General features: G+C 41.9%; 29 protein-coding genes and 1 pseudogene across 35 annotated transcripts in view; 9 read left to right on the forward strand and 21 right to left on the reverse strand.

Moving 5' to 3' along the window:
* Positions 1–1,831: 1,831 nt before the first annotated feature.
* LOC130878605 (keratin-associated protein 3-2) lies at positions 1,832–2,131 on the reverse strand. The gene has a single exon (XM_057776641.1). The coding sequence runs from the start codon at positions 2,129–2,131 to the stop codon at positions 1,832–1,834; it is 300 nt and encodes a 99-aa protein (XP_057632624.1).
* Positions 2,132–8,343: 6,212 nt separating this feature from the next.
* On the reverse strand, positions 8,344–8,640 carry LOC130878598 (keratin-associated protein 3-1). Its single transcript, XM_057776634.1, has one exon. It carries the CDS (start codon positions 8,638–8,640, stop codon positions 8,344–8,346), a length of 297 nt encoding a protein of 98 aa, XP_057632617.1.
* Positions 8,641–23,247: 14,607 nt separating this feature from the next.
* On the reverse strand, positions 23,248–23,616 carry LOC130878511 (keratin-associated protein 9-3-like). Its single transcript, XM_057776512.1, has one exon. The coding sequence runs from the start codon at positions 23,614–23,616 to the stop codon at positions 23,248–23,250; it is 369 nt and encodes a 122-aa protein (XP_057632495.1).
* Positions 23,617–25,692: 2,076 nt separating this feature from the next.
* LOC130878256 (keratin-associated protein 9-3) lies at positions 25,693–26,199 on the reverse strand. Its single transcript, XM_057776118.1, has 2 exons — positions 26,147–26,199; positions 25,693–26,047 (listed from the first exon to the last, which is right to left on the reverse strand). Exons 1-2 carry the CDS (start codon positions 26,197–26,199, stop codon positions 25,693–25,695), a joined length of 408 nt encoding a protein of 135 aa, XP_057632101.1.
* Positions 26,200–33,351: 7,152 nt separating this feature from the next.
* Positions 33,352–33,933, reverse strand: LOC130878255 (keratin-associated protein 9-3-like). Its single transcript, XM_057776117.1, has one exon. It carries the CDS (start codon positions 33,931–33,933, stop codon positions 33,352–33,354), a length of 582 nt encoding a protein of 193 aa, XP_057632100.1.
* Positions 33,934–40,428: 6,495 nt separating this feature from the next.
* On the reverse strand, positions 40,429–40,860 carry LOC130878349 (keratin-associated protein 9-3-like). The gene has a single exon (XM_057776272.1). The coding sequence runs from the start codon at positions 40,858–40,860 to the stop codon at positions 40,429–40,431; it is 432 nt and encodes a 143-aa protein (XP_057632255.1).
* A 4,424-nt stretch (positions 40,861–45,284) lies between these two features.
* Positions 45,285–45,671, reverse strand: LOC130877059 (keratin-associated protein 2-1-like). The gene has a single exon (XM_057773967.1). It carries the CDS (start codon positions 45,669–45,671, stop codon positions 45,285–45,287), a length of 387 nt encoding a protein of 128 aa, XP_057629950.1.
* A 6,592-nt stretch (positions 45,672–52,263) lies between these two features.
* On the reverse strand, positions 52,264–52,650 carry LOC130877060 (keratin-associated protein 2-1-like). Its single transcript, XM_057773968.1, has one exon. The coding sequence runs from the start codon at positions 52,648–52,650 to the stop codon at positions 52,264–52,266; it is 387 nt and encodes a 128-aa protein (XP_057629951.1).
* Positions 52,651–55,977: 3,327 nt separating this feature from the next.
* On the reverse strand, positions 55,978–56,364 carry LOC130877063 (keratin-associated protein 2-1-like). The gene has a single exon (XM_057773969.1). It carries the CDS (start codon positions 56,362–56,364, stop codon positions 55,978–55,980), a length of 387 nt encoding a protein of 128 aa, XP_057629952.1.
* A 4,990-nt stretch (positions 56,365–61,354) lies between these two features.
* On the reverse strand, positions 61,355–61,741 carry LOC130877064 (keratin-associated protein 2-1-like). Its single transcript, XM_057773970.1, has one exon. The coding sequence runs from the start codon at positions 61,739–61,741 to the stop codon at positions 61,355–61,357; it is 387 nt and encodes a 128-aa protein (XP_057629953.1).
* An 8,122-nt stretch (positions 61,742–69,863) lies between these two features.
* Positions 69,864–70,442, reverse strand: LOC130878397 (keratin-associated protein 4-12-like). Its single transcript, XM_057776340.1, has 2 exons — positions 70,099–70,442; positions 69,864–70,032 (listed from the first exon to the last, which is right to left on the reverse strand). Exons 1-2 carry the CDS (start codon positions 70,440–70,442, stop codon positions 69,864–69,866), a joined length of 513 nt encoding a protein of 170 aa, XP_057632323.1.
* Positions 70,443–75,092: 4,650 nt separating this feature from the next.
* On the reverse strand, positions 75,093–81,316 carry LOC130878392 (keratin-associated protein 4-12-like). 3 transcript variants are annotated; one of them, XM_057776332.1, is made up of 4 exons: positions 80,863–81,316; positions 77,172–77,180; positions 75,412–75,517; positions 75,093–75,222 (listed from the first exon to the last, which is right to left on the reverse strand). In XM_057776332.1, exons 1-4 carry the CDS (start codon positions 81,314–81,316, stop codon positions 75,093–75,095), a joined length of 699 nt encoding a protein of 232 aa, XP_057632315.1. The 3 variants fall into 3 exon arrangements, with proteins under 3 accessions (XP_057632315.1, XP_057632316.1, XP_057632317.1); XM_057776333.1 differs by lacking the exon at positions 77,172–77,180 and having other exon boundaries at positions 75,093–75,259; positions 75,365–75,517; positions 81,037–81,316; XM_057776334.1 differs by lacking the exons at positions 75,093–75,222; positions 75,412–75,517; positions 77,172–77,180 and having other exon boundaries at positions 80,855–81,316.
* A 6,364-nt stretch (positions 81,317–87,680) lies between these two features.
* Positions 87,681–88,145, reverse strand: LOC130878398 (keratin-associated protein 4-9-like). The gene has a single exon (XM_057776341.1). It carries the CDS (start codon positions 88,143–88,145, stop codon positions 87,681–87,683), a length of 465 nt encoding a protein of 154 aa, XP_057632324.1.
* A 7,120-nt stretch (positions 88,146–95,265) lies between these two features.
* Positions 95,266–95,616, reverse strand: LOC130878399 (keratin-associated protein 4-8-like). The gene has a single exon (XM_057776342.1). It carries the CDS (start codon positions 95,614–95,616, stop codon positions 95,266–95,268), a length of 351 nt encoding a protein of 116 aa, XP_057632325.1.
* Positions 95,617–102,376: 6,760 nt separating this feature from the next.
* LOC130878393 (keratin-associated protein 4-2-like) lies at positions 102,377–102,994 on the reverse strand. Its single transcript, XM_057776335.1, has 2 exons — positions 102,612–102,994; positions 102,377–102,581 (listed from the first exon to the last, which is right to left on the reverse strand). Exons 1-2 carry the CDS (start codon positions 102,992–102,994, stop codon positions 102,377–102,379), a joined length of 588 nt encoding a protein of 195 aa, XP_057632318.1.
* Positions 102,995–125,660: 22,666 nt separating this feature from the next.
* Positions 125,661–126,218, reverse strand: LOC130878396 (keratin-associated protein 4-6-like). The gene has a single exon (XM_057776339.1). The coding sequence runs from the start codon at positions 126,216–126,218 to the stop codon at positions 125,661–125,663; it is 558 nt and encodes a 185-aa protein (XP_057632322.1).
* A 5,707-nt stretch (positions 126,219–131,925) lies between these two features.
* Positions 131,926–132,483, reverse strand: LOC130878395 (keratin-associated protein 4-7-like). Its single transcript, XM_057776338.1, has one exon. It carries the CDS (start codon positions 132,481–132,483, stop codon positions 131,926–131,928), a length of 558 nt encoding a protein of 185 aa, XP_057632321.1.
* A 7,177-nt stretch (positions 132,484–139,660) lies between these two features.
* Positions 139,661–140,383, reverse strand: LOC130878391 (keratin-associated protein 4-12-like). The gene has a single exon (XM_057776331.1). It carries the CDS (start codon positions 140,381–140,383, stop codon positions 139,661–139,663), a length of 723 nt encoding a protein of 240 aa, XP_057632314.1.
* A 4,642-nt stretch (positions 140,384–145,025) lies between these two features.
* On the reverse strand, positions 145,026–145,628 carry LOC130878394 (keratin-associated protein 4-11-like). Its single transcript, XM_057776336.1, has one exon. The coding sequence runs from the start codon at positions 145,626–145,628 to the stop codon at positions 145,026–145,028; it is 603 nt and encodes a 200-aa protein (XP_057632319.1).
* A 9,491-nt stretch (positions 145,629–155,119) lies between these two features.
* On the reverse strand, positions 155,120–162,859 carry LOC130877329 (keratin-associated protein 4-12-like). 4 transcript variants are annotated; one of them, XM_057774511.1, is made up of 2 exons: positions 162,793–162,859; positions 155,120–155,655 (listed from the first exon to the last, which is right to left on the reverse strand). In XM_057774511.1, the coding sequence occupies exons 1-2, from the start codon at positions 162,857–162,859 to the stop codon at positions 155,120–155,122; spliced, it is 603 nt and encodes a 200-aa protein (XP_057630494.1). The 4 variants fall into 4 exon arrangements, with proteins under 4 accessions (XP_057630494.1, XP_057630493.1, XP_057630492.1 ...); XM_057774510.1 differs by having other exon boundaries at positions 162,790–162,859; XM_057774509.1 differs by having other exon boundaries at positions 162,763–162,859.
* Positions 162,860–171,282: 8,423 nt separating this feature from the next.
* LOC130877330 (keratin-associated protein 4-1-like) lies at positions 171,283–171,891 on the reverse strand. The gene has a single exon (XM_057774513.1). It carries the CDS (start codon positions 171,889–171,891, stop codon positions 171,283–171,285), a length of 609 nt encoding a protein of 202 aa, XP_057630496.1.
* Positions 171,892–185,496: 13,605 nt separating this feature from the next.
* On the forward strand, positions 185,497–186,408 carry LOC130877149 (keratin-associated protein 4-6-like). The gene is made up of 2 exons (XM_057774098.1): positions 185,497–185,610; positions 185,857–186,408. The coding sequence occupies exons 1-2, from the start codon at positions 185,497–185,499 to the stop codon at positions 186,406–186,408; spliced, it is 666 nt and encodes a 221-aa protein (XP_057630081.1).
* Positions 186,409–194,068: 7,660 nt separating this feature from the next.
* LOC130877150 (keratin-associated protein 9-1-like) lies at positions 194,069–201,984 on the forward strand. Of its 2 annotated transcripts, XM_057774100.1 has the most exons (3): positions 194,069–194,397; positions 198,399–198,404; positions 201,741–201,984. In XM_057774100.1, exons 1-3 carry the CDS (start codon positions 194,069–194,071, stop codon positions 201,982–201,984), a joined length of 579 nt encoding a protein of 192 aa, XP_057630083.1. The 2 variants fall into 2 exon arrangements, with proteins under 2 accessions (XP_057630083.1, XP_057630084.1); XM_057774101.1 differs by lacking the exons at positions 194,069–194,397; positions 198,399–198,404 and having other exon boundaries at positions 201,421–201,984.
* A 5,199-nt stretch (positions 201,985–207,183) lies between these two features.
* Positions 207,184–207,735, forward strand: LOC130877151 (keratin-associated protein 9-3-like). The gene has a single exon (XM_057774102.1). The coding sequence runs from the start codon at positions 207,184–207,186 to the stop codon at positions 207,733–207,735; it is 552 nt and encodes a 183-aa protein (XP_057630085.1).
* A 12,887-nt stretch (positions 207,736–220,622) lies between these two features.
* Positions 220,623–221,147, forward strand: LOC130877065 (keratin-associated protein 9-1-like; annotated as a pseudogene).
* Positions 221,148–235,812: 14,665 nt separating this feature from the next.
* LOC130877066 (keratin-associated protein 4-6-like) lies at positions 235,813–236,253 on the forward strand. The gene has a single exon (XM_057773972.1). It carries the CDS (start codon positions 235,813–235,815, stop codon positions 236,251–236,253), a length of 441 nt encoding a protein of 146 aa, XP_057629955.1.
* Positions 236,254–255,288: 19,035 nt separating this feature from the next.
* Positions 255,289–255,762, forward strand: LOC130877067 (keratin-associated protein 9-1-like). The gene has a single exon (XM_057773973.1). The coding sequence runs from the start codon at positions 255,289–255,291 to the stop codon at positions 255,760–255,762; it is 474 nt and encodes a 157-aa protein (XP_057629956.1).
* Positions 255,763–261,141: 5,379 nt separating this feature from the next.
* On the forward strand, positions 261,142–261,720 carry LOC130877068 (keratin-associated protein 4-7-like). Its single transcript, XM_057773974.1, has one exon. The coding sequence runs from the start codon at positions 261,142–261,144 to the stop codon at positions 261,718–261,720; it is 579 nt and encodes a 192-aa protein (XP_057629957.1).
* Positions 261,721–273,927: 12,207 nt separating this feature from the next.
* LOC130877069 (keratin-associated protein 4-12-like) lies at positions 273,928–279,563 on the forward strand. Its single transcript, XM_057773975.1, has 3 exons — positions 273,928–273,932; positions 274,262–274,452; positions 279,007–279,563. The coding sequence occupies exons 1-3, from the start codon at positions 273,928–273,930 to the stop codon at positions 279,561–279,563; spliced, it is 753 nt and encodes a 250-aa protein (XP_057629958.1).
* A 5,872-nt stretch (positions 279,564–285,435) lies between these two features.
* The window catches only part of LOC130877070 (keratin-associated protein 10-5-like), a 3,703-nt gene continuing 2,710 nt past the window's right edge, over positions 285,436–286,428 (forward strand). The window contains exon 1 of the mRNA XM_057773976.1: positions 285,436–286,428. This exon is cut by the window's right edge and continues 391 nt beyond it. Coding sequence (XP_057629959.1) covers positions 285,436–286,428 — 993 coding nt within the window.

A 286,428-nucleotide genomic window follows, 5' to 3' on the forward strand; every position in this document is an offset into this window, starting at 1 on the left:
TAAGGTTATATTAGTAAACTCAAACTGTTCTTAAATAACAAATATATGACAATAATCTTTTTATTGACAAGATATTGCAGTACTTTATGAATGCATTTTCTCTTCAGTGGCCTAAGAGACCTGGAAATTACTCTGCTTTGCTTACAAGTGAAGATAGGGAGAGCTGGAAAGGTGAGATGATCGTCCTTAGATGGTCTGGTGACTCACTTGCTAAATACCAGGTAAACACAGGATCCGGTGGGGATGAATTACCGTTTCTGGAAAATGGAAACCCTGTGCATGTGATTCTTGATTAAATGACAGGCTTTTGAAGCTCCGGGAATTTGCTTATTCCAAGCAGAAGCATCAAGAAGCCTGTGGGCATGCTCTGGGATATCCCTCTCTAGTGACACTAATGGGCCGCTGAAGATATTGTAAAACAGATTTATTTAGGTATTTACTTCTCTGCTTTCTTCCCCTACTTGTTTTTTGATCACACAGACATTGTGTTGTCTTTATCTCAGGGCTTTTCCAGATTTTGACTTGTGTATTTCTACATGTGGTGTTTGCTTTTATGTGTATATGTATTATATAGCATAAGATTATATATGTAATGCATGCATAATACACATACAGACATTCTTTGTAGGCCCAGAAAACAGTCTCTGTGATGTAAATTTATGTATGTTTATAAAATTAGCTCATGGACTCAATTTGCCAATTTCTTTCTTCCTTTTCTTTTTTAGATAGAATCTTCCTGTGTGTTGCTCAAACCTGGCCTTGACCGCTCTGTCTTCATATCTCAGCCTCCTGGTCATTGGAGTTACAGACACAGCTGCACCTAGCTTTGATGGGCATTTCGGCTTGAGTTCTTCATCTGTCACCCGAGAGCAGCTGGCATTCTATTGACTGCTGGACTAGAACTTGTGTGACAATGGGTGGCAAATGAGGCCTGCGTTAGTGTCCTGATTTCTAGAGTTGCCCACTGGGAGCTCTGTAAGTGAAATAAGGTAGACATGACCCAGATCTCACAGCTGAATGCCTACCCATTTTGATAAGAGTCAACTTACCCCCTTTCTGTCAAAACTTGATGTGACGTTTTTGTTGAGGACTCTTACATTTTTGACATTTCTCACGTTTTGAATCTGTGTCATAGATGCTGATTGAATTTGTTCATCTGTTTGTATTGAAGGCTTTATGATGTGGGAATAATTGGGCTTTAGAGTCAGACATACCAGGTGTTAAATTCTAGTTGCTTTAGTAACTAACTTTATAATTTTGAGAACACTTAATAGCTTAAACAACTTTGCTCATATCGTTAGGTGGTGTCGTTTTGAGGATTCTATGAGTTTTGAGGGAAAGGATAGAAGATGGATGTTAAAGACAGGCGAGCACTTAAGATGCTAGCTCCAATTTTGTCTTCATCTGGTACTTTCTACACTAAAAAATTCCTCTGTTTCAAAAACAAGAAATGAATTTCAAACACTAGCATCAATAAAGAACACATAAGGCCAGGGAAATACAGTTTATTAGAAACCCATCTGGAGATTATTTTGCCTCTGAAAATGCTCAGTACAGGAAATCAGATCCTAGAACCAACATGCCATAATTCGAAATCTTAAAGATTTCAATAGCATTTTCATAAGGGAAGAATTCACCAGTTGAAATGAATCAAATGACTATTCATCCAGTTTGCTTAAACAAATTTCTTGGCTTTCTGGTCATTAAAATCAAAGGTTGGGTTTTCATAGCCTAGACCATCTGCCCACGTATGTGACAACACGACAAGCCGACAGTGGTTAGGCAGCTCCTGGAGTCTTCAGTATTAGTCTCTGAGCAAGGGTACCACAGATCAGCAGCAACTTGGGGTGCAGGGATCCTCACAGCCAGGCTGCACATAGGTGGTGAGGTTGACAGTCAGCAGGTCTGGGGTTGGGTGGCAGGAGTTGAGCAGGAAGCAGGTGGGCACACAGGGCTGAGGGATGTGGCAGGGTGGGGGACAGTTGTCACAGCAGGTGGGCTCCAGTTGCCAGATGGTGTGTGGGCAGGTGCTGGGCAGGCAGACTCCACAGCGGCAGGACTTGTCTGAGGAGCAGATGGTGGTGGCAGGGCCGGTGGGGACGCTGCAGCAGCGGGCAACACAGCAGGCCATGGTGATGGAGTCCGGTTAGCTTTGGTCCAGTGCAAAGATGAGGTTCAAATGTCTCCTCTCAGTCTGGACTCTTTTATACCCTCCCCAGTGAGCAAGAGTCCAATCAGAAAGCTTCCTACTTATCCTGGTTTTATTTATGACACCCTTTTTCACAAAGGTTATTATCTAATCAGTTTGGCATTTTCATTTCTATTAAGAGTCCTGCCCTTATTAATTCAATTGCAGTTTTGAGTCATGGAGGCATAATTTTTGTCATAAGATTGTCACATTTTATCCTTACAGCATCGGACATACCCAATCTGGTATGAGTTACAAGTAATTTGACCAAGTGACAATTCATGTACATTTTTAGGGTTTAAAAATTTCCTTCCCTCTTTTTTTTTTTTTTTGGATTTTTTTTTGTTTTCTTTCTTTTTATTTTTTTTTAATTAAAATTTCCGCCTCCTCCCCGTTTCCCATTTCCCTCGCCCCCTCCCCCCCTCCCCTCCCCCTCTCCCCACTCCTCTTCCCCTTCCCCACTCCATTCCCCCTCCCTCGCTCCTTCCCTCTTTTTAATTCTAAATTATCTACTTATTTACAAATATAAATATCTCCTCTGACAATATAATCTTCAAACTTTTTTTATTTATTGATAATAAAATTCAGGTCCTCCTAAGCAAGCAATGGAACAGACAGGATGGTATGGGCTAGATTCTTTTTTATTGTTTGAAATAAGTGATTTTCTATTCCTTCCTTCCTTCCTTCCTTTTTTTTTCTTTCTTTCTTTTTCTTTTTTTTTCTTTTTTTTTTTTTTTGTCTAGTGACATTTCAAAGGAAGTGTTACATATTATTTTTTCCACAGTGCTTCTTTTCTTAAAGATGAGCCAAAGTATAAAAACCACTGGAAAGATTAAAAACAAAAACAGAAACAGAAAACAAAAAACAAACAAAAGCTCACTTGCTGTCCTTGATCAGATGTTTCACGAAAAGAAAACTAAGCGAATTCATTCTCACATGAGTGACGTACAGACTCAAAGTAAGACGAAATGAGATTCAGAAGGAGAAACCATGTGATTCACAGTTAACAGGAGGTTTAAGATGGCGACTGGAAAAACAACGTCGAATGAAAGACGTCATTAAAAAGTGTTTGTTATGTCTTCCATCTGCGTGTTTGTTCGTTTCCCCCTCTCGGACCTTCAGCTGGATAGTAAATTCCTCTGAGATGCCTTCTACAGGCTTCCTCTTCTCAGCTGGCCTTGATTTGTCTTCCTGTATCTGAAGATGAGGCACAGCAATGTCTAATGTGCAATGGTTGACAGTTCTGTGGTCGCTACACATTTCTTTAGTACAAAGCATTCAGTCGGTGGGATCTAAATTACATAATTTATCAGATGGAAAGTGATTTTTGGTTAAGCACAGAGTGCTGATTCCTTGGTGAGTGTTTTCAATCAGCACGGCATGTCTAAAGGAAGAAGGACTGGAAAAGCATTAGACGCTGTCACCATGAAGTGTCATGCATTCCGTGTACAAAGAGTGGGTGATTTGGCTTTGGTTTGAATACTGTGTTTTTTGTAAATAAAAATGTTGCCTCTGTCATCACAGTCAGATTGTTGCTTTATCTGAAAGTATCCCGTCCTGGCTCTCTGTGTCTCAACCCGTTCTCGTTCTCAAGGCTTTGACCCACAGAGCCTCCTTTATAAATGAATGAACCCTTCCAGATGTTTTCACAGTTTTCTATGCGATCAAGTTGACCTTGCTTCATTCTGCCCTGTATTACAGTTTCCCTTCCATTTCTCTTTCTCATGCCAGTGAGAGGCCCTTGCAATGGGAACCGTATCCTTAGTCTCCTGTATCTCCTGCAGGCTCTGGAGAAGATGCCTGGGACATCAGAGGCATCTGAGAAATTCTTGGAATGTGAGTGTGTGTTGATGTCTAATGACAGCTTGTCTGTGTCTTTAAGGACACATTTGAGTTGTTTACATAGTCAGAGAAATAAAACATAAAGGTAGGTGTTGATCTTGAAATTTAAACCAATTCTATGCTTAGTGTGAATGTGTTTTACCACTCAGGCAATGTTCTTCAGGTATCTGTATATCCTTGTGTGGTTTCCTTTCAGCTATGAGATTTATGTCGATGTCATCAAAAAGCGTCATTCTGCTGCACACCTACCTTGCAGCTTCATGATGCATGTGTCAAGAGTCCCTGGGTAATTATAGCATTAAACATGGAGACAGCACAGGACTTGGGGGGTAGTGGCATTTATTTACTTTTAAAATAAGGAGATCCATGATTGTGACTCTTTTCCACTTCCCTGAAATCATTGTCCAAAAACACAGAAAGAATCTGTCTGCAAAAATGAAGTCCCAGAGTCAAAGCATCTTCCAGAGTGCCTAACTAAAGCCCTTTGCTAAGGAGCTTTTAGTGTCCACCATTGTAGATCCTTAGGGCAAGGTGGGTAAGCTCTTTAAATGCCTTCATTTAGCAGCAGGAGGGTGGACACAGGTGGAAACAGAGATACCTTTCAGGTCTGGGGCAGGGTAGCCCTTGTCAAGCAGCCAACATGAGGACACATAGGAATCAGGCACACAGCAGGGTGGGGGGCAAGTGACACAGCAGGCGGGCTGAAGGAGACTGACCCTGTGTGGACAGGTGCTGGGCAGGCAGACTCCACACGGACCATATACGTCTGAGGAGCAGAGGGTGGTGGCCGGGCCCATGGGGACACTGCGGCATCCTTGGAGATAGGAACTGCAGCCAGTCATGGTGACGGTGGGTGAGGTTTTCTTGCTGAGGAAGGCGTTCTTCCACAAAGTTGCCTTGGGAGGGACTTTTATACCTACCTATTTCAGGGAACGTGGCCTCTGCCTTCAGCTGCTTCCTTGTTGATGTTTGCACAACCCCACACAAATAACGCAGTATCTTCTTGTATCAGCCACGGGACACGCACTCCTGAAGTTTTATTTGGTTGTGTTGCTTCATTCAAACTTGCTTCCTGCTACAGTTTCAAAATGGTGTCAGTGTCGTTCTCTTTTTATTCGATATATTAACCTGCTTGGGTTTATCCTTACTTTCTTCTTGGTCATCCCCTAGAATTTCTTCCTATAAGTCATCTACACTAAGTAAAGTATCAAGAGTGATGGTCTCAAGAACTAAGAAAGCATCTTTCTCAAACCATGCACCCCTGATACATTTGGGAAGCCCAAACCTGTAGGACTCTTCTTTTTCTATCAGATGCACAGTGGCATTTTTGCGTGAATCTGAGCAAATTAATAAATATTGAAAACACACAACATGAATGTGCTTGGAGATGACAGAACTTGCTAGATGATTTTCTATATATTAGCACTACATCATCTAGACATGCAAGTAAATATGAATATAAACAAGGGATTGATTACTTTAATTACAAATTGAGCCACCATGTGGTTGCTGGGAATTGAACTCAGGACCTTTGGAAGAGCAGGCAATGCTCTTAACCTCTGAGCCATCTCTCCAGCCCAACAAATTGAAATAGATTAAAATATAGGCTCTTGGGACGATACTTGGTCTGAAATATACGAGTATGCATTTTCTTGCAAAGCAACCTGAAGAGTTTTTGCTTTTTATGAAAATCAAGCTGCTGACCTGTTACTTCTATTGTTCAAAGCTACATTCGGTGCTGACAATGATCAGTCAGACAGACAGACACCATTTCCAAGTTCCTTCCATCCAGTGCAATTGTTAGAATGCTAACACTTCATGGTTTAAGTTAGTGTGTGACCACAGTAAAGGTGAGTCAGTTCATTCATTGGAAGAGTGTGTGTGTGTGTGTATGTTGATGTCACAATATACCAATACTTATAAATTGATGAGCAGAGAAATGAAGTAATTAAAAATACTTAGGAAAGCCATTTGGGAAAACATGCATGTTTCTCAAAATGAAAGACTGTCTTTTTGGAGAGAAAACTTGGAACAGCTGGTGGAAGGGAGAGGCTCTCCTGGGACAACTGATTGCTGTGGATGAGGAGGTCTTTATTCTTTGGGTTATCCAGCCATTATTGCAGTTCTGAGACATAAGCAGAAGATGGAATAATAGCAAGGAAAACTAGGTTGTAGAATACTAGCCTACAGATAGCAGGGAGAGAGGGAGACAGGGAAGGAGGGAAGGAGGAAGAGAGGAAGAGAGAGAGAAAGAGAGGCCACAAAATCCCCAAGGTAAGAAAATATTCAACTCTACAATTAGATTTCAGCAATTTGGGTGCTTTGTGGAGAGCTCTTACTGTATTTAGATTGTTTATCAAAACTAAGGCAATAGCATAGTGTCAACACAGAGATCTTTTTCCCAAGAGGAACGTATATTTTGTGCTTTCAGAACTTTGTTGCCAATTCTGTAGTGTAAAGAATATTTCACTTTGGCCTAATGCATTATGGATATCTCAGTGATGTGATAGTTTAAACCACTTGAGCCAGTCAACTTCTAAGCACAGTTGAGGCTACTGTGAACTCAGGGGGACCTCACTTAAGGGGACAAAAGCAATAAATGCTGATATTCACACAAAAATGATTATTCTGGAAGATATCAACTATCCATACCTCTTCCCTAGAACTCTTCAAGGGCAGGAACTTTTGCTTATTCCCTTTTGAAACTAATACCTGAGCAATGAGTGCTCAGCTGATGTAAATATGTAAATTACAGTGCAGGGAGCTCAAACCATAAGAATTCTGATAAAGATGATGTTTGACCATGAAAGCAGTTTCATGTCCAGTGTCTTTACCACAGTGTTGTTGATTTATATGTCATGGACCTTTGATTCCTATGTTTGATGCTATGTAGTTTCTGCTTATTGATACAGCTTGAACTATTTTACCCAAGATAGGTCATATGCACACACATGTATGCACACATGCACACACTTAAACACTTTTAACCTTTTCCAAGCAAACCAGTTCTAAATGCTAAAGTTTTTTCACATTTACTATTTTCCCATTCCAAAGGGGAAAAATGAAACACAATACAAAATTTTAAGCTCCTATTTACTTAGATTTAGTAGCTTAGATATAATTTAGTGATGTCTTTTTTCCCCCTGGACATCAGAGCCTGGATGAGATGGCTAACTCTCCCCAGTTGTTCTTCAGAACATGCTGTCTATGAAGCTAATTTATGAAAACAAAGGAAAGAGGAAGTCACGGTCAAGTTGATTAGGGAGAAGTCCACACTCTACTGTTTTATTACAAAGTCATGGCACATTTCAGCATAATGACGTCTCCAGAAGCCCTCCTGTGAGGAGCGCAGCTCTCCACAGATTCACCCGTGGGTGCATTGACTTATTTTTTTAAGAGTTTGGAATTTCAAAGTAACCTCCATTGTGAGCCTGAAACTTTTGTTGACTATGAGTAAGGGGGTAGAAATTATTTTCACATGCCAGCACAAGGATTATTTTTTTCTTAGTTAACCAAGAAAGAAATGAGAGTCGAATAAAAAAAAAATAGAACATTATATTTATGTCTAGATTTTACATGGCACAGTGGATAGCTCCAGAAATATTCATTAAATGGAAAGATCCTATAAAAGAACCTGCTGGAGTTTTCAGGGGCCCCTAGCCATGGGACCAGGATCTATCCCTAGTGCATGAGCTGGCTGTTTGAAGCCCATTCCACATGGTGGGATGCCTTACTCAGCCTCGGTGCAATTGGGAGGGGTGTGCTGCCTCAGCTGAATATAGCAGGCTTTGTTGACTTCCCAAGGGAGGCCTTACCCTTCCTAAGGAGTGAATGGGGTGGTTTGGGGAGGACAGGGATAGGGGAGGAGGGGAAACTGTGGTTGTTATTCAAATGAATAAAAATAATATATATATATATATTATTTTTACACATAAATAAAAGATTTCTCACTGTGTTGGGGTTGCCCTTGGGCTGCATAACAAACTGCTTTCAGGTAGAACTTGGCGTTCTACTTTCCCTAAGAGGAAACAGAGAAATAAACAGCTACGAGGCCAGTAATGCTAAGCCAGAATGAACTTTATTAATGAGTAGTCCAAATGGTAGCTCTCAAAAAGGAGGGACAGAGCCTAAAAGAGAGAAGGCAGCCATCTGTGCCCATAGGAACAAAGCATGGGCAGCTTAAGCATGGTCCACGGGCTTCTGTTCCTGGGCCCTGGGGTTGATGAAGCTGGGATTCAGGCAGAAACAGTTGCTGAAGAGCAGGTTATGGGGAGGATGCTGAGAAGCCAGGCCCCTGAACCTGGGAGTAGGGCTTAACAGCAGGGCTCACAGGGACTCTCACAGCCAGGCTGAACGTAGGTGGTCAGGTTGATGCCGCTCAGGCCGGGAGTTGGGTGGCAAGAGTTGAGCAGCCAGCAGGTTGGCACGTACACTTCTGGTTGGCAGCAGGGTGGGGGGCAGGGGTCACAGCAGGTGGGCTGCAGGAGGCTGATCTCATGTGGGCAGGTGCTGGGAAGGCAGACTCCACAGCGGCAGGACTTGTCAGAGGAGCAGATGGTGGTGGCAGGGCCGGTGGGGACGCTGCAGCAGCGGGCAACACAGCAAGCCATGGCTTTGGGAGTTGGGTTGTGGTTGGGTTGAGACGAGAAGTCAGTTGATGTGTGAATGCTCCCGACTTCTGCCCTGGCTCTTATATACCCGCCTCCCTGGGCGTCAACCCCATTGCCAAGGCATTTTCCCCATGTTTCAGTTTATGGCTGCTTCCATAAAATCCATCTAATTACTTAAGTGTTTATTACCTAAGACACATTCCATACCTCATAAAAGGGATTCGGGTTGTTTTGCTGTCAAATGAGGACTCCTCATACGGGCCAGGTGTCATTGCACAGACAGCTTCATCACTTTAGTCTTCAAAGGCACAGAGCCATTATCTTCCAATCATTACACATCACTAATAGTGGCGTGGAATGGCAGGTATCTGCAGCACTTCCCTGTGCTCTGTATCTCTTTTACAGATGAACACTTCACTGGCTTTTGGGTTTCTCTTCTTCCAGCAACCATGAGTTTCCATGAGACAGTTTAGGCTCTCTGACTGAAAAAGTAAGAGGAAAAAAATTATGTCTTGTGGCTCCAAGAAGTTGAGTCCAAAAGGAGTGGATGGAGTCTATGGGAAGTAGGTTGGGGAATGTGCAAAGAAGTAGTTTTCTACAGAATTCTAGAAAATCATTTGTTTTCTATCCCTTTGTACATGTGTTGATCGAAGACTTGGGAGGGGTATGTGGATGGTTACAAAGAACCGTAAGGGTGACAAGGACCAGGGCCCTCATAACCTCATCTGACTGTGCTCTGTGCTTAGACTTTTTATCACTTAAAGATGGGTTGTGCTGGGGCTTAAGGATGAAAGGATACAGTATTCTTAGAGTGAGCCCCAGGAACAGCTGCTCCGGGGGACCCAAAAACGAGACCCTTAGTCAAATGTGGTGCATACCAACTCCCCCCTTGGGGGTTTCTCAGAGCTTTCAATATGCCAGAAGGCTCTGGAAGTTCTCAGTAAGGTGTTAGAGCATAAACTTCCGGCCACCCTCCTTGACCACATACTCCTTTCTGTTTATTTTCATAACTGATAAGTCAGTATTCTCTGGAGCATTTTGGCACGTGAAGTCAACTGTGTGTCTCCAACTCCAAGCTCTCTTCTTACTTCACATGCCCTCCTGCTGATTTGAAGCTAGGGGAAGTGATTGGGGACATATTTGTGTGAGGTAGGGGAGTGGGGAGGGAAGTATGGCTCCTGTCACAAAGGATGGCGTAGTTGGATGGGTTTCCTAGTGAGGTCTCTATTGCTGTGGTAAACATCGTGACCAAGAACAACTTGGGAAGACAAGAGTTTATTGGTTTTATGTAGCCAGTCCATTGAGGAAAGTCAAGGAAGGACCTTAAGGTAGGGTCCTGGAGATAGGGGATGAAGCAGAGACCTTGGAGGAGTGTTGCTTACTGAATTGCTCCTCATAGCTTGTTCATTTTGTTTTCTTATAAAACTGAGGACCACCTGTTCAGGAGTGGCACTGCTCAGAGTGAGCTGGGCCCTCCCACATTAGTCATCAATCAAGAAAATACCCTACTGATGTGCCTATGGGAGAACCTGATGGGGGACATCTTCTAGGTTAAAGTTCTCCACTCCCAGATGAGCCCATCTTGTGTCAAGCTGCCCAAAAGTATCTCAAATGAACAATGGGGATGGTTAGAAACTCTTAACCTGGGATTTCACACCATGCTGTTCAGTCTTGGGGAACCAGTTTCTAGGCAACTCAGTTTTCATAGTTTATATTAATATTTTTAAGATAACTGCAACACTAATCTTCCACTAAAACATAGCCCTTATTTTATGTATGCCGTGCCCCAGGCATAGTACTAAGTATTTACTATGCATTTTCTTTCTATATTCTGTAAGATTGGGATTATCACTATGACCATATTCCAGGTTATAAAAAGAGAAAGGATATATTATTGGGTACAAAGTTGCATAGCTAATGAAAAGTGGCTTATCTGACATCAATAGCTCATGCATTGATATATAGATAATATATTATGCATAATATAATAAATATAATATAATATAATAGTATGTGTGTATACATATGACCATACTGAGGAATTGAACAGAAAGCCTTCCAAGGGCTCTCCCCTTGAGCTCTATCTTCAATCTTCAACTTCATATAATTGTAGATTATATATATTTTTTTCATTTGTTAATGTATTAAAATGGCTTATGTTATGTCTGGTTGTAAGTATGCATCGATAAGCATTCAGATAGGGTCCTTGTAACAATGTCCATCACAGTGGGGGAAACTGGCAGTCACAAAAACAAACCGCTGAACACATAAGAACTTCAGACAGTGCCAGTTGCCATAAGGCAAGAAAACACATTAACAGGAGTGACAGGGAGATGGCGGCGGAGGGTGGCTACGATGATTTGGAGCAGTCCGATTGTTCTTGCCAGGGTGGCTGGGAAACAGTGAATAATTACGATAGGGAACAATGTTAAAGAAGCCAGTCAGCTCCTGGTGAGGTAGGGTTTTCTAGGGTATTCTACAGCGTTTAGATTTTTATTCTAAGGGCACTGAAAAATTCACTGGATGGTTTACATATTTCAAACTTATTTTTAATTGACTCGTAATTGTACATATTTAGGGGGTTCCAGTGTGTCATTTCAATACACGCATGCAATGTCGAATAGCCTGATCAGGATAATTGACATATTTATTAGCTCAGACAGGACATTTGTTTGTGTTTGAAACATTCAGACTCACCTCTGAGAGCCATTTTGACATATTCACTTAATTGGCGAGGACCATTATCCTCCACGGCCGTGAAAAATTAGTAGTTGTTTATTCTACTCAGTTGATTTAAAGCAGAGAGGGATAGGTTTCATGTTTGAAGGAAAATAATCTGCCCAGAGCTGGCGTGGAAACGGACTGAGTTTGGAGTCCAGGTGAGAGAGGATGGTCACTGACGCCCGCGGCGGGTGAGCCACTGATAAGAGAGAGTAGAGTTTGGATGACATTTGAAAGGGGAAGTGGCATGTTTTGCTGAATGAGAGGTTGTGTGTACAGTTTGTAACCGAAGCCAATGATCCTGTCCAGGTCTCAGATCTGCTCTTCGGAAGGGGCCCTGAGCAAAAGCGCTTGACTGCTGGGGAAAGCAGTCGATACCGCCTTCAGCTGGGGGCCGGCAGGACCACACCCGTGAGCAGGAAGGAGCAGGGCTGGAGTGAGAGGTGAGGGAGGCTCGAGCACACGGATGGAAATTTTTGCTTACCACCTTCCAAATGGAGGCTGATGATGCTTTTTATGTGTGTTAGTCACTCTTTGTTGTGAGCCTGCCTGTGCCTAACCAACCATCACCTCCCAAGAACTCTGTGGATTTCCGGGTTGATCTTGGGTAAACCCTCCCACTCGGGCATCTCCTGAATCAGCAGCAATGCTAGCAGCTTCCCACTCATGGGTCACGCAGTATTTCCGAAGTTGTCTGGGGTAGTTTATCTCGTCACAATCGTATATAACATAGAAGTCTTTGAAGTTTCTCATTCTAATAAAAATGGCTGTGAGTAAAACCATTTAGGTCTGTCGTACGGAATCCCACGATCTTTTACATTTCTGAGGAATGGCTTTACAGAGGAGGTGGAAAGGAAGCGTGGCTGTCTTCAGGGCAACTAGAAATATTAATCCTCTCCTTGCGGAATGCACACTTGGTGAAGCACACATGCAAAGGATTTTGAGCGTGGGTTTAAATGGTGGACACTCCTCTCCCAGCTGAATGGTGCTTATAGTCAAGTTTGATGTAATGAATGGTTATAGTCAAGTTTGGTGTAACTCTCTCTGTATATATTTTTAGATTTATTTTATGTGTATGAGTGTTCTGCTTACATGCATGTATGTGTAGTATGTACATGCCCGGTGCCTGTGGAGGTTGGAAGAAGGCACGGAATCTGGAAACTGGAGTTATAGATGGTTGTGAGGCATCATGTAGGTGCTGGGAGCTGAATCCAGGTCCTTGACAAGAGCACAGGGGTTCTTAACTGCCGAGCCATCTCTCCTGCCCCAAATTTGACGTAACCCTTGCTACTGTATTGCCACTCACTGAATTACCTTCATGTTGTATTGCTTTTAAAGAGGAGTAGTGATGTTTCCTGAGACCAGCTGGTAGTCACTGCTGTGTGTGGGTGTGTAAAAGAGGCATCTCTCTCACTCTACTCCCTGTGGACTTATGTGATTTCATTGGACATGCCAGAGCAAATCTCAAGGCATTTGGACATATGGCACATGTGATAGTCTCACAAGTTTTTACTTAACCAGCTTCCTCTGGTTCTAAACAATTGGGGGGGGGCGACTGTAAGTTTCCTTTAGTTCTTGTGTATCATTGTGGCCTACAAAATATGCAGAGTGAAATGGAGAATCATAAACAGTGAAATAATATAGAAATATATACTTTTACTAGAGCTAAAGTAGATAGGAAAATGGACACCGAGTAATGGTTATTTTTATTAAAAAAATGTTTTATGTCTATAGACTAGTCTTCTGGTGCCTGCAGAAGCCAGAGAGGACATCAGATCCTCCTGGATATGGTTGTGAGCTGTGGGTGTTAGGTGCTGGGAACTGAACGTAGGTTCTCTGGAAGACTTGGAAGAAAAGCCTGTGCATTTTTATTTTTAATTTTTTTTTTTGAGACAGGGTCTCTCTATGTAGTCTGTCCTAGAGTTCAATATGTAGACCAGGCTGGTCTCATAGAGATTCTCCTGCCTCTACCTCTCTACCTTTCAACTTCTGGGATTAAAGGTGCGTGCCATATGCCTGGCCAGCAAATGCTCTTACCTACTGAGAGAAACATCTCTCCAGCCCCTGAATGATACAGTGTATGCCCGAGAGTGAGGAAAAAATGTTAGCGGGTAACTAAGTGAAATCCATTGTTGACTTATTTAAATTTACAATTATTCTACAGTAGCCTTAAAATACTTGAATGTTAAACATCTTTATCTTTTTGTTTGTGTGTGTGTGTATGTGTGTGTGTGTATGTGAACCTGTGAGTGTGGGTGCCTGTGGGCATCAGAAGAGGGTGACAGAGTCCCTGGAGCTGGAACTACAGGAGGTAGTGAGTGCTGGGACCTGAACTCAGAACTTCTACAAGAGCGGTATGTGGTTTTAAATGCTAAGCCATCTCTCCAGTCACTTAAATAATATATTTTTAAGTTTTAGTTGATATTAGAACTTCAATATGTGAATTTACTAAATAGGTACCTATATACAATGATAAAGAGAAACAATAAATTCAGATGATTTTTTAAAAGTATGATTCTAAGGTCTTTCTGTGTATTATGCCATTCAATTTTAAAACACTTTATAAAAGTTGATAAGGTTGCTAGTCCTCTCTTTTATCAGTAAAGAATTGAACTGCGATTAGACCAAAGGTCTCTGGTTTCACAATCTGTTGTTATCTGACTATACATTAATCTATAATGTTACTATTACATTTTTAATAAAAATATATATAATCTGTTTGTTTCCCCCACTGATTGTTGAACACCTTCAATGTGACTTGTCCTGTTTTAGGAGATGTCAGGTGGGCGATGGCAAGTAGGGCCCAGGCGTACTCTGAAGCATCTGGGGTTCACAGAGGGTGTAAGCCTGCTCTTTAAGATAGAGGGGGAGTGAGGCATTGCAGCGGCAGTGAAGAGCAGCAGCAAATGCTAGCAGTGTTCAGGAAGGAACTGAATGTCCATAGACATCAGGGAGTGGAGACTGTTCTGACCACAACCACACAAGATTGGGTCTAACTATAGAAGCACAGGGTGAGGTCAACCTCACCGGGTCATCCACTGACAACCAAGGAAATGCTGAATATGGCTGTTATTGTCACACTGATGCGGTGTTGAAGGACTAAACTGAATAACACATGAAGATGGTTGAAGCTCTAAGTGCTCAGCAAATGCTTCTAGGAGGGGTGGTGGTTGAACAAGCAGACCGAACCTGGAGCTCTTGTATTGTGGCTGGCCTGGGGTAAAGGTGAGGGCTTTAGTTTCATAACGTCTCATTTCCGGACGTCTTTTACTGTCTTCATCACAGCCTCTGAAGCCAGTGGAGTCTCTGCCTTCTCCAGAAAGGCTACTTTCTCTCTACACTGCCCTGCTAGAGCCCTGCTGGAGCCCTGGGATGTTGCCTGGGTGTGGACATGTTAACCACGAAGAACCAGCTGGGCCTGGAAGCAATTCTCTGTCAGCATCTTTGTCTTCTTTCATTGCTGTTTTGTTTCTTTTACTACTTCTTTAACACTTGTGATTTATTTTGACGGGATGTCATTTAAATGCACTTAGAAAATGCAACTGGGGTATGGGGTATAATGGAACCCACTTAAAATCCCTAGTTGGTCAGTGAGAAAATTTGTTTTCTTGGTCAGCTGTGAAGAAAGAGGAGATCAGAAAGGAAGGAGCATTGCATGAGGAGAATGTTCCCACAAGTAGCCAGAGTGGTTGATTTTTTTTTTTTTTTTTTAAATAAGGATTCACTATAAATCCCAGGCTGGCCTTGGACTGGCGATTCTCCTACTTCAGTCTCTTGAGTGTTGAGTTCTGGGATTATGGGCTTGTGCCATTGTGCCTGGATACATGTTTGGTTTTTAAGAGTAGATTAATTGGACAAAGGGCCAATCACTCAATAGAGTGAGAAATCTCTTGTAATCCCCTTCCTTGTCGGCACAGCTATTTCCCACCCACCCACGTGTGTCTTTTTAATATTCTAAAGGGATGTCTGCTCCAAAAGATACAGATTTGAATGAAGGTAAGCAGAGAACATTATCTCTGGAGTGCCTATCATGTGTCAAGCACATGATTATGTATCTAGTGAGTACTCAGAGCAGTTCTCTGAGAGACTGAACCCTTACCAAATAATTAAAACCAGTTCCAGAAAATCTCTGAGATCCATCTACATGAGCCAGTGAGTAGATTGGGGTTTTTTTTTTTTTTTTTTTTTTTTGTTTTGTTTTTTTTTTTTTTTCGAGACAGGGTTTCTCTTGGCATTGGAGCCTGTCCTGGAACTAGCTCTGTAGACCAGGCTGGTCTCGAACTCACAGAGATCCACCTGCCTCTGCCTCCCAAGTGCTGGGATTAAAGGCGTGCGCCACCACCGCCCGGCTAGATTGGGGGTTTTTAAATTGTGATTTTTGATTCCTTTCATGGCCCTCCTTTGTGTCCTTCATATGGTGGAAACACGATACAGCACGTTATTTGTTTCGCTTAGCGCGTGCTAACACATAACACCTTGTCATCCTCCCAAACCCAGCTCCTGCTCTATCCCCAACCATCACTCCCAAACACTGTCATTTCTAATTCCCTCATCTTCCCTGATGCCAGCTTCTCCAGAGATGTTGAGACTTCTTTGCCCCACGGTGCCGCTGTTAGCTAACACACCGGGAGGTGAGGAAGGAGTATGCTTAGAAACACACAGGCCTGATGTGAAGTCACACTTATTGCTTTGGATTAGCCTCTGTCACGCTTACAAGCACAACTTTGCTTAACTCTCAAATCCTCAACTTCACCCAAGGCTGTCACGCTTCAGCAGATGTGATGATTCACATGGTCTACTTTGAAAAGTTCCCCAAACCGCGTTGTGTCCGTGGACTCCTCAAACAAACTCGCCTATGGGCGCTTAAAGAGCCCCATGGGATTCGGGCTTCTTCCATTCAAGTTATGGTCTGGGGCATATCAGGAACAACCAAGGGTCCTCCCAAGCACCAGCCTCTCCAAGAAGCTTTCTATAGAAAACATGGAGGTTTCTTAACCACCGAGTGTTGGGACTCATTGAGTGCTGGCTTTGAGCTGCTCTTCCCTGTCCAGAGCCTTCTAATTGAAGTGACTGAAAGCTGTCCTAGAGGATCAGAGGATGGGAATTTCATCTGTTGGCCATTGACTGCAGGGTATTTAAGCCTCCATGGTGCTATTAAAGAGGGGCTTTTTGGTACCAGTGTTGGAAGGTCTGTGTGTCGGTCTGTCTCTGCGTGTGTATTCTCAACCTCCAGCCCCTTGCCCGAAGCTCGCGGGTTCTAGCGCATAGAGCGCAGACAGGAGTTCGCGGTGTGCAGCAATCGACTACCGTGTTGCAGGGTAGTCTTTCTGGTTTCTAAATTAGATTTAACGTGGCTCAGATGTGATTCTCTGGATGCTCCCTCTAAAGTACACAGACTAGTGTGTTCCCCACAACCAACTATGATGAGCCACCAAAGAGAATGAGTGAAAAGTCTGAATAGATAGCTTACACTAAATAATTTTTAAAAATTAAAGAAGGCAAATATAAGAGGAGTTAGTCAGGAGATGTCAGCCACACACACAATATTTGTATTGAATTAATTTAATACAAATAATCTTCAAGTCGTTGGTTAGGAGGTTAAAAGGGCTTAAAGAAACCCCTAAGACATCATAAATTTAGTACGTGAAGAACACGTTCATTTTAAAAGAAAAAAGGAAAAAATGAAAGCATACAAATTTAGAGAGGGCTTTACCTGGAAGAGTGAAACACCTTTTTGAGGGGGTGTGGCTGGCTAGCTCGTGTAGGGACTCAGAAGAGCAAAGGAGTTGGTTCTCTGAGGGTGGAGACAACTGCAAATTGAACTCAGGGGCTGCCAGGGCAAGGATCTGTGCCTGCTGGAGTGAAGCAGAGATCCAGAGGTGATAATCCTGGCACCCTCTGGCATCTGAGTAAGCAGAAAGTGCCCTCCTCTACAGACTGTGCAGTTTTCCTCTCTTGCCCCCTAGTGGTCAAGTCTAGCAGAGACGCGGGCAGAGGAACAATGGGGGAATCTGGGCTCCAAGACACAGGATTCTTGGAGATCAGAGGGAGGATGGTGGAGCTGAAAAAATGTAATTTAACAACAGGTACACAGATCAGTTTACTCTGAAATCTACATCTTCCAAGACATCCTTTGGTATCTGGAATCTCCACACAACGTCATTTACTTCTAGTTTCTCTCTCTGTCTCTCTCTCTCTGTCTCTGTCTCTCTCTCTGTCTCTGTCTCTCTGTCTCTCTGTCTCTCTCTCTGTCTCTCTCTCTGTCTCTCTCTCTCATCTGTCTATCTATCTATCATCTATCTATCTATCTATCTATCTATCTATCTATCTATCTATCCATCTATCATCTATCTATCATCTATCTATTATCTATCCACCCATCCATTCTCTCTCTCTCTCTCTCTCTCTCTCTCTCTCTCTCTCTCTGTGTGTGTGTGTGTGTGTGTGTGTAAGCACACCCCTGTACCTCTGTGGAGGTCAGAAGACATTTTTCAGGAACTGGTTTTCTCCTTCCACTATGTGGTTTCTGGGGATCAAATACAGTTTGCTAAGTCTGGTGGCAAGCACTTTTGCCTGTTGTGAGCTATCTCACCGGGCCTCTTGTTTTGTTTCAGAGACAGGGTTCACACTGTAGCCCAGGCTGCCCTGAAACTCTCAGCAGTTCTAACTTAGCTTCTGGAGGACTGAGATGACAGACCTGACTCAGTTGCTTACTTGTCTGTTCCTGAGGTGGTTTTCATTGTCATTTGGTTTTGGTGTTTTGCTTTTACATACTCCTGTCTATGCACACACATGTATGTGTGGATGCAAATATGTGTGGATGCATGTGGAGGCCAGAGATCTATGTGGAGAATGCCCTTCCATCACTTCTCACTTTATTTTCGAGACAAAGTCTCTCGCTGAATGTGGAGCTCAGACTGTCTGGCCAAGAATCCCCAGGGACCCTCCCTATGGAAATGTCACCCTCATTGGTTTTTTTTTTTATGACAGTGTTGAGGACTAAAACTCAGGACCTCATACTTGTGCAGCAAGGATTTCCCCAGGGGAGATATCTGCTCAAGCCTCCCTTCAACAGTAAGTGTGGAGTTAGTTACTTCCTCTCTCTTCTTCATAAGCATCTGAGTGTAAGCAACATAGTTACTCATCTGTAAACCATGATAACAGAATATGTTTCCCAAGATCGATCTTTTAAGTAAAATTTCATCCATGTGAAGTTTAGCCTGTAGTGCCACAAAGGGGGCATAGAGGAGAAAAGCAAGCAAGGAGGGCAATATTCCCAGCATATTCTAGATCCTCTAAACAAAGATTAACTACAGTGCATCACACCCCAAATGATGCCATAGGACAAGAAGTTTCTGCAGCCCTTGATTCTGTAATTAGTGATGGGGGTATACATAGTATCTATAATTCTTTTCTTCCAACACTCACTTCATTTTTTATCTGGCTCTCAGTTGGTCGGGGATTTTAACTTGGGGGTGATTCTAGCCTTTGTTCTTGAAGAGTCTGCATCCACAGTGGTCCTACATTTTTGCTGTGAATTTTCCATTAATTTTTTATACTGACTCTTCATTTAATAACCTGTCTTCTTAATCTAGTCCTTCCTTGCCACAATTGAGTGGCAGCAACCCAGACTTCATCTTGAGATTCAGGATCAAGGACAAAAGTCAGCAGAGTGACCCACTTTCTATCCCTCTGAGTTCAGTGACAGGAAGAGACCAAAATAACACAATGGCAGTACCAGCTCCTAAGCTGTCATTTGCCTCCTGGTGAAAGTGTTTTCTCCTTAAGAACCAAGACCCCATAAACCAGCATAGCTCACAATTGTGGAACACAGAAGAACAGAGAGTCTGCATTTATTAATTATAGAGCTACTTACTCCCATTGTTTCAGAAGCCATGGACTCAGCTGACACAGGTCCAAACATGTTACAGATCCAATCTTCAGTGTTATCCCGAAATGATGGCACAATGGTCTTCAGGAGGTCATTGGACTTCTTGGTTAGGCTAGCAGGTTTGGGGTAAGAACTCACAGGTGAAGACTAATTGGTTCCAAAGGTTTGGACCGATCATAATCATTTATTATCAAAAATTTATTTTGATATGAGATGAATTATCTGATTAGAACCAATGCGTGTGGGACAACATGGAAGAAGAGAGAACATTCTTCAAGCCTGGGAGTGGTGGGGTAGGCTCTACGTGTTCATATTTAGAATTCCTCCTCCAGGTAAATTGGAGTTCTCATCCTATAATGGACTTAACAGACATCTATAGAACATTCCACCCAAATAGGAAAGAATATACCTTCTTCTCTGCAGCTCATGGAACCTTCTCGAAAATTGACCACATACTCAGTAGCAAAGCAAACTTCCACAGTTACAAAAAAATATTAGTAACAACCTGTGTTTTATCGGATCACCATGGATTAAAGTTAGAATTCAACAACAATGCTACCCCCAGAAAGCCTACAAACTCATGGAAACTGAACAGTCAACTACTGAACCACACCTGGATCAAGGAAGAAATAAAGAAAGAAATTAAAGTATTTCTTGAATTCAATGAAAATGAAGACTCAACATACTCAAACCTATGGGACACTATGAAAGCAGTGCTAAGAGGAAAGTTCATAGCACTAAGTGCCCACTTAAAGAAAACGGAGATAGCACACGTTGGAGACTTAACAACACACCTGAAGGCTCTAGAAAAAAAAAAAGAAGCAGACTCACCTAGGAGGAGTAGAAGACTGGAAATAATCAAACTGAGGGCTGAAATCAACAAAATAGAAACACAGAAAACAATCCAAAGAATCAATGAAACAAAAAGCTGGTTCCTGGAGAAAATCAACAAGATTGATAAACCCCTATCCAAACTAATCAAATGGCAGAGAGAGAATACACAAATTAATAAGATCAGAAATGAAAAGGGGGACATAACCACAGACACAGAGGAAATTCAGAGAATCATTAGATCTTACTATAAAAGCCTGTGTGCCACAAAATTGGAAAATGTAAAAGAAATGGACATTTTTTTAGATAAGTACCATATACCAAAGTTAAACCAGGACCGGGTGAACAATCTAAATAGACCTGTTAGTCGCGAAGAATTAGAAGCTGTTATCAAAATCCTCCCTACCAAAAAAAAGCTGAGGTCCAGATGGTTTCAATGCAGAATTCTACCAGAACTTCCCTGAAGACCTAATACCTATACTCCTTAATGTATTTCACAATATAGAAACAGAAGAGTCATTGCCAAATTCATTTTAGGAAGCTGCCATTTTTGAGAGTTGATTACAGCCTATCGTACCATGTAACAGGAATGTTCTAGGCCTCCGGGTTTGGAAATCCACCAAGCATTGGTTTGATCGAATCACACTAACTCTCCTCACTGGTAGGTTAGCTGTGGGCATGGGTACCGACTCATCGATGTCAGGACCAGGGCTCTGCCAATTTCACAGGACTTGGTTCGAAGCATCAGGTGCGTGTTTCAAATAAGAAGGATTAGCTGAGGTGACGAGGAAGTGAGTATAACATCTCCCATGCTCCGTTTATCTGAGAAGGATTGCTGTCTCAGAAACCTAACCTCCTGCTTTGTAGGTTTCATCAGACAGTCCTGTGAGGCTCTATTTCTGTAACTTATTTTCTTTAAATCCTAAGCTTGTCTTCCAGTGTTAGACCCAGACATCTGCACAGCAAGTATATAGGACAGTTAACTATCGACTGTTTCTGTGTCTTTGAACTGTTGTTGAACTATTTAGCATGCAGCTTTTTCAGACTGGTTCATTTCACTTGTTTTATAATAAACCAAATAGTATTTCACTGGATAGATGTCCCAGAGTTTGTTTATCCTATTCACCTACTGAAAGATATCTTGGTCACTTACAATCAACATCAGTGCAGGTTTTCAAAGTAAATATAAGTTTTTATCACAAATGGGTAGATATACAGGAGCACAATTTATAGGTTCTATGGTACAGGATGTTCGGTTTTGCAATAAGGTAGCAGACTACCGAAGGGCTGTAGCATTTTACATCTCCATCAACAACAAGTGAGGTTTTCCGTTGCTGCACATCCTCATCAGCATTTGGTTGTGTTGTTGCTTTGGATTTAATTATTCTAATAGGTGTATAAGTTCTTCTTTCTCATCCTTTTCTTTTCGCTGGGAAAGACCTTCACAGCTCCCTATGAGGATTCTCTCCTTCGTAAAGCCTCTCTTGCTGCTGATGCCATCACAAAGACCTTACTGGTCCCATGGTGAAGCAATCATTTTCAGATTCTGCTGCTCATTCTATGTGTTCCTTTCAGTAAACACACCCAAGGTATTATTTCCAGTGTGGAGACCATCCACAGACCATCGGTCATTTCCGTAAGATCTTGAGGCATTGCTTTCTTTTGGTCTCTTTGTTCTGTCAGCCCCTTGGTGCCTTTTGTCTTTTTCTAAACTGACGCACACAGGAAACCCAGCCGCCACTTTAGTGATTTTCACATAAAGTCTCAAAGACGATGTGAGTTTGTTGACTTGATGGGGAGGGATCACATAGCAAGATCCATGAGCTCCCGATAATTCTGCCCCTCTCTTTCTCTTTTTATCTTTTATATTTCTAGACAAAAAAAAATTCTCTCAATTTTATATGTTGTTATTTCCTATTATTCAAGTAGGATTTTGGTACTTCCTGGCCTGTGGAGAAATACCTTATTGTAAGCAGGCCTCTCAAGAAATACTGACCACAAGCACTACCCACTCAGAGTGCCTCTGAGAACTGGGAGGAGATCGTAATTTATCTCATCACATTGTAGCTATTTGACCATATGCTTTTTCTTTCTGGATAGCCAGGTTGTCATAGATAAGAACTGATTCTTTATGCTTTCCAATTTCCTGCCTTACAGTGGCCATTAATGCGTTTTAATGGCGAGAATAATACACGATGCATGGATGACTTAGTTTCTCGGAAGAAACAAAAGAATTCATTTAAGTACATTTTCTAAAATTGTAAGTGAGTGAAATACTAGATGAACAAGTGGAAACAAAAACCATGGTTTCTTTGCCCAGTATATAATTTTTATTAAGAAACATCACAAGACACAATACTACAGATATAATGGAAAGAGCCAATAGGCAAGCTAATTATGATCCAAAAAATAAGGAATCAATGGCAAAACGAGGAATAGTTCAGTCTGTTTCCTCCTTCTCTTCTTTCCTTCCTTCCTTCCTTCCTTCCTTCCTTCCTTCCTTCCTTCCTTCCTTCCTTCCTTCTTTCTTTTCTTTTCTTTTTCCTTCCTGAGACAGGATTTCGCTGTGTAGCTTTGGAGCCTGTCCTAGAACTCACTTTGTAGACCAGGCTGGCTTTGAACTCACAGAGATCTGCCTGCCCCTGCTTCCCAAGTTCTGGATTAAAGGTGTGCACCACCACAGCCAGGCTGGTCTAGCCTATTACTTAGAGGCTGGGGGTGCAGTAAAGAACTTCCATTTTCTCTGATGATACTTGAAGAATGTCTCTCAGCTGTAGTCTGGTGTCTTTGATGCTGAAAAACTTTAAGTAAGCAGAAATGAAAAATTGGTCATCAAGCAGGGTGGATAGAGTTCTGGTCTGTTCTTAAGAAAAGATTTCTCGAGAGTTTGATAATTTTCAAATCTGCAAGAATTTCAGTCCCAGTGTATCCAGAACAATTTAGTAATCAGCTTGCAGGTTCTTAGCATTTCTGGATCCACTATAGAGGGTCAAGATATTGATTATAGAACAGACCCAGACAGGACTATGATGAACTGGTACTCTATAGCCCCATAATAGACAATGAAGTAAAGGTTGAAGAACTTGTTACTGGTCCAGGGTTGGTCAAGGAGATGCACAATTCAGGAGTATTGAAAATCTGCAATCTGGCTCTTAACAGGTGAGCTAGCAGCAGTAGCAGCAGCAGGCTGGACGGCAGCAGGACTGTCCACAGTAGGATGGGCGGCAGCAGGAGGCCTGGGCATGGTGCAGCTGGCAGCAGGTTGGGGGAATAGAGCTCACCACGCAACAGGGGGGCAGGTAGGTGCCCTCCACGCGGCAGTCTGGGCGGCACCATCTAACGCGGTAGCTCACACCTCCATAGCCACCCTCCTGGCCGTAGCCAATGCCACCTCCGATGCCATAGCCATAGCCACCTCCGATGCCATAGCCATAGCCACCTTCGCAGCAGCTTGGTTGGAAGCAGCTGGAGCCGCAGGTACCACCAGTGGAGCAAGAGGGAAAGCCACAGAAGCTAGTAGCACAGCAGGCCATGGTGTTAGGAGTTGGTTGAGTGTTGAGTAGCTGGGATGAGTTTCTGAGTTTGGGAACTGACCTGAACACGGGCCCTTTATATAGTCAAGCGAGCTAGTGCTTATAAAATTCTTAACATATTTTTCTTGTTTTTGTTTAAATTTGTTCCTCAGTGGTACTCTGATTGGCTTCCATTGAAATTCTTGTGACATATGATGGGAATGATTTTGTTTTATAAGGTTGTTGCGACTCGTTCTATGGGCCATGTACTCTTTAGGGGAGTGTTTGTGGTTTCCATGTTCAAAGAGCCTTCTCACTTTAGGTTAGGGCAACACCCTTATTGTGAATAGTTGCCATTCCTCTTGGGCATCTATGCACAATTCCGAAGCAGGGGACAATTTGTTCTTTCCAAGAATCATTTTTTCCCCTCGGGGATACATAGACCAAGTTACATTTAATTTAGAACATTGGGGGGTTTGATCACATGTAATAGACACATCTACCACATTGACTCTATCCAGCACCATCTCAAATGAGCTTTGTAACTTTTGCCCTTTCAGCTGGTTGGTTACGTGTGAGCACTGTATTTCAGGTCAGAGTTTATTTCGTTGTGAACCAAGCAATATGATTTTTCAGAAAGTATCTAGCCTGATTTTGATAGAGTCTTATTAAATGTTTATTGAATCTGATTCAGTGGGGATTAACTGAGGGGGCAGAACATCAGGCATGATTCATGACACCTGAGCCACTCACGAATGAATAAACAGTACTTTCAAGTTGTAGCGCCGCCCACAAAGGAGGCTCATTTGCTGTAGAGACACTGGGGAATGTCGAGTTATTTTTGTCTTAATTTGGCGGTTGAACAAAAGCTTGGGAAACTATCTAGGAGTCACGACACCTTGAAAAAATGCACAGCCGCTCAATTTTCTGGAATGTACCATCCTGTTTGTGATCCATCCTTGCTGCCAATCTAATGAGAGAGGTAGGTGCTGGGTACTTGTAAATAACCTCGAAAGAATTTTCTCATGTCTTCTTAGATCTTTGTATTTAATGTGTTGTAGTCAATGTCTTACCCAAGAGTTAAAATTAGATGATAAAATCTGTCTTCTTTTCTTGAGCTAATTTTCCAAAAAAGGCATGTTTGATTGGCTTGTAAATTTTAGATTGTGATATTTATGTTTGAGATTTCTAACACATCTGTATGACATGAGGCTGGAACTCAACAGTTATACCCCAAAGTGGTCTGCTCTTCTCTCACCTAGCACAGAGGTACCCCTCTTGCCCTTGGCAAGTGCAGGTGAATACTGCAATTGAAGCTTACACAGCTGGGAACCAATGGGAAAGAGAAGGCCAAGTAGTAGGAACTAAATCCAAATTGTCTCAGAAATAGTATTGGTAGATATTTTCGAATCTATTTAGTAGATAATCTGGTTTCTTTATTTTGTACATGGATGAAGAAAAACATCTACTGGACTGAAAGGGACAAGGTCAGAGATGATAGAAAAAGTTCATCCAGGGTAACTCTATTTGTCTGGATCTATTTTAATAAACATCCACATATTGAAATAGCCATGAAGATTATTTAATGCACAGAACATTTTTATTAGCAGATGACTCAAGCATAAAGTAATTTTCACATATCAATTTTGGTTTAGACTTAGATGTCTATGCCTGAAGATTATTACGGTCTGTAGGTGGGCAGCTCAAAATTAGAAGATGAACAGAAATCTATCCACGTGTGCACAAAACACTTTATTTGAGAGCAACAGAGATTATTTAAGTAGAAAGCATGGCTGAAGATATGTGGGGACCAAGAACTAGGGAAGGAAGTTCATATGTCACTGGAATGAAGTTCCACCCCATCCTTGTGCACTGCCTAAGCAAAGCAGAGTCCTTTGAACACACCAACTGAGGCGAGTATGCAGTATACCAATTCCAGCACATCTGTGGGGTCCTGATGGATGATAGTTCCACTACTGATGAGCAGGTTAGCGACATGAAGATACTTAGCATCCACCACACAGAGCATTTTCTTAGAGATCCACGCAATTCTGCAGGACTTTCCATTTCATTCTGAGATACCCAGCACCCTGGCTCTCAGCAGCTGGGCTCAGAGCAGCTTGGGGGGCAGCAGTAGCAGCAGCAGGCTGGGCGGCAGCAGGACTGTCCACAGTAGGATGGGCGGCAGCAGGAGGCCTGGGCATGGTGCAGCTGGCAGCAGGTTGGGGGTGTGCTGCTCACCACACAGCAGGGGGGCAGGCAGGTGCCCTCCACGCGGCAGTCTGGGCGGCACCATCTAACGCGGCAGCTCACGCCTCCACTGCCACCCTCCTGGCCACTGCCCGTTCCACAGCAGTTTGGTTGACAGCAGCTGGGCTGGCAGCAGCTGGACTGGGAGCAGCAGGGCTGGCAGCAGCTGGACTGGGAGCAGCAAGGCTGGCAACAGCTGGATTGGGAGCAGCTGGGTTGACAGCAGCTGGACTGGGAGCAGCTGGGCTGGCAGCAGCTGGTCTGACAACAGCTGGGCTGGCAGCAGCTAGAGCCACAGGTGCCACCGGTGGAGCAAGTGGGAAAGCCACAGAAGCTAGTAGCGCAGCAGGCCATGGTATCAGGAGTCAAGTTGGTTGTTCTGTGAAGAGAAGTTTCTGAGTTTGGACTGTGCCTTCCTCACCTGGCCTTTTATATATTCCTTAGAGGTGCATATTCATCTCACATTTAGCATCTTTCCTTGATGCTAGTTTGCAAAGTCGGTCTTTGATTGGTCAATATCTGAGTAATTGAGAAAATTATAAACAGTGTTTACTTCATCTGCTGTAGTCAGTGATCAATTAGTGGCACTGAGCTTCCTCTTTTCCCTCTGGTCTAAGGGAAGGTGTATTGACAAACACGACAGCCCTCTATAAAAGTCACATGACAGACTGTGAGCCAAACAGGGCCTAGGCTTACTTTGTCTCAACTGACCTTTGATAACCTTAGGCACAGTTTATCCAAAGGGAACATTTGTTTCCTAAGCAGCCACTCAACAACAATCATGATTTCATAAACAGTTTCCTTGGACTCTGTAAGACTAATATTGGTGTCATCAAGACACGAGCCACTTAATTGATCAGCATCTAAACAAAGTCGGCCTCTCTGGGATCATTCTGTGTAGGACAGAAGATCCTTAAGGCTCCATGCTTCCTCCTTTTGATCACCAATGCACGCATTACAAACTGAAGCCTTTGATGACTTTGCCTTTACGTTGTTTTCTGTCTTTGTCATAGTATCTATCTATCTATCTATCTATCTATCTATCTATCTATCTATCTATCCATCCATCTACCATGCATACTATGTATAGTATTTATTGCATGATATAAACAAATACTATTTAACAAGGTAATCACCAATGTACACATCACAAACTGAAGCCTTTAATGATTTTGCATTTGCATTATTTTGCCTTTGTTACTTTAAATATCTTTATTTAATGCAATATATATGTTATCAATACATACCATTTAACAAATCAAACAATAATGGAGTCATATAAAGAAAAATTGATGTCTCTTTTCCTCAATGTGCACATACATGCACACACACACACACACACACACATATCTTTTCCTAAATTAGTACACCAGAGATGACCAATATCAGCTGTTGGATGTTTATTCTTTGGCACCACCATTTATACTTCTAGAAGTAATGACGTGTGTATGTGTGTGTGTGTGTATCTTCTATTTCAATAAAATGTGAGTTTTATACATGTTTAACTTCAAATTTTAATTGTGACAAATACTCATTGCATGAAGTTTATGTCAACATTTGAAGTATTTATGTCAATCTTCTTAACCTTTGGGTCTTATTATCCCTATTGAAAAACTTTTGACTATGCATAAGGATTTGTTTCTGGGCATTCCACTCTGATTGTCTATTTTTGTGTTAATGCCACACTATTTTGATTACTTTAGCTTTTAAATACATTTTGAAATCAGGAAGCTTACAAAACTAGTCTTATTCTTTTAAAAAAAGTTATTTTATCTTTCATTCTGTGTATATGTGTTGGTATGTACCTTACATGGGAGTGGAGGTGCCTGTGGAGGCCAGAGGAGATGGATCCCCTGGAGCTGGAGTTTCAGGCAGTTGTGAGCTGCTCAGTGTGTGTGCTGGGGGAAACTTCTACAAAAGCAGCATTGAGATTTGGATGGGGATTGCACTACGTCTGTACATCTGTCGGTGCTAGCATTGTTTTCACAGTATAAGTTTTACAGTTCGTGAACATGGGATATCTTTCCACTTATTATATCTTCTAAAATTTGTCTCAGCAATCTTTTGTTATTTTTGTTGTCCAAATATTTTCCCTCAGTCAAATTGATCCCTTTAGAGTTTGTTTTTCTCCGGAGGCCACTGTAAATATAATGCTTTCTGTAACTTCTTTTTCCTATGGCTTACTTTTAGTATACAGAAATCCGAGTCTCCTCTCTCTCTCTCTCTCTCTCTCTCTCTCTCTCTCTCTCTCTCTCTCCCCCCCCCCGTGTGTGTTGTTTGTGTGTTTGTATTGGTAGCTTTGCTAAATTCATTGGTTGGCCTTAACACTTCTTTTCTGTGTGGATGTTGAGGTGTGTGTGCAAGATCCTGCTATCTTTGGACAGAGATAATTTTACCTTTTCCAATTTGGTTGACATTTATTTCTTTTCTTTACTCTAGCCAGTACTTCTGGTAGTATAATGAGCAGCATTACCAAAAGTTAACATTCTTGTCTAATTCCCAAGCTAACGGGAAAATCCATCAGGCTTTGGCTGCTGAGTATGAGGTTAACTGTATTTTTTTTTTTTGACAGCTTTTACCATATTGAGGTAGTTTCATTCTTTTCCTAGCTTGCTGAGTTCTTTAAGCTAAAAATTACATTTGTGTATGTATCAGTGTATCAGTGTATGCACTGGCACGTGTGTGTGTGTGTGTGTGTGTGTGTTAGTGCATGTGTGGAGGGTGAAAGATAACTTGCAGGGATCAGTTCACTTCTTCCATCATATGAGTTCCTGGCATCAAACTGAGGTTGTCTGGCTTGGAAGTAGCTTTTGCCCACTGAGCCGTCTCCTTAGCCCCACTAAGTGCTTTTAAAATGTTTAAAAGGTTTTGAAATTCATCAAAACATTTTTTGGGGGCTGGGACAGTTGAGATAACCATGTATGTGTCCCCCCTTTTATCTGTTAAATAATGATTGCACTGATGTTTTTATGTGCTAGACAATTCCTGCATTGTGAGATAAATTCTCACTTAGTAATGCTTTTTGATCATTTTATTGTCCCATTGAATTGTTTGACAATATTTGACTGATTACTGTTGTAGAATATTGATCGGGAATATTATTCTGTGGTTTTCTTATTTTATTTGACTGATGTTGGCTTCACAGACTGAGTTTGGAAGCATTTTTTCTCCTCTTCTATTTTAAACCCTAATTGCCAGGACAATGAACACTTTTTGGAGATATTTCTTGGGAATTGCCAGTAATTTTTTTTATGTATTTGGTAGAATTTATCTGTGAACATATCTGGTCCTTGGACCTTTTTTGTTGGGAAGTTTTTGATTACAGATTCTGTGTCCTTTTTAGTTATAGTTGTGGTCAATTTTTCAAGTTTTTTTAAATTTTTTTATTTTTATTTAAATTTTTCAAGATTTTTATGACTGAGTGTTGGTAGGTTGTATGTTTGTAGAATTTTTCCACAGATATGCTTGTATCTGGATATCATTTATCTACATTATTCAATTTATTTATATGTGAGGAGGCCAGAGATTGATACTAGATGTCTTCTCAATTACTCTCCATTTCCTTGTTCTGAGACAGGGTGAGTAAGCTTGGAGCTTGCTGATATTCATGGCCACACGCAACTTTTTTTCTTTCATGGGTGCTGAGGAGCAAACTCAGGTTCTCATGCTTAAGTGACAAGCATTTGACCAACTGATCCCAGTTTTTTAGTAGATCCTATATATAAAGCTCATTTTAAGAGCCATATAGTACTTCAGAGTACAACAATAGCAGAGTTTATTTACTTATTTTTATAAATTGTCTTAATTTTTTTGTTGTTTGTGTTTCTGTTTTTTCAAGACAGGGTTTGCTCTGGCTGTCATGGAACTCACTCTGTAGACCAGGCTGGCCTCAAACACATAGATGTCTGCCTGCCTCTGCCTCTTGAGTCCTGGGATTGAAGTCATGTGCCACCACCACCAGACTAATTTTAATTTTTAAAACAAAACCATATTACATGATTTTCCCCTTCCCTTTGTACTCCCCAGCCCTTCCCATGTCACCTGTCACTCTTTCCTCCATCTCAAATTAGTGTCTTCTTTGTCTTTAATGATTATTATTATGTGGAGATGGACATAAACCTATAGATACAGTCTTCTGAATCTGTTCAGTGCTGCTTGTATACACATGTTTTCAGATCTGACCATTTGGTGTATAACCAATTAAGAGCCTATCCTTGAAGAAGACCAATTCTCCTGCTCTCAGCGTTCCTTAGTTGTCTATAGTTCTTTGTCCAGGGGTGGGGCCCATGAGCGTTCCTCTTTCCATGTTTGCTTGTCTATTGGTCTTGTCCCTGTGCTATTGGGGTACCATGACTGATGCTCCCTATCATTTCTACGAGACAATCTCACAGCAGATTTCCTGGTCCCCTCTCCACATCCTCACCCACAGTTTCCAGAACCTTAGATGCAGAAGTTCTGTTGTGGATGTAGCTGTTGAGATGGGACACAACATGGCCAGAGGTTCTCTGCATTTTGATTGGTTATAGTTTTCCGTAATGGTTTCCTTTTGTTGCAAAGAGAGGGATGAGAGCTACATTTATCTGTGGGTAGAAGGACAGATTTTTATAATGTAGTTAGGAATTAAGCGGGTTTAATAAAGTGACTGTATTTTCTCTTCTAAGATTCATGACTTCAATAGGGATAAAACAAACGAACAAACAAACAAACAATAAAAGAATGACTGACAGTATGTGTTTGCCTGGGGCTGCAGTTCAGCTGGTAGGATGCTTGCTGAGCATGGATGAAGCCCTGGGTCCAGTCCCCAGGACTAAAGAACCAGATGTGGTAGCAGATACCTGCAATCTCAGCACTTGAGAGTGGAGGCAGGAGAACCAGAAGTTCAAGGTTACATATTCAGACATGGTTACATAGTAAAACTGAGGCTAGCCAGGGTGCGTGAGACCCTGTTTTCAAACAAACAAACAAACCCCAAATGCAAAACAGTATGTGATAACGATGGAAGGTTGAATTTGCACCTTTGTACAAGTGTTTGTGTTTCCTTTTACTCTATAAGCATTGGGCAGTTTATGTGATGAACCTGAAAGTAGATGGTGGTTAGAATTAAGGGGGCAGAAGGACAGACTGTGCCCCCATTTCTGCCCTGTCCTTATAAGGCACTTTTGGATTTGAGTAGGTTGCTAGACAGTCTGTCAGGGAAGTGAGCTCTTGGCTTACCCTTTGCCCTTTGTTCACACCTTCTATTTTTCTGAGTTTGTTACTATTTGAATGTATAAATTTTGATTTAAACCAAAGCAAATTCTCATTTGATTCTTCACCGTTATTTATTTTATGTGTGTGTCTGTCTGTGGGCTACAGGGCTTATGAGGAGGTTAGAAGACAACTTGAGGGACTCAGTTTTTCTCCTTCCACCAGTGTTAACTCAGATGGTCAGTCTTGGCCATAAGCTCCTTTACCACGGAGCCATGTGGATGGTCCAGTGATTTTATATCTATTATCTATCTATCTATCTATCTATCTATCTATCTATCTATCTATCTATCTATCTATCTATCCATCCATCCATCCATCCATCCATCCATCCATCCATCCATCTATCTATCTATCTATCTATCTATCTATCTATCTATCTATCTATCTATCATCTATCTATTCATCTATCTATCTATCTATCTATCTATCTATCGTCTATCTATCTATCTATCTATCTATCTATCTATCTATCTACCTATCATCTATCTGTCTGTCTGTCTTGAGTAAATATTGAATAAAATCTTGGTTATCTTTACTTTCTATTTAGAAATTGTAAAAAAAAACAGTTTTAAATTTTCCTTTTTGCTTGTGAGGGTTTTCTTGGGAGAGATTGGCCATCCTTGCCCATCACTTTCTGCCCTGCAAGACTCTAATTAAATGAAAATGGGTGGCTTGTTAGCACGTGTTACCACTGTTTTAAGACTGCCTGAAACAGCTTCCTTCTAGTGGATGGGAAAGGAAGTTACATTTAGGTTCTGTGATTGTGGCTTCTATATCATCTAGTTGTAAAAGTACTGGGTGAGATTGAGAAACACTGGGTATCATAGTCAGTGATAGTTGTCAACCTGACAATGATGAGGGATTCCCCTCTGTATACTGTGAATATATTTTATTACCATTTGTTAATAAAGAAGCTGTTTTGGCCTATAGCAGGTCAGAATATAGCCAGGTCAGAAGGGGTATATAGAGAGGGTAGGCAGAGTTAAGGGGGTACCATGTAGCTGCAAAAGGAGAGAGACCCAGAACGTTGCCGGTAAGCCACAGCCTCGTGGTGATACACAAATTAATAAAATGGGTTAATTTAAGATATAAGAGCTAGCTAGAAATATGTGTGGGTCATTGGACAAACAGTGTTGTAATTAATATAGTTTTTAATTATTTGTGATTATTTGAGTCTGACAGCCGGGAAATGAAAAGCAGTCTCCTACTACACGACAAGGCCTACAATATCCTGAAAGGAATTCTCAACAAAGTGAGTATCTTTTTCAGGTTAGTCTGCAAGAAGCTGTCTTGCTTATCAATTGGTGAAGGATGCCTAAGTTCACTGTGGGCAGCACCACCCCTAGGCAATGGCCCTGGTCTTATAAGAAAGTTAACTAAACCTGACTCTGCAAGTGAGCTAGAGAGCAAGCCACTAAACAACATCCCTCCATGATTCCCGACTTCAGGTTCTTGCCCTGACTTCCCTCAGTGATGGACTGTAACATGGATGTATAAGCCAAACAGCCCTCCTCCTCTCCAGGTTGCATTTGGTCAGGGTATTTAACAACAGCAACAAAATAAAACAAGAACATGGAAGTGTTGCAGCTTTTTATGGGATTTAATCACCGTTAGAGATCACCCCATTTCCTAACAAAGAATAAGAAGAAAAATAGAATACAGAAACGAGCTGATGAGGAAGCTCAATGGGTAAAGGCACTAAGTCCAATCCGTAGAACCATCAGGTAGAAGGAGAGATTGCCTCTGATCCCTACTTCTTGCCATGGCACGTGCATGCCTCATTTCCCAAGCAAATAAAGAAAGGTATAAAATCAAACTCAGAAAATTTCTGTGCAGTTCTATCGAGTATCTATTATTTGCACACTAAGTAAAAAGAAGCAATTTTTTGATATGACAACAGACATAATTTATTACCTTTGATACATTAGTCTTTTTTTCCCATAAGAGCAATATACAGAACAGTGAAAGAAAAATGGAAAAAATCTTAGCATCGAAGATTCTTCCATGGTTTTGGTAGACCCCAACCCTGGTAACATGGGGACAATTATAAGGAAAATTGATTTTCTCACTTTGGGGTCAAATTTGGATTTTATTATTTTCATGGGGGATATCAAAGTCTTTCCAGTATTAGAAAAAAAGTTTCTGTGTGACTATTTGGTGACTCCTTCCCGTCAAATACAAGCCAAATCAAAGTTTAAGAATGAGTTAGTGGCCCCAGACTTGAGGTTGAATATTTGGGTAACAGCAACCTTGGTCTTAACAGGTGGGCTGGCAGCAGCTGGGCTCAGAGCAGCTGGGGGGGCAGCAGTGACAGCAGCAGGCTGGGCGGCAGCAGGACTGTCCACAGTAGGATGGGCGGCAGCAGGAGGCCTGGGCATGGTGCAGCTGGCAGCAGGTTGGGGGTGTGCTGCTCACCACACAGCAGGGGGGCAGGCAGGTGCCCTCCACGCGGCAGTCTGGGCGGCACCATCTAACGCGGCAGCTCACGCCTCCACTGCCACCCTCCTGGCCACTGCCAGTTCCACAGCAGCTTGGTTGGCAGCAGCTGGGCTGGCAGCAGCTGGACTGGGAGCAGCAGGGCTGGCAGCAGCTGGACTGGGAGCAGCAGGGCTGGCAGCAGCTGGACTGGGAGCAGCTGGGTTGACAGCAGCTGGACTGGGAGCAGCTGGGCTGGCAGCAGCTGGACTGGGAGCAGCTGGGCTGGCAGCAGCTGGACTGGGAGCAGCTGGGCTGGCAGCAGCTGGGTTGACAACAGCTGGGCTGGCAGCAGCTAGAGCCACAGGTGCCACCGGTGGAGCAAGTGGGAAAGCCACAGAAGCTAGTAGCGCAGCAGGCCATGGTATCAGACGTTGCTCTGTGATGAAGGTTTCTTTGCTTGGAGAAGGTTTTTGAGTCTGGGTAGTGACTACCACTCCAGTCCTTTTATAATCCTTGCCTGGCTGCTGTTTCCTTAATTTTCAAAGCCTCTTCCTTGTTTATGTTTATGTAATTTTCCTCTAAATGATAATTGTTTGTTCCTGAGTTACTTGTTCAGTCTTCTGAAAGCCTGTAAATGATTATTTTATTTGGTGTTCAATTAGGGTTCTTAACTACAGTGAAGCAGTCATTAGTGTTCGTTGGAAGCATAAGCATGGATCACCCATATTCGCTCTAATTTCCCTGTTGCCGAAGGATAATCGACTAATCCTGCTCCTTCTTAAGGAGAGTCACAATTACTCAGTGTTGACCCTTGTAATTGGGTCTTGAATCTCACTCACATTGGGAAGCAAGGTGGGTTCAGCTGGACAGAAAAGATTCCTTTTCTGCACCTGGAAAATGTGATTGGATGGTTACCAGTAATGTTTATTTTGAGCATTTATCATGTACCTAGAGAACCGACCCGAGCTGATATCAATCCATTTCCTTTTTGTGGCATTCCTAAGGCTGGGTCCTACTGCTGCTCCTGTGACACTGGGGAGTTTCGTGTGACTCCTCACAGTGGGAGTGGCGGTGTCTCTGACTGTTTTGCTTGCCCTTGGGACTCTTTTCCTCTACTGGGTTGCTTCGCTCAGCCCTGCTATGAGGGTTTGTGCCCAGTCTTATGATACCATTGTTATTCCTGGGAGGCCTGCTCTTTTCTGAAGGGAAACAAAGGGGGAGTGGTTCTGGGGGAGGGGGAGGTGGAGGAGGGACTTGGAAGAGTGGAGGGAGAACAAATGAGGGTCAGGATGCATTATATGAGAAAAGGATAAATAAAAAAAGAAAGAAAGGAATTAAAGAAGAAGGATAGAAAGAAAGAAAGGAAGGAAGGGGGAAGGAAGGAAGGAAGGAAGGAAGGAAGGAAGGAAGGAAGGAAGGAAGGAAGGAAGGAAGGAAGGAAGGAAGGAAGGCTCCCCAAGGCCATAAAAAAACCAAGTGGTGAATCTTAAGTCCGAGTGTCTACCATCCGACTGAGGATAAAACTTAGTTTTCTTTTTCTGTGTGTGTGTGTACACATTTATGCATGTGAGTGAGTGCATGCATGTGCCATGGAGCTCTTATGGAGCTCAGAAGACAGCCTCAGGTGTGGGTCCTCACCCTCCACCTTGTTTGAAACAGGGTCTTTTGTTTTCCACTGCATGGGCCAGGCTGGCTGACCTGCAGGCTTCTGGGGATTTTCTTGTCTCCAGTTCCCATCTCTTTATAGATGGCCTGAGACTACAGATCCCTCTGGCTTTATGAAATCCCGGGAGCCAAACTCAAGCCCTCATACTCGGGTGGCAAGCCCCTTACCCACTGAGTCTTCTCCCCGGCTCCTTTGCTTAGCTAGTTCTTCACCTCAGGTGCTTGCAATGTGCAGGTGTCATGATAACAATCTCAGCAGCTATTTAATTCATGTTGAAATTCAAATTCAGCAGGATGCGTGGTGCTAAAGATACTGATCTCGGGTATTCGAGGCGTTGCGGTACATTGTTGATAAAAGGCTCAGGAGATAATAGCATTGGGCATGGCATTATTGTTTCTGCCTTTTCTCCCTTGGCACTGTTTTCAATAGCTCCTTCAGTACAAGATTTAAGTCAACTTTCCTGATTATGGACTGAGGTAATTATTAACAATGAAACACAATACTCAAGAACCAGCAAGCTGGCTCAGCAGATAAAAGAGCATGCCAGCAAGCCGGATGACCTGAGTTTGATCCCTGGGACTCATGCAGTGGGAGGAGGAGCCAGCTCCTCCTACCGGACCTCCCTGTACATGTGGATGCACACACAGTAAATCAAATGAAGCAGTGAAAAATGTCACTTGGAGTTTGAGAATTCTGCTTCTCCACCATAAAGTAAAGATGAATCCGAACACTCCCTTACCAACCTCAAATGAATCAGGAATGGGATATAACCAGACATTCTCCTCTACCGCTTGAGTTTGTTTGTTTCTTTCTATTCATGCTGTTTCTCTTTGTAGAATTGTCTGTCCTTTTGGAATGCCACGAGCTTCTGTCTGTGTCTCAGTGGAAATGCAGATGTCTGGTCATCGATGCTATAAAAATTATTCTGCTTATTCTCTTAAGTTTTCACTTCTTCATTTTGGAGAGCCCAGATCACCCCTGTAGGACAAGAATAAGGGACTTTTAGACTGTTATTTGTGAATATTTGAATATTTGACCCTCTGTTTTAGAGCCTGCCCCTTTCAGAATGAAGAGGGGAGGAGAGGATGGGGGAGTGGGGAAGTGGGAAGCGGGGAGCAAGAGGAGAGGAGGGAGGGGAAACTGCAATTGGCACATAAAACAGATGACAGAAATGTTATTTAAATAAACAGAGAATAATACCGATGTGTGAGTGGTTTCTGTGTAAGACGACATGATCCTGGTTCTGGGGGCTCTCCAATCAGTCGTCATTACGCTGATGTCCTAAGCCAGTCTGATCTAATTCACTCTTATTTCTGAAGGATAAAGTATGGGAAGTTGATGCCCCAATCAAATGAATGCCCCATCCCTGCCTAGGGCATCCACGCTTCTGTGCCTCAACCAGGCAACAAGTAAACCTCAAGGACTTCCTCTCACCCCCGACTTTTGTGCCTTAATCAAGTAATAAGGTCTTTCTTGAGTTTTCTAAATACCAATCTACATCCTTTTGATGCTTCTGAGTTCAAGTCCTTCTAAGAAAAAGATGCCTCAACTCTAAACCTTTTTATCCAGGCTATATATTAGGATTTGGGATGTTTACAATGTTGTAAGCCTATTAAGCACAGATATATTGGTTATGCCTGGATGTAGAACTGTGTTCATACAGAAGAAGGATCTTGCCATTCTTCATACAAATGCACTATGGGTCTGATAAACTGTGTTCCCTGGGAATATGTTGGCTCCAAGGCGGTGTTTTCTAATTGTGATGAAGTGGTATTAGAGGAAGCCTCACTCCTTTACTTTTTATAAATTGAGGTAAAACTCATATACTATGAACGAACTGTCTTAAAGTGTATACTAAAGTGACATTTAGTGCATTTTGTGTATGTGTGTGTGTATTGTGTGGTCCATGCACACAGGAATGTGTGGGTGCACACTATTAGGTATGTGTACATGGAGAAGGCTGGAGGAGGATACAAAGAATCTTCCTCTATTGCTCTCATCATTATTGTTGTTGGTGGTGGTGATGTGTGTGTGCGTGAGCGTATGCACATGCCACGCGGTGCATGTGCAGTAGGAGAACATTTTTGTGGAGCCTGTTCTTTTCTTCCTTCTTAATGTGGGTTCTGGGGATAATGGGTGGCTAAGATTTTGTGACACCGAGCCATCTTGATAGTTCCTCAACTTTATTGTCTGAGACAAGATCTCTCAGTGAAACCAAAGCTCTCTATGTTGATTAGGTTGGATGACCAAAGTGCTCCTGGGATCTGTCTGTTTCACCTCCCCACTGGGGTTACCAGCATGCGTGGCCAAGCCTGGCTTTTCATGTGGGCGCTGGAGATTTGAACTAAGGTCCTCTTCCTTTTACAGCAAACACTCTTACCCACTGTGCATCTTCTCAACCTCATGATACATTTCAGACCTCTGATGTCAAATCTTTTTAATCACCTCAGCAGAATACCCTATAACCTTTCAACAATCACTTGCTAAACACTGCTAATTGTGACATGTAGTTCAGCACATTGCTTCCCTGATGCAAGATTGCATCCCATGGAATGGAAGCTCCATTGCTTTGCTGCAGATCACCCTTTGGAGATCAGAAGAAGAATGGTGGCCAACACTATGCTCTGTATTCTGCTTCACAACACTTGAGGGGATGGTATGGGTACAAAACTACAGGTTGGTAGACTGATATTCTCTTTCATCATTTTCCAAAGTGATCCCTAGTTAGAAGACGTTACCAAGGGAGATAACAACAACAAACATCCTGGCTTTCTCAGTTTGGGCATGATGGATAGAGACAGTCTTACTGCAGGATACCACGACCTTGTTAATGTTCTAAGGCAACTTATAAAATCTTTACAATGATGGCTGTCCTGGTTTGATTTGCTGCTGACATGATAAGACTACTCTGTCTGTAGTAGGAGGCATGTTGGGCACCATTTGTTGTGAGGAGGTTGTTTGTTCATTTCCCGGCCACCCAGAACTGAAATAACCACTCAGAAACTATACTATTTAAATCACTGCTTGGCCAATCACTTAAGCGTATTGCTAGCTAGCTCTTACATCTAGAATTAACCCATTTTCATAATTTTAATTTTTACCCTGAGGCTCTTGGTCTACCAGCAAGGTTCCAAATGGCAGCGCGTGTCTTTCCCCTCTGGCGGCTACATGGCGTCTCATGACTCTGCCTTCTTTCTCCCAGCATTTTGTTTAGTTTTCCCAGCCTAGCTCTATTCTACCTTATCACAGGCCAAAACAGTTTCTTTATTCATTAACCAATAAAAGCAACACATATACACGTATATCCCACACTACTCTGACCAAAAGCAACTGAAGGAAGGGAAGCATTCATTTCTGTTTGTACTTCTAAGTCACAGTCTATCACTGAGGGGAGTCAGGGCAGAAACTGAGGCAGAAGCCACACAGGAACAACCCAAGTTGCTTACTGGCTTGCTTATTAGCTTAGGCTTAGTTAGTTTTATTTTATTTTGGTACTGGGTTGTCTTTTTTTATTTCTTTTTAGTTTTTGAAATTTTCATATATGAATATTGGGATATTGTATTAACATAATTTCGACCCATCCTCCTCTGTCTCCAACTCCTCTCCTATCCCCACTCCCTCTCAAATTCATCACCTCTTCTTTTAAAAGATAATGTATCTCTTATTGAGTTGAGTCTCTAGTGTTGCTGATACGTGCTTGTGTTTAGGGCTGACTGCTTGGGACGAAATGACTTATCAGGGAGCTGCCCCCGAAGAAAATTGATTCTCTCTCTTTCCGGAGTCATTGGTTGCCTGGAGCTCTTCCTTTAGGGGTAGAATATCGAGAACGTATTCCTATCTAGAATTAACATCCAGAATACACAATGAACTAAAAAAGCAAAGAACCAAGAAAACAAATAACCTAATTTAAAAAATGAACTATAGATATGAGCAGACAGTTCTCAAAAGTGAGTTTAAATTGGCTAAGGAATATCTTTAAAAGCATTGACATCTGTAGCAATTAGAGAAATGCAAATTAAAGCTACTTTGATATTTCTTCTCTCCACACTCAGAATGGCTAATATCAAGAAAATAACTGACCAGTGCAGGTGAAGATGAAGGGAAAAGGGAGCCTTCTTACACTTTTTGTGGGATTGCAACCTGGTTCAGATTACTCTCTTACACAGCCCAGGACCACCTGCCCAGGGCTGACACTGTGCACAGTGGGATGAATCCTGTTACATCAACTAGCAATCAAGAGAATTCCTTACAGGCAGACCCACAGGACAATCTGATCAAGGCATATATATCTTCATTCGCTCTTTCCCGGTGATTCTAGAGTGTGTGAGGTTGACAGCACAAATGATCATGACAACAATAAAGTCTATAATAGTATTGGGTCATTGAGTCCTTTTCCTTTTCAGCTGTCTGAGGATACTGTGAGCATGTCACCAGTTTGTTAGATGACCTACACATCTCTCCCTGAAAGGCACCTAACTCAGTTTTCAGATGAGAAATAGTTGCTCAGGCAAGCGAAGTGACTTACTCAAGGAGTCATGGATCATGGCTTGCAAGCTATGACTAGAAACATCTAGTGCTATTATTTTGCCATCTTGAGTTGATGGTCTTTCATTTTGCATTACACTTTAGCAACCCTTTGATGTTTGAAAGAATCCCATGGAGACTCATTTTTGAGTAACTGGAAGGGTTTGCGAACGCCTCAGACTCCTACATGATACAAACGTCCTCTTTGTAAAATGGATCTTTTGCAACACCCGGACCACTTTGTTCAGGTGAGCGTCCTAATTGTTGTGGTGGTTCTCAACGATGCACTTCGGTTGCAGAAATAATGGGTCATTTAGTGGGAAACAAAGAAAAAGGATTATTAAAAGAACAAGCACAGATAAAGAAAAAGTTCCAATGCCCAGTGCTGTTAACCAATGCCAAAGGAAAGAAAGGATCGACAATAACTTCTTGCCATTGAAGAGATCAAATGCTTTTTATTAAATACAAGTCCCAATAAGCCACTGAAATATTTCTGGTAATACTTATGGTAACGTATTATATGCCCCTCTTCACATTGCAGGGCTTTTGCCGGCGTTCAAGCCAACAAAGATGTTGGCTCTTTCACTGCAAATGAATTTACCTCCTGGGAAATCATGTAGTTGTGATAATAGCTGAGTTATCAATACTGAAATTCAGAAGGTTTCCAGGGCTCTCGTTGGTTCATTTTGAAGTGCTGTCTTCTCAAGATTCTTGTCAGAAGGTTTTCAACAGGTGGGCTCAGAGCAGCTTGGGGGGCAGCAGTAGCAGCAGCAGGCTGGGCGGCAGCAGGACTGTCCACAGTAGGATGGGCGGCAGCAGGAGGCCTGGGCATGGTGCAGCTGGCAGCAGGTTGGGGGTGTGCTGCTCACCACACAGCAGGGGGGCAGGCAGGTGCCCTCCACGCGGCAGTCTGGGCGGCACCATCTAACGCGGCAGCTCACACCTCCACTGCCACCCTCCTGGCCACTGCCCGTTCCACAGCAGCTTGATTGGCAGCAGGTGGGTGGGCAGCAGCTGGGCTGGCAGCAGCTGGACTGGGAGCAGCTGGGCTGGCAGCAGCTGGTTGGACAACAGCTGGGCTGGCAGCAGCTAGAGCCACAGGTGCCACCGGTGGAGCAAGTGGGAAAGCCACAGAAGCTAGTAGCGCAGCAGGCCATGGTATCAGGTGCTGGTTTGAGAGCTGTGTAGTTGAGAAGAGTTTCTGAATTCTGACTGCTTGGTCTACCTGCAGCCTTTTATACACCTTGGGTAATCGTTCTGCGACAGGTAACATTTTTATCTTGTTAGTCTTAAAACCAGATTTTCTGGGCCTTCTGGGTTACTTTAAACATATCTTTAAATGGTTGCTTCCTTGTTGCTCAGCTAATGCTCATCATATATGTTCATCTGAGGTAGACATGCTAAATGCTTTGTGTCCAAACAGAGTCGTGATTTACTCTTGAGTCTTGGCCTCAGTTTTGTGTTTGTGGTCACAGCACCTGACAAAGTGACTGTCACCTGTAATTATAATTATGGAGACATACTTACCAACTCTCTGATATTCAGAAAAGAGTCACTGACCCTGGGGTGTCCTTCAAGGAACTTATCTTTATGGTTCTATTTTGATTTTATGGGTAAGATCACAGTTTCCACACCATTTCATAGAAAGTTACACATAGAAAGGTGAGTTACACATTAAGAGGAATTCACAGATCTTTCTAGATATTTTTTTTGACATGATTCTGTGAGCCCCTCTAAACTGAAGACATTAATATTTGAGGAAACATTTATTTATCACTTAGGAGAGTATTTGGAAAAAAACCTGCTGCCCTCCAATTTAATTTAAAGAAGAGGCTAAAATTTGTAAACAGTGGGGGCAAAGCACCCACAAAACAGTCAAGTGAAATTTATGCTTCCTTATGATAGTCAAAAATTAATGCTGTGTGTGATGTGGGAGTCCCCTCTGTGTGCTGTTAATACCATTAATGAATAAAGAAACTGCCTTGGCCTGTTGAGAGGGCAGAACTTAGGTAAGCAGGGAAGTCAGAACTGAATGCTGGGAGAAAGAAGGGCAGAGCCAGGGAGCCACCATGGAGCCACCAGAGTCAGACATGCTGAATCTTTGCCTGTAAGCCACTGTTACGTGGCAATATACGGATTAATAGAAATGGGTTAAATTAAGATGTAAGAGTTATCCAATAAGAAGCTAGAGCTAATGGGCCAAGCAGTGTTTTAAATAATACATTTTCTGCATGGTTATTTCAGGTGCAAGCTAGCCAGGTGCCAGGAATAAACAAGTGGGCCCGCCTGCTACACTATGTGGATCATTTGGGCAGTGTTCCTCAAAGGCATTCAATTTACGTCATTTTATGTTATTAAACCACATGCCCTGCAAAAAAAAGGTATTGAACCAGAGAACAACAGCTTAATTTACAAAGAGGAGCCAAGGAGACAAAAAAAATGAGGAAATACAATTTTTCTGGTTTGCAATGTTTGCATAGGTTATCAATATGTATTAGTGGGTACAGACGCAACCATTTGGAAAAACTCTCAGCAAACACACAGTTAAAGTTATTCAACAGAAAAAGCAATGTGATTTTTCTGCTAAGTGTTTAGGGTTACATGAGGGGACATGATAAAAGCAGAGTGGCCAAAAGTCACTTTTGCTTCTTGTGGTAGGCTTATTGAACCCATGCCTATGAATACAGGCACAAAGTTGGCTTTTATAAGATGGGGGAGGGGGATTCTGTTCTGGACAGAGGTAAGATTACGTTGGAATATTTACATCCCAGTTTCAGTAAATCTGTATGATCTCTGGTAATCATGGTGATAGTCATGAAGTTGAAAATTGTTACATGTAATCATTGAATAATGGAAAGAAAAACTAATAAGTTATCTTTTGACCACTTAATATTTGAGGTGTAGAAACCAATACTCTTTTCAGTACAAGTATCACAAGCTCGATTAGTTCCTGCAGGGTTGGAAAGAAAGAGGATAATTATCTGCCTCGTAGTTTGCTCTAGTGCACGAAGCTGTGAGGTATCATTAGATTAGTTAATTAAAGAACGGAGTTAAATAACAGAGCCATTCAGTCTCAGAGTCCTAGACCAGAACATTTGTGCTGCGGTAGGAATGGCTTTTCATTTTCCTCAGCATCAATTGGTAAAAGAACAGCGTGGCTGGGAGCAGATAAATTCGCAGAGGATAAATGAGCATTTGTACTCAGAGAGAAGAGCTGGTACGACAGTCCCCTCTCCCTTTCCTAGACCAGTTTTTTTCATTTCATAACATGCTGATTTCCAGGTTCAGAGAGTACCAGTAAATCTCTTTGTGTACCCCCTTTATTTTAAATACTTTTTTTTAAAAGCAGGTCAAGAATACAAACATGAGGTGTTGGGTAGGACATACTACAGACAAGAATCTGAAACACAAAGTGAAGAAGCATAAAAATGTTAAAATCCTTTGAAGCATTTTTAGACCATCAGTTTAGCCCAGAGTTGAAATCAGTCACATTTACTTTCTAGTTGTTTCTTGTCTCCTACTTTAAATTTAATGTACCTTCTGGTTTTCTGTGTTTGTCATCTTCATTGTGTATTTCTCTCTCTTTCTCTGTATGTGTGAACATATGTGTTCAGGTTTTTGTGTACACACATGAATATGAAAGCCAGAACTTAACCTTGAGTGTCATCCTTAGGAACTGTCCATTTTTTTTTCCCGAGAGAGAGTCCCTCGTGGGGACCTGGGGTTTGCTGATTAGGCTATGTCTACCCCAGCACTGGGATTACAAGACTGTACTACCATGTCTCACCTTTCCATGGGTGCTGGCCTTTGAACTCTTGTTCTCGTTCTTGTATGGCAAGCATTTTTACTGACTAGGCCTTCTCCTTTTTGCCTTCACTAAAAAACTCCCATAGACCAACTTCTGTCGTGTCATTACGGACCGACCCAAGGCTTTAAATGGATTAAATAAATTCCTTAGCGTTTACTTACCAATGCCATGGGCTGCTAGGCAAAGCATATTGATTCTCTATGTAGTCCTTCTACTGTTGCTCTGATAGACCCAGTGCTCTAGCTAAAATGTATGGATGACCCTTGAGTTCCTTCCCTCCATACCTTTGTCTAAACTGTTTCCACCGATGAGAGAGCTGCTCTCCTAATCTGGGCAACAAAACCTTAACTCATGTAAGATACTAACATTTTCCAAACTTTCTGATTCTTTCCGAACAATAGTAATGTCTTTGTGGATACTATATGATAATATGTATATTTTTATTTCTCATATTCTATTTAATTGTATCAAGATAGATATGACTCATCTCCCCAGAGGCTTTTAATGAAAGAAAAAATTTAAGTTATTTAAACTGGAGAGATTTCTCAGTGGTTAGAAGCACTGAGTGCTCTTCCAGAGGATCTGGTTTCAGCTCCCAAGACTGGCAGGGCAGCTCATCACCACCTCTAACTCCAGTTCCAGGGAATCCCATGCCCTCTTTTGACGTCTGAAAGCACCAGGCACACACATGGTGAACAGGCAAACACACAAGCAAAACACCCAAACACATGAAATAAAAATAGCATAAAGTGAGGAAAAGAACATACTTTAGTTTTTCTTTTTCTTTATGATTACTACATGTATTCATGTGTTGCTTGTGTGTGTATGTTTTAGAGATGACCACTTAGTATTGGATGAGCAGCAATCTGTCTATGGGGAAGATTTTAATTCTCTTTTAGTACCAGTTATTAACTGCATATGACTTTTCCATTTAGGGGTGTGAACTCGTGAGATTTTGGAGGGAGAAGTCTTGAAACCTCAACTGAATGTTTCTCGCAGTCTGTGCAGTCTGTGACTTGCAGGTGGTAAGCAATAAGAATTTCTTTGAGCCAGGTGGTGGTACATGCCTTTAACCCCAGCATTCAGGAGATAGAGCAGGCGAATTTCTGTGAGTTCGAGACAAGGCTGATCTACAGCGTGAGTTCCAGGACAGGCTCCAAAGCTACACAGAGGAGCCCTGTCTCAAAAAACAAAAACAAAAACATTTTCTTTGAAATTTAATTTAAAAAAAAAAAAGAGTTTGAAGAAAACAGACTCCTCTCCTGTGGTTGGTTATCCATTCTCCAGTGGATGGCCCTCTATCTTTGCAAATAAATGCAGCAAGGATTGGACTCAGTGGGTTAACAAAAAGGAGGCATGAAGTTGTTAGAGGGTAATGGTTGGGGGAGGGGAGGATGGTCTGGAAAGAGTTGAAGAGGAGTGTGGGAGATAGACCTGATCAACATAAGTTGTAAATGTGTAGCAAGTTCTCAAAGAATATATTAAAATAATTTAAAAAGGCACAAGAAAGCAAGAGCAAAGTAATGATTTGTGAGGCCAAAGGGGAGAAATTTATTTTAAAAAAAAAAAAAAACATGTTAAAAGACTTTATACCCAAGAAGGGAAGAAAGACAAAGATTGTTACAAAGAGTCTTAATGGAAGGCTCTAGGCTTCCATTCACGAGCTGGTGGTGTTAGGGCATCAGTGCCTCAGGGCAGGAGGTTAGAGAGAGAAATAGGAGCATGACTATTTTCCACAGGGTGGCTGTTTGCACCAGGTGCTCAGCTCACTGCTCAGCAGCAGGTGTTGCAGGGGGAGGTCCTGCAGGTGGTGCGGCAGGGGGCAGGCTGGCAGCAGGGGGGCCTGCAGCACGGAGCCTGCACAGAGATGGGCTGGCAGCAGGTGGAGGCCCAGCAGCAGGGTCTGCAGACCACAGCTGTGCAGGAGGTGGGGCAGCAGGTGATGGGGCGGCAGCAGCCCTGCTGCAGGCTGCAGGGGTCACAGCAGATGGGGCGGCGGCAGGGCTCGCAGATGGGCCTGGTGAAGTGGGGCACGCAGGTCACAGGGCGGCACACTGTGGTCTGGCAGGACACTGGGCGGCAGCAGCAGGGGTCGCGGCAGCAGCAGGGCTGGCAGCAGCCTCCACAGCTCTGGGAGGAGAAGGAGCCACAGCAGGTCATGGTGGGTGTCTGGAGTGGAGTAGGGCTGAGGAGTGGAGAGCAGTTGGGTGTTCTCAGGTGTGATGTGCCCTCTGGGTCGGGTCCCTTTATATACCTGGCCAGTACTGATGACCCCTCTTGTTTATCTTTCGACTCATTAAGTCAACGTCTGTTTGACTCATGGTTGAGTCATGATCTTATTAAATGATTCCTATTACATCTCTAAATATGAACATCTTATACGCACTGTTCATTGCGAAAACTTGAAAATCACAGCCATGAGATGACAGAGTGCGATTTGACAGAAAATGAATTCTCGGGTTTATGGAGATGAGCGTGAGGTTGTGGTACACTCACCCGCCGTGTATTCGTCCATTCCGGAGGCAAGTTCCCATCATCATGTCAGACTTTTAGCATTCCACTGGGCTGAGACATTCCCAGCTTTGTCTTCTAGTTTTGATTATACAATGTTGTTAACTGCAGGCACCCTGTGAACCAGTCTTCCCTGGCTCCTCCCACCGTCTCTTGACCTCATTTCAATTATCAGCCTTAAGATAAATCTGAAGGAAATGGCCAAGAAAGAACTCTGTTTTCAACATAATTGAGTATAGTGAGGTACGCAGATCCTTGATTGGGTTCTACCCTGGAAGCACTTGTCTGTAAATGAAGCAGGCACTAGGCGTGTTATTCTAGGGAATTCACTAGGAATACATTTACTTACCAGGAACTATAAGACACTATAAATCCTTTTGCCAGCACAGCACCTCATACACAGAAAAAATAATAGGTAATTTTTAGATGTGTTTGATTTTATTTTCTATGTGTGAGTGTTTTGCCTATATGTGTATGTATGTACCATGTACATGCCTCATGCTCTCAGAGGTTAGAAGAGGGCATTGGGTGCCCTGGAACTGGAGTTACAGACAGCTGTGAGTCACCACATGGGTGCTGGGAATTGAACCTGAGTCTTCTGCTCATAGTAAGTGCTTTAAATATTGAGTTATCTCTGTAGTCTTCCAAAGTTTATTTTTTGTGAATGTTATTATTGAATTGCATTAATATTAATATTGTAAATGTATTAAAAGAAAGCCTCTAAAGTTTCTGGGAATCTTTCTTCTCTTTTGTTCAGGATGTGTTCAACTCTGATGCTTCTGATCACAGGGAACTATTTTTTTTAAATCAATAAATCAGATTTTGTTAGAGGTAGGACTCATAATGTAGCCCAGGCTGGCCTTCAACTCATGATCTTCTTGCCTCCAGCTGCCCAAGTGCTGGTATTACAGATGAATACCATCATGCCTATCTGAAAATGTGGCTTTTGTATGTATGTGTTAGTGTATATATGAGTACGTGTTTACATGTGTTTATTGTGTGCAGGCGTACATGTGGAAGCCAAATGTCCACGTCAATGGGTCCATGTTTCCCGCTTTGTGCTTCCCCTTACTTTTTGAGACACAATCTCTTACCTGAACCCGAAGCTCACTAATTCAGACAAATTGCCTGTCCAGCAAACTCACGGGTCCACCTGTCTCTACTGCCTCACAAGACTGGAGTTACAGGTACATAGCTTTTATATCGGTGCCGGAGGTCCAAACTCATGTTGACGCTTGTGTGGTAAGCACTTACGGAGCCATCCCCCCAGCCCAAATGCTGTGGGAGATTGCCCCGTGACTATCATCAAATGAAATGATGGAAGATTTCCTTACTCTAGACTGCAAGGGTGTTATTCAATACTGCTAGGGGGGCATGCAGGAAGGGTACCCCACATTTGCAATACTGTGGCTCTGCTCAAGACACAGGGCATGCTTCTTCAGGAAGGGCTTCCTTACTTCCCCACTTTGCAAGCCCTCTTATAACGTCACAGGCAGCATGTAGACTATTTTAGAATGTCTGCCCCCTTTAACCCCGCCACACACACAAATGTGCCTCGGGCTCCAGAATCTAAAGTCACCTTAGTGGTAATGAAAACATAATTTTACTACTTTTAAAGGAACTGTAGTGCTGTTGGTAGCATGCTTGCCCAGTGCTCACCAAACCCAGGGCCATATATACCAGGCATAGCGCTACACAGCTATATCCCAGCGTATGGAGAGTGGAGACAAGAGGATCTGGAGTGCAGAGTAATCTTCAGCTACACAGCAAGTTCAAAGTCAGCATGGGCTATGTGAGACACTACCTCAAAATGGGAAAAAAAAAAACCAAACAAACAAAAGAAAGCAATGTGGATTGACTGAGTGTGGCATCACAACCTGGGAGATAGAGCGATGTAGAAACGACTCATGGATAACAATGCTCCATGTGTTTCAGGTTCTTTCTTTTGCTTATAGACATGATGTATTTTCTTCTTCCTCGTCTTCTTCTCCTCCTCCCTCCTCCTCCTTCTTTTTTTTCCTCCTCCTCCTTTTCAAATCAGTAACATAAATGAACAGTTAAATATTTGGTGCATATTGATAATCAGATTTCATGTTGCTGTGGAATCTCATGGTTAATTTTTTTTTCCTTTTGCAATGGGAATCTCCTCCAAAGACACAAAGTACCAACTTAGCAAGATTAATCTGCTACATAGACTCCTCATCAGTTGTGCCATAGGAATTTTTTCTGACTCTTATATAAAGACCCACAAGGATAGAGTCTGAGAATAGCTCAGTAAACTCTTCAGATGCTTGTTTACTGTAGCATACTTATCCTAGCTCCCTAGCCCATCCTCATTATCAGACAGAGGACATATGGTTCCTGATCCCATTTTCCATGACACAGGGCTGTGAGGACTCAACTGCTTGCTCTGGTACTGGCATCAGAACAGCTGCTGTTTTCTGAACCCACTTATCCTGTAACACTCACATGAGGCTCTGCCACTCGATGGCTTTGTGTCCTTGGGTCATGTAATTGACAATCTGAATTGTCATGAGGATTAAATGGCTCATTCTTGTCCAAGGACTAAGCAGAGCCACACTTAGTGTCTTATTTTTGTTAGATGAATGTTGGAGGGTGCTGCTTGTTGATTCCCGGCTGCCTGGCTGCTCAGCCCCGAAATAATCACATAGAAACTGTATTAATTAAATCACTGCTTGGCCCATTAACTCTAGCTTCTTATTGGCTAACTCATATTAATTTAACCCATTCCTATTAATCTGTTTATTGCCACGTGGTTGTGGCTTAATGGTAAAGTTCCCAGCGTCTATCTCTAGCAGCTCCACGACTCTTTCTCTGCCCTTCTTCCTCCCAGCATTCAGCTTAGTTTTTCCTGCCTACCCAACTTCTGCCCTGCTATAGATCCAAAGCAGTTTCTTTCTTCATTAATGGTAATCACAGCATACAGAGGGAAATTCAATACCCAATGAATAAATGTATTTTAGCTGGCTTTGCTGTCTTGTAATCCAAGTACTCAGGATGCTGAAGCATGAGTTTTTTAGTCTGAGGAGAGTCTGAACTGTCAAATGAGACACTATCTAAAAAAAAAAAAAAGTATTTTCAAAGATTATATTATTGGGAAGGGAGATTATTCAATGGGTAAAGTGTTTCATTTTGTCAATATCAGGACCTTGGTTAAATTCCCAGAATCCATGTTTTTAAAAGGAAAGTGTAGTGGTATATGATCATAATCCTGTTCCAGGGAGGAAGAGACAGATAGATCCCCTGGGTTACCTGGCCAGCCAGGCTACCTTAACCAGTGCTGGATTGCACCAAAGAAGTGACACCCCTCCCCCTCCCAAAAGAAGTGACATTCAAGGTTGCTTTTTGGCGTGTACATGCGTGGACGCACAGGTGCCTGTGCACACACATGTTCATGCCCCTCATAAACATACATACACACACAGGTTATATTACTTGATAAATAATAGACTTTAAAATTTGAACTTAGAACGAAGTTAACATGTTTGATATGGGCCAGTTCTCTGCTCAGCCACCACAGTGTGCACATCAAATACGATGAATACTTCGAGATGGATTTTCTTAATATCATAAAACAACATGAAAGCACCTGTAAGGAAGATGCAGCACTCTTTCTAGATCTTTGTTCAGTGAACCAGACTACTGCTGAGTGGACAGGACACGTATGTGGGAGAACTGTGCATGGTATGTGTTACTGTAACCCCCAACCCAGCAACAGACTGGGGTCCTAAGACAAAGTCTTTAAAATATGTTTAAAAAGAAGTTAGAAAATTTTATACTGGTGGTGGACAAATCATAGGACCTCATTTAACACTACCGGTCAGCATCTGCATTGTGAACACATTTTGTGTGAGAAATATTTTCTTTCATTCTCTAATTCCTGATTATTCACACAGATGGATAAGAACAATAGTGCATACGTATAACACAAATAGCTAACAATGTACAAAATTATTAATTTGGAGCACATTAATGCAGATAGTTTATACAATTGAGCTGATCTCCACGTGTTAAAAGATAAACTCAATGGTTTTATAATTTGATTACATTTTTAAAATGTCAGAGAACCCCACCATATAGAGTGCTATCCATGCCTTCTTTAACAATACAAAGCACTGCTTTAGATTCAATTAGACTTTGAAAAAAGGTAAGTTTTGAAATCAGGACATATTGGAAAGGGGACTTAAGTGTTTTCTCTAAAACAGTAACAGTTTCTTTAAAAACTTAACTTTTTTAGTTAGCACACAAGGAAATGGGTCCCATTGTGGAATTTTCATATATATCATTATATTTTATTTATTATATGCTTTGCTCTAACTGCAATCTTTCTTCTCCCATTCAAATAGTTCCCTCACTTGATGTCATAACATATAAATTCTATTCTCTATTCTCCTTTTTCCCCATAATGGCTTTTAGATACTGTATTTCATAGTAAAAGCACATGCTTACTTAAAAATTATATAATTAAGAAAATCTAAAGAAGAAACTGAATACTATCATCAACTATGAGTAGATTTTGTATAATACTATAACTTTGGCATAAACGGATATAGTTTATTTAAGAAATTTTTTTCTCACAAAGTAGCTTCATATGAATATGTTATGGACAGTCATGTAGTATTTCATAGTAGGTTTATCATCTTTATTTATTTAAATCATTTGTTACTGCTCTCTCCCAAGCCCCCCTGACAACGTACACACACACACACACACACACACACACACACACACACACACACACACACACTTGTTTTTGTCCCTTTGAGCAGAAGTGGAAAAATGACAGGGTCTCAGGATTTCACATAGCCCAGGCAGACCTCAAACTCTGTAGCCAACATTGTCTTTGAACCCTTGATTGTCTTGTTTCCATTTCCATAGTGCTGGGACTGCAGCTGTGTACCACCATGCCTGGTTTCTCCCCCCCCCCCACTGGTCAGGATTTTGATATATAGCCCAGACTATCCTCAAAGTTGTGGTGATCTTTCTGCCTTGACATCCCAAGCTCTGGGATCATGAGCCTGAACAACCCTGCCCAGGTGGTTTTGTTAATTCTTTATATTTATGCTGCTTGTGGTATGCAGTTTGACAGTTAATTTATTTGTGTATCATCCCCCTATGCACAGTATATGCACTTTCAAGCACGGTCCCGTGTTTTATTCTGGGTATACCCTTCAGTGTAGTGAACTCAGCGCCTCGTTTATAGCAGGTGTACAATAAAGACATGCCAATTGACAGTGATCAATCTGCTTGAAAAATATCAATAAAATGTCATTTCTGAGCACAAAGGTAAGCAGCCATGGAAGGTTGCTGAAGACTTAATATCCGTAAGAGCTGGCACTGACACTAACATTCTCAATGTCGCATAGAAGCACATTAGAAGGAGATTGCTTACTGAAAGCAACAGTCCCACTGGCAACAACAAAAAAGAGACGTAGTGACTTAGGCAGAGAGAATAGGCTTCTACCATGCCTAGGATAAGTGTTGACTTCAAGGTTGAAGTTTGGGAATTGTCTGTCCTCTGGTGATAATTTGTTGACATCTATATTTATAATTACATTTTATCCCTATAAATATCCAACTTATTCCACATTCATTAGCCTTATTTTGTCTAATGATTCGCCAGATGCAGCCTGGGGTTTCTCTCATCTCTGCTTTGCAGACTTTCATGATATCCCAACAGCTGTCCACTCAAGAGACAAGAGGTAAGTCATCAGCCTGGGCATACAGATGTCCCCTGGACACAGCTTCCTAACAGGCTGGTGAGGGTGGAATTTGAATTATGTGATGAACAGATGGGAACTAACTGCCACCATTCTGATCTAACCCAAATGACACTTAAAATGTTCTAAGACAACAACTCAGACTTTAGTCTTTTCTCAGAACAATTTAAGATTATTCTCTATCTTGTATTGAAAACAAGTCTCTGGTAACTGAGACAATAGACCAAAGGAAATGATCGCAACACCCATAATTTCTGTGCTGAGAATGTTGAGTTTATTAGAAAACAGACAGAATGACGTAAGTATTAGATCACAGTTCAAAGAGGGTGCAGTGTTCCTTATCAGAAGAGGGTCCCAAAAGGCATCTTCCATGAATGGGTTGAATCAACTTCAAGAACATACTTGTCAGGAAAAAGCAATTTTTAAAAAATGATGTCCTGAGTGGCGGCAGCATGAATCTGGCCATCTCCTGGGGTCTTTAGTGTTAAGGTTAATTGGGCTCAGCAGCAGGAGTTGCAGGGGGAGGTCCTGCAGGTGGTGCGGCAGGGGGCAGGCTGGCAGCAGGGGGGCCTGCAGCACGGAGCCTGCACAGAGATGGGCTGGCAGCAGGTGGAGGCCCAGCAGCAGGGTCTGCAGACCACAGCTGTGCAGGAGGTGGGGCAGCAGGTGATGGGGCGGCAGCAGCCCTGCTGCAGGCTGCAGGGGTCACAGCAGATGGGGCGGCGGCAGGGCTCGCAGATGGGCCTGGTGAAGTGGGGCACGCAGGTCACTGGGCGGCACACTGTGGTCTGGCAGGACACTGGGCGGCAGCAGCAGGGGTCGCGGCAGCAGCAGGGCTGGCAGCAGCCTCCACAGCTCTGGGAGGAGAAGGAGCCACAGCAGGTCATGGTGGGTGTCTGGAGTGGAGTAGGGCTGAGGAGTGGAGAGCAGTTGGGTGTTCTCAGGTGTGATGTGTCTTCTGGGTCGGGTCCCTTTATATACCTGGCCAGTGCTGAGGATCCTAAGGACATGAGGCCATTTCCTTGTTTTGGTTTATTTCTTCTGTAATGTCGTTGGTGGGTTAGTAAGTTCTCTTGACATATTTTAGGTGCTCAGGTCCTTGTAAAAGATTATTCGTGTCCCTGATTTAATGGCAACTCATTATATTTTGCTATTTATGGTTCAAATATGAACTTAATAGCCCTAACTTCAAAGTCGCCAATTATCTTCATAGTTTTGTGATGCTTTTGCCAGTTGGTGTTTTGGTGGCAACAGAGCAGCCATGCCCTTGGGGTTAGTTGCTAACAGTGGCAGTGAATTCAACAAATCATTGTGCAGTTCCTTTTCCACTGCTCCCGATGAAACAAGGCAAGAATGCTGTATGCGTATGTCAAAATACGTTAATAAGAAAGGAATTTTCCATCTCTTTCAGGAATTCCAGGAACACATCCTAATAGGCCTGCATCTCCAGCGGCTTTTGCCTTAGGTATACATTCCCTCATTTCAGGGTCTTCATCTTTCTATGTCAAGGGGAATTCTATTGCTTTCTGTCTTTACATAGTACCACCGAATTCCAACTGTTTCAAACATTATGCTTAATTAAATAAATGTATCAATTTATTCCTAATAAACTCATACAAGGCAGGGATTATTATATCTTTCAATTTCCCTGTACCAGACTAAGTAAGTTACTTTCTTAATGCCATTATTTGTAGATGTGGCAGCCAATACTCAGACCCCAAATATGTGTCATAGTATTGCTTATGAGTCCAATGAGCTGCAGAATGAATGATGAGGCCTACACGACCAGCAAATTATCAAATATTTGCTTTGTTTAGGAATTTTTTAATGGTGTATTTACTTTTACAATTGTTATATGTGACATTTTAGAGCCGTCTGCATGCATTCTGTCTCTTACCAAATATCTCCAAGAACTGGAAGAATTGAGTCCCACATAGTTTAGGAATTCTAAAAATTCCCTAAATATGCCTCCAAAGAGGCATTAATTAAATAGTCATGGGACACCCTGAACAAAGCCATCCCAAATGCAAGGAAGTCGAAGAACCTGGACCCATCCAGGGAGGCTTCCATTTCCCAGTGTAACAGTGCTAGATAGATCCAAGACAAATGGGCTTCGGTCCTATCTTGTCTGTATCTCGTATTGCCAGTACTTCCCTGTGTATGAGGCTTCATGAAGTTCATTTCCACCAACAGAATCACCTGTGACGTTCAATTGCTTCAAACTAGCAGACCTTACAGAAAAATGACATCACTATTTTGTAGCCCTTCTGTCTGGCCTTTCTCTACAATGACTTCTGTTCTAGATCTGTGGCCAAAGGCCCTCATTCACGCCTTTTCATTCATCCTGCTGGTTTCCTAGCTCTGTATAAGGTTACCTAGCTCTATAGCAGCCACTATAGCTGACCAGGGCATAAGGTTACCATGGAAACTAACAAGTGTCAACAAGAAGAATGTGCTTGGAAGAAAACAAAATGTTATCTATCTGAGAAAATGTAGTAAGATCAAAGAATGTTTCTAGAAGTCTGAGATGGAAAATGGTGAGGGCAGCAAAGCAGAGGTAGTTAGAGATTCTTTTCTTTTTAAGTGGGGAGCAAAAAGACACAGAGAGAAATTTGACTCACAGAGGGAGAGAGATACAGCTCAGTGGTAGATTGCTTTCTTAGTGTTCCTAAGGCTCCATCCGCAGCATTGCAAAGGCAAAACAAAGAAATGGGATTTGTTAACCAAAGGAACAACTGTCACTGTACACATAGTAAAGATGCATCGCTATCAGACGGTCCCTAACTGTTCCTAGCCACAGAACACCCTGTGCGCACGGCTTCCTGTTGAGACAGCGTGCGATGAATCTGTTTAGTGTTATAGAAAATACACATCTAAAAAATGAGGTGAGTGGGGCTGGGGAGATGATGTCTTCTCTCCTCGTCTCCTTGGTGCTTATTTATTCTCAATACAATTCTATTCTATTCTATATGCCAAATATTATGCCGATGAATTAGAACCCAATCTTGAACAAAACCAGCCCAGTTCCTCCCCTTCACATTCAAAAGACTCATTTAGATTAGATTCCAGAGACTCAAACAGTTTATAGCACGATGTTTGGCCCTTGTTTTGTAATTCGTTTGTGTCCGGCCTTTCTCTATAATGACTTCTGTGGTAAAGGGCTTTATTCAAGAAAAAAAAAAGCAATAAATAAAACAAAACCAAAATGAACAAACGAATGAGCATAAAACAGTAGTCTTCCTAATTGTCCTGACAGATATGTAAAAGCAGTGAAGCCATCCCATAAGGATTAATGTGAGCATCATGTCACCCACAGTGGCACTGTTTCAGTGACTGTATGTGGGGTTCTAACCAAGGCTGTATTTTTGGCCTTCTCATCAGCATCTGCATTGGAAATCTAACCGCCATAGTGGTCCTGGCTTGGGATATGAGGGAGTGGCTGATCCAGTAAACACAAAGGAATTCAGTGGTGAGGGTATTCCTGGGTTCTAGCTAATATGATCACTGCATAGCTTCCCATGATGGGAAGCAAATGGGGCTGTAGCTTGAGTTTTCTTCCTTTTCTTGTGTGTATATGTGAAAATATTAATGGACCACTCATGAGTCAAATTCACAAAGCTCTGCCTCAGTACTTCTGTCCCATCACCACAAAAGTCTCTGTCTTTAACTATGAAAGCCCATCAGCCAAATTATCTGAAGCATTTAAATTCTTTTTACAATCACAGATGATGCGCCACAGAAGCTCTGGCGGGGAGAGGTCAAAGTGCATCCTTTAGAAACATTTGCCCTAGATTCTTCTCACTCTGAACACTGCAATTTATTCTGCAAATGAGGTAGTGAATATCAAGAAAGAATATAAAAAACGTATGTGCTTCACCAGGAATAAAATTTTATTTTTTTATCATGCAAAATCAGGCTAAAACTATCACGCTGAAAATATATTCATTCTGATCCCTGAAATAAAAAATCACAAGAACTCAATGGGATCAAGCTTTGTTAAAGAACTTCATTTTTGTTTAGAGATGTTTTTGAAGCTACGAATTAAGGTGCTGGAAGCTAGGGTAGGTCTAGAAGCATGCAGATGTCCGGCTGCATGTATGTGGGAAATTTGATAGCTGTGGCAGAACAAGTGGGTTGCAAAGGTGGCCCCTCTTGTCTGCTCCGGCAGGTGTAGGGAGAGTTCTGTTCATCTGAAAAGCTATGTATTCGGTGGCTCAGCAGCAGCTGTTGCAAGGGGAGGTCCTGCAGGTGGTGCGGCAGGGGGCAGGCTGGCAGCAGGGGGGCCTGCAGCAGGGAGCCTGCACAGAGATGGGCTGGCAGCAGGTGGAGGCCCAGCAGCAGGGTCTGCAGACCACAGCTGTGCAGGAGGTGGGGCAGCAGGTGATGGGGCGGCAGCAGCCCTGCTGCAGGCTGCAGGGGTCACAGCAGATGGGGCGGCGGCAGGGCTCGCAGATGGGCCTGGTGAAGTGGGGCACGCAGGTCACAGGGCGGCACACTGTGGTCTGGCAGGACACTGGGCGGCAGCAGCAGGGGTCGCGGCAGCAGCAGGGCTGGCAGCAGCCTCCACAGCTCTGGGAGGAGAAGGAGCCACAGCAGGTCATAGTGGGTGTCTGGAGTGGAGTAAGGTTGAGGAGTGGAGAGCAGTTGGGTGTTCTCAGGTGTGATGTGTCTTCTGGGTTGGGTCCCTTTATATACCTGGCCAGTGCTGAAGATCCTAAGGACACAGGCCATTTCCTGAACTTGTGGCTACCCAATGAAAAGAGAAGCCTGGATTCAGTTGCCAGGCAACAATTCCAGGATCTGTAAAGATGCTTTTCTTTCCACTCCTCTACTCTTTCCCTTGGAATGAATACCTGAGAGTTTGTATCACAGAGCAATTACTCACCTGACAGTCAATCCTCCCAGGCTAGGCCATGTGACAGACTGAAAGTCTGAAGGGCACACTCTGATGTCACTTTCCCCATGTTCACAGTCTCTGACGAGGTGTGAGGCTCCGATGAACATGAGTCACAAGCCTGGTGTCTGATTGGCATTCAGACAAAGTAACAATTCCTGAAGAGCCAAGATGGTTCATAAAAGTAGCTATGTGTCTCTTCTGTTATGGAAAATGTGGCCCAAGGCATCTGAAAAATAGCCCATTGCCTTGTTTATGGAGGGATAATCACCAAAGCGTCAGCATGGCTTTTAAGAAAGGAACCTGAATTGTCCTATAACTCACAACCTCTCATGAGACACTTACTATGTGAACATGGTGATTAGGGGGCAGAGAGGGAAAACTAAGGCCTGAAATTTCTTATCACATTTTGTAGTCACAATTTGTAGGGAAACAAGATAAAACTAAAAGCAATTAAAGATGAACTTTTCAAAGGTCAATAAGATTAAACCAAGTGATCTTATTCATGCCTGTCTTGAATCCATGATTGCTGTATTTCTTGCTTTCTAAGTATGACATGAACACGGCATGTTAAATTCTTTAAAATCTGCTGTAGGGCTGGTGAGATGGCTCCCTGGGCAAACACTCCTGCCGCCAAGCCTGATGGCCCGAGTTCAATCCTCCCCCAGGGCCCACATAGTGGAAAGAGAAAACAGATTTCTACAAAGTGTCCTCTGACCTCCACATATACACCAGAACACCCCTGCACCCACAGACATGCATGTGTGTGCACTCACACACAAAATAAAAAAAATAAATAAAATCTATTAAAAGATGTGTGAAGGAATCAATCATCTTTCTGTAGTCAGTACTGTGGCTTGTTGGCTGAGAATTTTGACTGCTTATAAAATATGAGATCGGATTTTTCCACAATAGGAGACTTAGTGAGCTGGTGACTGGATAAAGAGCTCTGTGCTTCATCACTACCACGAGGGGAAATAGAAGACGAAGGAAGGGTAGGGATGCAGATGAACACCAGCACCGGACAACACTGGACAAGGACTGCTGAGGACTTTGGGATCGGGTTTGCCTTGAATATGTGTGATTGTTAGCTTTGAATATCAACTAGTCACGCTGTAGAGTCAACTGGGAAGGGAGTGGCAATGGCGAGTTGTCTAGACTATGTCAGCCTGTGGCGGCGCCTCTGAGCTGTTTTCTCTGTTGGGTTGACTGAGATGGGAAGAGTGACCTGGAAGGTGGATAGCACCATTTTACGGACTGGACCCTGGAGTGAATGAACAGTATAGAATGTGCCGAGCCTCACCCTGCATGCGCTAATTCGTTGCTCTCTGCTCTTGATTACAGATGAAATATGACCAGCTGCTTCAACTTCCTGTCACCTTGACTTCCCCACAACAATGTGCTGTGACCTGGAATTGTGTGTCAGAATAAACCCTTCCCTCCTCAAATTGCCATAGTCAGGAATATTGTCACAGCAAGAAGTAGCTAATAGAAGATCCCAAATTTCGGGCAGGAGATACAAAGTCACGACACGGTCCTCTATATTCATCATGTCATTTCCTGCAGAAGAGGGGTCTTCTGTCTGATTGACAGCCCATGCTGATGCTCCACTTATCTAGATACCGTTTCCTGCAGTGTTACCAGAATGCCACCACCCATCGGATCCTATCACTGGTGATCTTGCTTTCCTTTGCTGCTCTGCTGGGTGGGAGTTCTTGCACGCACATTTAGAGACAGGCTCATTGAAAGGGGAGTTTCCCTGACTTCATGACATGAACTTTTAAAGTCATCTTATTCCCATCCTAAGCATTCTGCAAGAGCGTAATCACCACTGGGAACATGTGCATTTTAAGCATAATGACAATTAATGTGAGATTTTTGTGGTTGGACTGGAAGAGAATGTAGTGATGGTGACCGTCGGTGCAGTAGGCCATGTCCTCATCCTCATAGTTTTATGATTATGTTCTGTTAGGAACTAGTTTGAGGGTTTCTAGATGTCAGGAGATGGCTAACATTCTGAAAAATAAATGTTTCCCGTAGGGAATTCTTTCTTGGTAGAAATCTTAAAAATACACTCATAGGAGCCAGGGGTGAGGATGAGGCGGGTTGAGGGAAAAGGGAAGTTTTATCTCAGGGCAGATGACATCTCTATAGCCCCAGTTTCTTCATCTGTGAAATAGAGTCTTCAGTACCTGGAGTTTTTCATGGACCATTTTATTAAAACATCCACACAAACACAGAAGACAGAGAGATACATATGAGTAACCAAAATAGAAATTCATCAAATTGGAAAATACAGAAAAGCAATGTTCAGAGGACAGGTGGAAATTTTGAATTTATTTCTGTAAATATATATATATATATGTATATATGTATATATATATCACATAGGTTATATGTAAACAATATATCATATATCCATCTAATCTCTCTTAAGTTTCTTGTCTAAAGTCAGGAAGTTTAAACCAATGTCTTGGAATCTTTCCCTGCTTTTAGGTTTTAAAGGCCCTTGAAAGGGTAAGCATGAGAGAAAGACTTTCAGATACACAGATACACATATTACCCACTCCTCTTTTCTCTTGTTCCTAAACTCTCCTCACAAGTCCTAAAGTCTAGAGCTCATTTCTATTGGTTTTGAAACTGAGACTTCTGAGAAATAATAGATTCTTAGCCTGAACTAGCTATAGATTCTTAGCCTGAACTAGCTATTCCCTACGATCAGATCGGTGACTATCGCAATGGTCATCAGAGCCTTCATCCAGTAACTGATGGAAACAGATTCAGACCCAAAGCTAAACATTAGGTTGAGCCCAGGGAATCCTGCTGAAGAGAGGGAGGAAGGATTGTAGGAGCCTTAGGGGTCAAGGACATCACAACTCCTCCACCCCTGACATAAACAACTAACCTGGCTCATAGGAACTCACAGAGTCTGTCTGGATCAACAACCAGGGAGCCTGCACAGGACCAACCAAGGTCCTCTACATATATGTGACAGCTGTATACTTTAGTCTACTTGTGGGACCCCTAGCAGTGGGAGTAGGGACTGTCTCTAACTTTTGACTCACTCTTGGTAACCTATTCTTCATATTAGATCGCCTTGGCCTTAATACAAGGGGAGGTGCTTAGTCTTACCACAACTGAATATGCCATGCTTTGTTGATACTCTTGGGAGGCCTGCCACTTTCTGAACTGAAACAGAGGAGGGGTCTATGGGGGGGTCAGGAAAGAGGTGGGGGAAGGGAATAAGGGAGGGGAGGAAGGGGAATCTATGGTTGTAATGTAAAATAATTTATTGAATAAATAAATAAAACTGTAATAAGTTTTAAAGAATTTTTTTCACTCTGAGACCATAGTAATCTGACCCAAGGTATACTGACACTAATCAGAAAATGCATTTCTCCAGTGGCTGTGAAGTATCTCAGAAAAAAATATTGAAACTTGTGAGTAAGATCTTCCCCTGAATTCTCCCTGACCCCCAATGACTTGATTTGAACCAGTGAGCACGTATTTGTTTGTTTGTTGTTATTTAAAGACATAGTATAACTGGTGCTAATAATGGCATTGAGCATCCATCTATGTTGAAAATTGCTAAATCTCCCATTTTCCAGTGTCCCCCCTAGGTAGGTGGCAGCCGCAGAAGCCAGTGAGCAGTATTCCTCCTCCATCTCTGCTTCAGTTTATGCCTGGAGGGCCTGCTGCAGCTCCTCTTGGTAGTGACTGTAACCTGCACAATGAAACAAACCCTTTCTTCTCCAAGGTGCTTTTGGTCATGGTGTTTATCACAGCAGCTTGAAGCAAATTATAACAGAAACTAAGTTAGAGAAGCTAAGTTATGTATGATGGTTTTCTTTTGCTTTAAGTGAATAATACCTTCTTAGTTTCGATTCCTGTAAAGACAATGACTTTGCAGCTTAACTTCATTTAACAAGTGGAAGCTGAGCACCAACCAGCCTTGTACTAAATAAACACTGAGCCCCATCTTGATAGCCTAGGCCAATAAATGGCCATCTCTTCCTCAAGAGCAGGGACTAGATCATCTCAATGCTTTCTGGGGAGCGAGCTAGCTCAGGATGCTCTAGGAACCCGCTGGGGTACCTACTGTAGCCTGATTTCACCCAAGTGGCTGTGCACATGTGCATGTGTGTTTCTCGTGGTATAAAGTTTCAGACATGTCTGCTGGAGAGACGGAGATGATTATTAGAAATGGAAACAGAGCTAAGCACTTGACAGAAGGAGATGAACAAATATTTGAAAGAAATGACAGAACTTTGGTTTCCTTGTGCAGTCTAGACTCCTGTTCATCGGTGCACCTTAATGACATATATTAATGAACGAATCAGGAGTGTGGCATTTGCTATGCCAGGAAAATCATTTTATTGAAAGAGTGAGCAGCACATGACAAAGGCATCGGTGAGGATTTGAACTGCCTGAATCATACGGGCTTAAGATGGGCTTGTCCAGCCCATTCTGGAGATCTCCGAAAGGCATTTACCATCCGTGATGATGCCTGCTGATACAGATATCTGCAAATTTGGCTTAGAGCAGGAATAACAATGTTCTTATTCCACATTGGATCCAAGTTGCAGGCTGTTGAATTGTTGTCACCTTTGGGGGAAAAACATATTTTTTTTCAATTTGATTAAAAGCCCAAAGAGGTGTGTAGGTGATGGCGTATCCTTGGTGAGGTTGCCAGGAGCTCAGCAGCAGGTGTTGCAAGGGGAGGTCCTGCAGGTGGTGCGGCAGGGGGCAGGCTGGCAGCAGGGGGGCCTGCAGCACGGAGCCTGCACAGAGATGGGCTGGCAGCAGGTGGAGGCCCAGCAGCAGGGTCTGCAGACCACAGCTGTGCAGGAGGTGGGGCAGCAGGTGATGGGGCGGCAGCAGCCCTGCTGCAGGCTGCAGGGGTCACAGCAGATGGGGCGGCGGCAGGGCTCGCAGATGGGCCTGGTGAAGTGGGGCACGCAGGTCACAGGGCGGCACACTGTGGTCTGGCAGGACACTGGGCGGCAGCAGCAGGGGTCGCGGCAGCAGCAGGGCTGGCAGCAGCCTCCACAGCTCTGGGAGGAGAAGGAGCCACAGCAGGTCATGGTGGGTGTCTGGGCTGGAGTAGGGCTGAGGAGTGGAGAGCAGTTGGGTGTTCTCAGGTGTGATGTGCCCTCTGGGTCGGGTCCCTTTATATACCTGGCCAGTGCTGATGACCCCCAGGCACATGAGCATTCTTGTAAATCCTCTGGCCAATTAATAGTTAGTGCTGACTAATGGTATTTTTGTCCCCCTCCATACATATCATGCACATACATCACAGATACTCCTTTGTTTTCTTTTGTGGTTTACTGTTACTGCATCTGCACTCTGGATTCAATTATGATGAGTTTGAAATATTTCTAAGTCATCAAAGAGGAAAGAATTTGTTTTCTAAAGCAGATATGATCTAACCACTCTCTCCTTGGCTCTGACATCATCATTTTGCCTTCAAAGACTCGCTGGGTTACCACCCAAGCTGTGACTTACCTTAGCACACACATGAGAGCAGTAGATTAATATTGCCTCTGTAAACAGACCAATCCTCCCCTGCTTCCCAGAGAACTCCCAGCATGCTTCTCTGGCAGATGTATGGTTTTACATGTGATGAAGGACCACATGGGCATTTTCAGCCTGTCACACTGGTTTGGTCACTCTCTCTGGATGAGGATCAGGGCTTTCCAGTCCTGGCTGTTGTTTTCTTATTAACCTGATGTGCCCTGCTTGTCCTTAGAACCTGAACTCAACTTCCACCTCGATCATAAAACCTGCTTCAAAGATTCCTTGCGATTTTTATCTTTGGGATTTATTTAGAATTAGTCATTGCCTGTGTAGAATCCAGAAAAGGATCGTGGGCCATCTATAGGCCTGTCCCTTTCCTCATTTTTGGTTGTAGGGTTTGCTGAGGTCACACGATGAAGTTGCAGTGTGAGGTCTGAGCCCTGAGTCCTCTCTTGTTTACTGATGTAAATAGTTTCTGCCCTGAGGTTCATGCTTATTGTTTCATAAGCTGTGATTTTATCCAAGTAAGTAGGGAATTTCATTTTATGTTTATTCAGGGTTGATAACTCATCCCATTGGTGGGATGGGGAATCTTTTGACCACAGAAACACATAACTTTTGGGCAAGGACCAAGACCGGAAGGTTCTCCTCTGCAGGTCGTCAAAGGACAACCTTTTGTTGGCACACTTGTTTCCCAGATTTTAGCCTGATTTAGCAAATGGTGGGAAATAGGACAAACAACTTTCAAAATCTTCCACAAGAGCCAGCAAGATGGGCCAGCCATAAAGGTGCCAGCCTCAAAGCCTGAGGACCAAAGTTCCAGACTCCCAGGGCCCACAGATGTGAGCCCTGTTTCACCTTGACTAAAGGTCAGAGAGTTTGAGTTTATTCTTGCTCTTTCAAAGTTGTTGACAACAGGTGTGGCTACAAATAAGAGATCCTGACCTAGGGTGTGGTTAGTTAGTGTTTTGAGTATAGAGGTGGATTCACTCCACCTTGACCAAATGTCAGAGAATTCAGATCTATTCCTGCTCCTTCAAGGAGATTGACAGGAGGTTCCAGGGAGTAACTACCTGCAGGATACTTAGCGTATTCCTTATATCATGTTAGTGAAATCTGTTGCCTCCCTTTTGGAGTGAAATATATAAGCATGTGGAAAATTAATACAGGCGATTTCAGTATTCACTGTATTTCCCTCCTGGTGCTGTTCTGATTTTCTGTTTTTTATATTTCTCTCATATCTCTGTTCTTTTTGCTTAATAATTCTAATCCTCATACTCCTACCCTGGAACATGTGAACACCATCGAGGCTAGACCCTAATAAATGTCACCCCAACATGTGGCTTACGATACCAGACCTAGGACCCACAAGGTGGAAAAAGTGACCCCACTCCGACAGTTATCTTCTGACTTTCATGCTCTGGCGCGTGCGCGCACACACACACACACACACACACACACACCAAGTATGCATGTGGTAAGTATTAAAAAATAAAAGCAATCTGACTCAAATGCTCTTTAAATGTCATTTATCCTGAAATTACTCTTAGGTTTTAATGGTGAGGAATGAATTTTGTTGACGTCATGAGGAAATTAACTCTATTGCACAGGAGAGATATTATGGAAACATCGCTGTGAGTTTTCTCAAATTCATTATGTCTGTCTTTTCCTTGTGCAATCATTTCCTCTCAGTTCCTTGGCACTACTTAATGATCTGGTAGAAGGAAACTAGTCCCCAGTGTGTTTACAAACAACCTTTTTATTTATGACCAGCTTCTGTGGACATTTTGCTAAGTCTTTCTTAGTCATTTGAATTGGTGATTCACATCCTAAGACTGTAGGAAATCCCATTTCCTTTTGTAACATGTTTTTATTAAAAAGCATCTACTCTAAGAACAGCTTATCGTAGTCACCTTCTTGAACGTACTCCATTTGCTGGTGTTATGTTTCAGCTGCTGTTTTCCTGCCTACCACATGAGAGCTTTTAAGTTACCCTTTCTTGAATGCTCGCTCTGTTCCATGGATTGAAACAGTTATTTTAATAGCTGATTGGCTACCATGCTAATCAATGGAGGTGCCTGTTATTACCTCCACCCTAAAGGTGTAACCTGAAGCTTAGAGAAGCCAACTCATTTGTTGAAGGTCACACAGCTGTTTACTACTAGAGTCTGGACATGAAGTCAGATATATCTCAGTGGTTAATGTTTAAACAAAGATGCTTCCAAATGAATAGAACCATCCTATAATTTAACATTAATATGTTGACTTTACGCTGTCCTTATAAGCTTAGTTTTATCTATTAACCTTCAAATTTGTGACTCCAAAATTTATTAAAACTCAAAATATAACCAGCCCCGGCATGTATTCTTGGGTATTGCTTAATTTTTATTACCTGTGGAAAACCATCTTCCCGTCTTTGTATACTGACAGGCATGCTAAATTAGTTTATTATTCCTAGGATTGAGCTAGTTACATTCAACAGTGCGGTATAACAAGCAGCCATGAACTCTCATCAACTGTAATAATAAGTGATTATTTCCTGGTTTGGGTGGTTTAAAACTGGGAATGACTTCTAGTCCCAGGTTAGTGTGGGACTTTCAGAACTGGGGGGAGACATATTTGAGAAACGAAATTGTGTATTTTCTAGATCCATAATTTTATAGTGATCGTACCTGAGTATAAATGACACATCTTTACATTTCAGAAGTATTTGTTGTCTGCCAGGCAGTGGTGTCACACGCATTTAATCCCAGTTCTTGGGAGGCTGAGGCTGTGAGTTACAGGTCAGCCTGGTCTACAGAGTGTATTCCAGGACAGCTGGGGCTACACAGAGAAACCCTATCTCAAAAAATAAAAAACAAAACAAACCAACCAAATGTACAAACAAAAAAACAAAACCCACCACCATCACCAAAACCCAACCAAACAAAAATGTCTTTGTTGATTATTTGAAGTTAAAATTTAATGAGTTGTTTTATATTTTAGGTGCCAGCCATACTTAGCAGAGAGAAACCCACAGCCACCTGTCAAGTCTTTGGATGGGAGGTGAAAGAGGGAAGAGTTAATGTCAATGATGGGTAATCTGATGAAGTTGAAAATCAACTACTTCAGTGATCTCTGCCTGATGTCTAGGCAATGCCTTTTAGGAAGTGGGATTATGGCCTTTGTTCGTGTAAGTAATGTCTTCTCTCTTGTTCCCTCTTGTTCCAGGCAGCCAAGAATTATCAGTTACTAAGAGAAGTTCACACTGTCTATCTCCTGTTAGTTTGTATTTATTTGTGACCCAAAAGACAAAAGAAAACACAAAATATTAGGAAGAGCTCAGTTTTATGAAAGTGGAAGAAAAGTAAACCCTGTGTTTAGGTGGAGATCCAAAAGCTACCGTGGGTTTCAATCCAACTTCAAATGGTGGTAACGTCAGGATCCAAACAAAACGAAGACATCCATTTGTCTCAGGTCAGGGAGCTCCTAGCAAACTGGAAACCTTCTGGAGAAAGACTATTGGCCAGCCATTTCCTCACTCAACGTGTCATTATTTATTATGATTTAACAGTCTGGAGGTTTTGATCCCTATAGGAGTTTCAAACTCCTTAATTGTAGAACTTCCCTTATTGGGTTACTTTTTATTAACAACGAATTGCTGATCTCAGTTATGTCTAAATTGTAGGGGGTACCCTCTAGTTAATGTGTTTGGTGTTACAGCGATGGACACAAAGTCAGCCCTTTATCTACAGGAAGCCACACAGGTTACATAGGTGGCAGTGGAAATGGTAGCACCCAAGGCTATGGCTTGGCCACTCCTTAGTGAAATCCCTTTGTTGGGAGAAAAGGGCCACCACTAACCCATAGTAGCAGCTGAGCTCTGGCGGGAGTCATTTGTCATCTTAGTCACCCGAGTCATCTCAGACAAACAGATAGTCTCCATTTTCTGGCCTTGCCAGCATGCCAGCTCTGCTAAATCCCTTACCCGCCAGACTCCTTTTAGCTTCTCTTAGAACATTTCAAGTTATCATTTGTGGATTAAGGAAGCAGAGAAGATAGTGAAATTTTTATGCTTCTTCATGATTATTTTTGTATCACATCACATCCTCAGTGTGTGGGACAGTCAATATTCTAACTTACAAGAAGTTTCTACCTCCCATGACCAGCAGGTCTCAGGTGCTCAGATCCCTAGGCTGTCTGGAACACTCGCTTTCCCCATCTCTTTTCTCTTAAATACGAAAAGGGTTTGATGCCTGTGATCCTTCCTCAACAAACAACCTTGGCCACAATTTTCTGATTATAACTCGTATAAGTGAGGATCCAACTCATCCACACAAAGAGTTGCTATTACTTAATCAAATAAGCAAGACAGTAAGGAAAGGACTCATGGGGCTGGCTTCAGTTTAGCGTAGATTTAGCTGCCTGAGTGCCAGCTGGCCGGAGGGGTTTCATCTGCGGTGGTTTAACAACTTGCAGTGACCAATAGAACATGGTAGAAGTGGTGTTATTTGAGGTATGGGACTTGAGTCTCAGATGTTGACATTTCATCTTTTCTCTCTGGAACAGCTGCAACACGCTACAAAGAAGCTCAGGAAAGTCCATGAGGAGAAGAAAGGACAAGCTCCCAGCTGACAAATGATTTGTATGTGTGTCCCTCAAGGGCCCACGTGTGAAGAAGAAAGAAGAAAAGCCTTTAAAAGGCTCAAGAGTTAGGACTTGGTCCCCAGGTATGATGCTCTACTAAAGGGTAATTGGCCTGTGAGAGGAGTAACTGCACCACAGGCCATCTTAGCTAAAGTTTCTACTGCTGTGCAGAGACACCATGACCACAGAAACTCTTATAAAGAAAACCATTTAATTGGGGCTGGCTTATAGCTCGGAGGCTTAGTCCATTATGTCATCATGGCAGGAAGCATGACAGCATGTAGGCAGACATGGTGCTGGAAAAGAAGCTGAGAGTTCTACGTCTGGATCATCAGGCAGCAGGAAGAGAATGACACTGGGCCTGGCTTGAGTTTTTGAGACCTGGTAGCTCCTCGCCAGTGACACTTCCTTCAACAAGATCACACTTCCTAATAGTGCCACTCTCTCTGAACTCATGAGGACCATTTTTCAAACCCACCACACTGGGTTAATTCATTGATGAGCTTCGTGGCTTAAGGAGCTATTAGAACTGGGCCTGGTTGGATAGCTGTACACCACCACACATGGTTATGACCTAGTTATTAAACTCCTCAAAAAGAGGAAATGAGTTTAGGAATTCCGGTCTTGAAGGGAATGTGTCTGTTAGAATATTGAGAGTGAAAATGCCTGGGATACAAAGACCCCAAGAGACTGCAATCTGAAACATTGCTCACTATCTAGGTCAGTCATGTGTCCATAACAATACAACAAAATATGAATTTCTTCACAGCAGGACTCAATGAGTAAAATCACAAAATGCAGCTCATTTTGTAATTATATTTTTGAAATGCTGCTAAAATAAGTAAGTCGAGGACATTACTTTTATATTACTTAATCAATTACTTAAATTGAGACACGACCTTGCTGTGTAGTGCTGGGTGGCCTAACACTCACTATGTAGCCAAGTTGCCTTAAATTTATTATGATTCTTCTGTCTCAGCTTTCCTGAGTACTGTAATTACAGATATTTACCACCACACCTGGATGATTAAACTCTTAAAAGAAAATTTTCTTGAATTCATTTCCTTTTTCCCCCTTAGAAATTTGCTTTTACCTTCTTCTACAAAATAGAACTGATGGGATTAAATGTACAATGTATTAAGGGTATAAATATTTTAATCAAGAACAAGGATGTTAGAATTTTCCTAAATTTGAATATTAGAACCCACACATATAGACACATTGTCTTAGTGAGAACTTTTTATCACTGTGAAGGAATACCATGATGACGGTAATTCTTATAAACGAAACCATTTAATTGGGTTGGTTTGCTTACAGTTTCAGAGATCCAAGTCTATTACCATCATGACAGTGAGCATGATGGTGTGCAGGCAGATATGGTGTTGGGGTAATAGCTGAGAGTCCTACATCTTATAGGCAACGGGAACTTGACCGAGTGTGAGGGCCCACAGATATGAGCCTGTTCCACCTGGATTATAGGTTGGAGAGTTTGAGCTTAATTTTGCTCTTTCAAAGTTGTTGATAATAGGTGTGGCTACAAACAAGAGATCCCGACCTAGGGTGTGGTTAATTAGTATTTTGAGTGTAGATGTGAATCCGCTTTACCTAGACCAAAGGTCAAAGAATTCAAGTCTATTCCTTATATCAAGTTAATGAAGTCTGTTGCCTCTCCCTCCCCTTTTGGAGTGAAGTATATAAGCATGTGGAAAATAAATGTTGGCGGTTCAGTATTCACTGAATTACCCTCCCAGTGTTGGCCTGTTTCTGTCTCTTATTTCTCTTATATTTCTCTTCGTTGAGACTTGTCCCCGACAACTGAGATTCTGGGTGGTATCTTGAGCATAGGAAACCTCAGAATCTGCCCCTGCTGTGACACACTTCCTCCAACAAGGCCACACTCACTCCAACAAGCCACACCTCCTAATAGCGCCACTCCCTGTAAGATTATGGGAGCCAATTACATTCAAACTGGCACACACACACGAACACAAACACACACATACCATTTTCATGCCTACATCTCATATAGATGTAAGAATAATTTAAATATGGTTTAAATTTCCAGTGTCTTTATGTGAAATATGAATCATCAATTATTCTGTGAAGATTTGTTTACATTTTATTATATATCTCTCTGTGTGGGTACTTACATTTGAGTATTAGTGCCCGTGGAGACCAGAAGCACCAGATCCTCTGGAGCTAGAGTTAAAAGTAGTTGCAAACTACGTGTGTGTGTGTGTGTGTGTGTGTGTGTGTGTGTGTGTGTGCTAGGAACCAAACTTAGATCCTCTGGAAGAGCAGTAGATATTCTTAACCACACAGCTATGTCTCCAATCCCTTCAATTATTTTTTAAAGATTTATTTTTATCTGAAGTTGTATGTATGTTTGTGTGTCTATGTGTATGTGTGAAGGGGGTGTCTGTGCAGCTTCCTAAAGAGACCCAAGAAGGGCAGGCAGTCCCTGGAGCTGGAGTTGCAGGTGACTGTACACTGCTCAACATGGGTATTGGGAACTAAACTCAGGTCCTATGTAAGAGCAGACATTGCTTTTAATATTCCAGACCTAAGTCCTCAATTGATTACAATGGTTATGGAAGACACAGAGGACAGTACAAATGAATTCTTATATGTAGGAAAGTTTATTAGAAAGATGTGAAATCAAAGGACATAAAAAATTCATTTTAGGGGAAAAATGCAGAATATATCCAAACTCTCAGGTCTGGGGTTGTAAAGTCAATGCTAAGATAAGAGCTGTAGCTAATTTACTAAGAATAATAGTTTAGAGCCATAAAGTTAATCAATTTGGAGAATTATGATAAATTCTTAGCCCATGAAGTAGAAACCAATTTCTACACTCTACTAATATTGGAAGGAAATGGTAGCAAAAGAAAGAATTTAAAGTGAGCCAGGATGTGCTGTCCTATTCTGGGGAGGACACTGGGCTCTGGAATTGTGCAGCCCATCCTGTTAAATGGTGTGAATCAGATTCCATGTGTCCCAAAGTCTCACATGTAAGAATGGTCTAGAGCTGCAGAGGGAGACGAGCCTAGAGCAGGGACCTCAGCAGCAGCAAGGGGTGGCACAGCACATGGGGCGGGGGCAGGTGGAAATGACACAGGTGGGGCGGTAGCAAGTGCTCTGGCAGCAGACCTGACCACAGACTGGACGCAGGCAGCAGCAGGGGCGGCAGCAGGGGCGGCAGCAGGGCTGGCAGCAAGGACTGCAGCAGCTGGAACCACCACAGGAGGGCTGGCAGCAGCTGGAGATGCAGCAGCTCGGTCTGCAGCAGCTGGGCTGGCAGCAGGAGGGTCTGCAACAGCTGGGGCGGCAGCAGGGGCGGCAGCAGCTGGGTCTGCAGCAGCTGGACACACAGCAGCTGGGTCTGCAGCAGCTGGACACACAGCAGCTGGGTCTGCAGCAGCTGGGCTGGCAGCAGCTGGGTCTGCAGCAGCTGGACACACAGCAGCTTGGTCTGCAGCAGCTGGGTCTGCAGCAGCTGGGTCTGCAGCAGCTGGACACACAGCAGCTGGGGCGGCAGCAGCTGGGTCTGCAGCAGCTGGACACACAGCAGCTGGGGCGGCAGCAGCCTTGGCCACAGCCCTCCTCAGAGCAGACAGAGCCACAACAGGAGTTGACCATGGTGTCAGAGGTGGAGGGTGGGTTTTCAGGAGAGTGAAGGTATTGGGTTTGGAAGTCTCCTTGCCCCACACCCCCTTTTATACCTGGCTGAACACCTCATATGACTACATCATCATTTCCTTGTTCGTACTTACCTTCTTGGGAAACTTAATCATTTAATTGCATAGTTGTAATATTTCTAGTTAAATACTCCAAAAGAAAGAAAATAACACATTTTATTTTCCTGGTGGGCTCCCATGTTTGGAACTAAAATGCTAATCACATTTTTTCCATAGTGGGTCACTTTTGACCTTTTTGCAAGTAACTTGTCACAAGACTCTCTGACCTTTTGTTTTCTAAATGTGACACTCCCTCCTATCTGCACTCTGTTCCTTGCCAATCAGGGAAATGTTTTTCTACAAAGTCCAGGATGTCTCTTGCTATCCAGAAGTGTTCTATGTAGATGAGATTTGTGGGGGTGGTTAGCAGGGAAGACTCTTTAGAGGGAGACTGTCCCATCACTCATGGGGACGATGGTGATAGTGTGCGTCCACTGGAGGATCAGGGAGATGTTCAGACCTGATAAAGTTCTAAACTATCAAGTCTTATTTCTGCCTCTTGAGTTAAAGGGCTTGGCAATGGCTCAGCCAATTAGAAATAATAGAAATTCAGAATTTTTTCTTTTTGGTTTTTGAGTCTTTTTTGTTTTTGTATGTCTTCCTGGAGAATGATTAAGAGTGGGAAAATTTTATTCACATTTTAATTATGTTACCTCACAGTAGGTTTTTTTCACTCACAGAGGCAGCAAGAAAAGTTTACAGAGTAGGCACAATGATTTTATTATTTATTGTATGTTTGTGGGTACACACTCTCCATGTGGGTCCTGGGGATGGAATTCAGGTCATCTGGAGTGGCAGCTCATGTCTTTATTTTCTCAGTCACCTTGTTGCTCTGATTATCTTTTTGAGTTTTTAATATTTTGAGTTTTTAACTTTAGCAATATATATGCAAGAGTTTTTGCTGGATATTCTAAGCATTAGAGCAGGGAGACCCTCATGCCTTTCTGTAAGTGGCTGGATAAGACCCAGGCAGAGGAAACCACTTAACATAAAATAAGGAATTTCAATGACTTCCATGAAATATCTAAAATGAAAACATGCAGTACGTGGATGTGCTCCATGTGCCCTCGGTGGGGGATAGTTTGTAAAATGTCACTATGTATCAGACCCTGAGTGAGTCATGGTGTCTTTTTTGTTTTTGTTTTTAATGCAGTTCTGTGAAGTGCTGTGCACTCTTCTTCTGATGGAAGAGCTTCCCAAAACACAGAGAGACTAAAACTAAAAGGTACATCCAAGAGGAGACACAAAGTAAGCTGACCATGCCTCTGAGTACCAAAGGAAGTCTTTGCTGGGCTTCTCTCATCTTTTGGGAAGGCTTCTCATCGGCTCTGCAAACCCTTCCTCATCCATCAAGACTCACTGGAGATGTTTCCTCCTGCATGGTGTCTGTCCTCATAAACGACCCTCTTCACATGTCACGCCCCCTGCATCGTGCTTCTAGCTTAGCACAAAGAGGTTTGTGTGGAGTGAACGGGAGAGTAGGAGCAGGCCATTGAGTATGTTAGAAGAAAGACCCTAAAATGGAAAACAGTCCTCTTCAAGAAAAACACTTATTTGTCTAATCCGTTATTTGGTCAAGTGTTCACACTGCTTATGAGACAGTGTTTGCAGTGGTGTGTCACCAGATAAAAGGCTAGGCGGAGAAAGCTGCAAAAAACTTGCTTAGCAGAGGCAGACTTGTTTTCAGATATTCATTGGTACCCTGCTTAATCCACAAGTCTATAGCTGTAGGGGGGGGGTAGGAAGAAGGCGACAAACCGTGACACCTATTCTCTTTTGCCCCAGGACTTCCCAGTTTTTCTCTTACTGTTGGAAACACTATCAATTAGCCAAAACCATCACTGAACATCCCTTGACTTTTCTCAAGTTTTAAATCGTACAGGACCCCAGACAAAGACTCCACCCCTGAAGGTACAAGAGAGGAATCGGGGAAAGTGGACAGGAGAGGAGAAAAACAATCCCGAGTTTTTGTGTTAATGATGGAGTTATATAGGCTACAGGAGGCAGACTATGGGAAGTGTCTAAGCCTAAGATGCATTAGGCTGCCATGTCAGTCTCCCCAGAATATCTGAGAGAACCAGCTGGGCATTAGTATTAACCATCAAGTCAGTATAATATGAATTTATGAAAACTGATTGACATCTTAGACATAAACAACAGTCCTTCATAAACTATACTTATCATTCTCACAAGAAGTACCAAAATATGTAAATATACATGCCAAGTCACACACTCAGCCTGGATGGCACTAAGTACAGACATTTCTTGATTATATCAAATAATTTAAAAATAAATGATAGCACAAATAATGAGAGAGTGCTGTTTATTTATTATGGGTATGAATGTGTTTAATGAAGCTGTGAAGCATACCAATGGCTCTCGAATGAGATTAGCAATGACTCACGAAGGGGACTTTACTTTTGGTCACAGACTTTTGTGTTGTTTTAAATTTTAAAGACTGTGTGAGAAAGAGAGGTGGGGTTCCTATATAAACTCTATAATTTTCTTCATGGATTACGTACAATGTATTTCTGCCATCATGCTTCTGTTCCTGTTTCTGTCACTGAAAGACTGAATATTCATTTTAATGAATGGTTCCATCTCTCAAGTCATGTATCATGAATGGTTTTGGGAACAGGTGGGAATCTTCAGAAAGCATGCGCTGAGACAGGGAGTAGCATGCTGGAAGTTCATGGAGACATGCTGTGGGAGACAATGGTCATGGAAGGGAAGTGTTGAGTAGGATTGGGTACTGGGAAAAACCAGACTGGAAGGCTACCTCCTGCGCAGGCTTAGTCAGTCTTCTGAGGAGTTCAGAAAATGGAATGGTATGTTTACAATCCCTAAATGGAGGATAGGAATGTGGTTCTTTATCATGCCACCCGGGAAAAGGAGGGCAGGTTCGGGGAAGAATCACCATCTCCAACAACAGCAAAGGGCTTCCCCCAGCCCTCCTTTACATCACCTGTCTGCCTCAGATGTGGTCCCCTAGCCCACTGATGAATGACCTGTTGACGATCTGCCTTCATGAAGTACACACGTGGAGGAAAGGTTTACCACACCTAGCTCTAGAGTAGAACACATGATGACTTCACCCAGCCATGCATTGGCTGTTTGTGTCTCCCTAAAGAGACCGAAAGGTGGTGTGAACTGTGTCCGGTCTTCTCTAATGATTTCTCCTGGTATATAATCAGGGCTGCTCCTTCATTTTAATTCCCCTTTCCCTCCTACAACTACAACGTGATTAATTTACCTGAGACAAAGAAGACGTTTTAGAGAAAACGAGGCAGTAGTTAATGCCATTCCATTTCTGTTGGAGGTTTGACTACCATGCCCTGTTTACTTTTAAGGATAGTGAAAATACAAATCACACTTAGGCAGTCGTGATGGCAAGACTTACGGGTGTAGACTCTGATGTTTCCGGGAGACATGCTCTCACAGCCAACTCCCGGACCCTCTGGCACTTTCCACCCTTTCTTCCGCAATGTTCCCTGAGCCTTAGGTGAGGGAGTGTTTTATAGATCTATCTGTATATCAGGACTGGGCTCCCCAACTCTGCATATTGATTGGTTATGGTTTTCTGTAGTGGACTCAACAGGTTAGATCTAGGAATATATATATATATATATATGTATATGTATATGTATATGTATATGTATATATATACAGTAACAACTGATGAAAAAAGAGGTAGCAGGTTTGAAGGAGAGTAGGGAGGGGTGTCTGGAAGGGTCTGGAATGGGAAATGTTGTGATTAAAATACAATCTCAGAAATAAACTAACTAAATGAAGGAAAAATTACATTAACCCTGGAGGCATATATAAAGTTTTTTTTCTCGTTTTTGTGTTTTAAAATATTCTCTCCCTCCCTCCCTCCCTCCCTCCCTCCCTCCCTCCCTCCCTCCCTCCCCCCCTCCCTCCCTCCCTCCCTCCCCCCATACATTTGCAGTTGCCATAGCATGCATGCAGTCAGAGAACAACATGTGGGAGTCAGTTCTCCCCTCCACAATGTGAGTGCCAGATTTGGAACCCTGATCGTCAGGTTTGTTAATTAGGTGCCTTTATCTGCTGAACCATTTCTCATGCCCCCTGTTTTATTTACAAACTTTTTAATAAATATGCAAAAATCACATTCAATTTTCAGTACCCATGGGGTGGATGTTTATTTTTGTTACGGAGAAATAGCAAAGTATGACAATTTTTGCAAAGACTGTAAATGACACTTTATTGGGTTTTAGTGGCAGAAGAGTTAAAATGTGTGCTCCTGCAAGTGCCAAGGATAATTTAAATTCCTCCAGCCCGATGGATAGATAAAAAAGACAAGGGGAGACATGTTGGGAGAGACCTGTTAAGTCATTGGGAAATTTTTGATAAATTCATCCTAAGAGGAAGAACTTTGGATAGAAGTCAGAATGCACACACAAAACAGCTGCAAATAAGACTGACTTCTGGGACTCAGAAAACCAAGTACCTCGGACACTAGGTAGTTCCTAGAAGAAAGGACTTCATCTGTAGAGAATGCGGAGATAAATGGTGCTTTCAGAGAGAAGATTTAGCAGCAAGGGGTGGCACAGCACATGGGGCGGGGGCAGGTGGAGATGACACAGGTGGGGCGGTAGCAAGTGCTCTGGCAGCAGACCTGACCGCAGACTGGACGCAGGCAGCAGCAGGGGCGGCAGCAGGGACGGCAGCAGGGCTGGCAGCAGGGGCTGCAGCAGGGACTGCAGCAGGGACTGCAGCATGGCTGGCAGCAAGGGCGGCAGCAGGGGCTGCAGCAGGGACTGCAGCATGGCTGGCAGCAGGGACTGCAGCATGGCTGGCAGCAGGGGCGGCAGCAGGGCTGGCAGCAGGGGCTGCAGCAGGGACTGCAGCATGGCTGGCAGCAGCTAGAACCACCACAGGAGGGTTGGCAGCAGCTGGGTCTGCAGCAGCTGGGTCTGCAGCAGCTGGGCTGGCAGCAGGTGGGCTGGCAGCAGCCTTGGCCACAGCCCTCCTCAGAGCAGACAGAGCCACAACAGGAACTGACCATGGTGTTGGGAAGTGGAGGTTCTGGGTGTGTTTACAAGGTGGTGAGAGTTCTAGTCTGGTCTCTCTCCTTGCTGTCTCTTGCTTTTATACCCTGCTGAGGGCTACTAATCACAGGGCTCTTGTTTACACTACAGAAGATAAGAGTTTTAGTCAATTAGTTGTGTTTATCTATAAATAGAAAGGCTGCTTCCTTTTCCTGTTGTATTCTATGCTAATTTGACAAAGCTAAGAAAATCAGCTTCCCTTTTTCTTCCTTTGATACATCCCCTGAGTTAGACACAGTCCTTGACTTTGTCTCCTTGGGTTTAGAGGTAATTCTTTATGTCTAGCTTTATCCTTGGAGGAGCATGTTCAGAACATACATTATGGTGACTATACCTCTGGCAGCAATGGATTTGAAGCAGGTCTTATAGGATACTGGTGGAAAACCAGGATGGAATATTGGTATTTCAGGCCTGTGAAGGAGATAGCTTGCAAACAGCACAGAGTGTTTATTCCCTACCTAGTTGGGCAGGTGTGAGCAAATTTAGTGACGGTCATATCAATTTCTTCTTATTTAATCTCCCAAGGTGAAATGGCATTGCAATGACAATTATTTTTGAATAGCAAAAGCATGTTGACATGATGGGTCCCAAAATTGTTAAATTACTAAGGTTTTTCAGACTTGGGTGTTTTAAGGGCACATTTTGTTCAACTCTTTGATAAGTCAACAAACCCAGTGAGTATGTGTGAGGCAATCATATTAATACATTGTCTGCAAGTATGAAACTCCCAAAGAATAAATAAAAAAGGAAACTACTACTGTTGTTTATGTAAATTGAGATAAAGGCAAACTGTTTTCTAGGCTGTCGCAACTCTAGACAAATGCTACTTTCAGCCTTAAGCAGAGAAACTTCTCTTTGCAGCCAGTAGCTGCAAAGACAGAGATGTACCGGGGCCCAAACTGCCGAGAATAAGTGACAGCTGAAGGCTCAGCTCTAAATTCTCATACCACATCCTCCAAGGCTCAGGGAATGTCGCCAAAGAGCGCAGTAGACGAATGTACGATCAGAAGATAGGAAGGAAGGCTGTGGTCTGCCACCCTCTAGGCAAGGAACAGTCACTGCCAGTACCGACTCAGCATCTGTTCTTACCCGCTCTGATCCTGCACAAGACTGGCCCTGTCAGCAATCAGTCTCGCTTTAGGGCAGGGCTGTAATAATCCTTGCTTTTCTTTCCTTTACTTACTGGTGAGTAGACCAGGCTCCAGTAAGCACCAAACGATGGGTTCAGTTTAGCTTAGTGGACCGCACAACGAAAAAACATAAATGAGAGAGCAGTCTTTGTAGTGACAGCGTTGGAGGGAGGGGCACTAACGGGGAAGCAGACAAGGCTCTCCTAGTAGCCTGACAGAAATCTAAGCCTTAGTTTACTAAAACGGGACAGAGCTAAATAGACAATTCTCAGAAAAACCACAGCCTTCTGCTGGCTCAACGGGCACCCCAGGACCCTTTCTGCTGGCTCAGGAGGCTCCCAAAGGCCCTTGCTGGCTCAGCAAGTGCCCCCCCCCCCCCCCCAGCCTTAAAAACAGCTTTTCCTACCCTGCTGCTGGAAGGTTTCTAACTACTAGGGCCTCCCACCAATCAGCACCCATACTAATCTTTCCTCCGCCAATCAGCCCAGATTAATCCCTCTTCCCTGGAATTCCCCTAACTTTTTTTTTAATTAATTTATTTAATTATTAAAGATTTCTGCCTCTTCCCCACCACCACCTCCCATTCCCTCCCCCTCCCCCAATCAAGTCTTCCTTCCTCCTCAGCCCAAAGAGCAAGCAGGTTTCTCTGCCCTGTGGGAGGTCCAAGGACCACCCACCTCCATCCAGGTCTATTAAGGTGAGCATCCAAACTACCTGGGCTCCCACAAAGCCATTACGTGCAATAGGATCAAGAACCCATTGCCATTGTTCTTCAGTTCTCAGTAGTCCTCATTGTCCATTATGTTCAGCGAGACCGGTTTTGTCCCATGCTTTTTCAGTCCCCGGCCAGCTGGCCTTGGTGAGTTCCCGATAGAACATCCCCATTGCCTCAGTGTGTGGGTGCACCCCTCGCAGTCCTGAGTTCCTTGCTCGTGCTCACTCTCCTTCTGCTCCTCCTTTGGATCGTGAGACTTCAGTCCAGTGCTCCAATGTTGGTCTCTGTCTCTGTCTTCTTTCATCGCCTGATGAAGGTTAATATTCAGGGGGATGCTTATATGTTTTTCTTTGGGTTCACCTTCTTATTTAGCTTCTCTAGAATCACGAATTATAGACTCAATGTCCTTTATTTATGGCTAGAAACCAAACATGAGTGAGTACATCCAATGTTCCTCTTTTTTTCCCCTAACTTTTTAAAAGGAGCTTGTGACCTTCTTTGGGGTCGCCAAGTGCCACCCCAACGTTGGAATTAATAAAACGCTCTTGTTGCTCACGTGGCTGTTGGTCTTTGGGGGCTTCTGTCGAACCCTAACATGAAGGAGGGGAACTGATGGAGTGTGAAAGAGATAAAAAAAAGGGTGGGGGTGAGAATAATCAGAATGTATTGTACCAACGTATAAAATTGTCAAAGAATAGATTTAATTAATGAAAATGTAAAAATATTAAATAAAGAATAAATTAATTCAAGAATGACATAACTTCAGACATTAGACGTTTATGATAAGTGGTGGATAATCGCGCTCCATTTCCACTTTCCAGGACAGATTGAAATGTCTTAAAAAGGCACAGGAGAGATGAAAGGTGCACATTTATAATTATGTTTCTGATATTTTGTTTTATTTGTTTTGTTATGTTTGATCTTACTGTTTGTTTTTACTCTCTTTTTTTTTTTTTTTTTTTTTAAGAAAGAGAGAACACAAAGCTTGCTGGGGAAGGAGGTGAGGAAGATCTGGGGAAGCAAGGTGATGGGAAAACATTATCGAAATATTTTGTATGAAAAAATGTTAAAAGATAGAGAAAATGAGAAGGTAACAACATTAATATAATAATAATAATAATAATAATAATAACTTTGTTGATATTTGAGGTGGAAGAATTACCTTCAATTCAATAGGATTGATTATTTAAAGGTAAAAATGAAAGAGATTAGAAAAGGGATCAGCTGTTTAAGGGGAACAAAGATGTTTCATACAAAGCTGCAGGACAATGAGAAGAAAAGCATGAAAACATCAAGGCCTTGAAAATATTTGGAGGTGGGGGCACAGTTATATGATCTTTCCTGCAGAATAAAAGAAATAAAATAGAGATGATACATTTCACCCATTAGTTTGTCAAAAGCTCAAAACTTGACAATATGGAAATAAGTGTGCTCATAATTTTCTTGTGATTTGCCAATAAATAGCATCATTTTTCTTGGGCAAGCTATTCCAAATCTATAACGTATCCCCATATATAATCTGGAAGAAATATGTGAAAATACTTTTTATAAGATTATTTATACCAGTTCTACTCATAAGGGGAAATAAAGTAACAAAACAGAACTAGCCATAGCCTGGGCATCCTTCTATAGGATGCAGGGGACCAAATGACAGCCACTTTCTAAAACGCAGCACTATGCAGCCCCGAAAGTGAAGAGGGTGCCTCTCTGAGGGTTACTATGAAACAGTATATTGTTAAGCATCAGAAAAGTAAGTATAGCAAACACGCACTACATTGTATGTCTAAACAGCCCGTGATGCAAATACACGTAGCCTGGAGAGCTGCCTCAGATGTTAAGAGCACTGGCTGCTCTTCCAGAGGCCCTGGGTTTGTTCCACCACGTGGTGGCTCACAACTATTGGCAACTCCAATTCCAGTGGGTCTGACGATCTCCATTGGCACCAGGCACACATGTGGTGCATGAACATACATACAGACAAAACACCTACATGCATAAAGTGAAATTTTAAAAATTTGTCACACACATTTGCTTAAAATTTCAAATGAGGAAGTAGAGCAAGAGGAAGTGAAGACATAAGAATAAAAGATCCCCACCAAAAAACAAGATAGAGTAGCAGGAGTGGGCTTAATTCTTGTCTGAGACAATTAAAAAGCCAAACAGAAAGGAAACACAGATTTGTAGATATTGGCTGTCAGGTAGAGCAGGAGACTGGGCTATTGATGTGTGGCAAAGAGGAGAGGTCGGGAGGAGAAGGAAAGGATCTTGTGTTCTCTTTCAAGACTAGCCATCCCATTATCTTTAAATGAAAATATACCTTGTCTTTCTACAATAGCAACAACAACAACAACAACAAAATCTATTTCTGCTCCAGAGGGCTCAGGGACATTCGGGGACCTCGGGTCTTTAGTTGCACGACCCTGATGCTACCATTCCACATCACATTGTTAGGGAATCTGTCTTGGTGTGGCAGAACCGTCTAGACTGATAGAAGAAGCATCCTGGGGCTTGGTTTCTTTAAGTCATAGATTCATCTTCAGCTTTGTCTTCCTCTGTTTGCAAATGAGAGCTTCCAGACTAACATAGCCCCTCATCTCTCATGTCATCCTCTGACTTCACGCTCAGCACTTTCGGCTTTAATTTTTCTCTTTTTAGAAAATTAATGGCCCTCAGCTAGAGACACCAACTGTACTAGCTTTACAGTTACTATGAGATATTTGCATATGTATATTATCAGAAGATGCAGACCCATAGAATATGGGTCTTTCTAAAATAAATTTCTAATTTTTATCCGTGACTTTTCAATATTGTCTAAAAACAAAGGAGACTGTTGATGAAAAAAGGCAAATGTAGTTTAATTTTTTTTTACACCAATAAAGCTTTTTCATTCACCCTACAGGTATGGCCAAAACACAAGTTCTTCAAGATTAAGAAGAAATCTTAGAGACTTATAAAATCACACTGGATTTTGTATATGGGATAGTAGTGGTTTATTGTGACCCAGTGATCCAGTACAGGAAAACCAGAGGAGTAAGGATGACCAAAGTGTATCTTCATTGAACAATTAAGAGACTATAAAGATTAACAACATAGAAATACTGAGATCAACCTGTGAATCTTTGAACTTTGTGACCTGAACCTAGGAATTAAGAGAAATCTAATAGGAAGGATTGGTCAGGTCAGTTCAACAACTTGTGAGGTACAAGCAAGTCCACACATAGATGGGGGACGAGAGGGCCACATGAGGGATTTGGGTTGAAGTTAGAATAGCTGTTGTTGGGTCCAATAAAAACACAGAGATATGATTCAACAAAACAATATTGAACCCATTCTGTGCATCCTGGTAGCCGGCGATGGGGACAGAGGTGAAATACAAGCTGGATCCATGGATGGAGGCTTAGCAGCAGCAAGGGGTGGCACAGCACATGGGGCGGGGGCAGGTGGAGATGACACAGGTGGGGCGGTAGCAAGTGCTCTGGCAGCAGACCTGACCACAGACTGGACGCAGGCAGCAGCAGGGGCGGCAGCAGGGGCGGCAGCAGGGCTGGCAGCAAGGACTGCAGCAGCTGGAACCACCACAGGAGGGCTGGCAGCAGCTGGGTCTGCAGCAGCTGGGCTGGCAGCAGGAGGGTCTGCAGCAGCTGGGGCGACAGCAGGTGGGCTGGCAGCACACAGACTGGCAGCAGCTGGGTCTGCAGCAGCTGGACACACAGCAGCTGGGCCTGCAGCAGCTGGACACACAGCAGCTGGGACGGCAGCAGGTGGACACACAGCAGCTGGGACGGCAGCAGCTGGGCTGACAGCAGCCTTGGCCACAGCCCTCCTCAGAGCAGACAGAGCCACAACAGGAGCTGACCATGGTGTCAGAGGTGGAGGTTCTGGGTGAGTTTCTGAGAAAGTGAGTTTTGAGAATCTGAAGGTCTCCTGGTTGATGTGCCCTTTTATACTTTGCTCAGCAACTGGTGTCACCATGAGCAAAACCCTTTTCCTTGTTTATTCTTATTAGGGCGTTAATTAGTGTTATTAAGGCATAATTATATTTGTAAGGTTAAATATTCCAGCATGTAGAAAAGGCATCAGTTTCTTTTTCTGCATTGTTGTGATTCATGGAACTGGGGCATGTGAGATGGCATTTGTGCTTCTGTTTCTGCCTATGCACCTTCTAAACTGGGCTATCACATGATACATACGTCACTCTGTGCCTGCTTGATAATATTTCTGGAATGGCTCACAAGATGTTCCCTCTCTTTATGTGTATATATATAAGATATTGCCTGGTAGAGCACTGATAAAGAGAGAGCCAGGGAAAACTTTAGTGACTGTGTTCATATCTCATTGTAAAGCTTGTACTTGAATGGTTAGCTCTGTATGAGTGTTTTCAATGACAAAGATCCATTTAAGGAGTCAAACTTATCCACTAGGAATCCTCTCTACATATGGCATATGAAATGTGAGTGGGTTTGATTCATCGTCTGATAAGTCAGCATACACAGTGGATTCTGATTTCTATAAAAAAAAAAAAAGTCCCATGTGAAGCAACCTTCCCTGACACTCTTTCAATAATTATGGGTTTGAGATACTGCTTGGATAATGAGGGCATAGAAGGCTTTGCTGTTTGTCCTATAAACTCTAAAGTATGCTATGTTAAAAGGGAAATTATGAAACAAATTGAAAGTTTTGAAGACCAGGATTCAAATCAAGAATTAAACATCTCATATACGTTTTCAATAAAAATCAAGATCACAGAAATCGTTGTTGTTAGTGTTGGCCATGCTCCAGATCTCCTAATCATGCTTTGTGATTATTCTAGTGAGTTTACTTTTCAAAGAACTCACAAGGCACATAGTCACTACAGCTCCTACAGAAATGAGTTCAAGTTGTTAGAGACTTTGGTAGTCCCCAAGGCAGAAATATTAACTTCCACACCTTTTATTGTCCTGTTTTTTCTCCTTAGAATGAGAAAGAAAGTGGGAAATACACTTGAATACATTGGCACAGGAGACCACTTCCTAATACAACCCCAGCAGCACAGACACTGAGAGAAACAATTAATGAATGGGACCTCCTGAAACTGAAAAGCTTCTGTAAAACAAAGGAAACAGTCAACAAGACAAAATGACAGCCTATAGAATGGGAAAAGATCTTCACTAACCCCACATCAGACAGAGGTCTGATCTCCAAAATACACAAAGAACTCAAGAAATTGGACACCAAAAGAACAAACAATCCAATAAAAAAATGGAGTACAGACCTAAACAGAGAACTCTCAACAGAGGAATCTAAAATGGCTGAAAGACACTTAAGAAAATGTTCAACATCCTTAGTCATCAGAGAAATGCAAATAAAAACAACTCAGAGATTCCACCTTATACCTGTAAGAATGCCCAAGACCAAAATCACTGATGACAACTTATGTTGGAGAGGTTGTGGGGAAAAGGGAACACTTTTGCATTGCTGGTGGGAATGCAAGCTGGTACAGCCCCTTTGGATGTCAGTGTGGTGATTTCTCAAAAAATTAGGAAACAACCTTCCTCAAGATGTAGTAATACTAACTTTTGGGTATTTATCCAAAGGATGCTCAATCATACCACAAAGACATGTGCTCAACTATGTTCATAGAAGCTTTGTTTGTCATAGCCAGAACCTGGAAACAACCTTAAATGCCCCTCAACCGAAGAATAGATAAGGAAAATGTGGTATATTTACACAATGGAGTACTACACAGCAGAAAAAAATGACCCCTTAAATTTTGCAGGAAAATGGATGGAGCTAGAAAACATTATTTTGAGTGAGGTAACCCAGACATAGAAAGACAATTATCACATGTACTCACTCATAGGTGTTTTTTAAATGTAAAGCAAAGAAAACCAACCTACAAACCACAATCCCAGAGAACTTAGACAACAATGAGGACACCAAGAGAGACTTACATAGATCTAATCTACATGGGAAGTAGAAAAAGACAAGATCTCCTGAGTAAATTTGGAGCATGGGAGCATTGGAGGAGGGTTGAAGGGGAGGGGAGAGACAGGGAGGGGAGCAGAGAAAATGTAGAGCTCAATAAAAATCAAAAAAGAGAATGTACCTTCTTCTGCTTCTTTCCAGAAAGTTCTATAACTTCAAGTCAATGGGCAGCCCCGACATCCTCCTTTTGAGTATTTTCTTTGGCATTATTTTATTAGTTTATGGAAATTTCATCTGCTTCTTTTACCTTTTAGTTTTGAGTGGGTAGGATCCCCACTCAAGCCCGAATGACTATAATCTGAATGTGTTCAGTTGTCTCCTCTCAGACTATAAACTCCAAAAGTGAGATTTTGAAACTACATATTACCGTATCATTACCATGTTTGGTGATGGATGATCTTCATGGCCAACTTGATGGGCTTTAGCATCTCCATGGAAACTCACATCCGGATGTGTCAAAGAGAGTCTTTCCAGAAAACTTAACCGAAGCGAGGAAGACCCACCCTGAACGTTAATGACACACTCCTTAGGCTGTGTTCCTGTACAGAATAAAGGAGTAAAGGAAGCAGAGAGCCCACAATCATCTTTCTCTGCTTCCTGACTGCAGATTCAATGTGACCAGCTCTCCACACCCTCCCTGCAGGTCTGTCCCTTCATAATGGATCACATCCCCTCGAGTGTAAGCAAAGCAAGCCCTTCTTCCTCAAGTTGCCTTTTCCAAGTATCTAATCATGAAAAAAATGAATATACTTGGAATTGACTACACATTCCACGCTTGCTTCTCACACTCCTAAAAATTACTTTAAAATTTTAATTTTTTTATAATCATGTAAATTATTTTTGAGTTCCAAAATAACTTTTACAAAATGAGACATGTCCAAGGAAGTCTTGCTTTTGTCTTTCTTCACTGCATGCATTATCTCTCTCCTCTGTGAAGAGAAGTTACTTTTGATTGACACATGTTGTGTGTACATATTTGTGAGATACAGTGCAGTTTCTTGACTCGTGTGCATATTGGATAATGCTTACCTCAGACTAATTAGAACATCAACCAACTTAAATGCTTATTATTTTTTAACTTGAAGGCCGTCTTCACCTTGTTATTTTAATACAAGTTCACATTGACTACAGGTCTTATTTAATAAATGTTCTTGTAATGTGCACAGTTGGTTACAGTTTGCTTTGGCTCACTTAATGTACCACAGCAATGGCAAATTACTGTTTATTCTATAGTAATGGCACCAGATATTTCTCATTGAATTTATGCTATCCAATACTCAAATTTGTGGGCATAATACAGCTCATCGGGCTAGTCTTTTACTGAGAAATATTTGAGATATTTCAGGTTTTGTTTTGCTTTGTTTTATTTTTGTTTTGTTTTCTCTCATCTGAAAGAAAACTTTCAGGGAGGGGGTATTTTACTTTATTTTGGTTTAGAGATCACTGCCAAGTATAAGCTTTGCCTTGACTATTAAGTACTTCAAATTCAGTTTTCCTGTGTGTTCACTCTTTAGTCTCACAGTTTATTGACTTTTGCTCTGATTCTTGCACCTCCTAGAGCACCTCAACCTTCCTAATGCTGCAACCTTCAACAGCAGGTCCTCACCTTGTACTGACCCCAAGCATAAAATTATTTCATTACTACTTCATAACTGTAATTTTTCTACTCTTATGAATCATAATGTAAATATTTGTGTTTTCCGATGGTCTTAGGCGACCTCTGTAAGAAGTCATCTAACCCCCCAAAGAGGTCACTACCACCACCATCCACTGTCCTAGAGTTTCTGAGTTGAGGTTTTGCTGTATACTTACATATTTAGGTCACCATCAGCACAATAATAATTGTCTCTACAATGCCTTTGGGTTATTCAGCTCATTTAATTTTTATCCTAAACAAATAGCTGGGGGCTTAGTTCCATTTTATCCCTCATCCATGAGCCTGCGTTTCTGGCTTCCTCTTCAAACTATAAGTTTTCAGGTGCTCTCTAGAACAAAAAGATAGGATATGTCATTAATAAAAATATCCTTTTGAGGGGATAGTTTCCATTTTTTACCTAAAGTGGAATTCTAAAACTCAATTTTATCCTTATGACTAAAATTACAAGCAAAAATACTATGTGCAGGGGCTGGAGAGATGGCTCAATGGTTAAGAGCACTGACTACTCTTCCAGAGGTTGTGAGTTCAGTTCCCAGCAACCACATGATGGCTCACAACCATCTATAATGAGATCTGGTGCCCTCTTCTGGTGTGTGGGTATACATGGAAGCAGAATGTTGTATACATAATAAATAAATAAATCTTTAAAAAAAATACTATGTGCAAACTGAAGAGGACAAAGGTTTTATTTTTTATTTGTTTTATTATTATTTATTTTTATTTATCATATATGGTGTGTTGTCAGTACTTTCATCTGTGTAACACGTGAGTACCTGGTGCTCATGGAGACCAGAGGAAGGTGCTGGATTCCTTGCAACTGGAGTTATGGTCAATTGTAAATCCCACATGTTGGTGCTGGAATTCCAACACAGGTCCCTTGGAAGAGTAGCCAATGCTCTTAACCATTGAGCCATTGTCTCTCCATCCCCTGGAAAAACATTTGAGAGGGAACACATCAGATACTTTGTTGAGAAGCCCCATCATGTGTAGACTCTTGAGTGCAGTCTTGTGTGTGTTGGTTCTCATTGTTGCCTTGGCACTCACAAGGGAGGCTGGGTTGGAAGCATTTAGCAGATGCTCCTTGAATGAGTGTGAGAGAGAAATCTGAGAGGAATCTGAGAGGAATCTGGCAGCAGACTCGCTTTTTCAGCGGGCCCACATGTCAAAATGATGGAAACAATTGCCAGGAGCTGGGCTCTTCTGATGTGGACATGCAGCCTGCAGCTGATGGCATCTTTATACATAGGTGTTAATATGCTTTGTTCTTCTACGAAGCCCTGCTCGACATGGAGGCAGAAGCAGTACGGGCTTGCAGCCTCTGGATCCCAAAGGTGCAAGCTATCTGGTGTGAAGTGTGAGGCACGCATTGTGCTGTTCGTGCTCTGACATTCCTAAAGTCCTGCAAGCATTGCTCCTTTTCACAGCTTTTCTCTTTCCCCAAAGTTGACTTGCAGTGATAAGTAGTTTGTCCATGAAACAGTAAGACGCATGGAGAAAAGTCAGCCAGTGGCTAATGGAGGCTGAAAAGCAAGAACATTTTCTTCTGTGCTCTGTAGGTGAAATATACTTGCTCTGTGTGTGTGTGTGTGTGTGTGTGTGTGTGTGTATGTCTGGTGTGTGTGTGGTGTGGTGTGGTGTGTGTGTGTGGTGTGGTGTGCGTGTATGTGTGGTATGTATGTGTGTGTGGTATGAGTGTATATGGTATATGTTTGTGTATTCTGTAGGTGAAATACACCTCTCGTGTGTGTGTCTATTCGTGTGTGTGTGATATGTCTGTGGTGTGGTGGTGGTGATGTGTGTGTGTATTTGAGTAGGCCAGATGCCAACCTCTGATGTCATTCAGCAGGGTCTGTCCATCATAGTTTTTGAAATAGAGTCTCTCCCTGGGACCTAGAGTTCACCAATTAGGCTAGCATTGTTAGCCCAGCAGCCCAAAGGACTCACTAGCTTTGCTGCCCCAGCACTGAATTTGTGAGCATGTGCCACCACACCTGGCTTTTATTATTGAATTCAGGGCCTCACACTTGTGCAAGTGCTTTATTGACAGAACTGCCTTCCAACCCCCAAACTCACTTGTTTAAGAAGGGTAGACACTTAGGCTGGGTGGTGATTTCACAACCAGCACTTTAATCCCAGCACTTGGGAGGCAGAAACAGGTGGAATCTCTTTGAGTTCGAGGCCAGTCTGGTCTACAGAACAAGTTCTAGGATAGGCTACAAAGCTACACAGAGAAATCCTGTCTTGAAAAACCAAAAGATAAAATAAACAATAAAAAAAAGAATAAAAAAGAAGAGGAGGCACCATCTTAAAAGAGTACCAGTCACATTGAGTTTTTATTGAAGAGAAATGGGAAGTTTAATTTGGTATAGAAATATATCAGATTATTCCAGCTACAAAGTCCTGTAGAGAAGGTGTGAGGAAACATGTTTTTTTAAGTTGTTTGCTGGCTGAGTAAAATTTGTTTACAGAAGAAATCCAGATTCCAGACACCATCCACTGTCTGGCTCCTCACTGGACTCATGAAAATGAGTTTCACAGAATCAACCCACATACACAAAAGATCTAAATCTAGAGAGAGGGAGATGGATTCATGGCAAGGGTCTCAGCAGCAGCAAGGGGTGGCACAGCACATGGGGCGGGGGCAGGTGGAGATGACACAGGTGGGGCGGTAGCAAGTGCTCTGGCAGCAGACCTGACCACAGACTGGACGCAGGCAGCAGCAGGGGCGGCAGCAGGGCTGGCAGCAAGGACTGCAGCAGCTGGAACCACCACAGGAGGGCTGGCAGCAGCTGGGTCTGCAGCAGCTGGGCTGGCAGCAGGAGGGTCTGCAGCAGCTGGGGTGACAGCAGGTAGGCTGGCAGCACACAGACTGGCAGCAGCTGGACACACAGCAGCTGGGACGGCAGCAGCTTGGCTGACAGCAGCTGGACACACAGCAGGTGGGCCTGCAGCAGGTGGGCCTACAGCAGCTGGGCCTACAGCAGCTGGGACGGCAGCAACTGGGCTGGCAGCAGCCTTGGCCACAGCCCTCCTCAGAGCAGACAGAGCCACAACATGAGCTGACCATGGTGTCAGAGGTGGAGGTTCTGATTAGTAAGGGAGTGAGTGGTGTAGTGAATCTGAAAATCCCCCTGGTTTGTGTCCCCTTTATATTCTGCTAAAGGTGCTGTGACTATAGCCTGGAGTATTTCCAAGTTGTTTTTCTTTTCCCTGAAGAAATAGGCGTCATTAAGTCTGATAATTGGTTTTCCTTTTCAAATACTTGATGATAAAGAAAAATAAGATTTCCTTTTCTTTGTGCTTTAAGATTACCCACTCTGGTTTTTGTTGTAGAATTGCCTTCTCTGTTTCCTTGTTTGTCCACCCTGCTTCTTGGATGGGTCCACCCGATGGGTTCAGTCACTGTTTATGCTTGTGGTTTGTGTATCACTGATCATGCTACTTCAGCCAATGTGTCTCATGATGCTCACATCTCTTTTGATGTCAAAGGGAAGCATAATGAGAGTAGGGAAATGGTGGGTGGGGGGAGATTATCCTTGTGAGGTAGCTCACTGTGAGCTATGAGGAAGAGAATCTTGTCTGTGAGTCACGGATGCACATTAGATGGTGGGCCATCTGGACTACCTCGGGCTACGCAGTAGAAATGATACTTCCTTTACCAAGTTTCAAACTGTCACCAATGACTCACTGTTTTAAGTATGAAAAGGCCTTTGGTGCCACCTCGAAGGCACTCTCACTGACATAGTATGGGACAACTTAAACACCAGAGCAAATAATGGCAGCAGTGGATTTCAACACATCATGTAAAAATAAGAATAATCAATCCATACCAAGACTAAGTAGAGAAATAGAAGATGGTGGGAAAGAAGCGCTTCACAACAGTGGAAGGTGATTGGTTAAATGGGAAAGGAGTAAGGGAGTCTCTATATTCGTCATAATAAAACTTGGTCAGGGAAATCTCAATGAATCCTAAAATGATTGGATAAAAGTTTGACTAGGAATGTGATATTTGTATATTTCAAAATATTTCCCTTCCAATTATTTATCAATTTCAAAATGGAAGAGTACTAAGTTACAATGAAAGAACTGTTAACCTGGGAATCAGAATTGGTTTTAGGGCTGTGAAAATGGCTCAGTGCTTGCTCAGCTAGCATAAGGACCTGAGTTCAACCCCCAGAAGGTATGCCAAGCATAGTGGCATGTTTTCACCTCAGCACCATGGAAGCAGAGACAAACGGAACACTAGGGCTTGCTGCCCAGTCAGATCAGTGAGTGGTCGTGTCTCAAAATCAAAGTGATAGACAGTGCCTGAGGCATGATCTCTAAGGTCATCTTCTGGTCTCTACAAACAGGAGCATATATTTGTATCTGCACACACATGAATGCACACATGTGTGTATATGCACATATGTGGTAAATGTAGCCACAGTTTGAAAAGACACCTCGTTTATTATTTCTGTTAAAGGCATAATGGGACCTTAGCTGTAAGGAAACAGAAGACAAAGGCTGAAGCATTCTGCACATAATGACCGGCCTGCCATCTTTAGCACTGACAGACTCTTCTAATACAGTGACAGGCTGAGGAAATGTTTCAGATTTGAGAAAATAAAAGGGGTGCAGCATCTAAGTGTAATGATTAGCTATGAACAGAAATTTATTTTTAGGACAGTACTGGCAACATTTGAATATGGAATGCACATTAGGTAATACATAATAGTATTGTATAATACATAATTTAATTTTATATCTGTATTGTGATTATATAAATATGTCCCAGTACCTCTGCCATGAGGCCGGAATCTCAGAAAGCTAAGAAATGGGCTGGATCTAGCCATCAAAGCCACAGCTTTAATCCGCTCCATATTGCTTAGCAAATTAAAGATTTGTGCGGTCAGAAAAAGAGATATATACAGTAAAGAGAGATTTAAAAACTAAGAAAACCTCTAAATGGTCTACAGTGTGTTAAAAATATATGCAGGCTTGAAAAAAAGAGATTAAAGTCCTTAAAATAAAAAAAAGGAAAGAAAGAGAGTAGTTGGGTGTGGTGGTACACATCTTTAATCCCAACACTTGAGAGACAGTGGTAGACTGGCCTCTGTGACTTCAAGGTGTGGTAACATACACCTTTAATCCAAATGCCTGGGAGGCAGAGACAGAAAGATCTCTATGAGTTCGCAGTGTGGTAGCACACACCTTTAATCCCAGCATTGGGGAAACAGATGTCTGTGAGTTCAAGGACAGCCTGGTCTACAGAGTGAGTTCCAGGACAAGGATACACAGAAACCCTGTCTCAAAAAGCCAAAAATTAAAAATAAAAGAAATAGAGTTTAAAATAAAGCTGCATAAAGATGGAAAACACACAGGGAATCTGGATACTGTATGTTATTATGCCCTCTTTGAATTATTTGAATGCTGAGGAAGGAGCAATAGCTGCTCAAAGATATTTGCTTATAAATGCTGTTGAATTAATTCAAGACAGGTATTTTGAAAATACCTTGACTTCAAAATTGAAGTCAAAAGGTATGTTACTTTGGAGAAGAGATTTTGCTTTTGTTTCCACAGGAAATGAAAAGCTATGGATTCATTCTGAATTAAGAAAAATCAGGTTTGATCAAGGAAGACCACCTGAGAAATCTCTGGTAGGAACAGATGGCTCAGATATCAGAGTTCAACATCCAGAATAGATTCAAGACTGCTGCCTGAGATGATCAAGCCTTATAGGATACTCCAGTTAGAACTTGATCATAATTCTAAATTTCTTTTTTTATTAATTAATTTATTTAATTATTAAAGATTTCTACCTCTTCCCCGCCACCACCTCCCATTCCCTCCCCCTCCCCCTCCCCCAATCAAGTCTTCCTCCCTCCTCAGCCCAAAGAGCAAGCAGGTTTCTCTGCCCTGTGGGAGGTCCAAGGACCACCCACCTCCATCCAGGTCTATTAAGGTGAGCATCCAAACTACCTGGGCTCCCATAAAGCCATTACGTGCAATAGGATCAAGAACCCATTGCCATTGTTCTTCAGTTCTCAGTAGTCCTCATTGTCCGTTATGTTCAGCGAGACTGGTTTTGTCCCATGCTTTTTCAGACCCCGGCCAGCTGGCCTTGGTGAGTTCCTGATAGAACATCCCCATTGTCTCAGTGTGTGGGTGCACCCCTCGCGGTCCTGAGTTCCTTGCTCGTGCTCACTCTCCTTCTGCTCCTCCTTTGGATCGTGAGACTTCAGTCCAGTGCTCCAATGTTGGTCTCTGTCTCTGTCTTCTTTCATCGCCTGATGAAGGTTAATATTCAGGAGAATGCTTATATGTTTTTCTTTGGGTTCACCTTCTTATTTAGCTTCTCTAGAATCACAAATTGTAGTCTCAATGTCCTTTATTTATGGCTAGAAACCAAATATGAGTGAGTACATCCCATGTTCCTCTTTTTGGGTCTGGCTTACCTCACTCAGGATACCTAAAGAAAATTAGACAAGATCTCCTGGGTAAACTGGGGGCAAGGAGGATAGTAGAGGGGAGGGGATGAGGGATGAGAACATGAGGGAATGGGATGGCCAAACTGGGGGCATGAATGGAGTGGCTAAGCAATGAAAGGGATATCTTGATAGAGGGAGCCATTGTGAGGTTAGGGAGAAGCCTGGTGCTAGGGAAACTTCCAGGAATCCACAAAGATGATCCTAGCTAAATCTCTTAGCAATAGTGGAGAGGGTGGATGAACTGGCCTTTTCCTGTAATCATCATAAATCCTTTATCTAGTAACTGATGAGACCAGATGCAGAGCTCTACAGTCTAGCACCAGGCTAAGGTCTGGGAACTCAGTTGAAGAAAAGAGGGATTAAATGAGCAAGGCAGGGTGAGGGGGTGTGTCAAGTTCATGATGGAGAAATCTATAGGGACAGCTTTACCAAGTTCAGGGGAACACATAAACTCTAGATCAACAGCTGTGGAGCCTGCATGGAACCAAACTAGGCCCCTCTGCATATAGGAGTCAGTTGTGTAGCTTTGTTTATCTGAGGGTCCCCTGGCAGTGGGACCAGGATCTATCCTTGGTGCATGAACTAACTTTCTGGAGCCCATTCCCTATGGTGGGATACCTTGCTCAGCCTTGATGCAGCAGGGAGGGGTTTGGTCCTGCCTCAACTTAATGTGCCAGGCTTTGTTGACTCTATATGAGAAGGCTTACCCTTTAGGAGGAGTGGTTGGGGAGTGGGTTGGGAGAGAGGCAAGGGGAGCAGGAGGAGGGATGGATGGGAGAACTGTGGTTGGAATGTAGAATGAATAAAACAATAAATAAATAAATAAATAAATAAATAAATAAATAAATAAAGTAAAAAAGAACATCCCCAGAACCAACAACTAGAAGCAGCTGAGATGAGATTGAAAACAAAACAAACAAAAAAAACCTATACTCCACAAAATTGAAAAGTCTAAAAGAATGGATAATTTTCTCAATAGATAACAAAGTTAAATCAAATCAGATAAACAACTTAAATGACCTTAACTCTTATGAAAATAGAAACAGTCATTAAAAGTCCCCCCTTCCCGCCACAACAAAAACATCCAGGGCCAGACAGAAAGCTTTAGCACAGAAAAAGAAGAGTTAATGCCAATACTCCCTCAAATTATTCTACAAAATAGAAACAGAACAAACATTGCTAAAGTCATTTTAAGAGGCCACAGTCATCCTAACGCCCAACCACACAAAGATTCAACAAAGATAATTATAGACAAGTTTCCCTTATGAACATAGATTTAAAAAGTACTCAACAAAATATTTGCAAACTGAATCCAAGAAATAGTTTAACATATGAAAAACAGTCAATATAATCCATTATATAAATGAACTGAAAGAAAAAAAATCACATGATCATTCATTAGATGCCTAAAAAATCCTTTATAAAATCCAACACTACATTCATGATAAATATCTTGGAGAAACTGAGTATATAAGAGAAAACCTAAACATAATACAGTAAATGTATAGCCAACATCAAATTAAATAGAAAGAAACTCAAAGCAATTCTATTAAAATCAGGAATATGACAAGGTTGTCCACTTTCTATGTATCTGTTTAATATAGCACTTAAAATTCTAGCTAGAGAAATAAAGACAATTGAAGGAGACAAAGGGCATAGAAGTTGTAAAGGAAGAAGTCAAAGAATCATATTTGCAGATAATATAATAGTACACATGAGCAAGCCCAAAAATTCTACCAGGGAACTCCTACAGTTGATAAGAATTTTTATCAATAAGACTAGATATAAGATTAACTAAAAAAATTGGTAACTCTCTAATATAAAAATGACAAACAGACTGAGATAAGAATCAGGGAAACATCACCCTTCACAATAGCTACAAAAATATAAAATATCTTGGGGTAACCCTAACTAAGCAAGTGAAAGATTTTTATGACAAAACTTCAAGTCTTTGAAGAAAGAAATTAAAGAAGGTATCAGAAGATGAAAAAAATCTCCCATGCTCATGGATCGGTAGGATTAATGGTAAAAATGGTCATCTTACAAAAAGCAATCTACAGGTTCAAGTAATCCCCACCAGAATTCCAACACAATTCTTTGCAGACCTTGAAAGGACAATACTCAGTTTCATATGAAAAAACGATAAACCCAAGATAGTCATACCTTGGCCTTTTTAAAAGATTTCCTTCCATGTGTTCTTGGCACTTCACTTGTCTTAAAGTCCATGCAGATGTTCTAAGAGATGATGAACTTGAAAGCATTTTTATGGATTGCTGTGAAAAGCTGGTTGTTGCTTGAATACTTGGTACAGAATCCCTTATTCTTTCATCTTTTTATTTTCTTTTTTATATATAATTTATTTTTTTGTGTTCATTTGGTGTTTGCTCTACATGTATCTGTGTGAGGGTGTTGGATCCTCTGGCATTGGAGTTACAGACAGGTGTGAGCTACCATGTAGGTGCTGGGAACTGAACCTGGGTCCTCTGGAAGAACAGCCAGAGTTCTTACCTGCTTAGCCATCTCTCCAGACCTACTTTGTTTACTTTTCATTCTTTGACATTTTCATTCCTGTATGTAGTGGATTTTAGTCTTTCTCATTTCCTGTCCCCCAGTTTCATCCCCTCCTCAGACCCAGAACTTCCTCCTGACTGGCCCCCTCCCTTTTTTCATGCCTTTGTCTGTGGGAGTGACCTACTGGGTGTAAGCAGGCCTGGCTCATGAGCATGGATAGAAGGTTATTTCTTGTAACATGGGCAACTCATCAGCAATTAGGTCTCTGAAGACAGTCGGCATCTCCCAGCCGTCATCAACAAAGCCTCTTTTTTCAGGGGACGTGGGCAGTGAATGCAGACTCACAACCATTAAAACAGAGGAGAAGGGACTGGTGAGAACTCAGTCCTCAACTGGACATTTTATCACACATACATGTGTGTATACATATACACACAGACACGCACATGCGTGCACATGTATACCTACACACTTACGCACTCTGCTCAGGAAAGATCACGAAAAAGAGTGCAAAAGCCAGCAGTGTCTTTTGACGTGGCAGCTTGATGCGCTCATGACCTTCCTGCAGCTGACTGATCGCTATGATTTCCTTTTTTCTAGTTTTAGACTCACCGTGTTGGGAATTTTCTGAAGTCATGAGAACCGGGACAGGAAAGTTCGGTGTAGTTGGACTTCGACTAAAATTTCCATTAACTGAAGACAATTGTTATAAAGCAAAAGACACGGAAAAACTGCATTTCTATTCCAATTAAAGGTGTTTTATTTAGAAGTAACAGCAATAAGGCACAGAGCTGTCACAGTTACGGGGAAAACAAGATGGCACTAGTCTCTAGTGAGACTTTGAGCTGTAAAGATATAATCTGACTCTACAGGGACTGGAGGAATTTCCATTTTGGATAGAGAAGACATGCACTCTGATTATTTTTTAATATAATATTCTGTATTAATTATTTGAGAATTTCGTACACACAATGTATTTTGATCACATTAATACCTCCATTCCTCCCTCTAACTCCTTCAGGATTCACTCCCACCTCCCTCTATATTAATTTCTTAATCAGCAATTTCATATTTTGGACTGAGACGAGGTAGAAGTCAAAAGAGGCAGCTATCCTGAGTCTAGGACAGAGAGGAATGGCCTCTCTAAAGATGGCTTTTCATAACAAAGGAGGTGGTGAAAATGGGTGTGCTCAGGGAAGGAAGGTCTCAGCAGCAGCAAGGGGTGGCACAGCACATGGGGCGGGGGCAGGTGGAGATGACACAGGTGGGGCGGTAGCAAGTGCTCTGGCAGCAGACCTGACCGCAGACTGGACGCAGGCAGCAGCAGGGGCGGCAGCAGGGACGGCAGCAGGGCTGGCAGCAGGGGCGGCAGCAGGGCTGGCAGCAGGGGCGGCAGCAAGGGCGGCAGCAGGGCTGGCAGCAGGGACTGCAGCAGGGCTGGCAGCAGGGGCGGCAGCAGCTGGACACACAGCAGCTGGGACGGCAGCAGCTGGGCTGGCAGCAGCCTTGGCCACAGCCCTCCTCAGAGCAGACAGAGCCACAACAGGAGCTGACCATGGTGTCAGAGATGGAGGTTCTGGGTGGGTTTACAAGAGAGTGAGTTCCACGTTTTGGAGTCTCCTTGCTTCAGGTCCCCTTTTATACCCAGCTAAGTCGTTTCTGTAATTATGAAAATACTATTTCCTTGTTTTTGTTTACATGATACAAATGCAAATTAATAGGCTGCAGATTTCTAGTAAAACCCACCAACATGTAGGAAATAATTACTTGACTTTTCTCATGTTTCCTGGTCTTCCACCATGAATCACCTCTTGCATTTTCCCCTCAGTTGCCCTATTACATGGCCTCAGTCCCTGCTTGTCATGTGACATGGCAGAGTTGTTGTATGCACTTCAGTTATCATTCCAACATGATCTCAGAGGGGCTACTCATGGAGCTGGAATTCGCGGTCGATAAATTCTGGCTTCTGTTAGGTGCACCACTGGAATGAAAACAGGAAGAAAAGTTCCCCCTATCAAATGTGAGAATTCAGAACGCTCATGCTCCACGTGTACATTCTAGGTGTCCGTTGAGCCAGTGAAACTCCTAGGAATTTCCAGGATGTGGTCAGTCTCAGAACCCCTCTGCACCGACAAAGGGTTAAGCATGACTTAGTGTTTTTGTGCCCTGAAGAGTCATCTGGGATTGAGATCTGTCTTTGGAGGTCTCCCAGACTGAGCTAGACTAACATATTTAATAGTTTTAAATGCATCTTTTTCTGGAATGTTAAGATATCTCATTGCTATACTTTACTGACATCTTACCAAAATATTTTCATATGTTTTAGTTTTTGTCATCTGCTTAATTTTTAGAGACATTAAGATGAATATAAGACCTATTTCCAATTTTACATGTGCTTACACAAAAATTGCATCCATAGAGTTTACATCAGACACCAGGATTCCAGAGAAATGCTGCTTTCAACTGGGTAAGAGAAACTTCTCAATAGTGGGTGAGAGTTAATGCAGTGACTTAGAGTTCCTAATAGGATGTACCCATGAAGTAACCATAGTAACCTCAAATGCACATATTTAGAATGACAAACAAATGAAATGAGAGCTAAGGGTAGTTACCATTTTATTCAGTATACATTCAGATGTGGCCAATAGCAACAATAAGTGAACTCAACAGGTTACATTTATATAATTATGCACTGCTACACACACATGTGACAATAGTAATCAAAGAGAAAGAGGCCATTGATTTGAGAAAGAGTGGAAAGATATGGAATGATTTGGAGGGCAGAGACATGGGTGGAAGGTGAGGGAGGAAACAGAAGGGGGAAATGATGCAATTCTATTTTAACTAAAGGTTAAGTTTTTAAAAATATAAAATAAAATGGACTCAGTTTCATTTGTTGTTTGCAAATATGATATCACCAATTGTATAATGGACATAAACTTTAAACTTAAAATGTTTCAATATATTTTTATTCACTAACACCTATAAATCCTTGTATTGATATAAACAAAGTACTTTTGCACATGCTCTAAAGGGTTCTCCAAGATTGTGGTGATTGTTTGTGTTCTAACAAATAAAGCTTGCCTGAAGATCAGAGTGTAGAGCTAGACATTAGTTAGCTATAGAGGCCAGGTAGTGGTGGCACATACCTTTAATTCCAGTGCTTGGGAAGCAGAGGCAGATGGATCTCTGTGAGTTCAAGGCCACCCTGGCAACACTAAATTGATCCAGTCTCAAAGGGAAATAGAGCCAGACAGTGGTGGCTCACACTTTTAATCCCAGTACCTGGGAGTCACATGCCTTTAATTCCAGCACTACAAAGGTGGAGACAGTAAGGGATATGGTTAAGCAGAGAAAGAAATACAAGGCAGAGGAGACAGAAGCTCATTCTGAGGATTCGTAGGGACAGGATCGCCCCTTTGGTCTGAGGAGTCAGTAGAGATAAGAACTAGTGACTGGCTGCTCTACTTCTCTGGTCTTTCAGCAAGCTTTATTTGTTAGATCATAAACAAAATATCACCACACAAGATAAGAATGATTTTTTTTTCAAGAAAAGGAGACCAGGCTGGCTTTGAACTCACAGAGATCTTCCTGCCTTTCCCTCCCGAGTGCTGGGATTAAAGGGGTGCACCACCACTGCCTGGCCATCATTTTTTTTAGTGGTAAGAAAACTGAATGTCCAAGAAATGTTCATCCTAGATCACCCTAAGAAAGACCAAGAAAGTGAAGTGAGTTCATTATGAGACAATAAAATAACGAAGAGAATTCAGAGATCTCAGTAGCATGGGTGTTCGAAGCTATGAAGGCATCTCTCTCTCTCTCTCTCTGGAGGCACTGGAATTGTGAGCATCTGCTGATGAACAGTTTTAATTTTCATGAGGAAATTGCCATAGAGCTCACACATTTCCAGAAATTTTGGGTTAAGAGTTACACGTTGAAGTCCAAATGAGAGCTATATGTTTAGAGTGGAATGAAAGAAAGAAAGAACGAAAGAAAGAAAGAAAGAAAGAAAGGAAGGAAGGAAGGAAGGAAGGAAGGAAGGAAGGAAGAAAGAAAGAATATGAGAAAAGAACCTCAAAATTTATGGAGCTAATAATGGAACATCCTGGAACATGGTCTGCTTTCACACCCTGCTGAGGGGCCTCCATCCCATGATTGACTGGTAAACAAATCATCAAAGGAGACACTCTGTGTGAGTCAAGATCAAGGTGGAGTCTAATCACACCTTCATACTTGGAATGTGTTAGGCATCACTGGCAACTGATGGCCTCTGAGCCCAACAGGAAGTTCTTTGGGTTTCTCTAGCTTCCAAGGGCACAGTCACCTGGCATTTTCCAGCCCCACACCCTGTGTTTCAGAGTTGGTTTTGTGGGACACCCTGCCTCCCTTGGAGTGTCACATCTCATTAGTCTGATGGCTCACACATAATGGGTCAGGTGGCTACAGAGAGCGTGAGTATGGAAGGACATTGACATGAGAACACAGAGGTCTGCAGGTCCTGGCTCTGTCCTAGATGGATGCCATAGGTGTAAAAACTGTAGAATGTAACCCTCCTGGGATAATGCTAATGACAAGACCCCAGAGAAACTGAATCTATGTGAGACCTGTTAATTTCAGGAATGTATCACAAGCAAAACCAGAGGTTCTTGACAGGCTAAGGCTTATGACCACTGACCTTAAATTCCCCACCAATATGAATGATTTATGGTGCAGCCTTAGACTAGATTTTCAGTCTGTTGTGTGAAGGGTAGGAAATAAAATTGCAAATAAAGGCTTAAATATCCCTGACTAGTGGTGTGGTGGTATATCTTGAGTGTGTCCCTCCTGTGGAAGCTCATCATTGCTGATTCCTCTCCGGGCTGACCTATATCTTCTTTAACTCAGAATACATATGAGTGCCATGTCAATTTCCAGATACCTAAACTCCTCTATATTAAATTGATATGGAGAAGACATGATTTTGGTTAGATCTGAGAAAAAAATGGCTCCAAAGATGTTATAATTTCTTTAATGCCTAAGAAGGCACATTAATCTCCTCAAGAATCTAGGGTTGTCCCAACCTCTCCAATATGAATATTCCAATTTATAGAATCATGAACATTCCTGGTGATCTACATTTCCTGCAATAAAAGGACAAGCACTTGATGTCTCAGGAGGATTCCTTTCTCAAGTGGATTAAGCAGATACCTGCTTCTCTGTGAGTTGATATTAGGTCTCAGAAAGGATTTGTCTCCTTACCTATGTTAATCAGCAAAGCTATACAGGATGTCTTGAATATTTGATCCAGGTTCTGTACACATTGAATAGAAATGATTGTTTTGAAAACACCTTATTTACAGTGAAGATGTATGCAAGTAAATTTTAGCCCGAGGATTTGATGTACCTCCTCATATTCTGTAGTTCAGTGACAGGAACGCAACAGTATGATGGCATCAACTCTTGGAGTCTTGGTGAGGGGAACTTTGGAATAAACATTTTTGGGGCTGGAGGGATCTTTAAACCTGTGTAAATTTTGGTGGTCTTCCAGATCATCTATTCATTACCACAGAATCTATACTTGTGCTCAAATTTATCTGTAATTCTCCCCCAAACAGTTCTGACCTCACATTTGTTCTCTACAGGTATCTGTACCCAGACTTCACATACATAGATATATCCACTTTTAATGAAAGAAGGTATGGTACCCTTTTGTAGAGTAATTGCTGTTTCTGGTTCAGCCCATATATTTCTAGTAGGCACTGATGTGTTTTCCTTTCCAATGACTAGAATACACTAATACTTCAAACCAAGGAATCCAAAGATGATTGAATTTACTGAGTTATCCTCTCTTTAGTCCATTCCGGAATATGTGTGCATCTTTGTATTAATCCAGGTTCTGTTGATATGTTCCAACCAAAGGCATACTTCTTTTTCTATAGGAATGAAAGATTTCCTGACAACTTTCACTCTAAGCTTTAATTATGGTGTTTTAATTAAGGTGTTTAAAATATAAAGGTGCTAAAGAAGGTAGAAGGACAGAGAGGGAGAAAAAGGAAAGAGATATCTTAATTGAGGAAGTCAGTAAAAGGCTAGTGAGAAGCATGGTACTAGAGAAATTCTCAGGATTCCACAGGATGACTCCAGCTAAGACTCTAAGCAACAGTGGAGAGGATGCTTAAACTGGCCTTCTGTAATCAGATTGATGACTACCTCAGTTGTCATCATAGAACCTTCATCTGGTGTGGGAAATCCTTCTGTATATGTGTTGCTTTTATTTTTTAATGAATAAAGAAGCTTCTTTCATCCAATGGCTTAACAGAGCGAAGATAGGCTAAAAGAGATATACAAAATATAGCTAGGTGGGGAAAACAAAACTGAATGCTGGGAGAAAGAAGGCGGAGTCAGGAGAAGGCACGGAGCTGCCAAAGGAGAAAGACAGGAGCCACCAGCCAGAACCTTGCTGGTAGGCCACAAGTCTTCTGATAAAATATAAAATAATAGAAATGGGTTAACCCCAGATATAAGAGCTACCTAGAAATATGCTTAAGTGATTTGCCAAACAGTAATTTAATTAATATAGTTTCTGCGTGATTATTTTGGGTCTGGGAAGTCGGGGATGAACAAGCAGCCTTTCACAACAAATTGCCACTCCAACATGGCCAATTATATCAATGTAAAGCCTGACAAAGCTTAAAAAGGAATTCTAGACACAAAAGAACAGAGTTAAGCATGGCTTAACACTGTGTCTTCTTTAAGAAAGGTTCTTCTGATTCAGTGGTAGGAAAAAAATAATCATCAACAACAACAAACCACACAGTTTCTGAATGATGGTTTCCTGGGCTGTGCTGCTAGCACGACTCTAGCTCTTTCAGGAGGCCGAGCACTTGAATGGGGTTTCTGGGGAGCATGCTGCAAGTTACTTGGTGGCAGCATGGGCCAACTGGTTACCAGAGTTGAGGTGGTGAGCATGGCTCTCACCCAGCAGTCTCAGAGGTAATGAACGGACTTCTACCATATTGAACTGAGTGGAGTCAAAAGGCAAAGCAGCCTTAGTCCTGGCTCTTAGTCCTGGCTCTTAGTCCTAGGAAGGGATATGGTTAGGCAGAGAGAGGAATATAAGATAGGATGAGACAGGAGCTCAGACTGAGGATTTGTAGGGACAGGGCTGCTCCTTTGGTCTGACAATTCAGGAGAGGTGTTTATACTCCAGAACCTACTGGCATCCAGAAAGGTGGCCTTCCCTGATATCAGATTTGAGCTTTGTAGTTTCTAGGAATCTGACCTGCTTCCATGACTATCTACCAGATTATATTTCAAGAGAATTTCCTAATTAGATGTGTTTTTTTTTTTTTTTTAAATTCCTGGGTCTGGTTGTTAGTGAATTCCACATAGTTCACATACCATGAGGTGGCTTCCGTTTAAAGACAATCTCCTCTAGAGTGTTACTGTCATGGCCACTACTCTCTAGGGCTCAGCTACAGTAAGTGGACAAAATGGACAAATAAATAAAGATTAATAGAGAAAATAATGGTGTAAAACTTGAAAGAGAGAAATGAGCGGTTAAGCGGGAAGTGATCCAGAAGTCACAGGACACATGGGGACCACCCATGCTATGTGAAAATGTGCACAAGGCCAGCAACACTGAGACTTAGGAGGCAGGGCTCTGAGATGGGGTACTTCATGTGGTCAGGACGGAGGGAAGCCAGTGCAGAGCACCTGTGAGCAGGACACAGCTGGATGGGACTGGCTTTCATTTCCACCTGAGAACACGAGACTGAGACATGATCAGTGAGTGTGAATGGGAGCATGTGCTTACTAACGTCCTTCTCCACTTGCTCTGAGTCCCATGGTTCAACCCTCTTGCCCAGATAAACCTCTGATAGAGAGAACCAAACAGGTGCTCCAAGAAAATACTTCCTAATTGCAGCCGGCACAAAGAAGACTGAGGGCACAGGTAAATTCATCTGCTAAGCGCTTTTTGTTATTTTGTAAAAAGCTAAAAGTAAATTGGGAAGTGAGAGTAATTAATGAGACAAAAGGAGATATGACACATTTGCATTTGGATGTCTAAATTTAGTTTTATTTAATATATAAAAATACTTTTCTTATGTAAATGAGATAAAATAAACATCAGAGTGGGAGTAACATGCTCGATTAGAGAGAAAAACCAAATTGGTTTTGTTTGAGAGTGAGAGAAAGATCTGATTAGAAAAGACAGTAAGTGCGTTTTGAAGCCTAAATCAAGATCAAAGACCCCAGTCTTTTGGGATTTAGCTCAGAGGGGGTCTACATCTGGAATGGTGGATCATGAAGAACAGGAGACTGGGAGTGACAGCGCTCAGCAGCAGGAACAGCTAGAGCATGCTGGGCGGCAGCAGCTGGAGATGCAGCACTGGGGTCTGCAGCAGCTGGACACACAGCAGGTGGGGCGACAACAGGTGGTGTGGCAGCAGGAAGGCCTGCAGCAGCTAGAAATGCAACAGGTGGGGCGGCAGCAACTGGGACGGCAGCAACAGGGGTGGCAGCAGGAAGGCCTGCAGCAGCTGGAAATGCAGCAGCTGGGGCGGCAGCACGAAGGCCTGCAGCAGCTGGAAATGCAGCAGCTGGGACGGCAGCAGGAAGGCCTGCAGCAGCTGGGGCGGCAACAGGTGGGCTGGCAGCACACAGACTGACAGCACTGGGGTCTGCAGCAGCTAGAAATGCAGCAGCTGGGGCGGCAGCAAGTGGGCTGGCAGCACACAGACTGGCAGCAGCTGGGTCTGCAGCAGCTGGGCCTGCAGCAGGTGGGCCTGCAGCAGGTGGGCTGGCAGCAGCTGGAGATGCAGCAGCTGGGTCTGCAGCAGTTGGGCTGGCAGCAGGCGGGTCTGCAGCAGCTGGACACACAGCAGCTGGGGCGGCAGCAGCCTTGGCCACAGCCCTCCTCAGAGCAGACAGAGCCACAACAGGAGCTGACCATGGTGTCAGAGGTGGAGGTTCTGGGTTGGTTTACAAGAAGGTGGGTTGGAAGATTTGGAAGTGGGAGTCTCCCTGTCCACATCCCCTTTTATACCCCACTGAGGGGCTGCTGTCCTCACGTGCAGCATTCTTTCCTTGCTATCATCTAGGTTAATTAATAGGTGATTATCAAATTAGGAGAGTTTCTCTTCCTGGTTACACTACTAAGGTGAATGGATAATTTCCTTCCTAGCATGTTAGTGCTCACGTCAGTTCTTCCTGAACCATCTCCTAAGTGGCTTTTTTTTTCCCTTTTAACTCCTTTCAAGAGAGCTGTCACGTGACATTTGATGTCCTGGTCTCCATGTTCCAGTGTCATTTTTGTGGCCCCTCTTCCCTTCCTGTAAGCAGTCACATGCTTACTTTCTTGTAACTGCTCTGGTGACCCTGGAAGATACAGGTACTTTAGACTGATGGCTCATACATAATAGGTCAGGTGAGCACAGAAAGACCAGTGACTTGGAACAGGAATGCATTGGCACCGGGCTCTGTTCTTATCAGCTCTTGTTAATGGGGATGTTTCTGCAGATCTTACTGGCTAGGGCCAGCTGAAGACATGCTAACTTTGTAGAGAATCACAGTCCAGGAGGCATCACTTAACTAGAAGAATGAATGTAGGGAAAATGATTTATGCACAGCAGAGGCAGGGTGGTATTAACTTAGAGGGTTGAATGTTTATCGATAGAAACATTTTTGTTCCTCATAACATAGTGAATATAGACAAAATTGGTATGGCCATGACTCTGTATCTATAGCAGGTGATATGCATATGTATAATTGAAAGATATTAATAGTATTGGATAACCAATTGGTGTGCTCTTCCCTGGGAGAGACTATTTCCCTCACTATCACCATTCCTTTGTTTCTCATAGTTCCTTGTTGAGGGTTGAGGCCTCATGTGCATTCCTTTGTTCACTTAAACAATAAGCATGTCTATTATTGATGCCTTTGTTTAGCTCATGTTTAGGCAGTTACATTAGTAAGACCTGAAAACATAAGCAAGTTCCATTATACAGACTGTGTATATTGTACTTATGTATGTGTGTGTATGTGTGTGTACTGTGTGTGTATACTGCACCCACATGCAACATACATGTAACAGCAATAATGATAAAAGGAAGCCATAGATTTGAAAAAGAGAATGGGGTAATAAAGGTGAGGGTTTGGAGGGAGGAAAGGTAAAGGGAAATGCTGTAATAATAATAGAATCTCAAGAAATAAAAGAAATAATGTTTAAAACAGAAACCAAGATCTTGAAGGTAAATGACCAAGGGCATGAGCTGAGTTGGAAAGTGCCCATCCTTCGTCTGGAATCCAGTCCTTACATGGTACATGTGACACATCAGCTGTCAACAGGGCAGGTTCTCCAAGTGTTGTATACGGTAATAATTCCTTCACTCCTTTATTATAAACACCTCTGGGGAAATGGTGCATGTGTATTTGGAGGCTATTAGGTAGTAGATCAGAGTTCACATGAAGTGATAGTCAGAAAACAAATAAATCTTTCCCAGGTCACCCTCATAGCCTCTCCACTGTGTCAACCAGAGTACCTGAAGGTAATTTTCTCAGTCGATATGTGTGAAATCCACCAACTCCTTCCATTGAACTGTAGAGTAAAAACTATACAATAGAAAAGCCACATGTAAACCTTGAAACAATCTAACCTTCATCCCTATACTCCAGATGAGGTACAAAATAAATATTGTATACTAGAGCTCCCTTCAAAGGCATGCCAATGTAGGGATTGTTAATCTGCCCTATGTCCCTGTGTGTTAAGACCCACATGGAGAAGAAGGCCGGAGAGAGACAAAGTCGATCCCCTCAATGACTTATCAACAGCAGTTGATATAATACATATGCAGTGAGACTTAGAACAAATTCTTGGTGTCTAGACTGAGCAGTAGAGAGTGGAATGGCAACTCATATATATATATATTATAATATATATAATCCATAATATATATATATGGATTCTATTTGAATTCTTCTCCCTTAATAAAAAGACATCAAGTTATGTACAGAATTTGTTTTTTTTTTTTTTTTTTTTTTTGGTTTTTTGAGACAGGGTTTCTCTGTGGTTTTGGAGCCTGTCCTGGAACTAGCTCTTGTAGACCAGGCTGGTCTCGAACTCACAGAGATCCGCCTGTCTCTGCCTCCCGAGTGCTGGGATTAAAGGCGTGCGCCACCACCGCCCGGCCAGAATTTGAATAGAAGAAGTTAGTGCATAAAATTTTAAGCTCAATTCTCAGCGACCGTTTGGAAAAATGCAACCTTCTTTGCATTAATTCAGACTCTTTGGATAATGAAGTTGATTTTTCAGAGATGAGGATACCCCAAGAGACATTCACGTTCTGTTCCGGCATAAATGAACGGCAGACGGAAGTTATAATAAAATATTCAGCTTTAATTAGGGAAAGACTCACAGAACCGAAGTTCCAGTGGAGAACAGGAAAGCAGAAGAAGGGGCAGCTGGGAGCATGCCAGCAATCTTTATAAGTAAAAAATATCCTTGGGCGTCCACGCCCCCTGCTAGCAAGGTGATTGGCTGGGTCTCCCCTACAACGTTCTCTAGGGTGAAACTTACCCCTGCTAATGTCCCTCTAGGCTTCAAATGTCAGTAGACAATCCTAGGGTTTGCAATTGGAACATCACTGTGCAGTAGAGGTGGATAGAACGTATTAAGCATTAGATGACACACTATGGTGGTCTTGAAGTTCTTAGGTACAGATATGCTACCCGTATATAGAACATAGATAGTACAGCAAGGACAGAGAAACCAAGATGTTGGAAATTTCCAGATTTGAGCTTCTCTTCTGGGTACTGCAGTATAGTAATCAGAAAAGAACCCTGACAGAAGAGAACATTTATTCTGGGTTGTCAGTCACAGTAGGACTTGGGGGCGGGAAGATATGTTTTGTCAGATATGTGTCATACACATACATGTTCACAGTATTGCATACTTGCACGCATGCACTGAAAAAGAAAAATGTTATGAATGGGAAGAAAGTATGCATGACAACTGAGAAGAGAAACTAGACGAGTAGAAGTGAGCAGGTATGTGCTACCTGTGGGATATATGCAAAATATGCATTTATGGTTGCAATTTCTACTATTTTGTGATGCTAATTTCTACTCTTGGTAATATGAGCATTCAATACTATCATCATTGAAAATTAAGTCACCAAACAATTGTCGACAACAAAAATAATCCAAATTGTTCAGAAAAATGGAATGAAAATGCAAGGACATGTGTTAAAAACTTACCATTTTGGGGGACAACAAATCCAAAATGAATGTCTACACCATGGCATGCCCCACATAATATGGACAATTTTTTCAATGGTGGAAATATTGAGATCAGGATTATGAGTGTCTAGGAAATCTATGACCAAAGGAGTAGACACAATTCTGAAGGTTGCAATAAGCAAGTTCAGTCAGGAACTAATTGGAGAACATTTTATGAGGACCTAGAGCGTAATTGAGGGTAGAGAGGCAAGCCAGTGAAGAGTTCTATATTGAGCAAGACAAGCCTGGAGACATAAGGGTACCAAGTCACTTATTACTTTGTGACTTTGGGAGAATACATTTGGATACAAGGGAATAGAAATAAGAGAATTTTTTCTCAAAAACACTCTCACTGCTTGGGTGTTCTGCATCAGAGACTTTGACTCCACTATCTAAGCTTCACCTTCTTTCAAAGAGAGTCTTTAGGGAGCAAGTTTCATGCTTGTGGATCATTAAAGCACCTTCTGTATTAGGAGAAAGAATCAGAAGTTAATAGAAAGCTGGTGTTTCAGAAGTCAACTGCTGGAGTCTGTTCCTTGTGTAGAGAGGAAATAAAAATATAGATAGAAAAAAACCAAAAATTTGAACAGAAGGCATAATGGCTTATTGTTTATATGCTTTGAAAACTTAGATTTATTTGTGAATGGTAAACATTCCCCTTTTGAAAACATTGCCAAGGCCAAATAGTTCCATGAGGATGAAGTGATATTGCAAAGACTCTAGAGAAGATCCAAAGTAGTGTACATTTTAGAGATAGCAAGCAGTCAAGAGTGTGGGCAGCATAATTTGTGTTCCAATTCATCCCAGGTACATCAGAGACTTTAGGGTGTACCTCACAGGATTCATTTTATGGGTGGTTTACATCTGGAATGTTGTCAATAAAGAATAGGACACTATGGATGAGAATGGTGAGCATCAGGATCCCCTAGAACTAGCACATGCTGATGGGCAGAAAGTTGTGTGGCAGCAGGTGGTCCTGCAGCAGGTGGTCCTGCAGCAGGTGGTCCTGTAGCATGTCCTGAAGCAGGTGGTGCTATATCAAGTGGTTCCGCATCAGGTGGTCTGGCAGCAGGTGGTCTTGTAGTAGGTCCTGTTGCCAGTGGTCTGGAAGCAGGTGATCTGGGAGCAGATCCCACAGCAGGTGGTGCTATAGCAGGTAATACAGTACCAGGTCTTTCAGCACGTGGTCTGAAAGAAGGTAGTCTTGCAGCAGGTGGTCTGGTAACAGGTGGCCAGACAGCAGGTGGTCTGGTAGCAGCATCAACACAGCAGTGATTTTCAACAGGAGTTGACATTGGTTTTACAAATTGGAGGTTCTAGGTTTGCTTTAATGAAGGTTGATTAGAAGATTTGGAAGTCTCCTTGCCCACATATCTTTTTATATTCTGCTGAGATGTTGTAGGGTGATCACTTGTTGGTTTCTGGCTTCTTGGAAGAGATGGACAGACTTTTTGAAGGGCCTACCTGAATGTGGGTGTGAGGACGGTTGCTATACACAAGGAGCACTTGAGGCTGTAAGAGAGAAGATCAGGGCAGGATGCCCAAGAGCATGAAGCACGAGAGCATCTTTTCCAGGATCAGAAGTCCCTAGGGTAGCTGTTCCTCCAGCAGGTGGTCTAGCAGCAGTTGCACCCACAACAGCAGGGTTTGCAGTGGCAGGGGCTGCAGCAGGTGGTCCTGCAGTAGATGGTCTGGCAGCAGCATGACTGGTAGCAGCATGGGCCACAACAACACTGCATCATTTTAGAGACTGGAGGGTCTGTTTTGGTTTGCAAGAAAGTGGGTCAGACTGAGGTTTGGAAGCCTCCTTGCCCAGGTCTGCTTTTATACCCTTCTGAGGGGTCTCCATCCCATGATTTTCTCATAAACAAATCATCAAAGGAGGCAAGACACTCTGCATGAGTAAAGATTAATTTGGAACATAATCACATCTTCATATTTGGTATGTGTTAGGCATCACCGGAAACTGATGGCTTTTGAGCACAAAGGGAAGTGCTCTTGGGTTTCTCTGGCTTCCAAGGGTACAGTCACTTGACATTCTCCTGCCCTCCACCCTGTGTTTCAGAGTTGGTTTTGTGGACATCCTGCCTCCATTGGAGTGTCACGTCTCATTAGTCTGATGGATCATACATAATGGGTCAGGTGACTACAGAGAGTGTGAGTGTGGAAGGACATTGCCATGAGAACACAGAGATCTGCAAGTCCTGGGCCTGTCCTAGATGGATGCTGTGGATAAACTTGATGTACAATGTGAAGAGCTTCTGGGATAATGCTAATGACAAGACTGCAGAGAAACCGAATCCATGTGATTCTCTCAATGAAGGGAAGGCATCCCACACAAAGGCAGAGGATGGTGACAGGCTGGGTTCCTTGACTACTGAGGTTACTTCCTCTTCCCACACCAATGACATAGTCTGGCCTTTTTCCATAGGTTGTGTCTGTTGTGTGAAGTGTGGGAAATGAAAGCAAATAGAAGAGACTTTCAGGTCCTTGAGCAATGAGTGTTGGAGGTATCCATAGAGTACATCCCTATTGCAGAGTCATAAATTGGCTGTGTCCTCTTGAGGTGGTATGAGAAGATCCAGTGTCTCTAGGTGAACTGCAGTTCTTCAGGACTCTAACCTCAACAGCCTAAGGAGCCTTTCACTAAGGAATTTCCTTTAGAACAGGTGTCCATAATTTCTGTTAAGAGAGAAACTGTAGACAACCCTGTGAGATGCATCAGATGAGGATTAGAGGGTATGTAACCCATAAAGAGAAGCCGGGCAATGCCCCAGCTCTATTATGTGAAATAATTCATCTTAAGGAAACCGTGGCATTCTCCACAGACTGAAGCATCTGCAAACAGTCACAAACACTAGAATCAAAGGAATTTCCCTTTCTCAAGAGCACTGGACATATTCTTGCTTTTCAGGATGTGACATTGTTTCTGTCTGTAGAAGGATTGCACACTGAGCTCTGGAGTCTGCTGGTCATCATCAGCAGGACAGGAGCTCTCCAGAGTAAGATCAGAGCTTCAGAGGGACCACAGCAAAATCTAGATGCAAGTCATGAAAAATCTGGAAAGCCACAGCATTTGATGTACATCCTCACATTTGAAACAAGGACGATCTAAAGACTTGTGGGCAATCTTAGACACATACCAATGGGACTGTTGGTCACAACAACTGTAGGTGCTTTAGAGTCAGTTGATTCAAGTAGAATTGATGCTTGATGCTCATAGCTCCAAAGCCGTTCTCACAGAATGCATGCCTGGTTCAGAAATGAAAGTGTAACTTACCCCCAGGCTCTATAGACCTTAAATCTGGACTCTGTGTTGTTCAATGCACATGTATGTACACACGCAGAAATGCACACACGCACTCAATCACACACATAGACACATATACATATAATCCTTTATAAGGGTCAAGATATCTCTGCATAGGTGGCAAAGCAATATGAAGGGATCAGCAGGCGATCTAATGGAGTAAGCACTGAACTGACCTCTTCCAGAATTTCTTTACACTAAGAGTGGAAAGAAAGGAAACCAACCATCTTGCAAAACATTGAGCCCCTGTCCCCTCATCCATTCATGTGATATTTTCTCTTCCATGTAACTCCAGGCTCTGTAGACACATGATGAAGGAGGGTCATCTGTCTATGTGTTATTCTCATTGGTTAATAAAGAAACTGCCTTGGCCCTTTGAAAGGACAGAAATTTAGGTAGGCGGAGTAGACAGAACAGAATGCTGGGAAGAAGGCATTGAGGTCAGACGCTATAGCTCTCCTCTCCAAGATGGATGCAGGTAAAGATCCTTCCCGGTAGGCCACCACCTCATGGTGCTACACATATTAATAGAAATGGGTTAGCCAAGATGTGAGATTTAGACAATAAGAGGCTGAAACTAATGGGCCAGGCAGTGTTTAAAAGAATACAGTTTCCATGTAATTATTTCAGGTAAAGCTAGCCGGTGGCCGGGAGTCGGGCGGTGAGAAGGGGCCTACAGCTCCTACTATAGATTGGCATCCACTACAGAGTGGCGCCCAATGTGGCAAACTGGATCCATGTAAAACCTGAGAGAGCTTAATTTTAAACACAGAAAAAACAGAGTTTAACACAGCTTTTTGCTATTTGTGGTGGCATGCCACAGAGAGAATTTCCTGACTCAGCAGCCTTAAAAAAAGTTTTAAAACATGGCTTGCAAACTCCAGCTATGGTACATTTCTGGGCCTGGGTGTTTGTGTTCATGTTCCACTTGGGATTGGGAAGAAAGTACTCTGAGACCATGCCTGTGCACCCCGCCTGGGCAGACTGTGGGATCAGGCTTAGGCAGGCAGAAGAGCATGGCAGATTCCTGTGTCACATGAGTTGAGGATTTTCTTGCAATCCCCTCACTAGGCATTGGATGTCCAAAGGAACAGTGATAAAACATGTGGGTAGTAAACCAGAACTTCCATTGGGATATGATTCTGTGATAGTGAAATGACTTGCTCTGTCCAATCAATATAACAGTGTTACCTCTAATTAAAAAGAGCAAGGAGGTGAACACAGGTTGCAGATATAACACTGCACATTTGGAAGATAAAAGCTGGCCAGCGATCTTTCACCATGTGGGTGAAGGGATAAACTCAAAAGATGGCAGCTCAATATTGGACTCCCAAAATGTTAAATATCACATAAATAATGGGAGTACTACTGAGATAAGAAGCCTGGCATTGTGGTTTGTTTCATTGTTGGAAGTTCATACAGAGGTAGGAGGGTTGACCTTAAGACACCTGTGCTGTTGCTGGGGGGAATGACTTTGGATGGGCTAAGAGCAGATAAAGAAGAACTGGAAGACAAGAAGGTATTCCAGCTTAGAGCTGAACACCAAGCAGGTCAAACTCAGGCTGAGCAGAGAGTGGCCACAGCAATTTGTAACGTAGATGACAGAGTGGGGACAGCAATGTATCCAAGAAAGAGAAGATGAGTTGGTGGACCTTCCCTGATTCTCACTCTTTTGGGTATACGACCTAATGAATTGAATTTCCTCCACACTATATCTTCCTTGGTGTTCAAAGAATGGAACCGAAGCATGATTCTAGTCATGGTCCTCATGATATCCATTCCTAATATGAGAAAGACAGAAAAAAAGTAGCTGGGGACTCAAGTACTTTTGGCTATTGCTCAGTTGAGACATCACTGCCATGGACCCCTAAAGAAAGGGTTCATTATGAAAAAGGATGGCAAAGGACTGGAAAATATGTACCTCATGGTGGTGAAACTTCTTGCAGGGATTACAGGAGTCTATGGAGTAATGACAAGGCCCACACACCTGGAGCCACCACAATGAAGAAGCAAGGTAAGAGAGAAAGTCCTGGGCCTCTGAAACCTCCAGCAAATCCCCACCAATCCATCCCAGGAGCAAGATCCCAAGTCCTAATCCTTCCCAGAAAATTCTACCACGGGAGATGGAGGCTTTCAATATACCTGTCTTCTGGAAGCAGTGTATATTCAAAACAGCTCTGTGGTGATGGTGAACTGACCACTGTGGTCAGTGTATTCATGGTAGAGGGACGATGTGTTTCCCCAAATCAGGGTACTTGACATGAATGAGAAATGAAGACCCTTCAGACTTGGAGTTAAGTACTTGTATAGCTTCACATTTATTCAAGGAGTGAAAGATTTCCAGATGTCAAATCCACATCAAATGTAAACAATGATAGGTAAAAGACACAAGTTTCCCAAGTGGAGAGAAGCATTTAGTGACATGTTCCATTCAGAGAGTTAAAGCAGGATATGGGGTAGCATACTTGTTGAAAAAAAAGGAGCATCAGTTTGAAGAGATAGAGAGACTTATTGAAGGGTCTACCTGGGTGTGGGTATGGGGACAGTTGTTCTACATGAGGAGCACTTGAGGTTTTAAGAAAGAAGAGCAGGGCAGGATCCCCAAGAGCATGAAGCACGAGGGCATCTTTTCCAGGATCAGGAGGCCCTAGGGTAGCTGTTCCTTAAACAGGTGGTCTAGCAGCAGTTGGACCCACCACAGCAGGGTTGGCAGCAGCAGGAACGGCAGCAGGTGGTCCTGCAGCAGGTGGTCTGGCAGCAGCATGGCTGGCAGCAGCATGGGCCACAACAACACTGCATTCTGTCAGAGGCTAGAGGGTCTTTGTGGGTTTACAAGAAGATGGGTTTGACTGTGATTTGGAAGCCACCTTGCCCAGATCTGCTTTTATATCCTGCTGAGGGGCCTCCATCCCATGATTGACTGGTAAACAATCGTAAAATGAGGCAAGACACTCTGCATGAGTCAAGATCCAGGTGGATCCTAATCACACCTTCATACCTGTAATGTGTTAGGCATCACTGGCAACCTGTGGCCTCTGAGCCCAATGGAAACTGCTTTTGGGTTTCTCTGGCTTCCAAGGGTACGGTCACCTGACATTTTCCTGCCCTACACCCTGTGTTTCCGAGTTGGTTTTGTGGGACATCCTGCCTCCCTTGGAGTGTCACGTCTCATTAGTCTGATGGCTCACACATAATGGGTCAGTTTGCTACAGAGAGCGTGAGTGTGGAAGGACATTGGCATGAGAACACAGAGATCTGCAGGCACTGGCCGTGTCCTAGGTGGATACTGTGGGTAAACATGACGTGCAATGGAACTCTGCTGGGATAAAGCCAATGACAAGACAGTAGAACAACAGAATCCATGTGATTCCTCTCAAAGAAGGGAACTCATCTCACACAAAGGAAGAGGATGGTGACAGGCTAGGTACTCTGACTACCAAGGTAAATTTCCAAAACCACATGATTGATAGACAGTCGGGTCTCAGACCATGTTTTCAGTCAGTTGTTTAAAGTGTGAAAAAATAAACCAAAAGAGAAGCCTTTCAGATATTTTAGCCATGAGTGTGGGAGGTATACATGGAGTACATCCCTACTGCAGAGTCCTAAAATGCATGGGTCCTCTTGGAGCGGTTCCAGATCACTTCCAGTGTCTCTAGATCAACTGCAGCTCTTAGGACTCTAACGTAGACAGCCTAAGGAGCCTTTCGCTAAAGAATCACCTTAGATTATCTGTTCATTAGTTCTGTCAAAAGAGAAACTCTAGACAGCCTTGTGAATGAGATGCATCAGATGACAATGAGAGGGTATGTAACCCTAGAAGAGAATCTGGGCACTGCCCCAGCTTTGTTATGGGAAAGAGTCCATCATAAGGAAGCTGAGCATTCTGTGCAGACTGCAGCATCTGCAGACAGATAATAAACACTAGAAGTCAAAGGAATTGCCCTTTCTCAAGAGCAATGGGCAGGTTCTTGCTGTTTTAGGACATGACATTGTGTCTGTCTGTGGAAGGATTGCCCACTGAGCTCTGGAGTCTGCAGGTCAGCATCACCAGGACAGGAGTTCTCCAGAGTGAGATCACAGCTTCAGAGAGACCTCAGCATAGACAAGATGCAAGTCATGGAATATCTGGAAAGCCATGGCATTTGATGTACATCCTCACATTCCAAATAAGGATGATTTCAAAGACTTGTGGGAAACTCTTGGAACCATACCAATGGAACTGTTGGTCACGACAACTTTAGGTGCTTTAGAGTCAGTTGATTCAAGTAGAATTGATGCTCGATGCTCAAAGCACCCAAGTCGTTCTCACAGAATGCAAGCCTGGTAGTCTAATGAACCTGCAACTCGCCCTCAGGCTCTTCACACCTACATCTGAACTCTGTGTGGGTCAATGCACATGTGTGTGCACAGGCACACACGCACACAGGGGCACACACACATATATGTGCATATCCCTTTTTAAGGAGGAAGACATCTCTTTGTAAGTGGCAGGACAATGTGAAGGGAACAGCATGCAATCTAATGGACTAAGCAGCAAACTGACTTCTTCCATAATGTCATGACACTAAGAGTGGAAAGGGAACCAACCATGAGGCAAAACACAGAAGCCCTGTCCCCCTGATCCATTTGTTTGATGTTTGCTCCTCCATGTAACTCCAGGCTCTGTAGACACAGTGGTCTTGTCAGCCATGTGAGGTGTCTCTTCAGGCATTCTGTATGTTCCCACTGAGATGATAATTTTTTTTGCAATCCCCTTACTATGTTTTGGTGACCAAAAGGGACGGTGATTAATGTGAGTGGATAAGTTTACCGGGACTTCCATTGCTGTATGATCTAGTGATAGCAAAATGACCTGTTCTGTCCTATCAATATTCAGAGCACCATCCCTTCTAACTAAAAGGTACAAGAAGGTGAACCCAAGTTGCAGAAACAACATTCTGCACATTTGGAAGATACAAACTCCCAGAGAGTCAGAGACATTTGTGCTGGCAAACCCAGAAACCTTCATTTTTAAAGAATTGCCAGAGTTTTTCTGTTCCTCTCTTAAGGGAGCCTCGATGCTACTGCTCGCCACAAGCCCAGCCAAAAAACAATTGATGCTGAACATTTTTCTTTTGAATCTAGAATTATTTTACAAGGATTTGTAGCTTTTATGTGGATTTAGCTGGAAGACATTGGCGCATCAATTTGTTGTCGGAAGCTACTTTTTCTTTCCTGGATTTTCACACTTGAAACAACCACACAGAAACTATATTAATTGCCAGACTGTTTGGCCAATAGCATATGCGTATTTCTGGCTAAGTCTTATAGCTTAAACTAACTAATTTCCATTATGTTATATTTCACCAATAGGCTTCTGGTTTACTGGCAAATTTCCAGAACATCTGTCTCCCATGGCAGGTATATGGTGGCGTTCCATTGACTCTGCCTTCTTTCTGCCAGAATTTAGTTTAGTTTTCCCACCTAACTCTATTCTGCCCTCTCACAGCCAAAAGCAGCTTCTTTATTCATTAACTGTTGAGGCCCATGTGGGTCCAACACAGATAATTCGTTTCCCTAACTGGACTGGAACGGAGTCTCAAGGAATGATCAGACATAGCTTACACTTTCATCATGGAAGGGCATCTCATGGTCTCTTCTGATGGTTTCCCAAAGATCTCTTTTGTTTATTATCCAAACAGCGTTTATATCATCACATAAATTGAGCGGGAAAACACATTAGGCTGTCTCCTAGGCAACCAGGTGAATAGGCTTCAGTCATGTCTGCTTTCTACCTGTATGCTAGCTGCCACTTAGGCATGATTAGCATCTCTATAAGATATCCTCCAAATTACAAGGAAAGGAAGCACAAAACCTCCAGACCATTAGCTTCAGCCAACACCTCTCCTCAGGCGATCTACATTTATAACAAAAGAGAAAGGAACACCACATCCTGACTATTGTTAGGCAGAGATAGCTTGTCTGCAGAGCTGTGACCACCTCAGATCAGGCCTATGGCTTATGTGCCATACAGAAATATGGGCCTACAACTAACCAATAAAATGAACACATCTAAAGAAGGACTTCCTATGGAATTGTGGATTATTTCACTATTGGAAGTAGACACAGGAACGAGGGTTGACATTAAGTCCATTGTGCTGTTGGAAGGGGCAATGACTTTGGATGGGCTAAGAGCAGGTAAAGAAGGACTGAAAGGCTAGAAGGTGCTTCAGCTTAGACCAGAACACCAAAAAGTTCATATCAGAGTGGAACAGCAAGTGGCCAAAGCAATTTGCAACTTGGAGGACAATGCGGAGCACAGCAGTGCAACCAAGTGGAAGGGAAGATGAGTTGGGGATTCTTCTCCAATTCTCATTTCTTGAGTTCCATGACCTAATGATTTGAGCCGCCCTCCCACTATATCTTCCTCGGTGCTCATAGAATGGCATTGATGGATGATTCTGTTCATGGTCCTCATGAAATGCATTTCTCACATGAGAAAACCAAGATAGACCAAGAGTAGCTGGGGACTCAAGTACTTTGCTATTGCTGAATTGAGACCTCACTGCCAAAAATCCAAATAGAAGAATGGGTTCGTTGAGAATAAGGATAGCAAAGGACTGGAAGATACGTACCTCATGGTGCTGATAAGTCTTGCAGAGACTCAGGAAGTCTCTGGAGTAATGACACACTACCCATACACCTGCAACCACCACAATGAAATCTCGAGCAAGAGATAGTGTCCTGGGCCTCTGAAACCTAAAGTGATACCCACAGATATGGTCCTGCAGCAAGACTCCAAATCTTAATCCTTAACTGAGAATTCTACCATGGGAGATGGAGGCTTTCAATATATCTCTCTTTTGGGGGCAGTGCTCATTCAAAACAGCTGGGTGTTGATGTTGACTTGACTAGTGTGGTCAGGGTATTCATAGTAGAGGGAAGATGTATTTCCCCAATCAGGGTACTCGACTCGAAATGAATAAGAAATGAAGACCCTTGAGATTTGGATTGTGTGCTTGCCATCACATTTATTCAAGGAGGCGAAGATCTCCAGTTATCAAGACCAAGGCAAATGTCCTAAACCCTGGAAATTAAAAGACATGCGTTTCTTGAGTGGAGAGAAGCAGTTGGGGATGTGTTCCATTCAGAAAGTTGAGGCAGGATGTGGGAAAGCATACTTGTTGATCAAAAGCAACTTCAGTTGGAAGAGATGGACAGGGTTTTCGAAGGACATATCTGGGTGTGGGGATAGTCTCTTCATGAAGAGCATTTGAAACGTTAGAGAGAAGAGCAGGGTATGATGTCTGAGAGCATGAAGAACAAGGGCATCTTTTCCAGGATCAAGAGGCCCTAAGATAGCTGTTCCTCCAGCAGGTGTTCTAGCAGAAGTTGGACCCACAACAGCAGGATTGGCAGCAGCGTGGGTGGCAGCAGGTGGTCTTGCAGCAGGTGGTCTGGCAGCAGCATGGCTGGCAGCAGCATGGGTTACAACAACACTGCATCGTGTTTGAGGCTGGAGGGTCTATGTGGGTTTACAAGCAGATGGGTTGGACTGTGTTTGGAAACCACCTTGCACAGATCTGCTTTTATACCCTACTGAGGGGCTTTGATCCCATGATTGACTGGTAAACAAATCATAAAATGAGAGAAGACACAATGTGTGAGTGAGTCAAGATCAAGGTGGAGCCTAATCACACCTTCATGCCTGTGATGTGTTAGGCATCATGGACAACATACGAGCTCTGAACCCTACAGGAAGTGCTTTTGGGTTTCTCTGGCTTTCAAGGGAACAGTCACCTGGCATTCTCCTGCCTTACACTTTGTGTTTTAGAGTTGATTTTTTGGGACATTTTGCCTCCCTTGGAGTGTCACGTCTCATTAGTCTGATGGCTCACACATAATGGGTCAGGTAGCTATAGAGAACGCGAGTGTGGAAGGACATTGGCATGAGAACACAGAGGTCTGCAGGTCCTGGCCCTGTCCTAGATGGATGCCGTGGACAAACATGATGTGCAATGTAGCTCTGCTGAAATCCTGCTAATGACAAGACATTATCCTTAGAGAAAACGAATCTATATGATTATTCTCAATGAAGGGAACTAATCTCATGCAAAGGTAGAGGATGGTAATAGGGTAGGTACCATGACTACCAAGGTTAATTTTCCAAACCACGTGAATGACAGACAGTCTGATCTCAGACATTATTTTCAGTCAGTTGTGTGAAGTATAGAAAATGAAAGCAAACAGAGAAGCCTTTCAGGTCCCTGAGCAATGAGCGTTGGAGGCATACATATAGTACATCCCTATTGCAAAGTCATAAAGTGCATGGGTCCTTTTGGAGCAGTCCCAGATGACCCATACCAATGGGACTGTTGGTCACAACAGCTTTTGGTGCTTTAGAGTCATTTGATTTTTGTAGAATTGATGCTCGATGCTCTAGCACCTAAGTTTTTCTCACAGAATGCATGCCTGGTACTGAAATCCACCTGAAACTTGCCCCCAGGCTCTTTAGACCTTACATCTGGACTCTGTGTTGGTCAATGCATATGTGTGTACGACTCAGGCACTCAGGCATGCATGCATGCATGCGCATGCACACACACACATAAGGAGCAAGATATCTCTGCACAAATGGCAGGACAATGTGTTGTGAGGAGCAGCAGGCTGCATTCCCACCTGGCTCCCGCACGGCTAGCTTTACCCAAAATAATTACATGGAAACTGTATTCTTTTAAACACTGCTTGACCCATTAGCTCTAGCCTCTTACTGGCTAATTCTCACATCTTGATTAACCCATTTCTAATAATCTGTGTAGCACCACGAGGTGGTGGCTTACCAGAAAGGATCTTAACCTGTGTTCATCTTGGAGAGGAGAGTTATAGCGTCTGCCTCACTGCCTTCTTCCTTCCAGCATTTTGTTCGGTTTACTCCACCCACCTATGTTCTGACCTATCAGGCCAAGCAGTTTTCTTTATTAATTAACCAATAAAACAACAGATAGACAGATGACCCTCCTCCATCACAATGTGAAGGGATCAGCAGGCAATCTAATGGACTAAGCAGCAAACTGACTTATTCCATAATTTCATTACACTAAGAGTGGAAAGGGAACCAACCATGAGGCAAAACACAGAAACTAGGTCCCTCTGATCCATTCGTGTGATGTTTGCTCCTCCATGTAACTCCAGGCTCTGTGTAGACACAGTGGTCTTATCAGCCATGTGAGGAGTTTCTGCTGGCATTCTGTATGTTCCACTGAGTGGATGATTTTCTTACAATCCCCTCACTAGGTTTTGGATGACCGAAAGGGGCAGTGATTAACGTGGGTGGATAAGTTTACCAGGACTTCCACTGCTGTGTAATCTAGTGATAGGGAGATGACCTGTTCTGTCCTATTAATATTCAGAGCATCATTACTTCTAATTAAAAGGTGCAAGAAGGTGAACACAAGTTTCAGAATTAACATTGTACACATTTGGAAGATACAAGCTCCAAAAGAGTCAGAGCCATTTGTGCTGGCAAACCCGGAAACCTCCATTTTTAAAGAATTGCCAGAGTTTTCCTGCTCCTCTCCTAAGGGAGCCTCAGTGCCCCTGCTCTCCACAAGACCAGCCAAAACACAATTGAGGCTGAGTATTTTTCATTTAAATATAGAATTATTTTTACAAGGTCTTGCAGCATTTATGTGGATTTATCTGGAAGACAATGGCACACCAATCTGTTGTCAGAAGCTGCTTGTAGCCGCCCATACTCGAAACAATCACACAGAAACTATAATTACAAGACTATTCAGCCAGCAGCTTATTATATTTCTGGCTAAGTCTTATAGCTTAAAGTAACTTATTTCCATTATTTATTTTTCACCATGAGGCTCCTTCATGGTTTACCGGCAAATTTCTCTTTTGGCGGGTACATAGCAACGTTCCATTGTCTCTGCCTTCTTTCTCCCAGCATTCAGTTTCATTTTCCCACCTAACTCTATTCTGCCTTCCCACAAATAAAGAAGCAAATGAGCTTCTTTATTCATTAACCAATAAAAGGAACACATCTAAAGAAGGACTTCCTATGGCATTGTTGATTATTTCACTGTTGAAAGTAGACACGTTAAGGAGCGTTGACATTAAGTCAATTGTGGTGTTGGAAGGAGCACAGACTTTGGATGGTCTCAGAGCAGGTTAAGAAGGACTGGAAGCCAGGAAGGCAGTCTAGCTTAGAGCAGAACACCAAAAAGGTCATACCAGAGTGGAACCACAAGTGGTCAAAGCAATTTGCAACTTGAAGGACAATGCGGGGCAGAGCAGTGCATCCAAGTGAAAGGGAAGATGAGTTGAGGATTCTTCTCCAATTCTCACTTTTTGAGTTCCATGACCTAATGATTTGAGCTGCCCTCCCACTATATCTTCGTCGATATTCATAAAATGACATTGATGCACAATTCTGTTTATGGTCCTCATGAAATGCATTTCTCACTTAAGAAAGGAAGATAGACAAAAGAGTAGCTGGGGACTCAAGTACTTTGCTATTGCTGAATTGAGACCTCACTGCCAAAGACCCAAATAGAAGAATGGGTTCGTTGAGAATAAGAAATACAAAGAACTGGAAGATATGTACCTCGTGGTGCTGATAAGTCTTACAGAGATTCAGGAAGTCTCTGGAATAACAATGAGACATCAAGGCAAGCGTGAGTGTCCCGGGCCTCTGAAACCTAATGTGATTCCCACAGATAAGCTCCTGCACCAAGACTCCAAATCCTAATTTTTAACTGACAATTTTACCATGGGAGATGGAGGCTTTCAATGTACATCTCTTTTGGGTATAGTGTTCATCAACTGGGTGTTGATGTTGGCCAGACAACTGTGGTCAGTGTATTCATGGTAGAGGGAAGACGTATTTTACCAACTGGGGTACTCGAGAAGAATGAGAAATGAAGACCCTTGAGATTTGGATTGTGTGCTGCATAGCTTCACATTTATTCAAGGAGGCGAAGATCTCCAGTTATCAAGACCAAGGCAAACATCGTAATCACTGGTAAATAAAAGACATGCATTTCTTGAGCAGAGAGAAGCAGTAGTTGATGTGATCCAGTCAGAAAAGAGAGTCAGGATGCAGGGGAGCATACTTGTTGAACAAAAGCAGCTTAAGTTGGAAGAGATGGCCAGACTTTTCAAAGAGCACATCTGTGTGTGGGGGCAGTCTTTACATAAGGAACATTTGAGACTCTAGAGAAGAGCAGGGCAGGATGCCCAAGAGGTTGGAGCACAAGGGGATCTTTTCCAGGATCAGGAGACCCTAGAAAGGCTGTTCCTCCAGCAGGTGTTCTAGCAGCAGTTGGACCCACAATAGCAGGGTTGGCAGCAGCAGGGTCAGCAGCAGGTGGTCCTGCAGCAGGTGGTCTGGCAGCAGTATGGCTTGCAGCAGCATGGGCCACAACAACACTGCATCACTTCAGAGGCTGGAGGGTCTGTGTGAGTTTGCAAGAAGATGGGTTGGACTGTGGTTTGGAAGCCTCTTTGCTAGGCCTGCTTTTATACCCTGCTGAGGTATTGCTTTTCTCATGTGCAGGGGTATTCCTACCTCCTGATGGTCTGCTTGTAAACAAATTATGAAATAAGGCAAGATTTTTTTCCCCTATTCCTAATCAAGATCAAGGCAGTAGTAGTTTTCCTGGTTCATTATGTTTTATGACTTAATGGGTACCCCTATTGAGCCCATGTGAAATTGATTTAAGTTATCATTGCACTCCAAGAGAGCAGTCACCTGAAGTTCTGTGTACCTACATTCTATGTTTCCAAGAAGGATTTTTGTCTCATCTTGATGTCCTTCAATGTGTCCACAGGTTTCAGGACATTCTCTGTGGACTATAGTATTTGCAAACAAGAGGCAACCACCAAACCCTATGTCGTATTGCTGTGGGACAATGGTCTGTATTCTGTCAATTATATTTTAAATAAACACTGATTGTCCAGTATCCAGGCAGGAAGTATAGGTGGAATAACCAGACAGGAAGGAGAGGTGGGTCAATGAGAACAGGACACATCTGGGAAGAAGGAAGTTCCTTCAGCAGTCCTGTCCTAGCCACAGAAGAAGCAAGATGTGACTGCCCTGCTGAATAAGGTACTGAGCCACGTGGCTAACACAGATAAGAATAATGGGCTAAAATAAGTTATGAGAGTTAATAAGAAGCCTGAGCTAATGGACCAAACAGCTTATAACTAATGTAGACCTCTGTATGATTTTTTGGGGGGCTTAACTATTGCAGGAACTTGGCAGGACAGAAAACCTCGGTGAACATCATATCCATTAATGAAAAACATTAACCAGATACTTGTTTTCCCATGCGTTGATAGTAAATCTGGGGAGAGATCTGTCTTCTTGGATTTGAAGACATTTGTTAATCAACATCATTGGACATGGGTTCTAGAGTATTTGATCTGAATTCCTGGAATCTTTAGTTGACACAACTGGTATGGAGAGACTTCATTTACAGACAATATATGTAGCAGATGAATTCTGGCCGTGGGTTCTACTATATTACCTCACAGTCTGAAGTCCAAATCCAGGGGATAATTTCAGTATTTCGGTAGCATTTCTCGAAGCCTTTGTTGATGAACATTTGGCAGTGGATATGTTTTGTGGATGGAACAATGACTGAGCTTTTTAAACATTATCCCAGTCTTCCAGAGGACCAAAGTTATGCTTTTAACCCTGAAATTTCCTCCTTCTTAAGCTCGTGTGAGTATACAGTGCAGGTAGCTCAAACTGTATATACTGCCCTCTGGATCATTGCCATCAACTGTAAGATGTCACTTCCTCTAGACATATCTGTCTTCTCTATGCCCATTCTTCCTTCCCTGAGTAGCCACCAGTAATGAGAAATGAGACAATGATGATAATTGAGATAATGATAATGAGATAATCTTTGCAAAGATCCAGATCCTCAGGCTCTAGTTGAGAAAGAGCTGTGGTCTCATGCATACTGCATCGTCCTCATGTGTCAAATGAAATAGGGTTCATTGAGAATGCATCTTAGCTCATGTGTTTCCACTCTATCATCCTTTCTTCAGTAAATTACTACCTTCATCCCTATAAGTCATTTGTACAAGAATTCCTTTCTCGGGTTGTTCTTTGGGTAACAGGAACTTACTCTTAATGCAACTTTCGTGGAAATAGATGTCATGGTTGTATTCCCTCACTCACAGAACTCTTTTAGCCCAAAACATTAATTGGCAAGCCTTCGATCCATTCCACTGACTACTTCAGGCCAGGCATCCCTAAAAAATGTATCCATATGCCTATAAAGCCTTTGCCACAACATTTCTCCCATGCTTCAGATATACTGACAGCCCTATTGCTGGGGTCCCTACCATATACATTGACCACAAGGTATGGACAATACAAATTCCTTGCTATCAGGAAGCTTCCTCCCCACTGGCTTCATAGTATTGCAAAGAGTAATGCAGGCTGCTGTGGAGAAACAGTCATCAGGCATCACCTACAAATGTTAATAATGACCAGGGTGACAGGCTTTGTCCACACACGTAATAGATGCATGATTATAATGGATATAACCAACTGCTTCCTGACTGAATTTGCACCTGATCTGTGCAGAGAAACACATGCCTGATATTACAAGTGTGGCCAAGAACCCATGGTTAGGGATCTCACAAGCTCCAAGGAAGAATGCAGCACTATTATTCTGCTAAATATATATAATATCAAGCTGCCCTTTAAATTGGCATCTTTCTGTCCCCAGATTAGGGCAGCTCCCAGCTCTTATCAGAGAAGAGCCTTTGTGCAGTGAGCACTGGTCAACACAGAAACTTAGAACTGGTCAAAATTCTGGCTTGGTGTGGGAAATAGTTCACAAATCCCCAACTCCAAACTGAAGAGCTATGGATAGCTGATGGGTTCTGAGCGAGAGAGAGTCAATTTTCCTTAAAGATGTGGCTCCTAGGAGATCATCTACGCCTCCTGAGTGGCTCCATAGCTCAGGGGTAGGTATGTGTGTGTGTATGTGTGTGTGTGTATATATATATATACACACACACATATATATATACAGCACAATGGAGTCAATAGTTACTAACAAAAAAGGACACAGAGTTGTGGGGAGGGCGGGATGGGAGGTAAAGATTGATTTAGGAGGAGCTAGGGGAGGAGTGCCAGGTATATATGATCAAAACATGCTATATGAAATTCTCTAAGATTTAAGAAAAATATTTTAAATATCAATAAAAATAACAAGAGAATAAAAATGGCACAGTGTGTTTATTTACATATTTAATGTTAATATAATATATAAGTGCATATACATATATAATTTAATATATTATATAGTGTAAAAATACTGTTTCTTTTCAGCTGTTGTTCAACATTGCTTCGGCTATTCAGAGTTTTTTACAATAGTGTTTCCATATGAATTTTAGGGTTTCTCTTATTTCCTACTTCCATGAAGAATGCCAATAATATTTTGTGATTATTGCAATGAATCTGTAGATGGGTTTAGCTGATGTGTCCATTTTCACATTAATTCTGCCCATCTATAATCACTGGTAAATCTTTCCAATTTCTAATACTGTTGTCATTATGTTTCTTCAGGGTTTCACACATTTATTATGGAAGTCTTTTCCAACCTTGGTTATGCTGTAGCTACTTTTTGGGGTGGTACTATGAATGACATTTTTCTTATAATATGTATTGTTGAGTATTGTACTTTTGAAATGCAACACTATTCTTTGAGTGGGAAATATCCCCATCGAGTTATGCTTTAAACACTTGGTCTCCAGTTGGTGGTGCTCTTCTAGGTGTGCTATCAAATTATTCTACTAAACTAAGTCTAATTTTTGCTCTAGAAGCAGAAGCTGAGTTAGTTAGTACATTGGGGCTCCTATATACCCTTTCTGTGCAATGATGCTATCTGTTGCCAGATTTTTTTAATGCCATTGTTTTTACGTAAGTCTTCCAAAAATTAACAGGCACTAGACATTTGTAAATCTGTAGGCAGGAATTTCATTTTCAAATTAGCTTTACTTTTTAAAATGTGTTTTTTAAAGCTTTGTATCTATTGTTCGCTAACATTTCCCCTTAATATTAAGGGCAATCTGAGAACATACTGCAGAAGTACAAGCTCTGACAAGAGAAACTACGCAATATTTTTAAGATGTTAAAATGTTGCCTACAGGACAAACAGAAGAGACTTCAGATTAAGCCTGACCTAACAACCTTCTTCTGCACACCTCCTAGTGACTTAAAGTTTTGTTGACACTAATGCCTTGGTATCTATCACTTATGGCCCTCCCGTTTTGGAACCAACTGGGACAAATCTGATCCCTGGTGATAATTGACAAGAGAGGGTTAACCCCCGGATGTCTTTAGAGAAGACCGTTAGGAGATTCAGAGATGGGGTAGGGGTAACAGAATTACCCCTAGGAAAGGACACAGGTTTGTTCAAGGGAAAGGGGAAAAGAGAATTACTCAGCTATCCTACCATTGCTCGAGTGGTCTGTGTAGAATACTTAAATACTCTCCTCTTTGTCAGAGAAAATATCAGGAAGTGGGTTTAATATGCATGGTCTATGAAAGCATCTTTCTGTATTGGGAGGAGATTGTAGAGGGAGCAGAGTGGGCATACTAGAAATTTTCTGTGGTGGTTCCTTTGCTACTTATAGGTGAGCTAACCAGAAGTTCAGAGGTGGAAACGACCATTTAAGGAAGAAAAACAAGGAAACATGGCATTTTTGTATTTGTAAAACTGCAATTTTTTATTTATTTGACATGTAAGAAAATCTTCTTTTTTAAAAAAAAATATGACAGACAACCAAGATTTCTATTGGGTTAAGGTAAGAGTTTACAGATTCCAGAGAAAGCACAAACTTGGTTCCATGTTTTAAAGAAATACTCTTCAGACAACAGTAGTGAAAGGATAGTTGAAGTTAAAATCATTATCAGCTGGAATAGAAGTTTTACAACGGGCCTCTTAGAATCAGCTCACAGAGGTCTATTGCCAGGAATGCTGGGTGATGAAGAACAGGAGACTGTGAGTGAGAGCGCTCAGCAGCAGGAACAGCTAGAGCATGCTGGGCGGCAGCAGGTGGTCCGGCAGCAGGTAGTTTGGCAACAGATGGGGCGGCAGCAGCTGGAGATGCAGCACTGGGGCCTGCAGCAGCTGGACACACAGCAGCTGGGGCGGCAACAGGAAGGCCTGCAGCAGCTGGAAATGCAGCAGCTGGGGCGGCAGCAGGTAGGCTGGCAGCAGCTAGAAATGCAGCAGCTGGGGCGGCAGCAGGTAGGCTGGCAGCACACAGACTGGCAGCACTGGGGTCTGCAGCAGCTGGGTCTACAACAGCTGGACACACAGCAGCTGGGGCGGCAGCAGGAAGGCCTGCAGCAGCTAGAAATGCAGCAGCTGGGGCGGCAGCAGCTGGGGCGGCAACAGGTGGGCTGGCAGCACACAGACTGACAGCAGCTGGGTCTGCAGCAGCTGGACACACAGCAGGTGGGCCTGCAGCAGGTGGGCCTACAGCAGGTGGGCTGGCAGCAACTGGGCTGGCAGCAGCCTTGGCCACAGCCTTCCTCAGAGCAGACAGAGCCACAACGGGAGCTGACCATGGTGTCAGAGGTGGAGGTTCTGGGTTGGTTTACAAGAAGGTGGGTTGGAAGATTTGGAAGTGGGAGTCTCTCTGTCCACATCCCCTTTTATACCCCACTGAGGGGCTGCTGTCCTCACCTGCAGCATTCTTTCCTTGTTATTGTTTAGGTTAATAAACAGGTGATTATCAAATTAGGCAAGTTTCTTCTCCTGGCTAAATTATCAAGGCAGATGGAAAACACAGTTTCTTTTCCTGGTATTAAGATTCATCATCAGCTCTGGCTGAACCATTTCTTAAGTATCTTTCTTGCCTTAATTTCTTCCAAACAATTGTCACATGACATTGTGTGTCTAGTCATTGTGTCGTTCAATCTCATGGTGGATGGCTCCACCGTCTATGCTTAGATAATCATGATTTTTAAAGACTCATCCTTGTTTCTGGTGGCCCAGGTAGATAAAGGTTTATTATACCAATGGCTCATCCACAATGGGTCAGGTGGGCACTGACAGTGTGAACATCAAGACAGTTGGCATGAACAAAGAAAGGTCTTCCTCATATGACTCCTACATCTTCTAGATCAATTTCAAAGTGGAAAACTGAATGGTGAAATGATGTTTATCCCCCCAGCTTTTAGTTGACAGAGACAACCCTTTAATAGTCACATATAGAGCCTCTCTCTACAATGGGTTGCAAACCTCAGTGGGCTTACAAAGTTCAAGTTTCTCATCTCTAGCCTGCAGGATTATTTCCCTTCTTTGACCATCTATCTTTCTGGCTTAACAGAACATATGCAGCCATATCCTGCCTTTCCCCAAGATTTATTTTGCAATTTCATTTGATATTCAGGTGGTATTGTCACTTATTCTAATTTAAACCTGAATGTCTTGCTTTCAGTTGGGATTCTGAATATAGGATTCTCCTGTTTTATGTTTCAAGTGGTAGATTAGACTCCTCTCTTAATGTTCATTTTACACACACACGTATATATGTATACTACATATATATGAATATACACATGTGTGTTTTGTTATCATATATCACATATATAATTACACATGTGATATAATTATATATGTGATACATGTATGTGTATATCACATGTACAAATATGTGATGTATAGATGCATATATCACACATGTAAATAAAAGGAGAATGATAGGTATTCATTTTGGTATACATTAAATACTTAAAGGACACAAAACACTCATCCAATAAGCTAGGTGATTAATGTCTCAAATATGAGGAAGGCTTCAGTTCCTCTGCAGTCCTCTGTTGGTAGAGGAATTGATAGACAGGGAATAACTGTGTGATAATATCATTAAATTTCTTAATTAGGACCATTTAGTGACCAAGCCTTTTGCATTATTTTTAAGACATTAATTTATTTACCAAACACCTAGTCTACAGGCTTTCTTCTCATAGGCTCATGTTTATAAATCTTGAAAAAAATGAATGGTTTAAATAATTACACGTCCTGAGAGAGATGTTCCCCTGGATTCCTGCAGTAACCTCTACTTCCACACGAATAGGGAAAGGAACACTTTTTGACTACTAGAGGAGCTGTGGAGCTCAGTCCCAACTGATACATCTACAAACTAACTTCTGTGCCTAAGGCTCAGGGATCATTGCTGAAGAGGGAGTGGATAAATTGTTACAGCCAGAGCATCAGGGGGTTTGCTGTGAGACTTTCTCTCCTAGGAATGTCAGAAGCTCCACCTGTCAAATCTCACCAACACAGCTGCTTAAACGTGGATTGAACAAGGATGGCACCAATAAACATGCTAATGTGGATGGGGAAAGCTCATGAGGCCTCAACCCTACACAAAGAGCCACAGGCTGCTAAGGAATACTCAGAGTAAGAGTAAGAGTCTTCTCCAGGGAAGAACATATCAATTGGTTATCCATACCAAGTAGTCATCTCTGGAAAACATGCATAAAAGTAACACTACAGACCGAGCAGGTTTTATTTATGTATTTAGGAATTTATATATTCACTATACAGAGAGAGGAATGATGTAATTCTATTATAATCTCAATAAAAATAACTTTTTAATAAAGAAAGGTCTTTTGGTACTAGACTTGCCCAGAACCACACAAGTTACTGGGCTCAAAGTCACAGCACAAAATAAATAAATTGAGCCCCTTCCCTCCCTTAATTAGGCAGAGTACATTCTCTAAACCAGTGGTTCTCATGACTAGCTGCAGGGGAGAATAATTCACAGAGTATTACAAACTCTTGACTCCTGGTTCAAGCCCTGGACAGTTTTCTTCTACCTGGTCTGAACATCAGCATTTGTTTAAGTCTCCAGATGATTCCAGTGAACCTCTAGACATGAAAGTCCCTTCCTAAGCCTGCATTTGGGTCACTTGTAATATTCAGCAGTAACTTTGAGCACTGTAGAATAAAATAATACTGTCTCTTTATTATCATAAGCCAGTCTCATGCCAGTCGCAACACAGACCCACGTTGATGAGAAAAGACCAACAGGAAATGGAGTCCAATGATTGGATTTATTTTAAAAGAAGAAACCACCAAATAGAAGAGACATTACTTTATACTTTTGACTAAAGGGTACCTGCTATAAAACAAAATGGAGCCGGGCGGTGGTGGCGCACGCCTTTAATCCCAGCACTTGGGAGGCAGAGGCAGGCGGATCTCTGTGAGTTCGAGACCAGCCTGGTCTACAAGAGCTAGTGCCAGGACAGGCTCCAAAACCACAGAGAAACCCTGTCTCGAAAAACCAAAAAAAAAAAAAAAAAAAAAAAAAAAAACAAAAAAAAAAAAAACAAAATGGATGATTAACATCAGGACTAGACATGCAAATTATGTGACTGCTATCTGGCCTATCCATCTTTGATTATGCACAGCTCAGTTTCATAAGCTCTGAGTTGTGACACATGGGATCCCATAACTGAATACTGAGTTCATTGAATGAAAAAACCACTCCTAAGGGCAGGTCTAGAAGTAGATGGCCAACACAGAACAAATTCAACAGCATTTTTTTGAGGTTCCTCATTTCATAATGTTCTGTCTGGGCAGTATTTTCATTTATTTTCTTTCTTCTCTTCCCTTACAGGTCTTTTGCATGTATAGTATGGTTTCTGGTTTATAGGATTTTAGTGTATGTGAATGTGTATGTCTCTCCATCTATGTATATTTATTGTGCTTTTTCTGTGGCTATTTTTCTCTTCTTTGTTTGCATCATTCTATTCCAGTTTGATTGCTTTTTATTTTACCTACATTATTTTTGAATGCCTGTTTGTACTCTAACGAGAGCGAGAGAAAGGGTATGGATTTGGATGGGTGAGGAGTCAGAGAAAGGGAAACCATAATCAAAATAAATTGTATGAAAAAACATTTATTTTCAGTTAAAGCAAAATTCCTGCTTCAGGTTCTGCATTTAGTGTCTCTTAGCATAACCCTCTTTAAATGTTTGGGTGTTATCCTGTTCATATGATTTTATTATAGCTTATTAATAAAAGTTATAAACTCTTACATACAGCATGGTGTAGCCCAAGACATTGAGTTGCTTGCATGCCTCCTCCCCCGCCCCCAGTCATAGATAAGAAAAATGCTGACAGCAGAATAGAAAAACAAAACAAAACATTGTCTTTACATTCAAGACCGCTTTGTCTATTCCTGATCTCTCTCTCTCTCTCTCTCTCTCTCTCTCTCTCTCTCTCTCTCTCTCTCTCTCTGTAGTGGGATCTGTGGGCTGTGTTCCTGCCGCCCCAGCTCCTGGTTGCCTGGCTAGCTTATGCCCCGAAATAACAACACACAAACTGTATTCTTTTAAACACTGCTTGGCCCATTATATCTAGCCTCTTCTCGGCTAACTCTCGCACCTGGACTAGCCCATTTCTAATAATGTGTGTAGCACCCCAAGGTGCGCTTACCGGGAAGATTCTAGCCTACATCCATCCTGGGTTGGAGCTTCATCGCATCTGCCTGGGAGAGGGGAGCATGGCGTCTGAGCTCACTTCCTCTTCCTCTCAGCATTCTGTTCTGTTTACACCACCCCCCTATGTTCTAAACTATGAGGGCCAAGCAGTTTCTTTATTTTTTAACCAATGACCTTCCTCCATCATCTCTCTCTCTCTCTCTCTCTCACTCACTCTCTCTCTCTCTCTCCTTCCCTCCCTTCCTTTTTAAATAACAAATTTTAGGGTCGTTTTACAAATATCAAAGGAATACTTCATTGAATTCTGTGGAAATGTATAGAATTTTAGATGGGATTTGATATTTTATTCGGAAGAGAAGATAGTGGGCTTTTGGTAATGGAATTGATTTCTTGGTTCCTTTCTCACTGAACTAGTTGTTGGAGGCGTCACACACAGCCTCTAAGTACCCTGTAGAGTTGTAGCAACAGTAACAGGATTGTAGTGGCATAAGAATAGATGAGTACACTGATCTGTGGAATATAACAGCAAATCCAGAAATAAACCCACGCACTATGGCCTTCCAAGTTTTAATAAAGTTGCTATGAACATATTTTTGGAGAGGGCCTCTTTAGCAACTTGTGTTAGAAAAACAAGATGCCTACATAGAGAACTGAAATGCATCCCTTGCTTGTCTCCCTAGACAAATGTTTACTCAAAATAGACAAAACACATTAACTCAAAATTTGAAAATATAAGAACATTCCAAATGTTGGAAAGACTTTACAAAAAATGAATCTCATAAAAGGATTATCAGAATGCAGAGAAAAAAGGCTGGAAAAAGAAAAAATTATAGCTATTCATTGCCCAGAAAATTAATATCCAGAATATATTTAAAAACTCAACAATATTTAAAAAATTTAAAATATTATAATCAATGAATACACAATATGTTCAGAAGATTTACAGTTCAGTGACCAAAAATCAAGGCTTGATCCTGACAGCATGAAACTCTCTTCATTATATTAGATATTTGTCGAAGGAAGTGGCACTGGGTTGGGTGTACGAGTATTAGACTGCTTGTCTTCTGCAGCCTGCCTTTTTACAGAGATTTGAGACAAAGTTGTTTATCAGGTAAGTGACCTGAGGAAGCATTGAGATGAACTTAAGGAATGAAATAAGTCAACATTAATCATGTGATCAGAATATCTCCAGAAGCAGTAGGGCTCTGAGCCACTGAAGACCCAGGGAAAGCTGTGTATTCTTGACTGAGTGAGCCAGGGCTTTGCTCACCCAACCCTTCTCACTGCTTGAACTCTGTGCCTGGGGGCTTCACCTCTTCTGTCTACTGCTGCTTCTTAAACACGAGCAAGTTCCGAGCACAGAGGTCTATGGGGCTTTACAAGAACATTCTTCTTTATAGGAAGAGGAGAGCCATGGGGACAGAACTGACACAGGCTGTCTTTACACTGAGAAATCTTTGTCCTTCAGAATTTGACAGATGTGGAAAACAATCTGAAAGGAGAAATAAGTAGACATGATACACATTGCATGCCTGCAAAATTCTGATTTATTTAAAATGTAAGAGAGTCTCCATTAAGAATACGGTAAAGAACAAATTTTTCTTTTTGGGTATAAGGACAAACTTTACAGATTTCAGAGAAAATTTAAATTTGTGGTCATTTTAGAGAAAGATAATAGGCAGGAATAAGGACAGACATTTGGAGGGCAAAATCATTATCAGTTGGAACAGAGGCTTTACAATGTGCCTCTCAGGATCAGCCCACAGGTGATCTACATCAGAAATCCTGTGTGAGAAAGAACAGGAGTCTGTGAGTGACAGTGCTCAGCAGCAGGAACAGCTAGAGCATGCTGGTTGGCAGCAGGAGGTCTGGCAGCAGGTAGGGCGGCAGCAGCTGGAGATGCAGCACTGAGGCCTGCAGCAGCTGGGCACACAGCAGCTAGGGCAGCAGCAACTTGATCCACAACAGCTGGAACTGCCACAGCAGGGGCGGCAGCAGCTGGAGATGCAGCAGGAAGGCCTGCAGCAGCTAGAAATGCAGCAGCTGGGGCGGCAGCAGGAAGGCCTGCAGCAGCTGGGGCGGCAGCAGCTGGAGATGCAGCAAGAGGGCCGGCAGCAGCTGGACACACAGCAGCTAGGGCGACAGCAGCTGGGGCGGCAGCAGGAAGGCCTGCAGCAGCTAGAAATGCAGCAGCTGGGGCGGCAACAGGTGGGCTGGCAGCACACAGACTGACAGCAGCTGGGTCTGCAGCAGCTGGAAACACAGCAGGTGGGCCTGCAGCAGGTGGGCCTACAGCAGGTGGGCCTGCAGCAGCTGGGCTGGCAGCAGCCTTGGCCACAGCCCTCCTCAGAGCAGACAGAGCCACAACAGGAGCTGACCATGGTGTCAGAGGTGGAGGTTCTGGGTGGGTTTACAAGAAGATGGGTTGGAAGATTTGGAAGTGGGAGTCTCTCTGTCCACATCCCCTTTTATACCCTACTGAGGGGCTGCTGTCCTCACATGCAGCATTCTTTCCTTGTTATTATTTGTGTTAATAAGTAGGCGATTATCAAATTAAGTGAGTTTCTTCTTCTGGCTAAATTATCAAGGTAGATGGAAAACACAGCTTCTTTTCCTGGTATTACATACGATTCATCATCAGCTTTGGCTGAACCATTTCCTAAGTATCTTTCTCGCTTTAGTTTCTTCCAAAAAGAATGTCACATGACATTGTGTATCTAGGCACTGTATGGTTCAGTGTCATGGCAGATGGCTCTAGTGCCTACCCTTAGATAACCATTGCTATTAAAGACCCATAATTGTTTCTGGTGACCCACGAGGATAAAACATTTTTATACTGATGATTCATCCATAATGGGTCAGGTTGGCCCAGAAGGTTTGACCACACACACACACACACACACACACACACACACACACACACAAATCCCTGTCTCGAAAAACCCAGTGGTATGAGAATAGGAAGCCTATTAAGCCATATCTCCTAGCCCAAGTGGAGCATGGTTCATTTCCTAGATTATTTTTTAATGAGAAACACAAAACAGTCTTAGGTAGAAAGTTGAATGATTTTCCTTTTCAGAAAGAAAACTCTAACCGAGTTTTAGTACTTCTTAAGGGAGATGGGCTTTAGCTCAACTATACATCAAAGTCTAGGTGTCTTCATTCTGCCATGGAGGTTTCTTTACCTTCCGTGTCTGGTAGCCTGTCCTTCTTTCTTTAGTAGGAACTTCTGACCCAGGCTCTAGCTTTTCTCAAATGTGCTTCAGAACTTCAGTTAGATGAGCAACTTCCTGCCTCTTGCTCTCTTTGGCCCTGAACTGTCTGTGTCTGTGGAGGTCCTCACCCCTGTAGATGCCTCACCTGTGCCTCTACTCAGGTAAGTGGGTTAGACTTCACCCCTCGGGTCCTCTTTTGAAAAAATGTAAAAAGATTGAGTACTTTTAAAAAGCAGATACCTACATGAAAGGGTATCAGTTTATATTTATTTATAGTGGGGACACACTAATGGCTTAAGAGGTGCAAAAAATCTCATCCAAGCAGCTAAGTGATTGGGGTTTCTAAAAATGAGGGATGATACCAGTTCATTATTCATGGTCTGCTGGTATAGAAACAGGCAGAGACTTGCTGTAGCTATGTGATGACATCATCAAATGTCTTAATTAGGACCACTTAGTGACCAAGCACATTGCAGGATTTTTATCACACTTACTTGCTTAGCAAACATTTGATTTACTTGTATCTTCATTGACTTGTAGCTGTGAATTAGGTTATATGTAGTTTAAACAGTGATACACACAGGAGGTTTGTTGTAGTTGTTTGTTTGATTCACTGTTATAAGGTGGGCCAAGGAGGAAACAAAAGTTTTGGATAAAGACTGTGGTTATCAGTAAGAAAAATTTTATTTCTGTTTAAAAGGATTAAGAAAGTCCTTTCCCCAAAGCTAAAAAAAAAGAAAGAAAAAGAGAAAAAAAGTAGAAGAAAACAGCAAATTCACTACAGATCAGTGTACACAGAATCACAAACCTTCACCTAGCAGAAGGCCATAGTGGCTGAAAAATGAACCCCTCCCCCGGGAGGGGGGAGACCCAGTAACAGTGTCTTGCTCCTTTGTAGAAGGTTCTTTATTTAATGACCGTGGGCTTAGACAATGAGCAGTGAAATCTGAGATCACCTCACTAAATTGTCTACATGGCAAATAACATCATCATCATCAACAACAACATTTCAATGTTTATTTTTTATGTAATAAAAAAATGTCTGTGGCTTTGAACCACTAATCTTTGAGCAGTGTAGACTGAAAAGCAATACTCCTTGTTTTTATTTTAGGCCACTTTAATACTCACAGGACACGAATGATATCAGTTCTCAGAATGGAACAACAGAGAATCAATGTTTGAAATGCCTATGTCTAGAATACTGGCTCCTACATTTCTTTTCTTGACTGCGTTGATGTGGGATTCTCCTCTGTATGCTGTGCATACCATTGGTTAATAAAGAAACTGGCTTGGCCTGATAGGGTAGAACAGAGCTAGGCAGGGAAAAATAAACTGAATTCTGGGAGAAAGGAGGCAGAGGCAGAGAGAAGCCATGGAGCTGCCACTGGAGATAGATGCCCTGAAAGTTTGCTGGTAGGTCAGGACCTCATGGTGATGCACAGATTAATGGAGATGGGTTAAATTAAGATGTAAGAGCTAATAAATAAGAAGCTAGAGCTAATGGGCCAAGCAGTGATTTAATTAATACAGTTTCTGTGTGATTATTTCGTGTCTGAGCCAGGCGGCCTTGTTTTCAGAAGGCCGGGAAACAAGTAGTCTCCCTACAACACCATGTTTATCCTTTGACCTTGGAGGGGAAAGTTACTAATATGAATTCTCCATTACTTTTATATAACTTCTCTTAGCTGCAGGGGGCCATGGGAATGTACAGCAGTGGGAACTAGTGTTTAACAGGTCCACCCACCAGATGCATGATTCCCTGTTGGGGGAACTCACTTGTCAAGGCCGTGGGGTTATTGACTTTAAACGACTGGTTGTTTTCGGTCCACAACTTTCTCAGGTACCACTGCCATGCCTCATTAATAATAAAAGCTGTGAAGTTCCTTCCATGGCCCTTTGATGGTGTGTTTTACACTTATTGGGCGCACATATAGCTGTGGATGGTCAGGAAGATTCTGAAGAAGAGAAATAAACCTAGGATAGTTTATATTACTTAGACTGACAGAATTCTCAGTCTCAAAGACAGTCTTTTACATGGACAGCTAACTTTAGACTTCAGAGCAGATTCACAATAGGCTGGTTACTCCTGGAGATGAATACATGAGGTCATTTTCCCAGGTGTTATATAGATGATTTAAGGTCAGGATAGAAGCAACCTTAGCAAACATAGCTCCCTGTAGTAAAGGACCTTTCTGCATGTACTCCCCAACCTCAAGGTTTAGCCAATTGTTTGCTGTCTAGGAACTCTCACCATCTTAGAGCTACATGCATGGGTCACTGTGACATTCATAACCTAGGAGAAACTATGTGAATTACCTTGTGTTATGAGAATGGATCTGGCCCTGAAAAAATGTAACTTATAATTGTTCTGAGTTTGGTTGAGGGAGAAGCAGTGAAGAGCAGCAACAGTGGAGAGAGAGAGAGAGAGAGAGAGAGAGAGAGAGAGAGAGAGAGAGAGAGAGAGAGGAGAGGGAAAGGAGGGGTAGGAAGGGTGTAGTGATGTGGAGGAAGCTGAAAGTGAACTAGAGAGGGTGCAGAGTGGAGAATGAGAAGGGATGAAGAACTAGTTAGGAAGCTGTGAAGAGAGATTTTTCAGAGAGAATTTTTCAAGATGAGGTAAAGAGAAAGTTGCCATCAGAAAGTGTTTGTGTTTTCTTATTTATCCTCTCAGATAGAAGAGGCCTAACCTTTAAGTAGATAAGAACTTTTCCCAAGTCATTGCTGTATTTGTGGATTTTTTTTTTTTTTTTGCATTTCCTGGTTGTACTGGCGCTGGTCCCCAAGTCAGACATACTTAGCCATGATGCTACCTCAGTGCATGTCTCAGACTAAGGCAGTTTAACTACTTAGCAAGTTAGTGGATGTTGTATAAAGACAAATTGACTATACATGTATATTTTTACTCCTTTGCTAAATACCCTATACTAGCTAGGGCAAGCAACCTTGAAATTGGCCACCAATTGTTATCATTTTTCTAGTATTCAAGATGTATGTAATTCCTCATCCTCAATTCGCTTACCTCTAACCAACAGCTTATGACAACACTCAGTGGGGAAGTGACAGAATATTGTGACTTTCCTCTTTGCCAGCTCTGTCACATAGGTTCTTCCTCTCATTGGCTTTTTGATGAATTCATACTAAGTGGGAGAGATTTGTATGACAACAAACTGAGAACAGCCTGAGCTCAACACAGGGCAAGTGCTGACTCTCACACCTCAGCAGCTTCAAAGGATCAAATATTCTCAGCCACCACAGAAGTGATCACAGAACCAGACTCCTCACTGGTGTCCCCAGTGCCAGCCGACATCTTCAGTGAAACCCTGAAACACACGAGGAAGACTGGCTGTACCTCATTCATGGTGCACAGAAACCGTGAGATAATGAACATGTGGTGGTTTTGTTGATACATTTTGAGGAAGAAATATAACAGAGATGTAGGTTACTAATCCATATTTATCTGATCCCATATAGCTCATAGAAAGGGGAGGAAGGGGTAAAATTCTACAGAGGAACAGATGTGCTGAAATGGGTATATTCATAAAGGGAGGAATAAATGAAATTTTAGATGATCTACTTTAGATTTTAGGTCTAGTGTTTATAGTTGTAATTTTAACTGTCAGTGGAGAAATACAACAGCTACAATCCAATAAGGACATACTAACCAATCCCTTAGAACTCTCAGGTTGGAACCTTGGTAGCTCTACAAAGTAAGTTGCATATACAGAAAGTACTTGTTAATCAATACTCCTAAGATAACTTCCTGTAGTAATTTTAACTGATTAGTTGGTGAGCACAGAATAAAAGCAATAGATGTGTGAAGTAGGTGGTAGGGTGGTCTATTCAGGTCACACATCCTTGAGCTAGTGTCAGTACATAATACAGGTGAGTCACAATGTTCACCTGTCTTGTTTCTCGGGTGATTGGGCTTAGCATAGATCTCATTCACCTGGAGGTGTCTGCCTCTCAACCATATGTACTGAAAGCTTTGGACCATAACCCCCAACACAACATCTTTTAAGATGAAAAGTTTTTGTTGTTGTTGTTTTGTTTTGTTTTTTGTTTTTGGTCTTTTTGTTTTTTACCATGGATATGTTGGTTTCAAAAATAAACAATGCTGCTTCCCTTGTTTAAGATTGTATTGACTATTCCTAGTGTTTTGTACTTTCACATGAAATTTAGGATTTTTTTTTTTTTAGTTCCATGAATGATGTCATTGAATCTGTGGTAGGAATTGCATTGACAATTTAGCTAGACACTGACGGTATGGCTATTTTCTCAGAACTCTGCCTATTCCTGAACATGGTATGTCTTTTCAGTTTCAAAATGTTCTTTAGTCCGTTTTCTTCAGTATTAAAAGAATTAAACCCAGGTCCTCTGAAAGAACAGCCATTGCTCTTAATCACTAAGCCATCTCTCCAGCCCCAAGACCTAAGAATTTAAGCACCAAAAGATCCAATCAATAAGCAGATAAATGATACAGATACTTTCTTTTTTGGGTTCCAAGTTTTTTATTAAAAATTTTCACATAATATATGCTTTATCAATTTTTATTGAGCTCTATATTTTTCTCAAACAGATACTTTCAAAGAGAAAATATATAAAGGATCACTAAACACATGGACAATGGTTCTATTTTTAACCATGAGGGAAATTAAATCATACCACATTGAAATTCCACCTCACCCTAGCCAGAATATCTACCATTATAGAAACAAGAAAAAATGGTATGGTGGATGCAAAGGAGTTGGACCCTTATACACTGCAAGTGGTAATGAAAACTGGCACACGTGGAAATCAGTGCAGAGTTTTCTCAAAACCTAAAGTAGAACTCCCAAATGATCTAGCCATACTACTGCTGGATGTGTGTAGAAAGAGATGGAAAGCAATATACGATAGAGAAGTCAATGCACCCATGTTTATAGTGTGGCTATTTATAATAGCTAAATCCGAAAATTAGCTCGTTGTGTATCTGCAGATGAATCAGTGATGGAAATGTGATTTACGCACACAATGGAGAATTATTCACCCACCAAGAAGAATGAAATTCTGTTATTTGCAGGAAAGAACATCAGACAAACAAGTGAGCCTCGGGAAGAGGAGCTTCAAATGTTGCCTCACATATGTGAAATCTTCCCAAAAAAGGATTGGAAAAAGTAAGAGGACTGAGATGGAAAATGATTAAGGTCAGCAAGAGGGCAGAGAGGGAATGAGTATCAGGGAAGGTAAGACAGCAAACCTAAGATGAGATTACTTTCTATACATATGAAAATGTCATATCGAGATGCTGTATTGTAAAGTTCTTAAATACTAAATGGAAACCTTCTGGCAATTTTTTAAATCAGCAAAAAGACTGAAGATGGATGGTATAACACAATTTGCACAAATATTGGACTAAAGCTACAGGTTCATGAAATAATAGATCAATAAAAAAAATAAAAAAAATAAAAAAAATAAAAAAAAATAATAGATCAATAAAGTAAGTAGCAATCCTGAAATTAGGCCTTGATACTGCATAGTCACTCAAGGTGCCTCTGTGTGGGTGCTGGGTGACCCATGAATAGGGATATGGGATTCTTGAGTTGCTTCACTGGTGGGGCTGTCTCAGATATGGTGGACAGCAGTGGTAGACATGAAGTAGGTACATGGGCAACAGTCTCAGGAAGAATTTGAACTTGAAAGGTAGTACCAGGCAAAGAGGAAGCTGAAAGGGACCACAATGAGCAGAGCATCACAGGAGACAACTAGCTCTCATGACACCCAGGGACTCAGGAACATCGCAGTGACACACTTCCTCTTGGAAGGAAGTGCTGGAGAGCATGTGATCTCAGTGCATTTCACTACTTGAGCTCTGTGCTCATGGGCTTCTCTATCCTTACTACAAACCATTCTTCAATAGAGGTGGTCATGGGATGTGTGTGTTTGCTCTATGCAATCTTCTTCCTATAATGGAAGACGAATACAGGGGGAACACAGTAGACACACGTGAAATCATCTGCTGTGATCATGGTACTATTAGAGATGAACTGAAATATTGACAAATGAGGATGACAATTCAAGATGGAGAGATGAGACATATGTACGCTTGTATTCTTGCAAAACTAAGATTTATTTAAACAGGGGAGAAAGCTGTTTTTGAAAATGGAGAAGAGAAAATTATAAGGATAAGTTTACAGATTTCATAAAAATCATTTTTGTGTTCATTTGACAGAGACACAGGGACAGTGTAATTGGAAGGTAAAAATAAATGTGTTAAGACAGAGGCTTTACAATGGGCTTCATGAGACTCATGGTTCACATCTGGAATGCTGGGTGATGAAGAACGGGAGACTGGGAGTGAGAGCACTCAGCAACAAGAACAGCTAGAGCATGCTGGGCGGCAGCAGGAGGTCTGGCAACAGGTGGGGCGGCAGCAGCTGGAGATGCAGCACTGGGGTCTGCAGCAGCTGGATACACAGCAGGTGGGGCGGCAGCAGGTCGTTTGGCAGCAGGAAGGCCTGCAGCAGCTGGAAATGCAGCAGCTGGGGCGGCAGCAGGTGGACCCACAACAGCTGGAACTGCTACAGCAGGGGCGGCAGCAGCTGGAGATGCAGCACTGGGGTCTGCAGCAGCTGGATACACAGCAGGTGGGGCGGCAGCAGGTCGTTTGGCAGCAGGAAGGCCTGCAGCAGCTGGAAATGCAGCAGCTGGGGCGGCAGCAGGTGGACCCACAACAGCTGGAACTGCTACAGCAGGGGTGGCAGCAGCTGGAGATGCAGCAAGAGGGCCTGCAACAGCTAGATACACAGCAGCTAGGGCGACAGCAGCTGGGGCGGCAGCAGGAAGGCCTGCAGCAGCTGGAAATGCAGCAGCTGGGGCGGCAGCAGCTGGGGCGGCAACAGGTGGGCTGGCAGCACACAGACTGACAGCAGCTGGGTCTGCAGCAGCTGGACACACAGCAGGTGGGCCTGCAGCAGCTGGGCCTGCAGCAGCTGGGCCTGCAGCAGCTGGGCTGGCAGCAGCTGGGCTGGCAGCAGCCTTGGCCACAGCCCTCCTCAGAGCAGACAGAGCCACAACAGGAGCTGACCATGGTGTCAGAGGTGGAGGTTCTGGGTTGATTTACAAGAAGGTGGGTTGGAAGATTTGGAAGTGGGAGTCTCCCTGCCCACATCCCCTTTTATACCCTACTGAGGGGCTGCTGTCCTCACAGGCAGCATTCTTTCCTTGTTATTGTTTAGGTTAATAAACAAGTAATTATCAAATTAGGCAAATTTCATTTCCTGGCTAAATTTTCAAGGTTAATGGAAAAGAGTTTCCTTTTCCTGGTGTGTTAGGGCTCACTGGCAGTTTTCGATGAACCATCTATGAAGTTTCTTATGGAATTTAGTTCCTTCTGGAAGGGTTTTCACAAGACACTGTGTGTCTTATTGCTCTGCTCTTCAGTTTCATGCTATACAGTGCTAGGCTGTGTACTCAGGCCACTATTACTCCCACGGATCTTTTCTCGTGACTGAGGAGGGTAAAAGGACAAGGTTAGACCCCAGACAACTCTCCATGTAGACTGTGATTCAGTTTCTAGATCTTTTAAAACTGGAGATGGAATAATCTCCAAGTAGTAAGATAGATGGTAAAAAGTTAGATTATATTCTTTTTTTTTCTATGAAAAACAAAACTCTAACACAAATTTTAATGTCACTATGGAGAGTTTTGGCTGCAGAGCTGAGCTATATCATAAAATGCATGTCCCTAAGTTGCTCCCTTTGGCCTTTTTACTTTACCAGCCTGTCTTTTGGCTTTAACTGATCCTGCCAGCCATATTGTTTCTGTTTCAAGATGTCAGAACTCCTACTGCACAGCTGTCGTTGCCTCTTTCTCTAAATTCAGTGGTTCTCAACCTATGGAGGTCACCTTTCACAGGGTGCCTAAGATGATCAGAAAACATAGAGATTTACACGACAGTTCTTAACAGTATCAAAATTACAGTTATGAAGTAGCAGTAAAAATAATGTTAACGTTGGGATCACATGAGGAACTGTATTAAAGGGGCACAGCATTAGAAAGGTTGTGAAGCACTAGTCTAGCTTGTACCCAACGTTACTGTGTCTGTTGAGGCCCTGGACCCTATAGGCACTCCTGCTCCCGGTGTTAGATGGTGGACTGGATTGCTCCCTTCAGGAGTTCTGTTAATACTGACATAAGAAGACAATGAGAGGAAGCGGGTGTTTCGATGGTAGGATTTCCGTTTGCATCTGTATACTGTGTGGTTAGAGGAAAGACTGCAACCTGCACAGTCCCCATCCCACTGGCTGGTTGACTACAGCTTCTGAGAAATAGGTATGTTACTTTCTCTTCTTCCCTTAGGGTGAAGAACGAGAGGCTAGCTGGTGATAATTTAAAGACCAATCCCACACAAACTTTGCTCTCCTTGGCTTGCTAAGCCACATTTATTTATTTTTTATTTATGTATTTATTTATTTATGCTTTTACTTTAGGATATTTTTCTGTAGCACTGATGAAGGTGAAGAACGGAAACATGTATGTGTCCATAGCAATAGTAAATTGCTTGCTAGATTTAAAACGTCATAGAAAGAGTAAAAATATAAAGACACAGTTGATTTAGGGAAGGTAATGCAGCTCTCTGGGGCTAAGGCTAAGACCCAGTTGTAGAATGCTGTATAGCATGTGCAAGAAGAGTCTATGGTCAAACCCAGCACTGAACACTGCACATGAGAATTAAGCCAAGGGCTCGCTCCCACAATTAAACAATGGAGTGAATTACCTCTGTCAAACAGTTTGCAAACAATCATAGCCACTAAGCTAGTTGGGGACATGACTGATTCATTTAGCAAGGGTCACAAATTGACCTTCCCAAAATAATAGTTCACATAATAGGTCTGTAGTAGATCATATGTATCAAAAGGTTGTAACATTCCATGGTTTATTCCAGTGCCCAACAAAGATTGAGGTCTCTCTCCTTAGAACTTCCACACTACAGAGCTGCATTCATACAGAAGAGAGCATGCAAAACCAGTTACATTTCACTCAGTGGCATCTAAATCACAGATAAAATTTCCCTGAATTGGAAACATTGAGCTCTAAGCCCTGTAGACTAAGAGACCCACAGCACTGAGAATGGTCCTGAAGCCCAGTGGGAAGCCACTATAGATGGCAATAGGGTAATTAAAGAGGAAACTCCACGCTGAGAGAATCACTCTGTATACACTTCACCAAATTTTCTGGTAGTCTGGAATGGATAATTGATGCCAGTGTGATAGAAGCGACCAGAACTGACAGCTGGTGGCAGTGCAATGCCCCAGAACCACGTGATGTCTACCCTTGCACTATGTAGGTGGGCTTAGAATGGAGGGGAGACATCTGTATTTGCAAAAGGCATCCAGGAACTGTGTCACGTCGTTCAGAAACCCGGCCCAGGATGAGATGGTATCTTGTCAAGCATCATGTTAGTTTATACAAATTCCTGGTATGTATTGTGTCTGTAATTAAAAAGGATAATTAAGTGAGTAACAGTGTCTAACTTATAACCTCATGATCTATACAGAGAACACAGTAGGTGCATGCAGTGGGAAGCCTCATACTTCCAGTACAATTGACTTCCTTATAATTAAAAATGAAGCTCCATTAAGTACTAATGAATATATATTAAATGAATACATGTATAATGAATGGGTGGAAAAATATGAAGTAATGAATATGTTAAATACACAAATGAAAATATATTAAACAGTATTATCAGTCTTGAGAGTGATCTATGCATTAAAATCATTAAAATGCCCTCCCACATTGATTGATTCCTGTTTGCTTGTAAAATATTTTCATTGCTCAGCTGGGTAGAGGTAGTGCATGCCTTTAATCTCAGCACTCTGGAAGCACAGACAGGCTGAACTCTATGAGTTCAAGGTGATCGTGGGCTACAGGACCTAGTTCCAGGACAGTCTCCAGAGATACAGAGAAGCACTGTCTTAAAATACCCAAAAGATATATATATATATTTCTTAATCTGATCTTGTTGTTTAAACCTAGTTAATCATTTCAGTTCATCTGTTTGAAAATAAGCTTTTTTCTTAGGAAAACATGCATATACTAGTGATGTGTGAGTCTCCTCTGTATGCTGTGAATATGTTTTATTACCATTGGTTAATGAATGAAGCTGTTTTGGCCAATGGTTTAGCAGAGTAAAGTCAACAGAGATATACAGAGAGAGTAGGCAGAGTTAAGGAAAAGCCATGTAACTACCGAATGAGGAAGACCCCTACCAGAACCGTACCAGTAGACTACAGCCTTGTGGTAGTACACAGATTGATAGAAATGGGTTAATTTAAGAGACAATAGCTAACTAGGAATATGCTAGAGTCATTGGTCAAACAGTATTGTGATTAATATAGCTTTTGTGTGATTATTTGGGTCTGAGCAGCTGGGAAACCAGCACATAGTCTCTGCCTACTAGAAAGTGTAAGTGTATATTTACATCACAATAGCTCTTAAGAAAGTGTAGACTAATTAAAGAGACATTTCATCTCCAAGTATTGCTTTATCTGTCCTGACCACATCTCTACCCACACAACCCCAAAGAATCACTACCCCAGGATCCTAGATGATCTTCATTTTGGTTTTCTTGACACCATTAGCCAGCCAATAATATCTGCAAGCAGTGTAGTTTAGTTTTATAGAAACTTTGTGAATATTGCATAGACTATCAATATCAGAATTTTTTCCTTTTGCTTGGTATTATATTCTACCTGGGATCAGGGTTCCCCTACTGTGTCCTCAGTTCTCTCTCCTGCTCTTCCACCGCACATGTGTGAATCCTTTCTTGTGAGCAATTTTCTTCTAACCAACAGCACAGGGCAACAATCAAGGGTGAAGCAACCCAAGACTGTGACTTTCCTCTTGGTGTCCAACTCTCCTACACATTGTCCCTGTCACTGCCTTCGATGAAACCAGGTGTTGTGTGGGAATCCTGAGGCTCTCATTCCAATGCTACCAGAGAAGCAAATATTCTCAGCAATCGCAGAGGTGGAGGTGGGAGTAGGCCCTTCCAGACTGTCCCTAAAAGAGCACCCAGTGCCAGCTGACGCCTTCCCTGATTCTGTGTGACACACAAGGACACAGACAATGAAGCCTGTCTATGCCTGATTCCTGATCCACAGAAACAGATAATAAGTGTGTGGTGTTCTAGCTTCTTTGTGTTCAGGGAGTAGTATAACCATTGATTGTTATTCTAGACTCATTTGGTCTCTCAACACCTATGAAGGGAGAGAAATCAAAAGGTGAATGAAGTAGATACACTAGGATATTCTTAGTCATGAGGTTTGAAAACCAGTTGATGACTGTTCCCTGTGTGATCCAGTAAACTCTCAATTTACCCAGGCATTAGGGGAAATTTGGGTCAATTTTGCAAGAAAAATAAGGAGACACAATGTTATTTTATTTATGTTCCTTCAACATTTCACTTTATTTAAGATGTAGAAAGCTTGATTTTTAAAAAATATAGCAAAGAACAAATTATAGCAAGAGTTTACAGAGTTCAAAGGATGCTGAAATGTGAGTTCATTTTAGACAGAGACAGGCAGGAGTGTGGCAATGCATTTGTTTTCTCAATCAATCTTAGTTGTAGTAGAGGCTTTACAAGATGCCCCTCAGGACTCAGCACACAGAAGGTCTACATCAGGAATCCTGTGCGGTGAAGAACAGGAGACCAAGGGGGAGAGAACTCAGCAGCAGGAACCACTAGAACATGCTGGGCGGCAGCAGGTAGTCTGGCAGCAGGTGGGGCGACAGCAACTGGAAATGCAGCACTGAGGTCTGCAGCAGCTGGACACACAGCAGCTAGGGCGACAGCAGGAAGGTCTGCAGCAACTGGAAATGCAGCAGCTGGGGCGGCAACAGCTGGATCCACAGCAACTGGAACTGCCACAGCAGGGGCGGCAGCAACTGGAGATGCAGCAAGAGGGTCTGCAGCAGCTGGACACACAGCAGGTAGGGCGGCAGCAGGAAGGCCTGCAGCAGCTGGAAATGCAGCAGCTGGGGCGGCAGCAGGTGGATCCACAGCAGCTGGAACTGCTACAGCAGGGGCGGCAGCAGCTGGAGATACAGCAAGAGGGCCTGCAGCAGCTGGAAACACAGCAGCTAGGGCGGCAGCAGGAAGGCCTGCAGCAGCTGGAAATACAACAGCTGGGGCGGCAGCAGCTGGACACACAGCAGGTGGGCCTGCAGCAGGTGGGCCTACAGCAGGTGGGCTGGCAGCAGCTGGGCTGGCAGCAGCCTTGGCCACAGCCCTCCTCAGAGCAGACAGAGCCACAACAGGAGCTGACCATGGTGTCAGAGGTGGAGGTTCTGGGTGGGTTTACAAGAAGGTGGGTTGGAAGATTTGGAAGTGGGAGTCTCTCTGTCCACATCCCCTTTTATACCCCACTGAGGGGCTGCTGTCCTCACCTGCAGCATTCTTTCCTTGTTATTGTTTAGGTTAATAAATGGTTGATTATCAAATTAGGCAAGTTTCTTTTCCTGGCTAAATTATAAGGCAGATGAATCTCATCATTTCCTTTTCCTGGTTTGCTCATTGTCTGCTGCTGCTGAGCCCTCGCTCCAGTTTCAAAAGACAAGGTGCATTCTTGTCACCATTTAAACATCTTTCCTGTTTCAATTTCTTCCAAGAGAGGTGTCACCTGGAATTTTGCATCTTGTTCTGCTCACTTTGTTCTATATTTGTATGGCCCACTGTACCCGTATGTCAGGACTGTGGTAATGTAATTTTTTTGAAAATATCTCTTACAGTCAAATAGACTGGGACTTTTGCTATATATATTCACACACAGATTTAAAAAATATATTTTATTTAAAATATATTATTTTAATATGTAGTAGTATATATTTAATGTTATGATATTATTATATATTATAACTATGAATATTATATATAATATTTTAATAAAATATCTACAGAGACAAATAAAAGCATCAATAAAAGGTGTTTTGTTAATTATAGGAGTTTCTAGGCAAATTTAAGGAGATTAAGAAAGACATTTCCCATGTCCATATATATGCATATATAAATATATGTATACATACAAACACACACATATAGTTACTTTTTGAGAGGTTTTCGAAAGAGGATTTCTCTGTAGCTTTGGAGTCTATTCTGGAAGTAGCTCTTGTAGACCAGGCTGGCCGCGAACTCACAGAGATCCACCTGCCTCTGCCTTCCCAGTGCTGGAATTAAAGGCCTCACCACAACTGTCCGGTTCGAATATGTTACTTCTTAAGGACTATCTTTTTCATGGCTTTTGGTAGGAGGGGGAATAACTCAATTTTCTTGAAGAGCTATTTTCATTTGCAGGGGGTTGTGGGTGTGGTTGTACATGCATGTGTGTGTATGCATATGTATCAAGGTATCTAGAAGCCAGTAGAGGACTTCAGAACTGGAGTTAAGGACAAGGTGTGCATCCTCTAGCATGGCTGATCCTTGAACCAAACTCTCGTCCTCTACAAACACAGCCAGCTCTCTCAACCACTGAGCCATCTCTCCAGTTTCAAAAGACAAGGTGCATTTTGGGCATAGACAACAGGTAGATAATACCAGTCCCTGAGCCAGTGGTTTTCATGGTTGGCTACATGATGGGGCCATGCTGAAGATTGTGGCAAACTAGCCAATTCTTGGCTTCTTATTTGGTTGTTCTGGAATGGAACCTGGAGCTCAGAAGATTTTCAACCTTCTCAGATTCTCTCAACGGGCACTGAAGTTTGAGACCCACCTCCTTTAATTTTCCACAGTCCATGCATTTGGGTCTATTTCAATTAAGAAAATAGGTTGCAAAATAATGAACTTTCAATTAATGGTAAGTGAATAATAGAGAAATCACCCCAAATCACAAACAATGACCTTTGACCTTTGGTGAATACTCTTTACTGTTGTCAGCTACTCTATTCCCAACACCTGCAGACCCACATGGGTAAGAGAAACTGCGCTAACTTGAAGTACAGTGAAAAATTATTATAGACAGACCACTGAGTGATGACAGAGGAAACTCAGAAGTGGGAACAACATGAACCCACGTACTGGGTAAGTCCTACCCACAATCTGTTTACGTAGAATTAAGATTTCACATCTGGACCATGCTTACAAATGCCTTTATGATGACATCATGAAAGAACTCAGATAATCACTGGGGAAATGTGAATGGACTCAGTTGGCATTTACAAATGCCATCCAAGAACCAGGCAATTTCAATAGAAAATGTAAGTAACCTGATATATGGGACGATAGGGACTTTAAAGGCATGGTAAGTAGACCAGACTTTACTTGCCAGTTATCACTTATGTAATGTAAATACGTAGCCCATTCTCTTCTAAAAATACTTGTTATATATTCTATGTGTAGATAAATATAATGTCAGTAGGTGGGTTTCATTCTGGCCATTTTTTCATGGTAATATCTTTATCTAAATAGAGCTACAATAGCCATTTTTAACAGAGAAATAATTAACCTTATTTTGGATTCATGTATGTTACTTTATAGTAAAAATTACATATATATTTCAGAATATATATTAAATAATACTGTTGGCCTCTTGCAAAATGATACATATACTCGAAAAGAATTTGTGAATTAATAACAAGGTCCATCTATTGTTAATTTAATTTCATTTTTTAAAAAATATTTCCATGTTATTTATTTATATCTGTTTGTTAGTATTTGGTTGTAGGCAACACAGAGGTCTAGCCTTGTGCTTACAGATAAGGAGAACTTGTAATGTTAAACAATGGTGTTGTTCCTTCAAAGGAAGGGATGCATGACCTGTTATCCATCTAGAAGGCTGGGGACAGATGTAGTTAGTAGCCTGGCAACCTTTTGCTACTTGTGTGGCCAACACCACAGTGTATCCTTCCCAAGACTCTTATCATGAGCTTATTTTTCTCAGTTAATCTATAGAAAGTGTTTTTATGGAAGGTCAATCAATCTATCTATGTATAGTCAATATATAAAACACATCTCTATGGAAGGTATCCCACATACTTTACACAAAGTTTCAATGTATTCACACCCCATCTTTATTTGGGTTACTTTGTTAGTCAGAGAGATTGGTATGTGTTTTGGTGTGCACAAGAAATTGAGTTAATCATCACCAGAAAAAATTTCAATTTGTGCTGTGCTTAAATATGCCTACAATAAATTACACAGGATCAGACTCCCAAAGTTGGAACCAGTGCCACCTACTTGGTCGTGTTGAACTTAACGGTCTTCTTGCCTTCCACAGATAAGATTATTCTGCTGACTGTGGCAGCCACCGAGATACGGGCATTTGGTATCATAAAAACACAGGTACAGTGGAAGGTGTTTGAAATACTCATGTGTAACATAGAAAATAATTATTAAGCCAGTATCTACCCACCAAAAGCCCAGCGGAGAATCTTTGCTTCATCAAGTAGAGTTCCCGTATGTCTTTCTTGACTGTATCTCTCTCCCTCCATCACAGAGTGACTTTCCCAATTTTTGTAGTAATCTTTTTCATTTCTTTTACTCAACATTCAGTCACCTAGGTTTGTATTCTTGAACAATTAAAGTTTAGTTTTACTGTTTTTGAACGCTCTGCAGCAGAATGCCATTCTGGGTTCTGAATTTCAATTCTTCTGTTTAGTGTTCTATACTCTCTTGGACAGACAACCTCAAAGGTAGCCTCAGTTAACCTCACTGCATGCATGCTTAGGCAAAGTATTCACCAAATGCTGTGCGTTACAGTCTGAGTCTCCAGAAAGCCAACATAAGGAGGTTTTGTGAGCACTCGAGAGGAGGAACCACAGAAGAGGACCATAGCTCTTTGAGTCATGCCTTCCATTAGGATTTGTCTTCGTTAGGGTTTCTATCGCTGTGAAAAACACCATGAACAAAAGCTATTTGGAAAGGAAAGGGTTTGCTTCAGCTTGCACTTCTTTAGCATCATCTGTCACTGAGAGAAGCCAGGGCAGGAACTGAAGCAGGACAGAAGACTGAGACCGGAGCTGGTGTAGGAAGCCATGGAGGAGTGCTGTTTACTGACTTGCTCCTCATAGCTTGTTCAGCCTATTTTCTTATACCATACTGAAGGGTCTAAGAATTAGAATATAAAAATACAGATTCCAGAATTTAGAAATAAAGAAATATAAAGTTGTAAGCCTAAGAGAATGCGCGCAGACTGTCAGTAGCTTGAGGATTAACTATTAAGAGTGGGTTACTCTGTTCTACAACCCATAGCTCTATTGCTAAGGCCAAAACATCTCTTGCAAACTCAGAATTAGCCTAAAATAACACCACAACCTTATCCGTGATTAATGACTGATATGAGCTGAGTTAACTTTTTGGAGGTGGATATACGTGACCTCTGGATTATGCATTATCCCTGCTGCATGAAACTGGTAACATCGAAGGAGAAATTGCAGAGCTTCAGTAAACCACACGAACTACCAGGGAAGACAATGGATTAAGTATAAGCATTAGTTTAACTGAAAAACTCTGTTAATAAAGACCGTAAACTAAGGCAATCTATATCTGAGTTTTACCTCGAGATTGTAAAATTTCCTTGGTTCAAACCTACTGCTTGGTGCTCCCATTACTATAACAAGGTGGGTTCAGAAACTGGCGTTTGCCACAGCCTTACACACTCCATCTCTGGCTGGATCTTAGCTAACTGATAAGCTTTCTGTGTCCCCTGGAGATTTTTTTATTTTAATTTTTTCCTGATTTTGGTGATCTGTACCCATCTTTATGCAACCCCTGTGGACCCAACATACAGGACCACAGGATCAGGAGCAGTAGCCAGTGAGCTGGGCTCACCCATCTCAACCATTAATTAAGAAAAAGCCCCCCGCCCTGGTTTTAAAGTCATTTCCTCTTCCCAGAAAACTCTTTTTTGCAGGCTCATCCTCTGTCACTGGATTTGATGAATTTAGGTGGGAGAAATTCATGGAGCAAAACTAGGAGATGCTGAGGCTTTTTCCCAGTGGTGCCAAGGAAGAAGGTGTTCTCAGCTATCCCAGAAGTGAGCTTCAAATTGAATTTCCTCAGAGTGACTCCACAGAAGAGCCCCCAGTTGTGGCATAATGTCCCACCGACCTGGCACCAAAGGGATAGTAAGCAACCTCTACTGGCCATGAAACCCAGCTAAGCTATACCTGGCCTGGCTCCAGAGTTTTCAAACAGTCCCTAGGTCTTTTTCTGTGTTACAAATAAATACCTTTTGTTGCTCTTATGTGAATTTTGACTTAGAGTTTCCCATGGATACATAGCCTTTGCAAACTTGGTTTAGAGGAGATCTGGAAAACTGTGGTACCTCGTGAATCAGGTATTTGTACCTGGCATTGTACTGTTGGAAGTGACTATTAGTTTGTTTGGAGATATGGAAATCTACTAGTTAAAGCGTAAAAATAGGAAAAAATAAAGATGCTGGGAGGTGAAGGCAAGCGCTTCAGTTCACTGAGACTGAGCCCCCTGCAGTCACGGAGGCTAAGTTCATTCTCAGTGTGTCTCTGTGTCTTCATTTCACAGACCCGCATGAACTCACAGACCCGCACTGAAAAATTCTCAACACCAATGCCAGCAAACATCTTTATTGAAGCTTATGAAGTGCCAGGAATCCAACAATGCAACCACATTGTCTGATTCCTGGCCAACAGACACTGTAAGTTAACTGAGTGCAGTCTTAAAACCACTAACTTTTCTTGAAGTCACATAATGACAAGCAACTGGTGTACAAAAACACCAAGAAAAAGAAGATAACAAAGGTTGCAGAGAAGTAGATATGCTAGAATATACTTATTCTTTAGGGCCATAAGCCCAACAAACTCATTTTGTTTCTGGGTGACCCAAGAGATGCTCTGTTTACTACAATGATGAGGATGGGGCAATTAAGGGGTCACCAGCATTGTGGAGAAATTCGGAGTAGAGAGAATTAACTAAACCCTCATTTTATAGGAAGTATTGCTGCAGAATGTAGCTTCCTAGGAGTAATGGGAATGATAAGATCATAAAAGAATCCAGGCAGAACCATTTAGTTCTGAGAATTAATATAGGTATAATTATGGGATGGGTAACCAGTTAGGAATGGCAACTGGGACAGGAGTTGAGTGTAACTCCCAGCAATCTGTGGGTTTTAAAGGAGAGCCTGATGTTCCTAATTGTAAGACATGGGCACCCACACTTGGAATATCTGTTACTGTAGGCTCCGCAGATATATGTGTATCAGTACATACGTATATGCATATCTATTTATGTTTTATTAGCATATGTTAATGGAACAAGATAAAGGATTTTATCATAGCATTCTATATCAGTATATAATGTACTTTGATGATACCCTTCTCTCAATCTCTCTCACTATATTTCTACCCTTTCCTAAAGTCCCTCTCTCATCTTCATATGTATGTTTTTTTCCACATATTGAAGGAAATGTGATTATTGTCCTTGTGAGCCGGACTGTCTTGTGGAAAGATTTTTAAAAGAGTCCTTGTTGTTAACTATAGGCACTCATGTTTAAAACATTAGTACTTACTGCCTTTGCTATGGACCACAGACTCTAATAGGCTGTGTTTTCATTTTTATTTGATTTTAGGAATTTTACACCTTCCTCAATGATTTATTCACTGACTGATCACTCAAATAATATATCATTTAATCTCTCTATGTCTGTATTGTTTCTGTAATCTCTTTCACTGCTGATTTCTATTTTCATTTCATTTTTATCTGATAACATACAAGAACATATTTAAAATTTTATGTTTGGTAGAAATTGATTTATGGTCTTAAGTAAGATTTGGAAAAAGTTTCACAGGGTCCTGAGGACATGTAGTATGTTTAATGGAACATTTTTAGATTTCTGTTTGGCCTATTTGACCTAATAGTATATGTCAGCCCTAAAGTTTTGTGGTAATTTTTGGAGAGGAGTCTAGGTGATCAATTGACTAAAAAATACGCATTGAAATCTTCCACTATTATTATGTCTGTACCAATCAATCCCTTTGTATTAGTAGTGTTGGTTCTATCAAGTTGAGTGCACAATTTTCAGTGTATATATTGGATCTTATGGGATGTTTTCTAACATGTATACATGTACCCTGAAAGAACTTAAGAAAGAGAAAATTTTCTAAGTTAGTGGCACCAATGGAAATCTATGGTTCCTCCTCCAAGTTCCATCCGGATAGATTTCTCAGACCCATGTGCCATTAATTGAAAAGGACGACAGTCCTCTGATAGATAGTGTGTCTCCAGTCAAAAGGCAAGATCAGCTGGTTTTTTCTTAGCTTCTCTGATCTAGCAGGCTTTCATGCCTACATCTGACTTCTGAGTCTTCGTTGGTAAATAGAACAATAGAGACTTGGTTTAAACCGACATATGGTTGAAACCCGCAACAGAGCTGGGGTGGTAGGACTAGAAGGCCCTCAAGGCACTGGCTAGGGGCTGGGGGACTGCAGATGTTAATTAAAATATCAGTTGATTCATATGCAGCCACTAAGCCAACAGAAAAACATCATTTGGCACCCAAGATAGGGTACCAAATGTAAAAGCCTTCTTTGGACTGCCAGACCCCAAATAATAATGACGTGCAGACTTATTATTAATCATGGAAGTTTGGCCTTAGCTTAGGCTTGTTTCAGACTAGCTCTTATAACTTAAATTAAGCCATTTGTATCAATCTACATTTTGTCACGTGGCTCATTGCCTCTCTTCCACAGAGTATGTCCGACTTTCTTAGCGTCTTGCTGATACGCCTAGATTCATCTTGAATTCCTTTCTTGCCCTGGAAGTCCTGCCTATTCTCCCCAGCCTAGCTATTGGCTATTCAGCTCTTTATTAAAGCAATCATAGTAACACATCTTCACACAGTGTAAGCAAATATCCTACAATAGTCAACCAAATCATATTTCAGTAGAATTCTCTAGGACAGTCCCCACAACGCAACTATATCATAAGAGATGTCAGTAGAAGACCATAAGGCCACTTAAAAGACCCAATTATAGCTATCTTGCAGTATATAAAATCTTGGTGGAAGTGAGCTAACAGCATCTGGTATGAAATGCGAAAGGAGCAATGATGCTATAAAGTTAGGAGAAGACAGCCCTAATATAGACCCAGTAGAAGTATAAATTCACTGTCTTAACCTCAGGTTGCCTTGAATATTCTGCTCTTCATCACAATATGATCTGAAAGAACATAGAGCGTCTGAATACCTGAAATTGACTCACAGTGACTGATTGCTCCGCCATGGTGATGTAGGGACCCTGATGAACAGTATATTTAGCACTGATGACCCACTATGCAGACCTGGAAATTTTAGTTTGAGTTCTAAATGTAAACGGCCAAGAATAGCCATTGTAGTTAAATAAGAATATAGTAGCCACTGGCTCAGAGCTCTCAGGTTATGATGTGAGTCATCAAAGAAGGCATCTGATATGTTCACTATAACTTGCTCTAGGTATTCCGACTAAATGAGCTGCAGTAACTAGAAGAAGGAGGTGTGTGGATGAATAAAAGAATGCTCTATCCAGGTGCCCTTTATCCTATGGTCCCTATCCTTAAGTTAGTGTGAGCATAGAATGGCTCATGCTGTTCGTTTGCTGTGTGCTATGTTTTGGGGGTACTTCTTTTCATATGCATATGCTGCCTTCTCCCCATGTATCTGCCCTCTCCTACGCCACATGGTCACAGACAGTGATAACTGATAGCAGTGCAAAGGTCTGCTATAGGAAATCCTACAGCCAGTAGTTACCCGCCCACTGGGGCGTGGCCTATTATACTATTTATGCCGATGTAGAGCATGTGTCTGGTCTCTTTGTCCAGCTGCAGGATTCAGTTTCTGATCTCTGTTCCAGCAGAGAATTCTGATTTGTGAGTCTACCCCTAAATAAATGACTGCCTAGTTCTCAATTCTGAGCTAGTGTGGAATTTATTTTAAGTGTCCTTCTTCATCAAAGGTCCAGATCTTTTGCCTCTAAGGAAGGAAGGGTTGTAGTCTTGCTCAAATTCTAGAACCTCCCTATCAAATGGTATCAAATGTATTGGCATTTATAGAAAACATACTTTGTTTCTATTAATGTAATCTTCTCCCTGGAAGTTTCTTCTAGGTTCCTCTGGGGAGCCTTTTTTTGTTGTTGTTGTTATTGTTTTGGCAAAAGTTCCTGTTTAAGGCTCTACTTTTACCAAACCCAACAGAGCACACACTTCTTTGGACAGCCCCTTACATAGCCTAATTCATCAAGCTGCCGACTGATAACTCCTTAAATGCAGGTAGGAGCATAGAGGTTTGAACTCTCCTGCCTAAAGCTTGGTCTTTGTAAGAGACTGTCTGCAGGAGGGATCTAGGAACTGGCTCTAAACATCCTTATTTATGCTTTCTAATGAAGATTTCTGAGGGAAAAGAGCTGGCATGCATGCCACCATGTCCTGTGTCTTTTCATTTTTAGAGATGGGCTACAGAAAATCTGACACATAACAACAGGAAAGAAAAAGAAGACAAAATGCTTTTATACTTATATGGCTGGAAAGCCCACATTTATTTCAGTTGTAGCAATGACTCCATTTTAGGAAATAGGGCAGAGAACAAGTGCTTCCATGAGGGGGTCAGATACTAGGTTCAAGGAATCTAAAGGAAATTCAACATTGTGTTCATATAAGAAAGAGAGAGTAGAGTAGTGAGAGATAGGGTCTATTTGTAGGCAAAAACAGCATTCTAATCAACTGGAATTAAGGACTTATAGCTGGCATCGCAGGATTCAGCTCACAGGTGGACTACATCAAGAATGTTAGTTGGTGAAGAACATGAGACTTGGGTATGAACTCTCAGCAACAAGAACAGCTAGAGCATGCTGGGCGACAGCAGGTGCTCTGGCAACAGGTGGGCCTATAGCAGCTGGACACACAGCAGCTGGGACGGCAACAACTGGAGATGCAACAGCTGGGGTGGCAGCAGGTGGGCTGGCAGCACACAGACTGGCAGCAGCTGGGCCTGCAGCAACTGGACACACAGCAGCTGGGGCGACAGCAGGTGGGTTGGCAGCACTGGGGCCTGCAGCAGCTGGACACACAGCAGGAGGGGCGGCAGCAGCTAGACACACAGCAGCTGGGACTGCAACAACTGGAGTTGCAGCAGCTCGGGCGGCAGCAGCTGGACACGCAGCAGCTGGGGCGGTAGCAAGAAGGCCTGCAGCAGCTGGAAATGCAGCAGCTGGGGCGGCAGCAGCTGGGGCGGCAACAGGTGGGCTGGCAGCACACAGACTGGCAGCAGCTGGGTCTGCAGCAGCTGGACACACAGCAGGTGGGCCTGCAGCAGGTGGGCCTACAGCAGGTGGTCTGGCAGCAGCTGGGCTGGCAGCAGCCTTGGCCACAGCCCTCCTCAGAGCAGACAGAGCCACAACAGGAGCTGACCATGGTGTCAGAGGTGGAGGTTCTGGGTGGGTTTACAAGAAGGTGGGTTGGAAGATTTGGAAGTGGGAGTCTCTCTGTCCACATCCCCTTTTATACCCCACTGAGGGGCTGCTGTCCTCACAGGCAGCATTCTTTCCTTGTTATTGCTTGTGTTGATAAATATGTGATTATAAAATTAAGCAATATTCTTTTCCTGGTTACATTTTCAGGTTGGGTAGGAAACACCATTTCTCTTCCTGATGTGTTAGAATTCGTCAGTCAGCACTTCCTGCATTACCTTTCTAACACAGCATCATCAAAGGGCACCATCACATGGCATCTTGCCTCTTGATAGTACACACTTCGGTCTCAGTTCACATGACATTGTCTGTCCATTCTGGTGTAACATGCAATTGTTTCTAACTAGCCAGGGGAGTAAATCCATGGTCTAATCTGACTGTCCATTTGTTACAGATGGCCAGAAAAGGCCTGAGTGTGAGACAGGGCACTGATGTATTCCCTACCAGCTGTGATTAATAACTTGGTGTTTAGACTTTCTCATTGGGGAACAGAGCACTTATTTTCAGTTATGATTGTAAAACTTGGCATTTTGCTATTTGCTTTTTGCCAAGCACAAACACTCCAACCTTATTCTTAGGGCATCTCAGGGGAAGTTGGCTGCCAAGTGCAGCTACAGCATGAGATCAAGGTCCCTCAGGTTGTTGCCTAGGAGCTGATTTTCATTGTTGGCTTACTGTCTTTGTAGCTTCAGTGGGAGACATGGATCCATTTCCTCTTTTTAAGACACACTTGCCTACCTATTGATGATAGTTCACTGTGTGATTGCCTGTTGCTCTAACTTGGATCCTACCATATTGTGTTGTTGGGCTTTTAAAGCCCAAAACTTTCCTGCTTCATCTGGGTTGTTGGTTATCAGTTCCTCAAGCAGGAGACTAGAGGGTACAGATTTCTAACTCAGGAGCTCTGCCTATGTGTTCTCACTGTGAAATCATAGTGTATGCTTAAAAGCTGAAAAAATATGCCTTTTAGCTGTCGACTCCTCAGAAAACAAGAACTGCTGTCCTCCCTGGAGTCAAGGGAACTTAATAAAGCCTAGCCTGGCTTGGTGTCATGATCTTCCAGGTTCATGTCACGCCTCTGTTAGGCTGGTCTCTCTAAGAACACCCATGCAAACACATCTCCAATCTGTTGTTGGCCTTCCTATAAAACCTGTTCTTCTGAATGCCTGGAGATTGTAAAGTTAGGAAAGAGTAACTGTGCTGAATGGTAGAATCATGTTTCTAAATGCTTTAATCTTGCTTGCATGAAAAAAAAAACACTAACAAAGGGAAAATTCAGAGGCAATGTCAAATAAAAAAAAAGACAAGACAACAAAATAAAACAAAAGAAATCTAACTAACCAGGACAGAACTAACTAACTAATCAGTTACTAACCGTGAAGGTGGGCAAGACTGGGCGGAGTGAATGCATCTAAATTTCTTGAAAGAATTTTTTTTAATAACCTACAACTTCCATGGTTGGGCCCAACCCCACCAGCCTTTAATCTGACCAGGCGTATTTTGATCAAAGTAGCGTATTACCCTTGGACTTGAGTGGAAAAGTGGGCTGAGACTGGGCATAATGGTGCCCACCTGTATATCTCAGCACTTAGAACTCTGAAAGACATCTGTGAGTTTGTGGGTCAGCCTAAGCTACACCATGAATTTGTGACTAACCTGAGCTACCCAGAAAGAATCCTCTCTCAGAAAAGAAGACAAGCACTTGTGACCTATTGATGTGGAAGTAACCACTGCACATTTCTCTGAAATTGGTGGGGTTTATAATAACCAATTCTCAGGTGCTTTGTACCACGGTGAGTTCAGGGTTAGTTCACACTGCCAACTGTTTGCAGACATCAACCCTGAGACGTTAAAGCTCCTGTACTCCCACACTCATGCATGCTTGGAAATGTGTTATTTATGAAGAAGAGGAAACAGCTCTCTTCTCTCAGCAGCCAGAACCTACCTGCAAAATGTGTTTCATTCCACAAACCAGAACAATGGCAATAAATGTGGGATACGGAGACTAAAGTTAATGTGATAATGACATTGTGACTGTGACTAATGAGTGACAAGCAGAGACTTTGAAAATTGAGCCCCAAGAAGGGAAACTAGAGTACATATTGGCATGTGACTGAAGCACTCAGTGTGAAGGATTTGCCCCAGATGACTGCTAGTTGTTGATGGAGGGGAAGTGGATGTCTCTGAGGAAAACATGTGACTCACCCTGTGAGGTTGGCCTGTGGAATGGGTTGCCCTGAAGTAGTCAGTGGAGTGACTTACATATAAGTTATTATTGCTGAAGAAGAGCTGAGAACCAGATGGAGATACAATGACTCCAAGATTCCCTTTCTGTCCCCTGGCATCCTCAAGCCCAATTGAATCACAATGCTTTAACAATGTGCTTTTGTGCTTAACAATTTTGGTTCCAGTATTGGTGTTTGTTGCTAGATTCATGTAGCCAGGATAATAGCCTGAGCTGCCTATTGGGTCTCTTTAGGAGAATTGTCTGGTATCCTGTGCCTGCATCGTGTTCTGGCTCTGATAAATGTAGACACCACTTAGGAAAGTCTTATACTTTTCCTCTGTCAAAGAAAAGGGGACAAAATAACACTCTGAGTTGCTGTGGACAAAGACCCTGGTGACCTAACTGCAGTACCCAAGGGGCAGTCAAATATCCCCAGAAGCTCTGTGGTTCAGAGAAAGAATGGCCCTCGAGCAGCCTTGATAACTAGTGACTACACATGACTCACTGGCGATCAGAACTCATTTCTAATATTTCTGTTTTGTCCCCTGCCCCAAATCTCAGTTTCCTGCTTGAAATTTTCATTCATGTTGCCAACCATCAGCTCCTCTGCTTCCTAATGTTTTTTTTATTACATCCAGATATGACCCTGCTCCTCTTCATGGCTGTCTCTTGTGTCCACTTCCCACCTGGACACTGTGGCAGGGCATCCTCAGGCTCCCTGATATGTGACTGATCCTTCTTTATAGGTTCCCAACTCAATCTCAGATAGTAGATCCCTTGCAAGACCATGGCTTATGACACTCTGAGGTATGCAGAGAAACAAAAGAGACTCTGTCTCCAGTGCTGGCCTGTCATGCAGGAGGACTCACTGTTACATAAATCCCCATGTTGGATTTAAGCTTGTGGGAACCATGAGTTTTCTCCTCCAGAGATGCTTTCTGTTGCTCTGACTCCATCACTGGAAGCAACTTCAGGAGGAAAGAGTTTATTTTGACTTACTTACAGTCTACCATCAAAGGCAGGATCTCAAAACAAAAACTCAAAAAGAAGCCACAGAGGAAAATTATTCCCTGGCTTGCTTCCAGGTTCCAGGCTCACATTTAGCTGCCTTTCAAAACCAACTAGAGAGAGTGTCCCCATCCACAGACGCTTCCCATGCCAATCAACCATTAAGGACCTATCACACACACACACACACACACAGAGAGAGAGAGAGAGAGAGAGAGAGAGAGAGAGAGAGTCCAATCCAAGGGGGGCAATTCATCAGGTGAGTATCTCTGTCCCAAGCAAGGTGTGCCAAGTTGACAACCAAGATTAACTGTCACACTGGCTTATCATGTGGTTGAGGCTTTAGTTCCCTCCTTCCAGGAGCTGGATGCAGTTGTCACGCTTTTCTCTGAGTAACATTTCTGTTTCTCTGGCCAAAAGCCAGATTTGGAAAGATAGAGATCACATGTTTTCTTTTTTGTTTTGTAGAGTTTAGCATTGGGGCTGTATGTAATTCAGTGGTAGAGGGCTTGCTTGGTATATTCAGGGTTTAGAATATATAACTATTTATCATCTATCTACACACTTGTATATATCTACACACACACATGTAACGTGAACATACAAGGAGGACTATTTGGGGACAGAAAGATGACTACAGCAGGAGTGAGTGGGATAGGAAGTGGTGATACAGGGTTAATGTAGTTATGTTATAATAAATATACATTGATAACATTTTATTTATTTATTTATTTATTTATTTATTTTTTGGTTTTTCGAGACAGGGTTTCTCTGTGGTTTTGGAGCCTGTCCTGGAACTAGCTCTTGTAGACCAGGCTGGTCTCGAACTCACAGAGATCCGCCTGCCTCTGCCTCCCAAGTGCTGGGATTAAAGGCGTGCGCCACCACCACCCGGCCATTAATAACATTTTAAAAAGAAAAAATGAACCATCCACAGTGTTCTACATTTGTATATATTTTCTGCAAATGACATAATTTCATTTTTGTGGTTGAATAGTATCGTTCTGTATATATACCATAATTTTTTATTCATTCATCTGTTGATCAGCCTAGGCTGATTTCAATATTCTGGCCAATGAAAATAGCTCCACAATAATTATGCACATGCATATATCTCCTTTGCATATTGACTCAGTTTCCTTTGGAAAAGTACTGGAGTAATATAACAGGATGGTATGGTTTTCTATTTTTAGTTCTTGGTAAATCCTCTATACTGATTTCCATAATGGTTTCATCAATTTACCTTCTCAGCTATAGTGAATGGCCCTGCCCCTCCCCCAACCCCATCCACCCCTGTCCTCACCAGCACTTGTCCCCTGTTTTCTTCATGGCAGCCATTCCGACAGGGGTGAGGAATCTCAGCATAGTTTTGATTTGCATTTCCCTGGTGGATAAAGATACTGCATATTTTAAATGCATATCAGTTAACCATTTGTACTTCTTTTAAGACATGTCTATTCAGTTCCATTTATTCATTTATGATTGGACCATTTGTTCTTTCAATGGTATATTTTTAGTTCATTAGTAATCCGAATATTAATCATTTTCCAGATGAAAGTCTCCTCCCTCCTCTCCTCTTCTACAAGACTAAATTCCAGCTTGAATAAACATCTTTACACTTGATGATTGAAAAGGGGAGGCATCTCAGGGTGAGGTAGAAACCTGGTGCAAGGGAAACTCCCACAGATCTACAAGGATGACTTCAGGGAAGACTCCTAACAATAGTGGATGCATAGCAAGAACTGGCCATCTCCTGTGATCAGGTTAGTGACGGTACCAATTGCCATCAGAGAGCCTTCATACAGAAACAGATGCAGAGAGTCACAGCTAAACATTAGGCTGAGCTCTGGAAATCCTGCTGAAGAGAGAGAGAGGAAGGATTGTACAAGCCAGAGGGGTCAAAGACATCACAAGAAAACCCACAGAAACAACTAACCTGGATCATAGGAATTCACAGGGAGCCTACATGGGACCGACTTAGGCCCTCTACATACATGTGACAGCTGTGTAGCTTGGTCTACTTGTGGGACTCCTAACACTGGGAGCAGAGGCTGTCCGTAACATTTTTGCTGGCTCTTGGGAACCATTCCTCATACTGGGTTGCCTTGCCAAGCCTTAATACAAGAAGAGGTGCTGAGTCTTAATGCAAGTTGATATGTTAGCTTTGTTGACAGCCATGGGAGGCCTGCCCCTTTCTGAACAGAAACAGGAGGAGTGGATTGGGACATGGTGGAAAGGAGGTAGGGAAGGGTAATGGGAGGAGAGGCAGGAGGGAAAACTGTGGTTGGGATGCAAAATTAATTAATTAATTAATTAAATTATGTTTTAAAAATCTTATTTACAAAAGCCATTTTAATGTTTCAAGTCTAAGGCCCTCTGATGATGTGTCTTTCTGTGTCATGAAAAAGAAAGAGACAGAAATACAGACAGACTAACAGTTGAAGCATAAGTAGTGACTAAGCATGTGGAAAATGTTACACTGAGACTCCATCTCACTCCTGTCACGAGGACTGCCATAAAGAAAATAAACGACAGGGCTAAAGGTGCGGCTTAGTGGTAGAAAGCCATGCTGGAGTGCACAAGGTCCAGGGTGTGGTCCCCTGCACAAAGAAAAAGAGGAGAAGAAAGAAAGAGAGGGAGGGACAGAGGGACAGAGGGAGGGAGGGAAGAAGGAAGACTGGCAGGCAGGCAAAAGGAACAGAAAGTCCATTAACCAGAAGTGATGGTGAAAGGGGAAAGGGAGGCCTTGGACACTGCTGGTGGGAATGTAGATTGGTCCAAACCCTATGAAAATCAGTATGGAGATGCCTCGGGACTGAAAGCAGATTCACCAGGTGATCTTGTCTCTCCTGTTCTGGTGTGTACACAGAGGGCGCAAAGTCAGCACATCACAGAGGCACACGCAGCCATACCCACTACGGTGCTATTCACAACAACCAAGTTGTTCTTCAGGCCAGGAACCCATCAGCAGGTGCACAAATAAGGAAAATGTGGTGTATGAACACAATGGAGTTTGATTCAGCGTAATCAAAGAAAGAAGCTATGCCATTGGCTGGGAAATAGCCACACAAAGTAAAATATGTCCAACTCAAAATAGAAAAATATTGCATATCTTTCCTCACCTGTGGTCCTAGATTGTATCTAGATAAGTTAAATGTATTATATGCATTTGACGTGAAAGTAGATGAGAGCAAAAGGAAAGGAGGTGGGAGGAGGATGAAGGGATGGAGAAGAACATGGCGAAAATACATGATATACTTGAAAGAGACTGCCTTTTTTGAAACCTAGCACTATGCATAATGAATACACACCAATAAAACATAAGTAAGAAGAATGAGAGGTGAACACATTTTATTGCCCTTGAAGGCTTAAAGTTTTATTGGGAAATATCAAGCAATTGGCATAAAAATAAATCCCATGGGTGGAGGTGGCATTAGAAAGAAAAAAATCTAGAAGTAAAACATATAACAACTTGTACTTTGAAACAGAATCAGGAATTCTAAAATGATTTGAAGAACAATTTAACTATAATTCTGATGTACTTGTATCAAAAATGATTTTAAGAAAGCAAATAGCAGCAGACACCGGGCTTTTCCAAATCATCTGATGAATCTGTCTGTTTATAACATCGGCATATCACATGTCCTGTTGAATGAATGCCTAGACTGTAGGACTAAAGTAATAAAGAGAACCGATCCAGGTCAGGATACTCAGAAACTAGAACCACCATAGCAGCTGGGGTGGCAGCCAGTGGACACAGGAGCTAGGGCAGCAGCACACAGACTGGCAGCAGCTGGGCTGGCAGCAGCCTTGGCCACAGCCCTCCTCAGAGCAGACAGAGCCACAACAGGAGCTGACCATGGTGTCAGAGGTGGATATTGAAAATGAATTTACAAATGAATGTAGAACTTCAATCTGGGGATCTCCATACCCTGGGTCTGCTTTTATACCTTGTTGGGGGTACTCTTCCCTTTGCAGTGTTAACCATAGTAAGTAAAGAATCATTAAATTGGACAATTATGTTTTCTACATTTGATGGGAAACACTCTGTTTTCCTGATGGATTAAGGCCTATCCCATCAACTTTCTGATACACACTCAGCACAATTGTATGGTTCAGGTACGAGTGAGTATTCTAAGCTAAGTGTGCTGATATCTTTCTTTTCCCTGAATCTTTTTATCTTCCCTTCCTTGTGTTCCTTGTTATCCATTTAAAGTCCTTCAGCTTTTCCATAGAGGATGGTCCTTAAAGGTTGCTATTCAGTCTGGGCGTTGCTCTTCCCTGACTATAGTTTATGAGACTTACTAGCTCCAATAAGATACTCTGAAATCTCATAACCACCAAAGTTATTATCAGAAAGCAAGTCAAAATCTACACAGTGTAGTCAATTATAACCAAAACTAGTCAGTGAGCAACAGAAGAATCCCCACAGCTCTCATACTATCTCTACCCCACTTCCTGGACCTGATAAGCCTCACAGTTTTTTGTTGTTGTTGTTGTTTGTTCTTTTGACAAGTCAATATGTTTAAAAGGGTGGGATTTGTACAAGCCTTGTGCGGGACTTGAGTAGGTCTTATGTAGTCAAAACAGCCATTTCTTTCGGTTTGTATGTGCAACAGCCTTATCACACCCAGAAGCTGTTATTTCCCAGAATTCCTCTCCACCCTCCAGATAATACATGCTGCCCATCCCATCTTTTAGATGGTCCTTGAATCTCAGAGCAGGTGAGAGGAGCACAGATGTTCCACCTATGACTGAACACTCACACGGGGGCTACTGGTGTCCCCGACATAGCTGAGGGGCCAGAGTCACTTTTCTTTAGGGGTGGGTGACCATTACCAGGTTACCCATGTCCCTGTGGATGATCCTACTACACCCATGAGTAGTAGGTTATAAGAAAAATAGGTTATAAGAAAAAGAAGCTTTATTTGGGAGAAGGTCAAGAGGACTTAGAGGGAAGGACTGCAGGTATACATAATGAATATATATTGTATATGGATGAAATTTTCAAAGAGCAATTTTTAGACATTAGTATTTTTCATGAGTGGACATTGTAATCACCATTGGAGTCAGTAACAAGGGTTATATAAATAAACCCATAGTTATATTAATTACTTTTATATTTATATAAAGTAGAATATGTAATATAACACAATTATTTTGAACTTGAATGGTAAAAGACTGATACAGGTGTTGTTAGTTATTAATTAATAATAGTTTATTATTGCCTCATTTTATCCTGTTAAGGAAATGTAACTTTCATCTGACTGCTTTTCTTCTCAATATTTTGATGACTGTGTTTTATTAACTAGAAAAAAATTAAAGAAAATGTGATGATGTTTTATAATCTTTGTCATGACCTTCTAGGGTTGGGGGCTTCAGGCATCCTGGGCTGCCCTGATGGTCAGTCAACAGTGTTAATTGAGATGTTGAAGAAGTCTGTTGGGTAAACAAACATTGACTCAAGTTCCCTAGGAGGAGTCATATTCAACTCCATATCCCTGTGACCTAGTAAGAAACAGTTAAGAATAACACAGGGAGAGTGTTGGGGGAAGCTATTCTTTCATTATTTGCAATACTGTTTGACCAATAACTTAAGCGTATTCCTCGCTAGCTCTTACATCTTAAATTAACCCATTTCTATTACTTTATATTTTACCACGAGGCTCATGGTTTACGTCTCTGGCAGTGGCTACATTGGCGTCTTCTTGACTCCACCCACTCTCTCTAGATATATATCTTCCAATCTGGCTATATTCTGTTAAGCCATTGGTCAAAAGCAGCTTCTTTATTAACCAATAAAAGCAACACATATACAGAAGGACTTCCCACACCAGGGGAGGGCTGGAGAGATGACTCAGAGGTTAAGGAACACAAACGTTTTTCCAGAGGCCTTGAGTTCAATTCTAAGCAACCATAAGGTGACTCACAACCATCTATAATGATATCTGGCGCCCTCTTCTAGCCTGCAGGCATACATGCAGACAGAACACTGTATATATAATTAACAAATAAGTCTGGGGACTGGTGAGATGGCTCAGTGGTTATGATTACTGACTGTTCTTCCAGAGGACCTGGGTTCAATTCCCAGCACCCACATGTCAGCTCACAACTGTCTGTGACTCCAATTGCAGAAACTCTGACACTGTTACACCAATACACATAAATTATAATGAACAATTTTTTTTAAAAAAAGAATAACACAGGGGGTTTCCAAGTCAGGCAAGTTCTATAGCTCAGTTTGATATCCATTCTGATTAATTGGTGACCTTAAATTACTGCTTTGTAAATATTTTGAATCTTGCTCTTGTCATACAATTTTGATTTCCACTAGTGCATTTCTTGAGCAAGCATTCTACTAAAAGTCATGTCTGATAGACTGGAAAGTGATGCCTTGTCAGAGGGGAATGGGTCTCTGAAAATCAGAAGAGTACAATGGAGAGACTTAATCAGCAGGGCTGACTCAGAAAGTCTAGGGAAAGATCTAGAAACCACATCTCTATTCTTTTTTTTTTCTCTGTTCTATCCCAGTACACAACTAGAGTTTCGACACCCCCAGAATAAGATATCAAAATAGAGCATCAAAGTGTAGAAACTGCACAACTTAAAGACGAGAGTAAAAGTGAATTGCACAAAGTGAAATGGATTATCTGGCAGTCAACAGCGCAAGGACTTAGACCTCAGGGGAACAGTTTTAATATAATGTGTTTATTAATTCTTTGAGGATGTACGCATGTATACAATGTAGTTTGATCATATCCACCTCCCACTCTTCTATCCACTGGAATATAGCTGACTTACCAGGAGTCACACACCTCAAGAAAACTGACTTTCTCTCCACTACCATAGCTCCTCACCTAGGAGAAACAGGTTCATGAGCCCCTCCCAACTCCATGCTGGAATGTTCAGTGGTTTGATCTTGTGTTGACTGTCTTGATGTTGTGCAAGCAGCCACAGCTGCTACGAGCTCTTGAATGCAACCTCAGAAAATACAAACTCCGGTGAGGCTACTTCTCCCTGCATTCTTTTCTGCCTCACAAAATCATGGATCCAACCTTGATGGAAGAAGGTCATTGGTTAAATAAAAAAACTGCCTTGGCCCTGATAGGACAGAAAATTAGGTAGGTGGAGTAAACAGAACAGAATACTGGGAGGAAGAGGAAGTGAGCTCAGACGCAATGCCGCACCGCTCCAGGGCAGACGCGAGACCCAGGATGGACGTAGACTAGAATCTTCCTGGAAAGCGCACCTCGTGGTGCTACACACATTAATAGAAATGGGCCAAGCAGTGTTTATATGAATACAGTTTGTGTGTCATTATTTTGGGGCATAAGCTAGCCAGGCGGCCAGGAACTTGGTGGCAGGAACGCAGCCCCACAGCTTCTACTACACAACCTCTCCCCTACAAGGAGTTGGTTGACTGGTTGAAGTTCTCAATACTTATAGCTCTCACAGAGGGATTAGCTCCTAAGTCATCTAGCTCTGGGAAGGGCTGGGGTGGGTATTTATCAGTCCTCTATGACAATAAAATGGCTTCCAACATGCAGACAAACACTTGCTGCTACAATTCACCAACACCCCACCCTCAACTCAGCTTCCCCATGGAAGGATTTGACTATATCTTCTCAGAGTTGATGCCCTAGAGCCAAGCCTTTAACTAGCTTCTATCTGGGAACCAGCAGTACCTGTAATTAGTAGTACTTACGTGTTTGGTTTCTGCCCCCATGAAACCAAGTCTCCAGCCTCTCCCTAAAAGGAGTTTGACCACACATCAAGCACTCCAACTTTTATAGCTTCCATCAAAGGGACTAGCTGCTAAATACAAGAGTCCTTGGGGACCATAAGGATCAAAGAGGCAATTTCAAGAAGTCTCAGGAGCTGTGTCTATTTCTGTAGTCCAATGCACACCTAGCAAACAGAAATACCCAGCTCCCATTGCTTACTGGAATGGTCTTGGTTTCATATTAGCTATGAAGTCTCCAATTCCCAAGATTTTAATTAACCTTTTAGTCTTGGGTATAATAATTACCACAACCTTGAGAGGCTGAAGAGCAGGTAGTCAGACATTACCCACATCCCCGTTTCTCAGGCTTTCTCCAACAATAGATCCCACCCTACCCCACGCTCAGCTAAGTTGCCTGTCTGACTACTGACAGGAGAGTGTTCAGTAGTTATGTAAGGGAGTAAATCACCCTGTAGCAGGGTCAGGTCTGAAAGAAAGTGAATGTGCCATAGATCCTCTACTCACCCAGCTTAGTGCCGAGAGAGTTTAGGATAAGAGCCAGCTCCCAGCTTGTCTCTGGGGAATCAGGGAAGTAGACCACACAGGGAGCAAGCCAGTTCCCCAGCTTCTTGAGTGACAAGGCTCTGCCTCACATCTTGGGATACTGATGTACTTGACACGCTTCAGTTCTCTGGGGTCCCATTGAGAATAAGACAGTGATTTGAACAAGAACAAGGAATGAGAGGCAGCCAGAGTCTCTGCCCCAACAAGGCCAGTCTGGAAAGACTGGACCAGGAGTCACTTTATCTCATATGCAGAAATGAACAGGAAGACTTGGTTGAAATGCAGAAGAGAGGAAATATGCTCTGAACAAATCAGCAAGATCAGTATGCAGACAGTTATGAGAGTTGCAAGGCCTGGTCATTTCAAATAACTCTAACTAAATCACACTGGAGATACAGCATCTGGGGTGACAACAGCTGGACATGCAACAGCTGGACGTAGAGCAGCTGGACACACAGCATCTGGACTGACAGTGGGTGGTCCTACAGTATTTAGGCTGGCAGCAGGTGGTTCTGCAGCTGTGGGGCTGGCATCAGCCTTGGCCACATCCTTGCTCAGAGCAGACTGAGCCACAACAGGAGCTGACCATGACGACAGAGGCTGGAGGTTTGGCCTGGGTATTCAGTGAGTTTTCTGAATTTGGGAGTCTCTTTTATACCTTTTATCCCCGTCAACAGACATCTTCATTGTTATGAGTGGTGTTAACATATAAGAAGTTACGAAATTAGGTAATTATGCACACTTTCTTTCAAATTTGATGTTTCCAAATCAACTCCTGTCCCTTCCTTGTGTGCATCATATGATTTTAAATCTATAGCTTTCTCTCTCAGTTGGCAGTGTAGAACCAACGATTTGTGACTGGCTGTCACTATATTTCTCCTTCACCCATGGTTCAGTTTAGGTAGACAAACACTGCAAGATCCATGCTATAGGACACACAGCAAATTGGAAGACAATAGCAGAAATTAATGGAAGTGAAATAATTCCTGTTGTAGAATGAAGGAGCATAGGTTTTCAAAGAGGAAGAACAGGGCTCTGGGAGTATGCTGGAGGGTTAGGGAGTTGGGAAAAAGAATTCAACACAACATATACTGGCATATTTCCTTCCAACGTTAGCTTGTTGGATGGGTGGGATCACCCTATGAATCAAAGGTGCATGAGTCAAAGCTCATCTTTCTGAAATAGCCAACAGACACACAACATTCAGTAGTACAATATTGGCGCCTGTATTTAAAAAAATAATATGCCCAAGTTGTTCTGGGAGAAGCTTAGGAAAGGTAATGACCTTCTCTTCTGATTCCGTGCCTACTCAAGTTTGCCAGTAAGAATATATTCTAAATCCAATTGTGTCTGATGTCCTGTCTTCTCAAAGATATGAAATAGGAGTTGGTCTTACAATTACTTTGCCCATCACAGACAAATGCTGACAGTTATGTGTTTGATTACACATAATTAAGTTCTGATAATTAAGCATCTCAGCGGCAGAAATCCAACAGCCTTTCTAGCCTCAACTCCCTACCTCCCAGCCACAAGCCACGTGGCTCCCCATTCTTAGTGGTTTTCCTCTGGCTCTGCCCCTTCAGTTCTAAACGCTGCCATCACTGCCTACCACACCACTAGCTCTACCTTTTGATCCTCCTCAGTTGTTATCATTGCCAGAAGGATAAGTTTCCCCCATTGGAGACAGTCTCAAGTGTTTTACTAGTCCTTCCCTTAAGACAACTTCAGTCTATTGAGTTTTTGTTTTAATCAAGTATGGTTTTTGGTAGAAGTAGCTTCAAACAGACAAACCAAAACCAGGGACTTGGTTTCGGGAGGTATTTTGTTTGTTCACCTGGGCCTGATCAAGCACAGCTGAGTTTTCACAGATTTTGCAGGCTCTAAGACGATCCCAAAAATGCACACTCCGAGCACAACTATCAAACACAACCCAAGTTCTTCTTTCCTGTGAATTTTCAATTGTTTTTTGGTACACATTGTTTTTTTTTTTCTGTGTGCGTGTTTGTGTAGAGGGTGCACACGCGTGTCACTGCATGTGTGTGGAGGTCAGAGGACAGCTTGTGAGTGTCAGTTCTCTCCTTCCTCCTTTCCACTATGTGGGTCCTGAGTTTGGCAGCAAGCACCTTTAGCCCTTGAGTCACCTTGATGGTCCATTCATGCGACTTTTTTCTTGCCTGCTTTTAAATCTCATCCCTAAAGTCCTCCTGGAGTTATCACTCATCTGCCTGCACGCCACCTCTGACTGAGAGTTTCCTCATGTGCTCATGATTTATTTTAGCACAGTGTCATTGATGTGACATTGGAGAGCGAGCAGCATAGTCCGTTTTCTGCCATATCTCTCCCCATGTTCGCTGATCTCTTGCCTCATTTTACTTCTTTCATTTTAACAGTGTAAACAACCTCAGGTGCAGCCTCCTCCTCTTCCTCTGCCTTCTCTTCTGCCTTGGGACCTGCATAATTCCCTAGCATTTACTAGCTTTTTAACTCACTTTGTTTATAATTTTAAAAAATGCTTCTATATTGCACTCTGAAAGAGAAGTTTTCACCATTATACCCTATCTATTTGGTCCTTCCTTTTATTCCTAAGTCTTATTTTGAAGACTAAATTGTAAGTTTCTTTTGGAAACTATTGGTCTTCATGTGCCTTATTATTCTCAAAATCCAATGACCCTGTGAACCTGCCAATCATCTTATGGATTGAAAAGGAAAATTACTGTTAATTAAATAAGGTAGCTCAAGTGATTCTGAAATATAGTCCATTTTATAATATGAAGAGTATATTATATGTGCAAAATCAGTTTTCTTTTCTGATTTTGAGCTGGCATACAAAATTGTATACATTTATGGGGTACTATGTGTATGTGACACCACTTAAATCTGAGTTAATATATTTGCATCCTCAAATATATATTATTTCTGGCTGGTGAAAATATTCAGTATCCTTTGTTCTAGCTGTTTTGAAATATAAACTATTTACCATCTGTGGCAACTCTCCTATGCAATTGAACACTGTAACTATTTCATTTTAAAGTTCTATTTATTTATTTATTCTATCTATATGCGTTTTGCTTACATGTTTGTTAGTATACTATGCACATGCCTGGTGCCTGTGGAGGCCACAAAGGAGTGCTGGATCATCCATTATGAGCTGTCATGTGGATTTTGGGACTCAAACCCAGGGCCTCTGGAAGAGAAGCCAGACCTCTTAAACACTGAGTCATCTCTCCAGCGCCAGAACAATCTTTTTTATCTAATTGTTTTACAACATGTGAACCAGGTATTCTTCACTTGTGTCTCCCTATTCTTCCCAGAATCTTAGAGCCACTTTTCTACTCGCAGCATTTGAGGTTTTTTTTTTTTTTTTAAGATTCCACATTTGAGTGACATCATGCATGTTTTCTTTCTAAATCTGGATGGTTTCACCTAACATCTTCCAGTTCTAACCATGGTGTCACAAATTACAAGACTCCACCTGTTTCATGAGTAAGCAGCATTGCATTGTGTAAAAGGCATTTTATTTGCCACTCATCAGTTGATTGACACAGGCTAATTCTGCTCCCCAGCCAGTGTAAATAATGCTGCAATTAATGTGAGACCATGCATACCTCTAACACACTAGCAAGACTAGTTTTCTTCCTGGCCATGGTAACCTTGGAAGGAATAATACTAGAAAACTAAACCATTAATTCTCTTAAATGAAAGAAGATACATATATGTCTAATATAAGGCAGTATTTATTGAAGAATAGTCAGCACAGAATGGTGAAATCCAAGAAAGTTGGAGACCCGAGAGATACGTTTAGCTGCACCATGCATCTGAGACATGCATGTAGAGGGAAGATCCTTGGGAAATATGGGCAGTGCTTAATGTAGGATTCTCTTCTGCCACTTTCTTATTGTTGTCAGGACAACACATGTAGGAATTATTTAATACATGGATGAAAAGTTCAGCTCACTGTCATTATGACTGCCTGGGGACTGATATTCAGATAAGAAATTCAACAAGAGGGGCGACAGCAAGTTGTACTACAGCAAGTGGTCTGGCAGCACACTGGGCGGCAGCAGTTGGACACTCCACAGCTGGGACGGCAGGTGGTCTGGCAGCAGACAGGACGGCTGCAGCTGGACACTCCACAACTGGGACGGCAGGTGGTCTGGCAGCAGACTGGGCGGCTGCAGCTGGACACTCCACAGCTGGGACGGCAGGTGGTCTGACAGCACACTGGGCGGCAACAGCTGGACACTCCACAGCTGGGACGGCAGGTGGTCTGACAGCACACTGGGCGGCAACAGCTGGACACGCCACAGCTGGGACGGCAGGTGGTCTGGCAGCACACTGGGCGGCAGCAGCTGGACACTCCACAGCTGGGACGGCAGGTGGTCTGGCAGCACACTGGGCGGCTGCAGCTGGATACTCCACAGCTGGGACGGCAGGTGGTCTGGCAGCAGACTGGGCGGCTGCAGCTGGACACTCCACAGCTGGGACGGCAGCAGGTGGTCTGGCAACAGGTGGTCTGACAGCAGCTGGGTTGGCAGCAGCTTTCCTGGCAGGGACTTTGGTCACAGCCCTGCTCAGAGCAGACAGAACCACAACAGGAGTTGACCATGGTATGAGAAGTGGAGGTTCTGAGAGGTTTTGAAGAGAGGGAGTTTCTCAAGTATGTGAGCCTCCTTATTCCCTGTCCTCTTTTATACCCTGATGCTGTTACCAGGTTAAGGGTCATTTCCTTGTTGTTTCTCTTAAATACATAAACAGTCACTAAATTAGTTCATTGTGGAAGACTCTATGTAAAAGTTAAATGGAATGCATTCTTTTCTTTCTCAGGGTCAGGGTTTATCAAATCAGTCTTTCCTCCTGAGTCACTTCTTCTGTTTCCTTATGCGTATCATCAAATTTTTAAAATTCTTAGTCTGATTCAATTGATTGATGGTCAATGAGATGACATAGCGTACAATAATTCAAGTGCCATCGTGGGGCCTCATACCAGTCCTGTAGGGGTCTGCGTCTCTTATATCCCAAAAACTCCTAAAACGTAAACTGTGACAGTACGAGAAGAAGGTTTGACTGCCGAAGTTTGGATGACGATTATGAAGGGTAAAATGAATTTGTGACATGGGCACGAGACCATTCTATATTCGTATTTCCCAAGAAGGGAATATGGAATGTCAATAAATGTGGGAAGAAACACAGGAATGCCTGAGATGGTCCTCAATTTCTAGAGAATAGTTAGGGTAAATGATGTTCACATACCTCAGACATTTTTTAGGAAGACAAATAACATTATTGCATTTTTATATAACCTTGAAGATGCTGAGCTAAGAAGCAGGCTTCTCTGCTAAACTGTAAACTTATAACTCTGTATTATATTTATTGTATTGTTTGCATTATTGTATTATATTGTATCATTATTTTGTATTACAAAGGGGCTGTAATAATAAAAAAAGCAAAATGCATTCAAGTCCTTGGCTGCCTTGAGCCCCGAGTTTCCCCATTCAGTTCTTATGGTAATTCTTGGTAATGCTGTCTAATTTCACTATATTAGGATGGACGAAAAGCTGCATATTATTCCTGATGTTGAGATATTCATTGTAATCTGATGTCATTTATAAATAGTCTAAGTGTATATGAAAACTATGGAGGTGCAATTTGTTAAGCCCAAGATGGGATAGATGGTAGATAAGTAGATACTGCATCTAAGTTGAAAGTGTTTCTGTTCAAATTTTCTATATCTTTAGTTTTCATCTTCAAATGATCATTTGTAAAAAAAGAAAAAAACTTTATGAAAGTCTGAGTCTAGGTTGTCATTTTATCATTTCCCCATGTATTTATGATAGTTATATTGAACATAGATCAAGTGCTTATAAAAACAGGAGAGCTGACCTATTAGAGAAGTGAAAATGTATCCCAAGGAAGTCACTATCAAGGTCAAAGCAGGTACGTGCATGCTTACTCGATCTAATTGAACCAAATGCCATGACCACTTATTTTTTTGGAGAGAACCAGGCCTCTATGTGCAAAGGAAGAAAAATGATATGGGGAAATAATTCTTCCACCTTTTGGTAATAATTCCTTTATTAAAATATAAATATGCCATCTAATTCTCTTTCATTTTGTCTTGGCTTCTACAGATGTGTGTAAATTCATGAAAAATTTAAGACTTAATAGTTCAAGGCACCTATTATGATATGGATGTTTTATGCAAGTTATTTTCTTTGTCCATGTGGCACCAATCCAAACCTTCAGATATGCTTAATGACCATAAATATTTATGGTATTAAGAGAGTAGGTATTTACTGGGACACAGTCACATGACTCTCTAAAAAGTCCAAGGCATGCCCAGGATGATAATATGACAACACACTTGGTCAATAAAGTCACATGAAACCTCTGGTCATCTAGCAGAATGTGACAAAATGAGACAGGGAATTTACTACTTAATTGTTGGATAGTTTAAATAGTTGCTCACAAAAATTCTTAGTCCAGATATGGTGGCACATTCCTAGATTAGCGCTTAGGAATTGGAGGCAGGAACAACCGGAGTTCAAAGCCAGCCTCAGCTAAGTAGAGAGTTTAAAGCTAGCCTAGGATACATGAGACATTGTCTCCATTAACAAAACCAGAATAAAATAAAGAAGATTTGATGGCATGACCAACTGAGTGACAGATACAGTGATATATCTATATCTGTATAGATATAGTGATGGCTCAGTACAAGCACAGGTGTAGTGGAGACAACGAGACTGGCATACTGGCAAGGTAATAGTAACCCAGAACTGATGGGCAGCAACAACAAGAAATTGGGTGACAGCAAGCAGTCTAACAACAGGTGTTCTGCCAGTATCAGGGGTACCGCAGAATTCCTAGCCGAGGCTTCAGTTACACACAGCCCTAATCAAAGTAAATGAAGCTACAAGAGATGACTATAGGAGTTTCCGTGTGACTCTTCAGAACATAAGATTGCTCAGTGTGGGAGTCTGTATCCTGCTGCTAAGCTAGCATCGTTGTGTTTGTAATTGTGTTCTGACTATGACCTTTCCAGACATTCTGGTCTTGACTTGTTGTCTATGCCATTTTATTTGTTTTTTTTAAGGGACATTTGCATGATTTTCATTGAACCAACTCCTCACCTCTAGAAGCATGTGGCCCTTTTAAATGGCAGTGTCCTTTCATCCAGGGCCTCTTGTACCTTTCTGGGTGTGTCTCATTGCTGCACTGAGCATAGTATGCGTTGTTCCTCTTCCTCCAACCATTTAACTCTCTGTTCCTGAGTGAGACAGGGAGTCATAATCTCTCCAGTTTGGATGGTATTTAAAATAGGTACAAAAATGGATACATCATACACAAAAGTCAGGCTTCGGTATATAATAGCAAAGTGACCGGTACAAAAATATCAGTATGGTACATTTGTAAATTATGAAGAAATTAATGAATAAGACTGGTTGCACATTGTTTCACATTTCGCATTCAAAATAAAACCATTCATTTTATTTCTTTTCCATACCAATTTTTGATTCATCTGTCCTATTATAAATTGCAGTTGGTGCAACTTTTAAAGCTAATAACCCATAAATTCTCCTTTATTGTATGCTGGAAATCCTAATAGAGAAGACGCAGGAGAGGAGAAACTTGTCTCCCCTCAGAAGCCCTGCCTCCATGCAAGTCACCAGGACCCACACTTGCTGCTCCTCGACTGCCAACCCAACAGCTGCAAAGCCCCCTGCTGTGGGACCACCCACAGGAAACCAGCCTGCCTGACCAGTGACTACAGCACACCCAGTCTCCATCCTAGATGCTCCTGCAGCTCTTGCTGGCTGGGCAGCCACTGCAGACCTGCCTGCTGGCTGCCGTCTTCCACTGCTATGACTGTTAGGAACCATTCATGTTCCAGCAGCAAACCTACTCCCTAAGCGTGGCTGAGACCAGCGTGCTGCCATTGCAACAGGTTTTCTCTTCCTACAGTATATGAAAGACCATGGAGGGAGGTGCTCTGCTTCAACCTGGGTTTAATCTTCGTTGTCCATTGATCAGCCAAACATATATTGATCAGCTCCACGATCTGGGTCCCGAGAAAGTCGGGATCTGCTTTTGTCTCTAACAAACTTTAAAAATGGGCTGCATTTGACTCTCTAGAATACCAACTCAGAGTTGTTTTAGTGTGTATGCTGTATGGTCAGCAAGCTGTGCCAAGTTTCCAGTGAACGCTTTCCAACTCATTGTAATTGTTTTCCTACCTAGTATTTTTCTACTAAAATTTGCATTATTTTGTACTATGTGGGAAACTTTTGCCTTCTTATCTATTCACAGCAGTTCATCCATAAAGACTTACCTCAATTTTAAAAGTTTATTATTTTTAAATTTATTTACATGTATGTGTGTTTATTATGGCATGTAGATCTCCCCAGCTACACCATTCCACGACCCTTTTTCCTCCCTCTCTCTCTCCCCTCCCATTAGTCCCCTTTGTTCCCCTAGACTATTTCAGGTCATGTTTGTGACTATGTAAAGTCTAGGAACCACAAGTAAGAGAAAACACAAAATCTTCTCCTTTCCGGAACTGCCTTAAATTGTTTGATATGATTATCTACAGTTAAATCCATTTTTTTGGCCAATGACATAGCTTTGATCTCCTTTACAGCTGAAAGTAATTCCACCGTGTACATATTCCACATTTTCCTTATCCTTTTCTCTGTTGGTGGACAGCTAAGGTTGGTTCCATAACTCAGCTGTTGTGAGCAGTCCTGCATGGACACAGATGTGCAAGTGTCTCTGTGGCACATGGACTTGATGTCCTGATGGTAAGTGCTCAGGTCACATGATAGATCTCGTTAGCTGGATTTTACGTGCATCATTTTTTTTTTTTTTTTTGTAGTCTCAGAATGATGCCGCAAGCTAAGCTGAGGAACACTCATCAGTCTCATTTTAATGATGGGAGAAGAATTTTCTATGCAACCAGGAGCTGACAGAGCAAATCCAGCGCCCCAATCCTTTTACTCCAGGCCAAGAGCACTTAAAAACAAAGTATTTTCTCCAAATAGATACGGAACACTTGCAAAGGGAACAGAGAACAGATAGGTGTTTAGTATCCTGCAGAGTTTAGACAAAGTGAACGAATGTGGAAATGATCTGGTGCATTTACCAGTGGGTATTCAGATGGATACCATGCCTCACCTTCTCTCAGAATCCCTTCGCTGCCAATGAACCTGCAGTAAATGTTGGTCTCGGGAGTCCTTTACCCCTTCATAGCTGACTTTGGAAAGGTGAACTTTGTGCACCCAGTGCCATTATGCCCAACTGCTATTCACAGTTGACATTGCTGTGTCACTAATCAAACAAAACGTTAGTGAACAATGGAAAGAGATTTGTAGGGGGTAGTAGGAGCGGGATGGAAATAAAAGCGGGTGAGGGGAGAGTAGCCAGAATACATAGTTTATATATATGAAACTGTAACAGAACAAATTTACTAACAAAACAAGGAAATAGATACAGGTTTTCAGTTGCATCTACAGTTAAATTTTTCCTTTGTTTGTTTATCATTTATTAACTATTTCTCAAGTTCCAAGGCATAATCTTCTAATTTTATTTTAAGTGACTCATCCACTTTCTTATTCTTTCAAATGAAAATATAAAATCAGCCTTGCAAGTCTATTCTCAGAGACCAGCATTGGCTCTGTGACTTCATTAGTGAACGGTGACGTCACTGTGCAGGAGCTCTCACCTTTCCAGGATTCCCTCAATAAAGAGCATGGTGTTCTCACAGGGCAGTGGCAATCTCCTCTTCCTGGAACTCCAGTAAACATGAGAAACAACTCAGCATTTCAGCCCCTATGAAAGTATTGGTACGAGCAAGACAGAACAGTCTTTAAAAGATTGTCTTGATCTTCCTGGCCTCTATCTGAGCATGCAATAAAGTCCACTTCTTTTTCCCCCCGCACAACATCAAATGATCAACCTCCAGGGAAAAGCCTCCTCCTTCAACAGACTAGCGGAAGATCCAAAACAAAATCTGGGTAACTTGTGTAAGTAACTTTGGTCTTGAGGAAGGTAAATGCATTATGAACAGACAAAAACAGTATTTTTAATGATGTTTCATTTAAATAAAATTAAACTTAAGGAACTTATTTGAAAAACAGTGCGTTCTACACTAAGAGAATGCACTGTAATAAAACCTGCACATTATCTCCGCCCTCTGCACTCACAACCTTGACTGTCCTCTTTACATCGCAATCTCAGGAAACACAGAAGGCAAAGAAAGAAATTCAGGATAAATTGTATTGAGCCCCATAGTTTTGTTTTTTCCTGTAAGGGTGATAATCTAAAGTTCTTTCCTATCAAGGACTTGTAAACAATTTTCTTTTTTTTCCACTTTGCTTTGTTTTACAGAAGGAGGATAAATCTTGTATTTGCTTCCATGTTGCAGAAGTTAACTGAAGCCTTCCTAGCTTTGGTTTGAACACTGTATTCTGTCTCAACACTGCCCTTTCTGCAAAGGTGCCTCCCAAAATAACTAGAGCACAGTGGAAATCAATGAACTCTATATTAGCTAGTTTTTCTATGTCCGTGATAAAATACCATGACCAAAGCAATTTCTCGAAGGCTGACTTTGGGTTCGTGGTTCTAGAGGATGAGTCCCATCATCCCTCACTGTCACAGTGGGGAAGCACGGCAGCCGGGACTTACAGCTCACATCTCAAACAGGAAGCAAAGAAAAAGTGAAATCAAAACGACCTCAATCCTGCTCTCAGTAAGTAACTCACTTCCTCCGGCAAGGCCACAACCCCCTAAGTTTATCCAAACAAGGCCACCAACTGGGGACCAAGCACTGGAATGCCCAGAAACACAGGGGAGATCTTATTCAAATCCCCACAGAGTCTGACAAGCTAAACTGGAGCTGACCCTTACTCAAATACACACACACACACACATATATTTTTAAAAAGAGGATTGGTGATGAAGACTGAGCAGGAGACAAGATCCACATGCTTCTCTGGTGCTCTCTGTCCCAGGACAGGAGGAGACAACAGGGGCCCTCTGGGCACCTTGAAGCACTGGGCAATCAGGTTCTGTTATAATAATGAGCAAATATAAAATGGGGTATGGAAGAGAGAGACAGAATGGTTCATGTCTGGTGGAGAAAAGCAGATCCAAAAAAGTGAAAGTGGTAAGGAGTGTGCTGAGGTGGGTGACCTGCTTGCCACCCAGGGCCATGGTGATGTCCAGGCCTGAGCTGATGCCAAGGGCCATGTCTGTACCTGTGACCCTGACAAAACCTTGGGTCCTGTTACCACAAAAGGCCAAGTGGATAGGGCTGTGCAGAGCACAGTTGACCCTACCCTTCACTGGCTGCAACACTAGGAAAATTGGCCCTGCCTCTCGGCAACTGCAGCAGTAGGAAGAGCAGGCCCTGTACCTTGCCTGGGCAGCACATTGAGACTGATCCTGTTGACAGGGGTATGGGCAAGCCATCCCCAAGAACGTGAACTTGGGAGGTCTGGCCCCATCGTTCATCTACCATATGAGGCATGTGTAAAGAAGAGATGCCTTCCCACACCCCTGCCCCCATCCCTCACCACCTGGCCCAAGATCATGAGAACCAGTGAACTGACCTGACTTCTCACTGGGTGCAGCACTCAGGAGAGCAGGCCCTGCACCTCAACTGGACAACATTGTTGGCAGGGGTGTGGATAAGCCAACTGTAGGGCATGAGCATAGGAGGAGAGTTGGCCTCACTACTCATCTTCCATGCAGCAGGAAGGGCAAGAGAGATATGCCCCTCCCCTCTTATCCCTTGCCCTTCACCACCTGTGGCAGGTGAGAAAGCAGGAGGGTGGAAGAGCTGGCCCTGTCCCTCACCTAGGCAGCAGAGAGCACTGACCCTGCTGGTAGGAGTGCAGGTGAGCCTGCCCTGATGTCATGCTGGCCCTACACCCCTTGTAGGCCATGTGGTAACAAGGGCAAAGAAAAGATGCTCTCCCCCACTCTCCCCTTATCACCTGCAGCAGGTGAGAGAGCTGAACCTGCCCCCCTCACCAGCTGCAGTACTCTGGATAGCAAGGCCTGTACCTCACCTGGGAAGTACACTAGAGTTAATCCCATTGACAGGGGCATGGGTGTGTTGGACCCAAGAATGAGCTTGAGAGAACTGGCCCTGCCCCTCATCTGTCCTATCATGGAAAGAGTCAGGGAAAGAAGCCCTCCTTGCCTCTCACTGACTGTGGCAGATGGGAGAGGTATTATCCCTGAGGTCATGAGAGGAAGAGAGCTGTCCCTACCTCTCACCACCCGCAGCACTTTGCAGTGTGATCCCTGTGCCTCTCCTAGGCAACACAGTTGAGCTGGCCCTGGTGGTGTAGGTTTAGGTAAGCTAGCCCTGAGGGTGTGAGAGCAGAAGAACTGGCTCTGTCCCTTGCAGCTTATTGCATAGGGTGAGCTAGTTGGGGTGGTGCAGGAAAGCTCACCCTGGTGCTAAAGATGAAGGGTAGCTTGTGGGATAACCAATTCTTCAACCACCCAGGCCTAGAACCAGGGCTATGAGATGGTCCATCCTAACAGCCACCCCATCTATGATCTGCTGGAGCACAATAAGGGGCCATTCCTGCAGACTCAAAGCTGTAGACTCCCTATGACACAGGGCAACAACAGGGTATCCAAAAGAAGTCCCAGTGAGGATTCAGTATTGATTGTGTAGCAGAAACTAGAGGCCTTGAACCAAACCCATGACTCATTGCAACGAACACTTACAAGTCAAGATGTATGGACTGAAGAATCACTGTCGCTGTGTCACACTGTAGCTCCCACAATGAGATTTTTCTTTTCTTTTTTATTTCTTTTAATTTTCGTTTGTTTTACCTTGGTGGTGGAGGTTGCAAAGGCAGAGGGCAGATGCAAAGGGATAGGGAGATGTGATGGAGGAGGATCATCTGTCTATGTGTTACTTTCATTGGTTAATAAAGAAACTGCCTTGGCCTTTGATAGGCCAGCACTTAGGTGGGTGGAGTAGACAGAACTGAATTCTGGGAGGAAGAAGGCAGTGAGCCAGACGCCATGCCTTTCCTCTCCAGGCAGTCGCTGTAGTTTTCCTCTCCAAGATGGACGCAGGTTAAGATCCTTCCCGGTAAGTTACCACCTCATAGTTCTACATAGATTATTAGAAATGGGTTGATCAAGATGTGAGAGTTAGCCAATAAGAGGCTACAGCAAATGGGTCAGGCAGCATTTAAAAGAATACAGCTTCCATGTTATTATTTCCGGGGCTAAGCTAGCTGTATGGAAGCTGGACGGGAACGCAGCCCGCAGCTCCCTTCTACAGAGATGAATAGTATTGAGATACATGATATGAAATCTACAAAGAAGCAATAAAAAGTTAAATAAAAAGAAAAACCTACTTCTTTGGGGTTCTAACATAGACTGGAGGTAAGCAGCTCTAAAAAATCCTCAAGGACTCCAACACCATATTGGTAACTGCTGAGACACTCAGCCTCATGGACTGGAGAGGCAGCTATTGTTGGATGACCTGGACCATATCCTATAAGTCAATCTAGTAAATTCCCCTTATACATTAAAAAAAAAAGAAGAATTGGCTTATATAGTGCCAGGAGGTTCTTAGTGGAGAAAGGTCATCAGTGGTCTGATTCAACTATGCACCCTACATGATCTATACCAACCTGATAGACAAGATGTATCAACTGGTATAATAGCAGCATTGTGGGTGTATCCAATTGCTCCAGTTGCTTTCTGATTGGATTTGAGGCCTACGTCACAGGAGGAGAAAATGTGCCTGGCATTGTAAACCTGGCCAAGAGCACATGACTATGGAGACCATAAACTTTAAGGGGAAACTCATCATTGATACATTGCCAAGCTGCCTTCTAAATATGTATATCTAGAACTTATTGTAACCTTCAGGATTCCCCATAGAAATAGTATTAAAGATTGAAATACACACATACACACACACATTTAAAGGGGGGTTATTAGAATTGCTTATGGCTGAGGTCCAGCTAATCCAACAGTTGCTGCCTAAGAACGGAAGGTCTAAGAATCCACTATTTGTTCAGATCATGATGCTGGATGTCTCAGCTTGTCTTCAGTATACTTCAGAATCCTGAAGAAGCAGGCTCTAGTATCAGTAAAAAAAATAGACTTGCTAGCAGAGCAAGCAGACAAAGAGAATAGGCTTCCTTCTATGTCTTTTATATGGGCTGTTAGAGAGACCGTGGTCTAGATTAATGGTAGATCTGCCCCCTCAGGAAATCTAAATTGGGGTTTATTCTTCCCCTACAAAGATCTAGATTAGAAGTGGATCTTCCCATTTCAAATGACTTAATTAAGGAATAAAAAAATTCTCCCAGGTGTGCTTAGTCATTTGGATTTTAATTCCAGATGTAGTCAAGTTGACAACCAAGAATAGCCACCATAGGTCTACCCCTTGTCCATCTACAATCAATCTAGTTTCCTTATGTCATGCTTAATTTACAAATGAGAACAATAACCAGGTCAACATTACACCTAACATTGTAGCTGGAGGTCGCTTGTTCATTCCTGGCTGCCCAGACCCAAAATAACCACACAGAAACTGTATTCATTACAGCACTGCTTGGCCTATTAGCTTATGCATATTTTTAATTCACTCTTCTCTTAACCCATTTCTATTATTTTATATTTTACCACAAGATTCATGGCCTGTTGCATGGTTCTGGCTGGCAGCTTGAGTCTTTCTCCTCTAGTGGCTCCATGGCGTCTCACAAGTCCACCTTCTTTCTCCCAGCGTTCAGTTTAGTTTTCCCTACCTAGCTCTGTTCTGCCATGCTATAGGCCAAAGCCAGTTTTCTTTATTCATTAACCAATAAAAGCAACATGTAGACAGAAGAACTTCCCCCACCATTTCTCCTTTTCTTTTTAAATGAAAAGAAAGGTTTTAGCTTTAACATAAGAAAATTACATATAACAAAGCAGTTATCAAGCAAGAATTATGATTACAATATTTATGTATACTTTATTTTATCATAACTAAGGAAAACTATAATTACAACTGCCTATTCTTCAACTCTATCAAAGACTCCAGAAGAATATATTACCTAAGTTAACAGCAAGTTCACTGTAAGCAACTTCCAAAATTGACAGAGACATCTTGCTGCCTGGATAGTCACCCAAAGTTCTTCTGTACCATTGGAGCATCCATCTTCAACCTACAGGCCCATAGCATCTGGAAGACTCTTCCATGAAGCAGGAAATTTCAAAGACTGTTCCACCTATATTGGCAATTTGTTAGTCACTTTTTTCTGTGTCCTACAGAATGTCTAACAGATTCTTTCATGAAGCAGAAACCCCAAAGGATTGTCTCACCTGTAGGCAAGTTCAGCAGTCATTTCTCTGTGGGTCCTGTATGTCCGATTCATATAGCATATTACCAACATTCCAGAAGAGTTTCTTGCCCAAATGGATAGTAAACTCCACAAGGAGCCTCTTTGATGCCCATCATCCTCTTGATGTAGATTGGTGCTGCCAGGAACAGATGTAGGCTGAAGACGGATGCTCCAAAAATACAGAAGAACTTTGGGTGATTTTCCAGACGGCAAGATGTCTTTATCAATTCTAGCATTTTGGAAGTTGCTTGCAAAGTACTTGCTGTTGACTTAGGTAATAGCATATCCTTCTGAGGTCTTTGATGGAGTTGAAGAATAGGCAGTTATAATTATAGTTTTCCTTAGTTATAATAAAAATAAAGTAGATATAAATACTGTAACTGTAATTCTTGCTTAATACCTGTCTTGTTATATGTAATTTTACTAAGTTAAAGTTAAAACCTTCCTTTTCATTTAAACAGAGAAGGGGGAATGGTGTCGGGAAGTCCTTCTGTATATGTGTTGCTTTTACTGGTTAATAAAGAGGCTGATTTCAGCCAATGGCTTAACAAAATATAGCCAGGCTGGAAGATATATATATATATATATATATATATATATATATATATATATATATAGAGAGAGAGAGAGAGAGAGAGAGAGAGCCACAGAGCAGCCAGAGGGGAAAGATGTAAGCTGCTAGATGGAACTTTGCTGGTAAGTCACAAGCCTTATGGTAAAATATAAAATAAAAGAAACAGGTTAAATTAAGATGTAAAAGCTAGCCAATAAGAATATAGAGCTAATAGGCCAAGCAGTGATTTCATTAATACAGTTTCTGTGTGGTTATTTCAGGGCTGAGCAACAAGGAACAAACAAGCAGCCTCCCTACAACAAGGAGAATATACAATAGCTATGCTAAACAGACTTCAGACAGTCATAAAAAGATAGTGGTCAGAACTTTCATGTAAGACAAAATTCTAAGTGTTAAAAATACTAAAGTTTTCAAACAGTAATTAAGTGAATTATGGAAAGAGGAAAACCATCTTACATAGGTTTCAGTATATACTGGTAATATACTAAGGGACATAGATGTTTATTTATTATAGCTGCATCCACTGATATAATCTTTTAAAAGGTATTTGATTATTCAAAACATCGTTGCCCAACATCCACCAAATCTATGAACTGCTGGAGCATGGGAAGGGAAAAAACTTCCAGATCCAAATCTGCAGAATATCCTCAACACAGTACAGCAACGGATATCCAAGAGGAGCCCCAGAGAGAGCCATTGCTACTGTATAGCAGAAGCCTCGACCCAGACCAATGACTCATAGAAATGAACACTTACATGTCAAAATAAATGGACTAAAGGGTAAACCATATACTCAATGGGCCACACTACACCTTTCATGATGAGATTTTTCTCCTTTTTCCTCTTTTTATTTTTTTGGGGGGAAGGGGGAGGTGTTGGTTTTGGTTTTAAATTAAAACATTAATTTTTATTTTCATTAATTTATTTTTAAAAAGATCTTTTCTCATTTTATATACCTATCTCAGTTCCCACTCCCAACCCTCCTCCTGCTCCCCCATATCTCCCCCCCACCTACTCCTCAAAGAGGGTAAGGCATCCCATGGGAAGTCAACAAGTCTGACACATCACTTTGAGACAGGACCAAGGCCCTTCCCCCTATATTTAGGCTGAGCAAGGTATCCCCCTAAAAGAAATTGGTTAAATTTCATTTTTTTTTATTTTAAATTTTGTTTTGTTTTGTTTTAGGGGGAGGTTGTGTGGAAAGAGGGTGGAAGCGAGGGGATGGGGAGATAAGTGGGTTCAGGAGGCATGTGAAGTCCACAGGAAATGAATAAAAGTTGGAAAAAATCACTGGCTTATATATTTCCAAAAGTAGGTGTCTCTGAGAACTGTGAACTATGGAAAAATTTGACCAAGTATTTTTTCTTCCTTTTTAAAAGACACATCACAAAATTGCTAATGAAATCTTAACAGTCTCCTTGATATTGACGTGGGGCAGCATCCAGAGGGAGCACGTTTGAGTTCAGAGAGGTGAAAGTGCACGGTGGAGACCATTCGTCTGTGCTGCACGCAGACTTTCTATGGTCCTTTGGTGGCATTGCTCAGGAACTACAGGGTCCTAATGCAATCCTGTGCAAAAATATAGTTCATAATACGCAAAATGAGACAGTACTTAATACTGTGAACTACAAGGATCAATTATCATCAATTTTAATTGTGTTTTATTAAGAAAGACTTAAGTGTATGCAGCTACTTTCCTCTGTTGGAAAAACTGAACATTTAAAATATCATAGCAAATTATCAAAATTGAAAACTTTTGTCTGCTGTGGAATAATCTTTTTGTGCCCTGTGAATATGTGTCACTCTGACTGGTTTAATAAAAAGCTGAATAGCCAATAGATAGGCAGGATTTGGGGAGCAAAAAGGATGCTGAGAAGAAGAAAGAAGACAAGGAACTGTGGAGCTAGCTGACGGGGCAGAAAAACTCAAAAAAAAAGAAACTCAAAAAAAAAGAGATTAATGTTAAAGCTGATTAGTGAAAGGCTGTTGGTTTCTCATTTCTCGTTAAAACTCAAAGAGTTTTAGTTGTTTACTTACCAATTATGAAAGTAAGCATATTGATTACTAAAGGGAAATTCAAAACACTTAAGGAGCAACTTCTTCCTTGAAGTACTTCATAGAGTGGGAAATTAGCATAAACAATGACACACACACAAGTTCTGCTCATTGGCCCAAATTTTGAAGTATTGTATATAAAAGGCAAAACACGAAAGAAAACAATAGATTATTGGGAAACTCACCCTTGAGTAGAACTCCTCTTTCAACATCCAACACCATGACCAACTCCTGCTGCTCCCCTTGCTGCCAGCCCAGCTGCTGTAGGACCTGCTTCCAGTCAAGCTGTGTGAGCAGCTGCTGCAGCACACCCTGCTGCCAGCCCTGCTGCTGTGTGTCCAGCTGCTGCAAGCCCTGCTGCCAGCCCTGCTGCTGCAAGCCCTGCTGCCAGCCCTGCTGCTGCAAGCCCTGCTGCCAGCCCTGCTGCTGTGTGTCCAGCTGCTGTAAGCCCTGCTGCCAGCCCTGCTGCCAGCCCTGCTGCTGCAAGCCCTGCTGCCAGCCCTGCTGCTGTGTGTCCAGCTGCTGTAAGCCCTGCTGCCAGCCCTGCTGTAAGCCCTGCTGCTGCAAGCCCTGCTGCAAGCCCTGCTGCTGCACACCCTGCTGCAAGCCCTGCTGTTGTGTGTCCAGTTGCTGTAAGCCCTGCTGCTGCAAGCCCTGCTGCCAACCCTGCTGCAAGCCCTGCTGCCCATCCAGCTGTTGCCAGCCCTGCTGCAAGCCCTGCTGCTGCACACCCTGCTGCAAGCCCTGCTGCTGTGTGTCCAGCTGCTGCCAGCCCTGTTGCCAACCTTGCTGCAAGCCCAGCTGCTGCCAGCCCTGCTGTAAACCCTGCTGCCAGCCCAGCTGCTGCAAGCCCTGCTGTTGTAAGCCTTGCTGCCAGCCCTGCTGCACACCCTGCTGCAAGCCCTGCTGCTGTGTGTCCAGCTGCTGTAAGCCCTGCTGTAAACCCTGTTGCCAGCCCAGCTGCTGCCTCAAGCCCTGCTGCCAGCCCTTCTGCCTTGACCTGTGCTGCCAGCCAGCTTGCTCTGGACCTGTGACCGTCACCAGGACTTGCTACCAGCCCACATGTGTCTGTGTGCCTGGCTGCCTGTCCCAAGGCTGCGGGTCTAGCTGCTGTGAGCCCTGCAGTTGTTGAACAACATGCATTAGGCCCACTACATAACATAGCCTTCTACTATCAAACCTACCTGATAACCACACTATACCTATACCAAACTCAGTGTTGTTACTCTGGAAAGAAGCTTTATGCTGCCTTACCACCAATATCCCATTAGTAGATTTGTGTCTTTTCTCAGTAAACACAACTTTATCTACTGTGTTCATTTTTATTCTTCTGTTCTTTGTCAAAGCGACCTGTTATTGACCTGGATTCAGTCTCAACCCTGGGAAATTTGCTCATTTCATTTTCAACCTACAGAAGGATTGTAAAACCAAAAGTAAGAAAGCACTCTGATTTTTCCTGGTGTTAGTCATCCTTGCTTTTCCCTGTATTTATAATTATTCTAACTCATCTTATAACTCATCCATAAAAACTTTGAATTCTCTGGCTAATTGGAAGGCCATTCTCTTTGGTTTACTAATAAAGTCTTCACGCAATTATCTCCTAAACTGATGTTGTTTTGTGTGTGTTTGTTTTGCTTGTCACATTATGTTGTCTCATCTGAGTCACGTCATAGTCTCAGACTTGGGCAGAGATGGTGCATGGGATGTGAGCTGTGTCAGGTCATGTAGCTAAGGATAGAAAACATCCCTACAGAGACCTGGACTTGCCCGTTGAAGCTCTGGTGTGGTAATGGGAACAACTTAGTGGAATAGAGGCACTGGGACTGAACAATGGGAAGATGGGCATCTCATGATGCTTTCTATTTACCAGTCGCCTTGGTAACCAGTAACCACTGAGTGGAAGAGCTGATTTTAGGAGCCTAGAAAGCCATGTAAACCGTGTATTGCCTTGCCTAAAATAGCCACTGGAGATGACTTTTAAATTTTTTTTTTATCACAGCATACTTGCTACTGTCTTGGGATTTTGAAAGCTTTTTACCATCTGTTGGGGGTGGAGGTTGGGAGGGGGTGTCAGAGGACAAATTGTGAGAGTCGTTTCTCTCCTTCCACCGTGTGGATCCTAGGGATCAAACTCAGGCTTGGAGGCAGGTGCCTTGACCTGCGGATCCATCTCAGGATTTTGATGTGGGAGGACCATTTAGAAATTGTTGTAGAGATGGAATATTTTATGCCCTTATTCTTCTGATTACCAGTATAAATGGCTGCATGGGGGAGGGATTGATTTGTGATGACACTGGTAACAGAAAAGTAAAAATTTTAATATTCTGCGTGGAAAGGTGCAGTAACCGATTGATTTTCAGAGAATGATCTGTGAGTTGAGACAGAAAGTACTTGGAGTAAATAATATCTAGTACACATAATCCTCAAAACTATAGCCCAGGTGTGCTGAAGACATAAAAACCTTGAAACTCTTGTAAGAACTATAGATAAACATCTCTTAGATCTTGAGGAAGGACAAGTCTTTATCATCAGAAAAAAAAAAAAGAGCCAAATTTGGCTGTTACCATGTAGAGCTTGCAGTCACCAGACACAGCAACAGAAAAATGAAAACCAAGTTATAAACTTGGTGGTGTTTGAGAAACACAGAAATAAACACGCATGACTGAACTCATAAAGAAGTAGTGGATCTGAACAGAATTCAGAAAAGTGCAAATGAAGACTAAAATGAGGCTTCTTCTTAAACCAATATTAATGTATTAAAACAATCTTATTTCACATTTGGAAAAAGAGAATTTTCAAACTACTGAGTCAATAATTGGCAAAAGTAAAGTAAACATCTCTGTTCTCTCCCAAGTCTGGGCTTGAAAGGGATGCAGATGGTTCTTGCAGTACTGAGGGGAACCAAGGAAGCCTTGAGTGAGTACAGTAAGGGTGGGTGAAGTCCTGAGTGGATATGCATTGTTGACATGGATACAGTGATGTCAAGGACTCAATGCCCCAGACCCATAAGAAACTGGCAAAACCTTTCTTGTCACCCACCCAAGGTGCAGACTCCTTCTGTGCTGTACATAATAAACACACGAGGTTTTGAGTTGTGTATTTGGTACCCTCTGACAGAGCAAGCACAGGCCACTGGGTCCCATCTTCACTGTATGTGTGTCTGTTTTTTTTTTTTTTTTCATTCCCTCAAACCCCAGCCAGGTCAAGTTCCAAGCCACCGGAACATGGCACAGAATGTTTTGGGTCCTTGTTGTTTGACCCTATTGAGCATCTTGGGCATATTTTAACACATAATATTCAATACATGTAGTCAGTCCTCCATCATTGTCTTCACAATCAATAGTCTCAATCCACCCAAGACCAAAATATTTAAAAAACAAATGTAACTAAATTGAATACATTATTCTATGAACAATACAGTGGGACAATAACAGAAGTCACATTTACATTCTATTAGCTACTAGGGCTGTTGAGGTAAACTCAGTAGTAGAGAACTTGCCTAGCATGTGTGAGACCCTTGTTTAATGTCCAGCAATGCAAAAACAAGCAAGCACCCTTTTGACCCAATTATTATAAGTATCACAGAGATAACTCATGTAACATTTGTGGAAGAGTATGTATGTATTAACTTTAAAAATGTTGGTAATTTGTATGAAAAATTGAATGTATGAAGATTTTTATATCAGGAAGTCATCCTTAAAACAATTCCCCATGGATATTAAGAGACTAACATGTTTTGAAATGAATGAATGATGTTTTGTGAATTATACAAAAAGTATCAACCTTCTACTATCCAAAGTACACTATATTTGAACTAAAGATTGTGAAATGAATCAAGGTTTAAAATTGAACACTATTGGCCTGGCAGAACAAGGGCAACACCAGCTGACATGCCAACATGGATTGGAGAAATATCACAAGGCCCCTCCCCTAAATGAAAAACTATGAGCCTTTAACGGTTGCTAAGAGGAGAAACATTCTTCACCAGGGACAAGCCCCCTAACAGGTTACCCAGTTTCAGTGGCCAGTCCTAAACACATATAAAAACAAGCAACAGTCAATGGATTAATCTTGTCACATTTACATATTTGCATATATATCATATGTTATGTATGATACATATCAAAGAGGCTATAATTTTGAGAGTGAGGAGGCATGGGAGAGGTTTGGAGACATAAGACAGGAGAAGATAGAAGGGATGAGTGTAGTAATAAGAATGGCAGGGCTGCATCGGCCGCCCGCACGGCTTTACCCGAAATAATTACACGGAAACTGTATTCTTTTAAACACTGCCTGGCCCATTAGTTCCAGCCTCTTATTGGCTAACTCTTACATATTGATCTAACCCATTTCTAATATTTTGTGTAGCACCACGAGCTGGTGGCTTACCAGGGAGGATCTTAACCTGCGTTTGTGTCCGGCGGGAGAATCATGGTGACTCACTGACTTGGCTTCTTTCTCCCAGCATTCTGTTCTGTCTATTCCACCCACCTAAGGGTTGGCCTATCAAATGGGCCTAGGCAGTTTCTTTATTAATTAACCAATGAAAGCAACAGATTAGAAAGAAATCACTCCCACATCAGATGAGTGATATAATTACATTTTTATTAAAAATATATAAAATTAACATTATATACAAATTTTTAAAGATTAAGGTGGAGGTGCTGTTAATAAAGGACAGCTTTGCCCAAGGCCGAGACACACTCCTTTCAATTCTCCTCTCCCATTATTATCACTACCCTAATTTCTTATCTTTTCCAATATAGGAAGTACTCTAGAGGAGCAAATGATACTACAATGACACAATCAACAGCCATTATAAATCTATACAAATCTAAAAATCCTTATCAGTTAATTGGAGACCTGCCAGAACAAATAAAGAATTTTGAGGAAATATCTGAGATAAAAAGAATATTAAAGGAGTTTGGTTGATTTTTGCAGCTTCTTTTCTCTCCCAGGTGGGGTGGTTTTTAAAAAAAAAATGAGGTCGAGCAGTGGTGGCGCATGCCTTTAACCCCAGCACTCAGGAGGCAGAGGCAGGCAGATCTCTGTGAGTTCTAGGGCAAACTGGTCCACAAGAGCTAGTTCCAGGACAGGCTCCAAAGGTACAGAGAAACCTTGTCTCGAAAAACCAATAAATAAATAAATAAATAAATAAATAAATAAATAAATAAATAAATGGAAATGAGAGTGACACTAGTGGGAGGTGTGGCCTTATTGGAGCAGGTGTGGTCTTGTTTGAGAAAGTGTGTCACTGTGGAGGTGGGCTTTGAGGTTTTATATGCTCCAGCCAGGCCAAGTGCTTTAGTTCATTTCCTGTTGCCTTTAGATCAAGATGTGAGGACTCTCTGTTGCATGCTGCCTCACTTCCTGCCATGATGATAATGAACCGAACCTCTGAACTATAAGCAAGCCTCCTCCATTAAATCTTTTTCTTTATAAGAGTTATGTGGTCATGATCTCTTCACAGCAATAGAAAACCTAACTAAGACACTGGGCTTTGTTCGGTCCTAATTAGCATAGTAAGAGAAAGAGAGATTTTCATGAGATCACTTGATTGGCAATCAATTCCAGGCTTATCATATTTATCATTACACTTAAATCAATTCCCCATTAATAAACACTGATTTGTGTTTATCATGGAACTATTCACAACAGCCAAGTCATGGAATCAGCCTCAGCGTCCATCAAGGAATGAATGGAAGAAAAAAAAGCATCTGTGTGTGTGTGTGTGTGTTCATACCTATGTGTCTGCCTGTGTGCATACCTGCATGTGTGCATATTATTTAGTCTTAAGGAAGAATGATGCATCTTGTTTGTGAAATAAGCCATCCCCAGAAGGATTAATACTGTATCTTTCCTCACATATGTGCAATCTGGATTTCTTTCAAGACACGAAAGTGGAGAGGCACCATGTGGAAAGTGAAGGGGACCAAGAGGAGAGAAGAAAGCATAACAGTAGGTGCCAGATAAGATCAAAGTACACAGTGCACATATATTAAAATGTCTAATGAAATCCATCTTTTTGTATAATTGATACAGGTTAGTTGATTTTTAAGTTGAATGACAATACAATAGCACTTATTACATGTAACACAGGATAGTATCAGCATGATTTTAGAACAACTATCAGTATACATAGGAAAAATAAAAGACTATAAAGTCTATATCCTAGGGGGAAAGACTAGGTGTACATCATTAAGAGGAACAAGGTAAGCCATAGTCTAAGAAATGACACTGGTAAAGCAAATAATAAAGACTGATTTCTGGTGTAGGAGGTCTTTTTGCTTATGTGTTGCTTTCATTTGTTAATGAATAAAGAAACTGCCTTGGCCTTTTGATAGAGCAAAACTTATGTAGGTGGGGAAAACAGAATTGAATACTGGGAGGAAGAAGGGTGGAGTCAGAGAAGCCTGAGATGGACCCCAGTTAGAATCTTGCCAGTAAGCCACAGACAGGTGGCTATATACAGATTAATAGAAATGGATTAAATTAAGATGTAAGAATTAGCCAATAAGAAACTAGAGCTAATGGGCCAAGCAGTGTTTTAATGAATACAGTTTCTGTGTGATTATTTTGGGCATAAGCTGAACAAGGTATCCCTCCAAAGAGAATGTGCTCCTAGATGCCAGTTCAAGCACTATGAATAAATCCTGGTCCTACTGTCAGTGACCCCACAGACTACCCAAGTCTCACGACTGTCCCCTACATTCAGAGAACCTAGTTTGGTTCTATGCAGGCTCCCCCACTATCACTCCAGAGTCAGTGAGCTCTCACTAGCTCAGGTCAGCTTTTTTAGTGGGTATCACCATTGTGGTCTTGACCCCTTTGCTCATATTATCACTCCTCCCTCTCTTGGGCTAGTCTCCAGAAGCTCAGCCCAGTGCTTTGTTGTGAATCTCTGTATTTGCTTCCATCAGTCACTGGTTGAAGGTTCTATGACGACAATTAAGGTAGTCATCAATCTGATTACAGGGAAAGATCAGTTTACCTGTCCTCTCCATTGTAGCTTAGAGTCTTAGCTGGGGTCATCCTTGTGGATTCCTGGAAATTTCCCTAGTGCCATGTTTCTCGCTAGTCCTTTAATGGCTCCCTCAATCAAGGTATCTCTTTCCTTCCTCTGACATGGAAACTTCTTAATAATTATAAAACCCTAGCCCTTATCTTAGGCTTGTTCCCAACTAGCTCATATATAACTCAAATTAACCTACTTCTATTTATCTATGTTCTGCCACTTGACTTTTACCTTTCCTCAGAGAAAGGAGATCACTATCAGAGATTTGCTTCTCTGCCACTTCTCTGATCAACCAAGTTTTAACCTCAGTATCTGACTCCCAACTTTTATTTAATAATTGAACAATATAAGTAATTGCTCCATGAGTTCATGAGTGTTCGTAGCCATATCAAGTTCAGAAGTTTACATTTTTACAGCCCTTCTTCCCCATTCTCCAGCGACTGTCTACTCACTCTTCTGCTGTATTCCTTAAGCCTTGGTGAGGTTTGGGGGTGTTAAAAAATACGCTCTCAGGGTCAATATGGTTACTTTTATGAGACTGACGCGCTACCTACTGAGCTAACGAGGCACCTAATATGGTTACTTTTAAAAGAACATTTGAAGCAACCTATGAGGGTTGACCAAAAACATAATTTATACTCCATAAACTTCACTCCAAAATTATATGAAGAATATTCACTAGAAGATGTGGACATATACGTCCATGAGAACATGATATACGCTAGTTTAAATGATGGAAATATGTTCATCAGAGATGAAATACATTAATACAATTTGGTCCCATACTGCAATGATATCAACAAAATGATATCACAGTAGGCAATGAAGTCTATAAACTCATAAACAGATTTGAGCAAAAGAAAATAAATAATACACGCAAAATAACTTCACTTTTAATAAAGATTAAAAACTGACAAACTATGACTTACATACTAGTTGTTTTAGGAACAGGGATACTACCATAATGACAGCCACCAGGTATGCCACTATTTCCTGCCACAAATGCTGGACGTATTGTCTTTATCATAATCAGTCAAGCTATATACAAAAGTACTTTGGCTTTTCCAATACTATTTTATGTTTTAATTTCTTTTAAATAAAGGTATATGGCTTGATCTCATAGAATTTAATTTCCTCGTTGTATAAAGACAACGTGCTGGTTTGGGAATCTGACCTGAGTTTATTGGTCCTGTTGCTAAGAAAGGATGAAGATCTAAATTGATTGACGCTTTCCATGCCCTTGTGTCATCTTGCTGCCTCTATTGACCCACATTTGGATTTGTTTGTGTTTAAAAGAGGCTGTGACAACCCCACCTCTGTCCATGTATCTGTGATAAAGCAGATGAAACACAGAAAGTGCCTGCTGCCTGTTGTAGGCTTTTCTGAACAAAAGCGTTGGAGCCAGATGAGGATTCAGCTTGTCACTGTAAGTGCATCATTATCATAGCCTTTCCCCAGTCTCCATACAGCCAAAGGTACAGGATGAAGGAAACCTATGACCCTGTGGCCGTGACATTTGTCACATGACTCGGGCACGGATGACACTGATGATTTTCTACAGTCACTTCCCACAATTATTTATTTAAAGAGAAGTGTCAAAGATTTGTAATATATTGAACAACTTCCTCCTTAGAGAATTTCCCCATGAGCCATTGCAAACAAACAACAACAGGAAAAAGTCCTGCTATGTCCAGGGTATAAAAGCCCCAGAACTGAAACAGCTGTCAGAATCTCAGGAACCCCTGTGAACAGAACCTCTCCCTCCACATCCAACACCATGACCAACTCCTGCTGTTCCCCTTGCTGCCAGCCTTCCTGCTGCAGGACCACCTGCTGCAGAACCACCTGCTGGAGACCAAGCTGTGTGAGCAGCTGCTGCCAGCCCTGTTGCCAGCCCAGCTGCTGTGAGTCCAACTGCTGCCAGCCTTGCTGCCAGCCCAGCTGCTGTAGGACCTGCTTCCAGCCAAGCTGTGTGAGCAGCTGCTGCAGCACACCCTGCTGCCAGCCCTGCTGCTGTGTGTCCAGCTGCTGCCAGCCCTGCTGCCAGCCCAGCTGCTGCCAGCCCAGCTGCTGCCAGCCCAGCTGCTGCCAGCCCAGCTGTTGTGAGTCCAGCTGCTGTCAGCCCAGCTGTTGTGAGTCCAGCTGCTGTCAGCCCAGGTGCTGTATTTCCAGCTGCTGCCAGCCCTGCTGCAAGCCCTGCTGCCAGCCCAGCTGCTGCCTCAAGCCCTGCTGCCAGCCCTTCTGCCTTGACCTGTGCTGCCAGCCAGCTTGCTCTGGACCTGTGACCGTCACCAGGACTTGCTACCAGCCCACATGTGTCTGTGTGCCTGGCTGCCTGTCCCAAGGCTGCGGGTCTAGCTGCTGCGAGTCCTGTAGCTGGTGATCAACTTACCACAGACCCATTAACAACAGACCTGCAAGATAACGACAGTACATCAATTTACCACCATTCTCTGCCAATAATATGCACTTAAAAGTAATATTCATCTTATCAAACTCCCACTCATTTTCTTGTTAAGAAATCTCTGCCTTGATCACTGGCCACCATCCAACTCACTTTGATAGCCTTTTTATTTCTCTGACTGCTTCTAAGCATCAGCTGATCTAGACTGGTTTGTAAGCTCAGCCTTGATAAAGAGATAATTGCCTTTTTAATTTAAGAAATTAAGAACAAGAAAAGCCACTTGCAATTATATGATTAGAACTTTGCAATGATAAATATCCTTGATTCTATTCCAATGTGTTTATATGATTTTATGAATCATCTTGTAACTCTTTCATGACTTCATATTTTCATCTTGGCTTAAAAAAGCATTCACACATTGTCCATTGCTTTTTCTAATAAACTCTAATAATTTTCTTAACTGTCCTATTCTATTTTTTGTTTATTTTTTATTGTTTTGTTCTTGGAATTATGTTATAGTATCTGAGTTATATCACAGTTCCAAAGTTAATGTGCTGGTAGAATTTCCTCACTGTGGAAGAACAACTTAGTGGATGATAGACCTATTTTTGCTCATGGTTTCTCTACATTGTTGTTTGGTCTCCTGTGCTTGGCTAGAACAACAAGGTGTCAAGAACACATTGAGAAGGTGTTGATACCACATAGACAGAAAGCCAGAGCGAGGAGGTATGCGGGATCTCATATAACCTTCAAAGGCAAAGGCCCAGGGACCTACTTCCTCCAACTAGGTTCCACCTCCTGAGGTTTACTGAGCATATAAACAGAATCATCATCTGAGGACCAAGCATGCAGTGTATGAGCCCGGGGAGGGTGTTTCATATTCAAACAATTACAGGAGCAAACTCAACGTGAGTTAAGTGACATGTGTTATGGCAGGTAGTAGGGATAGCCAGAATCAAATCAAGATAGTCACAGGTACGGTTTTAGTTTAAGGAAATATAGCACTGTAAGATGAACACTAGGAAGATGTACACTTCACTTTCTTCCCAGGTAACATCATTGGCTCTCTGGTTTTCCGTCCACCTTCCCAATTCGTTACTCATACCTTGGTCTCTACCACCCACTCCTTAAGACCAGCAGTATTTTTAAGAGCCCTACCAAACAATATGCACTCCAGCCAGACAAATGGTGAATGTATTCAACCGCGTTCAATGATCCAAGTGTTCCCGCCACTGTCCTGAGACTTTGATGTAAATAGTTTCCCTAGATAATGTTTATTGATGCCACAGGAATGCGCTTATTTTTCTGGTCCTTATTCTTATATGACTATGTGTATCATTGGGAAATAGACAGAATTTCACTTGCACTCACACATGGAAAGATAATTGGTTCAAGGTCAAAGTGGCATTAAGGAAATATAGGAGTGACAAATCCCAGAATTCAGGGCAAATTATTGATGCTAGCAGGCTTTGATCCTCCATGGTCTTTGAACCACCTGAGGTATCAAAAATATACCTGACCTATGGGAGGGAAAGAACAATGAACTGAGAAAAATGAAAACTTTATTTCTAAGGTCAGTGAGGCTGTGAGAAAAGATCAAAGGAGGAGGCGCTTCTAGGAGCAGGGGTAATTATGAGCCAGGAACTGAAAGAGAAAACAATAGACATTCTGAAAAAAAGAACAAACAATGGAAAACAACGATAGAAAGGCTGGTGTTGTTACAGGAAAATGGGAAAAATGAAAAGAAATAACTAAATAAATACCTTAGAGGAGCTAGATGCATCGTCTTCCCAGACACATGCCAGAGATTCCCTGTACACACTTCCAAAAATGTAAGTGAAAGAAAGAGACAGAGAGAAAGAGAATCAGAGACAGACACAGACCCACAGAGAGAGACACACAGAGAGAGATTAGCCCAGATTATTTTTATTTTATTTCTGTTTGTGGAAACAGAAAACAGAGGTCAGGGGCTGAGTATCATGTGGTCTTTGATATGAACATTCTGCAGTAGATCTTACCAATAGAAACAGTAGATTGACTTCAGGGGTAATGGAGGAGTATAGACATTTTCTAGAAGAACATCAACAGTCATTTGATATGCTCTTTCATCCAACTCCCAAACTTAACTTTATTTTGTTGTTCATTCCTCTTCAATTAATTTATAGTAAACTCTGTAAGCATTGAATGTAATGGCTTGCTGAAATCTTCCTTTTAACATGCAGTTTAGTAACTGAACTCCTAGGTTTAGCTTATGTTTCATTTTTCAAAGAGAAAATAGCAAGCTCTAGGATACCATAGACAGTTTAAGTTTCCAAACTGTAAGAGAGGCATTATAAAGGTCATTATAGAAGTCATTGAGTTCAGACATAGTAGGACTGGAAATTTATATTCAATTCTTGTTATCTTTGCAACAAATCACCATTAATTTAGCAGTTTAAACAGCACAAATTTATTATCTTTCCAATTCTAGAGGTCAGATGTCAAAAATTCAGTATCACTGAACTTGAATCCAAGTGTTACGTTTTATGTTGGTTGTACCTTTTCTGTAAGCAGTGGTTGGCATTTTCCGTCTTCTAGGGCAGCCCACCCTCCTTGTTTCGTGACACTATATTATTTTGCCCATGTTTTCCATCTCCATCTTTATTGATCAGGTACCCTGTGTTTACATTGAACAGCTGTAAATTATCCAGAACAATCTCTCCCTCTTGGGATTCTTAATCATGTCCTCAAAACTCCTTCACCACGAAGGGTGACAGTCATAGTTCAGGACATGGCCAGCTCTTAAGGGATGCTATTCTTCTCACAAGAAGAAACTTGATATGTTCAGAAGTAACTTACGCATAGTGGGTAAAAATCCAGAATTAAGTGGTATAATGTGACTATTTCTTCTAAAACGACATATGTCAAAGTATTCCTAGACAAACGAAGAATAATTTGAAGTTACGAAAGTTAGAATGTTAAGATCTACAAGGCTATGTATAGAGGTTCACTGTTCTTGTTTACTTGTTCAGCATCCTCTCATGACTGGGAACTAGCTGTTGGAGTGTTTGAGCAGTTGGTTGGCAACATTTAGAAACATGCTAACCTTAGAAACATGTTAACCCCCCAGTGAGTCTCTCTAAATATCATAGAAAAAAACCCTCACCCTGGCACCACAGAAACCTGAGCACATCTAAAATTGGGTGTTGAATTTGAGGAGCCACACCCTTCCTTCTGATACTATAATGTCATTGGTGTAGTGATTGTGATTGGACCAATAATTTCATTTACAGACCAAGTTTATTTTGTAAAATTACAGTATTGTTTAATTCTTCACCTCTTATAGAAAATGATTACTAAGCAAACCAAATGAAATATTTGTTACGAATAATAGAAGTAGGTGTAGACAGGACACAATGTAGGTAAAAACTGCTGACTTGGAATACATACCAAAATGAAACGTTTTATAGTGGAATTAAAACAATTGAGAAATTTAATGATGATACAGTCATTAGACGCTAGAACTCAGAGGTTATCATGAAAAATGGCATTTTGAGGGAAACCTATAGTCTTTAATTATTTAATTATTTATTCTACAAAAAAGACCTCTTATTTTATTTTTACTTAAAAATTTCCACCTCCTCCCATTTCCCCCCCTCCCCCTTTCCCCTTCCCCTCCCTCTTCAGTCCAAAGAGCAGTCAGGGTTCCCTGCCCTGTGGGAAGTCCAAGGTCCTTCCCGCTCCATCCAGATCTAGGAAGATGAGCATCCAAACAACAGAACTCTTTAAAAAAGATAAATTTAGTATTTTAGTTAAAAGTTTGGGAATGAAACAAAAGCAATTAGATGGACCTGTGTCTTGATTTAAATTAAGGAACTACGTGATAAATTTCAAATCAAGGAAATCAATAAAATTCAAATTCTGTGCATATTAAAATATTCTAATATTTCAGACCAGATAATACTGGTCTGAGAAAGAACATATTTGATTAATATTGTGACTGAATAAAAGGTGACATGTATTTCAGAGAATGCTCAATACATGAAGCTGAAACTACGAAAGTGATTCCCTACGCTCCTCATTTACAAAAATCCAATATGAGTTAATTAAGGGCTTAAAATCAACCCCAAAAGTAAACCCAAAATTTCAAAGATGTCTTGTGAGTTAAAAGCACTGTATGCTCTTCCAGAGGACCAAAAGTAGCCATACAAAGGTTCACAACCTTCTGTAACTCTAGTCCCAGGGGATCCAATGCCTTCTTCTGGCCTCTGAAATGTTTGGCACACAGACATACATGCAGGAAAAATACCCATACACACAAAATAAAAATAAATAAAAAGTAAAAAAAATGTTTTTCAGTTTTGTCTTTTTTTCTTTTATTGATGTTAAATTGGGAGCGTCACCACAGTTCCTGGCATCCATCCCAGCCCCCACTGGCCTGGGAGTTGCATTGGACTGGACTCCCCCTGGCCTGGGAGTTGGTGGTCTGAACTCCAAATCCCAGCATGCCAGGTTCCTAGGAAAGGAACAGGACCACTCCCACAGGATATTTAAGTGGGCACCCAGTAGAGGAACACATGGTCCTGGGTTTTGCATGTGCTCCCCCGTTTTCTGTCTCCCCTACCATGTTCTCGGCCACCCGAGAGTGCGGTATTTAATAACTTCCTGAGGCAAGGGATCACTGGGATGGAGAGCAAGCAAGAGAATGTTAAGGGGAAATAAATATGGTCATGGTAATTTATATGGAAATATGATAATTTTAGCTATTTATGGTATACTAAAATTGAGAGAGGAAAAGACAAACAACAGCATAGAAAAGAACACTGAAGAAATGAACAAAGGTTGATAACTGGGATATTTAATGAATTTCAATGAAAAAATTTTAAAAACAAATCAGCAGAAATAAAATTAAGGCATTACAAATGAGAAATGCAAGCATCGAAAGAACATATGTAATTCAACTCACTAAGGAATTCAAATGAAAATTATAATGAGATATACTACTTCTACAGATAACAAAAATGCTTCAAATCCCACAGTGAAGATACGAGGTATTAAAACATAAAGCACTGAGTGGCCCACGGAAATGTGTAAATGATTAACAACCTGAGTTCAATCCCTGAAACCTGCATAGTGAAAGGAGAACTCAGTCTCGGGCAAATTGTTCTCAGACCTCCACCCGGGTGTATGACATACACATGTGCATGGACGCACGCACACAATCAAGATAATAAAAAATTAAGTCATAAAGCAATAATGATAGTTATATGTCCGTATTTGCTAATTTTGACTATATGTAAATTCTGTAATGCAGAAACTCCACAACAAGAATTTGTAGGTATATATTCACAGGAGTACTCATTCAAGTGGACCAAGCTCTAAACCAATATATTCATGACAACATTAGTCACAAAGCCCTAATCATAAAAGTTGTCCATCAATAACACAAGAATTAATATACTAAAATATCACACATAAGAGCAGAAGGACAGCTTAGTAGCTAAGAGCCACTAACTGCTCTTCTGGTGGACTGGGGTTCAATTCCCAGAGCACACACAGTGACTTACAACTGTCTGTAACTTCAGCCCCAAGGACTGGTGTGTGGTGTCTATAGGCAATGAATACTTAGTGCACATACACAGATGTAGGGAAATACTCAAACACAATACAAATAAAGAAATCTTCAAAACTATAGCACACAATAATCAATTGAATGGAAAAGGGGCAAGCAACTACCATATTCAGCACAGTAATTCTAACAAACATAATTTGCGGCAAGAAAAAAGAAGAACATATTCTACGCTATTGTAATTGGGGTAAAATTTCATAATTGTCAAAACACTGCTATTATAAGTCATCAGACTATCTTATAGGAGAGGAAAAGGTGATGATACTGAAAACCAACATGAAAACAGCTACTCCAAGGTACATACTATTTCCTGGTATGAACAATAGCCTTGTCATGTTTGGTTAAACTATACATTTAAAAGCATGCATTTCTCTGGAAGCACATTATGATTAAATTTTCATTTTAAAAGTTATTTGTGTGGTAAAATTATTTTCTCATTTTATGAAGACTATACTCATGTTGGGATGCCTACTAAGGGTACTAAGTTTTCTGTTCTAAATTGATTGACTCTTTATGATCCCCTCCCATGTTCACCTGCCACTATCCTCAGGTCTGGTTTAGATTCACATGCTCAAAAGACCCATGATCTCTTTGATAAAGTTGATGTGACAGTGACCATGCTTGCTACAAATAAACATGTCTATTGCAGTGTGGAATAAACAGGCAGTTCTGATGAACAGGCTTGGACCCAGGCAAGGACCGAGTTTGTCACTATGAACACATCAACATCACTCTCCTTCTCTCAAACACTTCCCAGACTACACCAAAATGTACAAACTGAAGGAAGAAAATGGTCAGTTCCTCCTGTGTCCACAGAGCCATCACATGACTGGAGAATAATCAGAGCAAAAATGGTGGTAATGATTCCAAAAATACCCTCAAAGAACTATCCATATTAATTGCTTGAAGCACAATTTTCTAAAGATTTGTAATACTTAAAGAGCAACTTCCTCCATTGAGAATTTCCTCATGAACAACAGAAAACAAACAACAGGGAAAAGTCCTGCTTATTGGCTCCTTCATGATATGTCCAGGGTATAAAAGCCCCAGAACTGAAACAGCTGTCAGAATCTCAGGAACCCCTGTAAACAGAACCTCTCCCTCCACATCCAACACCATGACCAACTCCTGCTGTTCCCCTTGCTGCCAGCCTTCCTGCTGTAGGACCACCTGCTGCAGAACCACCTGCTGGAGACCAAGCTGTGTGAGCAGCTGCTGCCAGCCCTGTTGCCAGCCCAGCTGCTGTGAGTCCAGCTGCTGCCAGCCTTGCTGCCAGCCCAGCTGCTGTAGGACCTGCTTCCAGCCAAGCTGTGTGAGCAGCTGCTGCAGCACACCCTGCTGCCAGCCCTGCTGCTGTGTGTCCAGCTGCTGCCAGCCCTGCTGCCAGCCCAGCTGCTGCCAGCCCAGCTGCTGCCAGCCCAGCTGCTGTGAGTCCAGCTGCTGTCAGCCCAGGTGCTGTATTTCCAGCTGCTGCCAGCCCTGCTGCCAGCCCAGCTGCTGCAAGCCCAGCTGCTGCCTCAAGCCCTGCTGCCAGCCCTGCTGCCCTGACCTGTGCTGCCAGCCAGCTTGCTCTGGACCTGTGACCGTCACCAGGACTTGCTACCAGCCCACATGTGTCTGTGTGCCTGGCTGCCTGTCCCAGGGCTGTGGGTCTAGCTGTTGTGAGCCCTGTGACTGTTGATGAAGCCACTACTGAAATAGAATAATCTATTCTCAGACCTCCTGGAGTTTTGCTTTATGGCAAACTCTCTACCTTTGTTGAGTGACAATATTCAAATGACCAATCTTCCTACTAACAACCTGTGAAAAGCACCCTAAGTGCCATCTGATGCTCTCTTCATTTCTCTGTCTGCCAACTTCATCTGCTATGATCTGGATTCATAGTGTTAGCATGAGCAGAATCTATTCCCTTAATAAGTTAAGAAGTTAAAAATACATATACAATTCCCGACTGTCTTGTTGCATCTTTGCAATGATAAATGCCCATCATTATACTTCAATGTGTTGTGTCTTCACAGTTTTATGACTCATCTTGTGAGTAATCGTGACAACTTCATATTGTCTCTCCAACTATAGAGACACTACCCATTGCTATTCTAATAAAATCTTTATTCTACCTTTCATATTATGTTTGATTATTTTTCTATTTGTCTTTTACATTATGTTTTCTGATCCAAGTCATGCCAGTCATTGCGTTAGATTCCGTGCATTAATCAGAATTTCTTCACTCTGAATAAAATCATTGAAAGAGCAACTTAATGAATGTCTTGTAACTTATGGCTTCGGGGGGCTCAGTACATGATTGCTTGGCCTCATATGCTTGGATGAAAATCATGGGGCAAGAGTGTGTAGGGACACTATACAAGTGCGAACAATGAGTGACTATGGGCGCTTGTCCCTAAATACGACATCTATAGAACTCTCCTCCTCCACTGCAAAGGGTCAAGGAGCATCGTGGCAGAAGGATGCAGAAGAATACTCTGAAACATTGTCTCCTGCCCACGACATGGCCATTGCTCTTAGAAACTCACGGTAGCCGTTGTTACCTCCAAAGACTAAGTGGCCCAATCTCTACCACGTAGCTAGGGATGGGTAGAATCAGGTCCAGGGCCCAGCTTTTCTGATTCTGGAGCTAACAGAGACACAGGTACAACTCAGTTTAACTATCTCCAACACTGGATCTTGAGCACTGTAAATATGTGTCTTTCAGGTTCATCTCTGGCAATGGAAATGTCAGTTCCTTTCATTTTCAGGTCATCTTCACTCAAAAAGCACTTTTCCATTCATTGCTCATGGTGGGGTCACCCCTAGCTACTTAAGATGGGCAATGGTTTTCAGAACTAAAAGGTTGTGAACTCTATTGTCTCGGTCTCTGCCCAGCAACTGGTTGGCCCCTTTAACCCCTTTTGGTGATTCACTTGTGCCTGCTGCTGTCCTCGGACTTTGATGTGAGCAGTTGCACTAGAAATAGTTTGCTCCTGCCGTGGAAGCGCCATTATTTATGTTCTCACACTTCTTGTTAGTAATAACAAATAGTCATATGGGAATAAATCATACCTCGTGAAACACAATAAATCTCCCCCTTGCACTGAGACATACAGAGACAATTTGTTTCTCAATGAAAACATTATTAAGGGAATAAAGGAGTGAGAGACCCCAGGACTTAAGGTAATAAGTGGTCATCTACCAGCCTTTGATTTTCTATCATCTCTGGGACACCTAAGGAATCAAAATAACTTCCTGAGTTTGAGGAGGGAAAAACAAATCAGTGTAGGGAAATGAAAGCCCGAGTTATGGTATCAAGACTGTGAAGAAAAGGAGAGGGGAAAAGGGGGAAAGGAGACAATAGAAGCCATGATCTATACGAATATGGACCTGACAGAGGAAACCCCAGACCTCCATGAACAATGGAGAACTTCGTAATGTAGCGGCTGGCACTGTTATGGGAAAAAGATAAACATGAATGGACAGATTTACCTCCCTGGGAACAATATAGCACACCTACACAATGCTGATGGGTTCAGGGAACAGGAGACACGCAATTCTTCTCAGATGTGTACTTAGAAAGTCTCTAGCAGTCCATGTGCAATCGATCTTCAGAGAGAGAAACATCTTAGCCCAGTTTAGTGGATTTTTATTTTTAAGAACACAGCTGAGGGAGCTCACTGGACTGAATTTTGTTTCTTACACATAGATTCAGCGATGCCATAGAAACAGAGAACTAGAAGCCCAACGGATCAGCCCATGTAGGCTTTGGCTGAACTCTATTAGCACAAACTTAACTCCCTTTATTTCATGGGTTATGTGTTCTTTAAAGTTGTGTGTTCTTTGAAATGCATCTTTAGTCAGTTTATAGAAAATTACATAAGCATTAAATGCTCTTTGAAATTCTCCTTTGGACACACCTAGAAACAACTCTTAGATTTTAATCACATTCCTTCCAAGAGAAAGTATTTTTGGAGTCTAAACAACTCTGGAATAACATAGCTTAACTTCAAAAATTAAATGGGAGCCATTAGAAAAGCCATATAGGAAATTCAAGTTAGGGCACCATGGGACTGGAAATATGTATTTGCTTCCTATTACTCTTGTAATGAGTAATGCCAGCTTCCTTGCTAAAATATCACAGCAGTGTTATCTTCTAGTTGTGAAGTCTGAAGCCTAATTAAGTGTCATGGGTTGAAATCCAGGAGTTGAGATGGGTGTATTCCTACTCCCAGCAATAGAGGAAACCCATCTCCTGGCATTTTACAACTTGTAGAACTGCATGTGTCCTTTGGATCATGACTTTTTTTGTGCATGCGCTTTCCATCTTCCTCTGTCTTTGCAGGGGCTCTTTTTACATTGGGCATAAGAGAGATCTCTCCCTCTTGAGATCCCTAACTAGAAAACACGGTCAAAGTACATGGCAGACACGCAAGAAATAGTCTCTATGGAACTTAACACTATGCACAATAAGTGCATGAAGGTAAAACTGGGAATACATTGACAGAGGGACAAGGCAGGTCCCAGTATAGAAGGGGACACTGGGGAGGCATGAAATTAGCAAAGGTGTCAATAGAGAAATAAGAACAAAACAAACAATTCCAAAAAAAAAACAAAAAAAAAAACAAAAAAAAAAAATAAAACACCTTAAGACACAATTAGCATTCCATAAAAGAGAACTCTACATGTCCAGTGAATGTATGGGAGATCAACTCATTCGCCTTCAAGGAAAATCAAATGACGTTTTGAAGAAGAAGAAAATACTAAATAGCTACTCTGTTAGTCAGCAATCCATCCCTGTGACAAAATGAGATAAACAATTTAAAAGGAAATGTCTGTTTGAGTTGTGGTGTTTGAGGTTTTAGTCCACAATTGCTCTGCCTTGTTGCTTTTAGGCTTAGGGTTAAAGCAGTGTATGGTGGCAGAACCATGGCGGAAATGAAAGCTGATTGCCACATGGTCATCGAGAAACAAATACTCAGAGACAAAGAGTCAAACACATGCTCTCAATGGCCTCCTTCCTCCACATAGATCCCACCCCTAAACTTTTCATCATTCATTGGCAGTACCATCAGTGGGGACCAAGGCTTCAACACATCAACTCTGAGTAGACACTTAACAACCAAACTATAACTATAACAGATACGTAATATAAAAAAATGCCTAAAAGCCCAGACTGAAAGTTTCAACTGTAGATGATACTTAAAGCAATGTGAATAATCAGTTGCGTACCGTGTATATCATTGCAACCTTGAGTGTGCGCATGAGCGTTTGTGTTTGTGTCTGTATGGGTACGCACATGTATGCAGGTGTGAATACATCTGTGTACACATGGACAACCTCAGGTATTCCTCGGGGAGCCATTCACCTTGTGTTTGAGCTGGTCTCACATTGACCTGGAACTCGTTGATTAGGTTAGTCTGCCTGGCCAGAAAACCCTGGGGATCTGCCTGGACCCTCCTCTATGATGCTGGAATTACAAGCACATGTCACTTTGCTCGGCAGTTTTTACAAGGGTTCTGGAGATCCAACTTGGGTTCTCATGCTTGTATGGCAAGCACTTTACCAACTGAACTATCTGCCCAACACGTGCAGCTGGGTTTTTAAAAACCATTTGGAATTGTGTACTGATGTTTATTATACCTACAATTTGGGATCCAAAATTTCCCATCAAAGAATATATCTACAAACATCCACAAATTTGTAGATTACAAAATAGACAAATCATAAGAGTATCATTCTCAAAAGTCTTAATAATGAGAAAATGTCCATTAAAGACACAGAAATGTAAAAATTAAGGTCTTGTCATGCAATGAACATTAATAGATTGTAGTCTTACCATACAAATATGTGAAGTGATTGGGTAAAATTAAAATGAAATGACTACTGAATCCAACAAAATCATTAAATCTCACAAATATAATTTGGAGCAAAAGAAAAGGAACCATATGAGTGAAATGATTTCATGTTTGATAAAACTCAAAAATTGACACACTGTGAGAGCCAAAACCATACACTAGTTGCCTTAGATAGCAGGGTAATGATAACAATTATAAAATCAAGGACAGCTACTAAACATACACACACTGACACTTGATATGAAGGTCAGACACACCATTTCTCATTATATTTGATCAAACCAAAGGGTGTGCCCATCTCTGAAAGTATATTATGATTCAGTTTACTTTAAAATGCAGGTGTCTAGTTCTGGTGCTTAATTTCCTCATTATCCTACAAGTGAACAGGTTTAAGATCTAGGTTGTCTGAGGTCTTCTGAACATCTTCCTATTACTCTGTATTCTGGTTTGGTGCTCTTGGGTACCTTTAAGAAGAGACTACAAGCTACTGTCTTTCCATGGATTATTTGATACGTCTGGTTGAGCGTGGGTAACACTTGCTGCAAATGGGCTCTCCTGTTGTAGTGTATAACAAGCAAACATCTCTGGGAAAAATCCTGGATACAGGCATGGCTTCACTTAGTCACTGTGAATGTAGCTCTCCCTACAAACACATCATAGTCTGCACACAGCCAAATAAACAGGAAAACAAATTGAAGAAGGGCGTGTTTCAGTCCCTCCTGTGGCTGCAGCAGCTATCACCTGAGCAAATAATGATCTGAGCAGAAACAATGCTGATGATGACTTCTAGAAATTACCTTCCTTGAATTACCCACAATTAACTGCTTGCAGCATAATTTCAAAAGATTTCTCAAACTCAAGGAGTACTTCCTTCTGTGAGAATTTCCTCTTGAACAGTAGAAAACAAACAACAAGGAAAAGTCCTGCTTATTGGTCCCTTCATGACATGTCCAGGGTATAAAAGCCCCAGAACTGAAACAGCTGTCAGAATCTCAGGAACCCCTGTGAACAGAACCTCTCCCTCCACATCCAACACCATGACCAACTCTTGCTGTTCCCCTTGCTGTCAGCCTTCCTGCTGCAGGACCACCTGCTGCAGAACCACCTGCTGGAGACCAAGCTGTGTGAGCAGCTGCTGCCAGCCCTGCTGCCAGCCCAGCTGCTGTGAGTCCAGCTGTTGCCAGCCTTGCTGCCAGCCCAGCTGCTGTAGGACCTGCTTCCAGCCAAGCTGTGTGAGCAGCTGCTGCAGCACACCCTGCTGCCAGCCCTGCTGCTGTGTGTCCAGCTGCTGCCAGCCCAGCTGCTGCCAGCCCAGCTGCTGCCAGCCCAGCTGCTGTGAGTCCAGCTGCTGTCAGCCCAGGTGCTGTATTTCCAGCTGCTGCCAGCCCTGTTGCCAGCCCAGCTGCTGCAAGCCCAGCTGCTGCCTCAAGCCCTGCTGCCAGCCCTGCTGCCCTGACCTGTGCTGCCAGCCAGCTTGCTCTGGACCTGTGACCGTCACCAGGACTTGCTACCAGCCCACATGTGTCTGTGTGCCTGGCTGCCTGTCCCAGGGCTGCGGGTCTAGCTGCTGCGAGCCCTGTAGCTGCTGATTCTATCTTTAGTCACATGCTAACTTGCCATTGTCTAACCAAAATCCTCCAACAAAATCACTCTGCGTGCTTTATCATCATTAACTATTAGTAGGTTGTCTTGTTGCACATGATTGTGGGTGTGGACTTGATGAGAGAGTCTGCTCTTCTCATTGCTCAGTACTTAACCTTCTGGTCTATTTGATCTTCTCTTGACCTTGAGTTACGTTGTCACATTCAGAAAAGAATATTTATTCCATCTCTCCAAGCAACTTGAGTATATCAAACCTTCATTCTTCTTTATTAATCCTGTGCAGTGATGAATTATTTCATTTCCCTGAGTATTCCATTCTCTTCACTATTGGGCTTGCTTTAAATTGTCTTCTGGATTACATATATTCTAAATAAATCTGCATGTGCTTTCTGAAAACTGTCTGGCTGCTGTTTCATCTTTTCCTGGGTAACTATGTGCTCCAACAGCATTTCCTTCAGAAAAGCTTATATTCTGAATGCCTTCCAGTTCCATCATCAGTGCACAGTCCCTCAGTATCCTCATAACATGTTCAGAGCCAACAAAATTCCTTATTCATTGTCATCTGGAACAACACTCGGGTCTTGCCTCATCTTGTGGTACTTCCACCTTTATCTTCCTCCAAACAGAAACAAATAGGAACTGGTAAGGAGTGCCTGGCTCTGGCCTCTCCTGCAGGGGAAAGCCACACACGTGCATGCACAGCGCACATACCTGTGCACAGAAAAATGAAGAACAGCAGTGCTATTTACAACAGCCAACTTGGATGTCCCAACAAAGAGGGATGGGTAAAAAAAAAGAAAAAAAAATGTGTCTTCTATGCATCCTGGATATTTTCAGCAATAGAAAAGAATGTAATTATGTTTTCCCCCTGGGGAAAGTTGTTGCAAACTAGAGACAATTGTGTCAAGTAGATTAAGACAGGGACAGAAAGACAAGTATCCTGTTTTATTTTTGGCTCTTAGATTTGATATAGTCATTACGTATATATTGTGTGAAAGTAGAAGCGAATCACTGCCATTTACCTGAACCCATAGAATTTCCAGTGGTATCCTAAATACTTGTCCCTCTAGCACAGAACAGCACAGCTCTCACCACTTATCAAAGAAGCTTCCTTTTGTGGAGACACACTACCACAGAGCTCCAGGACTAGTCAGGATGCAGAGGATAAGTGACCATGTAGGGAAACCTGGAGTTTTCTCAGCCCCAGTTGGTATATCTACAACACAACCCCTACAACCTCTGGGGTTCAGAGGACATCACAGAAGAGGGGGGCAGATATCTGCTCTTTGAATGTCTCCTAGATAGTACAGGCATGCTTCACCCAAGAAATCTCAACAATATGGTTGCCTTAGCAATACCAGGGTAATGACAACACTAGTTGACATGCCTACACCCATAGGGAAACTCTCACAAGGTAGATGAAAAGCTAAAGGTAATCAACGGCTATTGAGAAATGGAGAATCTGTTTTCTTCAGGTATGAGCCCCATTATAGGTTATCCAACACCAAATAGGCCTAAACTTTTCTACAGGCTAGCACCAGTAAATGGACTTAGTGGGTGAGCTCTGTGTGTGTGTGTGTGTGTGTGTGTGTGTGTGTGTGTGTACACATTTGAACACATGGTCATGTGTGTGTGATAGTTACAGAAGAGGAAATGAATTTGAGAAAGAACGAAAGGACACGGAAGGAGTTTGGGGAGGGACAGGTATACATGATGTAAAATACAGTAATTATGCACAAATTTCTCAAAAAATAGTTTTAAAAATATAAGTAAAATTTTCTGGAGGTATAAAAGAGATTAATAATGAAAAGGGAGGCCAAAGGCTGGGTAAAGAAATGGAGGATAGGTGAGTATGCCTAGCACACAATAATACTACGGGACTTTAAATTAAAAGTTTTGAGTAAGATAAAATAAAAGACAAGAGCTCTGTAATAGAAGATCATTAGAAGTCATGAATGGATATAAGGAGGGCAGTTAAAGAGTGAATATGGGTAGATATTAAGAAAAATAAACACAGAAGAACATTAAAAAGCTTTAGAATTTTCTATCTCTTTCCATCAGTTAATGGATGAAGTCTCTCTGATGGCCATTGGGCTAGGGACCAATCTATGAGTATAGCAAAATATTATTAGGCATCATTAAATTGAGATTTTATTTTCTCCAGTCATGTTTGTTTCAATCTGTGCCATCCAACCTCTGGGTCCTAGCACCCTAGGCAGTGCCAGTTGTGGACTCATTCCCATGGCATGGGACATCACTTGGCCACTCCCACAATCTCCATAGTAGCCTTAAGGCAGGACCGACTGTAAGTTGAAGATTATGTGACTGGATTGGTGTCCTATTCCCTCACCGGGAGCCTTACTTGGTCACAGGAGTCTTAGAGTCTTAGCTGGAGTCATCCCCGTAGGTTCCTGGGAGCTTTCCTTGCACCAGGTTTCTACTGCATCCCCAAATGCCCCCATTTCAATCTTCTTTCAGTATTCTGTCTCTGTCCTTTCTCCATCTGCCCCGAGTCCTTTCCCTTTCCCAAAGAGATCTGAGCCGTCCTCCTGGAAATTTCCTTATTGACTAGCCTCTCTGTCCTGTGGATTGTCACATATTTTCCTTTACTTTATAACTAATAACCACTTAAAAGTGAGTACATACCATATTTGTCTTTCTGAGTCTAAGTTATCACATTCGGGAGGATCTCTTCTAGTTCCAACCATTTGCCTAAAAATTTCCTGAGGTCACTGTTTGTTTTTTATTCACTTTGCATACCAACCACAGTTCCCTCTCCCTTCCTTCCTCCCTCTTCCCATCCCACCTCTCCCCCAATCCACCACCATCTGCTCCTCTGAAAGGGTAAGTTTTCCCATGGGAACTCTTGTGGGTGTCCTGTTCATGCAGGGTACAACACTAAATTCTAAATTGTAAGGGCTAGGATGTGAATCAGCTTATAAAGTTTATAAAGGTGGCTATGTAAGCATGAGAACCTGAGTTCAGGTCCTCAGAACCCGCATACAAAGCTGGATGTAGCAGTGTGCATGCATCTGTAATCCCAGTGTTGGCAAAGACACAGGAAGAGCTGTAAGGAAGAGATACAGCAATGACCTCCGCCCTCCACATGCACAGCTCACCCCCTACACACATACACACACACACACACACACACACACACACACACATTTAACCAAGAGGAGCATGTAAAGTCACAGATAAGAGAACAGATCCCAGAGACGATAATGAAATGAATGTGATTTCTCAACAGGAGATATGATCAGATGAGGTATAACAAATGGGGAAGGAACTGCTTGGCGATGTCATTCTGGGTCTGTATCACAGTTGGTCCCAACAAGGAAAAGGTATGTCAGATACACAGGAGACAGCTGTTCCTTGAAACAGTCTTAACAAAGATGCACAAAAAATAGGGAAATGGGTCTCTCTGTAATACATATAACTAGAATACCTCAACATCAGCTGAGAAAACACCTAGCACATTTCAGGAGAGTTTAAGGTGGGTTTTTTGGTTTCTGTGAATGAATTCTAACAGAGTACTTGAACTGAATCACCTTGAGATTCCAGAGTATATCTGCCCAACAAATACACTCCCTCAAGACTATAAGCATACAAAGGACCACATCATTTTTGAAGATACATAGAGAGTAGCATTAAACTGTTACAGATTTACCCAAAAATAAAAAGCGAGCATTTTCCAGAAACTTCTAAGCTGAATTTTTTTTTTTTTCTACAGATCTACCAGGGTTTGAAAATGATTCTTGCAAATTCAGAAACCTCATCTTGCTAAAATGGAAGAGGATGAGACCCCCTGAGGGGGCATGTAAAATTTATTATTTCCATAAGTCATATAAGTATAGGTATTAATCACAATTATTACTGTAAAACTGACATTCTAATGCTGTCTTAAAAAGTCATTTCTCTGGTCATGAATTCTAAAGGGAAGTCAAATAATGAAGGTCACGTTCTAAACGAAAAGCAAATGAGAGTGGCAGCGTGTCTCCTGAGATCTCTTTAATTCATACTGAAATCCACAGCTGGCCTAAAAATCCGGAAGACACAGAGTAATGACCCTCCTCCCTGTACTGCATTTGGATAGGCACTGCCAGTGCTTGTATCTCTGCCTCCCCTTCATCAAAACCACCCTAGTTCACCACTCCTCACTCATCTACATCATTGTTTTTATAAATTGTCAACTAATCCAATAAGACTTTTGCTAGCTTCAGCACTATTTCTTTAAAATGTGTCCTTGAGTGTTTAGTGTTGCTATCACGAAACATCTGAGACCATATGACTTTTAGAGGAAAGAGGTTTATCTGGCTCACGATTCAGGTGTCTGACAAGTCCAGACAGTCCCTGGATCTGCATCTCATGAGGACTTCTTGGCAATCCTAACATGACAGAGAAGCAGAAGGAGAGGATGTACATTGGGAAAAAGCAAGAGACTGTGTTGGCAAAAATCAAATTTCTTTTGTAACAACCTACTCTCTTAAGACCTGGTTCAACTCCATAAAACCCTTCCCATTTCCTGAGCCAAAAACCAATCATTCATGAGGGCCAATCACCACGTCTAATTAATTTTCACAAGACCCCACTTCTTTTTTTATTGTCTTTGTGGGTTTCAAATCATTTATTTTCATCCCACTTATCTCCCCATTGTCTCACATCTGCCCTCTGCCCTTGCAAACTTCCCCCAAAAACTAACCAAATTTGAAAGAAAAATCCAAAACAAAACAAAACATACACAGAGAGAGAGAGAGAGAGAGAGAGAGAGAGAGAGAGAGAGAGAGAGAGAGAGAGAGAAATCTGTGATAGAAGCTGTAGTGTGGCCCATTGAGTCACACAATTTACCCTCTAGTCCATTCATTTTTACTCGTAAGTGTTCATGCCATGAGTCATTGGGCTGGCTTGAGATCGCCGGCTTCTGCTACGCCAACCACCAATAATGAGCTCTCGCTGGGGCTCCTCTTGAATACCCTGTTGCTGTCCTGTGTCGTGGAGATCCTACTGTTTAGGATATGTAAGTTCATCTCCTTTACCTACTCCAGCAGTTCATAGATGAGGTGGATGCTGGGGTGGGCCAACTCGTAGCCCTGGTTCTGAGCCTGTGTGGTAGCTGGGTTGGTCAGCCCCCCAGCTTTTCCCCTCACCATCTCTACCTGGTCCATATTTCCAGCACCACTTCAGCTAGCTCATCCAATGCTGCCTACAGCAAGGAGCAGAGCCAGTTCTCCTCTCTCAGGCCCTCAGATCCAGGTCACCCACACTCACACCACCAGGACCTGCTCTACTGTTTCGCCCAGGTGAGGTACAGGGCCTACCTTCTCTCTTGATTGCTGTTGGTGGTATATGAAGGAGGATGACTGGGTTCAGCCCCCCACCCTGCTCTCCTGATCTCACAGCTGGCTCCTCTGTGCGCCCAAACAATAGGGTCAGCTCTAGTGTGCTGCCCAGGCACAGTGCAGGGCCTGCTCTCCTATGTGCAGCTGGTGGAGGGCAGGGCCAGTTCTCTCACTCTCATGATCCCAGGGTCTTGCCTGCAACAGATAGCAAGGGGTAGAGAGGGCAGAGCAGCTTTGTCTCACCCTTGCTACCACATGGCAGACAGGGGACAGCTTCACCTCTCTTGCTCTCACACCCTCAGGGTTAGCTCATCTGTGCCCCCAACCACAAAGTCAGCTCTAGTGTGCTATAAGGGGTGGGGCCATCTTTCCCAAAGGCAGGGGGCAGCTCTCCTCTGAGGGGCGGAGCCAGCTTTCCTGAAGCAGTATCTAAGCAGGGGCAGGGCCAAGTATCCCAGAGTCAGTGAAGGGTGGGGTTGGCTCAGCACAGCATGGTTCCAATAACCCCTGTGCTAACATGCTGAGGACATCATCACAGACCCCAGCTGCAGTAGGACCATGGACCCAGACATGGCCCTTGGCAGCTGCTCAGACCTGGATGTCACCATGGGCCTGGTGGGAGCACAGGATCAATATGACCCCAGTGGCAGCATGAAGATCCCACTTCTCAAGAGTCCTACTTAATGGTCTCCAACCAGAGACCAAGATGTCAGCACATAAAACTTGGAGAAACATTCCATACCGGGCCACAGAAGGATGTGCTGTGTGATTCTGTAATACCTAATCTAGTACTTGCTATCCACATTTCACACCCACCAATAATACTGTTAGTGTGTGGTTTGAACAGGAAAGTGCTTTAGAAAACAAACAGTACAAAAAGTTACATCAAGGCCAAACTGGATCACAGGAGACTGAGGAATCTTGACCTTTTGAGAGCTAATTTTATTGGAGAATGTGAAGAAAATAAAGGACAGAAAATTAAATTCGGGATGTGGAATGTATCATAAACAGAAACTGAATAAAAGTCATTCCAACTCTGTGCCCCAGAAGTGTGATCATAACTGCACCGAATTGTCCTCAGAAATACAAGATGGAATGAAGATGTGGACATTGATATCTGTTTTCTAAAAAGAGTTACTAAATAAAAAATAATGTCATCCCAAAAAGTAAGGAAAAAGAGTGCTATAAATATCAATATTTTAAAGACATAATAGTTTAAACAATAAGGGGAAATCCCAGCTACTCTGATGAGGCAACATACAACACAGACACAAAGTATTATAATTGTGAAATATTTTGTTCCTACTGTATCAAGAATATACAAATATATCCTTTTTATCTACTAGAGTCAAGCCAGATCATTTAAAATCCTCCCAAAACCCTGGTTGGTAAATGATTAAAATGATAAAGGAATTTGGGTGCAAAAGCAATGTGTATACATGCATTGTTCTCCCATATAAATAGCTAAGAACTAAAACAGCAGCATACATATTAACACAGAAGGTAAAATGCCTAGACATAAAGCTAATGAAAGCTATGTGAGACCTCCAGACACAACATTATAGAAGTTTCACTAAGGAATTTATCCAAGATTTATTTTTATTTGTATTTATCTGTGTGTATGTATGCACATGTGAGCCATGTGTGTGTTAATGCCTAAAGAGGCCAGAAGAGGGCGCTGGATGCCCTGAAGCTGGAGTCAGGGCGACGATGAGCCATCCAAAACAGGCGGTAGTAACTCTGCAAGAGTAAAGCCATGAGTGCTCTTACTGCATGCTGCCTCTCCAGCCGAACACTGAGCAAATCCATGAACACTCTGCTCTTAGGTGTTTTACTGTTTAAAAGAATCCATCCATTAACCAAAAGATCCCTTCACGACCTTCTGTTTCAGAATTATTCTTAATATTTTAATAGCCTCAAATTGCTAGCTATACCGCATGAACAGTAGAGGGGAGAAATTATGTCTTACTCATTTATTGGGAGATTATAAACCAAGGATAATGAATGAATTACCTAGATGAACTAATGGTGGTAGCATACATAAAAGTAGCAGATTCCATACTACTTCGCTCACATAAAGTTGAAAGGCAGCTGGAAGTAACCTATAATTTATTGTATTAGTAAAGAGATGTGAGGAGATTCTTCTCTGAGAAGATGGTGTTAAGTTCGATTTCTCAATGTGGTTATAGTGCCCCAGGCATGTTCCCCTTGTGATGAAGTTGTAAACTAGAAACTTAAACACCTTTTTAAATGAGTGCCATGTTGCAATAGTTTTATGTCAGCTTGACACAAGGTAAAGTCATTCGAGAGGAAGGGGGAGCCTTCATCAAGAAAATGCCTCCATAAGACTGGGCTGTACACAAACTTGTAGGATATTTTCTTAATTATTGATTAATGGGGGAGGATTCAGTCTCCTGAGCTGGTGGTCCTGGGTTCTATAAGGAAGCAGGCTGAGCAAACCTTGAGGAGCAAGCCAATAAGAAGCAACCCTCATGGCCTCTGCATCAGCTCCCTCCTCCAAGTTCCTGTCCTGCTTGAGTTCCTGCCCTCATTGCTCTTGGTGGTGAACTGTTATATGGAACTCTGAGTGAAAGGAATCTTTTCTCTCCAACGTGCTTTTAATCATGGTAATTGATTGCAATAGTAAACTAAATAGGACAAATGCTATTTCTCATAAAATTTTCAATATGTTAGAGCTTACCTATAACTCAGACATCATCTCTTCTAAACTATTCCTTTGTTCATTTGGAAGAACAAACGGAGACAGAAGTCAGTCACTCAAGATCACTGACTTCCTTGCTTTACAGTGTTAGAAAGAGAGCCACCAGCACATTTGGTATCTCTAAAATGTACCTCACTTATTCCTGGCCCCATCCATATAGATTTTCTCATTCTGAAAACGATTATACAAAGGAGGGACTACTGGTTTACCAAGGATGCAATATTGGTTGATGGTTTTTATCTGAGTGGCAAACTTTTGCTTCTACTCACTTGATCTGGTGCTGTGCTGCATGGGAATGCAGTTTCCCAACCATCTCCCCAGTGTCTGTAACACACATGGGACACACGGATGTGGAGACTGGTATGGACACATGTGCATACACTACTCCTATGTGGGACTTCTGAAGGATAAAGAGACATGGAACCAAGCATTGCGTTGCTCACTGGGAGGATGGTGTGATCAGGTTCCTTCCCACAAGCTTCCTAATTTAAGCACAAAGGAACAAAGCTGCAGAGGAAAGACCCTGACCGTTCCAGGCTACAGGAGTCACATGAACAAATGGTGGTGTGACTCCTCACTTGTATCTGAAAACAGTGATTATGAGTACATCTCAACCCAAAAATATACTAAATACTAACTTTTGGAAATCCCAACTGTTTGGGGCCTATAACAGAGCTATAGGGGAACAGAGCTAGGCAGGGAAAACTAAGCTGACTGCTGGGGAGAAAAGAGGCAGAGGCAGAGAAAAGCCATGGAGCTGCTGCCAGAGACAGAGGCACTGAAACCTTGCTGGTAAGCCATGACTTCATGGTGATGCACAGGTTACTAAAAATGGGTTAAATTCAAATATAAGTGTTAGCCAGTAAGAAGCTAATGAGCCAAGCAGTGTTTTAAATAATATAGTTTCTGTGTGATTATTTCAGGGCTGAGCATCAGGGGACAAATAAGCGACCTCCTTGCTATAGACATGGTCACCAGCAAAACGATGTTCTAAAGTTTAGTGAAATTCCATGCAATGCGACCAGAGTGCATGGGATGTATAATAAAATAGAAGACCAAGGAAAGATGTCCCTTCCCTGGGCAGAGCTCAGCTCCTCCGTGAGAAAAGGGCCAGGCATGGCTTACTCAGCTCTAAACTTCCATGTTTTTCTACCCAATTCTCTTTTAAGAAAGACACATCACGTTGACAAGTGCCTCAGCCAGGCTGGAGTCTACTCTGTGAATCTTGACACCCTTCCTTGTCTTGAAGTTACCTTTGTGCTAACTGACTTTTTTCTTCCTTGGGTTATAATAAACTTGAAATTTCAAGGGAAGGTTACACTCCTTAATTTCCTTATTGTGGGTACCCATGGGACCCCGTGGGGGGATATTTTTGACTTATGAGAGTTGAATTTTGATACAAGGTAAACATACTCGCCACTCATTTTCTTTGTTTTAGTGGAAACATACCCTGCCTGTGTTGTATGACGTTTCCTTCTGGGGCATGAAGAAACATCTATACAGCCTCCACAGGACACTGATAACAGACCAAAGAAACTATTCCACCCAAGTCCACCTTAGTGCACTGGGTAGTTTATTGATGTTACTTAGAGGAACATGAACCACTCAGAGGCAGCTACACCACAAAACGTCCCTCCCAGCATGGGTGATGTTCATGAAAGCCACATCCCCGAAGCTCTCCACAGAACCCTTGGGCAGTTTGGGGCTAGAGAGTCATCATTTTCCAGAATTGTCACTGTCTCTAGAACCTTGGAAAAGGACCTTGTGACTCTTGCAACTTTCAGAACCTGTATAGTTCTGGTAAGTTTTGTCCATTCCCAAACTAAGAAGTGTCACTCTGGGAGGGAATGTTTCAATTCTGAGGAGCCAGTCACAGATTTTGAGGAACTGGCTGTTTCTGGGAAACCCATTGCAGAAAATGGAACCAGGTCAAATAGGTGTCAGACCTAAAGGATGCTGTGCTAACCTGTTGTTCACCCCCAGACTCATTATCATCTCATTGTAATTCACTAGCCTAGTAAAATTTCTGCCTGATGGTGTCATCTTGGTCCAACCTCCTCCCAAACAGATTCGGAGGACCAGTTTGCAGGATCCTTAAAAGAGAGGAAGTGCTACTCCTGGAGGGACCTGTATCCCTTGCAAAAAGTTCAAGAAAAATACCTTTGTGTGTTTTCTAAACTCCTGCCTCTCCTGACCCTTAAAAGACCCTCATCCTTTACATGAATGGAAGGCTGTTTCACCAACCATGACTCCTTCCTCTGGCCGAAGATAAACCTTCCTTCATGGCTGAATTTAACCTCAGTTTTGTTATTGTGTCTAGGATGCCTTGGAGGAGAAAGGACCTAGTTTAACGCCTACTCCTTTTGTTTATTCCTTTGAAACATAACATTTTAGAACCAGTTATGATGTGACCTGCTGTACTAAAATGTTCAGTATTCTTTGACAATGAATTCATATTACTAGTGGGGAATTGGTTTACCTTCTCTTCTTTATGCTACTGATAATGGCTAGAATGTGTTCTTTGTGATAGTCTCACAAGTTGGAGATTAGCGATTTATATCCGTTTATGATTCATGGAAGATATAAAAGCCTGTGAAGGTTGTTAGCCTTAATAAAGAAATTAGATATGATCTCAAGGAATCATAATCTGAAGAAGGCTTCAGATAGAAAGAAAAAGGGCAACTGGGAAACAGGGGGAGAGAAAAACAAAACAGAGAGACAGACAGTAGGGAAGAAAGAAGGATGCGAGCTGTGAAATACACATTTTCTCAAGAGTTCATGGAATCTTCTTCAGCATGGTCGTGTCCTAAGATATGCAGCAATTCTGAACAATTATTAAATATTCGCTTACATCTCTATGCATGGCTTTGGAATGGAAGGACAAGGTATAGCAAGAGAGGCAACACAAATGCATGAAGATTAAACAACTTGTGTACTGTACACAGTGTGTGTGTGTGCGTGTGCACGTGTGTGTGTCCTCACGTGTGAGTGCACATGCTCACCAGCCACAGTGAACATGGGATTACAGAAGACAGCCTCATTTGTCAGTCCTTGTTTGAGACAGTGTCTCATGGCTGCTTCATATATGGAACTAGCTGATCCTTCTGATTACTCTCTTATCTCCAGGCCCCATCTTATTGCAGGAGCTCTGCCATTACAGATGTATGTGCTGCCATGTCCAGATTTACATCAGCTCTGGGGGTCTGAACTCAAGTCCTCACCCTTGCACAGCAAGGCCTTTACCCACTAGGATATGAGTGGGATTGGGATACATGATATGAAGTTTACAAAAAACTAATTAAAAAAAGGTTTTTTAATGGTGATTGGAATCCTAGTCAAAGCAATAAGACAAACATACAAAATGAAAACAATACAAATGAAAGCGGAAAACATTTAGACTTCTACCCGATATGGTCCGATACTTAGGTCCTGAAGATTACATGAAAAACTCTTAAAACTGGAGTGGCACAAGAAATGGCTCAGCAGTTAGGAGCAACTACTCCCCGGGGGACCTGGGTTTGGGGATCCAGTACCCTTTTCTGGCTTACTTGACTCCTGCACACACGCATACAGTGCATACAAACACAGGCACACATGTATAGGCAATAAAATATGAACAAATAAAATTTTTAAAACTCTTGAAACAAATGAAGAATTATAGGAAAGTGGAAAGACACAAGTAAACAATCAGTTTTATGACTGGGCACTTGACACACAGAAGACTGAGTTCAAGCCCAGCTTTGACGATTGTCAGTAGCTTCTTCTTAGAATTCTTATTTCTGTTGTTTCAAATAAACATCCTGAAGTGCAGATGCTCGGTCACATGATCTTTTTCCTTGTGATTATTTAAAGAATCTCCATAGTCATTTCCATACCTCCTGCACCATTCCATATTTCCACAAAAATACAACATATTCACTTCCTTGTCAACATGGTTATTCAGATTTTACTGGTATTAGGAATAAAATTTCACTGTTGTAATCATTTATAAAATCAAATAATATATCAAAGTTTAGTAACATCACACATAATCAGTGTCAAGGGTGTGATGTTCCTGGTGATCTGGAAGGCCAATCTAAGTTGTTTGTCCTCTGTCTGATGCTCAGGTAGGTACCATCAAGAACAGGTGTGTCTCACTGTCTCCCAACATCTGTGGTGGACTACCCAAATACATTTTGAGAGATGCATATTTATTTTTCAAAGTCCTCATTAAAGCGTTGTACACTTTACTACTCTTGAAGTCATTCATTCTTTCATGTTGGTTTTGTGGATGAGGCTTTACTCCTATGTAGACTGCTGTTGAGATCAACTCTCCATGGATAATCGAAGCTATTGATTTTCAGTCTTCAGGGCTTTATGAGAAAACAGACTGAGAACTAGGTGTTGAGTCCATCATTGTGAATACAGCACTCTTATGCACAGAGACATTTATAAATCTAAGCACAGATGGCAGAAGAAAGTTGTAAGAACAAAGAAATCTTGACCTTCCCATAGAGTAAAAGCTACCAAATGACCAGATGACAATAGGAGTTACAACAAAGTTGATAGGATGAACCATTGAGTTATTGGACAGTGTTCAAGTTAGCTATCCCAAAATAAGAAATGAATGCTTTCAAATGATTCAGACCATTACATGAGAATGTCCTTCTCCATGAACACAAATTAAATATGGAAATGGCAAAGAAAGAGGAAGAGTCTCTCTGATTGGCCCAAGAATTGGAGGACCATAGTATAAAAGGGCATGACTGGAAGAACTTGCTACACTGTTGAACACTCACCCGTGAACAGAGTAAAACCCTCCACACCTGCTACCATGGCCCTCTGCTGCTGCCCACCTTGCTGTGAGCCATGCTGCTGCAAGACCACCTGCTGCAAGACCACCAGCTGCCAGCCCTGCTGCAATGAATCCAGCTGCCCCAAGTCCATCTGCTGCCAGCCTTGCTGTCCCCCAAGTTGCTGCAGTATACTCTGCTGCAAGCCCTGCTGCTTAAAGCCCTGCTGCTGTGTGCCCAGCTGCTGCCAGCCCTGCTGCTGTGTGCCCACGTGCTGTGAAAGCACCTGCTGTGAAAACACCTGCTGCAAGACCACCTGTTGCAAGCCCACCTATGTGAACATCTGCTGCAGCACACCCTGCTGCCAACCCTGCTGCTGTGTGCCCTCCTGTTGCCAGCCATGCTTGCTCCAGCTCTGCTGCCAACCAACATGCTGTGAAACCAGCAGCTGCAAGACCACCTCTCTTAAACCAACCTGTGTGACCATTAGATGCTGCACACCCTGCTGCCAACCCTGCTGCTGCTGACCAGCTCCCCTAAGGAACATCTGCACAGCCATGCTCTGAGGAGAGCAGAAATGCCCTAGATGCAAGAGTCACACATTAACATTTGAAGACCACCTTTATTTTCTCACCAGAAAACCTGTAGAATGTAAAATCTTACTAGACTGTGGGATATGCTGTGAGGAAGGATGGAATTCCTCACCTTCACTCTCCTCATCCAGAGATTATGGATCTTGTGCCATCTTTATGGGGGGCTGACGTGAATGTCTGGTATCACTCTAAATTCTGAGTTATTATCTCCATCTCTATATTTTTTACCAAATAATGTAAGAAAACATTTTCTCCCAAGTAAACCTTGATTTAACCTATTATTTTATCAACCATATTTTCTTCTGAATCACCCCTAGATTTTTATGTACTATTTTCTTCTTTCTGCTCACTCACGATATGTTTATTAAAAAGCAATCAATTTTAATAAACTCTGTGTTATCACCATTCCATAGTTTGTCATTTTATTTTGATGAGTCATTTAATGAAAATCTACATATTCAATAGAATTTTAAATGTTCCATCTGGTCCCCCTGCATCAGTGACAAAAGCATGGTGTTAAACAGTAGATACATGGAAGGTTTATATTGCAAAAATTGAAATTTAATAACCAGTGATTGCCACCTTCAGCTTCCATGAACCAAGGATCTGTTCTCTCCTTTGCTATCTGGCTTTATAAACATCATTTTGGTGAGTCATATATAGCAATGGCTTACCTGTCATATTTTCCTCATCCATTTGCATGTAAAAGAGTATCTAAGATTCAGCTACATCTTAACAATTGTTAATGGGATTAGCATAAACTTAGAAGTGTGGGTATCATTTTAGGATTATAATTTCAACCATATCATTTGCTAGAAAATGGTTGCATATGAGATTATGAATGAAATAAACCAAACTCAAAAAATTATCAAGCAAGTGTTCTCACTTATAAACCCAAGGTTTTACAGAGAAAATTCAAATCCTATAGATTTTCTCTGAACAAGATGACAACTAGTGAGGGAAGAAGCTATGGAAGAGCAAATATCATCAAAGTACATGAGTCCATGACATATTTAAAGGATTTCACAGATTCCCTTGCTACATTCAATAAATGGGCACAATTAAAAATAAAAATTTAAATTAAAAGAAGATTCTGATTCCAATTAACTTGAACAAATATGGCGACTGGGTCATAAACTACCTTTACTTTAATTTTTTGAGCAGTCTTTGTAAATTTTTGCACACCTGTTGTTCTTCATTTCTTACTGCTGTGCAAGAGTTCCAGCTTCTGGGGCTACAGGGATGGCACTGTGGTTAAGAGCACAAATTGCTTTTGAGTACAAACTTTGGTTCATTTCCCAGCATCCACATAGCAACTCACAACCACCTGCAATTCTGGTTCCAAGGCACCCAATGCCCTCCTCTGACATCCCTGTACATGTGCTGTACACACATACATGCAGGCCGAACATTCATGTACATCCCAATTGACACCAGCCCTTGGAATTCTCCTGTATTTGTTGTTTAAAAAAATCTGGAAAATTGAGAATGGTGACAGATATATAGTTGTTAATAAAGTAATTCAGTCAATGGATTCTCTACAGTCTGGCATTCCTTTGCCTTCTCTATTACCTAAAGGATGGCCTCTTACAGTTATTAATTTAAAAGATTGTTTCTTCACTGTACCTTTATGAGGAAAAAGACAGAAAAATTTGCCTTCACAGTGCCTACTTATAATAATTATCAGCATTTTAAGAGAAACAAATGGAATGTTCTCCCACAAGGAATGCTAAATAGCCAATATTTAGTAAGTTAGCTATTGGAAATGATATGTAACCAATCTTCTCATTCTTTCCTGAATATCTGGAAGACTAATCAAAGTTATTCTTCCTCTGTCTTATGCTCAGATAGTTATCATTAACAAGTACAGGTATGTCTCTCCAACTCTGTATATCTGTTTTGGACTACCTAAGTACATTTTGGGTGATACAAAATTATTTTTCAAATTCCCCAATTAAAGTGCTGTACACTCTACTAATCTTGAAGTCACTTATTCTTTCATGTTGTCCTTGTAAATTTGGCTTTACTACTATGTACATTGCTGTTCAGTACAACTTTTTGGAAATAATCTAAGCTATTGGTTTTTAATCTTTAGACACTTGATGGTGTTTCTGATGTATAATAATAAAGGGATACTACAGGTAGCATTGAGGAAAAAGTGTTTTTGACAGAGTTCTGTTTCAGACATATCTCCTGACTAGGCAGACAGACAAAACAGCCTGGGACCAGGCAGAACAGGTTCCATTTCTATGTTGACCTGCTATTCACCCCCAGATTCATTACCATCTCATTGAAATACATTCTGTAGAGCAATTCCTCCATAAAAGTGTCATCTTGTCATTGACTGCATCTATCCTAGATGGAATCATATTATAGGAGGCTATCCTAGATGGAATCATATTATAGGAGGGTGGAAGGCATAACATGCCGACCAGAGACATTGGCATGACCATCTCTCCAAAAAAGTTCAAGGAAAATATTATACTAGCTGTTTACATTCTTGCACTGTCCCCTACCCTCAAAGAACCCTCATCCTTTAAATGGGAAGCTGATTTCCCCATCACATCTTGCTCTTCCTTACCTCTGCCAAAAATTAAACCTTTCTTCACACAGAGACAAGACAGCAGAGACTCTTACAGGGACAGAAGCCCAGACTAATGGAGATTCAGGCTAGAAGCCAACCATTTAGATCATCACCGTGGATACTATAGCATTATATCCATCCCCCAATAAGCTTATTAGCTAAGTGCAAGCAAAGATCAGCTGTGTAGAAGAGCAACTGCCCCATCTAACTCCTGCAGGCATCATACACTTGACCAGATGGACAGTTGTCAATGTGAGCAGGAATGATGCCAAGTAGCTATCTATTAGAGAATACATATATAATAAAATTTAAAAGTAAAAATCAAAGGAAAAGGTCATACAATCCACAAATTGTCAAATTATTTGAAGACTTTTTAAGGAAAAAAGTACAAATGACTAAAAGAATATAGGAAAAACAATGTTCAACATTACTAGCCAGCAGGAAATGCAAATCAAACCTTCCTTGAAATTTCATCTCACTCCACTCAAGGGCTGTCATCAAAAAAACAACAATAACAAGTGCTGGTGAGTATCCAGAGGAAAGGCAACCTATGGGAATGGAAATTAGTACAGCCAATATGAAAATTAGCTTATAATTTTTTAAATTTATTTTCTTTTTAAAAAATAAAACAAACTATCTTTTTTATTTTACATACCAATACCAGTTCCCTGTGCTTCCCCTCTCCCCATTCCTTCCAACTATCCCCCACTCCATCCTCCATCCATTCCTCAGAGAGGGTAAGGCACATTGCTTTGGGGAAGGTTCAATGCCCTCTCTACTATAGCTAAACTGAGCAAGGTATCCATCCAAAGAGAATAGGTTCCCTAAAAGTCACTTGGGCATGGTCTCTTCTACTATACAAAGCCTGCTCTCTTGCTTCTGGCTCCTGCTTCCTGCTGCTACACTCGATTCATGTTCACTCAGAGGACTGTTGTCTAGGACAGTGATCTGTAAGTTTTCCCCTTAAATAAATACCCTTTTATTATCCATAATTCTGAACTGGTGTAGGACTGTTTTGTGACTTATGCCTTCAGCTCTGTACTGTCACTGTCTGTGTCTCAGGGAGCCATGGAGGTCTCTCTTGCCCTGCTCTCTTGGTTCGCTCTCTTGGTCCACTCTGTGCAGTCACAGCTTGTGCGTCTTCTTCTCTTGGTCCTCTCTGTGTAGTTACAGCTTGTGTTTCAGAGTTACACTGAGGTTGTTGGGGGTATAGGAGGGTTTGGAGGCAGAGTGGGACTTTTCAGGGTCCAATGAATGGAATGGGGGTATTGGAGCAGCCTACCTGCAGGAACCTTGCCTGCTGGCTGGTTAGAGAAGTTAAGGCAGGTAGGGGAGGGGCCTGGGGTTTTGCCCCAGTTCGGAGGTTCAAGAGAGTGGGATGTCCCACCGAGTGTGTGGTCACTCACCTCTTGGTACTCTCTGTGTAATAGCAGGCTGTGTTCAGAGATTCACTGAGGTTGTGGGGAGAGGACAGGATTGTTTGGCAGCAGAGTGGGACTTATAACTTTCTTGGTCCAATGGATGGAATGGGGGTATTGGAGCAGCCTACCTCAGCTTGTAGGATCTCTACAAAAACTAAAACTAGAACCAACACATGCCTGTCTGTCAGTGGATGGATGAATGAATAAGATATGGTGTATACGTGGAAGAATATATTACGTCATTGGCCAAAAAACAGATGAAAATTGGAGATCATCTTAAATGAAGTAAGTAGGACTCCAAAGACAAAGGTCATGTTTCCCTCATCTAAGGAGGGGTCAGGACATGAAGAAGCAATAGGACAATTTGGGAAGAGAAAGTGAATCATGAGGAGGTCACAGGGTACATCAAAGAGCGTGATGGTGAGTGAATTTGATCAAACTGTGTTACATGCATTCACGACAATGTCGTGATCACATGCACTGTTTTGTGAAATCAATGCACACTAATACAAATCCATCAATTTCTGTATGTCATAAGACACATAAATACAAGTTTTAAATTTAAAAACATATAGTACAGCCAGGAGTTGGTGGCGCACATCATTAATCTCAGCACTAGAGAGGAAGAGGGAGGTGGATTTCTATTAGTTTGAGATGAGCCTAGTGTACAGAGTGAGTTCCAGAGAAACCCTGTCTCAAAAAAAAAAAACCACAAATATAGTAAAAAGAAAAAAAGAAACTATTCAACAATAAATCTAGTAAAAGAATGGCTAGGCTCCAGCAAAAAAAAAAAAAAAGTTACACAATTCATGATAAACAAGGTTCCAGGTACCTGGATGTGGAAGTTCAGCCTTCATGTTTAAAACAGAAACAATTGTAATGGCATTGTTTTGAATAATAACAAACTGGAAACAACCTGTTTTCTTGGAGAAAAATTCCAAACAATGGGCAGTACAAATTCATTTAATGAACAACTACACAAAAATGAGAATGAACAAACTGGTGGAAATTATGGTAAGGATTGCCACAGTCATTCTATCATCAGGGACACAGAATAATTTTGATTTGCTAAGATGTTAAAAGTGATGCCAAGGTTGGAAGACTGGCCCTCTAAGACAGTGAGAAACAGCTTTTGAGGTTGAATGATATAAGATGGTTTGTAAGGACAAAAGTTAATTTTCATTTCTTTAATAATGCTATACAGTGTTCACCTTTTATTCTCTCAAATCAGAAATTTATTATCTATGCATTTTTAGTATACTAGAGAGAGAGAAGGAGAGAGAGAGAGAGAGAGAGAGAGAGAGAGAGAGAGAGAGAGAGAGAGAGATGCACATCTTATTCCCCACAGATGAATTAGGTAATAAATTAGGTACATCTTAAATAATCATGATGCTTTCTCTGAATGGAAAGAAAAGAGGTAAAGTAGAGAAGACAATAAAGGAGAAAGACCAGACAGAGAGAGATAGGGATAAAAGTAAAGAGAGCTAGGCAGATGGAGAGAAATCAGGAGATCACCAGTCTAAGGTCACTGCCCCTGCTGACAGCCAGGTGTGCACTGGAGTCACCCACTCACCCTCCTATTTCTGCACTAAGTGCTTCCTTCCTATGAGCTCCCAGGTGCAGACAGTCATTCAGGACTGACGGCCACCCACATCTCCGCTGATGCTTTCTTATTCCTAATGTGCTGTTTCCTTTTATAGCCACCAGTGTTGGTTCTACTCTGCTATGAAACAACATTCCAGACACCCTTATCTCAAACTACCTTTAGTGAACCCAAGATAAAAGGTATAAGCAATTTATACAGTGATTGACACCTACCTGGAACAGTTTGGAATTGGGCTTTGAGGGCAAACAGACAGAAAACTAGGTGTTGAGTCCACAGTTGAGACTACAGAACACTCATACCCAGAGAAATTTATAAATCTAAGCACAGATAGCATAAGAAAGTTTTATGAACAATAGAATTACTACACTTCCCCATAGAGCATGAGCTACCAAAGGACCAGATAACAATTAGAGTCAGAACAAAGATGATGGGATCAACCACTGAGTTATTGGAAAGTGTTCAAGTAAGCTATCCCAAAATAAAATATGAATGCTTTCAAATGATGTAGAACATTTCCTTCTTCATGAACAGAAATTAAATATGGAAATGGTGAACAAAGAGGAAGAGTCTTTCTGATTGGTCCAAATATTTGAAGCCCATGGTATAAAAGATCCTTCTGGAAAAACCTTCCTATACTTTTGAAAACTCACCTGTGAACAGAGTAAAACCCTCCACACCTGATACCATGGCCCTCTGCTGCTGCCCACCTTGCTGTGAGCCATGTTGCTGTGAGACCACCTGCTGCAAGACCACCTGCTGCCAGCCCTGCTGCTGTGAATCCACCTGCCCTGAGTCCATCTGCTGTCAGCCTTGCTGTCTCCCATGTTGCTGCAGCATACTCTGCTGCAAGCCCTGCTGTTGCCAGCCCTGCTGCTGTGTGCCCACCTGCTGCCAGCCCTGCTGCTGTGTGCCCACCTGCTGTGAAAAAACCTGCAACAAGACCACCTGTTGCAAGCCAACCTGTGTGAACATCTGCTGCAAGCCCTGCTGCTGCCAGCCCTGCTGCTGTGTGCCCTCCTGCTGCCAGCCATGCTTGCTCCAGCTCTGCTGCCAACCTACATGCTGTGAAACTAGCAGCTGCAAGACCACCTCCCTTAAGCCAACCTGTGTGACCATCAGATGCTGCACACCCTGCTGCCAATCCTGCTGCTGCTGACCAACTCCCCAAAGGAACAGCTGTAGAGCAATGCTCTGGGGAGAGCAGAAATGCCCTAGATGCAAGAGCCACAGATTAATCTTTGCTGACCCCCTTCATGAGCTTACCAGGAAACCTGAGGATGGCATCTTTCACCCTCTTCTCATCTCCAGAGATTATGGATCTTGTGATATCTTCATTGTGGGGAAGACTGATGTGAAGGTCTGGTATCAGTTTAAATTCTGAGCCAAGATCTCTTTATCACTCACCAAATAACTTAAGGAAACACTTCCCCTAAAATGAAACTTTATTTTACCTGTTATCTTCTCAAATGTATTTTCTTCTGAATTACCCTGAGATTTGTATGTGCTATTTTCTCCTTTCTGCTCACTTATGAGATGTGTCCCTGGAAGAAAGCAATTTTAATAAATCTTTGGCTATCATCACTTCATAGTGTCTCTCATTTTATTTTAATAAATCACTAAGTAAAAAATATACATAATTAATAGAATTTTAAATGCACATCATGGTCTCCCTGTATCAGTGGCACTAAGCATGGTGTTGAGCAATAGATCCATGGAAGGTTTCTATAAAATCAATAATATAATTTATTTATTATAAATTATATTTATAATCTGATTTCATACCCAATGATTACCATCTTCCTACTTCTTCCATCCTCAGCTCCTGTAAATCAAGAGTCTGTTCTCTCCTTTGCTGTCTGACCTTTATAAACATTATTTGGGTGGAATCATATATAACAATGACATCCCTGTCACATTTTCTTTCTGTATTTACTTTACAAAAAGCACCTTATTTTCAGTCACATCTTATCAATTGTTAATGGGATTGGCATAAACTTGGGAATGTAAATATCCTTTTAGGATTCTGCTTTCAATCATGTTCTTTGCTAGAAAAAGGCTGCATATGAGATTGTAAAGTTGAATGAGATAAACAAAACACAAAAATAATTATCAAGCAAGTTCAAGTTCTTTCATTTGTAAATCCAAACTTTTGCACAGAAATCTCAAATTCTATAGATTGTGTGTGAGAAAGTGGGCAACTAGTCAGGGGAGAAGCTATGGAAGAGCAAATATCATCAAAGTACATGAGTCCATGACATACTTAAAGGACTTTATGTATTCCCTCACAACATTCAATAAATGGGCACAAATATAAATAGAAATTTAAATTAAAAGAAGATTTTTATGTCAATTAACTTGAACAAACAACCTTAGACATGGCTACTGAGTAATAAAGTACATTTACTTTTATTTTTTTGAGGAGTCTGCAAATTTCTGCACATCTGCTGTTCTTTTCATTCTTCCTATTGTGCAAGAGTTCCAGTTTCTGGGGCTACAGGGATGTCACCGTGGTTAAGAACACAAGTTGCTCTTGAGTAAAAACCTTGTTTCATTTCTCAGCATCCTTATAATCACTCCCAACCACCTGTAATTCTTGTTCCAAGTTTCCAATGCTCTCTTATACCAAGTCCTTGGGCAGATGGTGTACATTCATACATGCAGGAAAAACACTCATATACATAAAATATAATAAATGAATCATTTCAATTTTTTAATGGTGAAGAGCCCCAATTTCTCAACATACTTGTCAACAACTTTTGATCTCTACTTTTTTCTGAAACGAAATAGACAACATTCTAATACCTCCAACATTACACAAATAATATTCTAGTGTTTGGAGATGCCACCAGGGAAAAATACACAGACAACAAAGGAGCAATGTCCTTCTGCTGTGCTGTACTGCACAAGGCACTGTCTAAGTGTGGCTCCCTGGGCTCTAAAATTCCATGCTTCATCAATCAGTTATCTGTAGAGAAATGGCATTCCTTCCCACCACAGCACCAGTGCCTGCTCTCCTAATGTCTGAGCTACTCCTTTCCACAAGTTCCCTTTGTACAAAATGACTCTGTAGCTACCTATGCTATTTCATTTTTAAAACAAATAAACAAACAAACACAAAGGAATCTCTATGTAACCATGGCTGTTCTGGAGCTCTCTCAGTAAGTCAACCTGGCCTTGAACTCACAGATGTTTGCCTCCTCTGCCTCTCAAATACTGGGATTAAAGGAGTGGCGATGCACAGCTGTGTACTTGTGCTACTTAAAAGGAGTCTCAATTCTTGCTTTGAGCACCTGAATGTGCTGTTTTCATGGTGAGTTTTCTGCCTTAGCAATATTTTGCTATGATTTAAAACACCCCTGAGCCCCGAAAATGTCTTTTCCTTGAATGCAGAGTTTAGATTTCCTACATGACTCTTCTCTAGTCAGTCATAAAGACATTCAGGGTCTTGGCTAATCTTAGGAAACATGGAACAGCAGGAAACTGAGTAAAAGGAGTTTCTTCTCTAAAAGACTATACTGACCTGAGTCCATGACAAGATTCATTATACACTTCTCTAGTGAATTACTACCAGATGGGATCAACAACAGCCAGCTACCTTTCAACCCAGACTCAAGCCAGGTCACAGGAGAGATAAAGGAATAGGAAGTCCAGCAGTACTGCATCACAAATCTGAATAGTTCAAGGAAGATCCTCTTATTTATTATCTAAAATGCTCTTCTGTCTCCCCTGACTCACAGGAAATCCTCTCATAATTTATTTATATAAAATGTTGCTTATGTATCACTCCTCAATTTTCATACTCTGGCCAAGTATGAGGTCATGGCTTAGGGGTACCTCAGCTTTTTCCATGGTTGCCATAAAAATAGGAAGAACTGTTTTAGTGACAGAGAATAGAAACCCTTTTATTTTATCCCTTCATGACATGCTTTAATGATAGTTATGAGTTTATCTGCCATACACATCAAAGATTTATGAATATATAAATATATGAAATTTTGCCTACAAATATTATATGTACCATATGAGTGCAGTGCCCACAGAGGGCAGAAGGGGCATCTGATCACCTGGAACATGAGTTACAGACAGTTGACAGTCACCATATAAGGGCTGAGATCTGAACCTGGGCTTTCTGCAAGAGAGTGCTCTTAACAACTGAGCCATCACCCCAGCTCCGAAAGAACATTCTTTATCAACTTAGAGAGCTTCATCTTTTATGACTTTGAGAGTCTAGATGTCTCTGTCAGTAGAGTAACTAGATGTCTTCCCAAAGACCAGGGAGCTTCTCTTCAGTGAGTTTAGCTGGCAGATCTTTTTCTTCACCCTTAAAGCATATATAAGTGAAAAGAGACCAAAGGCAAAATGCTATAGTATGTAAGTGCTCAGAAGAAATATTAACATATGCAAAATAGTAGTGTGCTACTATGAAGCACAGACCCTTAATAGAAAAAGTATGTTGCCTTTTTTTTACTTTTTGAGAAATTTTATTGTTATTAATATAATTTTTTATTTAATTAAACTTCTTCTCTAACATTTAAAACATATATAAAATTCATGCTGATTACTCTCACCCTCTCTTTTCCCTTATTTCACTGCCACCCATGTCTACACAACCCCTTCATACAAATCTCTTCTTCATTCTCATTTTTATTTGTTTTGGTGTCTGGCCCAAAGAGTTATCCAGGGCTATCCTTGTGACCATGTGTTTGGAATTATCAACTGGAGCCTGTTGGGCTCAGCAATGAGCATATAAATAAAGACAATGTCTTTTCTTCTTCCAGAATTTATCCATATCCAAGAGTTCAGCAAAAAAGCATTGGGTCTTATGAGTCCCTTATCCATCTATCATTGATTATTGACAGGGTGTATAAGAACAGGGCACAACAACTGCTGATCTTTCAAAAAGCACCAAGAACCCTACCTTGAAAATGGTTGATTGACAAACCTGTATGGTTTGCACAATAGCCTTGAACAACAGAGAAACTGCAGGCCTTAGAACATCTGGAACAGAAGCAACTAGATGCTCAACATATTGAAGAATCCACCAGCTTTTTTAATTCTCCTGTGTTTGTTGTTAAAAGAAATCTGGAAAATGGAGAATGGTCACAGATCTAAGCTGTCTAAGGTAATTTAGTCAATGGGTTCTCTACAGTCTGACATTCCTTTGCCTTCTCTCTTGCCTAAATGATGACCTAATAGACCTGGATGGAAGTGGGTGGTTCTTGGACCTCCCACAGGGCAGAGAAACCTGCTGGCTCTTTGGGCTGAGGAGGAAGGAAGACTTGATTGGGGGAGGGGGAGGGAATGGGAGGTGGTGGCGGGGAAGAGGCAGAAATCTTTAATAATTAAATTAATTAATTAATAAAAAAAATCAGCAAGAAAAAAAATATATTGTTTCTTCACTATATCTTCACAAGGAAAAGAGAAAAATTTGCCTTTACGGTGCCTACTTATAAAATTATCAGCCTTCTAAGAGCTATAAATAGAAGGTCCTCCTACAGGAAAAGTTAAATAGCCCCACCCTATGCCAATATGTAGTAAGTCAACTGTTGGAAATAATACATAAGCAATTTACTCAATCTTTTCCAGATGATCTGGAAAAACAAGCAAAGTTGTCCCTCCTCTGTCTTTTGAGCAGGTAGGTACCATCAATAAGAATAGTTAGGTCTTTTCATCTCCATACATTTTGAGTAATACACATTTATTTTTGAAGTCTTCAAATAACATTTTGTATATTCTATTAATCTTGAAATCATTCATTCTCTCAAGTGGTCCATGTAAATTAAGCTTTATTCCTATATACATTGCTCTTAGGTTCAACTATCCAGGGATAATCTAAGTTATTGATTTTCAATCTTCAGGTGCCAAAGCACACAGCCCCAGTAATGTTACAGGTAGAATTGAGAAATAGTCTTTTATTCAGAGTTCTCTTTCAGACATAGGAAGCCACACAGACAGTCTGAAACCAGGTAAAACAGGTTTCGGTTCTTCTATACTAACCTGCTATTCACTCCCAGATTCATTACTATCTCATTGGAATACCTTGCCCTAATACAATTTCACGATGACAATTGACAGTGTCATCGTGGCCTACACTACATCTATGCCAGATGGAACTCATCTTATATGTGGGTGGAAGGCATAGATACTGGCATGACCCTCTCTCTGAAAAAAATCAAGGAAAGCACTGCACTGGCTGTTGACATCCTTGCACTGTCCCCTATCCTCAAAGAACCCTCATCCTTTGAATGAAGCTGATTTGCCCAGCACATCTCGCTACTTTTTATCTCTGCCAAAACTAAATGTTTCTTCACATGGAGACAAGAGAGGAGACAGGGACAGAAGCCTAGACTAATGCAGATTCAGGCTAGAAGCCAAACATTTAGTTCATCACTGTGGGTGTCATAGCATTATACCCATCCCCCAATAAACTTACTATCTAAGTGCAGGAAAAGATCGGCTATGAAGAAGAGCAACCTCCCTGATCCAACAGTTGCAGGAGTCAGATACTTGACCACATGGAGAGAATATGTACACACATACATACACAAATTTAAAAGTCAAAATCAAAGGAAAATACAATCTGTAAATTGTCAAATTATTTGAAGACTTTAAAAAAAAACAAAAAGTACAAGTGACTAAAAGAATATATAAAAAAACAATGTTCAACACCACAAGTCACCAGAAAATACAAATCAAAACATCCTTGAAATTCTACCTCACTCCCCTCAGGAAGGGCTGTCATCAAGAAAACCAACAAACACAAGTGCTGGTGAGGATCCAGAAGGAAAGAAAACCTTTACACACTGTTAATGGGAATGGAAATTAGCAAAGTCTGTATGGAAATTAGCTTGTAGGATCTAAAAAAAAACCCAACTAAATATAGAACCACCACATGATTATTCCACATTACATACAAGAAAGAACCAATCTGCCTGCCTGTCAGTGGATGGATGTATATGATGAAGAATAAATGATATCACGTGCCAGAAATCAGATGAAGTTTGAAAATCTTATTAAATGAAGTAAGTAGGATTCCAAAGACAAAGGTCATGCATGTTTCCCTCATCTTAGGAGAGGTGGGGACATGAATGTAGCAATAAGACAATTTTGGAAGAGAAAGAGAATTAGGAAGAGGCCACAGGGGACATCAGAGAGGGTGATGGTGAGTGAATTTGATCAAACTGTATTACATGCGTTCATGACAATGTCATGATCAAATGCACTGTTATGTAAAATCAGTGCACACTAATACAAATTAATCAATTTCTGTATGTTATAGGACACAAAGATGGAGGTTTTAAATTGAAATACATAGTGCAGCCAGCAGTGTAGTGCACACCTTAATCCCAGCAATAGGGAGGCAAAGCAGGTGGATCTCTATGAGTTCGAGTCCAACCTGTTCTACAGAGTGAGTTCCAGAACAGTCAGGGCTACACATAGAAACCCTGTCTCGAAAAAAAAAAAAAAAAAAAAAAAAAAAAAAAAAAAAAGAAAGAAAAGAAAAACAAGGAAAACAAAAACACATAAAACAGAAACAACCCAAGAATAAATCTAGTAAAAGAAGTACTAGGCTCCTATAAAAGAGAGTGCCAGCATTTCATGATAAACAAGCTTCCAAGTTCCTGTGGCCATCCATCCTTAGTGTTTTAAACCGAAACAATTGTGGCAGCATTGTTTTAAATAGTCCCAAACAGTAAACAATTTGCTTTCTTGGAGAAAGATTCCAATCAGTGAACAGTGTCAAATAATTTAGGGGAAGATTACACAAAAAGATTGCACAAACTGGAGGTCATGATGGTGAAGATCCTAGCATCAAAGACACAGACTGATTTTGACTTGCAAAGATGTTAAAAGTGATGCCAAGGTTGGAAGACTGACCCTCTAAGACAGTGAGAACCGTCTTTCAGGATGAGTGTAATGAAATGGTTTGTAAGAACTAAGGTTGATTTCCATTTCTTTAATAATACTATGTTCACCCTTTATTCTCCAAAATGGAAATCAATTATACATGTATTTTTAGTATGAATAGTAGACTGGAAAGAGTGTGGGAGGAAGAGAAAGAGAGCCAGATGCACATTGTACTCCCCCACAGATTAATTGGGTAAGAAATTATGTATGTCCTAGATAATCAGGATTCTTACACTGAATGGACAGAAAAGAGGTGATAAGAGAGGAAAATGAAAGGAAACAACCAGACAGACAGGAATTGGGATAAAAGTAAAGAGATTCAGGATGGTGGAGGGAAATCAGGAGATCACCAGTCTAAGGTCGTAGACCCTGCAGACAGCAAGATATACATTGGAATCATCTGCTCAGCCTCCTTTGTCTGAATGTAAGCACTTCCTCTGCCATGAGCTCCTAGGAGAAGACAGTCATTCAGGACTGATGGTTACCCATATCTCCACTGATACCTCCTTTTCCATAATGAGCTGTTCCTTTTTATCCCCATTAGTACAGGTTTTACTCAACAATGAAACGTATCTCAAATCACATTTAATGAATCCCGGATGAACAGGGATAAAAATTTATACAGAGATTGACACACAACTGGAACATTTTGGAACTGGGCTTTTGGGGCAAACAGAAAGGGAACTGGGTGTTGAGTCCATCATTGTGAATACAGCACACTCATGCCCAGGGACATTTATAAATCTAAGTGCAGATAGCAGAAGGAAGTAGTAAGAACAAAGGAATCTTGACCTGCCCATAGAGCAGGAGCTACCAAAGACCAGATAACAATTAGAGTCGGAACAAAGCAAATGGGATGAACCCTTGAGAAACTGAAAAGTATTCAAACAAGCTATCCCCAAATAAGAAGTGAACACTTTCAAATGATTCAGAGCATGAGGTGAGAATTTCCTTCTTCGTGAACACAAATTAAATATAGAAATGATAAACAAAGAGGAAGATTATTTCTGATTGGTCAAAATCCTGGAGGCCATGGTATAAAAAGGCTTGACTAGAAGAACTTGCTACACTGTTGTAACCTCACCTGTGAACAGAGTAAAACCCTCCACACCTGCTACCATGGCCCTCTGCTGCTGCCCACCTTGCTGTGAGCCATGCTGCTGCAAGACCACCTGCTGCAAGACCACCTGCTGCCAGCCCTGCTGCTGTGAATCCAGCTGCCCTGAATTCATCTGCTGTCAGCCTTGCTGTCCCCCATGTTGCTGCAGCATACCATGCTGCCAGCCCTGCTGCTGTGTGCCCACCTGCTGTCAGCCCTGCTGCTGTGTGCCCACCTGCTGTCAGCCCTGCTGCTGCGTGCCCTCCTGCTGCTGTCTGCCCCCCTGCTGCTGTCTGCCCCCCTGCTGCTGTCAGCCCTGCTGCTGTATACCCACCTGCTGCCAGCCCTGCTGCTGTGTGCCCACCTGCTGTGAAAGTACCTGCTGTAATTCCATTTGCTGCAAACCAACCTGTGTGACCATCAGCTGCAGCACACCCTGCTGCCAACCCTGCTGCTGCTGACCAGCTCCCCTAAGGAATGTCTGCACAGCCATGCTCTCTGGAGAGTTGATGGGCCCTAGGTTCACAAAGTCACACCTTAACTTTTGCTGCCCCACTTCATGTTCTCACCAGGAATCCTGGCGAATGTAAAATCTAACTTAAGTGTGGGAAATGCTATGAGGAAGGATGGTGTACCTCACACCTCTCTCCCCTCATCTCCAGAGATTATGTATCTTGAGACATCTTCATGGGGGCTGATGTGGAAAGTCAGGTATCAGTTTAAATTCTGAGCTAGGATCTTTATATCTCTCACCAAATAACTTAAGAAAACACTACCCCAAAAATGAAACTTGATTTGACCAGGTATTTACCAACTGTATTTTCTTCTGAGTCACTCCAGATTTTTATGTGCTGTTTTCTTTTTTCTGTTCACTTATAAAATGTGTTTGTGGAAGCAAGCAATATTAATAAACTCTGTGTTATCATCATTTCATAGTGTCTGTCAATTTATTTTGATCAATCACTTAGTGAAAAATCCACAAAATCAATAGACTTCTAAATGTTTGTCATGGTCCCTCTGCATCAGTGACACTAAGTATAGTGTTGAACAGTAGATTCATGGAAGGTTTCTATCTGGATTAATTGGAATTTAATACCCAATGCTGAACATCCTCCTGGTTCACCAGTCTCAGCATCCATAAACCAAGGGTCTATTCTCTCCTTTGCTGTCTGATTTTTATAAACATTATTTGTGTGGAATCCTATATAGCAATGGACCTTTGTCTTAGTTTCTTCATCCATTTACTTGTCAAATAGCATCTAAGATTCATCTACATCTTATCAATTGCTAATTGGAAGGGAACAAACTTGCAAGTGTCAGTATCACTTTAGGATTGCGATTTCAATCATGTCATTTGCTAGAGAACAGCTGCATATGAGATTAGCATGTTGAATGAAATGTACCAAACTCAAAATAATTATCAATCATGTGCTCTCATTTGCAAACCCAAGATTTTACACAGAACTTCAAATCCAATAGATTGTCTGTGAGAAAGAGAGCAACTTGTCAGGAGAGGGGCTATGGAAGAGCAAATATCATCAAAGAACATGAGTCCATGTCATACTTAAAGGACTTTGGGGATTTCCTCCTACATTCAATGAATGGACATGATTAAAAATAAATATTTAAATTGAAAGGACACTCTGATTTCAATTAGCATGAACAAATATCCTGAGATATGGCTACTGAGTCCTAAAGTACCTCTACTTTTATTTTTGAGAAGTCTTTGTAAATTTCTGTACATCAATATTCTTCTTTTTATCCCTCCTACTGTGTGAAATTCCCAGAATTGGGGCAAGAGGGATGACACCATGATTAAGAGCACGAATTGCTCTTGAGAAGAAACCTTGGTTCATTTCCCAGCATCCACACAGCAGCTCACAACCACCTGTAATTCTGGCTATAGGCATCCAATGCTCTCTTCTGACATCCCTAAGCATGTGATGTAATACATACATGCAGGCAAAATGCTCATGTACATAAAATATAATAAATAAGTTATGTTAATTTTTTTTAAAGTTTGAAGAGTCCCAATTTCTCCATATACATGTCAGCACCTTTGGATCTCTACTTTTTCTGAAACTAAATAGACAATATTCTAATACTGTCAACATTACACAAACAATATTCCAGTGTTTAGAGATACCTCATGCCATCAGTGAAAAATAATGCAGATAATGAAGGAACAGTGTCCCTTTGCTGTGTTGCAGTGGAGAAGGCTTGGCTAAGTGTGAATCCCTGAGATCTAAAATTCCGTGCCTCATCAGTCAGTTATCTGTAGAGAAATGGCATTCCTTCCTACCGCGACACCAGTGCCTGCTCTCCTAATGTCTGAGCTACTCCTTTCCACAAGTTGCCTTTGCACAAAATGTAAAGCAGCTTCTTGAGCTATTCTCTTTTTAAAGCAAAGAAACAAAAAGAGAATCTGTCTATGTAACCCAGACTGTCCTAGAACTGTCTCTGTAAGTCACCCTGGCCTTGAACTCACAGATGTTTGCCTCCTCTGCCTCCCAAGTACTGGGATTAAAGGTGTGGTGATGCACAGCTGGGTACTTGTGCTATTTAGAAGTTTTACCCTTAAAGGGAATCTGAAGTCTTCATTTCTGCCTTGGGCACCTGGATGTGCTGTTTTCATGTGAGATTTCTGACTTAGTGAAAATTTTTTACCATTTAAAACACCCACAAAACCCTGAAAATGTCTTTTCCTGGAACCCAGAGTCCAGGTTTCATACATGACACTTCTTTAGCTAGCCATGAAGTATTTTAGGAATTTGACGATTAGGAGATTGAGGGCAGCAGGAAGCTGTATAAAAAGGGTTCCTGCTCTACAAGACACTATGCTACTCTGGAGTCCTCTGTAAGTTTAATTGCATCCCAGCTTACATCTCCCTAGTGAATTCCTGCCTTACAGCATCACCACCAGCCAGTCAGCTTTCAACTCAGACTCATGCCAGGTCATAGGAGAGGTGAAGGAGTAGGAAGTCCACCAGTTTTTGGATTCCCACTCTGAATCCAAAATGTTTGCATTTATTATCTAAAATCCTCCTATGTCTCCCCTGATCCCATGAGAGCCTCTCATCATTTATTTATATTAAATGTTGCTTCACCTGCCACTTCTCCCTTCCCATATTCTGGTCAAGTATAAAGGCCATGGCTTGTGGTATCTCAGCTTTTTCCATGACTCCCAGAGGGATAAGAAGATCTGGTTTCATTTCAGAGAATAGAAACCCTTTTATTTTATCCCTTCATAGCATGTTTTAAAAACAGTTATGAGTTTATCTGCCATACACATCAACGATCTATTAATAACTATACAAATGCATGAAATTTTGCCTACAAGTATTATATGCACCATATGAGTGCAGTTCTCACAGAGGCCAGCAGAGGGCATATGATAACTTAGAACATGAACTACAGACAGTTGTGAGCTGCCATATAGGTGCTGAGATCTGAATCTGGGTTCTCTGCAAGAGACTGCTCTTAACAAGTGAGCCATCACTCCAGCTCCAAAAGAACATTCTTCATCAACTGAGGGCTTCATCTATGATGCCTTTGAGAGTCTGAATGTCTCTGTTAGTAGAGTAGCTTCCCAAAGACCAGGGAATGGCACATTTCCCCATCTTCTCTTCAGTGAGTTTAGCTGACACAGCCTTTTCTTTGACCTTAAAGCCTCTGTAAGTGAAAAGAGACAAAAGGCAGGATGCTATAACGAATGAAGTCTCAGAAGAAACATGAACAAACACAAAACACTAGTGTGCTGCTGTGACATGCAGACCTTTAACAGAAGCTCCGTGTTCCACCTTTTAAACTTTTTGAGCAATATTGTTATTATTATTATTATTATTATTATTATTATATTTGTTCTTTGACATTTTCAAACATATGTAAAACACAGGCTGATTATTCTCATCCTCTACTTTCCCTTATTTCACTGCCACCCATGTCTACCCAGCCCCTTCACACAAACCTCTTTTCATTCCGCATTTTTATTTGTTTTGATGTGTGGCCAAAAGAGTTTACCTAGGGGTGTCCATGTGACTCTGAGTTTGGAGTTATCTACTGAAACCTGGTGGGCTCAGTACTGAGCACATAAATGAAGACAATGACTCTTTCTCTCCTAGAATTTTTCCATAGCCAAGAATTCATCAATAAAGCATTGGGTCTTCATAGCCCCTCCCCCATCTGTATTGATTATTGACAGGGCCAGTCTTGTGCAGGTTCAGTGAAAGTAACTACAGCTGCTGTGAGTTTACAAAATCAATGACTGCCTTACAACTTAGGGGATAGCATTTTACAGCCTTTCTTCCTATCCTCTAACTCTTACAGGTTGGGAGTCACTTTTTTAGAGTAACTACTGCCGCTATCCTAGTCATGGTGGATTCACACTTTCCAGGGTAAGGATGTAAGGATTAGAAAAGTTAGCTAGGAGGAACAGAGATAAGAAAAAGTAACAGAGACACAGGAAGGTAATGTGAAGACAACCTGGTAAATGCTGAATGCTGAATTCTTCATTTTGACTTCTGAGTTGAGTTCACCCATGTTGAATTTTCTATACACTTTTATGTCCAAACACCAAATGAGAAAATAGGCAAAAGACTGCTTTAACATGATACAAAGGACAACAAATTTGTAATAGTCAGAACCTGGAAGCAACCTAGATGCCCTTCAATGGAAGAATGGATGAAGAAAATGTGGAATATATACACATTAGAGTACTACTCTGCGGTAAAAAACAATGACTTCTCGAATTTTGCATGCAAATGGATGGAAATAGAAAACACTATCCTGAGTGAGGTATCCCAGACCCAAAAAGAAGAACATGGGATGTACTCACTCATAATTGGTTTCTAGCCATGGATAGGGGCCACTGAGTCTATAATTTGTGATCCTAAAGAAGCTAAACAAGAGGGTAAACCCAAGGAAAAACATATAGATATCCTCCCAGCTATGGGAAATAGACATGACTGATGGGCAAAAAATTGGAATCTTGGGGGTGGGGTGGGATGGGGATGAGGGGTGATGGGGAGAGAAAAGTGTGAAGGAGAGGATGAGGGGAACTGGGGGAATCGGGGTGATTGGGGATAAAGGAAGGTTGGATAGGGGAGCAGGGAAACTCATACCTTAGGTAAGGGAGCCACCTAAGGGTTGGCAAGAGACTTGAACTTGGAATGGCTACCAGATGCCCAGGGCAATGTCCCCAGTTAGTTCATTGGGGCACCTGAGGATAGGGAACCTGAAATGAACCTATCCTATAATCATACTGATGAATATCTTGCATATCGCCATAGAACCTTCATCTAGCGATGGATGGAGATAGAGCCAGAGACCCACACTGGAGCACCGGACTGAGCTCCCAAGGTTATAATGAGGAGCAGAAGGAGAGAGAACATGAACAAGGAAGTCAGGACCATGAGGGGTGCACCCAACCACTGAGACAGTGGGGCCGATCTATTGGGAGCTCACCAAGGCCAGCTGGACTGCTACTGAAAAAACATGGGATAAAACCGGACTCTCAGAATGTGGCGGACAATGAGAGCTGACGAGAGGCCAAGGAGAATGGCACAGGAACTTTCATCTGGCGATAGATCGAGAGAGAGACAGAGACCCAAATTGGAGCAACGGTCTGAGCTCTTAAGGTCCAAATGAGGAGCAGAAGGAGGGAGAACATGAGCAAGGAAATCAGGACCACGAGGCATGCATCCACCCACTGTGACAGTGGAACTGATCTATTGGGAGCTCTCCAAGGCCAGCTGGACTGGGACTGAATAAGCATGGGTTGAAACTGGACTCTGAACATGGCGGACAATGAAGGCTGATGAGAAGCCAAGGGCAATGGCACTAGGTTTCGATCCTAATACATGAACTGGCTTTGTGGGAGCTTAGCCTGTTTGGATGCTCACCTTCCTGGGCCTGGATGGAAGTGGGAGGACCTTGGTCTTCCTGTAGGGCAGGGAATTTGGACTGCTCTTCAGTATCGAGAGGGAGGGGGAATGGACTGGGGGGAGGAGAAGAGGAGTGGGGATGGGGGAGGGGAGTGGGGGGAGGGGGCAATGTGTGGGAGGAGGGGGAGGGAAATGGGAAACGGGGAGCAGTTGGAAATTTTAATTTAAAAAGAATAAAAAAAAAAGAAAAAAAAAGAGCAGTCTCTTTCCCCAATACTTGAGACGTCAAGTTGTTATTTCTTGAGAAAAACTTTCTATTGTTTAGGAAGTGAACCCACCCTAGACCAAGTATCCTGAAGGTAGCTGCTTCCTAGGTAGCTGCTCATCTATCAAAACAAGGAGCAAAAGTATGTTTGAATTCTCTGACCATTGGTCAGGGTGAAGTGGAGCTACCTCTATGGGCCATCTTAATGTCCAAAATATCAGGTAATCACACCTTAGGTCAGGGTGTTTAGCCACAATTTTCACCAACTTTGAGCAAATTCAAAACTCTCTGACCTTCAGACAAGGTGGAATTGGCGCATATTTTTGGGCCTCCACACTTTCTGTCCTTCATTTTCAATGGCCTCTAAGCTTTACATGTAGTGGTATTAAAGTCTTCCCTGGGGCCCTCAATCATTATGTATTCTTCTCAGCACCTTGGTCAGCCTTATTCCTAATGTGCTGTTTCTTTTTATACCAACCAGTTCTGGTTCTACACTGCTATGAAAAACACCATCCTGGACACACTTATCTCAAACCACCTTTAATGAGCCCCAGATACACAGGGATAGGAATTTATACAGAGATTGACACCCATCTGTAACAGTTTGGAATAGAGCTTAGGAAGCAAACAGACAGGAAAATGGGCGTGGAGTCCATCATACAGAATACAGCGCACTCATGCCCAGAAACATTGTAAATCTAAGCACAGGTGGCAGAAGAAAGTTGTAAGAACGAAGGAATCTTGACCTTCCCGTAGAGCAGGAGCTACCAAAGACCAGATGACGACTAGAGCTGCAACAAAGCTGACTGGAGGAGCGCCTGAGTTATTGGAAAGAGTTCAAGTAGGCTATCCCCAAATAAGAAAAGAATGCTTCCAAATGACTCAGAGCATGGGGTGAGAATTTCCTTCTTCATGAACACAAATTAAATATGGAAATGTTGAACAAAGAGGAAGAGTCTTTCTAATTGGCTCAAACCTTAGAGACACATGGTATAAAAGGGCCTGACTAAAAGAACTTGCCACACTGTTGAAAACTCACCTGTGAACAGAGTATCACCCTCCACACCTGCTACCATGGCCCTCTGCTGCTGCCCACCTTGCTGTGAGCCATGCTGCTGCAAGACCACCTGCTGCCAACCCTGCTGCTGTGAACCCAGCTGCCCCGAGTCCATCTGCTGCCAGCCTTGCTGTCCCCCATGTTGCTGCAGCATACTCTGCTGCAAGCCCTGTTGTTGTGTGCCCACCTGCTGCTGCCAGCCCTGCTGCTGTGTACCCACCTGCTGTGAAAGCACCTGCTGTGAAAACACCTGCTGCAAGACCACCTGTTGCAAGCCAACCTGTGTGAACATCTGCTGCAGCACACCCTGCTGCCAGCCCTGCTGCTGTGTGCCCACCTGTTGCCAGCCATGCTTTCTCCAGCTCTGCTGCCAACCTACATGCTGTGAAACCAGCAGCTGCAAGACCACCTCCCTTAAACCAACCTGTGTGACCATCAGCTGCAGCACACCCTGCTGCCAACCCTGCTGCTGCTGACCAGCTCCCCTAAGGAACATCTGCACAGCCATGCTCTGGGAATAAGTGTCTTGCCCTAGACGCACAAAGCCACATTGGAACTTTTGCAGACCACCTTCATGTTCTCACAATGAAAGCTGATGAATGTAAAATCTAACTTAAGTGTGAGAAATATGTTGAAGGGTGGCGTCCCTCACCTTCTCACTCCTCATCTCCAGAGACTATGATCTTGTGCTGTCTTCATAGGGGCTGATGGGAAAATCTGGTACCAGTTTAAATTCTGAGCTAGGATCTTTATATCTCTCACCAAATAACTTAAGAAAACACTTTGCCAAAAATGAAACTTGATTTAACCTGTTATATTTTCAACTGTATTTCCTTCGGAGTTATACCCAGAACTTTGGAGTTATACCCAGTTATGTGCCATTTCCAACGTTCTGTTCACTTATAAGATGTATCCTGCAAGCAAGCAATTCTAATAAACTCTGTGCTGTCATCATCCCATGGTGTCTGTTATTTTATTTTGATTAATCACTGAGTGAAAAATCCACAAAATCAATAGGCTTCTAAATGTTTAACATAGTCCCCTTGATTCAGTGACACTAACCATAGTGTTGAACAGTAGATCCAAAGAAGGTTTCTATCTGGATTAATTGAAATTTAATATCCAATGAAGATAATCTAGCTGCTGGTGGTGGCACACACCTTTAATGCCAGCAATCAGGAGGCAGAGGCAGGTGGATCTCTGTGAGTTCGAGGTCAGCCTGGTCTACAGGAGCTAGTTCCAGGACAGGCACCAAAGCTACAGAGAAACCTTGTCTCAAAAAAAAAAATAATAATAATAATCTTCCTGGTTCATCCCATCTCAGCTTCCATAGACCAAGGGTCTGTTCTCTCCTTTGCTGTCTGACTTTTATAAACATCATTTGGGTGGAGTGATATATAATAATAGACTTTCTGTTTTGTTTTCTTCATCCACTTACTTGTCCAATAGCATCTAAGATTCAGCTACATCTTATCAATTGTTAATTGGAAGGGCACACTTGCAAGTGTCAGTATCACTTTAGGATTCTGATTTTAATCATGTCATTTGCTAAAGAACAGATGCATATGAGATTAGTATGTTGAATGAAATAAACCAAACTCAAAATAGTTATCAATCACATGCTCTTATTTATAAACCCAAGATTTTACACGGAACTTCAAATCCTATACATGGCCTGTGAGAAGGGGTAATTTGTCAGGGGAGGTGCTATGGAAGAGCAAATATCATCAAAGAACATGAGTCCATTACATACTTAAAGGACTTTGTGAATTTCTTCCTACATTCAATAAACTCATACAATTAAAAATAAATATCTAAATTGAAAGGACAATCTGATTTAAATTATCATGAACAAATATCCTGAGATATGACTACTGAGCCCTAAAGTACCTTTATTTTTATTATTTTTGGAAGAGTCTTAGTAAGTTTCTATACACCTGTTGTTCTTCTTCATATTCCTCCTGATGTGAGAAATTTCTAGATTTGGGGCTAGAGGGATGGTACCATAGTTAAGAGGACAAATTGCTCTTGAGTAGAAACCTCAGCTCATTTCCCAGCATCCACATAGCAGCTCACAACCACCTGCAATTCTAGTTCCAACGCAATTTGATGCCCTTTTCTGACATTTTTGAGCATGTGGTCTATATACATGCATGTAGGCAAACACTTATGTGTATAAACTATAATAAATAAATCGTTTCAAATTTATTAAACTTTGAGGAGTCCAAATTTCTCCACGTGTGTCAACAGCTTTTGATCTCTTCTTTTTCTGATACTATATAGACAACATTCTAATGCTGTCAACATTATACAAGTAATGCTCCAGTGTTTGGAGATATCTCATGCCACCAGAGAAAAATATCACAGACAACAAAGGAACAATGCTCCTCTGATGTGCTGCACTGGACAAGGCACTGTCTAAGTGTAAATCCCTGAGCTCTAAAGGTCCATACTTCATCAATCTGTAGAGAAATGGCATTCTTTCCCCAAAACAGCACCAGTGCCTGCTCTCCTAATCTCTGGAGCTACTCTCTCCACAAGTTGCCTTTGCACAAAATGGCTCTGCAGCTACTTGAGCTATTCTCATTTTAAAACAAACAAAAAAAGAATTGCTCTATATAGCAAGGCCTTTAGAGCTTTCTCTGTAAGCCACCCTGGCCTTGAACTCAGATTTTTGGCTCCTCTGCCTCCCAAGTACTGGGATTAAAGGTGTGGTGATGCACAGCTGAGTACTTGTGCTACTTAGAAGTTGTACCCTTAAGGGAAATCTGAAATCTTGATTTCTGTCTTGGGCACCTGGATGTAGTATTTTCTTGTGAGATTTCTGACTTAGTGATTTTTTTGCCATTTAAAACACCCCCTTACCCTGAAAATATATTTTCCTGGAACCCAGAGTTCAAGTTCATACATGACACTTCTCTAGCCAGCCATGAAGTATTTTAGAAATTTAACTATTAGGAAACAGAGGACAGCAGGAAGGTGTATAAAAAGGGTTCCTGCTCTACAAGACACTATAATAACCTGGAGTCCACCCCAAGATTCATTTCATCCCATATCACACCTCTCTAGTGAATTCCTGCCTGACAGTGTCATCACAAGCCAGTCAGCTTTCAACTCAGACTCAAGTCAGGTCATGGAGAGTTAAAGGACAAGAAGTCCACCAGTACTGGATCCCTACTGGAATAATTCAAGGATGATGTTTTTATTCATTACCTAAAATAGTCCTCTCTTTTTCCTGATCCACAGAAGTGTCTCTCATCCTTCATTTGTATTAAATGTTGCTTCACCTGTCACTTCTCCCTTCCCGTATTCTGACCAAGTATGAGGATGATGGCTTAGGGGTATCTCAGCTTCTTCCATGACTCCAAGAGGGAAAAGAAGAACTAGTTTCATGTCAGAGAATATAAACCTGATTAATTTATCCCTTCATTAGATGCTTTAAAACCATATATGAGTTTATCTGCAATACACATCAAAGACTTATGAATGTATAAATGTATGAAATTTTGCCTAGAAGTATTATATACATCACATGAGTGCAGTGCCCATAGAGGACAGTAGAGGGCATCTGATCACCTAGAACATAAATTACAGACAAAGAATGGATAAAGAAAATGTGGCACATTTACACATTAAAGTACTACTCAGTGTAAAAAAAAAAATAATGACATCTTGAATTTTGGATGCAGATGGATGGGACTAGAAAATACCATCCTGAGTGAGGTAACCCAGATCCAAAAAGCTGATTATGGTATGAGCTCACTCATAAGTGGATACTAGCTATAAACAAAAGATATTGAGCCTATAGTTCATTATCCTAGAGAAGGTAAAAGAAATATGTAGCTAGATAGATCCAAAGTCAAAATAGGCAAGATTACCTGACAAAATTGGAAACATGGGGTGAGGGGAAGAAGGGAGAATAGAAGGGGAAAATGAGGGGAGAAGGGAATGGGTGAGAAGAACTTGAGGGAATAGGATAGTCGAGCTGGAGGAAGGACAGAGATGAGGGAAAGACAAGAGATGTCTTGATTGAGGGAGCCATTGTGGGATGAGCAAGAAACCTGGCTCTAGAGAAATTCCTAGGAATTCACAAGGATGACCCCAGCTAAGACTCTAAGTAATAAATAAGAGGGTGCCCAAAATAGCCTTGCCCTGTAGTCAGACTGATGAATATCTTAAATATCACCATAGAACCTTTATTTAGCAATTGCTAGAAACAGAGGCAGAGATCCTCATCAGAGAATTAGACTGAGCTCCAAAAGTTCACTTGAAGAGTGGGAGGTGTGAGAGTGTGAGCAAAGTGGTCAAGAACATGATAGGGACACCCACTGAAACAGTCTCCCTGAGCTAATGGGAGCTCACCAACTCCAGCCGGACTGGGAAGGAACAAGCATAGGATGAACCTAGTCCCTCTGAATGTGGTTGGCAGTTGCATGGCTGGGGAAGACTGAAGAGTCACTGGAATTGGCAGCAGGATTTATCCTTACTACTTTTCCTGGATTTTTGAGAACCTATTTTCTTTGGATGGATACCTTGCTCAGTCTAGATATAGTAGGGAGGGCCTTGGACTTTGCCCAAAGCAATGTGCCTTAAGGAGTGGATTGGGGCTGGTGTGGTGTTGGTTGGGTAAGTGAAAGAAATGTGAGGAAGGGAGGAAGTGGGAACTTGGATTGGGTGTGTATAATGGAAAATATATAGTTTTTTTCTTTTTTAAAAAAAATAAAATAAAAAAGATGCAGGTTTTAGAAAAACTTAATAAAACAGATCATAGAGATATTCAGATTCAAACATAGAATTTAATGTAGAACCAAATTCAGCATTGCATTATAAGGTTAGAGAGGAACAGCCCAAGGTTGTCAAACAACAAACTATAATTTAACCAGTCACCTTACAAGAACTGCCAAATGACAGATATCCCCAAGGCTGTGCAAGAGTTAAATGAACTCCTGTGAAAATATTACATTTAAGGAGAGTCAAGAAAACAATAATCTCATTTGGCATGCATTCACCTTTTATGAAGCAGATGTTGAACTTGTGGAAAGACTTGGTTAATGTGCTCTTGGAGTCTGGTTCACAGTTACATACATAACCTGGTTGAAAGAAGAGGCTAAGACTATTGAACAACAAAGAAGTGCTAGAGGTATGGAAATCTCCCAAGACCAACTTCTTGGAAAGGAGATTACACTGGTGTATGAAGGCAATCTCTATGTGATGATCACATTCTTGATTTATGCCACACAGCACTTTTGAATGTTTGTCACAGAATTGGAGAAGTAGAAAACAAAGTAGAGTCATTTACAGTTTTCACAGGGCTCAAAGGAAACCTCCATGGATTTCTTACAAAGACTGACTTCATCAATAATCAAATGATACCAGATTCAGAATCTAGACAAATAATAATTGAATCTCTGACTTTTGAAAATACTGGTTCCCAATGTATAAAGATAATTATGCAGTTAAAGGCAAAATCAGCACTGTTCAAGGAGTGGATCCAAGAAACAAATAATATTGAATTTCATGGCCATGATGATGCATGGATATGAGACATGATTTCCAGAGCTTTGAAGAAAAATTGAAATGTCAAATGTTTCAATAGTGGCAAACATGATCACCTGAAAAGGGGTTGTAAACAGGTCATTTCTGGGAACAATGTTCTTTCTGAGCATAATTCAAACAGAATGCCTCTTCTTTCTGGGTTATGCAGAAGGTTTGTCAAAGGCAGACATTGGACCAATGAATGTTAAATAGCCAATATTTAATAAGTCAGCTGTTAGAAGTGATATGCAAGCAAGCAGTTTCCTCAATCTTTTCTGGTGATCAGGAAGACTAATCAAAGTTGTCCCTCCTCTGTCTTCTGCACAGGTGTGTATTATCAACAAGTACAGGTGTGTCTCTCCATCTCCATACATCTGTGATGGTCTACCCAAGTACATTTTGAGTGATACACATTTATTTTTCAAATTCCTCAGTTAAAGTGTTGTACACTCTACGAATCTTAAAGTCGCTCATTCTTTCATGTTGTCCTTGTAAATCTGACTTTACTCCTATGTACATCGCTGTTAAGTACAACTTTTCAGAAATAATCGTCAAGCACTTGTGGAAACATCCCCAATGATGGTGTTTCTGATGTGTAATAGTAAGATAGTACAGGTAGCATTAAGAAAAAATAGTTTTGAAAGACTTCTGTTTTTGACATTTTGCCTGAAAAGGCAGACACACAGACAGCCTGAAACCAGGCAAAACAGGTTTCAGTTCTATACTGATATGCTATTCACCCCCAGATTCATTACCATCTCATTGAAATACATTCTCCTAATACAATTCCTCAATAACAGTGTCATCTTGGCCTGTACTACATCTACCCCAGATGGAAATCATCTTATAGGAGGATGGAAGGCATAGACACTGGCATGACCCTCTCTCTGAATAAAGTTTACAGCAAACATTGTACTGGCTGTTTACTTCCTCATGCTGTCCCCTACCCTCAAAGAACCCTCATCCTATGAATGGGAAGCTGATTTGCCCATCACATTTCATTCCTCCTTACCTCTGTCAAAAACTAAACCTTTCTTCACATAGAGATGAGAGTGGAGAGGCTCTTAAAGGGACAGAAACCTGGACTAATGGAGATTCAGGCTAGAAGCCAACCATTTAGTTCATCGCTGTGGGTGCCATAACATTATATCCATCCCCCAATAAACTTAGTAGCTAAGTGCAGGCAAAGATCAGCTGTGTAGAAGAACAACTGCCCCATTCAACTCTTTCAGGCAGAAGACACTTAATCAGATGGAGTTCCAAGTCCTTCCTCCACAAAAGTAGAACATGACTCAGCTGTCAATCTGAGGACTGATGCCAAGTAGATATCCATTAGAGAATACATATATTATAGAATTTAAAAGTAAAAAATTAAAGGAAAAGGTCATACAATCTGTAAGCTGTCAAATTATTTGAAGGCTTTTTAAGAAATAAAAAACACAAATGACTAAAAGAATATGTTAAAAAAAAAAGAATGGTCAGTGCCACTAGCCACCAGGAAATACAAATAAAAACATCCTTGAAATTCTACCTCTTTCCCCTCAGGAAAGGCTGTCATCAAGAAAACCAACAAAAACAAGTCCTGTTTTTATCCCATGTTTTTTTCAGTAGCAGTCCAGCTGGCCTTGGTGAGCTCCCAATAGATCGGCCCCCCTGTCTCAGTGGTTGGGTGCACCCCTCATGGTCCTGACTTCCTTGTTCATGTTCTCTCTCCTTCTGTTCCTCATTATAACCTTGGGAGCTCAGTCCGGTGCTCCAGTGTGGGTCTCTGGCTCTATCTCCATCCATCGCTAGATGAAGGTTCTATGGCGATATGCAAGATATTCATCAGTATGATTATAGGATAGGTTCATTTCAGGTTCCCTATCCTCAGGTGCCCCAATGAACTAACTGGGGACATTGCCCTGGGCTTCTGGTAGCCATTCCAGGTTAAAGTCTCTTGCCAACCCTTAGGTGGCTCCCTTAACTAAGGTATGAGTTTCCCTGCTCCCCCATCCAACCTTCCTTTACCCCCAATCACCCCGATTCCCCCAGTTCCCCTCATCCTCTCCTTCACACTTTTCTCTCCCCATCTCCCCTCATCCCCATCCTACCCCACCCCCCAAGATTCCCATTTTTTGCCCATCAATCTTGTCTATTTCCCATAGCTGGGAGGATATCTATATGTTTTCCCTTGGGTTTACCCTCTTGTTTAGCTTCTTTAGGATCACAAATTATAGACTCAGTGGCCCCTATCCATGGCTAGAAACCAATTATGAGTGAGTACATCCCATGATCTTCTTTTTGGGTCTGGGTTACCTCACTCAGGATCGTATTTTCTATTTCCATCCATTTGCATGCAAAATTCGAGAAGTCATTGTTTTTTACTGCAGAGTAGTACTCTAATGTATATATATTCCACACTTTCTTCATCCATTCTTCTATTGAAGGGCATCTAGGTTGCTTCCAGGTTCTGGCTATTACAAATAATGCTGCTATGAACATAGTTGGACAAATGCTTTTGTCATATGCTAGGGCATTTCTTGGGTATATTCCCAAGAGTGCTATTGCTGGGTCCAGGGGTAGGTTGATCCCAATTTTTCTGAGAAACCGCCACACTGATTTCCAAAGTGGTTGCACAAGTTTGCAGTCCCACCAGCAATGGATGAGGGTACCCCTTTCTCCACAACCTCTCCAGCAAAGGCTATCCTTGGTGTTTTTGATTTTAGCCATTCTGACAGGTGTAAGATGATATCTCAAAGTTGTTTTGATTTGCATTTCTCTGATCGCTAAGGAGGTTGAGCATGACCTTAAGTATCTTTTGGCCATTTTAACTTCTTCTGATGAGAATGTGGTGGACAATGAGAGCTGACGAGAGGCCAAGGAGAATGGCACAGGAACTTTCATCTGGCGATGGATCGAGAGAGAGACAGAGACCCAATTTGGATCAACCGTCTGAGCTCTTAAGGTCCAAATGAGGAGCAGAAGGAGGGAGAACATGAGCAAGGAAATCAGGACCACGAGGGGTGCACCCACCCACTGTGACAGTGGAACTGATCTATTGGGAGCTCTCCAAGGCCAGCTGGACTGGGACTGAATAAGCATGGGTTGAAACTGGACTCTCTGAACAAGGCGGACAATGAAGGCTGATGAGAAGCCAAGGACAATGGCACTAGGTTTCGATCCTAATACATGAACTGGCTTTGTGGGAGCGTAGCCTGTTTGGATGCTCACCTTCCTGGACCTAGATAGAAGTGGGAGGACCTTGGTCTTCATGTAGAGCAGGGAATTTGGACTGCTCCTCAGTATCGAGAGGGAGGGGGAGTGGACTAGGGGGAGGAGAAGTGGAGTGGGGATAGGGAGAGGGGAGCGGGGGGAGGGGGCAATATGTGGGAGGAGGGGGAGGGAAATGGGAAACGGGGAGCAGTTGGAAATTTTAAGTAAAAAAGAATAAAAAAAAAAAAAACAAGTCCTGCTGAGGATCCAGGGGGAAAGGAGACCTTTACACACTGTAATGGGAATGGAAATTAGCAAGTCTGTATGGAAATTAGCTTGTAGGATCTTAAAAAAATCTAAAATTAGAACTACCACGTGACTCCTCTACAGTACATACAACAAAGAACCAACCTACCTGTTTGTCAGTGGACAGATTCATGAATAAGATACGGTTATATGAAAAAGAATAAATCATGTCATTGGCCAGAAAACATATGAAAATTGGAGATCATCTTATTATGTGAAGTAAGTCAGACTCCAAAGACAAAGGCGAAGTTTTTCTCATATAAGGAGGGTGAGGACGATTTGGGAAGAGAAAGAGAATCGGGAGGAGGCCACAGGGGGCATCAGAAAGGGGGATGGTGAGGGAATTTGATCAAACTGTATTACATGTATTCATAACAACGTCGTGATCAAATGCACTACTTTGTAAAATCAGTGCAAGCTAATACAAATTAATCAATTTCTGTGTGTCATACAAAACAAAAATGGAAGTTTTAAATTAAAACACATATAGTACAGCCAAGAGATGGTGGTGCACACCTTTAATCCCAACACTAGGGAAGAAGAGATAGGTGAATCTCTATGAGTTCGAGGCCAGCCTGGTCTACAGAGTGAGTTCCAGAACAGTCAGGACTACACAGATAAACCCTGTCTCAAAAATTAAAAAAGAATGAAGGAAAGATTAAAAACAAGAGAAACAAACAGAAAACACATAAAAAATAAACAACTCAAGAATAAATCTAGTAAAACAAGGGCAAGGCTCCTGCAAAACAAAGTACCAGCATTTCATTTCATGATAAGCAAGCTTCCAGGTACCCGGATGAGGACATCCAGCCTTGGTGTTTAAAAGAGAAAGTAGTGACATTGTTTTTCAATAATCCAAAACTAGAAACAACTAGTTTTCTTGGTGAAAAACTCCAATCAGTGAGTGGTGTCACATTCATTTAGTGGAAGATTACACAAAAATGAGATTGAACAAACTGGGGAATCACAAAGGTGAGGGTTGTCAAACCGTTCTTTCATCAAAGACACAGACTGATTTTGATTTGCAAAGATGTTAAAAAGTGATGCCAAGGTTGGAAGACTGACCCTTGAAGACAGTAGGAAACAGCTTTTGAGGATAAGCAACATGAAATGGTTTGTAAAGACTGAGATTAATTTCCATTTCTTTAATAATGCTTTGGCCGTGTTCACATTTTATTCTCTCAATTAGAAATAAATTATCTATGTATTTTTTAGTATAAATAGTAGATGAGAGGGGGAGGGAGAGAGAGATAGAGTCAGGGAAAGAGAGAGAGAGAGATGCATACCTTTTTCACCACAAATAAATTAGGTACATTTCAAATAAGCATGATTCTTTTTCTGAATGGAAAGAAAAGAGGTGAGAAGACAATAAAAGAGAAAGACCAGTAAGAAAGTAATGGGAATAAAAGTAAAGAGAGCAAGGCAAAAGAAGGAAATCAGGAAATCACTAGTCTAAGGTCACTGTCCTTGCTGTCAGCCAGATGTGCACTACAGTTACCTGCCAACCCTCCTTTGTCTGGATCTAAATGCTTCGTCCCCATAAACTCCCAGGTGTAGACAGTCAGTAAAGACTAGTGGCCACCCACATCCCCACTGATGCCTTCTTATTCCTAGTGTGCTGTTGTGATCTAGCTGCCCTCACTCCCCCTGACCACAGCAGAACTTCTTTGTGGTCTGTAATTGACAAGGATGTTTGTGTTCTTTCTGGCCGCTGATTTTCCACAGAAGCAGTAGAGGTATAAAAGGCTTTAGCTGGGGCAAAATAAAGGTTGCTGTTCTTCCGCATGAAAAGAAGCCTCCGTGTCTCAATCCCAGCACCCCCCACCAGTCTTGGCTATCCAGGCTGTGCCAGCAGTGTGACATGCTGTTTCTTTTTATACCAATCAGTGCTGGTTCCACTCTGCTATGAAACACATACTTCCAGACACCCTTACCTGAAACAACTTTTAATGAGCCCCCAATACAAGGTGTGGCAAATTATACAAGTACTGGCACCTACACGGCACAGTTTGGAATTGGGTTTTGTGGGCAAACAGACAGGGAACCAGATGTTGAGTCCATCTTACAGAATACAGCACTCTCATGCCCAGAGACATTGTAAACCTAAGCACAGATGGCAGAAGAAAGTTGTAAGAACAAAGGAATCTTTTTTTTTTTGATATTTGACACTGATTTTTTTTTATTCTTTTTTACTTAAAATTTCCAACTGCTCCCCGTTTCCCATTTCCCTCCCCCTCCTCCCACATATTGCCCCCTCCCCCCGCTCCCCTCCCTCTATCCTCACTCCACTTCTCCTCCCCCTAGTCCACTCCCCCTCCCTCTCGATACTGAAGAGCAGTCCAAATTCCCTGCTCTACATGAAGACCAAGGTCCTCCCACTTCTATCTAGGTCCAGGAAGGTGAGCATCCAAACAGGCTACGCTCCCACAAAGCCAGTTCATGTATTAGGATCGAAACCTAGTGCCATTGTCCTTGGCTTCTCATCAGCCTTCATTGTCCGCCTTGTTCAGAGAGTCCAGTTTCAACCCATGCTTATTCAGTCCCAGTCCAGCTGGCCTTGGAGAGCTCCCAATAGATCAGTTCCACTGTCACAGTGGGTGGGTGCACCCCTCGTGGTCCTGATTTCCTTGCTCATGTTCTCCCTCCTTCTGCTCCTCATTTGGACCTTAAGAGCTCAGACGGTTGATCCAAATTGGGTCTCTGTCTCTCTCTCGATCCATCGCCAGATGAAAGTTCCTGTGCCATTCTCCTTGGCCTCTCGTCAGCTCTCATTGTCCACCACATTAAGAGAGTCCGGTTTTATCCCATGTTTTTTTCAGTAGCAGTCCAGCTGGCCTTGGTGAGCTCCCAATAGATTGGCCCCCCTGTCTCAGTGGTTGGGTGCACCCCTCATGGTCCTGACTTCCTAGAACAAAGGAATCTTGACCTTCCCATAGAGCAGGAGCTGCCAAAGACCAGATGATGACTAGAGCTGCAAAAAAAAGCTGACGGGAGGAGCGCCTGAGTTATTGGAAAGAGTTCAAGTAAGCTATCCCCAAATAAGAAAAGAATGCTTCCAAATGATTCAGAGCATGAGGTGAGAATTTCCTTCTTCATGAACACAAATTAAATATGGAAATGGTGAACAAAGAGGAAGAGACTTTCTGATTGGTCCAAACTTTGGAGGTCCATGGTATAAAAATCTGTGACTGGAAGAACTTGCTACACTGTTGAAAACTCACCTGTGAACAGAGTAAAACCCTCCACATCTGATACCATGGCCCTCTGTTGCTGCCCACCTTGCTGTGAGCCATGTTGCTGCAAGACCACCTGCTGCAAAACCACCTGCTTCCAGCCCTGCTGCTGTGAATCCAGCTGCCCTGAGTCCATCTGCTGTCAGCCTTGCTGTCCCCCATGTTGCTGCAGCATACCATGCTGCCAGCCCTGCTGCTGTGTGCCCACCTGCTGTGATACCACCAGCTACAAGACTACCTGTTGCAAGCCAACCTGTGTGAACATCTATTGCAGCGCACCCTGCTGCCAGCCCTGCTGCTGCCAACCATGCTGTTGTGTGCCCACCTGCTGCCAGCACTGTTGCTGTGTGCCCACCTGCTGCCAGCCCTGCTGCTGTGTGCCCACCTGCTGTGAAAACACCTGCTGTGAATCCACCTGTTGCAAGGCCACCTGTTGCAAGCCAACCTGTGTGACCATCAGCTGCAGCACACCCTGCTGCCAACCCTGCTGCTGCTGACCAGCTCCCCTAAGGAACATCTGCACAGCCATGCTCTCCAGAGAGTGGACAGGCCCTAGGTTCACAAAGTCACACCTTAGCCTTTGCTGCCCCCTTCATGCTCTCACCAGGAAACCTGGCGAACGTAAAATCTAACTTAAGTGTGGGAAATGCTGTGAGGAAGGATGGTGTCCCTCACATGTTTCTCCTGTCATCTCCAAAGATTATGAATGCCATCTTCATGGGGGCTGATGTGAAGGTCAGGTATCAGTCTAAATTCTGAACTAGGATCTTTATATCTCTCACCAAATATCTTAAGAAAACACTACTTCCTAAATAAAACTTGATTTCACCCATTATCTTTTCAAATGTATTTTCTTAGTTACCCCAATGTTTTTATGTGGTATTTTTTTCCTTTCTTCTCACTTATAACATGTGTCCCTGGAAACAAGCAATTTTAATAAACTGTGCTATCATCATTTCAAGTGTCTGTCATTTTGTTTTGATGAACCACATAAAGAAAAATTCACATATTGAACAGAATTCTAAATACTCAACTTGGTTCCCCTCTGCCCTGCTTTAGTGACACTAACATCTTTGAAACAGTAGATCCATGGAAGGTTTCTGTAGATGGAAATTTCTGTCCTACACACACCCACAGCCATTCCATCCCAAATAAGCATGTAGAGGATTATATTAATTATTAATTTGTTGGCCTATTGCTTGGACTTATTACTAACTAACTCTTACAACTTAAACTCACCCATAATTTTTATCTATGTTTAGCCATGTATCTTGATACCTTTTCTCAGCAAGGCATATTCATCTTGCTTCTTCTACAACTGGTTTTATGACTGTGTTTCTGCCTTTCCTCTTCTCAGAATTCTCTTAGTCGGATTGCCCTGCCTATACTTCCTGCCTGAATACTAGCCAATCAGCATTTTATTAAACCAATATGAGTGACAAGTCTTTACAATTTATAAGAGCATTATCACACAGCATTCCCCCTTTTTTTCTTTTCAAAACAAAAACCTTAAGTCTATTCTCCTTTGTTTAGTTTTTTTTCTGACCACTATTCATAACAACACCCTTGGAAGAGTGGATCTGAGAAACAATCAATATTGAATCTTATGACCATGAGGATGGATGGACAGGAGAGGTGATTTCCAGAAGTTAGAAGAAATATCAAAATGTCAAGTGTTTAAATCAACACCCAATAAGCAAATAAAATAGACTTATAACTGCTGCAGAAATAGAAGCAGTCATCAAAAGTCTCCCAACCAAAAAAAGCCCAGGACTAGATGGTTTCAGTGAAGAATTCTGCAAGATTTTCAAAGAAGAACTAATAACCTTCAATACTCCTCAAATTGTTTCACACAAAAGAAAAAGAAAGAACATTGCCAAACTCCTTTTATGAGGCTACAATTACCTTGATACCCAAATCACACAAAGATATTACTAAGAAAGAGAATTATAGACCAATCTTTTTCATGAGCATTGGTGAAAAAATACTCAATAAAATACTGGCAAACTGATGTGGGATTCCCCTACATATGCTGTAAATAAGTTTTTTGCCACTAGTTAATAAAGGAGTACTTTAGGCCTATGGCAAGAAAGAATATAGCTAGGCTGGAAATGATATAAACAGAGAGTAGGCAGAGTCAGAGAGATGCCATGTAGCTGCCAAAAGAGAGAGATGCGAGAAATTGTTGATAGACTACAACCTTGTGATAAAATGTAAAATAATAGAAATGGGTTAGTTTAAGATATAAGAGTTAGTTGATAAGAAGCCTAAGCTATTGGCCAAGCAGTTTTGTGATTAATATAGTTTCTGTGTGATTATTTCGGCCTGGGTAGCCAGGAAATGGTCAACAAGACAAAATGACAGCCTACAGAATGGGAAAAGATCTTCACTAACCCCACATCTGACAGAGATCTGATCTCCAAAATATACAAAGAACTCAAGAAATTGATCATCAAAAGGACAAATAATGAAATAAAAAATGGAGTACAGACCTAAACAGAGAACTCTCAACAGATGAATCTAAAATGACTAAAAGCCACTTACAGAAATGTTCAACATCCTTAGTCATCAGAGAAATGAAAATCAAAACCATCCTAAGTTCCCATCTTACACCTGCCAGAATAGTCAAGATAAAAAACACTGATGACAGCTTATGATGAAAGGGATGTGGGGTAAAGAGGACATCCCTCCATGGCTGGTGGAAGTGCAAACTGCTATTGCCGCTTTGGAAATCAGTACAGCAATTTCTCAGAAAATTAGGAAACAAATTACCTCAAGACCCAGAAATATTACTTTTGGGTGTATATGCAAAGGATGCCCAATCATACCAAAAGGGCATGTGCTCAACTATGTTCATAGCAGCATTGTTTGTCATAGCCAAAACCTGGAAACAACCTTAATGCCCATAGACAAAAGAATGGATAAAGAAAACGTAGTACATTTACGCAATGGAATTCTACACAGCAGCAAAAAATAATGACATCTTGAAATTTACCTAAAAATTAATAGATCTAAAAAACATCCTATTGAGTGAAGTAACCCAGACACAGAAAAAATGAACATGGTATATACTCACTCATAAGTGTCTTTTAGACATAAAACAAAGAAAAAACAGCCTACAATTCACAACCCCAGAGAACATAGACAACAAAGAAGAACCTAACAGAGACATACATGGATCTAATATACATGGGAAGTACAAAAAGACAAGATCTCCTCAGTAAATTGGGAGCATAAAGATAATGGGAGAGCATAAGGGGTAGAGGTAAGAAGGGAGGGGAGAAAAGAAATATATTGCTCAATAAAAACTATAAAAATAAATAGATAAATAAATAAATGTTTAAATCAAAACAAAAGTTCATGCCATCACTAAATGTTCCAATTCTCTGTAGACTTTTTAAAAAGAAAAAAGTAAAAATGACTAAAAGAATATATAAAAAACATATTTCAACACCACAAACTACCAGGAAATACAAACCAAAAGATCCTTGAAATTCTACCTCGCTCACATATCAGGAAAGGTTGTCATCAAGAAAACAAAACAAAACAAAACAAAACAAAACAAAACAAAACAAAACAAAAAAAAAAAAAAAAAAAAAAAAAAAAAAACCTGCTGGTGAGGATCCAGGGGGAAATGAAACTTTCACACACTGAAATAGGAATGGAAATTAGCACAGTCTGTATGGAAATTAGCTTGTAGGATCTTTAAAAATAATCTGAAATTAGAGCCACCACATGACTCCTCCACAGTACATACAACAAAGAACCAGCCTGCCTGTCTCTCAGTGGATGGATGCAAAAAAAATTATGGCATATATGAAGAAGAATAAATGATGTCATTGTCCAGAAAACAGCTGAAATTTGGAGATCATCTTAATAAGTTAATTAAGTAGGACTCCAAAGACAAAGGACATGTTTCCCTCATATAAGGAGGGTGGGGACACAAAAGAAGCAATGGGATGATTTGGGAAGAGAAAGAGAATCAGGAAGAGACCACAGGGGACATTAAAGTCGGTGATGTTGAGTAAATTTGATCAAACTGTGTTAAGTGCATTCATGACAATGTAGTGATCAAATGCACTGTTTTGTGAAATCAGTGTGTGCTAGTAAAAATCCATCAATTTCTGTATGTCATATGAAACAAATATGCAAGTTTTAAACTAAAACACTAATAGTGCAGCCAGGGGGTGGTGGTGCACACTTTAATCCCAGCACTAGGGAGGCAGAGGCAGGTAGTTCTTTATAAGTTCAAGGCCAACCTGTCTACAGAGTGAGTTCCATAACAGCCAGCACTACAGAGAGAAACCCTGTCTCAAAAAAAGCAAACAAAAACAAATAAACAAATAAGATGCAATGCTAGAAACTTCTGAGAATAAATTTAGTAAAACAAGGACAAGGCTCTTGCAAAATAAAAGGACCAACATTTCATGATAAACAAGTTTCTATGTAGCTGAAGGTGTCTGTACAGCCTTTGCACATAAAACAGAAACAATTAAAACATTGTTCTGCATAGTCCCAAGCTGTAAGCAACCTGTTTTTTTGGCATAAAAATCCAATCAGTGAGTGGTGTCAAACTTGTTTAGTAAAATGGTACACAAAAAGTGAGAATGAACAAACTGGGGTCCATGACGGTAAGTGTTGTGACAATCATCTTATGATCAAGGGCACAGATTAATTTTGATTTGCAACATTAACAGTGATGTAACTGACCCTTGAAGACAGTGAGAAACAGTTTTTGAGCTTGAGTGATATAAAATAGTTGGTAAGGACCGAAGTTCATTTCCATTTCTTTAATAATTCTGTGGCTGTGTTCACCATTTGTTTTCTCAAATGGGAAGTTAATTGTCTATGTATTTTTTAGTATGAACAGTAGACTAGAGTGAGGGAGAAAAAGTAAGAAAGAGAGAGATACACATCATATTCCCCATAGATAAATTAGGTAATAAATTAGGTACATTTCAAATAAACATAATTCTATCACTAAATGGAAAGAAAAGAGGTAGAGTAGAAAAGAAAATGGAGAAAGTCCAGACAAAGAGGGATGGGGATAAAAGTAAAGCCAGTCAGGCAGCAAACGGAAATCAGGAGATCACGAGTCTAAGGTCACTGCCCCTACAGACAGCCAGGTGTGCACTGGAATAACACGCCACCCTCCTTTCTCTGGATCTAAGGACTTTCTCCCCGTGAGTTCCCAGGAGAAGACAGTCAGACAGGACTGGTGACCACCCACATCTCCCTTGATGCCTCTTTATTTCTAATACACTGTTTCTATTTATAATCACCAGTTCTGGCTCTACTCTGCTAAGAAACACACCATTGTAGTTACCCTTATCTCAAACCACCTTTAGTGAGACCAAGATACAAGGCATAACGCTATATACAGAGATTGACACAACTTGGAACAGTTTGGAATTGGGTTTTGTGGGAAAACAGACAGGAAATTAGGTGTTGAGTCCATCATAGTGAATGCAGCACACTCATGCCCAGAGACATTGTAAATCTAAGCACAGATGGCAGAAGAAAGTTGTAAGAACAAAGGAATCCTGACCTTCCCATAGAGCAGGAGCTACCAAAGACCAGATGACGACTAGAGCTGCTACAAAGCTGACGGGAGGAGCGCCTGAGTTATTGGAAAGAGTTCAAGTAAGCTATCCCCAAATAGGAAGTGAACACTTTCAAATGATTCAGAGCATGAGGTGAGAATTTCCTTCTTCATGAACACAAATTAAATATGGAAATGGTGAAGAAAGAGGAAGAGACTTTCTAATTGGCTCAAACCTTGGAGACCCATGGTATAAAAGTTCGTGACTAGAAAATCTTTCTACACTATTGTAAACTCATCTGTGAACTGAGTAAAACCCTCCACACCTGCTACCATGGCCCTCTGCTGCTGCCCACCTTGCTGTGAGCCATGCTGCTGCAAGACCACCTGCTGCAGAACCACCTGCTGCCAGCCATGTTGCTGTGAATCCAGCTGCCCTGAGTCCATCTGCTGTCAGCCTTGCTGTCCTCCATGTTGCTGCAGCATACCATGCTGCCAGCCCTGCTGCTGTGTGCCCATCTGTTGCCAGCCCTGCTGCTGTGTGCCCACCTGCTGTGAAAACACCTGCTGCAAGACCACCTGTTGCAAGCCAACCTGTGCAACCATCTGCTGCGGCACACCTTGCTGCGAACCCTGTTGCTACCAGCCTTGCTGCTTCCAGCCCTGCTGCTGTGTGCCCACCTGCTGCCAGCCCTGCCGCTGTGTGCCCACCTGCTGCCAGCCCTGCCGCTGTGTGCCCACCTGCTGCCAGCCCTGCCGCTGTGTGCCCACCTGCTGCCAGCCCTGCCGCTGTGTGCCCACCTGTTGCCAGCCCTGCTGCTGTGTGCCCACCTGCTGCAAGGCCACCTGTTGCAAGCCAACCTGTGTGACCATCAGCTGCAGCACACCCTGCTGCCAACCCTGCTACTGCTGACCAGCTCCCTTAAGGAATGTCTGCACAGCCATGCTCTCTGGAGAGTTTATGGGCCCTAGGTTCACAAAGTCACACCTTAGCCTTTGCTTACCCCCATCATGCTCTCACCAGGAAACCTGGCGAGCGTAAAATCTAACTTAAGTGTGGGAAATGCTGTGAGGAAGGATGGTGTCCCTCACACCTCTCTCCCCTCATCTCCAGGATTATGTATCTTGTGACATCTTCATAGGGGCTAACGTGGAAAGTGAGGTATCAGTTTATATTCTGAGCTAAGATTTTTCAATGTCTCACCTAATAACTTAAAAAAAACCCTACCCCCAAAATAAAACTTGTATTTCTTCTCAACTGTTTATTTTTCTGAGTTAACCCTAGGTTTTTATGGTTACTTCCTTTTTTCTTCTCACTTATGAAATTTGTCTATGAAAGCAAGCAATTTTAATAAACTCTGGGCTATCATCATTCCATAGTGTCTGTCATCTTATTTTGATGAATCACTTAATGAAAAAAATCCAAAAAATCAATACACTTCTAAATGTTTAACATGGTCCCCCTGCATCAGTGACACTAACCATAGTGTTGAACAGTAGATCCAAAGAAAGTTTCTATCTGGAATAATTGAAATTTAATACCCAATGATGACCATCTTCCTGGTTTATCCAATCTCAGTTCCCATAAACCAAGGGACTGTTCTCTCCTTCGCTGTCTGACTTTTATAAACATCATTTGTGTGAAATTGTATATAGCAATGGACTTTTTCTTAATGTCTTTATCCAGTTGCTTCTCAAAGAACATCTAAGATTCAGATACATCTTATCAATTGTTAATTGGAAGGGCACAAACTTGCAAGTGACACTATCACTTTAGGATTCTGATTTCAACCACGTCATTTTCTAGAGAACAGCTGTATATGAGATTATCTGTTTAATGAATAAATCACACTCAAAATCTTATCAATCACATGCTCTCATTTGTAAACCCAAGATTTTACACAGAACTTCAAATCCTGTATACGGTCTGCAAGAAAGTGGGCAACTAGTCTGGGTAGGGTCTATGAAATATCAAAGAACACAAGTCCATGACACATTTAAAGGACTTTATGGATTTCCTCCTACATTCAATAAATTTGTACCATTAAAAATAAAAATTTAAATTGAAAGGACATTCTGATTTCAATTAATTTGAACAAATATCCTAAGATATGGCTACTGAGTCAAAAAAGATCCTTTACTTTTATTTTTTAGGTGCCTTTGTAAATTTCTATACACCTGTTGTTCTTCTTTATGTTCTTCCTGCTGTGCAAGATTCTCAAGATTTCAAGGATAGCTTGGTGGTTAAGAACACAAATTGCTCTTGAGTACAAACCTCGCTTCATTTCCCAGCATCTACATAGCAGCTCACAACCACCTGCAATTCTGGTTCCAAGGCACCCAATGCCCTCTTGCCCTCCTCTGACATCCCTGAACTGAGCATGTGCTGTACACACATACATGCAGGCAAAACACTCATATGCATAAATATAATAAATAAATCATTTTAAATTTATGAAACGCTGAAGAGTTCCAATGTCTCCACGTATGTGTCAACACCTTTTGATCTCTACTTTATCCGATACTAGATAGACAGCATTCTTACACTGCCAAAGTATACAACAATATTCCAGTGTTTGAAGATATCTCATGCCATCAGGGAAGAATAATGCACACAACAAAGGAACAGTATCCCTCTGCTGTACTGCTCTGGAAAAGGCACTGTGACTAAGTGTGAATCCCTGAGCTCTAAAGTTCCATGCTTCATCAACCAGTTATGTGTAGAGAAATGGCATTCCTTCCCATCACGGCACCAGTGCCTGCTCTCCTAATAATTGAGCTACTCCTTTCCACAAGTTGCCTTTGCACAAAATGCCTCTGCAGGTACTTGTGCTATTCTCTTTTTAAAACAAACAAAAGAATGACTGTCCTGGAGCTCTCTCTGTAAGCCACCCTGGCCTTGAACTCACAGATGTTTGATTCCTCTGCCTCCCGAGTACTGGGATTAAAGGTGTGGTGATGTACAGCTAGGTACTTGTGCTACTTAGAAGTTGTACCTCTAAAGGAATCTGAACTCGTGATTTCTGTTTTGGGATCCTGGATGTTCTGTTTTCATGTGAGATTTCTGACTTAGCAAAATTTTTACTACCATTTAAAACAGCCCCAAACCCTGAAAATGTCTTATCTGGGAACCAGGAATTCAGGTTTCATGCATGACACTTCTCGAGCCAGTCATGAAGCATTCCAGAACCTTGGCTCTTAGGAAACAGAGGACAGCGGGGAACTGATAAGAATGGTTCCTGCTCTACAAGACACTATGCTAAACTGAAGTTCACCCCAAGTTCATTACATCCATTTTGCACCTCCCTAGTGGATTCCTGCCTGACAAGTGTCATTACCAGGCAGTCAGCTTTCAACTCAGACTCAAGCTATGTCATAGAAAAGTTAAAGGAATAGGAAGTCCACCAGTACTGGATCTCCACTCAGAATAATTCAAGGAAGATGTTCTTATTTATTATCTAAAATCCTCTATGTCTCCCCTGACTTACAGGAGATCCTCTCATCCTTTATTTATATAAAATTATGCTTGACCTGCCACTTCTCTCTTCCTGTACTCCGGCCAAGTATGAAGGCCATGGCTTGTGGTATCCCAGGTTTTTCCATGATTCTCAGAGGGAGTAGAAGACCTGATTTAATATCAGAGACTAGAAACCCTTTTATTTTATCCCTTTATGACATGTTTTAAGGCCAGATCTGAGTTTATCTACCATACATGTCAAAGATTTATGAATGAATAAATGTATGAAATTTTGCCTACATGTGTTATATGCACCATATGCGTGCACTTCACAGAAGTCAGAAGACGGCTTCTGATCACCTGGAACATGAGTTAGACAGTTGTGAGCTGCCATATAGATAATGAGATCTGAACCTGGAATTTCTGTTAGAGAGTGCTCTTAACAACTGAGCCATTGGCCCAGCTTCCAGAGAACATTCTTTATCAACTTAGAGCTTCATCTATGATGTAGAGAAGCTACCAGGGAGCTTGCACACTTCCCCAGCTTCTCTTCAGTGAGTTTAGCTGACACACTCCTTTCTTTAACCTTAAAGTCTCTACAAGTGAAAAGAGACAAAAGGCAGAAAGCTATAGCATGGAAGTGCTCAGAAGAAATATTAACATATGTACAATATTAGTGTGCTACTATGAAGAGCAGACCCGTAACAAAAAACTTGTGCTGCATATTTTCACTTTTTCAGAAATTTTATTAATATTAATAATTTTTTATTTAATTAAACTTGTATAAAATGCATGCTGATTACTCTCACCCTGTATTTTCCTTATTTCGCTGCTCCCTATGTCTACCTATCCCCTTTATACAAATCTTTTTTTCTATCCTTTTTTTTTTTAAAATAAATAAACCCAAAGAGTTTATTCAGGAGTGTCCATGTGACTCCGAGTTTGGTGTTATCCACTGGAGCCCGATGGGCTCAGTATTGAGCACATAAATGAAGACAATGACTCTTCCTCTTCCAGAATATTTCCATAGCCAAGAGTTCAGCAATAAAGCATTGGGTCTTTTGAGCCCCTCCCCCATCTGTATTGATTGTTGATAGGGCCAGTCTTGTGCAGGTTCAGTGAAAGTAACTACAGCTGCTGTAAGTTTACAAAATCAATGCCTGCCTTGAGACTTAAGGGATTTTAAGCCTTACATTTTACAACCTTTCTTCCTACTCTCTTACTCTTACAGGTTGGGAGCCACTTTTTGGGGGGGTGACTTCTTCCGCTATCCTAATAACGGTGGGTTCACACTTTCCAGGGTAAGGATGTGAGGATTATAAAAGTTAGGTAGGAGGAACAGAGATAAGAAAGAATCACAGAGACACAGGATGGTAATGGGAAGGCAACTCAGTAAAAGCTGAATGCTGAATTCTTCGTTCTGACTTCTGAGTTGAGTTCACCCGTGTTGAATTTTCCATACACTTTTATAGCCAAACACCATACAGGAAAGAAGGCAAAAGACTGCTTTAACATGATACAAAAGACAACAAAACTGTTATTTGCCCTAATACTTGAGACATCAAGTTGTTATTTCTTAAGAAAAGCTTTCTGTTGTTTAGGCAGTGAACTCTCCCTAGACCAAGCATCCTGAAGGCAGCCACTTCCTAGGTCAAACCTCCTATTTTAAAAGAAGGAGCAGAAGTACGCTTGAATTCTCTGACCATTGGTCAGGGTGGAGTGAATCTCCCTCTATGGGCCATCTTAATGTCCAAAATACCAAGTAACCACACCCTAAGTCAGGGTTCGTAGCCACAGTTTTGTCACCAACTTTAAGCTCACGTTTTTGGGCTTCCACACTTACAGGGTACTTTCTGCTCTTCATTTTCAATGTTCTCCAAGCCTTACATGGATTGGTATAAAAGTCTTCCTTAGTGCTGGGCCCTCAATTGTTATGTATTTTCAATACCTTGGTCAGTCATGTAAGGTGTTATCTTATTTGTACAAATAAAGGTTGCCTGAAGATTAGAATTTGGGACTAGCCACTAGCTAAGCATAGAGTTAAAGAATTATGTGCAGACAGACAGAAAGTGATTTGGCTGGGCAGAGAGAGGAAGTGATAAGGTAGGATGAAACATGAACTCAGTCTCTTTCGACTGGGAAGTTGAGAAGCAAGGTGGCTGGTGGGTTTTCTCCTTCATCTCTCTGATCTCTTAGCATTTCCTCCAATGTCTGACTCCAGGATTTTATTAATAAGACCTATTAGAACTAGTGCTACATATTGGTGCCCAATATGGGAAGAAATTCATGAAAAAGCCATTTGCCTGTGGCTCTTGATCCACTGGCCCAGGCTGGAGCTATATGGGGGTTCCTTCCAGAGATGTATGTGGGGCTACTGCCCATACAGCTATGCTTTCTTCTCTTTTTACTCCTAGCCTTTGAGCGAGTTTGGGATTTTCCTGTTGTAGCCTCTCTCAAAGAGTCTCCAGCTGCCACCCAAACCTCAGAAGCAACTGGGCTCCAAACATCACAGGACTTACCTGCCCTAGATTTGGCAGCTATGCCTTCAGACAGGCCCCTCCTCACTGCCACGCATGCTTTTTGCAAAAAAAAAATCCTTGTGAGTTTTTCAAAAACTCAACTTTCTCCCTCTCTTTCTCCACTGTGGGCTGCAGGCTTTCCCTACATTGCCTCTCCTCGGGATGTCACTTGCAGTTCAAGGCTATGTGCTAGAAGCTGCAGCTTTTTTCAGCCAAGCTGTTCACTGACTGTGTTCTCTGCTCAAAGGCACTATGCCTCACAGTTCACAATTGGGATTTTTTTAAAGGGAGGAATTAGTTAAAAGATAGAGTTTTCCCCACATTAAAAAACAGGAAACAATATTACCATAGAAGGATTTAGTTCTCTGTATGATAATGCATTGGACAGTCACAAAATGGAACAACTGAATGGGAGGATAAATAATTTAGATGGGACTTATGTAATGAAAATTCTCAACATTATAAGTTTAATTATTTTTGGTTTTTCACAAGAAAAGGTGGTTAGTATGAGTGCTAAGATACAAGTTTTAGAAAAACTTAAGAAAATGGGTCATAGAGATATTCAGATACAGACAGAGGAATTTAATGATGAACCAATTTCAGCATTGCATTATTGGATTAGAGAGTAGCAGCCTAATATTTTCAAACAACCAACTTTAATTTATTCAGTAACCTTACAGGAACTGCCAGATGACAAATAGACCCAAGGCTCTGAAAGAGTTAAATGGACTCCTGTGGAGATGATTTAAGGAGATTCAAGGAAGTGATAGTCTCATAAGGCATGCATTCATCTTTTCTGAAACAGATGTTAAACTTGTAGCCAACTTGTAATAGAATTATTCTTGGAGACTAGAGAGATTTAGTTAAAGTGGTCATGGAGTCTGGTCTTCCATTACATGGATGACCTGGTTCAAAGAAGAGGCTAAGACCATTGAACAACAAAGAAGGGCTAGATGTATGAAAATCTCCCAGGACCAGATGCTTGGAGAGGGCAGTTACATGCTTATATACAAAGGCAATCTCTATATGATGACCATGTTCTTGATTTATGCCTCACAGAGGCTTTGAATGCTTGAGACAGAATTAGAGAAGTAAGAAAGAAAACCGAGTCATTTGCTAAGGTTATACAGGGCTCAAACAAACCTTCACAGATTTCATACAAAGACTGACTTCAGCAGTAATTGAATGATACCAGATTCGGAAACTAGACAAATGATAATTGAATCTCTAGCTTATAAAAATTCTAATTCTCAATGTAAAAGGATACTTAGAAATTTAAAGGTAAGATCTGTACACTTGGAAGAGTAGATCTGAGAAACAATCAATATTGAATCTCATGACCATACTGTTGCATGGATAGGAAAGGTGATTTCCAGAGGCAAGAAAAATCAAAACATCAAGTGTTTCAATTGTGGCAAACACAGTTACCTAAAAAGGGATTCTAAACAGGGTGCTCCTAAAAACAGTTTTTTTCCTAAGTATAAATCAAGCAGAATGCTTCTCCCTTCTGGATTATGAAGAAGGTTTGGCAAAGGCAGGCATTGAACTAATGCCTGAAGGTCAACAAATGACAGTCAAGGTAACACTTTGCTGTTGAGAAACTCTTTCAGGGGCTACTCACAGGCTCCAATGCAAAATTCAATACAGTCATTTCTTAGAACTTTGGAGGAAAGTCCTTCCCAGAACAGTTATTAATGCCTATAATAAGAAACCATACTGCTCTGGATAATAAAACAGCTATAGAGGAGAAAACAAAAAATTTCAGGAAAAACCATCATGCAAATATTTTGGTAAACTTCTATAAATGAACAAAGACTAAAATTAAAAACACAAGTAAGTCATATTGTCACAGAAGGTCTTGTAGACACAGGTGTGTATGTCACAAAAAAATGCATCAGAAATTTGGCATCCAAATTGGACTCTTCAGGAGGTAAATCTTTAGCTTTTATGGATTGGAACTTTATCTCAGGTGAAACAGCATGAAATGGGCCAAATGTATTGGGCTGGAAGATCAGAGAGGAAAATTAATGGGGATGTGATTTGATACAGTAATGGAATACTCAGATTAACATTTTTCTAATATCAGAAACAAACCATACATTAATTTATGTTGGAGGAGAAAGCTGCTTATTAGTTCCTGATCACCTGACTAGCTTAAACCAGAAATAATTACATAAAAACTGTATTCACTGTTTGATCTATTAGCTCTAGCTTCTTATTGGCAAACTCTTACATATTAATTTAACCCATCTCCAATAATCTGTGTATTGCCACATGGCAGTGGCTCACCGGCAAAGTTTCAGCATGTCTTGGTATGATACCATGGTCTATATTCTGTCAATTATATTTTAAATAAACACTGATTGGCCAGTATCCAGGCAGGAAATATAGGCAGGACAACCAGACAGGAAGTATAGGTGAGTCAATGAAAACAGGAGAATTCTGGGAAGGAGGAAGCCCATTCCTCAGCAGTCCACAGAAGAAGCAAGATGTGACTGCCCCACTGAATAAGGTATCAAGCCACATCACTAACACAGATAAGAATAATAAATAATAATGGGCTATATAAGTTATAAGAGTTAATAAGAAGCCTGAGCTAATGGGCCAATCAGTTTATAACTAATGTAGAGCTCTGTGTGATTTCTCTGGGACTTAACCATTACGGGAACTGGACAGGGCAGAAACCCAGACAACAATGTCTGACTCTGCCTTCCTCCTCCCAGCATTCTGTTTAGTTTTCCCTGCCTATTTCTGTTCCCCTATAGTTCTGCTATAGACCCAAAGCAGTTCCTTTATTAATTAGCCAATAAAAGCAACATATAGACAGAAGGACCTCACACACCAAATGTATGATTCTGGGGAAAATATTAGAAGGTATTACAAAGAACAGTTACCAATCATTTTGGGTTGTACAAGAACAGGGCACAAGAATGGCTGATCTTTCAAAAGCACCAACAACCTTACCTTTAAAATGGTACATAGACAGACATGTATGGGTTGTGCAATGCCTTTAACAACAGAGAAACTGAAGGCCTTAGAACATCTTGTACAGGAGCAGTTAAATGCTCAGCACATTTAGAAGCAATGAGCCCTTGGAATTCTCCAGTATTTGTTGTTAAAAATAAATCTGGAAAAGGGAGAATGGTAACAGATCTACAGTCTGAAATTCCTTTGACTTCTATATTACCAATAGGATGGCCACTATAGTTATTGATTTAAAAGATTATTTTTCATTATAGCTTTATACAAAAAACACAGAAAAAAATTCCCTCATGGAGCCTACTTATAATAATTATAAGCCCTTTAAGAGATATAAATGGAAGATTCTTCCATAGGGAAGGTTAAATTACCCGACCCTTTAAGTCAGCCATTGAAAATAATATGTAAGCAATTTCCTCAATCTTTTCTGGTAATTTGAAAGGCCAAGCAAAATTGTCCCTCCTCCGTCTTGTGCTTAGGTAGGTATCATCAATAAGAACATCTATGTCTCTCCATCTACGTACATCTGTGGTGAACTACCCCAATGTATTTTAAGTGATACTTATCTATATTTCAAGTCCTCTATTAAAGTGTTATACAATCTACTAATCTTGAAGTCATTCATTCTTTCATGCTGTTCTCATAAATTAGGCTTTTCTCTTATGTACATCGCTGTTGAGACCAACTCTCCAGGGATAATATAAGCTACTGATTTTCAGTCTTAAGGCAACTGAGCACATAGTCCCGGTAGTAGTATTTCTGATGTATAATAACAAAGTAATGCTACTGGTAGCATTAACAAAAATCTTTTTGACAGAATTCTATTTCAGACTTATCACCTGCCTACACAGCCTTATAGACAGCCTGGTAACAGACAAAACAGGTTCCAGTGTGGTATGGGACAATTGTCTATATTCTGTCAATTATGTTTTAAATAAATGCTGATTGGCCAGTAGCCAGGCAGGAAGTGTAGGCGGGACAACAAAACAGGAAGTAGAGGTGGGTGAGGGAGAACAGGAGAATTCTGGAAAGGAGGAAGTCCATTCCTCTCTAGTCCTGTCCCAACCACAGAAGAAGGAAGATGTGATTGCCCTGTTGAAAAAGGTATTGAGCCATATAGCTAACATAGATAAGAATAATGGGTTAATAAAAGTTATAAGAGTTAATAAGAAGCCTGAACTAATGGGCCAATCCGTTTATCATTAATATAGACCTCTGTGTGATTTCTTTGGGGCTAAATGGCTGTGGGACCTGGTGGGAGGACAGAAACCAGGCAGGACAGAAAACCCTGACAACACCAGTTCAATGCTAACCTGCTATTTACCCCCAGATTTATTACCATCTCTTTGGAATATATTCCCCTAGTACAAGTCCTCCCTAACAAAGTCATCTTGGCCTAGACTGCGTCTATCCCAGATGGATATCATCTTAGAGGAGGGTGGAAGTCATAAATACTGATGTGACCATCCCTTTGAAAAAGTTTAGGGAAAACACTGCACTGAGTGTTTACATCCTCACACTCTCCCCATCCTTAAAGAATTGTCATCCATTGAAGAAAAAAATGATTTGCCCATCACTTCTTGTCAAAATATAAACCTTCACCAGACACAAGATAGGAGAGGCTCGTACAAAGACAGAATCTTGGACTAATGGAGATTCAGGATAGAAACCAACATTTAGTTCATTACTGTGAGTGCCATAGCAACATGTTAACCCACAATAACCTTTATATCTAAGTGCAGGAAAAGATCAGCAGTGTAGAAGAGCAACTGCCCCAATTCATCTATTGCAGGAGTTAGACACGTGACCACATGAACAGACAAAAATCCAAGTAGGAATGATGCCGTTATCCACTAGAGGAGTAACACACAGGCAGCTTTATAAATAAATATATGAGAATTTAAAAGTTAAAATAAAAGATAGGTAATACATTCATTAAATGGTCAAATTACATGAAGACTTTTTAAAATATAGAAAGTACAAATGACTAAAGGAATACATTAGAAAAATGGTCCACACCACTAGCCACCAGGAAATACAAGTCACAACTTCCTTGAAATTCTACCTCATTCCCCTCATCAAGAAAAACAACAAAAACAAGTGCTGGTGAGGAACCAAGGGGAAAGGAAACCTTTACACACTGTTAATGGGAATGAAAATTGGCACAGTCTTTATGTATATTAGCTTGTAGAATCTTTTTAAAAATCTAAAATTAGAACCACCACATACAACAAAGAACCAGCCTGCCTGTCTGTCAGTGGATGAATGCATGAATAAGATATGGTGCATATGAGAAAGAATGAATGATGTTATTGGCCAGAAAACAGATGAAATTTGGAGATCATCTTGATAAGTGAAGTAAGTAGAATTCCAAAGACACAGACTATGTTTCCCTCATATAAGGAGGGGTGGGGACACAAAAGAAGCAATAGGACAATTTGGGAAGAGAAAGAGAATCAGGAGGAGACCACAGGGGACATCAGAGAGGGTGAAAGTGAGTGAATTTGATCAAACTGTGTTACATGCATTCACCACAATGTCATGATCAAAGGCACTGTTGTAAAATCAGTGCAAGCTAAAGCAAATCAATCAATTTCTGTATGTCATAAGACACAATAATGGAAGCTTTAAATTAAAACACATATAGTTCATCCAAGCAATGGTGGCACACACCTTTAATCCTAGCACTAGGGAGGCAGAGGCAGATGGTTCTCTGGGAGTTCAAAGCCTGCCTGATATACAGAGTGAGTTCCAGAACAGGCAGGACTACACAGAAAAATCCTGTCTCGGAAAACAAAAAAAAAAGCAAACAAACAAACATATGGCATATGGTACAATAAAAGAGACTCTCCAAGGATAAATCTAGTAAAAGAAGGACTAGTCTGCTACAAAGGAAAGTACCAATGTCTCATAGAAAGAAATCTTCAGGTACCCAGAAGACAACGTACAGCCTTTGTGTTTAAAACAGAGACAACTATAGCAGCATTATTTTTGAATAGTCCCAAACTGTAAACAACCTAGTTTCTCATAGTAAAATTCCAATCAGTGAGCAGTGTCAAACTCATGTAATGGAATATTATACAAACATAAGAATGAACAAACTGGGGTCAGGATAGGGAGGGTTGTCACAGTCATCTTATGATCAAGGACACAGACTGTTTTGACTCATAAAGACGTTCAAAGTGATGCTAAGGTTGGAAGACTGACCCTCTAAGACAGTGAGAACCAGCTTTTGAGGATGAGTAACGACATGAAATGGTTTGTAAGGACCAAAGTTAGTTTCTATTTCTTTAATAATGCTATAACTCTGTTCTCCTTTTATTCGCTCAAATGGGAAATTAATTATCTATATATTTTTAGTAAATAGTAGACTAGAGTGAGGGAGATAGAGTAAGAAAGAGAGATATACACATCATATTCCCCGTAGATAAATTTGGTGATAATATTAGGTGCATGACAAATAATCATAATTCTGTCACTAAATGGAAAGAAATAGGTAGAGAAGACAATGAAGGAAAAAGACCAGACATATAGGGATGGGGATAAAAGTAAAGAGAATAAAGCAAACATAGGGAATCAGGAGATCACGAGCCTAAGGTCACTGCCCCAGCTGACAGCAAGGAGTGCACTGGAGTCACCATCTCACCCTCCTTTGTCTGGACCTAAGGACTTTCCCATAAGCTTCTAAGTGGAGACTGATGGTCATCCACAGCTCTACTGGTGCCTAATGTGCTGTTGCTTTTTATATCAACCACTGCTGGTTCTACACTGCCATAAAAAATACCATTCCAGACACGCTTATCTCAAACCATGTTTAATGAGCCCCAGATACACAGGGATGGGAATTTATACAGAGACTGACACACACCTGGGACAGTTTGGAATTGGGCTTAGGGGGCAAACAGACAGAGAACTAGGTGTTCAGTCCATCATAGTGAATACAGCACTCTCATGCCCAGGGACATTTATAAATCTAAGCACAGATGGCAGAAGAAAGTTGTAAGAACGAAGGAATCCTGACCTTCCCATAGAGCAGGAGCTACCAAAGACCAGATGACGACTAGAGCTGCAAAAAAAGCTGACGGGAGGAGCGCCTGAGTTATTGGAAAGAGTTCAAGTAGGCTATCCCCAAATAAGAAAAGAATGCCTCCAAATGATTCAGAGCATGAGGTGAGAATTTCCTTCCTCATGAACACAAATTAAATATGGAAATGGTGAACAAAGAAGAAGAATCTTTCTGATTGGCCCAAATATTAGAGGTCTGTGGTATAAAAAGCCCTGACTGGAAGAACTTGCTACATTGTTGAAAACTCATCTGTGAACAGAGTAAAACCCTCCACATCTGATACCATGGCCCTCTGTTGCTGCCCACCTTGCTGTGAGCCATGTTGCTGCAAGACCACCTGCTGTAAGACCACCTGCTGCCAGCCCTGCTGCTGTGAATCCAGCTGCCCTGAGTCCAACTGCTGTCAGCCTTGCTGTCCCCCATGTTGCTGCAGCATACTCTGCTGCAAGCCTTGCTGCTGCCAGCCCTGCTGCTGTGTTCCCACCTGCTGCCAGCCCTGCTGCTGTGTGCCCACCTGCTGCCAGCCCTGCTGCTGTGTGCCCACCTGCTGCCAGCCTTGCTGCTGCATGCCCATCTGCTGCCAGCCCTGCTGCTGTGTACCCACCTGCTGTGAAAGCACCTGCTGTGAAAACACCTGCTGAAAGATCATTTGTTGCAAACCAACCTGTGTGAACATCTGCTGATGTGGGAGTTCCCTTCGTATGCTGTAATTACCATTGATAAATAAAGGAACAGCCTTGGCAGATAGGGCAGAACTTAGGTACATGGGGAAAACTAAATGGCATGCTGGGAGAAAGGAAGCAGAATATCAGGGAGAAGTCATGCAGCCCCGCTGGAGCCAGATGGAACTTTAGCCGATAAACCACAGCCACATGACGATACACAGATTAACAGAAATTGGTTAAATTAAGACGTAAAAATTAGCCAACAAGAAGCTAGAGTTAATGGGCCAAGCAGTGTTTTAAATAACATAGTTTCTCTTAGGACTGGAGAGGGAGGGGGAGGGGGAAGGGGGATAGTGGAAGGGAAATGGGAGGATGGAAGGAGGTGGAAATTTTTAATAAATAAATAAAATTTAAAAATTAAAAAAACTTAGTGGTTTTGAAGAAAATAAACATTAGATATATTTAACAAATACAATAAATAAATAAATTAATAAATAAAATAGTTTCTGTGTGATTATTTGGGGGCTAAACATCCGGGAACTAATAGCGGCCTCCTTACAACAATCTGCTGCAGCACACGCTGCTGCTAGCCCTGTTGCTGTGTGCCCTACTGCTGCTAGCCATGCTTGCTACAACTCTGTTGCCAACCAATATGCTGTGAAACCAGTAGTTGCAAGACCACCTCTCTTAAAACAACCTGCGTGACCACTAGCTGCTGCACATCCTGCTGCTAACCCTGCTGCCTCTGACCCCAAAGGAACACCTGCACAGTCATGCTCTGAGGAGAGTTGACATGCCCAAGATGCAAGAGTCACATATTAACCTTTGCTCACCCCCTTCATGTTCTCACCAGGAAACCTAGGATCGAATCCCTCACCTTCCCTCTCCTCATCTCCAGATAATATGGATCTTCTGCCATCTTCATAGGGGGCTGGTGTGAAGATTTGGTATCAGTCTAAATTCTGAGCCAGGATCTTTATATCTCTGACTAAATAAGTTACAACACCACCCCCAAAATGAAACTTGATTTAAGCCGTTATGTTCTCAACTGCATTTTCTTTTGAGTCACCCCCAGATTTTATGTGCTATTTCCTTTTTCCTGGTTACTTGTAAGATGTGTCTCTGGGAGCAAGCAATTTTAATAAACTTTGTGCTATCATCATTCATTGATGTCTGTCATTTTGATAAATCACTGAGTGAAAAATTCACATAATCAATAGAATTTTCAATGCTCAACGTGGTTCCCCCATATCAGTGACGCTAAGCATAGAGTTCAGCACTAGATCCATGGAAGATTTCTATTGGGATAACTGAGATTTAATACCCAATGACTACCATTTTCCTGACTCCTCCAACCTCAGCTCCCATAAACCAAGGGTCTTTTCTCTCCTTTGCTGTCTGACTTTTATACACATCATTTTGGTGGAGTGATATATGGCAATGGACTTTCTGTCTTATTTTCTTTATCTGTTTGCTTGTAAAAAGGCATCTAAAATTCAGCTTCATCTTGTCAATTGTTAATGGGATTGGCATAAACTTGGGGGTGTCAGTATCCTTTTAGGCTTCTGATTTCAACCATGTCATTTGCTAGGGGAAAAAGCTGCTATGAGATTATCAAGTTGAGTAAAATATACCACACCCAATACAATTCAACCAAGTGCTCACATTTGTAAACCCATCACTTGGTTTGCCCATCACTTCTTGCTCCTCCTTACCTCTGCCAAAAGATAAGATTATCTTCACACAGAGACAAGGATGGATAGGCTCTTAGGAGACAGAAGCTTGAACTGATGTGGATTCCCTTCTGTATGCTGTGAATACTGTTGGTTAATATAAAGGAGATTCAGGCTAAAAGTCAACTATTTAGTTCATCACTATGGGTGATATAGTATCATGTGTATCCCCCAATAACCTTTTAAATAAACTTTTTAAGTGCAGGCAAAGAACGTCTCTGTAGAAAACCAATAACACTGATTGGGCCACATGGACAGGTGACAATCTGAGTAGGAATGATGCCAACTAGTTATCCAAAGTGGATACATATACATACATATGAGAATATAAATCTGAAATAAAAAGAAAGGTCATATAATCACTAAAGCATCAAATTATTTGAAGACTTTTTAAAAAACAAAAAGTACCAATGAATAAGAGAATACATGAGAAAAAAAATTTAATACCATTTACCACCAGGAAATACAAATCAAAACTTCCTTGAAATTCTACCTCTCTACCCTCAGGAAAGGCTGTCATCAAGAAAACCAACAATAACAAGTGCTGCTGAGGATCCAGGGGGAAAGGAAACCTTTACACACTGTAATGGGAATGGAAATTAGCAAGTCTGTATGGAAATTAGCTTGTAGGATCTTAAAAATATTATAACCACCACGTGACTACTCCACAGTACATACAACAAAGAACCAGCCTGTCTGTCTGTCAGTGGATGGATGCATGAATAAGACATGGTGCATATGAGGAAGAATAATGTCATTCTCCAGAAAACATAAAATTTGGAGGTCATCTTGATAAGTGAAGTAAGTAGAACGCCAAAGAAAAGTCAAGTTTCCATCATCTAAGGAGGGGTGGGGACACAAAAGAAGCAATAGGACAATCTGGGAAGAGAAAGAGAATCAGGAGGTTGCCACAGGGGACACCAGAGAGGGTGATGGTGAGGGAACTTTATCAACACTGTTACGTACATTTAGGACAACGCCTGTGATCAAATGCACAGCTTTGGAAAATCAGTGCATGCTATACAAATCGATCAATTTCTATATGTCATAAGACACATAAATGTAAGTTTTAAATTAAAACACATAGTGCATCCAGAGGGTGGTGGTGCACACCTTTAATCTCAGCACTGGAGATGCAAGGCAGGTGGATCTCTATGAGTTCAGGACCAGCCTGTTTTACAGAGTGAGTTCCAGAACAGACAAGACTACACAGAGAAACACTGCCTCAAAAAATAAAATAAAAAATAAAAAACACATATGGTCCAACAAAAAGATACTATCCAAGAATAAATCTAGTAAAAGAAGCGCTAAGTTCCTGCAAATCAAAGTACCATACTTGCATGTTAAGCAAACCTCCAGGTACCCGGATGTGTACGTACAGCCATAGTGTTTTAAAAAGAAACATTTCTAGCAGTGCTGTTTTGAATAGTCCCAAACTATAAACAACCTGTTTCTAGGGGCAAAATTCCAATCAGTGAGCAGTGTCAAATTCATTGAGTGGAATATTACAAAACACAAGAATGTGCAAACTGGGGTCCGGATAGGGAGGGTTGTCACAGTCATCTTATGATCAAGGACACAGACTGGTTTTGATTCACAAAGATGTTCAAAGTGATGCCAAGGTTGGAAGACTGACCTTCTAAGACAGTGAGAACCAGCTTTCGAGGATGAGTGACGTGAAATGCTTTGCAAACACTGATGTTAGATTCCATTTTTTTAAAATGGTGGTATGGCTGTTTTCACCTTTTATTATCTCGAATGGGAAATTAACATATTAATTAATGCATAAATAATTGTGTATTTTTAGTGTGAATAGTAGACTAAAAATAGAGAGAGGGTGCGCTTCTTATTCCCCAAAGATAAATTAGGTAATAAATTAGGTATGTCTCAAATAATCATGATTCTTTCACTGAATGGAAGGAAAAGAGGTAGAGAAGAGAAGATAATGAAGAAGAAAGACCAGACAGTGAGGGATGGGAATAAAATTATAGAGAGCAAAGCAAACTAAGGGAATCAGGAGATCACCAGTCTAAGGTCACTGCCCCTGCTGACAGCCAGATGTACACTGGAATCACCTGCTCACAGTCTTTTGTCTGAACGTAAGGACATCTTCCCCATGAGCTCCTAGGAGAAGACAGTCATTCGGGAATGATGGTCACTCACATCTCCCCTGATGCCTCCTTATTCTTAATGTGCTGGGTTTTTTATACCAACCAGTGCTGGTTCCACTCTGCTATGAAAAACACCACTCCAGACAACCTTAGCTCAAACCAAACTTAATGACCCCCAAATACACAGGGATGGAAATTTATACAGAGACTGACACACACCTGGGACAGTTTGGAATTGGGCTTGGGAGCAGACAGAGAATTAGGTGTTGAGTCCATCATAGTGAATACAGCACTCTCATGCCCAGGGACATTTATAAATCTAAGCACAGGTGGCAGAAGAAAGTTGTAAGAACGAAGGAATCTTGACCTTCCCATAGAGCAGGAGCTACCAAAGACCAGATGACGACTAGAGCTGCAACAAAGCTGACGGGAAGAGCGCCTGAGTTATTGGAAAGAGTTCAAGTAGGCTACCCCCAAATAAGAAAAGAATGCTTCCAAATGATTCAGAGCATGGGGTGAGAATTTCCTTCTTCATGAACACAAATTAAATATGGAAATAGTGAACAAAGAAGAGTCTTTCTGATTGGCCCAAACATTGGAGGTTCATGGTATAAAAGGCTCTGACTGGAAAAACTTGCTACACTGTTGAAAACTCACCTGTGAACGGAGTAAAACCCTCCACACCTAATACCATGGCCCTCTGTTGCTGCCCACCTTGCTGTGAGCCATGCGGCTGCAAGACCACCTGCTGCCAGTCCTGCTGCTGTGAATCCAGCTGCCCCAAGTCTATCTGCTGCCAACCTTGCTGTCCCCCATGTTGCTGCAGCATACCCTGCTGCCTGTCCTGCTGCTGTGTGCCTAGCTGCTGCCAGCCCTGCTGCTGTGTGCCCACCTGCTGTGAAAGCACCTGCTGTGAAAACACCTGCTCCAAGACTACCTGTTGCAAGCCAACCTGTGTGATCATCTGCAGCAGCATACCCTTCTGCCAACCCTGCTGCTGCCAGCCCTGCTCCTGCCAACCCTGCTGCTGTGTGCCCACCTGCTGCCAGCCCTGCTGCTGTGTGCCCACCTGCTGTCAGCCCTACTGCTGCATGATCACCTGCTGCCAGCCCTGCTGCTGCGTGCCCAGCTGCTGTGAAAGAACCTGCTGCAAGACCACCTGTTGCAAGCCAACCTTTGTGAACATCCGTTGTAGCACACCCTGCTGCCAGTCCTGCTGCTGCTGAGCAGCTCCCCTAAGAAACATCTGCACAAGCCGGGCGGTGGTGGCGCACGCCTTTAATCCCAGCACTTGGTAGGCAGAGGCAGGCTGATCTCTGTGAGTTCGAGAGGCCAGCCTGGTCTAGAAGAGCTAGTTTCAGGACAGGAACCAAAAGCCACGGAGAAACCCTGTCTCAAAAAATCAAAAAAAAAAAAAAAAAAAAAAAAGAAGAAGAAAAGAAGAAACATCTGCATAGCCATGCTCTGGGGAGAGTTGACATGCCCTAGATGCAAGAGCCACATATTAAAATTTGCAGACCCCCTTCAAGTTCTCACCAGGAATCCTGAGGAATGTAAATTCCAACCCAAGTGTGGCGAATGCTTTGATGAAGGATGGTGTCCCTCAGCCTGTCTCTCTCCTTATCTCCAGAGATTATGGATCTTCTGCTATCTTCATGGGGTGCTAATGTGAAGGTCTTGTATTAGTTTAAAATCTGAGCTAGGATCTTTATACCTCTCACCAAATAACCTAAGAAAACACTACCCCAAAATGAACCTTGTATTAAGTTGTTATCTTCTCAACTGTATTTTCCTCTGAGCCAATCCCAGATTCTTATGTGCTACTTTCTTCTTTCTGCTCACTTATGAGATGTGTCCCTGGAAGCAATCAATATTAATAAACTCTGTGCTAGCATCATTCCATTGTGTCTGTCATCTTATTTTGATGAGTCACTTAATGAAAAATTCACATAACCTGTAGATTTTTATATGTTCAACATGGCCTCCTTGCATCAGTGACACGAAGCATGGTATTGAACAATAATTCCTGAAAGGTTTCTATCTGGAATAACTGAAATTTAAAACCTATGATTACCATCTTCCTGGTTCCTCCAACCTCAGCTTCCAGAACCCAAGGATCTGTTCTCTCTCCTTTGCTGTCTGACTTTTATACATATCATTTTGGTGGGGTTATATATAGAAATGAACTTTCTGTCTTATTTTCTTTATTCATTTTCTTTTCAAAGAGCATCTAAGATCAAGTTACATCTTATCAATTGTTAATGGTATTGACATAACTTGGGAGTGTCAGTAGCAATTTAGGATTCTGATTTCAACCATGTCATTTGCTAGAAAAGAGATGTATATGAGATTATTTTGAATGAAATAAACCACACTCAGAAAAATTATCAACTGAGTGTTCTCATTTGTAAACCCAGATTTTACACAGAACTTCAAGTCCTATAGAAGTTCTATGAGAACAGGGCAACTAGTCAGGGGAGGGGTTATGGAAGAACAAATATCATCAAAGCACACGAGTCTGTGACATACTTAAAGGAGTTTATAGATTCCCTCCCTACATTCAATAAATGAACATGATTAAAAATAAAAATTTGAATTAAAAGAAAGTTCTGCCTTCAATGAACTTGAATAGCTCTCCTGAGATACGGCTACTGAGTCATAAACTACCTTTACTTTCATTTTTTGAAGAGTCTTTGTAAATTTCTGCACACCTGTTGTTCTTCATATTCTTACTGCTGTGTGAGATTCCCAGATTTGGAGCTAGAGGGATGGCTCCATGGTTAAGAGCACAAATTGCTCTTTAGTAGAAACCTCAGTTCATTTCGAGCATCCACATAGCAACTCACAACCACCTGCAATTCTTGTTCCAAGGCATCTAATGCCCTCTTCTGACATCCCTGTGCATGTGGTGTATATACATACATACAGGCAAAACACTCATATACGTAAAATATAATAAGTACATCATTTTCATTTTTTAAAGTTTGAAGAGTCCAAATTTCTCCACGCACATTTCAAGACCTTTTGGGTTATTCTTTTTCTGATACTAGATAGACAACATTCTAATATTGAAGTCATTATACAAACAATATTCCAGTGTTTGAAGATATCTCATGCCATCATGAAAAAATATCGCAAGCAACGAAGGAACAATGTCCTTCTGCTGTGCTGCGCTGGACAAGGCACTGTCTAAGTGTGGCTCCCTGGGCTCTAAAGTTCCACGCTTCATCAAGCAGTTATCTGTAGAGAAATGGCATTCCTTCTATCATAGCACCACTGCCTGCTCTCCTAATCTCTGAGCTTCTTTCCACAAGTTCCCTTTACACAAAATGACCCTGTAGCTACATGAACTATTCTCTTTTTAAAACAAAGAAACAAAAAGAGAATCTCTCTGTGTAACCCAGAGTGTCCTGGAGCTCTCTCTGTAAGCCACCATGGCCTTGAACTCACAGAGACCCTCTTGCCTCTGCCTCCCAAGTACTGGGATTAAAGGTGTGGCGATGCACAGCTGGATACTTGTGCTACCTGTAAGTTGTACCCTTAAAGGGAATCTGAACTCTTGACTTCTGTCTTGGGCAGCTACATGTGCTGTTTTCATGGTAAGAGTTCTGACTCAGTAAAATCTCAGCTACCACTTAAACGCTCCCATAAGTTAGTATTGTCCCCATCTTGGTCAGAGAAGCTTCTGCTTGCAGTGGGTGATGATGACAATGTCAGAAAAACAAGGCGGTTTAAAGTGCTCGAAGTAATCAAACAGTATATCCACATTACCCCCTCCAAGGCTCAGAATACATTCTGCAACAGAGGACAGAAACAATCTAAGAGCCAGAGGATGAGGAGGAGCGCTGTGGAACACGACTTTGTAGGGGAGATAGACACTGTTAACATTCCATTGTAGATGGGGAGAGTTCCGGAGGCCACATTCCTCCTTGAAGAAACATTGCCAATAAAGGGCTGCGGGGGGAGAAAAAGTGACTTTCTTCACTAGTGTAGCCAGAGTTATCTTACCCATAACTGCCCACCTAATTACACTCAGTGGGTTGCACACACACACGTATGCACACACACACACACACACACACACACACACACACACACACACTGAATATAGGTGGGAGATTGTGTGGGAGAAAAGGGTTCGGTGGAAGGGAGATTCAAGAGAGTGATAATGAGATATGACAAAAATATTGTATATACATATATGAAATTATTACCAGGCATAGTGAAACAAGCCTTTAATCCCCATATTCATGAGATGGACTCAAGGAAATCCTTGTGATATTGAGGCCAGCCTCACCTACATAGTGAATTCCAGGCCAGCGAGAGCTAAATAATGAGATCTTTTGTGGAACAAAATGAAAAAAAAAAAACTCAAATAATAATGATGATGAATAAAAATAATTAAAATAGAACTTTATATAAAATCTGTAACTTTGGGAGAAGTTTGAAGAAAACATTTCAGAACATGGGCATAGGCAGTAGATTCTCAAAAAGCTCTTCAATAGCTCAGAAAATAACAGCAAGAAATGACAGATGCAATTGCATCAAATTAAATATCTTTGCAAATAAGGAAACAATGAACCAAGTAAAAACCAAAAAAATGGAAAAACAGAAGAAAACCCATTTGAAGCTATTCATTCTGGGGATTCATATGCAGAATACATAATGATTTTAAAAGTTAACAACAAAATTGAAAGCAAACCAATCCATGGATGGGCAGGGGGTGCAATGGTCTGAATATCTCAAAAAAAAATGGTATAAGTATCCAGTAAATTCATTAAAACAATAATAATATAAGTAGTCATCAGGGAAATGCAAACCAAAACAACTTATGAAATTCCATCTACCCCCAGTCAAGAAGGCTTCCATTAAGGAAACAAACTGTAAATGCTTAGGATATAGGGAGGAAAAAAAAGAACTTTTTTAAGTGTTGATGAGAATTTGTAAATTGGCATAATACCTATGAAAATCAGTTTGGAGTTCCCTCAAAGAGCTAAAAATAGAACTACCACATGATCCAGGTACATTACAGCTCTGCTTGTACCTAAAGAAAACAAAGTCAATATACAATGGAGAAATATCTGTCACCATGGCCAACAAGGGACTATTACTTTAGTCAGTTTGTAAAATCAGCCCAAGAATCCATCAATGAATTTAATGAAAAGGTAAAACATGTAATATACAAATAATTGAAATCATTCACCCTTAAAAATAACTACTATATTTGCACACATACGGATGGAAATGGAGTTCCTGTAATAGGTGAAATAGAAGAGACTAAGAACGGCAAGTATTGCATATGAAAATTAGAAGAAAAAAATGACATGAACAAAACAGGGGAGAAAAATCAGACCTGAGTGAGGCAGCAGAGAGTGTACAGAAGGCATTATGCGGACAGGAGTGTGATCATTATGCGGACAGGAGTGTGATCAAAGCGTGCCTTGCACAAGGAGGAAGATGTCAAAATCTTTTGAACAAATGCATTCAGAGGATGTAGAACACCCTGTATCCTGAAATTATTTTTTCTTTTACTGTTTTGAAACAGAGATTCACTGTGTACCCCTGACTGTCCTGGAACTAGCTCTGTAAACAAGATTGACTTCAAATTCAAAATGATCACTGTACCTCAGTCTCCCAAGTGTTGGGATTAAAAGCATGCACCACCACCACTCGGCTATTCTCTTTAGTGTAAAACAATATCAGATCATTTTCTTACAGTGCTATTTAATATGCATATTCTATTATTATGCATGAATTATGGTTGAAAATATAAAAAGGAATAAAAATGTCAGAAAAAATCAGTAATCCACAAGTTACAAACAACACAAATGTGCATGTCTCCTTTCTGCATTTCAACTTATTTTAAATCTATCACTAAACACAAAGAAAAGCAATAGAGAAAGAAAATAAAGAAGGGGTGGTAAACTGAGATAGTAAGACAGAAGGACATGCAGGCAGGCAGAAGGAAAAAGACGAAAACACAGGGAAAGAACACGAAACTGATAGCACTGAATCTACTGTCTGCAACAGTTATCCTCTTACCTGTGTTCGCCTCTGTGGAACTGCTGTATGGCAGAAATCTAAGCATGATCCTCCTGGTGAGCCACTCAGGACAGGAAATATCAGGACCATCTCACACACACACACACACACATTGTGATATCTTCTCACTCTCATGTATTTACACTTCCATCTCTTTTCTATAGTTGAGCATCATAAGGGACATACCGTGCAGGATACCTGTATCCCTAATGCTTCTGAGTCACACAGGTGGAGGAGCAGGTAAAGAAAGACATATCTGGGCTAATCTGATGTGAGAAATTATGTTTAATAGTAAAGACACTCAGCCAGTCCATCCCTGTGAACACAGCACCATCATGCATGTACTTCATAAGTTGAGGACTGTTGCAGAATATTAAATTACACTGTGTGAAGATGTGTCATGTGATTGGTTTATAAAGATCTGAATGATGAATAGCAAGCAGGGAAAAGTTTAGGCAGAACTTCTGGGAGAAATGGCCCCAGAGAAGAAGTACAAGTGTTGCCAGCCAGACACAGAGAAAGCAGAACATGCAGGAGTCTAATAGCCATGAGACACAAGGGAACACATAGATTAATAGAAATGGATTAATTTAAGTTATAAGAGTGAGCTAGAAACAAGTCTAGGATACAGCCAAGATTTCATACTCAGCAGTAAGTCTCCATATTGGTTTCTGTGAGCTGTCAGCCCAACGAAAAATCTCGCTACAAAGAACAGACAGAATGAAAACAAACATACTCTGATGCTCCCATGACATGAAGGGTAACCACATGATCAGATGATGACCCAGGATACCCTTCCATTTACTGAAAGAGTTCCTATGAGTTATTCTGGAAGAAGAATCAGATTAAACGTTCAAATGATACATACCATTGAGCAGCACTTCCTTATGAAACATATACTAAATATGAAAAACTGTGTAAACAACGTCAAGGAAAAGTCTTACTGATTGGTTCAAGCCTTGAAGAACTGACATATAAAAGGTCCAAAATGCAACACCCCATCATATTGTAAAATCTTCACCTGTTGACAGGAACCCTTCAACCACACCCGACACCATGGCCAACTCCTGCTGTTTGCCTTGCTGCCAGCCTTCCTGCTGCACGACCACCTGCTGTAAGCCAACCTGTGTGACCAGCTGCTGCCAGCCATGCTGCAAGCCCAGCTGTTGTGAGACCACCTATTGTAAGCCAACTTGTGTGAGCAGCTGCTGCTGCTGCACACCGTGCTTCAAGCCCAGCTGCTGTGAAACCACCTGCTGCAGGACCACCTGCTGTAAGCCAACCTGTGTGACCAGCTGCTGTCAGCCCTGCTGCAAGCCCAGCTGTTGCAAAACCACCTGCTGTACAACCACCTGTTGTAAACCAACCTGTGTGACCATATGTTGCCAGCCCAGCTGTTGTAAAACCACCTGCTGCAAGACCACCTGTTGTAAGCCAACCTGTGTGACCAGCTGCTGCCAGCCCTGTTGCCAGCCCAGCTGCTCTGAAACCACCTGCTGCAAGACCACCTGCTGTAAGCCAACCTGTATCACCAGCTGCTGCCAGCCCTGCTGCAAGCCTACCTGTTGCAAAACCACCTGCTGCACAACCACTTGTTGTAAGCCAACCTGTGTGACCAGCTGCTGTCAGCCCTGCTGCAAGCCCAGCTGCTGTGAAACCATCTGCTGCAAGACTACCTGCTGTGAGCCAACCTGTATTACCAGCTGCTGCCAGCCCTGCTGCAAGCCCAGCTGTTGCAAAACCACCTGCTGCACAACCACCTGTTGTAAACCAACTTGTGTGACCAGCTGCTGCCAGCCCTGTTGCAAAACCACCTGCTGCACAACCACCTGTTGTAAGCCAACCTGTGTGACCAGCTGCTGTCAACCCTGCTGCAAGCCCAGCTGCTGTGAAACCACCTGCTGCAGGACCACCTGCTGTGAGCCAACCTGTATTACCAGCTGCTGCCAGCCCTGCTGCAAGCCCAGCTGTTGCAAAACCACCTGCTGCACAACCACCTGTTGTAAACCAACTTGTGTGACCAGCTGCTGCCAGCCAAGCTGCTCTAAA

The sequence above is a fragment of the Chionomys nivalis genome, chromosome 7 (assembly GCF_950005125.1).
Source record: "Chionomys nivalis chromosome 7, mChiNiv1.1, whole genome shotgun sequence".
Lineage (NCBI taxonomy): Eukaryota > Metazoa > Chordata > Mammalia > Rodentia > Cricetidae > Chionomys > Chionomys nivalis.

Coding starts and splice junctions, on each gene's coding strand:
- LOC130878605 (XM_057776641.1), bottom strand. CDS start 2,131: ATGGCCTGCTGTGTTGCCCGCTGCTGCAGCGTCCCCACCGGCCCTGCC.
- LOC130878598 (XM_057776634.1), bottom strand. CDS start 8,640: ATGGCTTGCTGTGTTGCCCGCTGCTGCAGCGTCCCCACCGGCCCTGCC.
- LOC130878511 (XM_057776512.1), bottom strand. CDS start 23,616: ATGGCCTGCTGTGCTACTAGCTTCTGTGGCTTTCCCTCTTGCTCCACT.
- LOC130878256 (XM_057776118.1), bottom strand. CDS start 26,199: ATGGCCTGCTGCGCTACTAGCTTCTGTGGCTTTCCCACTTGCTCCACC. Junction 26,048..26,146: donor CCCACTTGCTCCACCGGTGG/CACCTGTGGCTC, acceptor CAGCTGCTCCCA/ATCCAGCTGTTGCCAGCCTT.
- LOC130878255 (XM_057776117.1), bottom strand. CDS start 33,933: ATGGCCTGCTGCGCTACTAGCTTCTGTGGCTTTCCCACTTGCTCCACC.
- LOC130878349 (XM_057776272.1), bottom strand. CDS start 40,860: ATGGCCTGCTGCGCTACTAGCTTCTGTGGCTTTCCCACTTGCTCCACC.
- LOC130877059 (XM_057773967.1), bottom strand. CDS start 45,671: ATGACCTGCTGTGGCTCCTTCTCCTCCCAGAGCTGTGGAGGCTGCTGC.
- LOC130877060 (XM_057773968.1), bottom strand. CDS start 52,650: ATGACCTGCTGTGGCTCCTTCTCCTCCCAGAGCTGTGGAGGCTGCTGC.
- LOC130877063 (XM_057773969.1), bottom strand. CDS start 56,364: ATGACCTGCTGTGGCTCCTTCTCCTCCCAGAGCTGTGGAGGCTGCTGC.
- LOC130877064 (XM_057773970.1), bottom strand. CDS start 61,741: ATGACCTGCTGTGGCTCCTTCTCCTCCCAGAGCTGTGGAGGCTGCTGC.
- LOC130878397 (XM_057776340.1), bottom strand. CDS start 70,442: ATGGTCAACTCCTGTTGTGGCTCTGTCTGCTCTGAGGAGGGCTGTGGC. Junction 70,033..70,098: donor TGCAGACCCTCCTGCTGCCA/GCCCAGCTGCTG, acceptor TGGTGGTTCCAG/CTGCTGCAGTCCTTGCTGCC.
- LOC130878392 (XM_057776332.1), bottom strand. CDS start 81,316: ATGGTCAGCTCCTGTTGTGGCTCTGTCTGCTCTGAGGAGGGCTGTGGC. Junction 75,223..75,411: donor TCTAGCTGCTGCCAGCCATG/CTGCAGTCCCTG, acceptor CTGCTGCCGTCC/CTGCTGCCGCCCCTGCTGCT.
- LOC130878398 (XM_057776341.1), bottom strand. CDS start 88,145: ATGGTCAGCTCATGTTGTGGCTCTGTCTGCTCTGAGGAGGGCTGTGGC.
- LOC130878399 (XM_057776342.1), bottom strand. CDS start 95,616: ATGGTCAGCTCCTGTTGTGGCTCTGTCTGCTCTGAGGAGGGCTGTGGC.
- LOC130878393 (XM_057776335.1), bottom strand. CDS start 102,994: ATGGTCAGCTCCTGTTGTGGCTCTGTCTGCTCTGAGGAGGGCTGTGGC. Junction 102,582..102,611: donor TCCAGCTGCTGCAGGCCTTC/GTGCTGCCGCCC, acceptor CTGCATTTCCAG/CTGCTGCAGGCCTTCCTGCT.
- LOC130878396 (XM_057776339.1), bottom strand. CDS start 126,218: ATGGTCAGCTCCCGTTGTGGCTCTGTCTGCTCTGAGGAAGGCTGTGGC.
- LOC130878395 (XM_057776338.1), bottom strand. CDS start 132,483: ATGGTCAGCTCCTGTTGTGGCTCTGTCTGCTCTGAGGAGGGCTGTGGC.
- LOC130878391 (XM_057776331.1), bottom strand. CDS start 140,383: ATGGTCAGCTCCTGTTGTGGCTCTGTCTGCTCTGAGGAGGGCTGTGGC.
- LOC130878394 (XM_057776336.1), bottom strand. CDS start 145,628: ATGGTCAGCTCCTGTTGTGGCTCTGTCTGCTCTGAGGAGGGCTGTGGC.
- LOC130877329 (XM_057774509.1), bottom strand. CDS start 162,859: ATGGTCAGCTCCTGTTGTGGCTCTGTCTGCTCTGAGGAGGGCTGTGGC. Junction 155,656..162,762: donor GTCTGTGTGCTGCTGCCCTA/GCTCCTGTGTCC, acceptor GCTGTGGCCAAG/GCTGCTGCCAGCCCAGCTGC.
- LOC130877330 (XM_057774513.1), bottom strand. CDS start 171,891: ATGGTCAACTCCTGTTGTGGTTCTGTCTGCTCTGAGCAGGGCTGTGAC.
- LOC130877149 (XM_057774098.1), top strand. CDS start 185,497: ATGACCAACTCCTGCTGCTCCCCTTGCTGCCAGCCCAGCTGCTGTAGG. Junction 185,611..185,856: donor GCTGCCAGCCCTGCTGCTGT/GTGTCCAGCTGC, acceptor CCCTGCTGCAAG/CCCTGCTGCTGCACACCCTG.
- LOC130877150 (XM_057774100.1), top strand. CDS start 194,069: ATGACCAACTCCTGCTGTTCCCCTTGCTGCCAGCCTTCCTGCTGCAGG.
- LOC130877151 (XM_057774102.1), top strand. CDS start 207,184: ATGACCAACTCTTGCTGTTCCCCTTGCTGTCAGCCTTCCTGCTGCAGG.
- LOC130877066 (XM_057773972.1), top strand. CDS start 235,813: ATGGCCCTCTGCTGCTGCCCACCTTGCTGTGAGCCATGCTGCTGCAAG.
- LOC130877067 (XM_057773973.1), top strand. CDS start 255,289: ATGGCCCTCTGTTGCTGCCCACCTTGCTGTGAGCCATGTTGCTGCAAG.
- LOC130877068 (XM_057773974.1), top strand. CDS start 261,142: ATGGCCCTCTGCTGCTGCCCACCTTGCTGTGAGCCATGCTGCTGCAAG.
- LOC130877069 (XM_057773975.1), top strand. Junction 274,453..279,006: donor CTGCTGTGAAAGCACCTGCT/GTGAAAACACCT, acceptor CTGTGAACGGAG/TAAAACCCTCCACACCTAAT.